Below are 288,358 nucleotides of genomic sequence, written 5' to 3'. Positions count from 1 at the left end.
GATGATATGTATTCTGTGATTCCTTTTAACTAAAATGTTTGTTCATATGCATTTATATACATAGAAAAAGATCTGGAAATACAAATATCAGAATATCAGTGATAGTGTCTTCTTGGTGTTGGAGTTGTAATAATTTTTTTTTAACTGGAAGTTTATATTTCTTAATTCCCTTTACCTATTTACCTATCCCCCCACTCCCCACCTATGCCAACCACCAGTTTGTTCTCTGTATTCATGAGTCTGTTTGTTTGGGGTTTTTTGATTCCACATGTAAGTGAAATCATATGGTATTTGCCTTTCTCTGCCTGACTTGTCTCACTTAGCATAATACCCAATATTCATGTGGCTGCAAATGGCAAGATCTCATTCTTCTTTATGTGTGAGTAATATCCTATTGTATATTTATAACACTTCTTCATCCACTCACCAGTCAATGGACATTTGGACTGTTTCCATATCTCAGCTATTGTAAATAATGTGGCAATAAACATAAATGCACAAAAAATAGTGCATATATCTTTTCAAATTAGCGTTTTTATTTTCTTTGGGTAGTTACAGTAATGTAGTAGAATCACTATATCATATGGCATTTCTATTTTTAGTTTTTTGAGGACTCTCCATACTGTTTTCCATAGTGGTTGCACCAATTTACATTCCCAACAGAGCACAAGCATTCCCTTTTCTACACATCCTCACCAACACTTTTTATTTCTTGTCTTTGTGATAGTAGCCATTCTGACAGATGTGAGGGGATATTTCATTATGGTTCGATTTACATTTCCCTGATGACTAGTGATGTTGAGCATGTTTTTATGTGTCCGTTGGCCATCTGTATGTCTGTATGGAATTGCAGTAATTTTTATCCTTTTTATTGAATAACATGCTTAATTTTCTTAGTCACCTTGTATTTACATAACTTAGAAAATATGTTTTTAAAATCAAGAGACCCACCAAAATGATAACTTTTTATTACGTTTTTTATTTTAATTTAGTATAGTTAACAGTGTAGTATTAGTTTCAGGTGTATGAGACAGTGATTCAACACTTCCATACTACATGCTGTGCTCATCACAAGTGTGCTCCTTAATCCCCATCAATTATTTCATCCATCTCCTCCAGACACCTCCCCTCTAGTAGCCATCAGTGTGTTCTCTACAGTTAAGAATCTGTTTCTTGGTTTGTCTCTCTCTGATAAGGGGAAATGTTTTTAAAAGACAAATCTCAGAAAGAAGCAAAGGAAAAGAAGACAAGGTTGAAGACAATATTCCCTTTGACTGCCATTAAGAAGTTTTTCTTTGTTGGGCACCTGGGTGGCTCAGTCAGTTAAGCATCTGCCTTTGGCTCAGTTCATGATCCCTAAGTCTTGGGATCAAGTCCCACATTGGGCTCTCTGCTCAGGGGGAGTCTCCTTCTCCTTCTGCCCTTCCCTCCATTCTCGTGCTCTCTCTCTCTCATGTGCTCTCAAATAAATAAATAAAATCTTTTTTTTCCTAAAAGTTTTTCCTTGTCTTTCATTTTCACAAGTGTAATTATGATGTGTCACATAAATTTCTTTGGTATTATCATAATTTGGGTTCACTCAGTTTCTTGAATGTTTAGGTTTATGCATCTTGCCAAATACAGTATGTTTCACCCATTATTTCTCCAAATACTCTTTCCGTTCCTCCCTCCAGCTGGACTCCAGTATTACATGACACACACATTGAATCTTTTGTTATCATTCCACGGGTCGCTGAGGCTTTGATTTTGATTTTGATTTTGTGTTTTTGTTTTTGTTTTCAGTCTATTTTTCTCCCTATGGTTCAGATTGGCTCAATTCTGTTGTCCTGCTGTGAAGTTCATGGATTTCCTATTCTCTGTCACCCCCACTCTTCTATTGAGCCTATTCAACGGGCTTTTTCAAATTTCCATTATTGTATTTTTCAGGTAAGGTTTTGATTACTTCTATTTGCTAAGATTTTCTATTTTTTAAATTTGTTTCAAGAGAATCTGTTATTACTTGTAGAAGCATTTTTATTATCACAACTTTAAAAACCTTGCCAGAGGGGTACATGTTGGGGGGCTAAGTAGGCTAAGCAACCAACCCTTGATTTAAGCTCAGGTCATAATCTCAGGGCCATGAGATCAAGCCCTGCATCAGACTCCGTGTTGAGCATGGAGTCTGTTTGAGATTTTCTCTCTCCCTCTCCCGCTGCCCCTCTCCTCTCCTCTCTGTCAAACAGATAAATCTTAAGAAATAAAAATAAAATAGAATAGAATAAATTAAATAATAAAACCCTTGACAGATAATTCCAACATCTGATTCATCTCTGTGTTGGCATTAATTAATTTTCTTCTCATATTCAAGTGGTAATCTTCCTGGTTCTTGCTATAATGCGTGATTTTCTATTGTATCCTTGACTATTATGTTTGGAGACATAGTGTTCAGTTAAACATTTAATTTTAGCAGTCAGTTGCCAGTTTAGGTTCAGCATGCAGGTCCTGGCCTACTTTTGTGGTCTGTGTTTCCAATGAGAATATAATTTTCAGAACTTATAGCACTATTTTTGTCTGCTTGGTTGGCCTAGTGCTGCTGGGATTCCCGCTGGTCCCTGCTGATTCTTAAGGGACAGATTAGTTTGCCTCAGGCCCAGCCAACTGATACTTCTTGGTAGTGGAGGGATTCTCCATCCCATAGGGATGAAGGGACTTCCCAGGCTGGGCAATAGTGGGCATAGAGTACTCCTTGCTGGTACCACTGTTTCTGGGGCGAGAGGGGAGTGTTAGGCCCAGGAGGGACAGAGGGCTCTTCCTCTGGCCACTTATTGTCATCGGACCTCCTGGCTGAGCTTTCTTGCTCACCTATTTTTGGCATCACTGCCAGGGGAAGAATGAACCTGCCAGGCCTCTCTACATTGCTAGCTTGGGGGCTGGGGAACACCAGGCTGGGGTCCCTTCTTCTGTCAGGAGGGTTCATGAGTAGCCCTGCCACAATCTCAAACCAGCTTGCCTTCCTCCTCCAACTTCCAGAATCCTCCTTTGCTTTTCTCTTGTCCCATTTCCAAGGTCTGTAGCCGTACTCAGCAGGGAGGATCATGGAGAAATGCATCTCTACCACCTTGCCCAGTCCAGAAACAGAGACATTGTTTTTTATTTCTCCATTTGCTCTGATTGGCCTGAGAGCACCATCCCAATGTGCAACAGACAAAACCTGATTTTGCCATCCAGTTACTCCCTTCCAATCTAATGACTGATAAGCCTCATTTTTTAGCTTTTGTTTATGAAAAGTTCAAATGTACACAGGAGTAGAGAGAGTAGCACAACTAACCTGAACCTGCCCTTCCCGGCATTTATAGCTAACAGCCCGTGTCCATCATGCCACATACACACCCCTTCACCCCTAAGGCACGTTTTAAAAGATTTTATTCATTTATTTGAGAGAAAGAGAGAGAGTGAGAACAAAGAAGGGGAGAGGGACAGAGGAAGATGGAGAAACAGACTCTCCACTGAGCAGGGAGCCTGATTCGGGACCCAGTCACAGGACCCTGGGATCATGACCTGAGTCAAAGTCAGACGATTAAATGACTGAGCCACCCAGGCACCTGCCATTAGGGCATTTTAAAGTAAATTCTGTAAGTACCTCAGTTTGTGTCTCTAACTAAGAGTGATCCTCAAACCCTCTCTTCAGACAGCCTCCTCTCTATTTGCATGGCTCAAATAAACATTTGGTCTTTCAGAATTCAAAATTCTTCAAAAGACCCCAGAACAAGAGGGCAGGTGAGATTCGCAGGCTGCAAGCTAGCGGCTGGGCATGTCAGCCACCGACCAATGTGGGGAGGCTGGTCGAGCCTCCTGGGCAAGCATGGGCAGAGGCCTTGCTGCAGGCCCCATTCCTGGCCATTCCAGGAATAGCCTGCCCCCAGAGGCCCATGGGGAGCCACCCTGCTCAGCCCAGGACTCAGTCAGTTTCCACCTCGCCACTGGAGGCATCAGGATCCTCTAAGGCCCTATCTCGGCCACAATAACCCAAGGCTGCTTAGGAAAAGAAAAAGCCCATGCGTCCTCCTGAGCACACAGCCCACCATATTTTATCCTCCTTGGGCTTCCCCCTGTTGGCACAGGCAGCCCTGCATAGCAGAATACACCCAGCAGTTCCGGAAGGAATAGGCCCCCACAGACATCTCTACATTCAACCATACCCACTCCCATCTTGAAAATGCTAAAAGATAAAAGATTTAGAAAATCTTTGTCTCTCAACAAAGTCTGCCTTTCAAGCCTACTGGCCAGGTGCAAACTCAGAAAGCTTCAGTGTGGAATTCTGAAACTAATATTCACTCTTGCAAGCCCAAACCGCCCAAAGCAGAAAGGATACCGCCAGCAGAAGAGAGAAAAGTCAGGACCAAGAGATGCAAATGAGATGCATGTATTAAAATATTTCAAGAACTGCTGTCCCCGTAAGGCAGTGATGAAGGCTGTGTGAGGGGAACCAGTGTCTTAGGGACACAAGCAGGAGGGTCCCAGGTAGGAACACAGAAGCCCCAAACCCGGCCAGACCAAGGAGAGTCAGGCCAGCCTGGAAGAACCAGAAAGAACCTGGTTCTCAGGTTCCCAAGGGCTGAGCAGCCCAGAAGTGGGACAGCCAAGATTCTTGCCAGGCAGAGGACAGTGTAACCTTGGCCAAGCCTCTTATATCTGCTCAGCCTCAGCTTCCCCAACTGTGAAACAGGTGAATGATGCTGAGAGAACCAAATAAATGACAGTGCAGAGGAGACCAGCATAGGGCCTGGCCCACTGGAGGATCTGCACAGCTGGTATTTAATACACTAATACACTAATACAGTGCTTACCACAGGTCAGCGGTATCTTTAGGCCTTTATATATGTCAGCTCACTTGTCCTTACAATCCCAAAAATTAGGTCCTACTCTTATCCTCCTTTTATGGATGAGGAATTCGAGGCTCAGAGAGGCTAAGTAATTTGCCCTGGACCACACAGCTGGGTAGACAGGGCTGGGCTGTGAACACAGTACCCCTTGCTCCTAACAGCCCCCCTTGACTCTGTTTTTATACTGCTGAGGCCAAGATTCTCCTCCTTTGGGCCCCAGCCCAGGTGAGCCTCTAGCGATCAGCCAGCTGGGGGGTGGGGGTGAGGGGAGATGGGTCCCAATCCCCAGTGATCCCAAAGCCAAAGCCAGGAGCCACACACCTCCCAGAAGGCCTTCACTCAGTCCCATGGGGACCAGGACATGGAATGCAGGTGCCACAGTGCAGGCCCTCTTCCCCAGTACCCCTCACCACAGGCGTAGCCTCTCCAGGCCTGGCAGGCCTCAGCACTGGAGGAAGAGGCCTCTCTTCACCCTCCGTTCATGCCTCCTCTCACGGCTGGCTCTGTGACCTTAGAGAGTGACCTGACCAGAGCCTGGCTGGGCCTGTGTCTAATTCCCACAACAAGCTCCCCATTAAAGGAGAGTGGTAAAAAGAGGGAGAGAGAGAAATGAATGGTAGGAACACAAAGAAAGGTGGTCAGTGCACAGATGGGAGAAAGTGCCATGGCCAGCCAGATTTACAGCAGCTGGCACCTGGGGACAGAGGGACAGCTCTGTCCAAGGCCCAGTTTCCAGGACAGACAGCCCCCTCCCCACAGTGCCACTGGGGCAGGTGGGCCGCCCAAGTGGCCTCTCTGAAACCTGGGCCCTCTCCAGAAAGCTTCCAGTACCCCCTGCTTCTCTGCACAGGCTCAGGGCCCTGACCCCATCAAAGGCCATGTGGCTCTGCCCAGGAAAGCAGTTTCTGTCAGAGAAATCAACTGACTTGTCATGCTAACTTTCATCTATCAGGATGGCAAATCTTTTCTAACCGTCAACATGAATCGCGTTAAAAAAAGCCAAACCAGATAAGGAGAGGGCATGCTGCTATCTTCCAACAACGGCCACCCAGGCCAATAGGAAGAACACACAGGGTGAGTTTTGGAGAAGGGGGTGCTGGGGCAGGCCTCCTCAATGACGAGGTGCCCAGCAGAATGCAGGAGACAGAGAAAGAGGCACGGGCTATCCTTCACATAACATAAGGATGAAGCCGCCTGGAGGGTGCTGACTCCCCCATCTCGGCCTTGCAAGGCATCAGGGCCTCTGCACAGATCTCCTTCACCCCATGTCCTGTCCCACATGGCTGTGGGGAGTGAGGGTGGAGGGCAGAGGCAGCGAGCACCCAGGGTCCTGGTGGCTCCTATCAGCCTACACCATTTAACCCTCAAAGGGCCACTAACCCCCGGGGAGTATTCCTAGCGGTACATCTTTCTAAAGTGCCCGTACCGCCCTCCCTGGTGGACCCACCACCCCAGCTGGGTTGGGCAGAAAACACAGTTGCATAAATCAGGGATGCAGTCCCAGTGGGAGTTGAACCCTACACTGACACACCTCTCACTTCTCACCCCACCCCTCCCTGTGACACAGGCTTTGCCAGCCTTGACTTTGCTCTGGAATTTCTAAAGGTGTTTCCCTCTAAGAGATGTTCAAAGTATAAGAATGAGGACAATGCCCTCAGGATAACATTATGCCCGTGCACACCTCACCGAGCTGGCAAAACCTGCCTCTGCCTGGTTCAGGCATTGCCCTCTCAATAACCTCAATAGCAGGAATCCACCCAAGTAGGAAGGGAGGCCTCTCTGCACCCTCTGTGATCCAGAGAGGGAGGGAGACCCAGAACAGAGCCTCCACTGCTGGACAAGGAGTCCCACACTAGGCAACAGGCCAAGCACAGCCCTGCATCACCACCCACCGACTGTCAGTCCCTCCTCACACAGGAGGCCTGGCATGAGTGAGCAGCCAGGGTAGACAGTCACCCCAGCCTGGCAGGGCAGGGGCTGTGGAAGGGCCACACCAGGGCCATAGCCAGGTCCCAAATCTCTGCTCTTGGGGGCAGGTGGAAGATCAGAGCTACATTGTTTCCATCTAAATTGCTTAGATTCTCCCTGATCTATGGATACCCCCACCTTCTTCCCAAAAGGGTTTCAGGAGGCCTTCAAATCCTGCAGAAGAGAGTTCAAAGTGAGGAAGAGCTGGAAAGAAGGCACCTGCAGGATCCTGCTGGGGCTGCCTGTGCTCCACCTTCTCACCACTGCCCGCTGGCAAACTGGGCCACCCGGCTCAAGACAGCACGGAGAATCAGAGACAGCTTCTCTAGGGCACCCCTCCATGATGCCTGGTCTGCCCAGGCCCTTCTGAAGCTCAAGTGGAGACAGGGGCAGCAGGTCTCCCAATTACCCTGGTGGCCTCTTCAAGCCTGAGTCCTTCAACTCACAAGACACCTGCCCTGGAAGACAGGGGCAGTTCTCTGCGTAGGACTGTGGTAGGGGAAACGGGGTACCTCGCAGAGCCTGAGGTGCTAGCCGGTGGTACTACAGGAAGACGGGCAGCTCGTCATAGGATAGGTCTGCTGTGAGAAGGAGGGGGGCCTCCTCCAGGAGGAGACCTTAGACAGGTGGTAGGACTCTCCAGGAGACTGGGGCAGCGGGTACAGCGTGGGGTGAAAGGCAGGAGGCACCAAGGGGCAAGCGTGGACACCCCAGGAAAAATGGGCTTTCACAGAGAAGGGCGCCCAAGTTAACCCAGAGCGTCCACGAGTCGCCTGGCTCAAAGCCCTGACGTACGCACGCCCCCAGATCCCCCTGAGTCGGCCACTAGGGTCAGCGCAGGCCGCTAGCGGCCCCACAGCCGGCCCCTCGGGCGTGTCTAATAGCAAGCGACACAGTCCGCCGCGATCCAAAGTCCCCTTTAAAAGTTTGCCCCTAGACAAAACCCCTCTCTCCGCCTCGCCGTGGGAATCGGAGCCATCCCCGGAGGAGCCTCTGAGGACAAGCGCGGTTGCCCTCCTCCACCCCTTCGGAAACAACAATGGGCACACGGGACGGAAGAGAACGAGGGAATCAAGCGTGGAAAATCCCCCAGTCTTGCAATGTCAGCCGCCGGTCGCAGGGCCCGCCAGGGGCCGCTGTGCTGCCCCCGCGCGCCCTTCCACAGGATTGCACGCCCGGGGCGGGGGCGGGGGGGAGCGTTGAGGGTTGATCTCCTGGTTCTCAGATTCTAAGGGCTCGTGGCGCGTGGCGCGTAGGGAGGGAAAGCTTGCGTTTCAGTTCCGAGGCTATTTTAGATGCAAAAGAAATTTCATTTCATTACCAAAGCCGAAATCGTAGCGCGCCTTACACTTTCCCGGAGCAGAAGTAAAATGACTTGTTTTTATTTGATCATCGCATCCTACCACTAAACGTGTTCTTTCCCTTTTCTTCAACATTAAATCAGAGATCATACATTAAAGAATTTATGAAGCGGATATTCAGAGAACAAAGATAGTCACAGAGCAGAAGAGCTGCAATTGCTTTTCCCTGAACTCTGAAAATATTCAGGGCTGGGCGCTGCCTCCAGCAAACAAATAGCCTTCCTATACCGACATCCAATCTTAAGAGGGTGGGAAAGAAACCTTGGCTACCCACAGGTCAAACAGTGAGAGAATGCAGACAGAAGGGAAGAGGACCTACTGAAGTCCCCGCTGTGCTGGAACCTCACTTGAATCCACATCTCCCTTTCAATGTGTGTGTTTCTGCCAATTTGTCAGAGATGACACGGAGGGCTCAACAACACACACAGAAGGTTGAGAAAACCCCCAGTCGGCAAGGGTTAGCCAGACAGTGTCTGCATTCCATCCTGTTCCCAAATGTCGACTGACTTTTAGGATCAGTGGCTCATCTGACTTGACTTTGAGATAAGAGAAAATCATCTACAGCCTTGGGGTCTCACAGTGCCAGTGCAGCACTTAAATCAAAGGGGAAAATTGAGTAAAATCCTGGAGGCAACTAGAACTTTCTTCCTCCTAAGAGAATTCTAGGAATAAAAGCTTTCCTGCCTAAATAGGTGGTTTCCTATAAGCTGTCCTGGCAAAGTACAAAGCTGGGTTAAACAGCTTCCCTGATGGAAGCACCTGGGCCTCAGTTTCCCCATTGGGACACTGAGATTGTCACAAGATGGGACCCTAGGCCAAGCACAGATGGGTTTAGTGGCCTTTCAATAAAACTTCAGCTCTCTCTTGAACACTCTGCACCCACATCCCTATCTGGCAGCAGATAGTCACTGGGAGCTGAGGAGTGGCCTCTCACTGCCCCCAATCAGCCTTGGCATCTGGTCTGGGGGAGCTGAGAGGAGTACGGGGTGAATAAGGGCTGGACTCTGAAGCCAGACAGCCCAGGATCAGAATTTTGACTATCATAAGAGTGAGAGGAGCTTGGCCCACCCTGTGGCCTCCATGCTGGGCCCAGATACTCAGGCCTCAAGGGATGAGTGTGACCATGGGCAGGCTTTTGCTCAAGCTTTATCCACCCTGCTGTTGTGGGTCAAGCAGAGGTAGCACCCGGAGAAAGATGGTGACTGGTCACTACCAGTCAGCCATGTGACCTTCTGTTTACCCCTCTGAACCTCAGTTTTCTATTCTGTGAAATGGGCATTATAGTCTACTCCACAGGCTTGCCAATGGGATTGAGTGCCTAGTACTCAGTAGTTCTAGATAAAGAGCATCCTCAGTTATGATTTACTACTTGATAGAGGACTGTCATCTGGGTAAGGCTGCCTAATGGTTTGACCCAGGGTGGTCCTGCCCTCCATGTCTGGGCTGCTGCCTTCAGGCCCATGAAGGGAAACTCCCCAGGCCTCAGACCAAAAAAAAAAAAAAAAAAAAAAAAAAGTGTCAAGTAACTGCAGGCAGAGGCCGGCACCTCCGGGCATAACACTGGGTCAGCCCCCACTCCTGGAAAAAGTGAATCATTGCTGGGGAAGGCTGGGCCAAAATGCCCCCCGGCCTCTCCTGGCCAGGATCAGTTTTAAAGCAGCTTCAGTGTTGGCAGGGGCTTTGGGGCCCAGGGTCACACCTGGACTTCCCACGTCACCCCCGGCAGTTCCATGTCACTCTGTATTGTGTTCAGAGTGCTGCACAGGCCTGTCCAGAGCTGATGTTCCTTCAGCCCCCTTGAAAACTAAATGATCCCCTCTTAGTCGGGTTTTGGGGTGTTAATTGTTGTGTTTCCAGTTCTCTGGGTTTGTTTCCAAGAGGGCTTTCTGATGTAGTTTTTTAGTTTATTGAGGTATACTCGACACAAGAAGCCCGTATCAACCCTCCCCTCCCATCCCACCACCCAGACATGCTCTCAGGACCCGCACAGAAGGAAGGAAACAGGGGGTGGTGGGAGCATTTGAACCCATCCCAGGTGCTATTCTGGCAGGTCATTTCACCTCTCCATGGAGGTGCCACAGCCTCCGACACAGTCAAGGGCCAGGGCCCTGACTTTGGGATGTGGCATACCCAAAACCCAGGGGCCAGGTGGGGGGCCTTCTGCTGAGGAGCTGGGCACCTGGCCCAAACTGGAAGGCGTAAGCAAACACTGCACGACAGGGCCAGGAAGCCGGAGGCACCCACGAGGGCGCCAGCGAAAACAGGCACAGGCCCGGGGCTGCCAGACCCTCTGACTGACCTCCCAAAGACCGAATTGGAAAATTTTTTGTGGACGTTCACAATTTGAAATACTGGCTCAACTCTTTATAACTTTTTTCATTAGGTTTATAATAAACCCGGAGGGGGAAAAAAGCACACTAGCTGAAATTCTTTTCAAAGAAGAAGACTGCGTGTAGCTGGGCCGAAGACCTCTTCGAGACACCTCATTATCTCTCCAAGGGGAGCTCCGGGTCATTGTCCCAAAGCCATGAGGCAGGGGCATACCGATTGCGGGCGCGCGCCCCGGGCTCTGCGCCCCCAGCCCTCCCTTATCTTCCCGTCGCCCGGGCCCCACTGCCCCCAGGTCCCACCAATCACAGCCCGGTCCTTTCGCATTTGGAACTCCAGAGCGCCCCTCGTGCAAGGTCAGTGGGTTTCCTCCGGAGAAACACGGAAAGGGGTATTCCACCCGCAGCCGGGACTTCCGGGGGGAGGAGGACCCAGGTGCCAGGGGTGCCGGTTGCTGTGCGCCCCGCTCTAGCCCAGAAGGGCCGCCCGCACCCTTGTTCCCTAGTTCCCTAGTCGCTCCCCGCGACTCTCGTACAGGAAACGGTTCCCAGTCGGCGGCGGCCGGCCTCGGAGCGTTCCGGCCACAGCCACAGACCCGGATCCCAGCTCCCAGCACCCGCCTGAAGCCCCGCGAGCTCCAGGAGGCGGAGCAGAGGATCGGCGCGGGCGACAACGGCAAGAGGCGCCGCGGGGGCGGGCCGGGGGCGGGGCGGGGCGGGGCGGCGGAGGACTGCGGAGACGCGGCGGCGCGCGGGGCGGCGCAGAGCGTTCTCGGCGCTGCGCGGAGCGGAGTGACCGGCACTGGGTCGCAGGGGGCGCGGGCTGGGGCCGGGGCCGGGGCAGGGGCCTGAGCGGAGCCGGAGCCGAGCCCCGGGTCGGGCCCGGGGAGCCGGAGCCGGGGCCGGGCGAAGAGCAGCCATGGCGCCGCGCAGGGCCGGGGCCCGTGCCGTTGCGGGCGGCCTGGGCGCCGAGTAACCGGGCCGGGCCGGAGCGCGGGCGGCGGCGGCGGCGAAGGCAGCTGCGCCCGCGCCCCCCGCCCTCCCAGGCCCCGCGCCCCGCGCCGCCGGCGATGGTGACACATGCGGCGGCGGCGCGCCGGCGGCAGGACCATGGTTGAGCGCGCCAGCAAGTTCGTGCTGGTGGTGGCGGGCTCAGCGTGCTTCATGCTCATCCTGTACCAGTACGCGGGCCCGGGGTTGAGCCTGGGCGCGCCTGGCGGCCGCGCGCCGCCTGACGACCTGGACCTCTTCCCCACACCCGATCCGCACTACGAAAAGAAGTACTACTTCCCGGTGCGCGAGCTGGAGCGCTCGCTGCGGTTCGACATGAAGGGCGACGATGTGATTGTCTTCCTGCACATCCAGAAGACTGGTGGCACCACCTTCGGCCGCCACCTCGTGCAGAACGTGCGCCTCGAGGTGCCCTGCGACTGCCGGCCCGGCCAGAAGAAGTGCACCTGCTACCGACCCAACCGCCGCGAGACCTGGCTCTTCTCCCGCTTCTCTACGGGTTGGAGCTGCGGGCTGCACGCCGACTGGACCGAGCTCACCAACTGCGTGCCGGGCGTGCTGGACCGTCGCGACCCCGCCGCGTTGCGCACACCCAGGTGAGCGCCCGGAGCGACGGGGTCCCAGCTGGCGGCGGCTGCCCCGGAACCGTGCCCCCGCTGGGCTGCCCTGGGCCCGCTCTACCTTCCTTGCTCTCCCTGCCCTCGTTTCCTTTTCTCTTGGGGCCCCCACTCGCCACAGCCTCTCTGGAACCCCTCCCGAACTGCTGGGCGCCCGGAGCTTTCAATTCATCTGCTGCGGCCCGTTTTCACCCTGCCCTCTATTTTCACCCTTTCCACCTCCTCGCCTTTCAACTTCTCTCCTCCACCACCCTCGCCTCCCAGGTTGTGCAGTGTCTGAGCTTCCCTCGGGTCACAGCCCATTATCCTGGGGCTGTCACTTGCCTTGTCCCATGGGCCAGTGTAAAATCTGGCCCGCCCCTGCTGTGGGTCCGGCTGGCCTGGTGTCGTCTGGCGGGAAAGTGGGTTCTTTTGCGTGTGTAGCCCACCTGGAATGTTCGCTTACCTTGGCGGCTTACGCACCCGGAGCGGAAGTAAGCGAAGTGAAGTGCCTCTCCCCCTGCACCTGTGAGCAAACCTCCCCCCCCCGCCCCCGCCCGCCGCCATCCTGCCTGGAGAGGGCAGGAGAAGAGCTGACAGGGAAAGGGGTGGGCTCTGCCTGCCGGCGTGTGCAGGTAGAACAAAGGCCTGAGTGTGACTTGGGGCTGGGGGCAGGGAGGAGGCAGTGCTGCCTGCCCTCACCAGTTGGGCCAGAACCGGTTGCAAGCTCTCTCTGAACGAGGAGCAAAAGCAAACCGACTGCTAGATTGGGGGAGCTGAGTTGGTCAGAGGTACCCATTCAATCACTTTCCTTGGTTGCCCCCCATTTCTGTGGAGGTTGGAGTTCCAGGCTGACTGTGGGGGGGGGGGCAGCTCTCCTGGGAAGCACTTTGTAACCACAAACCTTCGTAACCACAACCTTTATAACCACAACCAGAGGGCAGGCTGGGTTTTCAGAGCTTAAAATTTGGACTCTTTATTCCTGTTCATATTGGTGCTTTGGGGCCTTCTCCCCGTGATATCTGGGCTGGGAAGGGACAGGAATGAGGTCTTCTTGCCTATCTTTTGTTTATCTTCTCTATTTGTCTTAGGACTGCACTTACAGACAGGCTGGGGGTGGGGGAGATTCTGTGAATCGAGTAGGTATGTTTGTTGGCACTCTTCTGGGTCAAGACGGGGCAGGGTCTCTGGTGTGTTTGGGGGATAAAGGTTGAGGATCTGGCCAGTCCACAGTTAAGCGTGGTCCATGGCATTGCTGTCCTGCTCAGTTCTTCAGTCCTCTTGTGGTCTTCCCATACTGCCAGGAAATTAGGGCGCTGGAGGTAGGGTCAGAGTACATCTTACTTTCTCTTGGCTGCCCCACCCCCTGCCCCCAGATGGCAGCTGCGAGCCTGTGAGGTGGTGTTACAGGTCTCTTAATTCTCCACTGGTAACAGATCTACCATCCCAAAGCCTTTAAAGTCTTGCTTCCTGTTCAGCATTTGGTCTACTCTGCATGAGTGCATTTTTCTGATGTAGTGCCCACCTCCCACCCCTTTGCCCTCGTGGTCAGCCACTCTATGCTCTACTGAGCCAGGGTCTGGGGTTTGCAGCTGCTGGCCCACCAAGACTGTAGTCCCCCAGAACTGGGCACTAACCAACCCAAATAGGCCCAGGGGGGCACCTCCCTGCCTGCAGGAGTGGGGATGGGAGTAAGTACCATTCTGTCTGCCAGAGGGAATTAGCCTGGGAGAATCCCAGAGGGAACAATGTGCGGAACTTGTTCAGGGGGCTGCCAAGACCAGGACACTCTTTCTGCCGTCTGTCTCCTGAGGCTGTTTCCCTTTGTGTCACCAGAATGAAGGGCCCCTGACCTTCCTTTTCTGGAGTTTGTCCACCAGAGCAAGAGCCTAGCCACACTTTCAGAGAAGAGTCGGGAGACCAAGTGCAGCAGACAGGGCCCCCCTATGTCGCATGAGGGAGGCCCAGCACCCGCTCCTCAGGGTGGGCGTGTGTAGCAAGAATAGAAAATGCCTGCCTAGTCAGCCGGATGCCTCTTGCTATGGTGGGCTGCCAGCCCCTCCGCCTGGACGTTGCTGAGCTCAGCAGCATGCAGGCCAGGTGGAGGCAGGGTTTCCAGGGTCCTCAAAAGGCCCTCTCCTGTGCCATGAGGCAGGTGACAGAGCTTCATCTGTGCTGTTCTCCCCCACTCCCTTCATTTCTGTTCCAGAGGCTAGATAGATTGCTTTTTTGATGAGCTTTGCTGACAGGCAGGGTCATCTAGGCTTTGTGTGTTTATAAGCCCATCTGACTAAGGTTTACCTGCTGAGTGTTCCTGTAGTCTGGGACTGGACCAGGGTGCTTTTGAAGATAGGGATACAGTTCTCCCACCTGCCCCAGGGAGCCCGCACCACTCTGGACAACTATTGTCAGTGCCGAGATTCCATGGGATGCCTGGTTTCAGGAGCCCCAGATGTCACCCTCGCCCTCCTCCCAGAAGACTATGGCTTGTTCTCCTTCATGGCCCTGTGAGTGCTGGAGTGACCACTTGACTGGGTAACTGAGGAGAGGATGGGCCTGGCTCTGAGAGCCACTCTGACAGGTCCCTGGGGATCTGGGCTTAGGGTGAAGACCTTTCCTTCCTCCCTGGTCCTCAGGGCCAGGCATGTCTCAGGGCGTGAACAAATGCTCCCCTGCCATGAGGAGTGCTTCTAGAAACTGCATCAAGCCTCTCCCAACTCCTGGTGCTAGTGTCTGTGGTACTGGGGGGCCTAAGAGAGGCAGGCCTTGTGACTCAATGGAGTGGGGCTTTCCATGGCTTCAGAATCTCTCCATCACACAGCATCAGCCTTGGGGGTTCTAGCTGGGCAGGTGTTGTGGTGACGAACTTCAAGGTGGGGAGATGTACCTTCCTGGAATACAGTTTGCAACTTCTAGCAGTGTTTAGTACTTCCTAAGTTGAAAGAGAGAAAAAGGTGTATGAGCAACGCATCAGTAGGTCCCTGTTATATGGCCTGTGTCCACTGAGGGGGCTGCCACACCTGCTCACATCAGCCAGTGTACTTGAAAGGCCTCCAAGAAGGACTGACTTTGCAGTAGTGAGGCTGCCCAGAGGCAGCTGGCAAGTGGCTGGCCAGCTGTTGTCAAGGACCACTTCGGTTAGTGTCTCTGCACCCCATGCTCTGTCTCATTTGGTAGAGTCAGGATGGTTCTTCTAACGGCCAGAATGTCTCTCCTTCTTCTCCTCATCTGCCTAAAGGGGACAGAAGAGGAGACATGGTTGAGGTCTAGCCTGGATGGTCCTCGAAATTCCTGAAATTGTGTAGGCTTCATCTGGAGCCACCAGGAGCATTTGGGTCCCCAGTATTGCTTCCAGGCCACTTCCATGTGGTGTTGGGCTTAGCCAGACCCTCTCTACAGCAGGGCCCCCCAGGAGCCCCTGGTGGGTTCCCAGCATCTGTGATACTGCTGTGTGGGAGCCCTAGAATCGATGGCTTGTGCCCTCTCAGTGCCCAGCCTCATTTCTGGTCATATACCCTCCACGAGGCTGATTTCCTCTGTGTTCCAGAAATCTGCCAGTGCTCTCAGCTCAGCCTTTGCTACCTTCTGCCCCAGCATGCTGTCCTCTCTTCCCACTCCTCTGCTGGCTTCTCTCTACCCTTCAGCCTCTGCTTCCCCTTCCTCTAGGAAGACTTCCCTGGCAGCATCCTGTTGCCTTAGATGCCCTTGGCCATCCTGGCATGTCCACAGCATCTGGCACTGGCCGGATGCTGAGTGGGTACTGCCCACGTGTTGGCACCAAGTAGAATGTTCTCTTCCTGGCCCCACACCCTCTCCAGGAGCTGTGCCCCTCCATGAGTCCTCTAGTGAATGAGATTAAGAGTCAGCCTTGAGTGCAATGCTGGTCCCAGAGGGCCTCAGGGGCCCCTCAGCGGGCTCAGCCAGGTTGGGCAGAATTAAGATTCGGGCATTTTTGTAACAGTTCTTTCTGTGGCACTCAACAGTTTCCTACTTGCCTTCACAGTTACTCTCTCATACGTGATCAAGGGACAAGGCCTGCATTTGCCTACACTGGGGCAGATGTTACCTAGAGCACATGATTGGAACCCATGAATGGGGCCCAGCCACTTAAGGGACCAGGTTGGGTGTCACCATGGCCTGAACCATCCAGGGAAGCCTTGCATGGAGATGAGGGGAATGTGAGGTCAAGGTGTTCAGAATTAGATTTTCATTCATAGTCAAAACAAAACACATCTTTTTTTAAGGCAAATGCATGAGAAGGCAAACTTTCGAATAGCTTACTGACGATTATGTTAAATGGTGCTCTGGCTTGTGAGGTTATCTGGGTAACTCATGTTTTCTTTAAAGCACTGAGGACTTGCAAGACCAGGGCTTCCTGTCCTTCTAGGCCCCTCACTTATAAAACCTGGAGCCATGCAGAGTGGGCTGGACCACTGTGCTGTAGTGGGCTAGCTCTGATCTGCAGACTGTCTGCTCCCAGGTCAGAGAGCCTTTCCCAGGGGGCCCAGCTCCTACCCCTGGGGTCTGTGAGGCCCCTCGTCTTTTTCTTTCTTTCTCAGTTGGCAGTGTGAGAGATTCAGCTGCTGTACTTGGGGAGTGGCAGGCGGTCAGCGGAGGCCTGGCTTTGTCATCCTTAAGGGACTCTGAGTCTTTTTCTTTCACATCTCATTCTTTTGTTGTTGTTGTTGTTGTTGTAATAATTATGTGATAATTGGGAGGAAAACATAAAAAAGAAAACTGTATTCCTCACACATACTTTTTTTTTATTATAATTGAAACCATAATGTAAATTCCCCATAAATGTTTTTTCTTATTAAAAACTTAATATTTTAGTAGCTGCAGACGACCCCCCTCTGGGTGCTTTGTTAGTTCTGCTGTGTTGTTGAACGTGCAGATTTCCCATTTCTGGCTCCTGTAAGTAATGCTGGAGTGAGTGTCCTCGTGTGTAAATGTTTTCCGTAGCTCTGATTTCCTTTCTAAGCTCGTAGGAGAGGGATTTCTGAGTTGAAAGGTCTGAAGGTTCAAATACTGTCAGTGTTGAGTGTGAAGTTGCTTTTGGGAAAGTCTGCACCTTACCATGTTGCCACATGTGGTATTTGGGTGCCCATTTGGTATTGAACAGTGTTGTGGGTTTGAAACGAGTTTACTTTCTTAAATCAGCAAAATGTGTCTCTCTGTGGTTTTTATCCAGAAGTCCTGCTTGGTGCATGGACCCTTAGAGGTGGTCTAAACCTCAGGGGATTTGGAAGGAGCCATGCCCAGTCACCCCACATACCTGCTCATCTGCTTTTTGACCCTGTGCAGAGCCAGGTGCAGCTCTGCCATTTGGGGCTGAAGGAGAGGGGTGCTGGGCTATGGGGACCCAAATTTGGGGAGGCCAGGGTGCAGAAAGGAGGCTGGCTCTTGTCCCCCAAACACTCAGTGGGTACTTGGGATGGGTCATCTCATTTGGCCTCAACAATGCAGGCATATGACGATTGTCCCAATTTCCCACCTAAGGAAGTCTAAGCCCCAAAAATGTGGGTAACTTGCAGAGTCCCTCAGCCTGGAGAGTCAGGAGCTGACATTGAGATGTCTGTCCCGAAGCCTGTTTGCCCCACCAGCCCTCTGCTGCACCAGCCCCCCATCCCCAGCCGGGAAGACTGTCTGTAGGTGAGAACAATAGCCAACTGTTCAGGCAGACCAGCCAGGTTCAGCACATGCAGCTTCCAAGACCCTGGGCAGACACAGGCAATTTCACACGCAGACCTGTGTCGTCGCTTTACTGGAAAACATCTGGTGGCCTTCGCCTGAGTAGCAGTGAGACAAGAATCAGGTACCATCCCCTTGGCTCTGGCAGGGTAGCACGGCGGTGCTGCTGGCAGCCATCTGTGGCAGTGCACAGGGGCCTCCCTCACAGCCTGGCCAGTGCCCCCCGCTGCCCTCCCATGTGATCTGCTTGTCCCCAGGGGTCCTGAGGGCCTGCAGCCACCAGCCCGCCACCTGGCCCTGGTGGAGGGGTTGTGTGGTTCCCGCCAGCACACAATTCAGTTGTGGAGGGTTTGATAAATGGCGGGGCGCTCAGGCTCTCTCCTGAGAAGTTTCTAAGTACTTCTCAGCAATTATTTATAACCACGTGGACCCTTCTTATTGGCAACCCTGCTCTCCTTTTCCTTGAGGCCTATACGTCGGCCTTACTTGCCAGCACTCACAGATGAGGAGATGTGTTTGCAGGCAGGTTTCTGTCTCTCCAGACTCTTGTTCTTGCCTCTTCCAGAACTCCACTGGCTCTTTTTCTTCCTGTTAAGTTTTTGCTCTCTGTTCGGGTTACCAGGGTCCCTGGGGTAAGATGCTATCCCAGCTACAAAGATTCAGACAGAGGCCCAAGTGCTGGTGTCTAGGCCGCCCCTGAATGTAGGCCCATCACTTTCGGGCTGTGGGACCTGTAGTCCAATTTCTGTTTCCCCCGCTAGTCTCCTGAGTGGCTGTGTCCCAAGTCCCTAGCTTGCAGGGCTGGTTATTCTGGAAGTGTGGCGTATACATAGCCACACACCGGATAGTTAGCATGTTGATCCCAGGCTGCCCGCCATGGACACCTGTTAGAGGACATCAGGATCGGCTGGGAGGATGGTGGGCATAGGCTGTCCAGCCACTGAAGACCACACACGTGCTGCCCCAGCCTGGGCCTGGGGCCTGTTTTCCTTGATGGGGGAGCAGAAACCAGCTGGGGCAGCCCTTCTCTCCCACAGCCACCCACAGCCCCTGACCAGGCTCTGGCCAGCTCTGGGTGCTAGGAGCTCTGCTTGGGCAGCACAGCCCCACAGGCCAGCCAGCAGCCCTTCCCTGCAGTGCTGTCTGCTTCCACCTCTCTGGAGGCTTCCTCCAGAGCGCATGGACCACTCTCAGGCCCCACCCCCACCGCAGCTGCTGGTCCTTCATTCACTTAGCCAACCATCCTGGGGCCTCTTTTCACCAGGGCTGCCTCTTTTCAGCAGGACTGACATCCCAAGTTCCACAGAAGCTCATAGTCCACTCTGTGTAGACGGGGCTCTGAGGCCCCAGTGAGGACGGAGACAGGTGGGACTCGCTTTGGGTTCCTTCCACAGGGTCCAGGCAGCAACTCGGGGCCTCCACAAGGAACCAGAGGAGGAGAGGGGAGCCCCCTAGGGAGCCTATTTCCCCATCTCAAAAATGGGGATATGGAGTTTGTCATTTGGTTCTCCAGAGGAACCAGTGACTTATTGTCCTTCACCTCCGTGACTGCCTAGTCCTTCCAGCCCCAGATTATGTTTGGGTCTTAAAGGAGCCCCTCTCTAACCCTCTAGAATTCTGCGACCCAAGTCATGGCCAGGAGTGGGGCCCAGGCCCTCGGGTGAAGGCGGCTGTCAGTGGCTTGCCACAGCCCAGTGTGAGGCTTCCTGTGGTGGCGGGGCGGGGGCTTCAGTGAGAGGTGGCCCCCAACAGCTGTGCATCTGGCCCAGCTACAAGGGCCGCATGTGAGCAGCGCAGCTGCCTCCGTGTGTTTTTACACGAGGAAGGTTTAAAAGGCCCAAATGAGGGGTAGAGGAGGGGTCACAGCAAGTCAATAATTGTCTAGAAAGACGGTAACTAGAGAGATTAAAACCCTGCAGTTAATTGTTTATAAAGCTGTGGAGTTGAAGGGGGTCAGTGGCCAGGCAGGAGCAGGGGACCCTGGGTCTCTAGAGACTGCTGCGATGCACAGGGGTGGACACCTGAATGTCTGAGCCCTTGAGTCGCACCAGCCTGGGACCCAGGTATGTCTGGAACTCTCTGAGCCTTGTTGTCCTTGCCTGCCTGGGCATAGCAGGGGGCGTCAGACAAACCAGACCCCAGCAGGTAGCCAGCTCCATAAGCTTCTCACTGCCCACTGCAGCTTGGAAGGACAAAGGCCATCCATGGGCAGCCTGGCAGCAAAGAAGCCAGCGGGAGGAAACAGCTCAAAGCCAGTGGGAGAGCAGGAAGAGCAGGTGGGCAGGGTGGACAGCAGAGCAAGGGTGGGGGCCCCGGGCTTGGAGCCAGACCAGCTGGGTCAAATCCTGGTTCTACCACTCTCGAGCTCTGTGACCTCAGTTTTCCCATCTGTAAAATGGGCATACTGACAGTGCCTGTCTCAGGGGAGTAGTTGGCATGTGCCTGGTGCTGGAGACTGTTTTACAAGAGGCTACAGTGCATCCCCTCTCTCAGAGGACAGGGAAGGGACCTTCAGGACCAGGTAGGCATTTGGAACCTGTGGTGGTCAGCTTGAGGGCCAGCAGGAGGCTTCCTTACAGCACTAGAAGTCTAGGTAGCTAACTAGGGTCCCATCATGTGGGACATCCCCAAGCATCACTGGCTTTCCTACATGACAGCCTGAGATGCGAGACATGCCATGCTTCAGCCATGGGGGTTTCCTGTTCACCCCGGGCTGTGACACTGGGAACCCACCCTCTTCCTTCCCATCAAGGGCTTTGCTGTGCTTCCTCCCTGGATATCAAGCAAGCCCTCGGGCTGTGCTCTCCTTCCAACGGGCGCTGATGGGTGTGATGTGGCAGGCTCATGTCTTCACTTGGTGGTGTCTGTGACCTGGGGCGCCAGTCCCTCTGTCCTCACTGCAGGCTGAGGGTTTAAAATAGGGCACCAAGGCAGCCTACTGTGGCTTCCCTCTGCCCCTTTGCCCCCCCTCGCCACTGTCTGTGTTTCGTGGTTGTCAGCACCCTTTTGTATATTTTTCCTGCAGACATGTATCCCTTAAACAGCACCTAGAACTGTTTACGCACCTTTCAGAACCTGCATCAGACTGTACTTGACCTTGTGCAACTTGCTTTCTTCACTCAGCCTTGTTGTTGAGATTTATCCATGTTGGTCCATGACATGCATACTTAATTCGTCGACTGCTGGATTTAACATCAAGTTTGTCTAGACGCATCTCTTTTTTTCCCGTACTTTGTTCCAAGAGCAGACAGGAGGAGTGTTTCACAAACGAGGTGGCAGTAGCCAGGCCTGGCCACCCCTCCTCGCATGTCCCTGGGAGTGGGCTGGAGGGCAGGTGGTCCATGACGCCATGCCTGAGGTCTGTCCCCCACACTGTGCCTGATGTTCCCCCACCATGTGGCCTGACAAAAGACATTGTCATCTTTGCCAGGCCAGCAGCTGTGAGATGGACCACCATGGTCTTAGTGCCTGTCCCTGTGGCTGGTGAGACAAGCATCCTATTACAAGGTTGCTGCCACTTACCTGTTTGTGTCTCTGGGCTGTTTTCTGTCCTGAGGGGTCTCCTAGTATGAAGTTCTGTGGGTTCTCTGCTCCCCACTGTCCTTCCATACTGCAAGTCACTGTGAGCATTTGGTTTACTGATGCCTGTGCTGGTGTGGGCCAGGCAGGCCAGCCAGGCCTCTGCCCTCCAGCCCATGGCACCGAGTACACGTGCAGGGGATGGAGGGGTGTGTACCTGCTGACCTTGGAACTCCTGTGGGACCCCCTATCATTGGAGCTCAGCCAGAGGCCTGGAAGACTGAGAAGATGGACAGATGGCTAACTAACCAGCCATCCTTCCTACAGTAGGGATACTCTGAGGGCCTTCCTTGGAAGCCCTCAGCAGCACCAGGGCAGCCACTGCGTAAGCCGAATCCAGAAAGCCGAACAAGTACAGGGTCCTCCTGTCTCTCGTCTCACACCCATAGATCCTGGTTGTTGGGGTCCCTGTGAGATTGGATTGGGGAAAGAGTCCTACAGTCAAAACCAGAGCCTGGAACCACTGCTCTGAAGTCTCATGGTCCTCTTTCCCATCCAGTGAAAACCAAGGCAGGGCTTCCCCAGAGCGAGGCCTAGCTCAGGAGCCAGACACCACTGCCTTGGCCTCCACTCCGGTGCCTGTCCCTGTGTGCTAAGGGCAGTCCCTGCACGGTCATCCTCTATGGACGAGGTTCCTACACCCTCCTCTAGTCATCCCCAGGCCTTAGAATGTACCCCAACCGCCCTAAGCCCCACATGGCCCCAGCCCCATACGTGAAGCATTTGCTTCTAGACCACATCCCCAACTGGCCTGGGAGGAGTGGCCCATGCATCATTGTCCATCTGAGAATTAGCTCCTGCCGCCCACAGGGCTCATGAATGAACATGGGCAGCGGGTGAGCATCTCCCTCTGAGTTATGAGCTTGAGAGCCTCACGTGTAAATATTTACTTTTCTGGAGCATTGGTGTCCTTGGGAAAAGAGGACCAGCAGACATCGAGTTTGGCGTCTGCATCGCAGCAGCAAGAGGCAGGATGGGGGTGTCATCTTGGAACAGTCAGGCTGGGTGGCATTCTCTCTGAAATCCTGGTTCCCATTCCCTATGGGGGAAATTTTGCAGCCACAGACAGAGGTCCTCCGGCCAGACTGCAGGTAATGGAGGGGGGCTTGTGTGAAGTGGAGTTGCTGTGCCATGTGCACCCTGCTTACGTTGTATGTGTGCTGTGCTGGCTGGGGAGCAGGACAAGCAGGTGTCCTCACCTGAAGGGCGCAGGCCAGGAGCAAAGAGTGACTGTACTGATCTGCCACACTCGCTCATTGACAAGCTGTGCTTGCTTATGCCTCATTCTCAGGGGCCCCACTTCACAGTTGAGGAAACCATGGCTCAGAGAGCCTGAATAATTTGTCAACTTGGCAGAGATGGGATTTGCACACAGACCTCTGGCTCCAGGGCTTCCTGTTACCCCCTCCCCAGGGTCCCCACATGCATAGGGGGAGCCAGGCATCTCCTGGGCACAGGTTTCAAGCCAACACACTGCCTGCCATGGTGAAGGGTAACAGGGCTGTGTCAATGATGGGCTTTCCCAGGAGCCCAAGATGGTACCATGGAGATCAAAGGCAGGTGGAACAGAGGAAGGGCAGAGCAGATGGCCTCCCAGGGGAATTTGGAGGTTTCTAATGTCCCCTATAAAGAGAGGCCTTGCCCAGGCAGACACAAAGCCAGGGAGTAGTAGGTGAGCCACTGCTCAGCATGCAGCTCCTGCCCAGCATGCAGAGCCAAGGCCTCACCTGTCCAGCTTCAAACCCTTGCCTCAGCCCTCCTTCCTGCCCAACTCCCTGCAGCCCTCCAGGGCCCTCGTCCCAAGGAGGAGTGACCACAGCTCCAGGCACAGGCCCATTTCGCCTCTCCTCTGTTCCCTCATGGCCAGAAGGCAGGTGGGCAAGCAGGTCTGGGCAGCTTGCTCTACTCACACAAGTCCAGACAGAAGGCTGCTTGTCGGTCCACCATCTGAACCCTGGAAGTTCAGGGCCTCCCAAGTCCTCCTTTAACCCATTTGATGCAAACTGTCAGGAAGCCCAGTCGTGTAAGGGGAAGTTGTGCCCAGCAGAAAACACTGTTTTTATCAAGTAAAGGTAGGCAGGTTTTAGCCAAGTGGATAAAAGGAGGATGGTGAGATTGATGTAGAATTGTTCAGAGCAGGAGCAGACCCCTGTCCTTGAGCAGTTGAGTGGAAGGGGAACCCAGCGGGCATCAGGCAGGGCTTCACCCAGAGGCACAGAATGCACACCAGGCCAGCAGACTCCCAGAATATGAGAGCTTTGCTTAGAGGCCCTGGTGCCCTGATACGTTCTTCTGGCTTATGGGCCCTATTTGACCTCATGGAGCCCTCAATTTGCCTGTCAGATGCATAGAAGACTTGAGAAGCAGAAGCCAGCAGCCAGTGCCTTGGGCTCCCTCACACACCGCCATGTCTGTCTGGAGGACAGGCGCTGTCCGTGAGGCCCAGTCTGAACCGCAGAGTGGTTCTGCATTTGGCAGGGACTCCCCACAGACAAAGAACCCTACCTGGCTGGGGAGATGGGCCTTGCTTGGCAGGGCAAGGTTGAGCAGGATCCTGTCAACCCTTTCACCACCCCCATTCTGTGCATGCTCCTTGCCTGGGCCCTGCCATCTCTGGTACTGTGTCCATCTGCCCGCCAGGCCAGAGGAGCCTGTGGTGATGCTAGGCATGGAAGTCTGGTCCTACGGCTGCAGACAGGGTTGATTTCACGGCCCTTTCAGTATGCCACAAATGGGGTGGCCAGGTTAGGAGTGGCACTGCAGCCCAGCCAGTCTCCTGCAGAACAGTGCCCTGTCCATTCATCATGTGAGCTATTCCGGGTCATTTCCAGAGGAAATCCTCCCTGGGAAGATCCATGGGTTACCAGAGAGGCTAGGGGTGGTGGCCTGCAGACATGTATGGCCTCCCCCAGGCTGCCTCAGCTCTGAGCCCTGGCCAGGCCACACAGCCAGCTGGCGTAGGAGCCTGACCCTTGTGGGCCAGCAGCTGTTGCCTGCTGAGGTAACAGGAAATCCCAGCCTTAGCCAGCCTGGGCTTTGTGCTTGGAGCCTTGTGAGTTGTTTTAATTTCTTCAGCAGGTTTTTCCTGAGCCCTCATCTGTGCAGTCTTGAAAGGGGTACCAACATCAAATCATGGTCCCCATCTTTCCCCGCCAGGGCTGCCCAGCTGTGTCTGACAGGCAGCCCAGATGCAGGAGGTCCCAGGGGTCATGGCAGTAGACACACCCCATGGCTTGCACTGTCTGCTCCCTCCAGTTAACAGGGGCAACATGAGGGCCTTGATTCCCTTGGGTGAACGTTCCTGCTGTCCATCTGCCAGGCCAGATATGGGTTTTCTCCAAGTTACGGTCCTTTGACATCTTGCTCTGGCTTAATTTGGATGCACCCTGGACCCCCACTCACCCGCCAGGGACTTGGCACTGGCCTGCAGGAACCAGTGGGTGGAGGCACTGTCCAGGTCACTGGTAGGTGGCTCCACTATTCTCCCATTACAGAGGCGGAAGCAGAGGCTCAGAGAGTCCAGGGAACTTGCCGAAGGACACATGGCTTAGGTATCGGACTCGGGACTTGAACTCAGGTGTCCTAGAGGCCCATCTAGGACCTAGCCACACCCATGGCTGCAGCTGCTTGGCAGTTGTCATTGTAGAGCCAGTCCTCAGAGAGGGAGAGATGGTCCAGGATGGGCTCAGGTCCTCTCTGTAAGGTGCAGCCACTTACTGAGGGCAGACAGTCACAGGAACATACACAGCCTCGGGGGGGGGGGTCAGAGGTCATCCATAGCCTGGTTCATCTCGAAAGCGGCAAAGAGGAAGCTCAAGGCTATGGAAAATTTTGTGGTAGACATGGAAGCCATGTTTTAAATATTTATCATCAGGGTTTTTCCTGGAGTACACACTCAAGCTGGGGACCTGATCAGGGAGTCATGAGCCCGGGACCGGGCATTCTGCCATTGCTGTGCCCCCTATGAGTCCATCTGAGGCAGCAGCACTAGCTGACAGCACAGGACCTGGGTGCAAGCATGTGGTGAGGGGTCAGGAGGGCCGGCAGCCTTCCGTGTTCCCAGCACCCAACAGGTTGCCAGGTGCCACCAGGTGTTGCTCAGGGACACGTTTGGCTTTGTGGCCCTGGCAAGAATGTTTTCTGATTGGGGCTTAACTTTAGCCACAGAGAGGACCCAGTGGGCACCAAGGAGAGCCTAGTCCTCGGCCCTCCCTTGCCCTCAGGCCAGCTGAGCCCCAAGTTCCGTAGGTACCAGAGGGTCCCAGGAGGGCCAGGCTCTAGCAGGCAGGCCGTCAGGCCTCATGCCTGCCCATGTGTCCCTGAGGTAAGGAGAAGCTTATTCATCTCTCTCCTCTTCTCAGATTATACACACAAGTGGCAGCCACTGGTCTGATGAGCACAGCGTCTCCCCTGGGCTCCCAGCCCCCTCCCACCTCATGCCTGCCATGCACGTCACCCAGGAGAAGAGGTGACAGGCAAGCGCTACCACAGCAGGGGCCTTGGCCTTTCTTGGGCCAGCCACATGGCCTGGCCCCTTCTCCAGTTTGAAGACCTTTTTTTGTGGCCGGTACTGCATGTCACTGCCAATCACAGGCCATCCTCCACCTCACAGAGCAGTAGTCTCAGGCTGGGGCTACATTTGTGTGGGCCTGGGGGACAATGGCCACCTCCCCAGGAGGGAGGGAGGCTGACCACAGGCCGCGAAAGGCACCACACTCACACAGCCACACACAGCTGCACACCCACACTCACACACTCCTGGCAGTAGCTCGAGCTGTGGAGCCAGCAGTGACTCAGAAACATTCTGGAACAAGAATTCCCTTTTTCCTTACAAGTGGTGGGCACTTTGGGACGTTTCCTCCCATTTGAAATTCCTTCCCGCTAGCCACCTTTAAGAGCCAAGCAATTTTTCCACTGCGAAGCTGGGCCATCCCTTGTCACGCCCCCTCAGAGCAGGCCAGGACTATAAGGAAGTGTCTTTTCAAGGAAGGTTTGCTGCCGTTGCAGAGGGGTGGAGGGGCAGACTGGAGCCAAGGCAGGCTGCCCCTCAGGTCCCTTGCCCCAGCAGAGAGGTGGGAGGGCTGGGCTGTGCAGGAGGTTCTGTCGAGGGTCAAAGACCACACTCCTCAGACAGCTGGACCTTGGGGATCCCTTCCTCCTTACTGCCCTCCCAGGAGAAGGGGTTCCGGCTAATGACCGTGACAGCCATCCTTGTTTCTTAAGCAGGTGTGATGGGCAGTGTACCGTGTGTGCTCTCTCTGGCTGCCATCACCCCTCCCTCACCACACCTGAGACAACCTGAGTGGTTATGCCCACGGGCAAAGACCCCAGGCTGGGATGGAGTAAGAGACTGCTACATTGGTGGGCTGAAGCTGGTGCTGCCTTGGCTGCCTGGGGCTCATCCCTGGGCTGGCCTCCTGGAGTGACCTTGAGGGCCCCTGGCACTGAGGGGGACTGGGAGCACATATGTGACTGCGGGGCTGAGGGCATGGGTGACTGACTCCTAGGTAGGAAGCCAGGCTCCAGTCATGGAGCCTACCCTGTGCATGTGCATCAGCCTCTCCTCCTCCTCCCCCTCCCCTCTCAGGTGTTTTTCAGGCTCGCTTGAAGAGATAAATACAAACAGGTAACTGGACAGATAGTTGTGTCTGGAGGCCCAGCTGCCTCTCCCTTCCCCCATTGGAAGAAGAGGACAGGGGTGACTAGGGACAGGCCTGGGGCAGGGACTGTAGACCTCCAGCCACAGTTGCTGCTCAGCTGCTGGACCAGAAGCCCCAGAAACCCCCCACACCACCGGCCCTCAGGGAGATACATGCCCACTACCCCCACATATAGCCCCCCAGGTAGACACCCCCGCTCCCCCCCCAAACCAGTAGACCCATATGCACCACTGCACATCAGGTAGACCAGAGGTGGAGGGTCAGGAGAGCGGGCATCTCCAGGACACTATACCTCCTGGGCATGGCATGCGGTCATGGGCAAGGCCCTGCAGTGAGGCCAGTGTGGAGAGGGTGAGTGGGCCTACCATCTGCGCCAGTGTGTCCCATCCCTACCAGGTTCCAGCAGGGTGGTGGTCTTTGTCCTGGGCAACAGTCTCCACTTTATCAACCCCAATGTCAGCCCAGGGAGCTAAGGAACTTCGGGGACTGCCAAGGTGGGTTGGGGACCAGGGTCCCAGCTTCCCAACCCAGGAGACTTACTGTGCAATCTTGCCTACACCAGCCCCACCCTTGGTGCATGCCTTGTGTATCTGTGACTCTGTGCAGAAATTTGGGGTTGAAATCTGTTGGGGGTCCCTGGAAAAGTCCCCCATTTTGCATAAGGTGCAGAAGGAGAGAGCCGAATGGGGTTGGTACAGCGGGACTTAGCTCACCCAGACCAGGGCCTGACATCTCCCACTGTCCCAGCCTGGGCCGTAAAAGAGAAACCTGATGTTCATTGGATGGATAGAAGGGACCAGTGGTCCCAGCCCCAAGATGCGGGGCAGCCTTCTGCCTGCTGAGGGCTGGTGTTTTTGCTGTTGTAGACCTTGTATCTCTGCCTGGCAGATGGACAGTGTTTGCAGGACTGGGAGCCGGTGAGGGGCCATGATCTGCTTTCCACCACAGCCCCCACCCTGCTGGCCTCTGTCCCACCAACAGCTGGAGTCCCTCAAAACAGGCTGGGCCACCGTGAGTCATTTATGTGTCCTTACCCTTAGCTGAGGACCTGGCACAGATTAGGTCTTGATCTTCAGAGACAGAACACTTCTTAAGCCCAACTGTGCTCCTCACCAGTGTGAGACCTCAGGCAAGAGTGACCTGTCTGTGCATCTGTTTTCCTCATCTGTCAAATGGGGCAGGGATGGACAGTGCAGCCTGCTGGAGTATCTGGAACCCAGAGGAAGGGTCCTGGGTAAGAGGGCTATTCATTCTGTTTACCTTAAGATGACAAGTTTGGGATAAGATTGAATTCACAATTTTTGTGGTTGGTAATGACTTCTTGCAGTTTGTTGAGAGCTGGGGCAGAGGGCTGGTTCCTGCTGGTGGTCCTGCAGCCAAGGGCCAAGCCAGAGCCTCCCGGAGCCTGCTCACTCCTGTCATTCATTCATAGGACAGGGGAGCAGAGCACCACCTCAGGGTTTTTAGGGGTGTGAGGCCCCCTCAACCAGTGGAGTTCGGGTCACCAGCATCACATGTGATAAGAGGTGTGGTGTGGGGGCTAGAGAGGGGGCTATGTGCTCCCTTGCCCCCAAAGTGAGGGATGGGTACTTGCTGAACCCCTGCTGTGTCCAGTTAAAGAACAGAAACAGGATTCTCAGATCACCCCTGGGTCCTGGGCTGGGTCTGCATGCATTTCTGCCCCATCCAAGGCCACACCTGGTGCTCTGGGTCTTCTCTTTGGTCCTGCAATTCCCCAGGAGAGCCGAGGAAGTACCCCCCCCCCCCACTTCCCAGACATACTCCCGCTGGGGCAGGTTTCACTAGGTGGACTCTCTTTGTCGCCCAGTCACTGAGGGTCCCTTGGGGAGACTGTACCCAGAGAAATGACTTCTCTCCTGAGGAGCCTGCCATGGTTTTTTTCTTGAGGACTTGCCTGGCCTGGGGCTGGCTTCAGAGCCCCCATCACAAGAGAGCCTTTTTTTTTAAATTGTGTTCATATATGCATAATATAAGATTTACCATTCTAACCATTTTTTTTAAAAAGTACACAGTTCAGTGGTTTTAAGTCCTTTCACATTGTTGTACAACTGTCACCATCATCCATCTCCAGAACTTTCCCATCTTCCCAGCTGAAACTGCCCATGAGACACTAACTTCCTAGTGTCCCCTCCTTCAGCCCCTGGCAACCACCATCTACTCTCTGTCTGTGAATTTGATGACTCTATAGACCTCACATAAGCGGATTCTGCAGTATTCGCCTTTTTGTGGCTAGCTTACTTCATTTAGCATCACGTCGTTAGGATTTATGCATGCTGAAGCCCGTGTCAGCGCTTCCTTCCTCCAGCTGAGCACTGTGTGACTGTATACTATGTCACATTGTACTTATTCACGCATTTGCAGACGGACTCAGCCTATCACTATTGTGGATCCTGCTGCTGTGAACACAGGTGCGCATTTCTATTCAGGTCTCCACTTGCACTTCTTTTGGGTGTATAGCTGAAAGTAGAGTTGCTGGGTTATATGGTAATTTGATGTTTCCTTTCTTGAGGACCCACTGTACTATTTATATTCCCACCAGGAATGCTTCAGAGGTCTACTTCCTCTACCAGAGCGAGTAGAACAGTCCAGAGCACAGTGTGGATAATGCTGGGGTGGGAGTTACTACCTCAGAGAGCCCTGACTTGGAGTCTTGGAGAAGGAGTCAGACAAAGCCAGGGTCAGACTCTGGGCCCCAAAGTTGGGGAAGGCAGAGGCGGAGGACAGCTCTTAGGGTCTGGACAGGTGCAGAGAGGACTGGGTAGGTCCCCACCCTTGGGAGGTATGGAGCCTGAACCCACTGGCCATACGGCAGAGCTGAGGAACGGGGGCTGTCACAGTTGGCTTGTCCCTGCAGTGGTCTCCGTGTGGACCCCGCCCTGGGCCCAGCCCCACCCCACTGCCACCACCACCTGAGAGGTCCAACATGGCCAGTTCAGCTTCTGCCTGGCTCAGCATGGCCACGGACCCCTCCTCATGGAGCCCTCGCCTCCAGGTAGCCTCCCACCTCAGAGGGTTGATTATTAATTCTCAGTGCCCGTGGGCAGCCCTGAAACAGCCATGTCTATACTGAGGTGTATGAGACTCCTTCTTTCACCCGTGGCCTAAGGCTGCACACATGTGGGCTCTGGGTGCCAGGCACCCCCGAGGTCCTCTCTGCCTTCCTGTCCCTGTAGACCCTATGCAGGCCAGCGCACAGGAGGCTGGGGGTGCATGCCAAGTTCTCACGGCCTCAGAAACCCCGGATTTATGAGGGAGCCCTGCACAAGGTCATTTATGGCTCTGGAGGCTCCCGGGTCTTGGACTTGGTGCTTCCCTCCTGGGTGCGGGGGCTTCTGAGGACAGGCAGGATAGTTATGGCCCAGCTGGCGCCACTTGCCAGCCTGCAGCCTTTATGTTGCTCTGTTTCCTGATTCCCACCGAGGTTGGTGTCAGCTCGGGGATGGTACCTCTTTGCCTCTGGGGGTGCCGCTCGGCAAATGAGGCCCTGGATGACAGAGGGGAGACTTCTCAGCTGGCAGGAAGGGTGGAGGCTACCATCCTGTGGCTAGCCTTCTAGACACTATTCGGGCTTTGTGTTTATGCCCCCACTTTGAGAAGTTTTAGAAGTATGTAGGGGTATGTGTTCCCACTGCTGAGTCCCACCTGGGCCTGGTGAGGCCATCCCTCTTGTGGACTTCACTACAGAGCCCCAGGAGGGCGTACAGTGGGGCCTTCATGCTGCTGTGCAGCGTGGACTGACTCATACCCCATCTCACTAGGCCTTCCTCTCCTGGGTTGCCTGGGTGCTGTGCCTGCCCAGGCCCACACACCCTAAAGCAGTGCCCTCAGCAAGCAGAGGATCCATCCCTAGGTCCCTTGGGGCCCATGGTTTGCTGCTGCTGCTCCTTTAGTAGAGAGAGGCCCCCTCCTCTAGTCGGGGTCGGAGCTGTGGCTTCTGGGAAGTACGGAAGCTGCCCTGCTGATCTCCCCAGCTCTGTGCAAGGAGATTGGCTGATAGGTGGGTGATGGCCACCAAAGCAGCCACTACTGCCTGCTTTTGGTCTTGGTTTTATGGAGCAAATGCATGCTGTCTTGTCAGTTTCAATCCAAGACTCAGAGCCCCGGTTTTTCTCTGAGTCTTGCTCTGCCCAGGCCCCATGTGGCCCTAGAAACAGTGGGAGATAGGCCAGGCCATATTGTTTGATAGGCCCGTGGCTGAGAGGTGGGCCAGGGCAGGAGTGTCTGAAGGGAGAGAAAAGGGGAGAAGGAGGTTCACTGAAACAAGGCTGGAACAAACAGTGCTGTTTCACAAGAAGCCAGGTGTGCAGGGGGGCACTGGAAGGAGAGGAGAGCAGCTCCGCCAGGACGGGTGAAGACTGACGCCACTGGCCTTGCACAGGTGGAGGGACTTGCAGCCACACAAAGGACCCCACACCTGCGCCTGAGCCAGCACCCAGCATGGCCTTGGGAGTTCATTTGCAGCAGGAGTGGGAACGGAGTTGGGAGGGCCAGGCATGGGGCCAGGCGGGTGGGTATGGGGAACTCAGGACCAGACAGGAGGAAGATATCCTGAAGAGGGATGTCAGTCTGGACTCAGAGCCCTAAGGAGCTCCCCTCTCCTGGAGGCCTGGCAGGCAGAGGGAAACCATTGGCTATAGCTGTGTGGTCCCCCCTTGATGTATTAGCCCTTGCTCCCAAAGGGGTGATATGGGGCTGAATGGGCACCCATGGTACAGGCTGGGACCTTGGTCATGAAAGGGGTGTGTGTCTTCAGGTAACTCCTGGGACCCCTAGAGCCCCTCAGAAGTGGTAAGAGGGCCTGCATTCAGCTGCACGAGGCTCAGCAACAGGAGGGGTTGCTCTCCCTGGACCCACCCTGAGCTCCCAGCCATGGGCTTTGCCCACTTGGAAGCTTAGGGAGACACACGTGTCCAGGTGGAACCTTGATGGGAGTATGTGGCTGGGGGGAGGAGATAGTGGGCCCTCCCTCCAGTGCATGGCGACTTTGTGCTGCAGCCTCTTGGTCTTGTCTGTGGGCGCCCTGGGTTATGTGACTTTCCATGGTCAGGGCCCTACAGTGTCCTGCTCGCTAGGTCCAGGCTGTGGCCCTCCATCGCCAGCTCCCACACACTGGCACACTCCGTCTTTGAGCCTGGGTGGGAGGTCCCCATAGTTTGTGTGCTACCAGCAACAGGGAGGCAGTGTGGGTATCGTGTGGGTGTTGGGGACCTGTCATTACCAGGGAGGAGGAGCACCGGTGACCAGGGATTTTTTTGTGAACAGGCAGAAGCCCAGCTACAGGCCCACTGAGAGATGGCCTGTTTCAGAATCTCCTTTGCACACATTGCACACACCCTCCTGCATGAGTCAAGCCATCTTTTCCAGCTGGAGCCCGTCAGCTGACAGCACCCCACCTGCCCTCTGAGCCTGCCCTCCACCATGTGCCCACTGAGTCACAGGTCCTCTTCCTTGAACCGCATGCCCTTGCCTTCAGCCCTTGGAGGGCCCTGAATCTTCTTCAGAAGCTGCTCCTTTTGCTTCAGTGTCTCCACCCACATGTTGGACCCATCCCCTGCAAGGTGGCCCAGGCTCAGTGCCCACAACCGGAACTCTGGCCCCGCTGTGCTGCCACGGTCCTTTCCTGCAGGCATCTCCCCAACCCTGGACCCTCCGTCATCCTTCCCTGTCACCCTCATTACCATGCCCCAGCTCATGGGCACTTTCTGCCTGCTTCTCATGGGAAGCAAGGTCTCTGAGCTCCTGGGCACAGAACACACTTCCCCTCCAGTTCAAGACTTGAGGCATGGCTTGTTTCTGTGATCAGGCTGGTATGGGCTCTTTCTTTGTCTGCACAAGGTATGAGTGTCCCTGCCGCATGGGCTGCCAGGTTTCCTCAAATGCCAGGCTAGGACCTTGCCGTAGCCAGTGTCCTACTGGGCTTGGACTCCAAGAAAGGATTGGCAGGTGGGGTGCCTGAGTGGCTCAGTGGGCTAAGTGTCTGATTCTTGATTTTGACTCAGATCATGATCTCAGGGTTATGAGATTGAGCCTCACATCAGGCTCCATGCTTTAACAGGGAGGCTTGAGATTCTCTTCCTCTCCTTCTGCCCTGCCCCACAGCCAGCTCTCATGAGTACACGGTCCTCCTCTCCTTCTGTCTCTCTTTTTCTCTCTCAAATAATTTTTAAAAGGGGGTAGGGGAATAGGCAGGGCCTCTGGAAATAATCCCTCTCAGTTCCTTGTCTCACCCCTTTTACCCAAGCTGGTTCCTGTGCTAGTGCGGGGGTAGGGGGGCTGGCACCTGGGGCTTATATGGCTCTGCCCCTGCTCTCCTCTCCTCTCCCCAGCTTCCTCCCCACCTGGCTCCCTCTACCCCAGACAAGGTCTGGCTCCCCCACCCCCACCCAGGAGTGCAGGATTTATCTTCTGGACTCTCTCCCCCAAAGCTGCCCTGGGATCAAGGAGCTTGGCAGGGGTTCACCAGGTGGGCAGCAGGAGGAATGTGCATTTGGAGGACCCTGAGCAGTGAGAGAGTTGGACAGAGGAAAGGGAGGACCAAGAACCATGTTCAAGGAGATGAGGCTATGGGCCACTGGCTAACAGAGATAGAAGTGTGAGCAGGTCCCAGGCCATTTGTGCTCAGGTCCTTGGGGCAGAGCTGTTAGCACGTGTCCTTCCAGGGATGATCTTCCTGCAGATCTGTCCAGAGGCCTTTCTTGGGGTCCTGCTTGCCACCTGAGCACACCCACACCTCCCACAGATGGAGAAGGCTCCAGCTGATGTAAGGCGGCAAAGCCTGGTGCCATGAAACAGGGAAACTGAGGCTTGGAGAGGCCCTGGCCCCACATCCTGCCTATATGTGGACCCTCCTGATCTGCTTTGCTCCAGGCAAGGCATCAGCCCCTGGAGACCCCAAGTCATGCAGCCAGGGGTTCCCCCTTGGGGCCAAGGCCAGCCTGCTAAGCTCACTCAGAAGCAGGTGCTCTGGCTGACGCACCTGCTTAGCTCCCCTGGTACCTGGGGCCCTTCCTGTCAGACACCTGGCCCCCAGGAGGCTGGGAGCAGGGAGGATGCCAGCTGATGAGGCCACTGCCTCTTGTCACTCCTCCCCAAACCTCTGGTTTGGTGTGGCCTCCCCAAACCTCTGGACCCTGCAGATCTCTGAGAACAAGCCAGACCTTTTCCTGTTAGGCACTCTGGGTCTCGGGACGAGGGCACTGGATAGCAGAAGTAGGTCTGTCCCACAGCTGGGATTCTGAGGGTGGAGCCCCCAGCCTGGTGCCCACATGTGGATGTTTAACAAAGATGAGATGGACAACAGGCTCCATCTTGCCATTTTATCGTGTGAGGTGAGACACCCCGTATAGAATGGGTCATGGGCATTTTTACCCCATTCTCTTCTTAGAGGGAATGCATCGGACTCTTCCCTGAGGACTGTGTTGCTTCTAGCTTACTTTGTAAGCTCTGTCAGCTTAAGAGAATTCTCATTCTATTGCTGCTTTACTGAGAGTTTTATCAGGAATAGGTGTTTCATTTTATCAAATGTCTTTTATATATACATCCACCACAGTCTGTGATCTATTGAAATGATAAGTCTCATTTATGAATTTTCTCACAGTAACCTATCCTTGCATACCTTGGGTAATGTGACTTGGCCATAGTGAGGTATCTTCTATTTGTTTTGGTGTATAGGATTTGGTAAGATTTTTGTGTGGGTTTTTTTACACGTGCAATGTGAATAAAAAGGGCTGTAATTTTCCTGTCTTCTCTTGTGTTTGTCTGATTTTGGTGCCGGGGTAATGTTGGCCTCGTAGAACAGGTTGGCGAGGCGGGCACCCTTCTTTCCCAGTGTCTAGAAGTGTTTGCATAAGGTTGGATAATTTGTTGTTTAAAAATTTGGTAGAAGTAGCCTGGCATTTTCTTTGTAGGACTTCCCCCCACCACCACCTTTTTATTTTGAAAAATGAACCTACAAAGTAGTGAAGCTTTCTACCTTAACACCAGACACACTGATTGTCACTGCTTTGGCATTTGGGCAGGCTCACCCGTGCACATGAGCTCTCACTCCGCGTACCGGCATGTATCTGTGTATATACTTACACGTACACGTGTAGGTGTACTTACATGTGTGTCTGCTCTTTTTTTTCTTTTTGGCAGAACAATTTCAAAGTAAACCACAGACATTTCTCAGTACTCGACTACTCGTAGGAGGATTTTTAACTACTGTTTTGATTTTTTTTAAGGTGATATAGGGTTACTTATGCTTTTTTATATTTGACGGATGGTTTTTCTCTCAGTCTCTTGCATGTTCTCCCGGTGCCCCCACTCACGGCTGGCGAGAATAGGTGAGTCCATTGTGGCTGTTCACTCTCTGGAGTACTTTCTCTCCTTCCCTCATGGCTGGGTCCAGGGGCCCTGGATTGGGTTACCTGTCGGCCACACAGCCGCTAAGTGGCAGAGCCTTTGGCAGGTTGAAAGACCACAGACTCGGTACCCTGTGCCTTGTCCAGCTCATCTCAGAGACCCTGCGTCTGGGATTGCTCAGTGGTGTGGATGCCCCAGGTAGCTAGGAGACTTTGGCAGAGGAAGCACTCCTGAGCCTCAGTTTGCCCATGCACAGAGGGGGTGTATTGTGGTACCTACCTAGAACTTACAGGAGCAAAGCTAGTGAGTACCTGCTAGGCCCCACTCCTCACATCAAGCATCACCCTCTTTTCTTCCACCCCCATAGAAGCACTTGATGGAGGGCTCCTTGGTTCTAGACAGGTTGGTGTCCCTAGCCCCCAGGATTAAGGGTCACTGCTGAGATGACCACTCTCCCAGCACATGAGCCGGAGGTAGTCACCCTCCCTGGGAGAGCAGAGCTAGGTCACAGGGACCACAGCGGGGAAGAAAGTGGGACACTGCAGTTAATTTGAGTATCGGATGACTCTGTCTAGAGTTGCCATTTAGGCTCAGAATGTCTGTGTCTGGGTAAAGATAGCGTTCAGAGAACACACAAAGCCGTCATTCCCCAGCACATTGTGCTTGTGCAGGTGATGGGTGTACATGGAAGAGGGAGTATCTGCCCCCTCCTGTCCATTCAGAGGCTCTGTGGGACCAGATGCCAGTTGTGGGATCAGCAAGTTGAGCCTAGAGGGAATCCCAGTGGTCCTCAGCCCAGTTCTGGCCCTCCTGACCCCCTGAAAAGCAGACAGCTGGTAGCCTTATGGCCTTGGAGACATTCTCGTAGCTGCTGGGGAGGCCCCCAGCTTCCCAGGCCTCTGACTCTGCATCTCCTGTGAGAAAAAGCAGATGGTATCAGGTATATAAAGGCTTTTAATCTTGCTGTCTTGTTTGTTTCATAATACATGCCTGGTTATGTAAAATAACAAAAACATGAGAAAAATGAAAAGGAGAAGAAGTAGCAGCCCAGGGCACCAGGCCCTGGGACTAGCTGCCTTTGCTTTTGGCCCATGTTACATTTCTGTCCCAGTTTTCATCTGTGCCCAGTTTAGTGTTTCCCAGAATGGCATCGAGTTGTAGCATGAGCTCTGATGTGGTGCTTTTGCTCATCATGCACATGTATGCTCCCGTGTCACTGCACAGTCCCCAGAAGGGCTGCATGTCCCAGTTGCCATGGAGTTGCTGGGCACGGGTATCAAGCTGTGTGCCCCTGAGCTCGAGTTAAGCCCTGAGTTCTTTGTAGTCTGGCAGGAACCGTGTCTGCCAAGCTGTATCGTGCTGCATGGACCGTCCATGCTCGGGCTTAGCTGCAGGATATATCTTGGCACAGAGTCCCAGAAGCTGCTATTGCCTGGTGAATGGCAGGAGCAGGTCCAGCCCACACGTGGGCTGCACAGCCTGGCAGGGCCTCACACAGCCTCCTACCTCCCTCATGGGCCCCCACCTTGTCCTCCTTGGGTCCAGGCAGCTGTGGCAGGTCTGCAGGTCCAGACTGTGTGGATGTGGTAGAAAGAGCTCAGCAAAGGTCTGGAAGCCACAAGAGCAAGCTCATGAGCCCACAGCTGGGATTCAAGCTGATGACAAGCAGAGGCAACGGCTCTAGAGGCCAGGTCATGCGCTGAGTCAGCAACCACACGGCCCCACCCAGGGAAGGAGTAGGGCACAGTCACCTTACATTTAACCCGAGGTGAGTGTGTGTGTCCAGGCAAAAGTCTCACCTGCTGGGTGTCAGAATCCAGCAAGGGCCAGGTGGGCAGGCATGAGATAGGAATGGGCAGCCCCTGAGCACCATGAGCAGCCCAGTGGGGTCTGGAGGCCTGGTTGGGGTCACCTGCTAGTCAGCCCCCACTCTGCTGGAGCAATGCCCAGGAGCAGCAGGCAGGAGCTTGGTAGAGTCTGAGAGTGAAAGGAGATGTGAGGAGATGGTCCTCACTCCTGGAGCAGAGCAGCACTTGTGCTCAGGCAAGAATCCAGGGCTAGGGATGACCCAGCCATGGTTGGTCGGGGGACAACAGGCATTCTCCCAGAATGCCATCAGCCAGTCCTTTGCTAATGGGAGAAGCCTTCTACAGAAAGGACCATGCTTGGGTTGGCGGAGAGCAGTCCTAAGCCTCACCTCACTGGGAGGATGCGGCCCCCAGTGAGACCCTGGGTGGGGCTTCCAGAACCGCAAACAGCTACAGTCTTTCTGGTCACCTGCCAGGAGGAGCCCTTTTGGGCCTGGCATCCCAGCCATCACTGCCCAGCCTCTGGGCACCTCAGTGTCAGTGCTGTCAGGAAAACAGCTCCCCAGCAGGAGGCCTGCTGAAGCTCTCGTGCACCCTCACCGTGTACTGTGGCATGTAGCCCTGCCCATAGCTGGGAAGTGCATCTCCAGGGAAAGCGGCCCTACCCAGACTTCCTTCGCAGGGCACCCCAGCCTGAGGTCCTAGATGTGTCCACTGAGGTGCTCTTACAGGGAAGATGGAGAGTGACTGACACATAGGCTGGAGCCGGGAGGGCCACTCATGGTACCCCAGCCCTGGCTTAGGACCTTCTCCCATCTGTGCCAGCGCAGGTGTGGTGGGCATGGCCTCCACAGCACCCCATAGAGCATGCTGACCTGATGGCTAAGTCCCCTCCTGCCCCACGGGTCTCCCAGGGGCTTTGTGAGGGGCCAGTTGGGATCACAAAGGTCAGGAGCCTTGGGGAAAAAAGCTTGGGCTTCCTCAAGCGTAGAGCCCCACTCCCTGGTCAGTTGCCCCAAGGAGGAAGGTGAAGGCATCAGGCTCCAGAAATGCGGTGCTTTTGGGGTCCAGCATGGGCCATGGTACCTGCCCAGCCAGCACCTCAGAGTTTCTGTGCCACAGAGCCAGGGGGCTGAGGTCATCTGCTCTGCTCTCCTAAAACTTGGCTAACCTTGTTTGTAAATGGAATATTTTCATCTGCTACAGATGTTGTCGGTGGAGGAAGAAGGGCCTGTTAGAGGTATTTCCTAAGCCTAAACTAATCGACTTATTTTTCTTCATGTTTTGTCAACAACTTGGAATTTTTAAACAGACAGAAGTTTCTTTTTCCCACTGTTTAATAACAATGTCCTTTCATTGCTAAAATCATGAGCTCCCCTCTGCATTTGTGCTCTGCCCTCCCCCATCCCACCTCCTCTTCCTCTGGAGACTTGTCAGGAATGCTCCTCCTCCAGGTGCTTCAGATGTCAGCTCCAATGTCACACCTCAGAGGTCCTGTCAGATGCTGAGCTGGGATTAAGGCACCCACTCTTTCTGCTCCCGGCACTGGCCACTCTTTCAGCCCTTCCAGGTACTAAGGAGGATGGAGCTATACACGTCCTGTATGCAGCAAGTGCCCCGTTGAAGGAGAAAAGAATAAGACCAAGGAGACCGTGGAGCCCAGGACGGGGTGCTGAGCCCTGAGGCAGAGAGGTGAGGTCACCAAGCTCCGACCTCCTGTACCTGCCTGGGCTCTGTGCATCTGCCCAGGACTAGAGGCTCCTCTCCATCAGGGTTGTAATTCTCTTACAGACAGCCTTTCACCAGGCCTTTACAGGAGCCTGGGAGGTCCAGGAGGTGAGCCTGAGTAAGGCCCAGAGGGGTCCTCACTCTCCTCAGGCCTCATGGTAGGGGACAGCTGGCAGAGTCTGATCCTGGAGTGGCCCCGTCCATGAGGATGCTTCAGATGCAGAGAGCTCCATCTCTCCCCAGTCTCCCCTTTACATTCCCAGCTCCCGGAAGCCTACCTGGGAGCACACGATGAAGGGGTGGGGGCTCTCAGCTCCTAGTACCACTCCTGTGGGGTGCAGGGCCTCGGTCAGCCTGTGCCAGCAGCAGGCAAGAACTGGCAGCCGGGGTGCCCGTGTGGTAGAGGAGTTAATACATGAACCTGCAGGCAGGGGAGGCCTGGTCAGGGTCCTTCTGCTGTCAGGAGCTTGCTGGAAGGCCCCGTCCTTAGTTTCCATTGGTCCCTAGTCAGATAGCCTCCCTCACCCTGGCCTGCTGGAACCCCCATACAAAAACTCTGCTTATAGGTCCTTTCATTCTGGCAAGTCCTCCTAACAATAAGGGCCTAGCACCGGGCTGAGGTGTGCAAACCAGCTCCTGGTGCAGGTATGCCCAGCATGGGGAGCCCTACCACCACTCCCCTACACACCCTGCCTGTCTTCAAGACCTTGGATCCCAGAGGCCCTAGAAGTTGGTGGGGGCAAGATCAGAGAGGCCTTTCTGAACACACTTAGGGCCTCTACAGGGACCCTCTTCCTCCTTTGGACGGGGGCTCTTCGGAGCATGGGCTTCTCCCTGGGAGCTAGACTGTGTGATAGCAATGGGAAAGGGTGAGAACTCATGGCAGCCCTGCTCTCATGCCCACTGCTCCCTGCTTCTGCCCTGTGAGAGTCACACCTGCCACCCATGCATCCTGCAGCCCCATAGGAATGGGTCTTCACCCATCTGGCTTCCCAGCAGGGCACACTGTATGGTTAGGTCTCCACCCCAGCTCTGGGCCTGCAGCAGTATCAGTGACCATCTGCCCTCAAGCCGGGGGAGCTAGAGGCCTTGCATGACTGAAGGAGAGCCCATCCAGGAAGCCCTCTCAGGATGCTACAGCAACGTACTGCCCAGGCCGGGCCAAAGTCCAGGGCTTTGACTCTGTTCCCCATGACCAACGTCCCAGGGAAACGGTATCAGGAGGATGGTCACAGTGTCCATGTGAAGTGTAGCCACTCTGGAGACGGTGCATCCTAGTGGCTGGTCTGGATAGGTTTTTTTCCTTTACAGAGACCACTATTGACTCTTAATGAGCTCACTGAATGGATTGGAAATTGTGTTCATAGTTCTCTTTAAAAAATATCACAGCTCCTGGCTGTGGTTTGGTGAGTGGTCAGCAGGTGGCCAGTGGCCAGCCTTGCCACAGAGTGACATTTACATGACTTCTGGGGGCTGGGGGGTGGGGGACAGTTGTCATCAGTCACTTACGGTCTGGGTCCAGGTGGGCCTGGCCTCCAGCACCACCACCAGCCAGCTCAATGGCTAGGTTTGCTATTTAACCTCTGTGGGCCCAGTTTTCTGATCTGTAAAGTGAGAATACTTCCTTCTGTGGGATGCCTCTGAGTGTCCAGGATGACCAGGGTAAAGTACTGAGGTTCAACAAATTATTTCAGTCATTACTGAGCTCCTGATCCCCTGGGGCCCACCCCAGACAGGGCTGGCCCCACCTCAGGAGCTTACCCTCTGATCACACCAAGGTCGTTCCACTTTGGCCCTGAATTAGGTAGGTTAGGTTCAGAGACCAGAATAGGGTAGCCATTTATTCCCCTCCCTTTGAAAAGGAGCCCAGTGTAGGTAGGCCCAAGTGGTGGTGCAGCCACGGGAAGCACCAAGAGGCCAGGTTTTGTCAGTCCTGCCATCCGAAGAGTAGGGCTTCTGCCTCATGATCCCAAGTAACTGCTGGTGTTCTGCAGTCACATCCACACTCCAGCCAGCAGGAGAATGGGGGAGGACGGCATCTCTACACCCATGCTGATGGCCAGACTTAGTCACACAGCCACACCTGGCTACAGAACAGTTCCTGGGCTTCTTGCTCCTCAGGACTTCCCTGCCGTTTCCTAAACCTGAGGAGTCATCAGGGGGCCCGCGTAAGTGTTGATCCCTGTGGCCAGACTCCTTCACTAGGTGAGCCAAGGAGGCCCTCCTCACTTTGCTGGAGGTGGGCACTGCCAGCCAGTCCAGTGTGCGCCCCCTGCTGGACCGGCACGCCAGGACACGTGCGTGGAAGCCCTGCTGCTCAGTCCTTGCCCAAGCACAATTCAGCCTTCAGGGGCCAAGTGGTCTTGGGCCAGTCTTCTGTGTCTGCGTAAGCCACGCCCTCCTCGTCCTCTCCAACTCACAGGCCGATGCAGGGGCTCAATCAGACTTCACTCACCCCAGAGCTCATATTCTGGTGTTTCGCCAAGGACAATGTCAGCTGTTGGCTATACCTGTACTAGGTGGAGGGGCAGGAACTGGCCTGCACTCACATAGCCCCTGATCACAGACCCGGGTATTTTGGGAAGCAGGAGGAGTTGACCACAGCTGTTCTGTGGACATGATACCCTAAAAGGGATGGCCTTCCACAGGCATTTTGTACAGTGCATTTGTAGAGGGAGCTCCAGCCTGCCACCACCAGCTCAGCATCTGGTGATCTAGGTCTCCTGAAGGTACCAGGTAGGGCCTGCTCCCACAGTACTGGGTATGGTGCAGGAGGTCAGTCATGGCCAGAGCCCGGTGCTGGTTCCCTCTTGTACTGCCTAGAAACTGGTCCATCTCCTCCTGCCCATCCTCCCACTGCGCATGCCAGCACTGAAAGGGCCTCACCTCTCCCTTGCACTTGGCTCCCTCTCCCTTCGGCCAGCACTGCTCACCAGCCAGCTCTGTTAATGATGCACATGGGAATCCTGGGTTAGAGAAGAAGGGTGACCCAGCTGACAGCCAGCCAGGTGCTCCCCCTGGTGAGCTGCACCTGCAGCCCTCTTCCTGTTACAGCCCCACCTAGGGCAATCGATGGGAATCAGAGCCAAAAATCAGACTTGCATTTTTGTAAGGTGGTAAATTCTCCATCTGGATTCTGTGCTGGGTCATTTTACTGCACGAGCTACATTCCCCAGAGCTGGCCTAGTGCACATGCAGCCCTTTCCAAGGCCCCCAAGAACAGTAGGACCGGGCTCCTGGGTGCTGTCAGGCATGGGTCCTGGGGCCGCTAGCACCTGGCCTAGAGTTGGCAGCAAGCTGTCCTGATGGGACTCCACTCAGTAAGCTAACCACAGCAGGTCAGGCCATGGCTCCTGGCTCCGGCCACCCCTGACGTTTGTCATTTCCTTCCTGTAATGTGGACCCAGGCCTCGGTGACAGCCCTGGCTGCCCTGGCCTGCTGTGCCCACAGGCCCTGGGGTGAGACAGTAATCAGAGCAAGACTTTGGGGAGGCAGGGCTCCTGGCACACCAGCCCCAGCCAGCCCATGAGTGAGGGCTGGAGTACTGTGGTCAGTTCCCACCCACCCAGCAAGTTATCCTGAGCCCTCCTTCTGAATTCCCAGATACTTCTCAGAGTAGATCCTGGCCTCATGGTGTGGCCTCTGTCCCCACGAAGGGGGATTTGTGGACCTGGGAGGCCAAAATACACAACTGGAGTAGAAGGGGGCATGATTACCCCACACAGAGCTTCCCTGACCAGTCTGGGACCACCCCCAAGATCACCCTTAGGAGGGAGAAAGGGGCTGGTCCTCCAAGGGCACTTCTTGTGACCCATGGCATCAATTTTCTTCCAGTGACTGTGTATCCAGGAATAATACAGCGGTATGTCCTTTTTTTTTTTTTTTAAGACTTTATAATTCCGGCTGTAAATGACAGTGTCCTCACCCACAATTAGGGAGCTGCAGCTCTGTTGGCACTGGTTAGAAAAATCTGCCTTTATTTCAGGGTGTGAGTTAACAGACTGGTGGGTTGGACCCTTTTTCACAGAACCCCTGCCATGGGAGCCCACAGCCCAGGAAGTAGGTGAGCGGCAGTGAACCTGCCACTCTGAGATGCCAGCCAGCTGGCATGTTGTCATAGAGGATGAACATCACAAACCTGGCCCTTTTGTGTGGCCTCTGTGTACCCCAGCACCCCATAAGCAGCAGAGATGTTTCTGTAATCCCCGTTCCTTTATTTCAGTTATTTCAACAGTGTGCACTCATTGTAGACAATGCAAAAATGTATAAAAATGTTAAAAGTAACCCATTTAGGCGAATGGGTGTTCCCCAGACTTTCAGCTTTGCTGTGAGTTTGAAAATGTTTATAATAAAATGCTAGAAGGAATCCGTAACCTCACCATTCTGAGGCTGCCCCTTAATTGTACACCTGCCTGCTGAGTAGCAGTCATGGAGTGCAGCTGGGGGGTTGGGGTGGGCTCTTCCACACATCTTCGCCTCCAAGAGGCTCTGCTCCGACAGTCTGCAGTGGGCAGCTACGATCTCCTCCCTCCCTGGCTTCCATGTGTCCTGGGTAGCTAACGCGCAGCCAACATTCTGCAATGGCTTTGCCGCATCCCAGCCCTTCTTGTTAGGGCACAGAGCTAAAGCCCCACCGGCCTCTCACCCAGCCACAGGGACCTGTGCGTTCACCCAGCTCTGCCTGAGCCAGTTTCAAAGTCTGGTTTCTGGTCAGAGCCCTGGGCTGCCGGGGGAGGGTCAGGAGTGGGTGGGTTCAGGCATGGGGTTCAGATCAAACCCATACTCTCAGAGAAAGGAAGATAAAGCCTCCTCTGGCCACTGGTGTCATCCGTGGGAGGGACAAGGAGGCAGGGCTTTATTGCCAGCAATTTCCAGTGAAACAGAGCAGGTGTGGGCTCTGGCCTTTGACCATTCACCTCACCCCTGTGAGCCCAGCTGTCACATAACTGATAAAGTGAGCTATACAGAGATGGTTGTGGACTGACTGGCCTGATGCCCACGGGCAGGTGGCAGGAGGGGGAATGGCTTCGGAAGACAGTGAAAAGGTGCCATCACCCTGATCCAAAACCCCAGAGCAGAGCAGGACCTGAGCAGGAGCTGCCTCTTGGCTGTCACCCACTTGCCCCCCACCTCCTCCTCCAGGATGGTACTCAAAGCTCATTTACTGGATCTTGCAGAATTTTCCATGTGCTATGTTGTCAACAAAGCAGGGCTTCCAGACCAGGGGTAGAGCTGTCCTATAAAAACTCAGACTTAAAATTTTAGAGTCGGCCACTGCCTGACAGCAGTGTCTGGACCCAGGAATGAGAAACTCTCCTTGCCCACTAGGATCTTACACGATTGTGAGATGCACTAAACTGTGCACACGAAAACGGCAGAGCAGCTAAGCGCACAGAAAGCACTAACCCTAAGTCATCAAACACAAAAATGCATGGTACAGGCAGTAAATCCTGTGGGCTGTCAGGAGTGATTGCAGCCCATCCAGACTAGAATTACTTCACAGCATAAAATTTCCTTGAAGTCCTGCATTTTATCTTTTGAAATCCATGTGCATGCTGCACTCCATGCTGTTACCCATATGAGCTGGTTTTCCTGACAGATGAACAAGGCCCTTCTTGGTCTGGCCCTGCCTGCACCTTGAGCCTCCACTGTCCCCCTCCTCAAGTCACTCACCATCTCCGAGAAGCCCCCCGACCCTGCCCTGTTTGGGAGTAGTGCCCCTCCAAGTGCCCTCCACCCTCCCATTTGTCACCTCCCACTGTCCTTGTGGGTCCCACCCCACCCAGCCCAGAGCACTTGGACACTGAATAACGGAGCCATACCCTGCTTCTAAGCCTGGAATTTGTCCTCTGTGAAAGGGGAGACGGGCCTGCCCCCCTGGGCTGTGCCTGGCAGACTGTGAGCCTCAGTAACCATGGCAGCCGTTGCTGGTGTGAGGGACCTGGGGGCATTGCCAGTTTGTGTCCTTTGCTGTGCAGGGCACTGACTGGATGAGTGGCGGTGAGCACCCCGTGTGCTTCAGGCCTCAGAGGAGAAGATGTGGGCAGGGCTTCCTTGTCACCCCTCTAGTTCCAGTACATGCTCTGTTTGGGGGTGATAGTGCTGTCAGCCCTACTCCCTCGCCATAGGCAGGAGGGTCTGGGCAACTTCCCGGGCCTGTCCCAGGGCAGAGCAGGCAGTTGTGCACTACAGAGACCTGTCCTGGAGGTCAGGGTACCATGGCCACCCACTTAGGCCAGCACATGGTTTAGGGCTGTGCCAGAAACTTGCCACCACAAAAGAGCATAACTTGCCAGCCAAGTCACCAAACAAGGTCCCTGCATTGGGATTGACAGCACTGAAGGGGAGCCCCAAGAGTGGAGCTGACCCTGTTTGTACCCTAAGGCCCTCCTGGTCAGGAAGCCAACCACCAACTGGATGCTCCAGCTTGGGAGAAGTTGTGGTTCCTTCCTAGAGAGGCCACAGAGCAGCCAGCCCACTGATGCATGATTAGCTCACAAGCCAGAGGCAGCCCCTACTGGCCTGGAAAACTGGCCGCCCTCACCATCCCCAAAGTTGACGCCCACAGGGTACTCCAGGACCTCCCCCTATCCCCTACTCTCTGTGGCAGTGTAAAAGGGGGGGGGGGGGGGGGGGGGGGGAATGCAGGCAGAGGGAGCATGGGAGCAAAGATAGAGGGGACTGGTACACTTTGGGGAACTGAGGCTCCTTCTTTGGCAGAAATACTATTTCACCTGCAAAGCCAGCAAGGGAGAATCTTGGGTTTGTTTTGTTGAACTTTTTTAAACTGCTATCTTATCACAGTGTTTTATAAACATACAAAGGAATTTGCATAGCGTTTGCAAGAAACAAAACATAAAACAAGCCCCCACACCCCAGCTGCCTGCCTTAAGAAGGACATAATCACTGCCCTGGAAGCCGCCATGAGCTTAGCACCCCCCATCCCAGCACCCCTCCCAGCCCAGCACACACTGAGGCCAACTTCTGCCTTGAATTTTTGTGTATCACCTCATCACCTTTTAAAAAAATAATAATAATTTCAACCTCTATGTGTGCATCATTAAATAGTACTTTCTTTGGCTGTGTTTATATTCGGAAACTATAAACAGTATCATACTCTTAAATTTTTTCTAATTTGCCTTTTCTTTGCAACATCTTATTCGTCAGATTGACCAGAGTTGTTGTAAACAGTTCGTCCATTTGTATTGCTCGGCAGTATTCCACTGGAATATACCGCTGCCTCTGTACCCGGGCCACTGTGGCAGAGGTTAGGGGCTGTCGCCAACAGTGCAGCTAGGGACAGTCTTTCCCAGACCTTCCAGCATGCTGCGACAGGGTTTCCCTGGGTCATGTTCCTGTGAGAGGCATCTTGGGTCACACATCTGTGTGCCTTCAGCTTTCCAGTGAAGACACTCCGTAACAGCTGTCCCCAGTTCACATTGCATGAGCCGGTGTGGAAGGTAGCATTTCCCTGCTTCTGTTTTGCCTGTCTGGTGGGTATCACGTTGGGGCTCAGTGTGCCCTTTTCTCAATGACTAATGAAGCATTTTTCCATACACTTTTTGGCCAGTTTCCTCATTGCTACATTTTTAATATTTTAGTTAAAATAGTCTACATACAGGCTTCAGGACAAATAGTTCCAAGAGGCTTATAGTAAAAACCAACAGATCTGCTTTTCCTTTCCATCCTCCCCAGATTATCACTTGACACTCTCTTTAGTATTCTTCACATACTTACTTCTGTATTTCTAAATAATTTATGGTGCTATTTCTTGATTTACTGATTTAAACATTATCTGTTTGCTTTATGTTTTGGTAGATAAAGATTAAGTGTTCCTAAGCTTTTGCACATCCTTCTCCGTAGCCCACCCATACTCCAAGTAGAGTGAAAAGCTCGAGTTTTTATTAAATCAATAGTCACTGTTGACATTATGATGTCTCTAAAAGTATTGTTTACTTCCTTTGCCTAATTGAATGCTTTGTTTTCTTTTTTATATTACTTCTTGTTTTTTCCTAGAATTAATGTTAGCCCAATTTCTTTTACTTGCTTTGTGTTTCATCTTCATAATTTTTTCCAAGTGAATTTTTTTCCACAAATGTTCCATTACAGCAGGTAATCTGTCCATGCCCCTTTTTCCTGGAACCCCTGCTCCTCTCCTCCTAGGAGACCCAGTGGGGTGTACAATTTGACCTTCTCAGTCTCTCTCCTGGGTTGGAGTGCCTGTCTCCCATGCTAAATTTTTTGTTGTTACTGTTTACTATATAAGATACCTAGTCCAATATCTTTCTAAAATAAGATTATAGAAAATCAATGTCTCCAGTCTCCCCTCATGTTTGCTTGATGGTTTGGTGGGGTCTGACATGTCACTGGTCATTTTCCCTCAGCATTTTGAAGCCATTATTTGTATTATTTGAAGCCACTGATTTGTTGCATATGGTATTGCCACAAAGTGGGTCCCTTTCTGACAACCAGTCCTCTTCATGTATTCTGTTTTTCTGTCCAGGTGCTGTATGGGTCATCTTTCTTTTAATCCTGGGTCTGGTCCCCACATTCACTTGCTGGGCACTTAGGGAGCCATTTCAGTCTAAGTGAATTATATACTCCAATTCTCATTATTTCCTCATCTCCTCCCCTCTGCCTCCATACTTCCCTTTTTCTGGAAACCTTGTCATTTGGCACTTAGACCACCTGAATGGACAGATCCTACTGGAGAGTGATAGGCAGAAAGCCCCTGTTTAAGAGGGACCCCAGATGTCAGTGCAGGAAGAACTTTGCTCTGGGGCAGGGTCTCGATTAGCCTGGTGGCAGCTGTCTGGACACGAGAAGGTAGGTGCTGGAGATACCAGTGAGGGTGCACACTGTTGTTTGGCCCCTGACAAACACTCATATGCCTGAGTCATGAGCCTCTTGGCACCTTCACAGAATGTACATCAGGTCACATCTTGGGCAGGAAGCTGCCTGATCTGGGGTGTGGTTGGTCATCTGTTGGTGGTGGTGGTGGGGGGGGTCTTCTGCCGCACACTGCACTCTGTCTCTCTTCATTTCTGGACAGGGCCCCCATTCCCTCTTTCACCCAACAATAAACCAGAACATAAACAGCCAGTGTGTCCCAGCAGAGAGCAGAGTGAGGGAGATGGGAGCAGGACTCCTGGGCAGAGGACGGCCACGGTACAGGCCTGTAGCCAGAGTGCCTGCTGTGTCATGGCAGCAGCGAGAGTGAGGACCAGGGTGGACAAGGTGGAGGTGGGTGAGGAGGCTCGCTGAGGCTCGCTGAGGAGGCCAGCAGACTCTGGGTATGCGCCCCTGCAGGGGCTCCCACACTGTCCAGATAAGAGCTGGGGAGTGGCCGGGGCTGCTGGCCCCTTGAGCAGATGCAGAATCTGCCTGAGCTGTTTTTCTCCACCACAGGCCATGTCTGGGGGGATAGAATGGAGGAAGGGGACACACTGCTCAGGGCATGGCAATGTCATGATGTCATAATCGTGTGGCACAGAGAAAATGTCACATACTCCATCCTGATGCCCTTCTGAGTTATCCTAGCACAGGTGAGCCTCTGTTCCTGCCCACCTGGGCCAGCACCCAGGGGTGCAGCAAGGAGAGAAGCAACTCCGCTTCACACAGGCATGTGGTGCCCAGGGTGCCATGGGGTCAGCGTGAGCCTGAGGCTCAGGGGAAGTCAGCTTCTCCAGCTTCCCCAGACAGCGCAAACAGGAAGCCCTAAAGACTGGAAGACTCATGTGCATCTTCTGGAACCTCCAGATACACCAGCACCTACTGTACCCTTGGAGACCCCTCAGTGACCCCACCCATGGGGCCCTAAGCCCTCCACCACCCCGGCATCTCTGCTGGAATCAGCCCAGCTATCTCACCAGCCACAGGGCAGCTTGTACCACAGGCTTTGAAGAAGCAGCCTGAACTCGTCCTGCCTCATGACTTACTGTGTGACCCTGGGCAGGTCACACACCCTCTTGGGCTAGGAGCAGAGGAATTTGAAAAGCAGGTAGGCCTGCCTCCGTGGCCAGGATTCCCATCAGTTGTGGCTGTCCAGATGGCAGCTGTAGGTCACTGCATCACCTTAGCTGTCTGGCCAAAGTCAGTACAACAGGAGAGACTCACAGGCAAGGGCTTCAGAGACGACCACACCTGGTTTCCCCAGGACCTGGAGGCACCAGCAGTGAGAGGACTGATGGCCCTGTTCCCATCACAGGGACCAGTGAGGGTGTAGAAGAAGCTAAGGCTCCACCAAGCCTGTCTCCATGGTAGGATGGAGGCCAGAGCTGACACAGGACCTCAGCCTGAAGACTGGGGGGCACACACTGGGAGGGGTGCCTGTGCTCTGTGCGCACAATGTGTTCTTGCCCTCGGAGGTCACCTTGGGGCCATGTTGAACTCCATCTGGCCTTGGGTGGCACCAGGTAGACAAGCCTCTCTGCAATGGACACCTCAAACTCTTGTCTGTGTTCAGGAGGAACTACCAGGCTAGCCCATTTCCATTTGAGTGGTCAGGGCCCCACAGGAGTGGAGGAAGTCCAGGTAACCCTCAGCCTCCACGTGGGGCCTAAGGGCACATGCAGGACCCAACAGGGCAGGCCACGGACACCTGCATTTGGGGCTGCCTCTGTTCATAGGCATGTTTCCGGGTGCGTCCCTGTGTGTCTAGGCCTCTTCAGAGGCACTTGACATGGTCAGGATTTATCAGTGTCTTCTACTGCATTTCTAGGAAGTTGACCCTTTAATGAACTGACCTTTCTTGTCCTGGCCACATTTGGGGGCTTCCTCACTGAGCCAGGGTCTGCAGAGGAGAGCCATGCCGGGGGAGGCCACCCACCTCCCCACCCCCGTGCTGAAGCCCCTGGGGACCTAAACTCTCAGGCTTGGTGTCCTCCACAAGGGGCTGAGGTGCTGTGTGAGGTGACCTCCCTGAGGCGCCTTCTGTCGTGGCTCCTCCGACTGTTGCAGTCTTGACCCTGGGGGAGTCATGTTGGCCCTGCTTAGCACACACACAGGAGCTGGCTTCCTTCCTGCCCACTCCTTCCCCTGAGGGAGGCTCTGGTCAAGGGAGCTGAGAGGTCAGTGTCAAGTTACCGCTGTGACAGAAGCCTGAAGGGGTGTCGTGTCTGCAGCACGAGGATCCCCTGGGAGGTGGCCCTGCCTGAGTTCTGAAGGGTGAGCCAGAGTCAGCTGATGAAGCAGAGAGGGAAGAGAACACAGCTTGTGCCAGGGCCCTGGAGTCTCTCCCCAGGAGCCAGCAAGAGGGTCAAAAGGAGGTCCGCCAGTCACTGAGGGCCTGGGAGGGTGCAGGTGGCCCGTTGCGCATCTTCCAAGGGCAGCAGGAGGCACTGAGTGCGTTCCACAGGAGCTGGGGTCAGGTGTGGGACACCGGGCTCCCCATACTGCAGGAGCTGGAACGTGAGCTGCCTGCAGAGGCCCGAAGCGAGCGAACAGTCAGGTCCGTGAAGGGACTGGGGCACAGTATGTGGGGAAGGCACTTTAGAGTGAACCAGGGCCTGAGGCAGAGACCACAGAGTGGAACCCAGGCATCAGGGAGGAATTGGCAGTCAGGATCTCTACTCCCTGCTGAGCAAGTGGCCCCGACCCCACTGCCCAGGTGCTCTCCACTCCCTTGCCCCCTTGCCCCACTGCCGGGGTGACACAGCCCCAGCCCCTGGAAGCCACGGGGAATGTCAGGTGGCCACCTGCTGCCCTGTCTCCTCAGCAGTCTGCATGGAAGGACCAGTCTTGCCCGCTGCCACCCCTCACCCCCGCCCCAAGCCTTTGACTGGTTTCCCCTCTGCCCAGGCTCTGCTTGGGGGATCCCAAGGCCTCTAAGGAAGGTGCTCCAGCGCTGCCTCCCTGCAGTTTCCTAAATGTTCCTCTCAGCCTGGGGTGGCCTGTAGTGGTACCCTACCACCTTTTGCCAGTTGCCATGCCTGTCCCCCAGGGTCCCCGGGGAGATGTGCAATCAGATCAGCACATTGCCAGCAGCCCTCAAGGAGCTTTGCATCCCTGGGGCTCTCCCAGGGGCGTGAAGGGTAGTAGATTAGTTGGGTGCTCTTGTTGGGCCTCAGTGAGGAGGGGGTGCTGTGGATGTACTTTCACACTGCTGACCAGGGGTGGAGGGGGGCAGTTTCTTCCTGGAGCTTCCCCAGCCCTGGAGGAGAGGCTTCCAAAAATAACCTCTCTGGCGTTGACCCACACCCACCAGGCCTTTCACAGGAACATCTGGCAGGCGCCCCACTGCCCGTTGTGCCTGGTGCCATCAGGCCAGTCATCCTGCTGGGTAGGGACATGAGTCATCTGGGTGCCTGTCATATAGAGAGTCATTTCTGCCATGGTACGGATGCCGCTTGCATACAGCAGGGAGAGTGGCATCTGGAGGGATCCCTGACTTCCTGGAGTGGAAGCAGTTCCTGGAAGACAAGATAGTAATTGATGGGTCACCCGGTGGGGGAGGGGGGGTGGTCCCGGATTGGGTGGTCTACTGGCACCCCTCCCCCGCTGGAGCAGGAGGTGGCATGGGCCTCCTGGAGGCCCCAACCAGGCCTGCACGTGCAGCCTGGGACTGTGAGTGACTTCTGAGTGGCCCCTTGAGCAGCACCTAGCCGGCCACTGTGAGAGCTCTTTAAACCACTGGTTCCAGATGGCATTGGCTCTGGGGCCCCGTACTCTGCAACCCCACAGGGCAAAGACAGGGTGTCCTTCCTGAGGAGTGAGCAGACAAGAGGGCACCCTTGGGGTTCAGGAGAAGACCCTGGGCCAGGGTTCAGGAGGCACTGAGGCCTGAGGGACAACACCATGACCGTCATGTCTGGCCAGCACAAGCGTGGCCATGTGCCCTTTGGAGGTTCAGTCACATCTCAGATCCTGGGTTTCTCATTCAGAAGTGGCTGTTAGGAGGACATAATGGTTGGTATGAGAGGTGCCTAGGATCCCCCCAGGATACACCCAAAGCAGTCAGCTTTGGGACTCCAGCCTCCTCTGTCCTTCATCCCAATGGTCCCCAGGTACTCCACACAGTCCCCCTCTGTGTCCTTACCTTACCGCCTGTCCCCTTCTCATTCCAGGAAGTTCTACTACATCACCCTGCTGAGAGACCCCGTGTCCCGCTACCTGAGCGAGTGGCGGCACGTGCAGCGGGGGGCCACATGGAAGACGTCGCTGCACATGTGTGATGGGCGCACACCCACGCCTGAGGAGCTGCCACCCTGCTACGAGGGCACAGACTGGTCGGGCTGCACGCTGCAGGAGTTCATGGACTGCCCTTACAACCTGGCCAACAACCGCCAGGTGCGCATGCTGGCCGACTTGAGCCTGGTGGGCTGCTACAACCTGTCCTTCATCCCTGAGGGTAAGCGGGCCCAGCTGCTGCTGGAAAGCGCCAAGAAGAACCTGCGGGGCATGGCCTTCTTCGGCCTGACGGAGTTCCAGCGCAAGACGCAGTACCTGTTCGAGCGGACGTTCAACCTCAAGTTCATCCGGCCCTTCATGCAGTACAACAGCACGCGGGCGGGTGGCGTGGAGGTGGACGAGGACACCATCCGGCGCATCGAGGAGCTGAACGATCTGGACATGCAGCTCTACGACTACGCCAAGGACCTCTTCCAGCAGCGCTATCAGTACAAGCGGCAGCTGGAGCGCAGGGAGCAGCGCCTCAAGAGTCGGGAGGAGCGTCTGCTGCACCGCGCCAAGGAGGCGCTGCCGCGGGAGGACACCGAGGAGCCCGGCCGCGTGCCCACTGAGGACTACATGAGCCACATCATCGAGAAGTGGTAGTGGTGGCCAGCCATGGGGGGGTGGCCCCTTGGGGGCAGGGGGCGGGTTGGGGAGCCGAAACCAGAGAACCCATGCAGAACTCTGCTGGGAAGAGGGTCCCAGGTGCGCTCACCAGAAGGCAGATCCGTGCTGAGCAAGGATGACGAGTGGGACGTGACGCCGAAGGGGCTAGTTTTCACTGCTCCTCCCAGACCACCGTGTGAGGAGTCAACCAGTGCAACCCTCCAGAAGGGTCCTGTGCTTGAGGGGCGCCCCAGGCAAGGGCCGCCGGCAGGTGGCGTCCGTGTTCTCCCGTTCTCCACTCACTCACAGTGGCCGAAGTTCTGAAGACAAGAAAAAGCAGAGTGGAGACAACACTCACCCTGCCAGGAGCATGTCCTACACCCACTGTGCACCCCTGCTTGCTCTCTCCCCACTGCAGGCCAACAGTGGCCTGACACCAGCTCCAGATACCCTCCCAGGTTTGGGCCACCCAGGCAGTCCCTTGGTCCCTGGGGCCCCTGGACCAGAGTGAAGCCCGTCCCTGGGCACACAGGCAGCCCCTTGAGGTGTCCTCAGGAGTGGAGCTCCTAGCTCACCTATCTTCAATGGTCAGAGCCCACCTCGCCTAAAACCGAGAAGACTGTAGTCCTTCCCTCCTTGGGAAGCCCACTCTCTCTCTGGCCCAAGGTCAAAACACACAGTCTAGCTTTATGCTTTGGGTCAGGAGATCAAAGCACACCTCTGGAGCCCCTCCCCCCCATTTCCCACAGTCCTCAGGCTGAGGAGGGCTGCAGGGAGATGGGCCCACATGCACTGCCCCCCATTCTGAGGGGAGAGTGCATCCCAGGAGTGGGAAGTCTGTGTCCAAGGATGCTGCCACCTGTGTCCAAGCACCCCCCCTCCTTGCCTTTGGGGATGGCCACCTAGCCAGACCAGCCAGACAGGAGGAGAATTTCCCCTGCCCCATATACCTTTCCGACCCTCTGAGATATGGTAGACTGTCCCTGGGCCCCGGGATCATACCCACTGTTCCCACAACCCCATGTGCAAAAGTACAATCAAGCCTCCACTGGCTAGAACACAGCAGACTGTACCTGCTGCTCATGAACCATATCTTGGGGCTGTGGTGGTTCTCTATGGCCAGGAGAGGGGCCTCAGACTTTCAGATTCTCAACTAGAGTTGGAAGAAATGCTCTTGGTGGCTTCCTAGTACCCAGATACACAGCCCTTCCCACCCCAGGCTCTCCCTGCATTGCCCTTTGCCCACCCCCTGCCCACCAGCAGGCCCTATTCCTGGCAGCCCTAGAGTTTGGAGAAGCCATGTTCCATATCCGTTGTAGACCCTTCCTCCGTGCCCTACCCCTCTTGTGCTCCAGGAAGTCAGGCCACTGTCTCCTGTGGGGGTGTTTTTCCCACATGAGGCCCAAAACCTGGATTCTGGGGAGCAGAGTGTGAGTCCCACACCCAAGGTGGTTGAGTGCCCTGTCTCTCCAGGAGAGGACCCACACGTGCCTGCAGGCACAAGGGTGGTGAGGGCCAGGGCTGGCTTGTTGGAGGGCGGCAGCCTCACGGGCAGATTCTACCAGGGACCTTCCTCCCTGCCCCAGCTTGTCTTCAGCCATCACAGCTGTCCCACCAGAGAGATGTGGAAGCAAGGAACCTTCTGTAGCACAAGAAATGCTAATGTGTTGTCAAATGAGGTAGCCACCAGGAGGAAGCAGCCTCTGATCTTTGCCTGCCTGCGGTGGGATGGTGACCATACCTCCTGCTTCCTACAATGACCACTTCATCTTGTAGTCCCAGGGCAGTGGTCCGCAGCCTGGAATAGGCACCATGCTCACCCAGCCTGGGCCCACTGCCAGAGTGGGTGCATCATGCTGAGCAGGCGATCATCCTGGAGATACAGTGGTTCTCTTGGGGTAGTGAAGGTCAGCATGGGGGATCCATTCCGACACTCATCCTTTGGGATGGGCATGCTCCAGGGAGGAAGGTGGGACACGTTCATGAGAACTCGGGGGTCTTGCACAAGCACATCAGGTGCTGGGGGCTTGCTGTGGCCTTGCTGTGGTCTCCGTCAGGAGGTGGTCATTTTCAGGGCATACATGGAAAGCTCGGCCGTGTTCTGCCTCAGTCCCTGGTTACCTGGCCCTCCTCGAGGTGGGTTTCCTGTGTGTGTAGGCTTGGGTGTAGGATCTGTTCTGTACATATTGGAATGTTTTAACTTATGATCCGTTGTCCCAATTCACACGGAAACATGGGCCTCTCCTTGGTTTCTTTGCTGCATCTGGAAACCGGTCCCATCCGGGGCCAGCACTCAGGCCGAGGTGCCCAGAGACAGCAGCAGCTGCCAGTGCCCCTAGGCCCCTCGGGCCTCCAGTCCAGCACCTCCGCTCAGGCCACCTGCGTGGAGGTGAAGGTTCCTCGTGCCTGCAGCATCTCATCCGATGCTGTCACCTGCTGGGGCTCCACAGAAGGGGCGCCCCACCCAGGGGCTCTGCCTAGGGCCGCGAGGACAGAGGCAACACGCAGTGAGCAAACAGCCCACTCCCCACACAGACCTGCAACATACCCTCCCGGAGGAGGAACTAGGGACGGCAGAACTGTCCAAGCAATGAGTCTGTGACCTTGTTGGGAACTGGAAGTGTTTAACTTGAACCCAGGAGCGTTTAAAGCTTTATTTATTTATAGCTTCTTATTAAAAAAAAAAAATGTTGAGAAGAAATCTTTTGGTTATTCATACAAGACAAGTTGGTGATGGAAAAGCAAGTCATAATCATCTAATTGTTTTTGTCTAGGTCAAGAATGAATGTTAGCAGATGAAATAAACCCTTGACAAGGAGTGTGGGTGTGCTGTGGTCTGTGGTGATGGCCATCCGCCCAGCGCCATGTGGCCAGACCTTCAGGGTTTGATTTTCAGAGGGAGCATCTGAGCAGAGGGATGGAGGCAGTGGCGGGGGCCTCCCTCAGGAGCAGGCAGCCCCCGAAGGAGGCATTCACGCACTTTCCCACTTACACAACGCTTTGTGAAAGGCAGCTGTCCTCACCCCAAAGCGCAATTTGGTAGTAGTCCAGGCCACACCTGAAAAGAGGACCCCAGCTCAAAGTCAGGCTGAGGAACCAGACACCATGTGCTTCTCGGTGACCTCTTTGTCAACTTTTAATTCGGAAAGATCACAAACGACAAAGCAAAAGAACACCAACCCTGAGCCTAGATTTGCCTCAATTAACATTCTGTCCTTTTTCACTGTCCTGCACTCACACTTGCTCTGTGTACACATGTGCACACATGAGTCCACACAGACACACGTGTCCACACTCTCACATATACTCAGACGCACAGTTTTCTGAAATATTTGAAAATAAGTTGCAATCCTCAGAATACTTCTAACGACAGCAGACTATAGCTCCTAAGAAATGACATTCTGCTATAAAATTCAACCCATTATCATCTCCCCAAATTTAACATAAATTCACTAAAATCAGCTAATGTAATTTCTACAGTTCCCAATTGTCCCCACAATATCTTCAGGCCGGACTGCTGAGCCAAGGGCTGTGCCGTCCCGCTGTTCCCATCTTCTTTCCCCCAGCCCAGTCCCACCCCGCACCACCCACTTCTTCCTTTCTTAGCGCTGACATTTTAACATAGACCAGTTGTCTCTTAATAAATATCTGCATAAGTCGGGTTGTTTTCTCATGATCAGATACTGTCAAACATTGGGGAACAAATGCCACATGGGGGAGATTGTTCTGACCACTAACTGATGGATTTTAGTTCTCTGATGAGACAGGGAGGGAGAGCCCGTGCTTAACTTCTGGGACTTGATGCGACTACAGGGCTGATAAAAGCAGCTCGCTGCCTTTTCTTCAGGGAACTGGATCTGTTCTGCGCAGAGCAAGGAGCTAGCTGTCACTGGATGGTGCTAGATCCAGGGGCCAGAGTGCACCAACTTTGCATTTCCACGAGGGTCTTGGAAGACCCAGCAGGCTGAGTCAGTTCCCAGTGACTTCACCTACAAGACTCCAGGAAAGCCATGTTGGAGGTTGTCGTTCAAGGCCTTCCCCCCGCCTCCCAGATTCTGTATCTGGACACTCTTCCTCCATCCTGTCCAAGTAGAGGGAGGGACAAGGGGGAAGGGCAGGGTAGCTGAGGCTTCCTTGGCCCCAGAGAGGAGCCCCTGAGCAGCTGAGGGGTGGAACGGAAACCCAGGAGAAAGGCATCACCGCTGATGCCCACAGCAGTCCCAGGACACAAAGGTGGCTGCTGCCTCGTTGCTAGAAGTGTCCCATGTAGGGGAGAGGGTGAGGGACAGACACAGCTGAGCCTTAAAACCCCAACCTTCAGATCCAAACAGAACATTCTTGACCATCTGAATCTGTGAGGGAGCATCTCTTTAGTAACAGAGTCCTACAAGGGAGGCCTTCCATGTGGAACCCCAGTGTGGAAAGACTTGTGCTGCATGCCATACCCCCATGCCCCCCACACCCTGTGGCCCCCACACCCTTGCCCCCAGCTTTGGCCTTTTCTGAACACTTCATCTGGAGCCTGCGGCTTGATTTGCCCATCAGGGAACACAGGATGGAAGTGACCTCCATTTCCTGGCGGTGCCACTGTACTCCAGGACCAGGGTCCTGATGAGAGACAAAGACAGAGTCAGTCCTGAAAATACCTTCCTGTGAAGACAAGTTTTCATCTTCCTACTTCTGTTTACGTTAGAGGCCCCTTGGGGTGCCTGGGTGGCTCAGTCGGTTAAGCATCCGACTTCTGATTTTGGCTCAGGTCATGATCTCAGGGTCGTGGGATCAAGGCCCTAGTGGGGCTCGCTTGGAGCCTGCTTAAGATCCTTTCTGTCCTTTCCCTCTGCCCCTCTCCCTTCAACCCCCTAGCACTGCTTCCTCTCTCACTCTCTGAAAAAAAGAAAGAAAGAATACATAAAAATAAAGTTGGGAGACCCCTTTTAAGCCTTCCTGACCCTGAAGCTGGGGAGGCTCCTAGGTCCTGCCCAGCCCCTTAACCCCTCCCTGTACACAGCAGTAGCCTCCCCTGTGTGACGCAGCAAGTAGATAGCATCCACCCACTGTGGACCCCGCCCCTCCCTCACTGAGGGCTCCTCTGATCTCTGGATTTGGACCAGCACCCCTCCTCATCATGGCCAGTGGCCACCCAGCCCCATCCAGCCCACATCTGCTTTCCCTGCTGTCCCCTCTTCACTCCCAACACTCCTTACAGGGACCAACAACTGCCACTTCCTGGGGCAGGCCTGCTACTAACTTGCTTTCCCTGGATCCTCACCCCAAAAACCTTCTACCAGGCACTTGTCCTCACCTGGTGCTCTGTGTGGCTCCAATTCTCTTCCTGGAGAAAAGTAGTCCCTACTCACCCCACCTGGGCATGGTCCCCTTTATAATGGCACAGGAAGGAGTCTGTCCTCCACCCCCCATGCTCCGCCCAGAATACACAGGCTCCCTGGGGACCAAAGGCCAACACAACACCAAGGGAATGGCAGCCCAGAGTCCCCTCCTGGGAGTACACACCTGGTCTCAGGGACTTCCAAGCCTAGGAGGCCTCCAGAGGAAGCCATGTGCATCGATGTCATGGGGACCCTTTGCCCTACATCCCCTTCTGGCTGACCAGCCCACCCCCCACCACAAGCTCTTGCCCTAGTGCACTGGGGTGGGCACCCAGCCCTCTTGACAAGACCTAGCTAGAAGTGTTTCACTGCCATGGCCCAGGAGACCCCCTGCTACAAGGAGCTGGTCTTGGCTCTTCTCCCTGCTGTGGCAGCAGAGAAACCTACAGCCTGTTGTCAGATCAGGGTTTGGATTCCAGCTGGACCACTGACCTGCCGTCAGCCCCTCTCCGTGAAATGGGAAGGTTGCTTCCAGAGGAAGAGCCAGACTCAGGCAGGGCACATCTCAGACTGGGCCCTCATCTCCAGCTCCAGCTCTGACCCAGAACAAGCCACTGGGGAGGGTGCAGACTCCTAACCCTTCCCACCACCAGCTTGATCACACTCTCCATGCCACCCTCCATAGAGCAAAGCCACAAGGGCCCCAGCCTATAGGCTCACCTAAGACCTGTTTTCTCCTTTCCCTTTATTTTTCCCTCAAAGGACCATGACAATTTTCCAGGTCCCTGCCCACCCACCCCATCCATCCCCACCTGGTCAGCTCCATCTTGTTTACCACTCCTAGAAGTTGGGTGGGTCCCCCAGACTGCCATCTCTCCCTGCCTTTCCAGGTTTCACACCTGCTGGACCTCTCCCTTCCCTCCATTTCCAGCACAGCCCACCCAGTCCTGGGGACTCCTCGGCTGTGGCTCTAGGCTCCAGGCAGGACCCAGTCTCCTGGGCAGGCCCAGGAGAGGAATTTACATGGCACTGCCCAGACGTGCCCCAAAACATGCTCTTTGTAAAGAAACTGTTCACATCCTGACTTCTTCAAGTCTCCATTCCCTCTAACATGGGTTTAATTTTTTTTTTTTTAATTTGTTCAAGTTGATGGTCTCTACTGGTTAGAAACGGTGTGTTGAGGTTCCCCCTGTCCTCTTCTACTTTGCCTCCTCTCTGGGTGACATCGGGGCCCAGGGGACACTCCTATGCCCCAGGGATGGGGGCAGGGTACTCACACAGGTCCTCCCTCCTCCACTGACTCCCCAGCCACCTTGTCAAAAGGGCCATCAGCCTCTGTCCTCACCAGCATCACTGCAGGTTGTCCAGGACAGTGAGGACTCAGGGTCTAAGCTCATGTCGTGGGGGAGGCACAAAGATACCCCCTGAGAGCCAGTCTGTCCCCTCTGATGATCTGCTGATGAGCCTCCACCTCAGCTCTCCTGGGGCTGCCGCCCCTCTCTCCACCCCCTCCCCATGCTGCAGGGATCCCCACCCTCACAGACAGACACAGGTTTTTAACCTCCCACCAGCCACAGGAGGCCTGCTTTCCATCCACATTTGCCACACTGCCATTTCTATTCTGCTGCAGCAGCCCCGTCCTATAACAACACAGTGCTAAGGTCCCAAACATTCTGGGGATGGTCCCTCTTTCTGTCCCACTCTTGGCCCATCCATGTTGTTTCCAGTGCCTGGCCCCGGCCAAGGCCATGGACACAGAGCCCAGAGCCCCAGGGTGCCTTCCCCTTCCTCTCCTCCAGAGTCGTCCCCAGCCCCAGGGCCCCCAGCAGCTTCCCACCCTCCCTTCTGATGGGCTTGTCCTCACCAGCCCCATCCTCCTGCCCCGCTCTGTAGCTCCTCAGAATCCTGGAGACTTCTCTGTGAAAGGAAGCCTAGGGAAAGAAGCCACTTTTCTTTCTCAAACATAAAGCCAAGCATTCAAGATGCAGCCTCTCCAAGACTCGAGGGAGACAGCCTGGAGCCCTGTGGCTGGGGCTTGGCTGTGCTGTTTTGTTCTCCATGGTGCCCGCCCTTCCCCAGGAGCCTCGAGGCCCGGATTCAGGGTCCTGGAAGCTCCGGACAGCATTGTTTGTGAGGAGCCCAACATTCTAGCTTAGCAGTTCCACACTGCCATCTCCAGGGAGTGGCAAGCCGAGTGACAAGGCTGCACACACAAGGGCTGCTCTGAGTGGCTCTGGCAAGAAGGGCTTCCAGGGGAACAAAGCTTCCAGAGTAACCGAGACCTGCCTGCTTCACATTGTTCTTGCCGAGCACACTGAGAGGTGTCACTAGGGAAGGGACCTGGAGTCCCTACCTGTTTGCAGCTGGCACTTCATGAAGGAAGTGATTTGTCCACTTCAAATGATTTTAAACTTGGGGCATCACAGGGGAGCCCTTGATACCTGTCCTCCCCTCTTTCCATAGCAATAGAACCTTCACGGATCAATGGGACCACAGCCAGCCAGGGGCTATGCTCCCCAACCCCTCCCAATGAGATGTGGCTACACCACTAAACTCTGGCCAACAGTGTGCAAGAGATGACACTTGTAGCTTCAGGACACAGTCCTGAAAGAGGAACAGTGGACCTTTCTTCCTTCCTGACTCATACCTAATGGCTAGAATAAGGGTGTGATGGCTGGAGGTGAAGCAGCCATTTTGGACCATGAGGTAGAAGCCTCATGCTGAGGGTGACTGAGCAACAGGATAGGTCCCTGACGATTGTGGAACCACCCTCCCAGCTTTGCCTACCTCAAGACATGTAAGAGAGAAATAAACATGTACCTTGCTTAAGGTGCTGCTTAGAGCTTCTGTCATTCTTAATAAACGTAATCCTAACAACAATGGGCTGCCTGGCATGGCCACTAAAGTTGGTATTTCTGCAAAGGCAACACAGCTGAAGGCTGCAGTCCAAGTGACAGCACCTCCATTCCAGCAACTGCTGGGGATGTACTGCTTTAAGACTGCCCACCTGCAACTCTTGGCTTATACACATGCTGGGGGGATGGGGGAGGGCTCTTTCCTGGGTATCCTTTTGTACATTCTGAATTTCGAAAACATGAATAAACTACCTGATCAAAACACAGATGGACGAAAATTAAAACTAAAGCAAAATGGAAGATAAGAGGTAAATTCACGACAGTGATTTTCTCAGAGTTCACAGAACAAGGAGAGGGTGGAAGAATATGGGAACTTCAACTTCATCTAGAACATTTTACATATTTTAGGGTGAAAACAAGTCAGAGGAACAGCAACTGTCATTTCTGGGTACATGAGCGTTTGTCATGTTATGCTTTGTACTTTTCTGTACAGTTTTATGTTTTTCAATATGAAATGATGATGGTAAAAAGCCTGCATGTGAGGCAAAAGCAGACACTCGGACTACCACTCAGTCTCTAGGACCCTGAAACAGGAGGGGACACCTGCCAACAATCTGGGCCAGAGTCTCCCAGGCTGAGATGTAGAGCTCAGGAATGTGGGACTTTGCAAACACCTGTTTCACATCATTTTGCTGATTAATCAGAGAGTAGTCCTGACCACCCCATGCCACCCCCAGCGTAAGCAGGGGATAGCGGCAGAGGGAGAGGGAGAAGCAGACTCCCCACTGAGCAAGGAGCCTGATGCAGGACTTGATCCCAGGACCCCCAGATCATGACCTGAGCTGAAGGCAGATGCTTAACTGACTGAGCCACCCAGACCTCCCTACCAAGTCTTGATTTTCCCTTCATTCTTGAAAGATATTTTCGCAGGGTATAGGATTCCAAGCAGACAGCTCTTTTCTCTTTGCACTTGAAAAATACTATAACACTTCCTCTGGGCCTCTATAGCTCCTGACGAGAAACTCACTGTCATTCAAACGGTTTCTTTCCCTATACATAGTTTTTCTTTCTGGCTACTTTTAAGACTTTTTTTTCCCTCTGTCTTTAGTTTTTGTTTTGTTTTGTTTTGTTTTGTTTTGTTTTTTAAAGATTTTATTCATTTATTTGACAGAGAGAGATCACAAGCAGGCAGAGAGGCAGGCAGAGAGAGAGGAGGAGGCAGGCTCCCTGATGAGCAGAGAGCCTGATGCGGGGCTCGATCCCAGGACCCGGAGATCATGACCTGAGCTGAAGGCAGCGGCCCAACCCACTGAGCCACCCAGGCGCCCCACCTCTGTCTTTAGTTTTAAGAAACTTTAATGATGATGCCTCCTGGCCTCAGTTTTCTTGTGCTGTCCTCTTGGACATTCACTCAGCTTCTGGAATCTGCAGATTTAGGTCCCTTGACAAATTTGCAAGGTTTTATAGTAGCCATTATCTCTTCAAGTCTTCAGTGTGCCCCGTCTTCTTTCTTCTCTCCTTCCAGGACTCAAATGACATTAAAGTAAGATCCTCTGTTATAGTCCCTTACATCCTGAGGCTCTGAGCCTCTGTTCTTTTTTGTCCCCACCAGTGTGCTTTTTCTCTCTGTTGTTCGGATTGCATCATTGTGATTGTCTGTCTTCCTGTTCACTGATTCTTTCCTCTGTCTCTTCTATTCTGATACTGAGCCCACCCATTGAGCTCTGTATTTCAGTTATTGTATCTTCAATTCTGAATTTTCCACTTGGTTCTTCTTTATATCTTGTGTTCTTTGTCAAGACTTTGTTTTTTAATGTCTTTCAAGAGTGTTCATAACTGTTCACTGGAGCGTTTTTGTCATAGTTGCTTAAAAAATCTTGTCAAGTAATTCTAATATCTCTGTCATCTTGGTGTTGCCATCTACTAATCATCTTTCTTCATGCAGCTTAAGACATGCCTGGTTCTTGGTTTGATGAGTGATTTTTCCAGTGAAAACTGGACATTTTTATATTATAAAATTCTGGACCTTATTTTAACTTTCTGCTTTAGCTGATTTTCATGAACACTGTGCTAGCAGGGAAATAAGGGGTGTTACCTTGTTACTGCCAGGTGTAGGTAGAAATTCAGTTTCCCTATTTGACCTCTCTTAACACCTGATTTGGGGCATCCTCATTACTGACACTCATGGGGGGCTTTTACCAGCCAATGGTGATAAAAGTCCGTACTTGGCCTTAACTGACCCCACTCTAGTAGGGGTGTTGGGGCCTTGTTATAGTCTAGCATCCTCATTTGGCCTTTGCCATTAGAGGCAGACTTGGGGGCACAGATTTTCCTGTTGTGTTTGACTGGAGTAGAGTGGCTAATGCCCGAGTTTTCTGTTTTTCTGGACTGCTCCTTTACTGCTGGTCTTTTGGCTAAGAGACTTGTTGTCCATGCCCATTGGTCTTTCTGGGTTGCTGGCTGTTTCTGACCCAATTCTGGGACACATGAGGCAAAAAGAAAACCTAGGGACTCACTACCTTTTCATTCCTTCAGTTTCAAGATCCCTAGTTGGTCCATCTTCTTTTCTCTGCTTTCAGGGTCTGGATATTATAGATAGAAGGAAGTGATTTGTCCACTTCAAAGGATTTTAAACAGACAGACAATAGGATATGCCTGGGTGCCTCTTGATTTTGGCTCGGGCCTGATCTCAGGGTCATGAGATCAAGCTTGGCATCAGGCTCCCCACTCAGTAGAGAGTCTGCTTGGGATTCTCTCTGTTCCTCTGCCCCAGGACCCTCCTACACCTACTCATGCATTCTTTCTTTCTCTCTCTCTCTCTCTCTCCCCCTCAAATAATCTCGTTTTTAAAAGTTTTTATTTATTTGACAGAGAGAGAGAGGAGCACAAGTAGGCAGAGTGGCAGGCAGAGGGAGAGGGAAAAGCAGGATCCTGCTGAGCAGGAAGCCTATGTGGGGCTCAATCCCAGGATCCTGGGATCATGACCTGAGCAGAAGGCAGCAGCTTAACTGACTGAGCCACAGAGGTGCCCCTAAATAAATCTTTTTTTTTAAAAGATAGATGATGTAGATAGATAGATGATATAAATCATAGATAGATATTCTATAAATAATATCTCTATCTCTATAAAATATTTAGGGTTTTTAATTCTACTTGGAAGGAGGAATGGGGAAAAGTATGTCTGCTCCATATTTCTGGAAACAGTAGTTTCCTATCCAGAAGTTTTATTTCAGCTAAGCTGCCTTTGGATGTGGTTCTTAATCTAGGAGTGGCATCAACATTTCCTTCAATCAACTTAAGGGAGGCTCCGTGCAGATAGACCTCAGGCACAGTCATGGAGAAAGTCAGGGTGAGAACAAAACAGTGACCCTATCGAGCCCTTGCTGCTCCCCTCTGCCAACAAATGCCAACTCAGCAGGACACCCACAGCAAGCATCAGCTGGAGCAGCCTGGCCTCTGGCCCTGTCCTCCGGACATGCTGTTTCTGACTCCCCCGCCAGAGGGAGGACCGACAGTCCTCACAAGGCCAGCACCATCTGTCTGAGGACCTGACGAGAAGCCATATGCAGCCAGCTTCTCCTTCTGGAGCTTGGCCTCCCTTCAGGGCTGGGCCACGGTGGGGCTGTAGGGCCTCATCAGACAGGATGGGGTGAGGGGAAGGCACCGAGTCAGGTCATGGGGTTCTGAGGGCTCATGCCACTGTCTCACCTCTGCTCTCATCCAGATGGGATGCAGATCAGGAAGGAAGGGGCTCTGGGGGGTGTGCCCCACTGCCCTCAGGCCATCCTACACACCCTCCTTTCATACTCACAGCTTCCTGGCCTAGTAACCAATGTAGAAATTGGATCTCCAGCTCCTCCACTTAGCAGCTTTGGGACAAACTCTTATTTCAGTAAGCATGTGTTTTTGCTGTAAAAGGAGGGTCAGATTTGATTTTCAGAAGTAAGGAGCCAGCAGCTGCTACTTGCCTGTGACATGGTGTCTATAGCTGGAGATGGAAAGGATAGATGTCCTGGGGTCCCAGGGGCAGGGACTTCCAAGTGCCCTCCTTCATTTCCCCATTCACCTACTGGAGTTTCCTGGGATCACCTCCTGGATCCATTGCTGGTAGTTGAATCACTGATCCAGGTCTGTTTCTGGGGAACACAAACCTTTATACCCTGATTCCAAGGCAGCCGCCAGAAACCCTCTTTCCTTGTTGCTTCTCCCTTGATGGGGCCCCAGCGGGGTGAAGGAGAGGAAAGCCAGCCCATCTCACTCACTTAGCCTGGGGGTCAGGCCTGCAGGGCAGCCAGAAGTCTGGTGCTGCCAACACTTACCTTTAGAAAGAGCCTGTGCAGCCATTCTGCTCATAGCTGCATTTCAAAAGATGCCTCTCTATCTCAGGTTATTCAGGCCGTATCTCAGGTAGAGGGTAACAGGCGGGGCAAAACAAGCCTGGTTCTGCCTGCTAGAAAAAGCTACTCTTCAGCCAGCCCATCCAGGGCAGAAGTCCCTCATGGAGGGACAAACCACAGTCACAGGGCTTATGCTATGCACGTTTCATGCTAGATCTGGTACATGTTCTATGTGTTATATGCTATGTGTTTTGTGCTATGTACAGGCTGTGCATATGCTGTGCTGGGTATTACATGCATACATGTTAGGTACAATGTACATTATGTGCTATAAATGTATGCGTAGTATGCATCACATGCTATGTATGTTGTATGCTATATGTATTATATAGGATGCGTGTTATATACTGTGTGTAGCATATAACATGTACCCTCTTATGTGTCGCTTGCTTTACATACTATATGCTCTGTTACACATTGTAATTGTGTATTACACATTGTAATTACACATTGTAATATTCACTGTTACATATTATACATGTGTACATGCTATGTGTTATGTGCCATGCATATTTTATACTGTGTGTGTTACATGTTATGTATGTTGCATGCTATACGTTATATGTCATATGTGTTACATGCAACTCTTTGCAGACTCTGGCCAGTTGAGTCCAGTCCCAGGAGGAGATGGTGCTGGCTATGGCAAGCTGAGCCTTCTCCAGCTCTGAGCTCCCTCTACTCCCAACTACACCCACCAAGATGTTGCTACAAGATCCCAGGCCAGGCCCAGAGCCTTTGAGCTGCGCTAAAAGCTGGGCCTGACGACAGCATGGCCCACAGCAAAGGACTTTTGTTCTTTTTTATATCTGTGATATATGAATGTTCCATAACTTGTTTATCCACTCTCCTATTGTTGGACATTGGGCTGTTTCAAATTTGTAGCTGTTCATAAAATAGTTGTTATTAAATTGTTTACGTTTTAATTTCTCTTGGGTAAATACTAAAGAGTGGAGTTTCTGGGCCATATAAAAGTATATTTTAACTTTATAACAAATTTGCACTGTTTCAAAGTGTTTGAACTAATTTACCATCACAGGCAGTGGATGTCTGTTTCCCATCCCAGGCAAACTTTGTTCATCAATCTCTTCCATTTTAGTTATTCTACTTGTTAAATAAGGGCATCTCAGGCGGTTTTTAATTTTTATTACCCAGATAACTGATGATGTGAAGTATCCCTTCATATACTATGGCCATCTGGATATCTTCTTTTGTGAAATGTGTCTTTTGCTCATTTTTTAAAATTGGGTTATCTTTTTCTTATTAATTTATAAGACCTCTTTATATATTCTTGATAGAAATCCTTTGTCAGATGTATGTGTTATGAATGTCTTCTCCCAGTCTTTGGCTTGGCTGTTTATATTCTCTGGATGAACTCTTTTGATGAAGAGAAGTTCTCAGTTTTAATTTCGATTAGTATTTTGGGTCTTTTTGTCCAAATAAATGTAAGCATGAATGCTATGTAATACTTCCAGGAAGCTTCTTTAAAAGGGATAGGGCATGTTCTTCACCTTCCTTTCTCCTATCCTGCTGCCTGGAGGACATACGTAATGGTTGATGCACCAGCATCCATATTAGACAATGAGGTGGTCTTGGGAATGGAAGCCACATGATAACAGGAGCCTGAGACATCGAAGGGACACCACACTAGCCGTAAAATTGTCTACTTCCAGACTTGTTTTAAATGAGACAAAAATTCACTTCTATCTTGTAAAAGCCTCTGTGCCTTAGGATTTTGTTCCTCATAACTGAACTTAATCATAACCGATATATAAAGAAAGATCAATTAGCAGGCTCACTGATTATTCTTCTGTTTTCACTGTAGCTTCAAAATTTCTCTAAATCAGCAAGTCTTCATGCTCATCATCCATCACACTCACACAGTAAGCTCATAAAAGTGGGAACGCCCATGATTCAGTGTGGGCCTATCACTTCTCGGCCTTTGGCTAAGATCATGTGATTCAGTGTGGGCCTGAGTGGGAGGCCCAGGTACCCTATTTTTCAAACAGGATGTAGTTTCCCCAGGGGTGTCTCCATGGGCTGTCAAGGTTGAGAATTGGTGCTTGAAATCCATATTTTATTCTTGGCTTGAAAGTATAAGCATTATGATCTAGATAGCTGAGCTTTGGCCTCTGGTGAGAAATGGACCAATACTTCACAAGTTATATGAAGTTGAACTGAACCCGTAAGTTCTAACATGTGCCTTGAAATACAGGCAAAAATTCCCAGCTGGCCAAATGAAGTAGTTTATTTAGAGAGTGTATGTAGTGGGGAGCAGTGGAGCACCCAGGTCAGGAACCGGAAGGTCTTGGCTCCCAGAGGAATGACTCTGGGCCAATTACGTGAACCTCAGTTTCCTCCTCTGAACTATGAGTCTGTTAGAAACAATATCTACCTGCTGGGTACCCAGACTGTTGGAAGGACAAAATAAGATGGATGGTGGACTTCGAAGGGCCTTGTGTGTTACATACAGGCATGCTCCTGACATCTCTATGCCGCAGGCAAGGAGGGATTCTGTTCAGCATACTGATGGACCCTGTGCACAGCCGTGCTCCCTTTAGAGCTTTGCGTGGTACCACCAGATCTAGGTCCATCCCCCCTGGCACCTGGAGCAATGGTCTCTATCATTTTTTAGACTCAGAGAATCAAATGAAAGCTGTTCTCCCTGGAAAATGCAAAAGGCACAGACTTGTGTCCCCACAAATATGCGCACAGCCTCAGGGCTCACTGTCACCAGGAAGCCAACTATGAACTTAAAATGAGAATACATGTTCTATCACGTCACCTCCATTCAGGACCAGAGAGAGAGAGTGGTCACTCAAGGTGGTGGGACAACCTGTTAACAAGGGTGTGGCAGAAAATACTGAGTGGTGATTCCTCAGAACGGGATTGCTCATGGATACTCTGGGGCAGGTGTCCTCAAGCCTCACCTGTAACAGGAGGCAGCTCTCCACTGTTGGTGTCTGTTATAGACTGAATTATGTGTCCCCCAAATCCATGTGTTGAAACCTTAAATCCCAAGTGACTGTATTTGGAAATAGGCCTTCACAGAGGTAATTAAGTTTAAATGAGGTCATAAGGGTGGGGCCCTAATCCAGTAGGGCTGATGTCCTTATAGAAAGAGAAGGTGAACAATGAGATACCACCTCACACCAGTCAGAATGGCTAAAATTAACAAGTCCGGAAATGACAGATGCTGGCGAGGATGCGGAGAGAGGGGAACCCTCCTACATTGTTGGTGGGAATGCAAGCTGGTGCAACCACTCTGGAAAACAGCATGGAGGTTCCTCAAAATGTTGAAAATAGAACTACCCTATGACCCAGCAATTGCACTGCTGGGTATTTACCCTAAAGATACAAACGTAGTGATCCGAAGGGGCACGTGCACCCGAATGTTTATAGCAGCAATGTCTACAATAGCCAAACTATGGAAAGAACCTAGATGTCCATCAACAGACGAATGGATAAAGAAGATGTGGTATATATATACAATGGAATACTATGCAGCCATCAAAAGAAATGAAATCTTGCCATTTGCGACAACATGGATGGAACTAGAGGGTATCATGCTTAGCAAAATAAGTCAATCGGAGAAAGACAACTATCATATGATCTCCCTGATATGAGGGAGAGGAGATGCAACATGGGGGGTTAATGTGGTAGGAGAAGAGTAAATGAAACAAGTTGGGATTGGGAGGGAGACAAACCATAAGTGACTCTTAATCTCACAAAACAAACTGAGGGTTGCTGGGCAGAGGGGGGTTGGGAGAGGGGGGGTGGGGTTATGGACATTGGGTAGGGTATGTGCTATGGTGAGTGCTGTGAAGTTTGTAAACGTGGAGATTCACAGACCTGTACCCCTGGGGGGAAAAATATATATATATATATATGTTTATAAAAAATAAAATTATAAAAAAAAAAAAAAGAAAGAGAAGGTGACACAGGTTGCCTGGGTGGCTTAGTTGGTTAAACATCTGACTCTTGATTTTGGCTCAGGCCATGATCTCAGGGTTCTGAGACTGAGCCCTGCATCGGGCTCTGTGCTGGACGTGGAGCCTGCTTAAGATTCTCTGTCTCTCTCTCCCTCTCTCTCTCTCTGCTCCTGCTGCCTCTCCCTATCTCAAACAGAAGAAGACAACGAGAAAGGGGAGGAGGAAGGAAAGGAGGAGATGACAGCAGGGATGTGTGACCACAGAGAAAAGACCAAATGGGAATACAGTCAGAAGGTGGCCATCTACAAACCAAGGAGAGAGGCCTCAGAAGAAACCCTGCCAACACTTGATCTTGGGTTTTTAGCCTCCAGAATGGAAGCAACAAATTTCTATTGTTTAAGCTGCCTGGTCTAGGTATTTGTTCTGGTGGCCCGAGCAGATTGAGACAGTGCCCACAACAGCCTGGGGTTTGCTCTAGACATTGAGATGGGGCTGGAGCGCAGGCAAATGAAGGGTCCACAGAGCTCAGCTTCACTGGCCCAGCAACTTCCAGCACTGCCAGCCCCAAACCATGCCCCTCTTCCCCCACTCCACTCATAACATCTGTTCATCTCCCAAGCCTCTTGTTCCAATTTGGGGACCATCATTTCTTCTCTGGTTTTATTTATTTTTTAAGGTTTTATTTATTTATTTGACAGAGAGAGAGAGTGAGCACAAGCAGGAGGAGGGGCAGGCAGAGGGAGAAGCAGGCATCCGGCTGAGCAAGGAACCTCCCCCCCGCATGCAGGGCTCAATCTCAGGATCATGACCTGAGCCGAAGGCGACACTTAACCAACTGAGCCACCCAGGTGTCCCTTCTCTGGTTTTAGAAGGTAGATTCATGGGGCACCTGGGTGGCTCAGGGGGTTAATCCTCTGGCTTAAGTGTGTTAAGCCTCTTACATCCTCATGACTTCAGTCATGATCTCAGAGTCCTGGGATTGAGCCCCACATCAGGCTTTCTGCTCAGTGGAGAACCTGCTTCCCCCTCTCTCTCTGCCTGCCTCTCGGCCTACTTGTCATCTCTCTCTCTTTGTCAAATAAATAAATACAATCTTAAAAAAAAAAAAGAAGAAGAAGAAGAAGGTAGATTCACTTAATAGTTTTCACCCAGAAAGAAGTTGTAATCCCTTTGTGGAAATAAGCAAAGACCACCCAAATAACAGGCAAAGGTGATTTACTCAGAGTTTGCTATGCAAGGGAGCCCGCCACCATCACACACCTTTTGGCAGAGACTCAAAGCCAGCCAGAGAAGGAAAGATTCATAGCAGAGCAAATGTCAGGTTTCCAGTGCACCCTGGGCGCAAAAGCTAAGTGTTGGATCTAGGTAGTGGGTGTATGGGTGTTAGTTTAACTATTTTTTGCACTTTTCTAACTTTATACACATGAGGACATTTTCAGAAGTTGGGGGAAAATGCTGGATCTGCAGTTTTACTGAAACAGAACACTGACCAACAGTTGTAGAACGTGAGTCACCAGCTTGAATCTAAAAACCTACAACATTTTTACTTCCGTGTTTACATATTTGTTTTTACAGAGAAGTGCCCAAGGGTCAGGGAACGCCATCTGTGGCCTGTCGAAGCTAGAGAACCCTCCCACCTCACTCCAGAGGGCCGCCCTGCTTCCTGGCCCTTACATGTTTCCACGCACTCAACGGAAAACCACAGGCAGCTTCCTGGGAGGCCAGCCCTCAGTGCTCAGGCCTGGCCCCGGGGACCCACACACATACTTGGCCTCCCTTTTGGATAGAACTAGCCTCCATGCCTATGAAAGGCACTCACTCCATCTCCAGCCACAGCTGCCCCATCACTCCAGAGTGGTCAATGCAACCTTCACCCCACCCCCACTGCAGAGCTCCTTGACCCCAGGCTCAGGACAGCCATGCAGGGCCAAGGGCTAATGAAGCATCTTGATTGGTGTTTCTCTCTAAGTGAATCATTCAATCAATCAATCTGCATCTAGCTTAAAAGCCCATGTAATCCCTCTCAGCCCCTAGACCAGCACCCTTGTCCCCCAGGTCATGTCACCAGCCTCCTCCCTGGGCTCTGGCTACCCTCTTGGACCCTCCATGTATCCTCCATACAACAGCCAGAGCAGCTCTGTCGAAACTGAGCCATGCCAGGTGATTTTTTGGCTCAGGACCCTCCAGGGGCTCTCAGAGGAAAAGCAAAGTATTAAGCAGGCCCTCAAGGCCATGTGTCAGCCAACTCTGGCCCAGGGGCCAAATCTGGCCCTCAGCCTGTTTTTGTAAATGCACTTCACTGGAATGCAGCCACACTCTTTCGCTTGTGATTATCTGTGGCTGCTTCCCTGCTACAGGAGTTCACCTGGGGCTGCCCTAGATGCTGCCAGAAAGACACTCAAATAGTCCCACCGATGAGCCCACTTAGAAAGCAGCCAAAGCCCATAGCCAGCAGCCAGCACCACGCTGCCAGCCCTCTGTGTGCACCACCTCAGAATGTGCATGCTCCATCCACAAGCCTTCAGATGACCCGGGCCCCCACTGACATCAGATAGCAAGTGGAAACTGCCCGGCTGAGCCCCTCCGGGGGCCTGACCCCACGAACTCGCTGAGCATAATACATGGTTGCTTTATGCCACTACATTTGCAACAGAACTTCTTGTAATCCCATTCCTCCTTCTTCATATGGTAAACACACCTTCCATTCTGTCAAAACATCTATCTCTCCTTGATAATAAGCATATATATGCATATTAATACAAATGTGTATCTATACATACGTGTACATAGTGGGTTTGGGTTAGTTGGCTTCACAAAATGGGATCTTGTTTCACACATTGCGCATCTTGATTTTCTCACTCAAATCCCTCTGGAATCTTTGGCCCCAGCCTTCCTTCAGTCTCTTTCCTGGCCGCCTAACATTCCAGGCGTAGATGCCTATAATTTGTTCAGCCCTCCCTGGCCGGTAGGCAGTCACTTTGCTCCGCTTTGGGGACAGCGGTGCCTTCCTGGCGCACCCAGCTTCATCCATGGCACTCTATTCTGTCACCATAGCTGAACCAGAAGGTCGATGGACTTTTAACTTAACACATGCTGCCTAGCTGCTTTCCAGGTAGCCTGATGTCCACCTTCTGGAAGACTGAGCTTTTTCTCACTGTGGACACTGGGACCCCAAATGTAGAGGGCTGTCATCAGCTACATAGAGTTGGTATTCTCCAGCTCTACACCTAGTCAGCACAGCTCTGTGCAAACCCTCAGACAAATCCACACACCAGGGTTTCTCAGACCCACCCAACCTTCCTCAGCTGATGGACACTGCTAGGTGTAGATAAAAATCACAACCCAATTCCCCTGTGGAGGAGAAACACTGCCTGTCAGTGCCTGATGGACAAGAAACCTGTGGGCCTCCACGTGAGTCTCCTACTCCCCCACCCCGTATCCAAGCCCCCTCGTGTCCTCTTGTGCAGAGGGAACTGCCAATCCACATACACCAGGGGCCATTCAGCTGGAGGGCTACCCTAATTTTCAGAGGCAGAACCATGTAAACCAGAGGTTCCCGACTGTCTCGTGTCACACAGCCCTTGAGGTCTCCAAAACTCTTAACAAGTATGTATATGCTACTAACTTAGTAGCCACTGGAAAGCCAAAGATAGAAGCTGAGACAGAATTACTTTATTTCAGCAGCTCACCCCTTCAACCCCACCTGTCAGCAGAACCAGGAGCCGCCCACAAGAATCAGGAAAGCTCTCCAAGCAGTGGTAGGTCCTGGGCCAGGGTGTCCACTATCAAGGCAGGAGCCTGGCTTGGATGATCACTAGCATAGAGCACGGTTCCCAGGGTTCATGCTCCCAGAACCCCGTGGGCACATGGGAATGTTCCCGGATGCTGCATGGCCATCACCCCACAGGAAAGCCTGGGCAATGGCACCAGGAGGGCACCACGCAGAGGCAGGAAAGGGACCCCGGTGGTGGGACACAAGCTGGCAGCACTCCTGATGCTCCTGGTCCTGCCACCACTGGGGCCAGGCCCTGATGGATTGCGGGGACAATGTGCAGCCCCAACCTGCACCACTTGACACAGAAACCAAGACCAGACTTCGTCCAGCAACAAGCCAGATGTGGTCCAACGTGTGGTCCTCCACACACTGGGGCTGAACCAGGGTCTGTCCACAGCCTCTGTAGTCCCAGGAAGCCCTCCAGGGCTCGCTCTTGAACCCAACTGGGGGCACAGTAGATGCTCTGTATAATGACATTTACAAGAACAGACTACACAGAAAGAAGACAGGGGAAGAAGACACAAACAATATTCACACTATTTATTTTTGAAGCGAAAATTTTGAAATTTTGAGATATTTGAAAATATAGACTATTTATTTTGTTTTCATGCATTTTTCAGATTTTCTAAACTATATAGGTATCATCAGGATAAACTTTTTAAAGCAATGGTTGACTCACAAAGCCCTGAATTCCTCTCCACCTAAGAGGGCTGAAGTCTGAAAAAGGGTATCTCAAACTCAAATGCCTCCAGGTGCCTGGCAAGTTGAGGAAATGAGAGCGGAGGTGGGCATGAGGCAATAGGGAGTGGTAGGGACTGCAGAAAACCAGCTGCGCTGAGAGAAGCAGTTCACTCCCATCTCCAGCTGTTGCCTCGATAATCTTAAAGCATCATAAAAGCTCTGAGGGCAGTCCTATTCTGCAGACAGAAACAGGAGGCAGAACCCAAGATGACACAGCAAGCAGCAGCTGCCAGGGGCCTGTGGGAGGATACAGAATATGCAGGAGCGCGGGGCCCGGGCGCCACCTGCCGGCCGCGAAGGCCCGTCCCACACTGGCCGCGCCAGCCCACGCCACACTGGACGTGGGCCTGAGCAGCAGCCCTGCGCGCCAGAGCCACAGAGAGGGATCTCCAGGGGCCTCCTTTCACCTGCTCAGCACAGCCGCTGCCCAGCCTCGCAGAGGCGTTGCCAGGGGCTTCGGGAGCCGTGAAAGCCCGCCAGGGTGTGAAAATCTCCGCCCATCAATCTGGAAAGCACGCTAGTAAAAAAATGGGCACACTCAGCCGAATCTTTACGACCGACCCTCTGGTAGGGGCAAAGATTGCTATTTAGAAATTGTCTTCATTAAAATTAAGAAGTTCTGGTCTTGTAAGGCACCATAAAGAAAATGAAAACAAATGGGGATGGGGGAAGATACTTGTGCAATACATATACTTGAAAAATGATTTGCACTCAGAACACACACACACACACATATATACATATACACATATATGTATGTGTATGTATGTGTACATATATACACATATATACATATGTGTATGTATGTGTAGATACGTGTATATGTATGTGTGTGGGTATATGTATATATAGATAGATAGATATAGATAGATGATATAGATATAGATATAGATATAGATATAGATATAGATATAGATATAGATAGATATAGATAGATATAGATATCTCAACCAAAAAGAAAAAACACAACTGAATAGCTTAAAACCTAAACCTTGCTACTTCGTATAAAAAGAGCCAGGAAGGCCAGTAAATGTGGAAGAAAATGTCCAACTTTGTTTTCAAGGAAGCATCCATTAAAACTGATACGCAATTTCCCACTCAATAAATCAGCAAAAATTAAAATCTCTGTCGGTATAGAGTGTTAGGAAAGAGAAAAAAAAGAACTTTCATATACAGCTAGTGGAAACCTCAAATGGAGCAATCACTGGAACCCCACTTGGCATCTAATAAGGGTGGAAATCTAACAGAGGGGCTCTCCTGTGGCACAGCACACTTGTCCTTCATGTATATGCTCAAGAGAAATGCAAACACAAGTGTACTGGGACCCATGTAAAGAATGTTTGTAATAGAAAAAAAAAAAAAACCTGAAAACCACCCACATGGTCATTTACTGGAGAGGGAAAGGGTAAGCCAACTGGCATGTTGGCTTACTAGTCCCATGTGAACTAGTAGACAGCAAGGAAAAGAAATGGCTGCACATGCATGCATGAACCCTCAAATCAAATGTCCACATAGCTGACACATACGTAGGATTTACATAAAGCTCATTTACATAAAGTTCAAAAAATGGTAAAACTAAATAATGTTAAGACAGTGTTTCTCAACCTATATTTCATTATCACCTTCCAAAGGAGACTTTTTAGAGATTATTTTCTTTAAAATTCTAGCCTCCCATGAAATTTCAGTTCCACAGATACAGGATACATCTGTTCATATATTGCGACTCTTCAGGGCACCACAAATCACTGTGTTATCTAAGTGGTTTTTTTGCCTGTCCCTAACCAGGAACCAGTTTTCACCTCCATGAAATAATATTGCCTCCTTGAAAATGCATGGGTTAAATCATGTGAAATCATCTATATTCAGTTTCACATGGTTTGACTAATACATTGTTTAAAGTACATACACTGAGAGTAGTAAGTCAATCAGAGAAAGACAATTATCATATGATCTCACTCATCTGTGGAATTTAAGAAACAAAACAGAAGATAGGGGAAGGGAGGGAAAAATAAAATAAGATGAAATCAGAGAAGGAAGCAAACCATAAGAGAGGCTGAACTCCAGGAAACAAACAGGGTTTTGCTGGAGGGAGGTGGGGGTTGCTGGGTTAACTGCATAATGGGCATTAAGGAGGGCACATGATGTCTTGAGCACTAGGTGTTATATACAACTGATGAATCACTGAACTCTACCTCTGAAACTAATAATACACTATATGTTAACTGAATTTAAATAAATAAAATTTTAAAAATAAAAATAAATTTAAAAAATAAAGTATATATGCAGGAGGGTAAACTATAAAGAAAAGCAAAGGATTGATTAAAACAGATTTTAGAAGTATGACAACCTCTAGTATGGAGAAGCTGGGGGGCAGGATCAGGGAGGGATACACAAGGAGGGGAGGGGTTGCTTCCAAAGTACTTGTAATGTTCTCCTTCTCAACCTAAGTGAGGTAGATATATTGTTTTATTATGAATATTTAGGCTGCACAGATGTCTTTTATACACTCTTGTTTAAGACATAGTTCAGCATTTAAAATTTCAGAAGAGTGTAATTCAGATGTGTACTACAGCACATTTTCTATGTGTTGGTCCATGTTTTTAGGCGTATCCAGGTACAACAAATATTTGTTAAACACCCACCCCTTACCAGTTGTGTAATTGTGAGCAAGCTCCTTAACTTGGGTGTCTTGGCTTCCCCATCTGCCAAAATGGGGATAAAAATAGCATCTACTTAAGTGGGGTACCATGAAGCTTAAATGAATTAACCTCTGTAAGGTGCCTGGCACAATGCCTGCCAACTAAGCTGCCACAGTTGAGTCTCAGGAAGATGACTTCCCTGGGGAGTTTGCAGACCTCGGACCTGGGAAATCAGCCAAGGGTAAGCTCAGTGAATTGAGCCAAATTCATCTGGGGACCACCAACCCCTTTCTAACTAGCAATCACTATGTAGATATATCAGAACCCATCTGAAGTTCTGGGCTGAGGATTATTCTATCAGTCTAAATTTCAACAGCCAACTTGTGAACTTTAGCCCCTGAAATACACCCATTTGTTCATTCTTTCATTCCTTCAACCACTAGCATTTCCCTTATGACTATTGCTGTGCTAGGCTGGATGAGAAACTGGAAAGAATATTTAGAACCCAAACTTCATTCTCAAGAGGCATGCCTAGCTCTCTGGCTCTGGTTCTTTGGTAAATCCAGTCCCCACCAATATGACAAAAGATGTGCAAGACCCCTACACTATAAACCACAAAACACTGCTGGGATAAATGAAAGAAGACCTGCACAAATGGAGAATAAACTGTGTTCCTGGGTTGGAAGACTCAGTACTGTTAAAGTGTCAGCTCTCCCCATATTCATAAAAGATTAATGCATTCTTAATCAAAATCTCAGCAAGCTTTTTGGTAGCAATTGACAAGCTGATTCTAAAATTTTTGTGGTAATGCAAAGGACCTAAAATAGTCAAAATATCTCTGAAAAAGAACTAAAAGAATTTATACTACTTGATTTCAGAAAGCCACAGAAATTGACACTGTGATATGGATATGGAGACAGACACATAGAAAAATGGTACAAAACAGACCCACAAATGTACGGTCAACTAATTATCCACAAAGATGCCAAGGCAGTTCAATGGGAAAAAAAAATCATCTTTTTCAACAAGTAGCAATATGTAAGAAGAAGGAGGAATAGGAGGGTGGTGGGGAGGAGAGGTGAAGGAAAGGGGAGAGGAAGAGGGGAAAGAAGGGGAGGGAAGGAGAAAGGAAGGATCTCAATATTTACCTCTCATCATATACAAAAATTAACTTGGAACAGATCATAAGTATAAATTTAAGAGCTAGAAATGTATAAAATTTCTAGAAGGAAACAGGAGGAAAATTTAATGTTCATGTTGGTTTTAAAGAGATGTTCACAAACTCTCTGATCTTCCTTCTTTCAAGATGTGGAGTTTAATCTTCTCTCCCCAAATGTGATACAGACTTAATCACTTCTAGCAAACAGAATATGGCGGAAGTGATAGAACATCATTTCCAAGATTAGGCTATTTAAAAGACTACAGTTTCTATCTTGGGTTTCTCCCCCTCCCTACCCACTTGCGCATCTCTGTCTCTGTCTCTGTATTCACTCTGGGGGAAGCCAGCTGCCATGTCATGAGGTAGCCCTACGGAGAAGTCAGCACTCCTGCTATGAGGAGAGGCCCATGTGGTGGAGAACGGAGGGCCTGCCATCAATCACATGAGTGAGCTGAAAGTAGATATTGTTTTATTTATGTTATATAGATATGTATTTTAAATATCTTTAAGATAGATATTTGTCTTTTATATAGATACTTATAGATATATAAAGATATAAAATCTTTAATAGAGATGCTTATCTATTTTATATAGATATTTATTTCATCAAGCCTTAGGATGACTGCAGCCCTATGAGAGACTGAGCCAGAACTACCCAGCCAGGGTGGTCTCAAATTCCTGACCCATGTGAAAATAATAAATGTTTGTTGTTTGAAGCTGCTAAGTTTGGGAGTTATTTATGCAGCAATAAATAACAAAGACAGTAATCCTGGATTTGGCAAAAAAAGCCTTAAATATGACACAAAGAGCATGAATTACAACCAGAAAAAAAAAATCAATCTGATTTGATAAAAATCAAAACTTCTGCTCTCTCAAGGAAACTTCAACAGCATTTCTCCCAGTTCCTTCCACTAAGTACAACTAAAACCCTGGATGTAACACAGCTGAGACATCCCTCATAGAAGGGATGTCTCAGTCAAACCCAGACTGCCACAGAGTAGCACAGACTGGGTAGCTTAAACAACAGACTTTTATTTCTCACAGTTCTGGAGGCTGGGAAATCCAAGATCAAAGTGTTGTCGGATTCAGTGTCTGCTAAGAGCCTTCTCCTTGAGTTGCAGACGGCTGCCTTCTTGACACATCCCTACATGGTCTTTCCTCAGTGCATGCTTATGAAGAGAAAGAGAGCTCTGGTGTCTCTTCTGAGTTGTACAAGGGTACTAATCCCATCATGGGACCTCCACCCTCAAGACCTCATCTAAACCTAATCACCTCCCAGAAGCCCCGCCTCAAAATACCATCACACTGGGAATTAGAACTTCAGCATGTGAATTTTGAAAAGATACAAACATTCAGTCTGAAACAAAGACTCTGAAAGATGGAAGGCAGATTGGTAATGCAATGGTAGCAGAGAGACCCGTCCAGTCTAGAGATAGCACTTTGCTGCCTGTCAACATGCAGTCAGTGAAAAATGCATAGTCCTCCCCCTGCCCAGTAGTAGCTGGTGGCCCCTGCTTTCCTGCCCTCCAAGCATGGCACCAGCAGAGACTGAGTGGACTGTACCCCCCCCCACCACCAAGGGTAGCAGATAGCCTATGGCAGCACAGCAACAACAAATAACCTGGGGCATTTTCTACCCCCTGCCAACTGTTAAACAGCGGGGGGAGTCTGGACTTCAACCCACCACTCAACAGCAGCTGAAGCCTCAGAGATTCCTCCCCTGTGGATAGCATCAGTGGAAAACACAGAGGAAGTTTGGACCTCATAGTGGTAGGCAATGCCCCTCACTCTCCAAACTAGGAAATGGTGGGAGGGTTTTGGAGAGAACAAAACTAGGGAAAGGGATCCCCTAAACCTGTATAGGGTATTTTGGATAGACAGCTGATTGACCCAGGTTTTCAGAGCAGCCTTTGAATAACACACGTAAAAAGTAGACCAGAAAAGCACTGCAAGGACTTGGAAATGAAATTGTCATTAGAACAGTTCACAAAAGTAGGCCAAGACCAGCATACTAACCTAAATAGAATGACTGTTTGCTAAAATAGACTATTTCAGTAGGATCCAGAGTCTCATAACATAATATCCACAATGCCCAGGATACAATAAAAAGTCACTCATCTTACCAAGAGCCAGGAAAATTACAACTGGAAGGGGAAAAGACAAACAACAAATGCCAACACCAACATGACCCAGATGTTAGAATTATCTGACAAAGATTTTGAAGCAATCATCATAAAAATGCTTCAATAAGCAATTATGAATACTTTTGAAACACATAAAAATTAAAAATCTCAGTAAAGAAATAGAAGATATAAAAAGAACCAGAGGGGAACTATAGAATTAAAGAATTAAATAATCAAAATTAAGAACTCACTGGATGGGCTCAATAATAGACCGGAGATGAGATACGAAAAATTACTGAAGACGGATCAATAGAACTTATTCAGTCTAGGGGTGCCTGTATGACTCGGTTAAACAGCCAACTCTTGATTTTGGCTTAGGTCACAATCTCAAGGTCATGAGATCAAGCCCCACATCAGGTTTCACACTCAGCAGGGACTCTCTCCCTCTCCCTATGTCCCTCCCCCTGCTTGTGTTCTTTCTCTCTCTCTCTAAAATAAATAAATAAATCTTTTTTATTTGGTCTGACCAACAAAGAGAAAATAAATGGGAGAAAAATGAACAGAGAGCCTCAGAGACGTATAAGACAATAACAAAAATCTAACATTTGTTTTATTGAAGTCCCAAGAAAAGAAGAGAAAGTGTGGAACAAAAAACATATATATTTGGAGGCATAGTGGTTAAATATTTCTAATATTTGGTGAAAAGCATAAATCTAATCATCCAAGAAGTTAATAAATCAAAAAAAGGGAAAACCTGAATAAATCCACCCAGGACATATCATAATCAAACTTCTGAAAAATAAAGATAAGAAAAAATTCTGAAAGTGGCTAGAAATAAATAATTCATTGCATATAGAAAAACATTTCAAATGACAGCAAATTTCTTATCTGAATCCAAGGAGACCAAAGGAAGTGACACAACATTTTTCAAGTGCGGAAAGAAAAGAACTGTCAATGCCAAACTACATGAAGGTAATATATCCTTTAAAAATGAGTGAGAAGGGCACCTGGGTGGCTCTGTGGGTTAAAGCCTCTGTCTTCAGCTCAGGTCATGATCCCAGGGTCCTGGGATCGAGCCCCTGGGATTGAGCCCTGCATTGGGTCTCTGCTCAGCAGGGAGACTGCTTCCTCCTCTCTCTCTGCCTACTTGTGATCTCTGTCTCTCAAATAAATAAATAAAAATGAGTAAGAATTAAGTCACTCTTAGGCAGAGAAACACCTAGAATTTGTTACCAGTAGATCAACTTCTAAAAAATGGCTAAGGTCAATCTCCAAATAGAAAGGAAATGGTAACAGAAGGAATCTTGGAACATCAAAAACAAACAAAAAAAAAAAAAAGAAAGAAAGAAAGAAAGAAAAGAAAAAAGAAAGAACAATGAAATGGGTAAAAAAAAAAATTCAAGTAAGGGTAAATATAATGTTATCCTTCTCCTTATAAATTTTTTAAATTATTTGATAGTTGAAGTAAAAATTATAGCATGATCTGACGTGATGCTCAATATATGTAGAGGAAATACAACAACTATATTTTAAAGGTGAGGAAGGAAAAAGTACAGAAATGAAAGTAAGTTTTCTACTTTCTTTGCAGCCTTAAAATGTCAGTACTAGTAGTCTATGATAAGTTGTGTACATATATGTCAGCCTTGGAGGAAACCACTAAAATAAAAATATAGAGAGACATACTCAAAAAAACTACAGAGAAATCATAACTTAAGTCCCCCAGAATGTTCAAGCAACCCAGAGGCAAGCATGAGAAAAGGAACAGAGAGGAACAGGAAACAGAAGGAACAAACAGGAAAATATAAGAAATACTGAAATTTGGAAACATTGACGATCCCTAAATCTCTAATTTGGATATGTGCATAACAGTCACCTCCTTTGAGGCTCCTTACCTGAACTAAGCTTTAAAATGATATTTATATAAGTAAATCAAGGTGGAATCCTAAAAATAAATGTTCAGGTAACCCACAGAAAAGCAAGAAAAGAGTAGCAAAGGAATGAAAAACAAAGGAAACAAACACAAAACAAATAACATGGAAGACTTAAGCCCTAACATAGCAGCAATTACTGCAAACATAAATGGTTTAAACATACCAATTGAAAACAGACTGGCAAATAAAAAAAACACAACCCAACTATATGTTACATAAGACACTTATTTCAAATTTATCCATAGGTAGGTTGAAAGTTAGTGGATGGAAAAAGATACATCCTGCAAACATTATTTTTTTAAAAAGCGGAGTGGCTACATATTAATATCATGTAGAATAAACTTCAAAGAAAAAAATGCTAGTGACAAAGAGGAATATTATGAGATAAAAGAGTTGATCCACTGGAAAGATACCATGATCCAAAATATGTGTGCACCAAACAGCAGAGCCACAAAATACATGAAGCTGAAAGAAGTAGACAAATCCACAACCATAGCTGGGGACTCAAGCATCCTGTCTCAGCAATTAATAGAACTAGACAGGAAACCAGTAAAAACATGGAAGAACTGAGCAATAGGATTTAACTGACACTCATATAACACTCAAGCCAACAACAGCAGAATACACATGATTTCCAAGTGTCCATGGAATATTCACCAAGACAGACCACTTCCTGAGTCATAGAGCAAACAGTAACAAATATTTAAAAATTGAAATCATGTAGAGTATATTCCTTGATCATAATGGAATTAAAATAGAAATAAATAACAGGAAAATCTTCAAACACTTGGTAACTAAACTACACAGTTCTAAATCATCCACAAGTCAAAGAAGAAGTCTCAAATGAAATTTAAAAACACATAAAAATGAATAAAAATGAAAACACAATGTATCAAAATTGGTGGGTTTCATCTAAAGCATCACTGAGAGGGGAATATTAGAAATGCTTACATTAGAAAAGAGGAAGTATTCATATCAATAATCTAAGTTCCCACCTCAAGAAACTGGGAAAAGAAGAGCAAATACATCCAAAGCAAGAAGGAAGGAAATAAAAAAATAACAACAAAAATCAATGAAACTGAAAATAGGGGGAAAATAGACAAGATAAAATAAAAAGCAGCATTTGAAAAGATCAATACAATTTATAAATATTGAATAAAATTGATAAAAGGAGAAAGAGAAAAGACACAGTTACCAATATCAGGAATGAAAAGGGAGATATCAATACAGATGCTGCAGCCATTAGAAGCATAAAAAGGGAATATTATGAAAACTACCCACATAAATTCAACAACTTGGAAGAAAGCACCTGTTCCTTAGAGAGTCACAAACTACCTAAATATACCCAGAATGAAATAGATAACCCGAATAAATCCTATGTCTGTTAAAGAAGTTGAATCTATAAATACTTCCAAAAAAGAAATTTCCATGTCCTGATAGTTTCCCTGGAGACATTGGTCAAACATTTAAAGAATTAACACCAATTCTATACAATACAATCTCTTCCAGAAAAGAGAAGAGAGGGGAACACTTCCAAACTCATTTTATGAGGACCTGAAACCAAAATCAGACAAAGACCATATTTTAAAAGAAGAAAACTATAGACAAGTACCTCCCATGAACTTAAATATAAAATTCCTCAACAAAGTATTAGCAAAGTAAATTGAGCAATATTTAAATATAATTATGCTCCATGCCCAATTTATTCAAGGCATACAAGGCTGGTTCAATACTTGAAAAGTGATCAATATAATCCACAGTGTCAGTAGGTTAAAAAAAGAAAACTTGTAATCATATTAATAGATGTAGAAAAAGAATTTTATAAAATTCAATATCCATTCATAATAAAAACGCTCAGAAAACTAGAAATAAAGAGGAACTTCTTTAACTTCTTTTGTAGAAAAAGAAATCCTACACCTAATATCAATAGTTAACAGTAAAAGACTGAATATTTTCCCCTTAAGATCAGGAACATGGCTCTCACAAATGTTATGCAACATAGCGATGGAAGTCTTGGCCAGAACAATAAAGCAAGAAATGCAATAAAATGTGCACAAATGAGAAAGGAAGAAATAAAATTGTCCTGATTTGCAGACAACATGATTATCTACATTGAAAATCCTAAGGCATCTATTAAAAATAAAGTTCCTGGATTGGGGTGACTGGGAGGCTCTGTCATTAAGCATCTGCCTTCAGTTCAGGTCATGAGCCCAGGGTCCTGGATTGGGCCCCACATTAGGCTCCCTGCTCAGCAGGAAGCCTGCTTCTCCCTCTCCCACTCCCTCTGCTTGTGTTCCCTCTCTCACTGTTTCTCTGTCAAATAAATAAATAAAATATTTTAAATAGTAAAATAAAATTATAAAATTCCCAGAACAAGTGAGTTTAGCAAGGTTGCAAGATAAAAGATGAACAAACAAAAAGCAATTGTGTTTCTATGTACTAGCAACAAAAAGTGGAAATATGGGTTAAAAACAAAAAACCATTTACAATCTATTCAAAAGTTAAACATCTAACTATAACATAACAAAACATACATAGAACGTGTAGGCTGGAAATGACAAAACACTGATGACAAACGTCAAAGAAACTTTAAATAAATGAAAAGACATTTTCTGTTTGTGGATTGGAACACTCACATATTAAAGATGTCAATTCTCCCCAAATTGATAAACTCCATCTATCAAAATGGGTTAATTAAAGTCTGTGAAAATGCCAGAAAAACTTCTTTGTAGATATAGAGAAGATTGTTTTTAAATTTAAAACCCTATCAAAAAAGAAAAATTAAGAGGAACCACCTAACTGGGGTTAAAACTAACTCATAGCTACAGTAAGCCAAGACTGTGTGCTACTGAAAGGGAGGCAGACAAAAAAAAAAAAAACAGTGTAACAGAGTAGACTACTCCAGAAATCAGGAACCCCAGATAGAGTCACACAAATTCACCCTAGTGATTTTTTACAAAGGTACAAATTAGTTCAATGGAAAAAGTATAGGCTTTTCAACAAATAATACCAGGACAATTGCACATCCATTGGCAAAAACGTGAACCTCTACCTAAGTCCCATGCCTTATTAAAAAAGTAATTCTAAGTGGACAATGGATTTAAATAAAAAATATAAAACTATTTAAAATTTTTAAGAAGAAACAAAAGACAATATCTTCAGGACATAGAGCTAAGCTAAGTGTCCTAAGACATAAAGCTAAAAGCACAGAGAAAACTGGATAAATTGAACATCAAAATTAACATGTTTGCTCCATGAAATAAGCTAAGAGGATGATATCCACAATGAGCTATCAACACACATCAATTAAAATGGCTAAAATTTAAAATAGTGACAAAACCAAATGCTGAGAATGCAAAGAAAGAATCTCTCATACATTTCTGATGGGAATATAAAATGATACAGTCAGTCTGGAAAACAGTTTGATGGTTTTTCAATGAGCCTAAACATGTGCTTACAAAATAACCTAATAGTTGCACTATTGGACATTTAGCCACCCAAAAATGAAAACTTACATTTACACAAGAACCTACACACAAATGCTCACCACCACTTTTTCATAATAGCCCAAACCTGACAACAATCAAAATTTCCTTCAATGGGTGAATGCTTGAAAAGAAAATCTCTGGTGCATCCACACAGTGAAATAGTATTCAGCAATAAAAAGTAACCATTAATACACACAACGTAGATGGTTCTCGAGGAAATTATCCTCAGTGGGAAAACATCAATATCAAAAGTTTGCATGCTGGGCACCTGAGTGGCTCAGTCAGTTAAGCATCTAATTTTGGCTCAGGTCATGATCCTAGGGTCCTGGGATTGAGTCCCACCTCAGGCTTCCTACTTTCAGCGGAGTCTGCTTCTCCCCTGTCCTTTCTCCCCTGACTCCTCTCAATATCTGTCTCTCTCTCTCAAATAAATTACTAAAATCTTAAAAAAAAAAACAGGTGCATATGGTATGATTCTATATTTTATATGGCACCATATGACATCTTGGAAATGATGAAACTCTAGAAATGAAGGACAGTTAATGGTTCCTAAAAGACAGGGGCATGGGAAATTTTCAAGGTAATGGAACAGTTCCATATCTGATCATAGTGCTACATAAAAACATATATGAGATCTAATTGCATAGAACTATGCACATACACACACAAATGAGTGCATATAAAAACTGCTGAAAATGGAATGAGGTCCATAGTCTAAATAACAGAACTGTATCATGTCAGTTTCCTGAGTTCAATATTGTACTGCAATTACATAACATGGCCCCATTAGTGGAAGGTGGGGGAAGGGTAAATGAGACTCTCCCTACTATTTTTGCAACTTTCTGTGAGTCTGTAGTTATTTTCAAATTAAAAGGTTTTTAAAAGCTAAAAAAAGTTAAAAAATGAAAATGCAATCCACACATGAGAACAAAATATCTGCAAAAACTTATATTTGACAAAGGACTTATGTCATTAATCCATAAATTAATCTTAGGACTTAAGAAAAATACAAGTAGCCCAATTTAAAAAAAAAAAAGGACAAAATATTTGAACTTGCTGTGTCCTCACATGGCCTATTCTCCTCTTCTTGTAAGGACACCAGTCACACTGTTTAGAGTCCACTCATTTAACCTTAATTACCTCTTTAAGCCCCTATCTCCAAATGCAGTCACATGGCAGGTTAGAGTTTCAACATAACATAACATAACATAGCATAATGGCTACTGTACTTAATGATGTATGAGGGGAAGTGGGCAGGCAGATGTTACTGCGGAAGAGCTAAATCCTTAATCACCATGAGTATCAAGAAATAACACTATAGGGGAGGAGTAAGATGGTGGAGGAGGAGGAGACCGAAATATCATCCAGACTCAGGACTCCAGCTAGATAGTTACCAAACCATTCTGAACACCTACAAACTCAACAGGAGATATTAGAGAAGAAGAGCAGCAATTCTAGGAACAGAACCACTTTCCAGAAGGTAGACGGTGTGGAGAAATGAACTTGAAGTGATGCAAAGAAAGACCACGAGGGGTAGGGGCTGGCTCCCGGCAAGTGGTAGAGCAGCACAGCACAAAATCAGAACTTTTAGAAGTCTGCTCCACTGAGGGACATTGCTCCAGAGGCTAAGGGATGGTGGGGGGGGGAGGTCCTCGCAGGAAGTGTGGTCTCAGGACCTGTGGGGCCATAGAAAGACCATGGGTGCCTGAGTGCAACAGAGCTCCCAGGTATTAGAGTGGGGAAGCCAGCTGCAGAGACAGAGCCAAGGAGTGTACTCTCAGCTAAGGGTTACCTTAAACTGTGATCTGAGGCACAGTTGGACCACTACTCTTCGAGCAGAGTCCACACAAGTGGCAGATCTGGAGAGACCCCCACCTTCTTCCTTTGGTGTGGGAGTGAGCTGCAGGATCTGCTGGGTTTGGAAACTCCAAATGGGGCTGTGTGCCAGAGATAGAAATGCTTGGTCACAGGCTAGGTAAGCACAGAGTGCAGCTAGAGATCAGGGAGACAGGAGGACAGGAGGGCAGGAGGACAGGAGGACAGGAGGGCTTTTCTTTGAGGGCACACCAAGGAGTGGGGCCCTCAGCTCTCAGCTCTGATAGGCCAGAGATTGGGAGGCTGCCATCTTCATTTTCTGCCCCCAAACCTGAAAGGAAAGTGTTCAGGGAACAAAAGCTCCCGAGAGCAAACCCGAGCAGATTACTTAGCCTGGCTCCTGGCAAGGGTGGTGCAATTCCACCTCGGACAAACACACTTGAGAATCACTGCAACAGGCCCCTCCCCCAGAAGACAAGCAAGAACATTCAGCCAAGACCAAGTTGAATGATAAGAACTCCAAAAGCTAGGGGAAAGCAACACATAGAATTCATGGCTTTTTTCCCATGATCTTTTAGTCTTTCAAAAATAGATTTTTTTTAAATTTTATTTTTTCTTATGCTATTTTTTAATGTTTGTTCTTTCCTCTTTCAACCTTTTTTAAACTAGTTTATCTTATCAATACCTTTTTATTTTTTATTTTTTTAAAGATTTTATTTATTTATTTGACAGACAGAGATCACAAATAGGCAGAGAGGCAGGCAAGGAGAGAGGGGGAAGCAGGTGCCCTGCTGAGCAGAGAGCCCAATGTGGGGCTCAATCCCAGAACCCTGAGATCATGACCTGAGCTAAAGGCAGAGACTTTAACCCACTGAGCCACCCAGGCACCCCTTATCAAAAGCTTTTTAAAAATCTTTTTAAATTTTCATTGTTATAGTTATATTTTAACCCTCCATTGTATTTAACCTTATTTTTTGCATACATATAGGTATTTTTTCCTTTTAAAATTTTGAGATACAATTTCTTCTAATAGAACAAAATATACCCTAAATCTAGCACATGGCTTTGTTCTTGTCTCCAGCCTAATCACATTCTTTCCTCTTTTTTTTTTCTTTTTTCAACATCTTCTTATCTTATCAATTCCATTTTTAGAATCTTTTTTAACTTTCATCTTTACAGTCATATTTCATCCCTTCATTGTGTTTACCCTTATTTTTGTATATATATGTGTGTTTCTTTCTTTAAAATTTTGGGAGGTAGTTTCTTCTAACAGAATAAAATACACCCAAAATCAAGTGTGTGGCTCTCTTCTATTCATCGGTCAAATATATATATATTTGTTGTTGTTGTTGTTTGTTTGTTTCTTTTTTCCCCCTTTCTTCTCCCCCCAGTTTTGGGTCTCTTCTGATTTTGTTAGTGTATATTTTTCTGGGCTTGTTTCTACCCTTTTAGTATTTTGCTTGCTCATTCATCTATTCTCATCTAGATAAAATGACAAGATGGAAAAACTCACCACAAAAAAAAAAAAAAAAAAAGGACAAGAGGCAGTACTGATGGCCAGGGACCTAATCAATATGGACACTGGTAATATGTCAGATCTAGAGTTCAGAATGATGATTATCAAAGTGCTGGCTGGGCTTGAAAAAGGCATGGAGGATATTAGAGAATCCCTTTCTGGAGAAATAAAAGAACTAAAATCTAATCAAGTTGAAATTAAAAAAGCTATTAATGAGGTGCAATCAAAAATGGAGGCTCTTACTGCTAGGATAAATGAGGCAGAGGAGAGAATTAGTGATATATAAGACCAAATGATGGAGAATAAAGAAGCTAAGCAAAAGAAAGACAAAAAATTACTGGACCATGAGGGGAGAATTTGAGAGATAAATGATACCATAAGACAAAATAATATTAGAATAATTGAAATTGCAGAAGAAGAAGAAAGAGAGAGGGGGGCAGAAGGTATATTGGAGCAAATTGTGGTACAGAATATCCCTAATTTGGCGAGGGGAACAAGAATCAAAATCCAGGAGGCACAGAGAACGCCCCCCTTAAAATCAATAAAAATTGGTCCATATCCCATCATCTATAGTAAAACTTACAAGTCTTAATGACAGAGAGAAACCCCTGAAAGCACCTTGGGACAAGAGGTCTATAGCATCCAACAGTAGAAATATTAGAGTCATAGCAGACCTACAACAGAGACCTGGCAGGACAGAAAGGACTGGCATGATATATTCAGAGCACTAAATGAGAAAAAATATGCAGCCAAGAATACTATATCCAGCTAGGCTGTAATTGAAAACAGAAAGAGAGATAAAAAGCTTCCAGGACAAACAAAAATTAAAAGAATTTGCAAACACCAAACCAGCCCTACAGGAAATATTGAAAGGGGTCCTCTAAGCAAAGAGACAGCCTAAAAGTAACAGACTGGAAGGGAAAAGAGAAAATATACAGCAACAGTCACCTCACAGGCAATACAATGGCACCATATTCATATCTTTCAATAGTTACTGTGAATATAAATGGGCTAAATGCCTCAATCAAAAGACACAGGGTATCAGAATGGATAAAAAACCAAGACCCATCAATATACTGTCTACAAGAAACTCATTTTAGACCCAAAGACTCCTCCAGATTTAAAGCAAGGGGGTGGAAAACAATTTACCATGCTAATGGACATCAAAAGAAAGCCATATATATATAGATAGATAGATATAGATATATAGATATAGATATAGATATAAGCCATATATCAGATAAATTATATTTTAAGCCAAAGACTATAGTAAGAAATGAGGAAGGACACTATATCATACTTAAAGGGTCTATCCAACAAGAAGATCTAACAATTTTAAATATCTATGCCCCTAATGTGGGAGCAGCCAGTTACATAAACCAATTAATAACAAAATCAGAAACACATCCACAATAACACAATAATAGTCGGGAACTTTAACACCCCCTTATTGAAATGGAAAGATCATCTAAGAAAAAGATCAAGGAAATGAAGGCTTTAAATGACACACTGGACCAGATGGACATCACAGATATATTTAGAAAATTCCATCCCCAAACAACAGAATACACATTCTTCTCTAGTGTGCATGGAAGATTCTCCAAATAGATCCTATCCTGGGTCACAAATAAGGTCTCAACTGGTACCAAAAGATTGGGATCATTCCCTGCATATTTTTGGCTCACACTGATTTGAAAATAGAACTCAACCATAAGAGGAAAGTTGGAAAGAACTCAAATACATGGAGACTAAAGTCCATCCTACTAAAGAATGAATGGGTCAACCAGGAAATTAAAGAAGAATTGAAAAAATTCATAGAAACAAATGAAAATGAAAACACAACTGTTCAAAATTTTTAGGACACAACAAAGGCAGTCCTGAGAGGAAAGTATATAGCAATACAAGCCTTTCTCAAGAAACAAGAAAGTTCTCAAATATACAACCTAACCCTATAGCTAAAGGAGTTGGAGAGAGAACAGCAAAGAAAGCCTAAACCCAGCAGGAGAAGAGAAGTCATAAAGATCAGAGCAGAAATCAATGAAATAGAAACCAAAAGAACAGTAGAACAAATCAACGAAACTAGGAGCTAGTTCTTTGAAAGAATTAATAAGATTGATAAACACCTGGACAGACTTATCAAAAAGAAAAGAGAAAGGACCCAAATTAATAAAATCATGAATGAAAGGGAGAGATCACAACCAACACCAAAGAAATACAAACAATTATAAGAACATATTATGAGCAATTTTATGCCAGCAAATTAGACAATCTGGAAGAAATGGATGCATTCCTAGAGACACGTAAACTACCAAAACTGAACCAGGAAAAAATAGAAAACCTGAACAGACCCATAACCAGTAAGGAGATTGAAACAGTCATCAAAAATCTCACAACAAACAAGAGCCCAGGGCCAGATGGCTTCCCAGGGAAATTCTACTAAGCATTTAAAGAAGAATTAATTCCTATTTTCCTGAAACTGTTCCAAAAAATAGAACTGGATGGAAAACTTCCAAACTCATTTTATGAGGCCAGCACTACTTTGATCCCAAAACCAGACAAAGGTCCCATCAAAAAAGAGAATTACAGACCAATATCCTTGATGAACACCGATGCAAAAATACTCACCAACATACTAGCCAATAGGATTCAACAGTCCATTAAAAGGATTATTCACCCACAACCAATTGGGATTTATTCTTGGGCTGTAAGTTTGGTTCAACATCCACAAATCAATCAATGTGATACAAGACATTAATAAAAGAAAGAACAAGAACCATATGATACTCTCAATAGATGCTGAAATTTGACAAAGTATTTTGTCATACATACATACATACATACATATACATTTGACAAAGTATAGCATCCTTTCTTGATCAAAACTCTCCACAGTGTAGGCATAGAGGGTACATACCTCTATATCATCAAAGCCATCTGTGAAAAACCCACAACAAATATCATCCTCAATGGGGAAAAGCTGAGAGCTTTTCCCCTAAGGTCAGGAACTTGGCAGGCATGTCCTCTATCATCACAGCTATTCAACATAGTACCAGAAGTCCTAACCTCAGCAATCAGACAACAAAAAGAAATAAAAGGCATCTGAATTGGTAAAGAACAAGTCAACTTCTCACTCTTTACAGATGATATGATACTTTATGTGGAAAGCCCAAAAGACTCCACTCCAATGCTGCTCATACAGAAATTCAGTAAAGTGTCAGGATATAAATCAGTGTACAGAAATCAGTTGCAACAAGACAAAAGAAAGAGAAATTAAGGAGTCAATCCCATTTACAATTGCATCCCAAGCCATAAGATACCTAGGAATAAACCTAACCAAAGAGGCAAAGAATCTGTACTCAGAAAAGTACTCATAAAAAAAATTGAGGAAGACACAAAGAAATAAAAAAATGTTCCATGCTCATGGACTTAAAGAACAAATATTGTGAAAATATCTATGCTACCTAAAGCAATCTACACATTTAATCCAATCCCTATAAAAATACCACAATTTTTTTCAAAGAAATGGAACAAATAATCCTAAAATTTATGTGGAACAAGAAAAGACCCCGAATAACCAGAGGAATGTTGAAAAAGGAGACCAAAGTTGGTGGCATCACAATTCCAGACTTCAAGCTCTATTAGAAAGCTGTCATCATCAAGACAATATAGTCCTGGCACAAAAACGGACACATAGATCAATGCAACAAAATAGAGAGCCCGGAAATAGACTCTTAACTCTATGGTCAACTAATCTTCAACAAAGCAAGAAAGAATGCCCAATTGAAAAAAGACAGTCTCTTCAACAAATGATGTTGGGAAAATTGGACAACCACGTGCAGAAGAATGAAAGTGGCCATTCCCTTACACCACACACAAAAATGGGCTCCAAGTGGATTAAAGACTTCAATGTGAGACAGGAATCCAACAAAATCCTTGAGGAGAACACAGGCTGCAACCTCTTCAACCTCAGCTGCAGCAACTTCTTCCTAGAAACATCACCAAAGACAAGAGAAGCGAGGGCAAAATGAACTATTGGGACTTCATCAAGATCAAAGGATTTTGCACAGCAAAGGATACAGTCAACAAAACCAAAAGACAACCAACAGAATGGGAGAAGATATTAGCAAATGACATCAGATAAAGGACTAGTATCCAGTCTATAAAGAACTTATCAAATTCAACACCCAAAGAACAAATAATCCAATCAAGAAATGGGCAAAAGACATGAACAGACATTTCTTCAAAGACATCCAAATGGCCAACAGACACATGAAAAAGTGTTCAACATTGCTCGCCATCAAGGAAATACAAATCAAAACCACAGAGAGATACCACCTCATACCAGTTAGAAAGGCTAAAATTAACAAGTCAGGAAATGACAGATGTTGGTGAGGATGCGGAGAAAGAGGAACCCTCCTACACTGTTGGTGGCAGTATGGAGATTCCTCAAAAAGTTGAAAATAGAGCTACCCTATGACCCAGCAATTGCACTACTGGGTTTTTACCCTAAAGATACAAATCAAGTGATCTGAAGGGGCATGGAGACCTGAATGATGTTTATAGCAGCAATGTCCACAATAGCCAGACTATGGAAAGAACCTTGATGTCCATCAACAGATGAATGGACAAAGAAGATGTGGTATACGTGCACACACACACACACACACACACACACACACAATGGAATAGTATGCAGCCATCAAAAGAAATAAAATCTTGCCATTTGCAATGATGTGGATGGAACTAGAGGGTATAATGGTATGTGAAATAAGTCAATCAGATAAAGACATTATCATATGATTTCTCTGGTATGAAGAATTCGAAAGGCAGGATGGAGGGTCATGGCGGGTAGGGAGGGAAAAATCAAACAAGATGGGATCCAGAGGGAAACAAACTATAAGAGACTCTTAATCTTGGGAAACAAACTCAGCACTTCTTTGGGGGGGGTGGTAGGGATAGGGTGGCTGGGTTATGGACATTGGGGAGGATATGTGCTATGGTGAGTGCTGTGAAATGTGTAAGCTTGATGATTCACAGACCTGTACCCCTGGGGCAAATAGTACATTATATGTTAATTTGAAAGAAAAAAGAAAAAAGAAAACACTACGTAAGTATATTCTTGTGAAATCTGGAGAGGAATACGAGAAAAAAATAGCCTAAAGAATTGGAACATATTTGCCTCCAGATGGAGGAGAATGGGTCAACAACATGCTGATCTTTCATATACATTTTTTAGGATCTTATTTATTTATTTAACAATGAGAGAGAGAGAGAGAGAAAGCACACACAAGCAGGGGTAACAGCTGGCAGAGCAGGAAAAGGGAGAAGCAGGCTTCCCGCCAAGTGAGGAGCCCAATGTGGGACTCAATCCCAGGACCCTAGATCATGTCCTGAGCTGAAGGCAGCCACTTAACTGACTGAGCCACCCAGGTATCCCCTATATACATTTTTAAGTACTATTTGATTTTTGTCAATTTTCACGATGGACACTGTGATGGACTTGCCAATAGCCACTCCCACTTTTCCCATTCCCCCCTGGAAAGGAAGTGGGGAATTGACTCAGCTTAAGGGGTGGGCTTGACTGATACCCAGTAGCTGGCTCCAGAAGAGAAGAACCTTGTCCAGTCTTCTGGAAAAGTCCCAGTATGAAAGATTCATTTGTCACTAGGAAGCAAAGTTCTCCACCATGTGGATAAGCAAACAGGCAGCACCAAATGCTCTAGGGGACTATCTTAATACAAAATTGATGCTGTGGCTCACAGGACTGAGAGATGAGAAGACCTAGGACTTGAATATATCTTTGAGCACCTAAATCACTTAGCTGGGAGACTGTCCTCACTCTGATTTCTGACGTGTAAGCTAATATGTTTTCTTATTATTTACATTGGCCCAAAGAAGATTTTCTCTTATATGTACCATAAAGCCTACAAACAGGGGGCCCCTGGGTATCTCAGTCAATTAAGCATCTGCCTTCAGCTCAGGTTATGGTCCTGGGTCCTGTTCAGTGGGGAGTCTGCTTCTCCCTCTCCCTCTGACCCCAATCGTGTTTGCTTTCTCTCTCTCTCTAGTGCTCTTTCTCTCAAATAAATAAATAAAATCTTTTTTGAAAAAGCATACAAAGAGGTATTACAATATTCATGTATAAAATTACTTAAAGTAAATCTATTTTTTCCTTTTTTTAATTTTATTTCAGTGTTCCAAGATTCACTGTTTATGTACCCCACCCAGTGCTCCATGCAATATATGCCCTCCTCAATACCCATCACCAGGCTCACCCAACCCCCCCCCCACACTGCTCCCCTCCAAAACCCTCAGTTTGTTTCTCAGAGTCCACAGTCTCTCATGGTTGGTCTCCCCCTCCAATTTGCCCCAACTCACTTCCCCTCTCCAACTCCCAATGTCCTCCATGTTATTCCTTATGCTCCACAAGTAAGTGAAACCATATGATAATTGACTCTCTCTGCTTGACTTATTTCATTCAGCATAATCTCCTCCAGTCCCATCCATGTTGATACAAAAGTTGGATATTCATCTTTTCTGATGGAGGCATAATACTCCATTGTATATATGGACCATATCTTCTTTACCCATTCGTCTGTTGAACGGCATCTTGGCTCTTTCCACAGTTTGGTGACTGTGGCCATTTCTGCTATGAACATTGGGGTACAGATGTCTCTACTTTTCACTACATCTGTATCTTTGGAGTAAATACCCAGTAGTGCAATTGCAGAGTTATAGGGTAGCTCTATTTTTCATTTCTTAAGGAATCGTCACACTGTTTTCCAAAGTGGCTGCACCAATGTACATTCCCACCAACAGTGTAAGAGGGTTGTCCTTTCTCCACATCCTCTCCAACACTTGTTGTTTACTATCTTGTTAATTTTGGCCATTCTAACTGGTGTAAGGTGGTATCTCAATGTGGTTTTGATTTGAATCTCCCTGATCATTAGTGATATGAACATTTTTTCATGTGTCTGTTAGCCACTTGTATGTCTTCTTTGGAGATGTGTCTGTTCATGTGTTCTGCCCATTTTTTGACGTGATTATCTGTTTTGTGTGTGTTCAGCTTGAGGAGTTCTTTATAGATCTTGGATATCAGCCCTTTGTAGCATCATTTGTGAATATTTTCTCCCATTCAGTGGGTTGTCTCTTTGCTTTGTTGACTGTTTCCTTTGCTGTACAAAGCTTTTGATCTTGATGAAGTCCCCAAGCTATTAAAACTTATACAGCAATTCAGTAATGTGGCAGGATACAAAATCAATGTACAGAAATCAGTTGCTTTCTTATACTCTAACAGTGAAAATATAGAAAGCAAAATTAGAGAATCTATTCCATTTACTATAGCACTAAAAACCATATGATACCTGGGGGAATAAACCTAACCAAAGAGGTAAAGGATCTACACTCGAGGAACTACAGAACAATCATGAAAGAAATTGAAGACACAAAAGGATGGAAAAGCATTCCATGCTCATGGATTGGAAGAATAAACATTGCTAAACTGTCTATACTGCCTAGAGCAATCTATACTTTCAATGCCATCCCAATCAAAATTCCACCATCATTTTTCAAAGAGCTGAAACAAACAGTCCTAAAATTTGTATGGAACCAGAAGAGACCCCAAATTGCTAAGGAAATGTTGAAAAAGAGAAACAAAACTGGGGCCATCACGTTGCCTGATTTCAAGTTTTACTACAAAGCTGTGATCACCAAGACAGCATGGTACTGGCACAAAAACAGACATATAGACCAGTGGAACAGAGTAGAGAGCCCAGATATGGACCCGCAACTAACTCTGTGGTCAACTAATCTTCGACAAAGCAGGAAAAAATATCCAGTGGCAGGGTGGGGGGGAACAGTCTCTTCAATAAATGGTGCTGGGAAAATTGGACAGCTATGTGTAGAAGAATGAAACTCGACCATTCTCTTACACCATACACAAAGATAAACTTGAAATGGATAAAAGACTTCAACGTGAGGCAGGAATCTATCAAAATCCTAGAGGAGAACATAAGGAGTAACCTCTTCAACATCAGCCACAGCAACTTCTTTCAAGACATGTCTACAAAGGCAAAGGAAACAAAAGTGAAAATGAACTTTTGGGATTTCATCAAGATAAAACGGTATTTTAAAAAGCAGTACTTACAATATGGCCTACTTTTGATATATATGTATATGTGAATTTATATGCAAACATGTTAAAATGTTAATAGTAGTAATTTCTGGTAATACAAATATTTTTATTTTTCTTGCACCCATCATGTTTTATATAGTAACAAATATTACTTGTGTGAGTGGGTAATGGTATCACATTCTTCCCTTCCTTTCCTGATTATCAATCTTATATTGTTTTTAGTTTTATTAAAAACATATTTCAGGAGTGTCTGGGTGGCTTAGTTGGTTGGGCAGCTGACTGGATTTTGGCAGAGGTCATGATCCCAGGGTCCTGGGATTAAGCCCCATGGTAGGCTCTGTGCTCATTTGGGTGTCTGCTTGAGGATTCTCTCTCTCCAAAATTTAGTTGACAGATGAATGGATAAAACACTTTATATACATAAAAAGGAATATTATGCAGCCTTAAGAAGGAATTAAATTCTCATACATGCTATGCTATGGACTGAATTCTATTCCCACCCCCAAATTTCATATATTGAAACCCTAACCCCCAATGTGATATTATTTGGAGATAGGGCCTTTGGGATAATTAGCTTAGGTGATGTCATGAGGGTGGGGACCTGTCCTTATAAGAAGAGAAAGGGACCCAGGAGCTCTCTCTACCTCTGTCATCTGAGGACACAGCAAGAAGATAGCCATCTGCAGGGCAGGAAGAAACCCATCACCAGAACCTGACCATGCTAGTGATCTCAGACTTCCAGTCTCCACAACTGTGAGCAATTAATTTCTGTTATTTAAACCACTCAGTCTATGGTATTTAGTTATGTAACTTGAGATGACTAAGACATACCACAACATAGATAAATATTGAAGACATTATGTTAAATGGAATAAGTCAGACACAAAAGGTTATTGTGTAATTCCACTTATATGAGGTACCTAAAAGAGTGAAATTCATAAAGACAGAATGTGGAATAGAGGTGATGGGGGAGGGTTGGGGACAGGAGACAATGGTGAGTTGTTAATGGGCATAGTTTTGGTATGTGATGATGAAAAGTTCTGGAGATGGATAATGGTGACAGATCCACATTATGAAAGTACTTAATGCCATTAAACTTTTCATTTAAAACTTGTTAAAATGGTAAATTTTATATATATATGTATGTATGTATATATATATATATGTATGTATGTGTATATATATATACACACATTTTTAAACTACAATAAAAAATAAATAAAATAAAATAAAAAATAAAAAATAAAATAAATATAAATAAATATAAATAAAGTAAAAATTTTAAAATGCAACAAAAATACATGGGATGATAATTGACAGAACTGCAAGTAGATACAGATAGATTACTACATAATTATGGGTGGAGATTTTTTTTTTTTTTAAGATTTTATTCATTCATTTGACAGAGACAGCAAGAGAGGGAATACAAGAAGGGGGAGTGGGAGAGGGAGAAGCATGGAATCATGATCTGAGCCAAAGGCAGACAACTAACAACTGAGCCACACAGGCGTCTGGGTTAGACTTTTAAATTGAGGTTTTGATTTGCATTTTCCTAATGATTAATTAGGATATTTGAGGATATTTTCATGTGCTTATTGGCAACTTGTATATCTTCTTTGGAGAAATACTTATATTTTGCCAATTTTATAATTGAGTGGGTCTTTGCTCCTTTTCCTATTGAATTGTATAAGTCTTTGTGTGCTCTGGATATTAATCCCTTATCAGATATATAATTTATAAATATTATTTCTGTTCTGTGGCTTGCCTTTTCACTCTCTTGATGCACAAACTAACAATTTTGATGAAGTCCAATTTATTTTTTTTCTTTTGTTATCTGCACTTTTGGTGTCACAATTAAGAAACAATCACCAACTTGGTAGAGTTGAGCTTCATTCTTTTGCATGTGGCTGTGTTGTTGTCTCAGCACCATTTTTTAAAATACTGACTTTACCCCCTTAAATTATCTTGGCACTCTTCTCAAAAATCAATTCATCTGCTAGTGATCTCTCTCTCTTTCTAACAAATAAACTTAAATCAATCCATCATAAATGTGAGGCTTTCTTTCTAGGATCTCTATTCTATTCCTTCAATCTATATATCTATTCTTATGCAGATGCCACCCTGTTTTGACTACTGTGGCTTTGCAATAAGTTTCAAATTTAGAAAACGTGAGTCCTCCAACTTTGTTCTTCTTTATTGCTTTGGCCATTCAGAGTCCCTTGAAATTCCATATGTATTTTAGGATGAGTCCTTTGATTTCTGCAGAAAATGCCAGTGGAATTTTGATAAAGATTGCTTTAAATCTGTAGATAAATTTGGGAAGTACTGTCATTTTAACAATAATAAGTCATCCAATCCACAAACGTGATATGTTGTTCCATTTATTTAGGTCTTCTTTCATTTCTTTTAGTAATGTCTTCCAGCTTTCAGTATACAGTATTTCTCCCCCTTGGTAAGTTAATTCCTGAGAATTTTATTGTTTTGGTGTTATGTAAATGGAATGGTTTTCTTAATTTCCTTTTCAGATTGTTTATTCCTAGTATATAGAAATACAACTGATTTTTGTGTGTCAACTTTGAGTTACAACATTGCTAAATTCAACCTTTTTTGTGGATTCCTTAGAGGTCTTCTACATATCGTGTTGTCTGCAAACAAAGATAAGTACCTCTTCTTTTCCAATTTGGTAACTGCTATTTTTTCTTTCCTAATTGCTCTGGCAGCACTATAGTGAATAGTGACTAAGTGGACACCCTCATCTTTCTCTTGATCTTAGGAGAAAAGCTTTCAGACTTTCACCAGTGAGTATGATATTAGCTGTGGGTTTTTCACATACAGTCTTTGTCAAAGAAAGAGCATTTCCATCTATTCCTAGTTGAGTGTTTTTATTATGAAAGGGAGTTGGATTTTTCTCAAATTTTTTTTGCATCAGTTCAGATCATGTGGGATTTTTCCTTTATGTTGTATATTACAATGAATAACTTTCATACATTGAAAATGCATACTTGCCCTGGGGATAAATCCCACTTGCTCATGGTGTATAATCTTTTATATACTGGAATTCCATTGGTAGTATTTTGAGGGAACGTTTGCATCTATATTCATAAAGGATATTGGCCTTTTGTTTCCTTGTGGTCTCTTTGTCTCACCTTGGTTTCAGGACAATGCTAGCCTCATAGAATGAGATAGGAAGGGTATCCCCTCCACACGTCACTTTTTGGGAAAGAGTTGAGAAGGATTGATTTCGCACACTATAGTAAAACCATCTGGTCCTAGGTTTTTCTTTGTTGGGAGATTGATGGTCACTGATTCAATCTCTTGTTGTATATCTAGTCTAGTTTTCTATATTTTCTTCAGTAGTTTTGGTAATTTGTACTTTTACTTAAAAAGTTCCCTTTAATCTTGATATTCAACTTCTGGCATACAATTATTCATAGTATTTTCTTATAATCCACTTTATTTGTTTTTATTTTTATTTTTTTTAGATTATTTACTTATTTGAGAGAAAGAGAGAGTAAGCAGGAGCAGGGTGAGGGGTGGAGGGACAGAGGGAAAGGGAAAGGCAGACTCCCCACTGAGCAGGGTGTCTGATGCAGGGCTGGATACCAGGACCCTGATATCATGACCTGAGCTGAAGGCAGACACTTAACTGACTGAGCCACCCACGTACCCAGGCACTCCTCCACTTTGTTATGTCAGTAGTAATGTCCCCACTTCATTTCTGATTTTGATTCAGTCTCCCTCTCCCTCCTTCTCTCTCTCCCTCTTTCCTCTCCTTCCTCCCTCCTGTCACCGTCCCTCTCCCCGCTTCTTTCTCCCTCTCCCTCTTCTCTCTCTTTCTCTCCTCCCTCTCTCTCCCTTCTCCCTCTATCTACTTCATTTCTGATTTTGATTAAGTCTCTCTCTCTCCCTCTCCCTTCCTCTCTTCCTCTCTTGCCCCCCTCCCCTTTTTTTCCCACCCTCCCTCTCAATCTAAGGTTTGTCAAATTTGTAAATATCAAATAACAAACTTTTGGCATCATTGACTTTCTCTACTGTTTTTCTACTCTCTAACTCATATATCTCCACTCTAATCCTTATTTATTTCCCTTCTTTTTTTTAAAAGATTTTATATATTTATTGGACAGAAAGAGCACAAGAGTACAAGCAGGGGGAGCAGCATAGAGAAAGTGAGAAGCACGCTCTTCACTGAGCAGGGAGCCCAACACAGAGTTCAAACCCAGGACCCCAGAATCATGACCTGAGCTTAAGGCAGATGTTTAACCAACTGAGCCACCCAGGTGCCCCTTATTTATTTTCTTTCTTCTGCTTCTTTGAGTTTAGTTTGCTCTTCTTTTTTCTAGTTCTCTAAGATTTACAGTTAAGTTGTTAAGATATGCTTCCTTTCTAATGTAGGTATTTACTGCTAAAAATTTCCCTCTTAGCTCTGCATCCCATAAATTTTGGAATGTTGTATTTTCATTTTATCCATCTCAAGGTTTTAAAAACTTTCTCGTGTGATTTTCTGACCCAATGGTTGTTTAAGAATGTGTTAAATTTTGTGAATTTTATTATTGTGAAATTTCCAGTTTCCTTTGATTATTGACATCTAGTTTTATTCCAGACCACCCCCAAATCTGAACTTTTAGAAGTCTGCTACAATGGGGGATATGCCTGGCTTAAAGGTGCCCAGGTGTCAAAGAAAGGAGGAATCCCAGGAGTGACAGGGTGGTCTGAGGATTCCCTTGGTTGCAAGAAGAATGGGTGTTGCCAATGTGCTGCATTAGTCTCAGGCAGAGGAGTGGAGAAACTGGCTAAGAACAACGGGTTTTGGTGCTGGCTTTCTGCTCTGTTTTGCCATAAACTGTGAACTGCTACATGGTCATGTTACTGCTTTCCTGGGATCAGCCAGCAAAAAGCAAAAACACAGTGAGACCTCTCCCCCAGAGGAACACCACAGTCTGTGCCAAGAGTCCCTAAAATTTGAAGTTCTAAAACTCAGTCACATGCCTGAGTTTAAAAAGGTTGGACACAGACAGGGTGAATGCAAGTTTCAGATGGAAACCAGGGACACAAGAAAGGTGATTGATCTTACATGGGGGTCCTCTGAAGGGTGGGGGCTGTGAATTTTCAGCTCTTGGGATAAAGAGTGGGGTGAGGCCGCATTCATCACACCCATCAGTGCTGAAAGTCTTCAGGAACCAAAACAGCTCCACCTAGTGGAGGCCAGTGCACTTGCACCAAGCCCTGACCCCCTGCATGCTCTAGGAACATTTCCACTGAAAGAAGTCAGCCTTAGAATCAGCCTGCGAATCAGCACAGCAGGCCCCTTCTCCAGAAGACCAGCACAAACAACTCCCATGCAGAAAGTCTACTGATCATAGAACGCTGCAAAGCTCCAGCTCTAGGGAAAACATGATCTAGCTTCCTTTTTATGTCTATTCATTATTTTTTATATTGATTTTTCATTTATTTTCTTATTTTTTCAATTCCTTGTTTTATTTTTAATTTTTTTAATTTTTAATTTTTATTTCTATTAATTTGTTAATTTTTATTTTTACATATATTTTTATATAATTTCTTATTTTTCTGTTTATTTTCATTTTATTTTATTTATTTTGTAGGTTTTTTTTTTCTTTTTTTTCTTTCGGGAGCTAGATTCTTTTAACAAGCAGACCAAAACAAAACACACCCAGGATTTAGTTCTTTTGGTTTTGGGGGGCAGGGGTGTTCTTTATTTTTTTGGTTTTTACTATTTGTTTTCTTTTTCTTTATTCTTTTCTGGACAAAATGATGAGATGTAGAAATTCACCCCAAAAGAAAGAACAGAAAGAAGAACTCATGGCCAGGGACTTAATCAATACAGATATAAGTAAGATGTCTGAACTAGAATTTAAAACGATGATTATAAGGATACTAGCTGGGCTTGAAAAAGCATAGAAAACACTTAATGCAGAATCCCTTAACTCAAGAGAATCCCTTAATGCAGAGATAAAAGAACTAAAATTCAGTCAGGCTGAAATTAAAAATGCCATAATTGAGATGCAAACAGAAATGGAGGCCATAAAAATGAGGGTGGATGAAGTAGAAGAATGAATCAATGACATAGAACATAAAATTATGAAAAATAATGAAGCTGAAAAGAAAAGGGAAAGAAGAATAATTGATCATGAAGGTAGACTTAGGGAACTTAGTGACTTATTAAAAAGTAATAACATTTCTATCAAAGGAGTCCCAGAAAATGAAAAGAGAGAAAAGGGGGCAGAAGGCTTATTTGAAGAAATTATAGCTGAAAGTTTCCCTAATTTGGGAAAAGACACAGACATCAAAATTCAGGAAGCACAGAGAACTTCCACTAAATTCAACAAAATTGTCAATTAATTAATTAAATATCAACAAAATGCCTGTCAAGGCATATCACAAATTCACATATTACACATAGAAGGAAAGAATCCTGAAAGCAGCAAGGGGGGTGGGAGTTCTTAACCTAAAGGGGAAGAGAAATCAGATTCACAGAAGACCTGTCCACAGAAACTTGGCAGGCCAAAAGAAAGTGCCAGGAAATACTCAATGTACTGCATTGGAAAAATATGCAAACAAGAATTATTTATTCAGCAAGACTGATATTCAGAATAGAAAGAGATATTGAGAGTTTCCCAGAGAAACAAAAACTAAAGGAGTTCATGACCACTAGATCAGACTTGCAAGGAATTTTAAGGGGAGCTCTTTGAGTTGGGGGGGGAGCAAAAAAGACTAGAAAGGATCAGAGAACATCATCAGAAATACCAACTCTACTGTTAACACAATGGCACTAAATTCATATTTTTCAATGATCACTCTGAATGTAAGTGGAATAAATGCTCCAATCAAAAGACACAGAGTATCAGAATGGATTAAAAAAAAAGATTCATCTAATATGTTACCTACAAAAGACTCAATTTAGATCCAAAGACACCTACAGATTGAAAGTGAGGGGGGTCAAGAACCCATCTATCATGCTAATGGACATCAAAAGAAATCTGGAAAAGCCAGACTTATCAAAAAAGAAAAAAGAAAGGACCCAAGTAGATAAAATCATGAATGAAGGAGGAGCAATCACAACTAACACCACAGAAAGACAAATAATATGAAAAATTGTATGTCAACAAACTGGGCAACCTGGAAGAAATGGGCAAATTCCTAGAAACCTACAAACTACCAAAACTGAAACAGGAAGAAATAGAAAACTTGAACAGACCCATAACCAGCAAAGAAATTGAATCAGTAACCAAAAATCTCCCAATAAACAAAAGTCCAGGGCCAGATTGCTTCCCTGGGGAATTCTACCAGACACTTAAAGAAGAGCTAATATATATTCTTCTCAAGCTGTTCCAAAAAGTAGAAGTGGAAAGAAAACTTCCAAACTCCTTTCACGATGCCAGCATTACCTTGATTCCAAAACCACATACCCCACTAAAATAGAATATAGGCAATATACCTGATGAACATGGATGCAAAATTCTCAATAAAATACTAGCAAGTCAAATTCAGCAGTACATTAAAAGAATTACTCACCGCAATCAAGTGGGATTTATTTCTGGGTTACAGGGGTGGTTCAACATTCACAAATCAATGTGACACAGCACATTAATAAAAGAAAGAATAAGAAAAGGATAAGAACCATATGATCCTGACAATAGATGCAGAAAAACCATTTGACGATATAGAACATCCTTTCTTGATAAAAACCCTCAACAAAGTAGTGATAATGGAAGATACCTCAACATCATAAAGGTCATATACAAAAGACCCATAGCTAACACCATCCTTAATGGGGATAAAGGTGGAGAGTTTCTACCCTATGGCCAGGAAAAAGACAAGGATCTCCACTCCCACCATTACAATTTTACACAGTTAACTGGAAGTCTTAGCCTAAGGAATCAGAACAACAAAAAGAAATAAAAGACATTCAAATGAAAGGAAGAAGTCAAACTTTCACTATTTTCAGACAATGTGATACACTATGTAGAAAATCAGAAATACTCCACCAAAAAATTGCTAGAATACATAAATTTGGCAAAGTTGCAGGATATAAAATCTATATGCAGAAATCTGTTCCATTTCTATAAACCAAAAACAAAGCAACAGAAAAAGAAATCAAGGACTCAAATGCATTTGCAATTGCACCAAAAACAATAAGATACATAAGAATAAACCTAACTTGGGACGCCTGGGTGGCTCAGTTGGTTAAGCGGCTGCCTTCGGCTCAGGTCATGATCCCAGCGTCCTGGGATCGAGTCCCACATCGGGCTCCTTGCTCGGCAGGGAGCCTGCTTCTCCCTCTGCCTCTGTCTGCCTGTGCTCGCTCACTCTCTCTCCCTCTGTCTCTGACAAATAAATAAAATAAAATCTTTAAAAAAAAAAAAAGAATAAACCTAACTAAAGAGGTAAAAGATCTGTACTCCAAAAACTATAGTACACTTATGAAAGAAATTGAAGAGGACACAAATGTAAAAGCCCTCCATGCTCATTATTGGAAGAACATTGTTAAAATGTCTATACAACCCAAAGCAATTTACACATTCAATGCAATCCCTATCAAAATACCACCAGCATTTTTCACAGAGCTAGAACAAACAATCCTAAAATTTGTATAGAACCACAAAAGACCCCAAATAGCCAAAACAATTCTGAAAAACAAAAATAAAACAGGAAGTATTACCATTCCGGACTTCAAGCTCTATTACAATCCTGTAATCATCAAGACAGTGTGGTACTGGCACAAAAACAGATGCAGATATCAATAGGACAGAATAGAATAGAAAACCCAGAAATGGGCCCACAACTGTATGGTCAACTAATCTTCAACAAAGCAGGAAAGAATATCCAATGGAAAAAAGATAGTTTTTTCAACAAACGGTGTTAGGAAAACTGGCCAGCAACATGCTGTGTACATAGTGTACACATACATACATACATACATACATACATACATACACGCTGTATGCATATACCATACACAAAAACAAATTCAGAATGGAGGAAAGACTTAAAGGTGAGACAGGAATCCATCAAAATCCTAGAAGATAACACAGTCAGCAATCTCTTTGACCTTGGCTGGAGCAACTTCTTATTAGACATTCAGCCAGAGTCAAGAGAAACAAAAGCAAAAATGAACTATTGAGACTTTGTCAAGATAAAAACCTTCTCCACAGCAAAGGAAACAGTTAACAGAACTAAAAGCAGTCTACAGAATAGAAGATACTTGCAAATGACCTATCTGATAAAGAGTTAGTATCCAAAACCTATAAAGAAGTTATCAAATTCAACACCCCAAAAAAAACACAAATAATCCAGTTTAAAAATGAGCAGAAGACATGAATAAACACTTCCCAAAGAAGACATCCAAATGCCTAACAGACACATGAAAATATGCTCAACATCACTCATCATCAGGGAAATACAAATCAAAACAATGATGAGATACCACCTCACACCTGTAAGAATGGCTAGAATTAATGACACAAGAAACAACAGATGTTAGTAGGGATGCAGAGAAAGGGGAACCCTCTACTGCAGCTACTCTGGAGAACAAGGTAGAAGTTCCTCAAAGAGTTAAAAATGATCCATTTTTACCATGATGCAGCAATTGCACTACTAGATATTTACCCAAAGGATACAAAAATTCAGATTCAAAGGGGTACCTGCATCCCAATGTTTATAGCAGCATTATCAACAATACCTAACTATGGAGAGAGCCCGAATCTCCATCAACTAATGAATGGACAAAGAAGATATGGTACATATGTACAATGAAATATTACTCAGACATAAAAAAAAATGAAATCTTGCCATTTGAACCACATGGATTGAGCTAGAATGTTGTATGCTAAGCAAAATAAGTCTGTCAGAGAAAGACAAATACCATATGATCTCACTCATATGTGGAATTTAAGAAGGAAAACAGATGTATGTACAGGATGCGGGGGAAAAGGAGAGAGGGAATCAAACCATAAGAGACTCTTAAGGATAGAGAACAAAGGGCTGATGAAGGGAGGTGGGTGGGGGGTGGGCTAGATGGGTGATGGGTATTAAATAGGGCACTTGTTGTGATGTGATGAGCAGGTGTTGTACGTAAGTGATAGATCACTGAATTCTACTCCAGAAATCAATCGCAATGTATGTTAACTAAACTTTAAATTTAAAAAATTATTTTCTTAGTAGTTATGTTGGTATTACAATTAATATCTTAAACTTATATAGCAACTTAGTTTGAATGGTAAAAACATGTTTCAATAGAATATATTCTGTCCATCCCCTATTATTTTGTCAGTTATATCCTTATATAATTTATGCTCATTAATATAAATTTTCCACTATTGTTTTATGTATTTGCCTTCTTAATCATATAGGGGAAAAGATGAGCTATAAAGTAAAAGTAAATGATGCTGTTTTTCATATTTATGTATGTAGTTACATTTGACAATTTTTTTTATGGCCTTGAGCTACTGTCTAGTGTCTTCGTTTCAGCCTGAAATATTACCATTAGCATTTCTGGTAAGGCAGGTCTACTATTAATGAACTCTCACATATTTTGTTTATCTAGAAGTATCTTAATTTCTCCTTCATTCTTCAAATATACCTTTATCAGATATAGAATCCTTGGTTGAGAATTTTGTGTTTTTTTAAGGACAATAAATATCTCTCTGCCTTCTGGTTTCCACAGTTTCTGGCAAGAATTTGGCTGCTAATCTAAAATTGTACTTGATTCATTGTTTCTCTCTTGCTGCTTTCAAAATTCTGTCTTTTGTTTCAACAATTTGACTATATATGTTGGTGTGGATCTCTGAATTTATCTTGCTTTGAGTTTGTTTTTTTGGATGTGTAGATTCATGTCCTTCAACAGATTTGGGAAGTTTGGGGCCATCATTTCCTCAAATACTTTCTCTGCCCTTTCTTCTCTTTCTAGGATCCTATGATGCATATACTGATACACTTGAGAGTGACCTATTGGTCCCTAAGATTCATTTTTCTTTCAGCTCCCAGATTGAATAATTTCAACTCTCTTAGTCTTTAATTCTCTGATCCCTTTTTTCTGCCTGCTTATATCTGCCTTTGAATTCTTTCAGTAAATGTTTCATATCATTTTGTGTACTTTTGAGCTCCAGGATTTAGTTCCTTTTTATGTTTTCTATCTTTTTAAAATATATTTTTATTTTGTTCTTATGTCATTTTCCTAATTTCCATTAGTTTTCTGTCCATGGCTTCATTTAGTTCATTGAGAATAATAAATCCATTGATTCAATGTTTTTAATAGGTCTAATGTCTGGGCTTTTTCAAGGAGAGTTTCTGTCAATTTTTCCCCCTATGATTTGCCATATTTTCCTATTTCTTTGTATATTTTTAACTTTTCTTTTTAAAGAAATGGACATTCTGGGCATTATAATATGCCTACTTTGGAAATCTGATTCCCCTAGTCCTCAAGGATCAGTGATTTTTGCTTATTGAGTGTGAAGCCATCTGTTTGTGACTTTCCCAAAATATTTTTTGCAAAGTATTGTTGTGTGTGATCTCTGAAGTTTCTGCCCCATTATCTACGTAGTCAAGCAGTGACAGAGAACAATTTCCTTAAATGTCTATCTCCAACAAGGAAAAAAAGAGGGGACTGTCTCTAAATTTTCTGATAGGTGACACCAGGATAAGCCACTGCTGAGGGATGAAACCAATGTGAGTATCTGTGCCAGTTCCTCAGGCATCACTAGACCAGCTCAAATGTACAAATCCAAACATTTTGAGGAAAGATAGCTTTTCTCCACCCTGGCACCAGCCAACTGCTCCAAGAACACAGGCTGCTGTTCCCATAGCCAAAGTTGTGCCCAAAAGTGGAGAGTCATAGTTGGTTCATGCATGCCATGCACAAAAGTTCAGAAGCCTCTCCATGAAGCACTTCTCTGGTTGTTCTAAGTGCCCAAATGTGTTCCAAAGTTCCAAAACACTTTATTTCAATAGTTTTTTCCAGTTTAGTCATTGAATTAGTGGGGTGACTGACTCGACCTCAAATACATTTTAAAAGAATGTTATTAGGTGCATACATATTTAGGATTGTTAATGTCTTCTTGACTGACTTTTATCATTATAGAATGTCCTTTCTTATCCTCCAGTAATATTCATTGTCTTGAAGTCCACCTTGTCTTGTATTAACATAATCACACTAGTTTTCTTATATTTGTGTGATGTATTTCTTAATTTCAACCTATCTGTTTCTATTTATTTTTATCCCCTATAAATCATTTTTAAAACACAATTCAAAAATCTCCTCAAGTCTGAATTAAAAAAAAAAAACTCAGCCTTTTAGAGTAGTTAAGACTATTAATATATAATGCAAATCTTGATTTTTTTTTTCAGTTTAAAGTCTGCTATTTGGCTATTTGTTTAGTATGTATGTCCTCTGTACTTGTTCCTTTGTTCCTCTTTTCCTGCTTCTATTGGGTGATTGATTTTCACATTTGTTTGGTTTTCTTTAATTAAAGAAGTTTAAGCATTGCATTCTGTCTCCATTGGTGGGGGGTGGGTCTGCTATAACTGTGTTTGTTTGTTTTTTCATGTATTCTAGGGAAAATAGTATGCTCCACTCAGCTTATCAGTTTATCTTGCATTACTATCATACCAATTCACATGCAAGTAAGAATCTTACAACGCCCATCTTTTGTAAAGTGATCATATATTTTACTTCTATATATATGTATATATTATTATTGTAGGTATCATTTTTGCTTTAAGCAATCAACAGTCTCTTAAAGAAAAAAATAGTATATTAACCCACACATTTACTATTTCCAGTGTTCTTCTTCTTTCCTGTGGATCTGCATTCTATCTGCATCATTTCCCTTTCAGTCTGAGGAACCTTTACCATTTTCTTACAGTTCAGATCAATTGGGAATGAATTCTTTTATCATTCAGTTACTCTGAAATGATTATATTTTGCTTTCATTTTCAAAGAATATTTCTCCCACACATAGAATGTTAAAACAGCTTTTCCTTCTTTTAGCACTTTAAAAATGTTATTTCACTGTCATCTTTTTTTTTTTTTCCTGTTGAAAAGTCAACTATCATTCTTATTATTGTTGTTATGTATCATGTGTCTTGTTTTCCTGGTTACTTTTAAAAGATTTTCCTTATCTCTGTTTTTTAGCATTTGACTAAGATGTGCCTAAAGTGTGGCCTTTATATTTATCCTGCTTTTGGGGGAATGACATATAGTTAGAAACTTGAAGAATGTCACAGTTTTGTGATTTTCACATTTCACACCACGCACGATCGCTCAGGGGAAACACTAAGGTTGGCCTTGAGTAGAAAGACAAGGTAAGACCTGTGGGCAAGAACTTTATTGTGGTTTCCCAAGAATGAATGGACAAGGAAGGGAAAGAAGGATTAGGACTAGTTAATTTGAAGAATTCCAGTGGGCTCTAGAGCAAAGGCCCTGTCACTGGCTGTCTGGTACCTGGCTTTAGGTTATTAGTGTGGGTGGATAGTGGCCCAGAGTGTGCATATCCAACCAGTAAAGTGGTTGAGGGTGTGAACTTAATTGGATGCTTAAGCTAGCTCACTGGACCCTAGCTAGCCAGGACCTCAAATCTAGGTATAGAGAATTTTTAAGAAACTACATTACCCTGTCACCAAGTTTCTTAGATACATGAGTTGATATTTTTAATCACATTTTGAAAAAGTTTTGCCAATATTTCTCCCAAATTTCTTCCATGTTTTTTTTCCCTCTGAGCATTCCTCTTATTCATCTAGGACTCCACTTAGTATATTTGTTATATTATGTACTGTTGCCTCACAGGTTATTACATCTGTGTTCATTTTTCTTTTTTTTTTTTTCCCCTCTTTGCTCTTCAATTTGTGTATTTCCTATTAACCTGTTTTCAAGTTCACTGATCCTTTCTTTTGCAGTGTTTAATTTTTAACAGACTTTTGAGGGGGCAGAATGAGAGGGAGAGAATCTTAAGCAGTCTCCATCCCCAGCACAGAGGCTACCATAGGGCTCAATCTCACAACCCTGAGATTGTGACCTGAGCCAAAATCAAGTCAGACACAACTGGTTGAGCCATACAGGCACCCCTGCAGTGTTTAATCATTTAAGCCTTTCCATGAAATTAATTTTTTTTAATTTTATGTCTCTTCTAAAATTCCCCACATCTTGATCCTTTGTATTTATCACTTTCTATAGCCCCTTTAAGGTATTTATTTTTTTTAATTCTCATTCAATAACGTTAATATCTTGCTTATTTGTGGGTCTGTTTTTGTTTTCTTTGTTATGTTTCAATCATTCCTGTTTCTTCTTCTGTCTTATGATTTGTAATTGTATCCTGGACATTCTGGATAATATGTTGTAGAGATCCTGAATTACGGAGTTTGGTTTGATAGGCAGTTAAGTCACCAGCAGATCACCTTCTTTGAAGACTTGATTTTAGGCTCTATTAGAATGGGTCTGTTTTAGTTCTGCCCTTAGGCCTAGGGCCTAGACCTGAGTTCTGAGCGAGGTTCTCAACCTAGGGCATGACCTACTAGGTTTTCAATGAAAAGCCTTGAATATTTACTACATCTCCTAACTTGGTGAGACATAAATTCCAAACTTTCCCTCCACAGCACCAGACATCTGCTGAAATCTCAGCTGAGTCTCTCCAGCATTCCAGTCATTGCTTTCTGTTAGATTCCCTGGAATCCTACCCAGTTCATGTGTAATTTAGGAGTCAGCAAAGTATTTGAGGGGAGTGTCAGGCAAACTCAAGGCTCTGTTGTTTCCTTTCTGGGATTTCCCCCTCCAATTTCCAAGCTGCTCCAACAGCCCTGAATTCTGACTTGGCTCCTCAACCTCATGGGACTGCCACTTTTTGTTTTATTTCCTGTTGGCCACATGAGGAATAGTCACTTTAATGTGGATCTTATCCAACGTGTTAACTCTTCTTTCAGTGGATAGAGCCCCTCTAGTTTTTGCCTGTCTTGGTCACTTTCCTCACTTTCCAGTGCATTTCAAAAATGTGTATAATTATCAACAGGAGGGTTTGTCTGATACAAGACACTCTTGCCATTACAGGAAGCCAGATGGTAGTAAGATGTTTAAATGTTATTTAAAATAAAATCCAACTTTCTCTTACTTATCTCAGTAATGGTTACACAAGTCTTCACCTTCAAAATCCATCAAGATGTGTTTGTGTCCTTGGGTCCTTATGTGCTGTTTGCCAATAAAAAGTTCATTACAAGAAAAAGCCAATTTTATGTTGGTACCCAGTTAAAAACCACATGGGCTTTCTTGTGGTCTTCAGATCAAACTCAGATCCCTGCCTCAGAACTTCTCTCCCAGATACAACTCTAGTTTCACTTACAGCTCCTTAAATGAGACACACTAGCTCCTGCTCCTCCCTTTCTATCCCTGCCTCCCACATCCTACATGGATAACTCCTACTTGTTCCTCAGGCTTCAATTTAAGTGTCATTTGTAGAAGCTTTTCCCCGACTGCCAATAAATCCGCCCTCTCTTCCAACTTAGGTGCCCTCTGTTGTGTGTCACAGCCACTAGGTCCCACTCCCTGACCTCCACCTCAGCAAGATCACTCATTACACTAGCTTGCAGTGTCCAATGAGCATCTGAATGTCAAGAACCATATCTTCAAGTATAGCCCAAATAAGAGTTCAAAGAATGTGCAAAATGTTCAAATTCTATGCCATCCTTCTTGTTACAGTTAGCCTTCCTAGGGCAGCTTGCCTTCAATACCCCCCTGCGGCAGTTCCCCAAGGTTGGAGACCTTGAAGAGGCATAGGTTTTATTGTGAGAATCCAGAGAATTGACAGCAACTGGACCCAGCTCCAACACCAGAGGAGACATTCAGGTAAAGCTCTCATTCCTGTCTAAGCCTGCTTCTTCTGTCACATGAAAGGGTGGAACTTTGAGTTCTAATGATTATGTCCTTCCTAAACATAAAAGCTGAATGACTAACCAGATGGTATTAAAGAAGACAAGGAAAAGTTTATTGTGTTGAGCAGACCTTATTTTCATTACAGTACCAGGAAATCATTCTCAGTTTACTTCAGGTGCAGAGGGCTCTGCAGACATTTAGAGCCCCAGTGCTTGTTCCCAAGCAAGGGGCAGCACCTGGACCTATGTTGCATTTGATGGAACAGGATTACAGTAAAACAAAATAGTTATAAAGAAGGTTTTCTAATACATAACTTTCTTTAAAAACTCTAACATTTTTTTTCTAGGTTTACCTTGTCATTACCAAGTATAACTGGTGGGAAAATATGATACTTGATCATCTTTTTCTCAAATTGTTGACTTAGATTTTGCTACTTTTATTTTGAAAAGAAATTATGCCCCATCTCTGGAAATCTAAATGGGGACAAGTAAGGCAATGCATAAATTACAGGTGGGATAGTCTTAGCTCACAACCTAACTTGTTTCCTCTTAAATCTTCCACATTTGGCCTGTGTGTTGCTAGGTAATTTAAGACTCAGGAGATAGCCTCTTGCTTGGAAAATCATTATCAGGGAGTTTAAACTTAATGCACTACTTTTGGGGAGCATGCAGCTGCTTGAAGCTGATTTTGTGGTTTCTTTTTATAAACTGTCAGCACTCGATGGCACCCTGAAGAGAAGAGATCTACTACTCTATGCAGTAATTCAGAGCTACCCAGAAGTGTCATTTCTGTATTAGATAAAGAGATCAAATACCAAATGAAAGAAAACTGGTATCCTCCAGAGAGTTTGAAATATCAATCACAACCTGAGTTAATGAAGTCTAATTAGCTTGAATTCAATCGGGTAATTACCAAAGTCACGACTGAGATCTTCCCCCACTACATCAAGTAGGGAAAACATGAATTGAAGTAAAAAAATGTCATCCCACCAAACTAGACACGATAGCTATTTTTAACTCATCATCCCAAAAAAATATCCCCATAAAATCAAATACCTAAAAAATTATTAAAATTACACACTGGAATAGATATTTAAATAATTTTGCTCACAATCCACCTTCCATTTGTTGTTGCCAACAGTTTCCATTAGGTGACTTTACCAAAACATTTCCATTTCCATGAAATTTTATGCCATAGCACTAACATTATATTTTAAAAATGCACTAGAAATTCCCTTGTAACTCGAGTTGAATTATTTCTTTTAATCACTCATGACAATTTTAGAAAAGGACTGCTTTTAAGTACCCAAATTTACTCCTAGGGTAGATGTGGGTAAGGAGAATAATTTTACTAGTTGCAAGGAGAGCGGTGTCTGACTTATTGCAAATTATGGTGTCCTTCTAGTATAACTCCCAGCTAAAGGAAACTGGGATTTCCTTCCTATTACTTGGGCCAGTCTCTTCTGAAAACTGCAATGCCATCCCTAGCTTTCAGCCCTTCATTTGGGGACTGAGTCCCTGCAACCAGGCAAAGGTTGTTCATTCAAGCAGAGCCTCAACGTGGTTCATATGAGGACTTGAGGACAGCAAAGTTCATTAAGCTCCATTCCTGGAAATGATTTCTATTAATAATCTTTGCTCTCCCACGAGCTGAGTTCACACAACACACGGGCCTACCATGAGGCATATGTGTGTAGTAGATAGGCAATTATCTGTATGTTTCCATTTGAAATGCCACATTTTGAGATTCTACACTTTACCAACCTTATGGAAAACCAATGTGTCATCATTCTGAGTGTGATAAGTATTGAGTACAATTTTAAAACAAATACAGTCATGTCCCTACAGCTCCAGCAGCAGGTTGTGTGCATAAGTTTTGATCTCAAATACCACTGTTCATAGAACATAAAAATTCACACTGCTGCATGTCACTCCGACATGTCACATTATTTTACATTACTCTGGCACTGATTCAGAAAGAAAATTTTCTATTATGGCATGATGAGACAAAAAAAAATCTCCATTACATATAAATAAATGATGGTTAAAAACAATGCACTGTGAATAGTTTCCAGAAGCTTGAGTGTTTCAGTGCAATCAGCTCTTGCTTCTTGGGGAAAAAAAAAACAAAACAAAAAAAAAAAAAAAACTAGCTTTTCAGTCACAATTTGCTTTCACATAGTAGAGACACAGACAAAGCTGACCAAGACCAAATTTTAGTGGTATTATTATTTCCTAGGGCATTAGAGGTTCATCCTGACAGATGCTAACAACACAGGAACCAAGAGAAGGAAGGCCCTAGACTACTTAAAAAGCAAATGGGTCTTACATAGATCCAGCTATTGGTAAGACTTATGTTTAGGGTGGTGATAGGTAAGGGCAGTGAGGACACACATACTACACAGAGAACAGATTTCACACTGCACCTTCCTTACATGGAATATGCATAAAACACTTGGTGGAAAGACATGAAGAAAGGTGACCTGTTCCATGTCCCACGGGAATCAGCATTTAAAAAGCATACCTGAATGCCTTCAGTATTTCTTGTTCAATGTCCCAGAAAATAAACTCAGAAAATGCACAATTCCTTTTATAGTTGTAAACCAAAGCTGCGGCAGCAGAAGCCTCTCTGAAGGCATACTTAAATCTAAGATGAAGCTGAGCAAATGTTTTTTGCTCTCATTGAGTCTATATCCCTTCAGTTGCTCTGACCAGGTGAGCAGCAGGGCAAGGAAAACTCAAGCTACAGACTTGTCAACAGCAATGATTCTGAGGGAATATTTAGACTTGGATAAATTTATCTAAAAATCTTTTGAGTTCCCCTCTTCCCAATTTTTAATTTAATTACAAAAGCAAACTGAAAAGCTCCTTCAGACTGACTCCTAAGCTAACTTTTGCTTATGTGAATATGGAAAAAATTATTTAATATTTGTCATAAGACTTTGATTTTTAAAAAATACTGCAAATCATTGTTCCCTGATGTGGAAGGGTGAGGATTCAGCTATTCATCTGTAGTCCTTCCTCACATTTTTAAAAAGGAGGCAAAATATTAGAGACGAAAGCAGTTTACACTGGAAGGAGGTGCAGTCCATGGGAGTGCTCTTGCTGCCACACCTTGCAGCCTGAGCAGATGCAGGGAAGGACCTAGAGCCTTACGCCCATGCAGGCCAACAAAACACCAGAAGACTCCCTGTGGGTGCCTCCCTGAATTGCCTACTCACCAGGAGAGGCTACTCCAGAAGGGCTATTCTGGGCTGCTAAAGTAAAAACACTAAAAGCAGTGACTAAAGGGCTAATGTTGAAATGTGATTATGCGCAGTCAGAACAGGTAGTACATGGGCAATTTTGGCAAACCAAAGGCAACCCACAGTACTAAACTAAAAGGAATACAGACCAGTGTACAGAGAAGCACGAATTACACAGTCAACACCCCTCCTCTTTTCAGCTCTGGGAGTTCTTCACAGAGAAAAGTTAAACCCAACTTTGCCTAGGTCTGAGAGAGGAACCCCCCTTCTTCCCCAGGAATGGAGGGATGGATGATGCGATGACCTTCCTGAGGGAGCCTGAGCCCTGCAAGATGGATCGTCAGAGGGGCTCACTATGGCTATATCCATTAAGGAAATCAATAACACACTTTTTTTTTTTTAGAAAGTGGGAAGACAAAGCAAAGACATTCACAAATACAAAAATTGTTTACAAAACAATTACCTAAAAAGTTTACTGGGGTTGGGTGGGGAATAAGAATCATGTTTTCATTTCAAATTAGTCACATGGTACCAATGCTTTATAAAAGAGAATGGCCAATTTCTGTCTTCCTCACCTCCCCCACGAACACCTTAGAGTCCTCCTATTCCTGATATTTTCCCTACCCTCACGCCAACCCACCCCATCCCATCCCCAAATTAATCTGCAACGAGCCAACCCCAAGGACACATGATTGTTGGTTGGGTTCCAATTTGACAATGAACCTAATGCTGGGGAAGAGAACAAAAGGACAAAGGAGCAGCACTGGCAAAAACCTCAAGGTGTGTGGACCCTGGATGAGACTTCTGCCACACAGCTTCTGCCACCACAGCACTGAGCTGCAGACTGAGCTCCGCTGCCAGTAAACTGAGGTAAGGAAGAACATGGCGGCTCTGCCTGGGTGGCTTCCTGTGGCGGTGCAGCATGTGTGTGCTCTTGGGTGTGGGCACCACAGGACTCATTTTCTCCCAGTTGCCTTTGCCATTTTCCCTCTGGTTAGAAGATCACTCTTTACAGAGTCTCAAAAGATCAGCCACTTGTCTTCCTCTGAGGTACAAATCCAACAGAGTCTTAATTCCAAAGATCCAGAGCCCACTGGTATGCAGAAGTCAAAATCAAATGCTCAGAATCAAAAGGTGTGGCACACCTGCCCAGCCAGTTTATCAGCAGTTGTAAAGACAGATCAGAAAAAAACTAGCATTTAATATAAAAAGTGTTTTTCAAATGGTGTAATTTCCTATCCTCCTGTGAATGAAGATCATAACTCTTCTCGTTTCTGAGGTCCTATGGGAAAAGAGAATAATTGAAAATAAAATGGTTTATCCTCAAGTTACAAAAATACAGACTGGATTTTTTTTTCCAATACTATAACTTATTAATTATGGCCCCACCTCCCTTTTATCTCCCTTTTTAAATTTTAGGAGCTTTGGTTTGGTGTGCTTGTATTATATTTTGAAAACAAAAACAAAATTTAAAAGGCCTTTTTGTTTTTAAAAACTACTCGCATATGCCCACTCCAGCAGAACTGTTTTCACAAATAAAATATTTACTTCTGGTAAAAATGCATGTATTTTTAGTCAGGATTTTTCTTTTTTCACTTAATAACATATAAACATTTTCCTAAATAAAAGTGAAGCTCATTTACCATTCTCTATTCTTGGATGTTTAAACTGTTTTTAATAAATTTATAAATAATAAATTTTTCCATGTATATAACTTTTTCCTTATATGGACTTACTTCTTTAAGGTAAATTCTCAAGAAAGGAATTACTGAGGGAATAAACATGTTAATGGTTCCTGACAACTGATTTATTGGCTTTTTTTTTTTTAAGAGAGAGGGCAAGAGAGAGTCGGAGGGGGCACGAAGAAAGGGAGAGAATCTTAAGCAGGCTCCACACCACACCCAGCAGAGCCTGACAGCTAGATTTGCTCTTATAACTTTGGCATCACAACCTGAGCCAAAATCAAGAGTCAGACACTTAGCCAATTAAGCCACCCAGGCACCCCAATTGATTGCTTTTTAACAAGGATTGTTCTAATGCACAAAGCTTCAGCAAGGCAGACCCAGAGCAGTTTCTTCACCGTCTCCCCAACAAATGGCATCATCAGTATTAATAAGCATATTTTCTCAATGGAGTATATATTAATGACAGATTCCTTTAATGTGATTATTATTTCCTCAACTCCACTTATTATTTGTGTTCTCCTCTTATGTGAACAGTATGTCTACATTCTTTACCCATGTATCTTCAGCTTTCACTAGTGAATTTCCATTATTTTTATGCTGAATATTCAGTCTCTTGGCCATGATACATCATGGTACAGTTTTCAAGACGATTAGGTGAATCACTCAAGATCCATGTTCTATAATTCCTTTTTTAGAATTACTTTTGAGCTGAATATATGTTAAAAATCCAGATCTCAGCTTGTTAATAGTTTTAAAAAGGTCATTTTTGTATTCTAATGATTTTTGTCAACTGTATACCATTTGAGATGTACAAAGAGTAGAGAAAATACTACATGAAGATTTAGTCCCTTCTACTCTTAGCCTAAATTAAATACAAACACTCCATTCTCCACCCCAATATGCTTCTTTGAAAAAACACTTTTTTCAAATCAGTACCTACTTTGTCTTGATCCTAAATGTGTTCATTTACTAGTGCCTGGAGAGATTTAATTTAAAAAAAAAAAGGAATCTGACAAAAGATCCTCAAAATAGTATCAGGCTTGTCAGATGAAGGTAAGAACCTAGAGCCTCCTATCCAAGCAGGCTACCAGAAGACTCCCTGCTTGTCTTATATCACAAAACTCACAAGACTAAATAACAATAATCTCAATTAAAGCGCCTTTTCTCAAAAAAGAAAGAAAGAAAGAAAGAAAGAAAGAAAGAAAGAAAGAAAGAAAGAAAGAGAAAGAAAGAAAGAAAGAAAGAAAGAAAAAAAAGGCAAAGCAAAGAGGACGGGAAGTGTATTAATACATACCATTTAGGACAACTAAAAAAGAAAAAGAAAAATATACTGGTTGATGTCAAGACAGAAGGGCTGAGATTCCTTTTATTCATTATTCTATTGTTTTTGCAATAAACACAAATCAGAAACTCAAATAAGTACTTCCCTAAAACCAAAGGCTGGACCTACCTTCCCAGCCTGACTCTTGTATTGTCTTCTCCTTATAAAGCATTCCCATCTCTTTCTCCCTCTGGAATCGGGTCTGTAGCTGCTTGATCTCCTGGTCGTAGTCCTGCCACTCTGGGACAATTCGAACAGCTGCTTCTAGCTTGGGCTCTTTGGTCATTGGATTATTACACTGTGGAAACCCAAATCGCATACTTCAACCAAGCTGAAGACAGGGAACATTATACAGAATTCAAAGGTGGCCTGTTCTTAGGTTATAAATCCCAACTGAACAAAAAGAATAACACTAAGGAATCAGATGACAGATTAGTACAAGCAATGTGGTAGTAGGTCACATAAAGCTTCTATGAAGTTGTGGGGAGTGACAGGAAAGCAGGAAAAGAAAGTTCCTGTGGTAAAATCACAAGGCACAGAGATAATCCCATAAGACAACAAGTAGTAACTTTACTGATTTTTAAGTAGTGAAAACAGCCCCGTTAGACACTAGAGGACTTGGCTGCCTGCTGTAAGCAGCAGAGATCTATGGATGTTACTGTAAGGCATGCTGCAGTTCCCAACCTGCACAACTACGAAGAAGACTAAATAAGACTCTGTGTTAATAATGATCTAGTTGTAAATTACACTGGACTAAGATGCAGAAAAGAACCACAGACAACTTACCAAATCTATTGTTTTTGCCCTTTTCTTAGAGGCATCATCACACCACGTTTCACACCAAAGCCATTCTTGAGGGAGTGATTTAATTGGCACCTGATGGATCATGTTATTGGGCAAATCCTGTTTGGTAAAAAGAAAATAAAATACAACAATCTAAGGTTCTGGGGGAAATTTATATGAATGCACAGCAAATTAGTGATGGTAGCTGCTCATTACATATCACATACCAATCACAAATTTTTAGAACTGAAAGGGCCTATTAAAAACCTTAGAGAAGATAAAATATTTATTTGTGACTTTTTTTTTTTCACATTTATCATCCCTTCTTTTGCAATCGGTTTAAGCTTCCTACTTTTTTGTTTTGTTTTGTTTTATCTAGTTTTTTTGTTTGTTTTTTTGTCTTTTATTTCTTTTCAGCATAACAGAATTCATTGTTTTTGCACCACACCCAGTGCTCCATGCAATACGTGCCCTCCTTAATACCCACCACCTGGCTCCCCCAACCTCCCACCCCTCCCGCCCCTTCAAAACCCTCAGGTTGTTTTTCAGAGTCCATATTCTCTCATGGTTCACCTCCCCTTCCAACTTCTGCACAGCAAAGGAAACAGTCAACAAAACAAAGAGGCAACACACGGAATGGGAGAAGATATTTGCAAATGACTGTACAGACAAAAGGTTGATATCCAGGATCTATAAAAAACTGCTCAAACTCAAATCACACAAAACAGATAATCATATCAAAAAATGGGCAGAAGATATGAACAGACACTTCTCCAATGAAGACATACAAATGGCTATCAGACACATGAAAAAATGTTCATCATCACTAGCCATTGGGGAGATTCAAATTAAAACCACATTGAGATACCACCTTACACCAGTTAGAATGGCCAAAATTAGCAAAACAGGAAACAACGTGTGCTGGAGAGGATATGGAGAAAGGGGAACCCTCTTCCACTGTTGGTGGGAATGCAAGTTGGTGCAGCCACTTTGGAGAACGGTGTGGAGATTCCTCAAGAAATTAAAAATAGAGCTTCCCTATGACCCTGCAATTGCACTACTGGGTATTTACCCCAAAGATACAGATGTAGTGAAAAGAAAGGCCATCTATACCCCAATGATTATAGCAGCAATGGCCATGGTCGCCAAACTGTGGAAAGAACCAAATGCCCTTAATGGACTAATGGATAAGGAAGATGTGGTCCATATACACTATGGAGTATTGTGCCTCCATCAGAAAGGATGAATACCCAACTTTTGTAGCAACATGGACAGGACTGGAAGAGATTATTTGTGATGTTTTTTAAAACCACAAAGTTTAGAAGACTCAAAACATCTACCTATGACAAGCACTTGAAAAATTTTAGCTTAAAACTCACAAATAACCTGCACCTAGACTTCCCTCCATAAGGGTAATTCTAAGAAAAAAATTGCTACTGCCTCTTGAAAGTTAACTAAGCGTAGAGTATGGTTTTTATACTTCACAGTTTTGCATAAAAGAAGCTCTGAATCCACCTTGTCAACTGGGGCTTGATCCCAAGTGGATTAGCTCTCATGTTTTTGAGCCAACTGTATGCTTTGAAGCTTTTTTCCCTCAGCAACCCTTTTGAGTTTGACACAATAAAATGTCCCACTGTCTTAAGACACAAATAACCAATATGATCCAGAAACTCTACCTCTGAGTATATGCACAAAAGAAATGAAGCAGGGACTTAAACAGATACTTGTATACCAATGTTCACAGAGGCATTATTCACAATAGTCAAAAGCTGGAAATAAGCCAAATGTCCATCAACAGATGAATGCATACACAAAATATGGTGTGTGTATATATATGTACCTATATATATACACACACACACAATGGAATATTCTTCCATCTTAACAGGAAGGAAATTCTAATAGATGCTATGACATGGATGAAACTTGAAAACATTATACAAAGTTAAATAAGCCAGGTACAAAAAGGAAAATTATTGTCTGATTCTGAAAGTATCTAGAATAGGCCAATTCATAAAGATAGAAAATAGAATAGAGGTTGCCAGGGGCTCGGAAGAGGAAAGAAGGGAGAACTATTGTTTAATGGGTACAGAGTTTCAGTTTGGGATGATAAAAAAGTTCTGGAGATGGACAGCTGCACAACACTGTGAATGTACTTAATACCACTGAACTGTATACTTAAAAATGGTTAAAATGGCAAATTTTATGTTACATGAATTATACTTAATTATGAAGGTAAATTAAAAACACTCACAGACAAGAAAAACTGAAAAAAAAAATAAACTGTTACTAGTAAACTTATACTAAGGAAAACTAAACGATATTCTTTAGGCAGATGGTAAATGATCCTATATGGAAATCCAGAAATGCAGGAAGAATGCAAGGCCACCATATAAGCCAATCTAAATCTTATAAATAGATAATGCTTGTATTGTAGGAGAATACTTCTGGGGTTTAAAATACAGAGAAATCTAAAATACAAGGCAATAGCCATTCAGGCTGGATGAGGATGAATGGAGTCAGTGAGTTCTAAGGCCAGTATTACTCAAAGTTGGTATGCAGACTACAGCAAGGAGCTTGCAAGGAATGCAGGTTCATGTACCAGACCATATACCTACTGAATCGGGCTGTGGGGATGGGACCCAAGAATTAATGGTTCAATAAATTCTCCAAGTGAATCTGGTATATATGCTAAAATTTGAGAAGCACTGTGCTAATGTTTTTGCACTCTCTGGTAGGTGGATAAAATATATCAATTAATATTAGCCTTTGCAATTCAGAAATGCATATTATAATCTCTAAAATAATCATTTAAAAAACTGTTAAAAAAAAAAAAAGTATATAGTTTAAGGGGCACCCGGCTGGCTCAGTTGGTGGAGCATGCAACTCTTGATCCTGGGGTTGTTGAGTCTGAGCCCTATGTTGGGTGTAGAGATTATAAAATTCAAAAATCTTAAAAAAAAAGAAAAAAAAATATATATAGTTTAAGCTAATCTGAAAGAAAGTTACTAAGGAGAAAAAAGAAACAGAACACATGGAAGAAGCAGAAATACTAGAAAAGCCAATCTTACCAGTGAATATATTAATTATAAATGGACTAAATGTTCAAATTAAATGATTGTTATACCAAACATAAAAACCAACAGATATAAGCTATTTATAAGAAATAGAACTAAAACATAAGGATAGAGAAAAACTGAAAACAGAAGGATAAGAACAATATACCACATAACAGTAACTGAAAGCAAACTGGAATAGATGCACTAATATTAGGTGAAGCACATTTTAAGACCCCAGGACCCCCCAAAATTATTAAAGGTTCATTTGTATGATATATATGACTTATTAGTTTTTCAGATACCTAATGATATAGTCTAAAAATACATAAAGCAAAATCTGACAAAACCAGAGATGAGGAAGATACCACAATATAGAAAAATCTTTTAAACAGAATTTTCTCTCAGTAACTAATAGAAAAACAAACAATAAAAAAAAAAAACCGAAAACCATAATTTGACCTAATGGTCTATATCTAATATCTACAGGATATAAAACCAAATGAAATGTTTACCAAAACCAATCACATTTGGGTCAACAAACTTCATATGCCTGAAGTCATACAGAAGAACTCCTCAAACCATAAAGCATCTGAGCTAGAAATTAATAACAATATATCTAGAAAATTCCCATGTATTTGGAATAGTTCCTACATAACTCATGAATCAAAGAAGAAATCACATTGGAAACTAGAAATATGATGTACTAAATGACAAAGAAAATACTACATATAAAATGTATGGAATGCAGCCAAACCTTTGCTGAGACAGAATCTGATTATTTTCAAATGCATATACTAGAAAAGACTAAGAATTACGAACTAAACACCTATCTCAAGAAATTAGAAAAAAAAAATCAACAAATTAAGGAAAGTAAGAAGTAAGAAAAAGAACAAATTAGTGAAATAGAAAAGAAACATGAAAAACATTAAAAGATGCTTCTTTAATTCCTGGTGAGGTGATAAAGGAAAAAAAGGCACAATAAGTGATGTCAGGAATTTTTAAGAGAGTTTACAATTAGCAATAATCGTGCCTCGGATAAACCTCATTGGCTATGATACTGCCACTTCACAAAGCTTGGGAATTTTTAAGAGAGAAAGAGAGAGAAGATACCAGTATAGATGCTATGGGACTTTAAACAGACAACTGGACTAATGAAAGCACTCTGGTTCTTCAGACACTTTTTCTTTTTCTTTTTCTTTTTTTTTTTTGATACACATTTTCTAAAACTGATTATACAGTGCACTTACAATCTGAGCATGGCACTATATGTAAGTTATATGCAGTTTTTAAAAATCAGAGGATAGTACAGGCAACTTCATGATGCTATGTTAAGAAATTTAGAGACAGCTTAACAAAAGCACTGATAAAAGAAGTAATAAAAAATGTCAACAGACTCATAACTATTAAAGAAACTGAAATCATAATTTAAGCACAAAGAAATTTGAGGCTTCACTAGTGATTCCACCAAACATTTAAGAAAGAAATAAAGCCAATCTTATAAAAACCAACTATCGGTAAATGAAAACAAACAAACAAACAAACAAACCCACAACCCAACTCATTTAATTAGGCTTCAATACCAAAATCTGACAGAGATACTATATGCCAGTATCACATAACAACATAAATGCAAAATTCTTCAACAAATATTCACCTCAAAAATCCAGGACTATCTAAAAAAATAATAAATCATGATCAGTTGGATTACAGAATTCAGAAATTATACTTAGGTATAAAATTTACTATATTTACAGTTATAAAATAGAAAAATCACATTATTTTAGCAGATGTCAAAAATTTACAAAATTTAATGCAAGAGATCTTTTAAGTAGCAAATAAGGACTAAAAGGAACTTCCTTAATGTGAATAAGAGATATCTACAAAACAGCTACAACAAACATCATACTTAAGTGATGAAATGCTGAATACTTTCAGCATTTTTGAGTCAAGAATGTCCACTATTAATATTTCTATTCAACATTATGGAAGTCCCAGTAAATAGTGAAAGCAAGAAAAAAAATTTTTTTTTAATTTTTTATTTATTTATTTGAGAGAGAGAGAGAGAGAACAAGAGCAAGCACAAGCAGGTAGAAGAGCAGAGGGAGAGGGAGAAGCAGACTTCCTGCTGAGCAGGGAACCCAACATAGGGTTCAATCCCAAGACCCTTGGATCGCGACCTGAGCCAAAGGTGGATGCTTAACTAACTGAACCACCCAAGCACTCCCCCAAAATTTTTTTAATGTACGACTGGAAAAGAAAAAGTAAAACTGCCATTATCTGTAGATATATGCTTACATATCTAGAAAAGCAAAAGTATATACAGATTAGCAGGGTACCTGAATACACTAATGAACAAAAATCAATTGCAATTCTAGATACCAGCAATAAACAGAAACAAAAGCTTTTTTTATTAAGTTTTTTTTTTTTTTTAATTTGACAGAGATCACAAGTAGGCAGAGAGGCAGGCAGAGAAAGAGGAGGAAGCAGGCTCCCCGCGAGCAGAGAGCCCGATGCGGGCTCGATCCCAGGACCCCAGGATCATGACCTGAGCCGAAGGCAGAGGCTTTAACCCACTGAGCCACCCAGGCGCCCCAGAAACAAAAGCTTTTAAAAATAACTCTTAATGAAGATGTACAAGATATCTATGAGGAAAACAATCTACATTATTGAGAGAAATTAAACACAAAACAAATATAAAGCCCTAGCAAGTGGTTTTTTTTTTTCCTCCTGAACTTAACAAGCTCATTCTAAAATGTATATGAGAAAATAAAGGACAAAGAATACTCTAAGACATTCTTGAAGAATGAGGTGGGAGGATTTAATTTACTGAGTATCACGACTTATTATAGAACTGTAGTAACCAAGATATTTGTAGTATGGATGTGAAGATAGACAAATAGACCAATCAAAAACTAGAAGGCCAGAAATGGATGCATACATACATGAAGACTTCTTATCTGACAAAGATGGTACTGTAGAGCAGTGCATTTCATTAAAAAAAGATCTTATATAACTGTGTATGTACATAAAAAATGAAAGTTGAACTCTATCTCAAAAATAAATTCCTACCGGAATACAGATTTGCATATGAAAGAAAAAAACCAATAAAGCACATATTAAAAAAGTATCTTTGTGGCTTTAATAGAGGTCAAAAAGCATTAATCATAACAGAAAATACTGACCAGTCCCATGAGAGACTATGGATTTTGAAAAACAACCTGAGGGTTTTGAAGGGGCAGGGGGCGGGAGGTTGGTGGAGCCAGGTGGTGGGTATTAAGGAGGGCATGTATTGCATGGAGCACTGGGTGTGGTGCAAAAACAATGAATACTGTTACGCTTAAAAGAAATTAAAAAAAAAAATCCCAAACAATCCAAATACTTAAATAAATAAGCATATCACAAAAGAGAATACCTAAATGGCCATAAACACACTAAATGGCACTCGACTTCATTATATTAATAATGGAAATGCAAAAAAAATAAAGCCACAATGAGGAACAACATCAGCAAAAATGGTAGAGTAAGGAGCTCTGAAAATTCACCTCTCCAAAAAAGCAGCCAAAAACATGACAAAAACAGAATCAACTTTTTTCAGAACTCTGAAAATTAACCAAAGGTTTGCAGCAACCTAAGGAATAACTAAAAGTCAACAAAAAAAATGCTTGGATATTGATAACCGTGAATTTTGAGGCATCTGAACTTACTCTATTCCTATTCTCCCTGGTCTCCATCAGCCTCAAAAAATAAAAGCCTGCACTCCCTTACTGGCAGAAGGAGAACAGGCTGAAGATCTTTCAAGCTTCATTCCCAAAGCAGAGCCATTATTTGAAGACTGTACTATATAGGCCCGTTTCTCTATTCAGTCTCAATTGAACTTAACCCAGTGATAAAAAGCCTCTCCTTTGCAGCACCTAAGGATTGTTTTAAGCTTTCTGAGGCTATATGAAGTGAAGCAAAGAATATACTAAACAAAATTCTTTTTTTTTTTTCAACAATTTTATTTATTTACTTGTCAGAGAAAAAGAGGGCAAAAGAGCATGAAAGCCCAAGCAGAGGGTATGGCAGGCAGACGGAGGGAGAAGCACACTCCCCACTGAGGAAGGAGTCTGATGGGGAGCTTGATCCCAAGACCTTTGGGATCATGACCTGAGGTGAAGGCAGATGCTTAAATGACTGAGCCACCCAGGAGTCCCAGTAAGCAAAATTCTTAAGAGGAGGAACAAAAGAATGAGCTATCCATAGGAGGCTTTGAAAAGAAAAGATATATTCCTGGGAAAAGAGAAGGCCATGCACATGTATAAGGCTCTGAGCATGCTTAGTGGTGTGTGCATAAGGAAGAAAAACCTAATAAAACCATAAGCTCTCATCTCCAGTTGATCTACGGCTCTAAGCAACAAAGAAGATAGAGTTGTAAACTGCCTGGCTGACTGTTGAAAATGGTTCCAACATGCACCCAGAGGCCATGGGCAAAGAATGGAAGTCTTAGTGGTTCTGAATACTTAAGGAAATTTCCATGCACTTTTCGCTGACCACTAAGCTAATCAGGCAGATCAAAAATGTAGACTTCACAAAACTGATTTAAGAAGTTCAAAGACATGGGCAGAAGGCATGAACAGACTCTTCTCCAAATAAGACATACAAGTGGCTAACAGACACATGAAAAAATGTTCATCGTCATTAGCCATCAGGGAAATTCAAATCAAAACCACATTGAGATACCACCTTACACCAGTTAGAATGGTCAAAATTAACAAGATAGTAAAACAACAAGTGCTGGAGAGGATGTAGAGAAAGGGCAACCCTCTTACACTGTTGGTGGGAATGTACATTGGTGCAGCCACTTTGGAAAACAGTGTGACAATTCCTTAAGAAATGAAAAATAGAGCTACCCTATAACTCTGCAATTGCACTACTGGGTATTTACTCCAAAGATACAGATGTAGTGAAAAGTAGAGACATCTGTACCCCAATGTTCATAGCAGAAATGGCCACAGTCACCAAACTGTGGAAAGAGCCAAGATGCCCTTCAAAAGACAAATGGGTAAAGAAAATATTGTCCATATATACAATGGAGTATTACACCTCCATCAGAAAAGATGAATACCCAACTTTTGTATCAGCATGGATGGCAATGGAGGAGATTATGATGAGTGAAATAAGCCAAGCAGAGAGAGTCAATTATCATATGGTTTCACTTACTTGTGGAGCATAAGGAATAACACGGAGGACATTGGGAGCTGGAGAAGGGAAGTGAGTTGGGGGAAATTGGAGGGGGAGACCAACCATGAGAGACAGTGGACTCTGAAAAACAAACTGAAGGTTTTGGAGGGGAGGGAGATGGGGGATTGGGTGAACCTGGTGGTGGGTATTGAGGAGGTCACGTATTGCATGGAGCACTGGGTGTAGTGCATAAACGATGAATTTTGGAACACTGAAAAAAAATTTAAAAAAAAAAAGAAGTTCAAAAACAAACAAACAACTACTACTACTGCAATAAGCAGCAACAATAAACCCTGGGGAGGGGAGAAAGTCTGATATCCAGAATTGCCACACTATATTACTTGAAATTTCAATTTTCAACAAAAATGAAGAGACATACAAAATACCAAATATACAAAATCCATACACAGGGGTAAAAAGTAATCAATAGAAACTATACTTTTGGAGGCCTAGACATTGGATTTACAACACAAGGACTTAATAGCAGGTATCTTAAATGTGTTCAAATAGGAACAAAGGAAACCAAGTCTAACAGAACTAAAGGAAAGGATGAGAATGATGTTTCAAAATTAGAGAATAAAGAGATACACACTATATAAAAGAACCAAACAAAATCTACTGTTGAAAAACACAATAATTTAAATGAAAATTCACTAGATGGGTTTAACCACAGATTTGAGCAGCAGAAAAGAGAATCAGGTCAACTGAAGATAAATCAACTGAGATCTCCCAGTCTTAAGATTTTCCAGGAGCAGAAAGAAGGATGAAGAAAAATAAAAAGAGCTCAGAGAACTCTGGGAAATCATCAAATATATAAACACATTCAACAGGAGTCTGAAAAGGAGAGAAAAAGAGGCAAGAATAAAACTTAAAGAAATAAAACTCCCCAAATTTGGTGAAAAACATAAATCTACACATTCAAGAAGTTCAATGAACTCCAAGTAGGATTAATTCAAAAGAGACCCAACCTAGCTACCTCATAACCAAAGTATCAAAAGAAAAGACTGGAGATAGTGACTTGTCAGGTAAGGGATTCTCAAGATTAACAGCTAATTTCTCATCACAAAACATGGAGGCTAATAGTCTATGGGACAATATAATCAAAGAAAAATATGAGAAGGGAAAAAAAATGTCAAGCAAAAATTTTATATCCAGCAAAACTACCCAACAAAAACCACCAAAGGAGAAAATTACACATTTCCCAAGAGTCTGTAGCTCCAGAGCCATCTTATTAAGAAATACTAAAGGGAGTCCAATGACTGAAATGAAAAGGATATTAGAACTCAAATCTACATGAAGAAATAAAAAGCAACAGTAAAGGTATGTAGGTAAATATATAAGATAATATCAGTGTATTTCTTATTTAGAACTCCTTTTTCCTCTGGTGTGAAAACAATTACAAACAGCAGTAATTATAAATCTGTGTTGCTGGGTATATAATGTATTATACAGTGCATATACAATGTATCATACAAACTGTATTACAGTAAAAGTATGGGAAGAAGGAGAACACAGCTATATAGGAACAAAGTTTTTGTATGCTTCTGAAATTAAGTTCTTAGTAAACCCAAACCAAACTGTAATAAGTTAGAGTGTTTTAATGCTAATCATCAGGACAACCACTGAGAAAATAACTCAAAAATATATAGTAGGGAAAACAAGGGAATTAAAATGGCAGTTGAAAATCCTACTTCATTAATAATTATATAAAATGTAGGGACACTTGGGTGGCTCAGTCAGTTAAGTGTGTGCCTTAGGCTCAAGTCATGATCCCAGAGTCATAGGATGGAGTCCCTCATGGGGCTCTCTGCTCAGTGGGGAGCCTGCTTCTCCCTCTGCCTGCTGTTCCCTCTGCTTGTGCTCTCTCTCTGAAAAATAAATAAAATATTAAAAAATATAAAATAAAATGTAAATGTAGTAACTCTCTAAATGAAAGCTACATAGGATGGGTAGTTCCCATACACCAAATTAACAGACTGACAATAAGTACTGGTCAAAACACAGAGCAACAGGAATTCTTTTTTTTTTTTTTTTTTAAGATTTTATTTATTTATTTGACAGACAGAGACCACAAGTAGGCAGGGAGGCAGGCAGAGAGAGAGAGGAGGAAGCAGGCTCCCTGCTGAGCAGAGAGCCCTATGCGGGGCTCGATCCCAGGACTCTGGGATCATAACCTGAGCCGAAGGCAGAGGCTTTAACCCACTGAGCCACCCAGGCGCCCCGAGCAACAGGAATTCTTACATGGCTGGTGGGAGTATAAATTAGAACTACTTTGGAAAACTGTTTTAAAATCTAATAAAGAAAAATATACAAATCTGATGACTTGGTAATTCCACAAGTAGTTGTACACACAACTGAAATACGTGTACATGTGCATCAAGACAGTTGCATGAATGATCACAGCACCATTATCCATGGAAAACAACCCAAATATAAAAGTTTCACTACACACAACAAAATGGATGGACTGCACAAACATAATGTTGAGCAAAAGAAATTAGACACAAGAGTACAGCTTTTAAGATACAACTGAGGTAGGGAGAAAAAAAAAAAACAGGCAAAACTAAACTACAGTATTTAAGGATACATGTTACAGTAGTAATTCTATAAAGAAAAGCACTGAGATGATTACCACCAAAGTTAGAATACAGGATACTTTTTTTTTTTTTAAGATTTTATTTATTTATTTATTTGACAGAGAGAGATCACAGTAGACAGAGGCAGGCAGAGAGAGAGGGGGAAGCAGGCTCCCTGCTGAGCAGAGAGCCCGATGCGGGACTCAATCCCAGGACCCTGAGATCATGACCTGAGCCGAAGGCAGCGGCTTAACCCACTGAGCCACCCAGGCGCCCCAGGATACTTCTGTTAGAGAAGAAAGATGGCTGCTGGTAATGTTCTATTTCTTGGAACCAGATGGTGGTGTACAGGCATTTGCTTTGTGGTAATTCACTGATGCATATGAATACGTATATATTGGTATATTTTTGTTTTGTATGCTTTCCTTTATGGGTGCTATATATCACAATAACAGTTTTATAACGTTTAAGGCAGGGGCACCTAGGTGACTCAATTGGTTAAGTGACTGCCTTTGGCTTAGGTCATGGTCCCAGGGTCCTGGGATCAAATTCCACATCAGGCTTCACCTGCTCTGTGGGGAGTCTGCTTCTCCCACCCCTTCTGTCTGCTACTCCCTCTGCTTGTACTCTCTCGCTGTCAAATAAATAAATAAAATCTTTAAAACAAAATTTTTAAGGCATACTTAAGCAAAACAAAATATATAAAACTAGGCATCTAATCTAAAACAAACTATAATCTCACCTCTGAAAAATATTCAGCATTAATAAATTGATTTGGCTAAACTTCTTAAAAAATGCCATGTCTTCTGACAGAAAAAAAAGGGAGGGACACCTGGGTCACTCAGTCGGTTAAGCATCTGCCTTCGGCTCAGGTCATGATCCCAAAGTCCTAGGATTGAGTCCTCTATCAGGCTCCTTCCTCAGTGAAGAGTGTGCTTCTCCTTCCCTCTGCCTGCAACCCCCACTGCTTGTGCACTCACGCTCTCTCTCTAACAAATAAATAAATAAAAATCTTAAAAAAAAAAAGGGGGGGGGGAAATTGGGAGATCATCTACTGTGAATCTTTGCTACTTAGTTCCTAAAGAGAAACAAATCGCTCCTTGCAGGCAGAGAAACAAATTTATCAAGATATCATGGGTGCAAAATTAAAAGATATGATAATGGTTTGAAGAGGCAGCATCCTCCCTCTCTCCCTTCCAAACTAACATCATTTTTCACTACTATGTCTCCTCTTGAGGATAGATAAAAATGTCATACACACACACACAAACACTGCACAATTCCCTTCCATGAAGAAACAAAACACTGTCCCAATGGAGGAAAGAAGTGAGAGGAAAGTAATAATCCAATTCCTGACACAATATTGCATACCCATCACTGAAAGTGTTAACCAAAAAAATAGCCACTTACTTGATCAAGATTTGAAAGGCTGTTAGGATCCTGACTCAGACCTTGGTACTGTCCCCTGAGTCTGTCACCAGCAGCTATTTTCCTAAACTTCTTCAGATCCACAACATACAGTGCGCTGGATAGAAAAGAAGTACTTGTTATAACCATGGATTGTAGCAGAAAAAGTAACCTCACTGAATAATGGTCACCAGATAAACATCCTGCCCTCTCTTTGAAAAAGTAAGCAGTGGCATTATAGTGGAGCTCAGGGTCAGTATGTGCTCCTTCAAAGATGGCTCATGCAAAACCCATATTCTTCCACCAAGCTCACTTTGTCACTCTTCATTATTCAACTGGCTTCCTTATTTAGCTACCTTAAATCTCTGACAAAAGAATACTTCTACCAAATGTCAGCAGATCAGGTAATAAAAGCTAACCATCAGTCAAAGATATCCTGATGATGTCTTAAACATCACAGGGGAAAAAAACCCAGTGTTACAGATCTTCTGGACCAAGAACATTAACTAATGATAAAGAAATCACCAAACCCCAACATTTATCTCTGTAAATGCTGCTACCTTCCAGATCTTCCAAACCACACTCGGCCCAGAGCAGATAATGTAATGTTACAGTCTATCTTAGGAATTCTACTTCTAGAAATTTGTCCTACAGATATATTTGAAATATACTAAATGATGTATTTCATTATTCACTGCAATGCAGTATGTCACAACCAAATACCATAAGTAACACAAATACTGGAATAATATGTAGATGTAAAAAGGAAGGTCTCTCTCTAAACACACTGATTTAAGATCTACTACAGAAATTAAATAAAGCAAGCACAAAATTGTAAATATGATGGCATATTTTGTATATAAAAAGAAATTTGGTTGTTAATGTAAGAAATCAAGAAACTCTGGAAGGACATAAATTAATAAAGGAGGTTATCTGTTGTAGAAGTGAGAACTGGGTAGAGGACAGAAAAGACTGGGAAGATTATTTTTTGTAATAATCTGGGCATATCTTTTGTAATTTTTATTTTTGAACCATATTAATTTATTGCCTATTCACAATTTCAAATATGCAAAATAATTTTTTTTAAAGATTTTATTTATTTATTTGACGGACAGAGACCACAAGTAGGCAGAGAGGCAGGCAGAGAGAGAGAGGGAGAAGCAGGCTCCCTGCTGAGCAGAGAGCCCGATGTGGGCCTCAATCCCAGGACCCTGGGATCATGACCTGAGCCGAAAGCAGAGGCTTTAACCCACTAAGCCACCCAGGCGCCCGCAAAATAAATTTTTTAAGAAAAGAAAATCAAACAGCATTAAGAGTATTCCTTTTTCAATACCTGATATGATACTTCCGCCCAGCCAAATGACTGGCCCAGTACCCCGATTTCCAGAACCTGTAGCCATCCATTTCTTTTCGGCTATCACAGAAAGGAGTATAACCATAAGGAGCACCGTCCAAATTGAAATCTCTTAACTCTTTCAGATCCGTTCGTACAATCTGAAGAAAAGAAAATCACAAGTCATTTGTATTGCTTTGTTTGTTTTAGAGGGAGAGAGAGCAGGAAGGGAGTAGGGGAGGGAGGCATAGATGAGAGGAAGAGAGAGAATCTTAAACAGGCTTCATGCCCAGTGCAGAGCCTGACACAGGGCTCCATCTCACGACCTTGAGATCATGACCTGAGCCAAAATCAAGAGTCAGACACTTAACCAACTGAGCCACCCAGACAACCCACAAGTCATCTGTTAAACTGCTGAGAGCAGTTTCCTTAAAATCCAGAGTGCCTCACTGAGACATTGCAGAGGGCAGCTCTGAGGTTAATGGCACAGTCTCCAGCTGAAGACCCAGTCTGAGCCCAGATTCTTACACTGATTAGCTGACTGCTTTCACTAACATGTAAGACACTTTGCCTAGAGCTTGGCACATAGTATTCTAGTATTCAAAAAGGTAGAAATAAAACAAATTTATACTACTTAGCCTCTCTGTGACTGAGTTTCCTCATGTGTAAAATGGATACTTCACAGGATTACATGAATCAGTACACGGACAGCTGTGAAAAGATACCTGACACACAAGTACTCAACAAAGAGTAAGTGTGCTTATATTAGAATCCAGAAAGCATGCTTTAGGTCAAGTCAGTTGTGATACAGTGAGTCCTATGAGGCAGGTAATTCCAAAGAGGTGGATGAAGCCTGTGGCCGCATGCATATATGACATATCACTTCCATTCAGATGATTACCTCAGGTTTCAGCCAGCTCAGGGGATGGGGGAAGGTTAAAGGAGAACTATATTCACACTTTTTGAGTTTGTATGGTCCAAAACCACAGTATATTCCTTTTAGGTCAAATCTTGACAGGAAGAAGACTAACTGAAGAGTTCCAATTATCAAAGCCAGGCATCTATCTACTAGAGCTTCCTCCCTCTTAACCATGTCAATAAGTCCTAGCTTTTGGGTAAATAACTGGAGATAATGGCAAGCACTGTTAAACCTCAATCTTTTAGTTTCTGGTTTATATGTTAAATGAATTAAGTATGTAATCATGTACTGCATAAATGATGTAAACGCAACTGTGTAAAAGAGGCATAGAAAAAAGAAGAAAAAGAAATACATCAAATGCAGATTTTAAAAAGTGATCACGTGTTGGTATAACTTTCCATATATTCTATTTTTTTTATTACATTGTATTAGTCACCATGTAGTACACATTAGTTTTTGATGTAGTGTTCCATGATTCACGTGTGCATATTCATATTCATATGTGTGCATATTCCATATATTCTAATATAACATAAACATGTATTTTTCTGTAACTAGAAAAATAAAATCACTTAAAAAGGAGAAGGAAGTCTAATGCCTTTAATACGAACTGTTTATTTTTTTAAGATTTTATTTATCTGTCAAAGAGAGAGACAGTGAGAGGGAACACAAGCAGGGGGAGTGGGATAGGGAGAACCAGGCCTCCTGCTGATCAGGGAGGCTGATGTAGGGCTTGAACCCAGGATCCCGGGACCATGACGTGAGCAAAGGTACTGAGGCACCCAGGCGCCCCAATATGAACTGTTTAAATCTGGCTTGTAAGAGCTTACTTGGGGCGCCTGGGTCGTTCATTGGGTTAAAGCCTCTGCCTTCAGCTCAGGTCATGATCCTAGGATCCTGTGATCGAGCCCCTGGGATTGAGCCCCGAATCAGGTCTCTGCTCAACAGGGAGCCTGCTTCCCCCTCTCTCTCTCTGCTGCCTCTCTGCCTACTTGTGATCTCTATCTGTCAAAAAAAATAAATAAGGGACGCCTGGGTGGCTCAGTTGGTTAAGCGGCTGCCTTTGGCTCGGGTCGTGATCCCAGGGTCCTGGGATCAAGTCCCGCGTCGGGCTCCTTGCTCCGCAGGGAGCCTGCTTCTCCCTCTACCACTCTGTCTACCTGTGCTCACTCTCTCTCTCTCTCTGACAAATAAATAAATAAAATCTTTAAAAAAATAAAAAATAAAAATAAATAAATAAATAAAATCTTCAGGGAAAAAAAGAGCTTACCTGATCAGCATCTACAAACAGGAATTTGTCAACAACCAATGGGAAGAGCACATCCAAGAAGAGGATCTTGTAACCCCAGATGATGCGCTGCTTCTCAGTTTGCTGATGAAGCCACCGAGGCCATTTGTACTGAACAAGTTCATACTGGAAACTGTATTCATTTGCCATATAAGGTATGAACTCCTATATTTGGACATAGGAAACAACAAACAACCATTTACTTTGATGAAGAAAATCAACTCTGTAAGTCAGCCATCGTGATTATGGCACAAGTAAAACACATTTACCATAACAGTGGTCTAATACAGAAATCTAACCCTGACTCACCTGTAACTACATAAAAGAATACAGAGTAACCTGCACTACACTTTTAATTAAACTATAAATACATGCTCAGAGGAAGAGAATGTATTTTATTAAAACAAAAGATACAGATTCTCTTCTAATGTTATCCAAGCTTCAAACAGGTCAAAATTTTGTGTTTGGTTTTATAAGGACTATCCTTCCAAAATAATCCAGTCTGGAACGAACATAGAAATATGCAACCAGGGGCTCCTGGCTGGGTTTTAGTCAGAAGAGCACGCGACTCTTGATCTTGGGGTCATCAGTTCGAGCCCCACACTGGGTGTAGAGATTACTTAAACTAAATAAACAAAAAAAATATATACAACTGAAGAAAGGAAACCTGATTAAAAGGAAAAATTTTAAATCATACAAGTAAGACTGAAGCAGTAAAAACTCTATTATACCATACATTATCTCCTTAATAAGAATCCTTTGCTTTCTCCTGAGGAACAAACCTTAAATGTGGGAGACAAATAATTCTTCAAGAACCAGAATTTCACAGGAGTCTTGGTATTCTTCAGTACTGACAGCATCATTATACTGTCAAACAAAAGCAAACAATAATCAGTAATAATCTTCCAATGCTTTTTAATCTCAGAGAAATCAAGTAGAGTCAATCAGGAGACTGCTAAATGTTCTTCATGGCAGAGCAAATTGATGGCAAAGAGAGAAGCTTACTAATGGAAATGGAAAACTACACTTATTATACAAAGTTATCATTGAATGGAAAAGAAAGAATATTTCTCACCCATAAAAATATACCTGCTAAAGGCCAATGTTTTAATCATGTTACATCTTTTCATAAACTGCTTCATGAACTGCTATCTTAATTATGGTACAAATGAATAATGAAACTTGTGGTTAACTGACTACAGGACTCTGAAAAGAAAACCTGTAAGCCACAATAGCTGTGTGTGGCTGTACTGCCCCCCAGAGCCTCAACTGAAGACCCTGCCAGGGAGAAGAGCAGGGAGAGGCGAGGTGATATAGCAAATGGCTACGGCATCAGAATTTCCTATTTTGAAAACAGACAAAAACAAACTGAGTCAAGGAATTTAATTAAATTGAGTTATAACCAACATTTAACATTAGCTATTTTATTTTAGGTCAGTTATTTTTTGGAAATGGGAGGGCTGAACCTGAGTAAAATGACAGTTTAATTATTTGCCACACTAGATTTGTCATGGAAAATTAAAAGTAAAATGAACCCTGGCATTAGGAAAGTCACTCTCAAGCAAAGGAGTATATTCACAGCCAAGCCTTTCCCTGGGGAGCACTGCCTCAACCAGCCTAAGGCTGTGACCTTTCCTTGGCCCTGACTGTGTGACCTCAGGCAAATTCCTTCACCCTCTGAATCTGTCTATAAACAGAGGTGTTCTACACACAAAACAGATAATCATGTCAAAAAATGGGCAGAAGATATGAACAGACACTTCTCCAATGAAGACATACAAATGGCTATCAGACACATGAACAAATGTTCATCATCACTAGCCACAAGGGAGATTCAAATTAAAACCACATTGAGATACCACCTTACACCAGTTAGAATGGCCAAAATTAGCAAGACAGGAAACAACATGTGTTGGAGAGGATGTGGAGAAAGGGGAACTCTCTTACACTGTTGGTGGGAATGCAAGCTGGTGCAGGCACTTTGGAAAACAGTGTGGAGATTCCTCAAGAAATTAAAAATAGAGCTTCCCTATGACCCTGCCATTGCACTACTGGGTATTTACCCCAAAGATACAGATGTAGTGAAAAGAAGGGCCATTTGTACCCCAATGTTTTTAGCAGCAATGGCCATGGTCACCAAACTGTGGAAAGAACCAAGATGCCCTTCAACGGACGAATGGATAAGGAAGATGTGGTCCATATACACTATGGAGTATTATGCCTCCATCAGAAAGGATGCATACCCAACTTTTGTAGCAACGTGGACGGGACTGGAAGAGATTATGCTGAGTGAAATAAGTCAAACAGAGAAAGTCAATTATCATATGGTTTCACTTATTTGTGGAGCATAACAAATAGCATGGAGGACAAGGGGAGATGGAGAGGAGAAGGGAGTTGAGGGAAATTGGAAGGGGAGATGAACCATGAGAGACTATGGACTCTGAAAAACAATCTGAAGGTTTTGAAGGGGTGGGGGTGGGAGTTTGGGGGAGCCAGGTGGTGAGTATTAGAGAGGGCACAGATTGCATGGAGCACTGGGAGCGGAGCAAAAACAATGAATACTGGGGCGCCTGGGTGGCTCAGTGGGTTAAACCCTCTGCCTTCGGCTCAGGTCATGATCTCGGGGTCCTGGGATCGAGCCCCACATCGGGCTCTCTGCTCAGCAGGGAGCCTGCTTCCCCCTCTCTCTCTGCCTGCCTCTCTACCTGTGATCTCTGTCTGTCAAATAAATAAATAAAATCTTTAAAAAAAAAAAAAAACAATGAATACTGTTACGCTGAAAAGAAATAAAAAATTTAAAAAACAAAAAACAAAGAAAACCAGAGGTGTTCTTCTGTAAGAACCAAGATCACTCCTCGCTCTAAACTATGAGTCTTTGGAAGGCAGGTCCATGGCCCTATTCCACTGCTATTCTCTGTGCTGACCTCCTAATTTCTGGTTTAAGCAATGACTTGCTTAAGTCATTGGCCAATTAAACACCACTATTTATATTGTGCATGCAGCGCTATTAAAGGTTTATAGCCTTGTAATATCCACACAGATGCATTTAAGATACAGCCAGACTTTATGAGACTGACAGAGCAAAACAAATACAATTATATATTCACAATCCTCAGAGTGCTTCAGATACAAAAAAGTATAATGGACAGAATCCCATAAAAGATTTACTAAGTAAGAATACTGTGACAAACTCATTCATATATACTGAAATAATCAACACAACTAACCGAAGAAATCTTTCATAGAGATGACCAGATGCCACGGAGAAAATATTAATTATGTCATCTTTATCTTGTTTCACTTCCTCAGTCTTCTGTCCTCCCGTAAAGCCCCTATAATAATAAAGATAAAAACAAGAACACTTGAAATGCTGGTACAGATACATAGCCCTTTAAGGGGAGAGCTACAGAGATGGTGTTTCCCATTCCCATTCCTTCCCTAGGGGGTAATGCAGGAGGAGCCAGTGAAACATCCTCTGGGACCCCAAGAGGGCACAAGGCAACCAAGCCAGCACAGGTTAAAGAGAAGGATGCTGCCTATAGGGTACCATATAGCTTCACAAACAGACTGAACACAGGTGATTCCACAGAATGTGATCTGCTCAATGGGAAGTAAACTGAACTCTCCAAAAGGCAGGCACAACCCAATGAGAGTCAAGAAGTAACTTCCCCACAAGGGGATGTTAACCTCCTTCACTTAAGTCAGTAGAAAACACTCATCTACTCTAAATAGAAAGTGCAAGATGTGGTGGCAGAGTGCAGACTCTGAAAGGCCCAAATAGGATTCTTATACTCAAAAGAAGGGAGAGATGGTGCTTACATCTCACCCTTTCCTTAAAAGATATATATATGTATGTATGTATGTATGTGTGTGTGTGTGTGTGTGTGTATATATATATATATTTTTTTTTTTAATGGTACCAATTTACCATTTGAAGGAGTCCCAAAATCCAGATTCATTTTCATTAATTCCATCACTCAGCAAGTCTTCATTTACCATATCTGCCTTCTTCTGAACCTGCAACCATATGTGAGGAGTGCTGTCAACAATAGGAAATGAATTCTCCAATAAGCATGACAACCAACCCAGAGTCTAGATGAGTTCAATAGAATGATCATCAACATACCACATTAAAACTGCAGGTGATGAGACAGAAACCTCTCTTAATTAGATAATAACTTTTTTACTTTGAAAAATGGTCAAAGAACCTCAAATTCAACTGTGTAGGAAACATAGTCAAAGCAAAACTAGAAACCTAATCCACCAAGCTGACAGCTGGTTTTCCAGGGGTAGAGTACAGCCCACATGAGCGCTGACAGGAAGTCACTTTAGATCACAGCCTGTTTTTAGGATTTACCAGAAAAAAGGTTGAATCTTCTCACCAACACAGAGACCAGTTTTCTGCTCTACTGTGTGGGCTGCTTTAGATTCTACTATGTGTAATGATTACTTATTCTATAATACCTATTATTTGTGTTTAAGGCATTAAGAATTTCAAAATTCTGAGAAGTGAAAAGAAATGAAATAGGGATACCAATTATTACTGTTGTTGGAATTTTCATAGGCATCCTTCCCAATTTTCTGAGAACAGTCATCAATAATAATATTAATGATGGCTATGTAAGCAAAATAGTATCTTGTGAAAACACTTTATGTAAAATGAGACTATTATTGCTCACTGAGATTACTCAAAAGGTGCAATCTCTCGGCTGAAGAAAGCCACGAATGTATATTTACAAAAGACATCTTACATTTAAAGTATTCTGGGGCCCCTGGGTGGCTCAGCTGGCTAGTGTCTGACTCTTGATTTCGGCTCAGGTCATGATCTTAGGGTGGTGAGAATGAGCCCCACATTGGTCTCTGTGCTGGGCATGGAGCCTGCTTAGGATTCTCTTCTTTCTCTTTCTCTCTCTCTCTCTCTCTCCCTCGCACCCCCCGCATAGTCTCCCCGCCCCCCCGGCCCCTGCATGCTCTCTCTCTCTCTCTCAAAAAAATAAATAAAAAGCATTCCAATAAATACTAAAATTCCAAAGGTGAATTAAAGTCTTAAGCAGGTTTTTCTTCCCACCAGCTTTACTGAGATATAATTACTGACAAACATTGTAAAAATTGAAGGTGCACAATGTGATGATTTGATTTGATCTGCATATATTATTTGCATATATATTGTAAAATGATGACCACAGTGACAGCATTATCAGTTAACACATCCACATTATCTATATAAGAGCTACTGAATGCCAGAATACTGCTACTTTTACCCACTATAAAAGAATGTCTGTCTTAGGATTACCAAACTCACCTTCACTTTAATAATTTTGCTCTTGAAGTTGTTGAGGACAACAACAACTTCATCAGCATCAGGAGGAGAATCTGTGCCATCGTGGCTTAGAAAGAAAAGAAAGGGAAAGGACAAGACAGACATTACAAATCACAATTCTCAAAATGCAGTAAGTGGTCTGACATCAATCTGCCATATTTGTTATCATAAAGGAGTTTTCCAGAACAAATTAATTTCTCACAACCTGCAAGAAGTCCCTTCAAGCTAACACAGAAGCACTTGTCAGAATCTCTATCCTTCAAACATTGAACATTCCAGTCACAACCCAAACTTCCTTCTTGAGTCTCCTCTTTAAATTACTTTTCACAGGGGCGCCTGGGTGGCTCAGTGGGTTAAAGCCTCTGCCTTCGGCTCAGGTCATGATCCCAGGGTCCTGGGATGGAGCCCTGCATTGGGCTCTCTGTTCATCAGGGAGCCTGCTCCCTTCTCTCTCTCTGTCTGCCTCTCTGCCTACTTGTGATCTCTGTCAAATAAATAAATAAAATCTTTAAATTACCTTTCACAGAGAAAAAAGCTCCCAGTGCTGGCAAGCGCATAATGAGCACTTAATCAACACCTGTATTAACAAAGTCTAAGCCAAGTTCAGCACCAGCAATAAAGGGCTGCCCAGGGGCATAAGCCACTCTGCACCATCATCAGAAACACATCACTTCTACTCTTTCACAGACAAGTAACAAAGCATGACTCTACTTCAGAGTTCCATAAAGGTATCACTCTATCCTTCTGCCTGGAGGCACATAATCAGCCAACTCTAGTCTCAACTCAACCTGGTGCCCATATTCTGAAGAAAGAACTATAACAAGCTCTATTTGCAGGGAGGGCTAGGGCAGAATTGGAAACTTTAAAATTAAAAATAAGATATCCCCAATCAACTAATTCCTAAAATTTCCAGGCATCAATTTTCAAGGTGTTAAGTGCACGATAAGGTGTTAAGCCACGATAAAATATGTATTCACCACATTCATTCAATATCATTCAGCAGAGAGCAGAGTTCTCAGGCAAGGAAAGATTCTGATGTGGAGCATGAAACACTACAGAATCTGGGAATATCCAAGATGAAGGGAACCCTAGACAGTAGGAAGAGAGGAGGACTCCACACTCCTAGGGTAGGGGGAAGAGTAGCCAAGGAAAGGGCATATGGAAAGGATGGTGTTTAGAAGAAGAACAAGTAAATTTCTCATGATGGGATTAAATTCTGCAAAACTATATTTAAGAAAACGTTATTGGAAGAAAACCTAGTATTTACAATGAATGTTATTATAATACAGCTTCAAGAATCCATGCTGTTCTATAGAACTAAAATCACACAACGAGAGGGTGTTTTAAATACACTGTAATGGAAATCCCTCCCTAAAAATTGACACAAACTCTCTTCACATAGCTTAAAACTAATTTGAATTGTGTTAAACAGAATTTAGATTACACCTTTTAAAAGGCAGTATAATTTTTTTGTTTCCCCTTTTAATTCTTTTTTTAATATTCAATTGAGCAACATATAGTACATCATTAGTTTTTGAATGTAGAGTTCAATGATTCATTAGTTGCACATAAAACCCAGTGCTTATCACCACACATGCCTTCCTTAATATCCATTACCTGGTTACCCCATTCCCCCACCCCCCTCCCTTCTGTAATCCTCTGTTTCCCACAGTCCAGAGTCTCTCATGGTTTGTCTCCCTCTCTGGTTTCTTTCCATTTAGTTTTCCCTCCCTTCCCCTATGGTCCCCTGTGCTTTTCCTTATGTTCCATATATGAGTGAAACCATGCTCATGGATTGGAAGAATAAACATTGTTAAAATATCTATGCTGCCAAGAGCAATCTATACTTTCAATGTAATCTCTATCAAAATACCATCAACATTTTTCACGGAGCTGCAACAAACAATCCTAAAATTTGTATGGAACCAGAAAAGACTCCAAATCACCAGGGGAATTATGAAAAAGAAAACCAAAGCTGGGGACACACAATGACTGAGTTTAAGCTGTATTACAAAGCTGTGAACATCAAGACAGCACGGTATGGGCACAAAAACAGACACATAGATCAATGGAACAAAACAGAGACCCCAGAAACAGACCCTCAACTCTATGGTCAACAAATCTTCAACAAAGCAAGAAACAGTATCTAATGGAAAAAAGACAGTCTCTTCAGTAAATGGTGCTGGGAAAATCAGACAGTCATATGCAGAAGAATGAAACTAGACCACACTTACACCATACACAAAGATAATCTCAAAATGTCAGTATAATTTTTTTAAGCTAACAGGCAGCCACTGCAAACCTGAAGGCAAAAACCTGGTGACTGACAAAATGCTCTGGAAGTACTCCCATACTACCCCAGACCAGGAAAGCCAATGCTAGCACCAAGATTTCATGGCCAAAGTTTATACATTCTGTGTATCTGCAATTCACCCAGGGTCAAGAAATATACTATCTAGGCAGAAAAGACTGACTGTTATTCATTTCTTTTCTCCTTTCTTGAAATAACTCAATTTCTCATCTGCCTATGGTTTTCATCACAGTGAGAGAATGACCTGATTTTGAGATGCTGTTAGCACAAAGGAAAGACTAAAGAGTGAAACCTGACATACTTACTACTATTCATACCACTTATTGTCCAATCACACCCTGACAGTTCTTCCATACTCAATTTCCTGGAAAAGCATTGTTTCATAACACATAAATTCTTATTCCCCAGTTAACTGCCAGTGTAGTACTCAATTCAAGCTGATTCTCTATAAAATATTCTGGAAAAGAAGCACCTACATCACTTAATCCTACCTGTAAATTCTATAAATATCTTCAGACCGACCCTGCCTTAGTCTGAGAATCCAAGCTCCTGGGTTGGCTTTTAACTGAAAGTAGCCCTAAGGTAAGAAGAAAGACAAATTTTAGTTTTCTTTGAAACATCAAAATGCTGTTTCTGAGGGACAGTTATTTCGTTTTCTGAAATATCACTCATATTTTAAATAATACAGTTATAATTTCAGTGCTATTCTTTAAAAGAAAGAGAAATAATTAATAAATAAATAAATAAATAAATAAATCTACCCACCCATTAGAAACATTAGCAAAATACAGGCCAGTGAAGCCAAGAAGGGGGCCCTTGATCTGTAAGTGAATGAAAGATCAATGTGCCATGTATGAATAAGCTACAAACCTCCAAAGCCAAGAAAAATGCTGTCAGCTCTTAAGCAATGCATCTGCAGGCACCAATTTGATTAGAACAGAATATTCAGAATAGTCTAGCATTTTTTTTAAGGCTAATATGTTATTCCAACCTGTAAGTTTAACTTAGATTTTTATACTGATCAAATTTATTCAATCATGAATTTTAATCTCACTCATATTCAAAATGCAAACTGCTTTATCCATAAACTCTAGTGCCCAAATTAACATGACTCAATACTACCACCTGATGTACTGATTATTTACCAGATTGGCCATAACAATGGTATCCACAATGACTGGGTTGGCCGAAGTTCCTAATGTAAACTGCAGTCCTCGTGGGGGCTGGCCTGTGGTGATGTCATAGCAGTGACCTTCTAGCAAGAGGTACTCCAGCTCATACTCAGCAGCCACCACACTATCCACCTGCAATAGCAGAATTAAATCACTTGAAAATTACTCAGCAATAAAAAGAAACAAATTGTTGAGCCATGCAACAGCATGGATTTCCAAATGCATTGTACAAACTGAACAAAGACAGACATAAAGGGCTGCATACTGTACAGTCATATTTCTAAGAAATTTAAGGAAAGGCAAAACTATAGTGACAGAAAGGGGAAGGGACTGCCTGCAAAGGGGCACAAGAGAACTCTCTGGAGGTTTAGAAATGCTCTGCATCTTGATTGTGCAAGGAGATTTCATACAGCTTTACAGAGAGGATAAGACTCTCATCTAGGAAGTAGTATCAGGGAAACCATGTAAAATACACTGCCAAAAGAATGAACTGATCTAAAAGCTAAAGAATAAAGAAGGTAACAAAGAAACAATGAGAAACAGCAGAGAAAAACATAAATTCACCTTGGCCTACAGGATATAGCTATAAATACTACTGCTGTTCTAAAGGCAAATATCCAAAATGCATTTGATGCCTCCATAATGGCACAAAACCATTCATGTTCTACATCAACTGCCTAAATTATTACTGATTCCTTCAAGAAAATATGATGTAATTGCAAGGCACTGGGGCAGCTTGGTTTTAGTTAATTAAAGGGTTTTTATTCTAGTCTGGTTCACATTTGGCTCTGTAATCCTATCTAATGCTAATAACACACTATTTGGAGCTTAATATGTTACTGAACACTAAATTCTAAAACCATAATAATGAAAGCTAAGGGCTAAACCTCCACACGGTCACCAAGTCCCAGGCTCTGATTTTAGCCAATACAGAGAAAGCCTAGGAAAGAGCAGAAAAAACTCTTAAGGACATGGAAGAGAGCTGCTCTGCTTCTGTGCCCCCTTTCACTGCTCTTTAGTGCCTTCTGTGGCCATCTTACAATCTCCGCAGCAAAAGTTGGTTCTTCAAGGGCAAAGACGGCATTTCCTATTTGTTAACAAACATGGTAGACAAGTTTGAGGTGGGAATACGGTAAGTGTGTTCACACACTCTCCCTAACTTAGCACCTGAGGGATTCCTCTTTACCCTAGTGAAAAGAAGGCTGAGAAGTCCTTTAATAACTATCTTCAAGTTCCTGGTTTCCCAATTCCCAAGAAGAACCAGGAAACAGGCTTCAATTGTAGGAAGAGATATTTAGGACAGACACAGAAACAGTTGTCTTAGAAAGGAAGGAGGCTCTGAGATGCTATAAGCTCCTTATAAGTAAAGAACATGTGTTTTAATTCTTTCGTTAATACACTCTGAGCGAGGTACAGAGTGAGGGCTGTGAAGAGACATCACTGAAACTACACTTGTGAGCTCCCAATCATTCTTAAGGGGAAAGGATCACTTACCTTAGATACTCAAAATAGCTATATGAACATAAAGGAAATAAAGAAGAGAAAAATCAATGAAGCCAAAAGCTGGTTCTTCGAAAATTTCAACAAATTGACAAACTTTTAGTTAGATTGACCACAAAATAAAAGACAGAAGAGCCAACTCATTGACATCTCAAGGGAAAAGGAGACATCACTCCAAAACTAAATTTAAAAGACTGTAAGAAATGCTATGACTAACTATAGGCCAACAAATTATAATGTAGATAAAATGGATAAACACCTGAAACATAAGCTCCAGAAAATGACTTAAGATGAGACAGAAAATCCAAACAAATCCATAACAAGAGACTGAATTATAATTTAAAAATTTCCCAATTAGGCAAGAAAATTAAATAAAAGACATCCAGTATGGAAAGGAAAAAATAAAACTACCTCTATTTGCAGATGACATGATCTTTTATAGGCCTGTATACTGAGACCTATAAAACATTGTTGAAAGAAATCAAAGACCCCAAAATAAATGGAAAGACATCCCATATTCATGGGTCAGATACTTAAGACACCAAAACTCTTCAAAATGATTTAGGTATTTAAAGTAATCTCTATCAAAATCCCAGCAGCCTTTTCTACAGATATTAACAAGTGGATTCCAAGATGCAAAGAACCCAAAATAGCCAAATCTACCTTGAAAAGTAAGAACAAAATAGGCAAACTAACTTACCAATTTCAAAACTGACAACAAATCTAGAGTAAGACAATTGTGGTCAAACGATAGACACACAGATCAAAGGAAGAGATCTGAGAGTCTAGAATTAAATTCATTCAGGGCTAATAGATCTTTAACAAAGGCACCAAGACCATACAGTGGGGAAAGAATAGTCTTTTCAACAAATGGTGCTGTGATAAATGGATATTCACACTCAAAGAACAAATCTGTAACTCTACCTCACATCATATACAAAAATGAACTCAAAATGAATAAAAGACCTAAAATGTAAGAGTTTAAAACTTTCAAAGTCTTGTAAGAAAACACAGGAATAAATCTTCATGACCTGGAATTAAACACTAATTTCTCAGGTATACTATCAAAAGCACAAGAAACAAAAGGGAAAAAACAGATTTCATCAAGATTTGAAACATCTGTACTTTAAAGGACATTATCCAGAAAGTGAAAGACAGCTAACAGAATGGAACAAATTATTTATCAATCATATATTTGATAACAGATTTGTATACAGAATATACAAAGAACTCTTACAATTCCACAATAAAAAAAAGGCAAATTTTTTAAAATAGACAAAGTATTTAAACAGATGTTTCTCCCCAAAGATGACATACAAACAGCCAATAAACACATGTAAAATGCTCAATATCATGGGCAGGAATGGAAAATGGTGCAGTCACCCTGGAAAACAGTCTGGCAATCCCTCAGGTGATTAAACATAGAATTTCTGTATGATCCACCAATTCCAAGAGGAAAAAAAACACCTCTATAAAAATTTGGACATGAATGTTCACAGCAGCATTATTTATAATAGCCAAAAAGTAGAAACAACCCAAATGTCTATCAATGAGTGGATAAACAGAATGTATTATATCTAAACAATAAAATATTTTCTGGCAATAAAAAAAGAATTAAATACTAATATATGCTACAACACGGATGAACCTTAAAAATAATAATTTAAGTGAAAGGAGCCAGTCACAAAAATATATGATTTTCTATAGGTCAAACATCAGAACAGGCAAATCCATAGAGACAGAATATAGATTAGTGGTTGCCAGGGGGTCCTGGGGAGTGACAGCTAATGGGTATCAAGTTTCTGTCTAGTGGTGATGGCTGCACAATTCTGTGGATATACTAAAACTACTGAACTATATTCCATATACTTTAAAAAGGTAAATTTTATGGTATGTGAAATAAATCTCAATGAAACTATTATTTTTTAAAAATACAATTATATATGAACACGGACATCTCAGAGCCCTGCCTGAACTGTGATCCAGTCTGTTCAATCAGAAAATACTACCAACCACTCCATCTTAAACAGGTTTTACCCAAGATTACATATGTAGAAGCAATGATACTCTTACCTCTTCTAAATAAATATTATCAAGATCATATGGCGTTCTGACAGACTCCACCATCCAACTCTCAGGTGTGTTCAAATTCAGGGTGAACAGAGGAGATTGTGGCATATCCAAAAATTTTGCTATTGGACCCTTAGCAAAGCTATTGTCTGGAGTGAAAGAAATCTCTGGCTCTAAGACATAACGGTAAAAGCTGAAATTAAAAAATAAAATAAAATAAAAGGTCAGCCTTTTTTTTTTTTTTAAGATTTTATTTATTTGACAGACAGAGATCACAAGTAGGCAGAGAGGCAGGTAGAGAGAGAGGAAGGTAAGCAGGCTCCCCGCTGAGCAGAGAACCTGATGCGGGGATCGATCCCAGGACCCTGGGATCATGACCTGAGCTGAAGGCAGAGGCTTTAACCCACTGAGCCACCCAGGGGCCCCAAAAGGTCAGCCTTTTTAATATACCCACAGTCCTTAAGTTCACAGCCATCCACACAGGTAACTAACTAGCTTAAAATAAAACAAACTAGATTTGGAAGGGTAACCTCCCAGATTGGGAAAGTGTTTCCAAAACCATCTCTTGCCCTAGTTTATGCCTCCTGTAGTTGTTGCAGATGGAAGGGAAGAGCAGGAGGGAGAGAACTGAGAGGAGTGGTCATTCTTTCTGATACTACTAAGGATGGATATTGTTGGAGTCACAAGATTTCCTGAGCACATGCTTCCCTTTAGTGAGGAAAAAGTCCTCGATGGTGACTGGGTTCTCAGGTGAGCCCTGAAAACACTATACACAGTAGTTCAAACATTTCTCCTATTCAAGGACAATGTAGAAGCTGAGAACCATTTCAAACAGTATTTGAATTCACTTAGAATCTAACTTATAAAACACAGCACATTTTTTACATCAGGAACTTCCCAAGACCCAGCAGATGTTACCCTATCACTATTAACTGCTTTTTAACTTTCTTCATAAATGACCATTCCAAGGGTCAGACAACCTATAGCTAAGCCTGCCCTCCTTCTCAAGATAAATGCAAATGTGCCTCAGCAAGCTTCCTCTAACAAATATACTTCAACTTGAAATAACTGTTCCACTTTTAAGATAAAAAGGACAAATTTCTTTCTGTACCACAGCACATTTTTTAAAACTAGGTAAATTTAATAGCTATATTGATCTAAATGCTCTAAAATTAAAGAAATACATAATTCTGATGGAAGGAATGGAAAGAGAGAGGGAGGGAGGGCACGAGGGAGGAAGGCAAGCAGGCAGGTCCAAGTAACTTGAGGTAATGCCACCTAAAAGCTTCCATACTCACACTGAATTCTTAGAACTTTTGATTAAAGCAGAAATTTAGCAAAACTGAACAAAAGTAAATGATCTTTTCAAACATGAAGTCCACATATAAACCCATTTGATCCTTCAATACCAGCTTTCAGATTTAATACCACGTTTTCAATTGATCTCTTAAATAGCTTGTTTTACCTTTTTAAAGGCATGTCAGAAAGTTTAGATTGGCAGTTCATAAACACTCTTAGATTCATGTTGATCAGCTGGGTTAAAACCTAAAAGAGCAAACCAAGAGATAAAATATAAAATTTTCCTATAGAGAAAGTGACTGATATTTGAGACAAAATATTTGTATTTTCTCTTCAGAAACTTATCACTCTGACACTGAGTTGAGAGAACATCTCTTAATATCTCAAGAAAGACAGAAAGATAATAAAAGCCATAAAATCTGGACTGGAGAGATTTTTTGATATCCCAAATCTGACACACAATCTAAATCACACACACATATCACTTGGCAAAAACATGGCAAGTGGGCTACTACAGATCACTTCTCCCCTACATATGAAGTAACTGATGGGATAATGGAGATCTGTCTATACAAGGAAAATTTTAAAGGTTCATCATTGCAGTTTATATACTATAATAGGAAGAAAGCATATATATATACACACACACACACACACAACCACAAAAATGTTAGTTGATTGCACACCAATAAAAGTTCACCTTAAAAAAGAAATACAACTCAAAAAAGAAAGTTGAGGCAATTGACTTTTTGGCAAAGCTCTTAAATTTTCTTAAAATTGTAATATCTTATACAAATCTAAAAGACATGCTACAATTTTAAAAATGCTAGTTTTAGAAAAAGAACAATAAAACAAAATTATTTTACCTTTTTAAACTCTCATTCATTATAAATCAAAATACAGCATAAATCAATTTAATTAAAAGACATCTTTTTCTAAATAGGACTTTTTTTTTAAATTACATGAGGAAACCAACCAAACTTGTACCAACTTTCTAAGGTTATGAGGCTGTTTCCAGATCCATTACAAATCTTTACGAAGACATTTATTTGCTCTGCCAAGATGCCCTGTAGCTTTTTTCAAAGCCCTCTGAAGATAACTAGGTGAACAATGACACTTTTAGAGAGTCACAGTGCCTGTGACCACTTCCAATAAAGAGATGCCAACTGCCTCTTAGGCTATGCCTACCAAGAGCAATGGAGCAAGTCTCTGTGCTTCTCTGGTGACAGGGTCAATAACAGCCACAACATCAAAGTATGTCTCCCCTTCCTTTGGCCTCATTTTAATTGCACTACAAAGATTAAAAAAAAAAAAAAAAGACAAAACGTTAATCTGGTGTAAAATAGGAAACAAAGTTAACCTTTTTTTTTTTTCTTTTTTCAAAGACAAACATAACCTATCAGCTCTCTCAACATTCCCAAAAACACTTCAGATCTAGAATAAGGCTACGTGGTGGTTAACCATGTAATTATGTCTACCTCAAAGTTTGCAAAACCTGCTAATGACTCAAGTTCACTCAAAATGAACAAAAGATGAAAACCAGCTTAAAATTCTATTTAACCAAAACCTGCTAAAAGCTGATGTTTGTTTTTGACAATTACAAACATTATGCCAACTTTTATTTCCTAGCAAGAAGGGTATGAAAAGAGAAGTAAATGGATTTTTAAAAATACGAAGAACATTACAGAAAACTTGTGAGAGAAAAAGGAAATAATCATAAAATCTTGCCATCCAAACCCAACCCCTGCAGACCTTCTCAAATGCTTCTATAAAGAGCAGCTATACCAATATAAACACTATCCATATTGTTATACGTCAAATATCTGGAATAAAAAATAATCTATTTACCAAGTGAATCTGCCATGTCTACTTAAGCTATTCCTTATTGTTGGGCCTTTAGAAGGCTTGCAGCCTGTAAATAACTTCAGACATACAGCTTTTTTCAGAGTTGGAAATTTCTTTCGAGTTGACAAAGTCCTACACATGAGATTACAGAGTCACAGGATACAAATATTTTTGTGGATATTATCTACTGTCAACCACATTACCAAAGAACTGAGTCAATTTATGAGGACACTAAATTATACATATTTTGTCTTCTTAGTAAGTGAAAAACAGCTGTTTAGGTTTCAGGTTGCCCCTCTAGGATTTCTGAGAACATACATTTTCCCATCTGTGGGTTCCAGCTGCACAGCCTCTCTCTAAAGTCATATTGACTTAGATGACTTAAGAAGGGCAGGAGCCTCCAATATATTTTGAAAAGGAATAAACTTGAAAGGATTTTAAAATATATCCAATCTTCCAAAATATCAATTGGTCAAATCAATGCCTATCTTTATTTGCTCTGAACAATGTTTTAATGTAGTACTGTTCTGGGCAAGAACATTTATCCAGTGGGAGGAAAACAAAAGTACAAAGTAAAATATAACTAACAAAACTAGATAACTATAGTTTAAATGGTGATGAAGGTTATTTCAAATCTTAACTGCTTTGGAAATAGCCATCAAAATAGCTTTGTGCCTGTTATCAAAGCAGATGTTTTTAATTTTTTATAAAATTAACAATTCCAACTGTCAATAATTACTCCAAAATAACATTTTCTTTTCTTTTTTTTTTTTTTTTTTTACTCTAATACAGCATTTTCAAAGAGTGGCTCTAGAGCAGCAGTATCAGCTCCATCTGGAAATTTGTTAGAAACGAACTGTCAGCCACAACCCAGACTTCCTGAATCAGAAACTCAGGGGGTGGATAAGGCAATCTGCACTTTTAACAAACTCTCTAGGTAAAAGACAAAGTATGAGAGCCACTGCCTTCAGATAACCTGGACTTCTGTGCTTCTCTAGAATTCCAGAAGGAAAAAGCTCACTGGAGAATAGCATTATGTAAATTCTCACAAAGGGAAGAAGAAAAGAAATCCCAAAGAGTCCTCCAGGGTACAGCATCTGAGTCAGGCATGCCCAGGCCAAAACCTGTGAACCTGGCAGGTCTGGGTAGAGTTCTGTGTGACATGTTAATGTTCTGACCAGTGTTCTAAGTGATCCGCAAGAGGCATAACCAGCAACTGACCCCGTGTGGCCTTTAAACACCCCACATCTCTATAACAAAAAAAGAGTAAAACAAAAGCCAAGATGAAAGAAACAGTGGTATGGAAATGGAGAACAGTATAAACTAACAATATGGTGTTGAAACATACTTGCTATATTAAAGAAAAGACCAGGGTAAGGCCGAAAGTGACAGACACAGGAACAAGTTATGGGGGTCATACACATTTTCATTAAGTGAGTAGAGCAAACATCAAATACAATGCCTCCCCAATCTTAAGGTGTACAAGAGTGACCTGGGGGGATCCTGTTACAGTGTAGACCTGACTCAGGAGGTCTGGGTCTGCATTTCCAACAAGCTCCCTGCATCAGGAGGTCAGATATTCTGCATCTCCAACAAGCTCCCAGATAATGCCCTGCTGCTGTTCTGTGAGCCACACTTTTAGGGAAGGATATACATAACCAATAATTCAGACCTTTTTATTTTTCACATAAATAAGAAACTTCTGATTTAAATAAAACACTCCTTTAACTAACACAACCCCCAATAAGAAGAATTTCTCTAATTATAATTTGACTCATAAAAGAATTTGTAATTATAGCATTTTAATTAAATAAGACTCATGGAGAAAATGATGTTCTAAAAAGGGAAGAGATTCTTGCTCAGGACTCACTATCTTGGCCACAAAAAGCAAACAGGAGAGTATGCCAATTAGGAAATATGTTTCCTGTGGTAATAACCAGATGGATTATTTCCTGAAAGTACAGTGATGAGAAGATGGGTGCTAATGGGCAAAATCCAACTAGGATTAGCAAAGAGCCACAGAAGTTGTCACCCACTGGCGATCTAAGAAGTTAGGACACACAGCCAGTGAGAAAAGAGAGGGTCTCCATTCTAGCCTGGATCATCAAACAGTATGGTAAATCTGATCCCCATAAGAACTGGCTGTAAGAAAGCAAAGATCAATGAAACCAAAGTCCAATCTACCCCAGACTAATTAAATCAGAATCATAAAGGAGCAGGATGCAGATTTCAATATCTAAAGTCTCTAAGGAATAATCAAAATATATAAACTTGCCTGGCTCCAGACATCCAATGTAGGGGTTCTTCCTATAGACAATTTAATCTTAAGTCTAATCATGAGGAAACAACCCAGACTATGGGACATTCTAAAGATAACTGGTCTGGACTCTTAAAAAAGTCAGTGTCATAAAAGGCCCCCCAAAAAAACCCCAAGGAATAAAAAACAAATGCAAGGAACTGCTCCGGATTTAAGGAGACTAGACGAGACACACAACAAAGAACTGCAACATGTGATCTGGACCAAATCAAAGAACAAAACAGTTGTCAGAGGTCATTAATGGGGCCTTGGATAAAGAGAATTATGGACTGTGTACTACTTAATGTCACTGTATCAAGGCTAAATCTCTGAGGTATGTCGACAGTGGAGCTATTTCTAGCGCTCAGGAGATACACACTGAGGAATTCAGGCATGACATGTAATGCTGTCCGCAGTGGACCTTCAAATGGTTCAAAAAATATGTAAGTACGTGTAAGTTTGTACACAAACATAAATATACATTATATGTACTATACATATTATATATGTATATACATATATATATATACACACACACACACAGATGACATATAAATGTGGCATAATGTTAACAACTGGTGAACCCAGGTTAAAGATATTTGGATGTTCACTGTAATAATCTTTCAAGTATTCTTTAGCTTTGAAACTTTTCAAATAAAAAACTCAAAACCAAAAGGCAAAGACTTTTTCATAATGGTAAACTTTATTTTATTGAAAACAAAACCGTTTTCAATAAAAGATGAACAATACAAGTGCTCTAACAACCTGTTTATTTTTGAGTATCAGAAAACTACAACTGTTTCATTAAATGCTTTCTGTTTTCTAAAAGGGTACAGTCAGAACTATTTCAGATTTATTTAGAAATAAATGTCAAATTTTATGCAACTGAGATCTGTATGAGTTCAGCACATGAAAATGAGTATATATGAAAACTGCACACCAGACAAATTACCCATTCCATTAAGAACACACTTCATATGGAAAAATAAAGAAGATGAGGTAAAGGCAACCTTAAGATTTTTATCCAAGAATATGCATAAATTCAATATTAATTCTGTACCTATGTCTGTCTTCAAAAAACTGGTACTCGATTCTTGCATCTCCTTTTGGTTGAGCTGACAGGAGAGCATCCACCTTCATTACCAAGTCACTTGCCCTGAAAAATATAGTTGGTGAAATTTAGCATCTCTTTAACTGAAGGTTTTTCCAATTATCACTGAACATAATATAATCAGCCTAAGTACTAAGTGCCAACAAGATGGTTTGAAGAACATATGAACTTTATACCAATAGGCAAGAGAAAAACTGGTAATTATATAGTCCACAAAGACTCCACACAGAGGGAGTGATCCAAGGGCACACCACACCAAGCCTATGCCCATGATATGATGGTTTCAAGTCATGGGAACACTTCTTGGCCTGATAAGGGAAGTGTTTCATATGCCAGAACAAAGGGCATCACTAAAAAGCCACTGAGGTAGGAGGAAACTTCTTTACCTATAGCCTCATCATTGGTCGAGATGAAAAAAGATTCCTTCCTCTATCACAGAGGACTTGGCAAAGGAACTAGTTTGGCAGCTATCCAAGTTAATACATCACTTAAGATATGTATCTTAAACCCTGCGGAATGAGGGTATATGAAAGGGATGAAGAAAAAAAACAGAACTTTTAAATTTTATATCCTCCAACTTATTCACCAAAGAACACTATCAAAGAATGGAAATGCAACCCATGGAAGGGAAGAAAATATTTGCATATCATCTATCTGTAAGAGATTGATAACCAGAGTATTTAAATTTTTACATGGAACTCCTATAATTCAATAATAAAAAAAAAATTTAAATGTGCAAAGTAGGGGCAACTGGCTGGCTCAGTCGGTGGAGCATGCAACTCTTGATCTTGGGGTTATGAGTTCCAGCCCCACTCTGGGCGAAGTGGTTACTTTAAAAAAAAAACATGCAGGGCACCTGTGTGGCTCAGTCGGTTGGGCAGCTGCCTTTGGCTCAGGTCATGATCCTGGAGCTCCAGGATCAAGTCCCACATGGGGCTCCCTGCTCAGTGAGGAGTCTGCTTCTCCCTTTGACTTCTCCCCTCTTGTGCTCATTCTCTCTCAAATAAATAAATAATTTTTTTTTAAATGTGCAAAGCACTGGGAAAGTATTTTCCCAAAGATATACAAATGACTAATAAGCACATAAAACGGTGTCAACATCACTAATCATTAGGGAAGTGCAAATCAAACCACAAAGAAATACCACTTCATACCAACTAGAGTGGATTATTACAAAAACAAAAACAAAAACAAAAACAAAAAACCACCCAGAAAATAACAAGTACTGATAAAGATGTGGATAAATTGGAACGCTTATGCATTACCAATGAGAAATACAATGGTATGCTCTCTATGGAAAAATGTATGATGGTTCCTCAAAAAATTAAACATAAAAATACACCTTTCAACTATATTCATTTGATATTTAATACAGAAACCATGTGTATATGACCTATAGGCTCTTAGTTACTTAGCAGGTATATGGACCAGTTAAATAATTCATTTTTTTCCACTGGGAAATAACTCTTTAAAGTACATTAGCAAGGGGCGCCAGGGTGGCTCAGTTGGTTAAGCACCTGCCTTTGGCTCAGGTCATGATCAATCATGGTCAATCACTGACTCAGGTCAATCGTGGGGTTAAGCCCTGCACTGGGCTCCCTGCTCAGTGAAGAGTCTGTTTCTCCCTTTTTCTCTGCTGCTCCCCCTGCTTTTGTGCTCCCTCCCTCTCTCTCTCTATCAAATAAATAAATAAAACCTTGAAAAAAATACACTAGCTAATAATAACACTGAAAGAATTAAAATAAAAATTAAAAACCAACAATATCCAAATCATCACCTTTGGAGGATGGAAGAGAAATAAGTCAACATTCTATACTAGTAAATAAAGGAAAATATGCATTTAACCTGATTTTCCTTTCCTGAACAAAATAAAACATGTAAGGGAAAGTATCCCTTCACAAAAGTATCCCAAGATTTAAAAACAAAAACAAAAACAAAACAAAACAACCTCACTCCTCGATTTTGCATAAGTTTGAAATTTTTCACAACCAAAAAAACAAAATGGAAAGACCTAATTCAGTTCTTTAAACAAATTAACTTGTTTCAACAGAAGCATAAATAAACACCTGAACTGAAAAGCATTACTATATGTTCAAAGTGGAAATAAAAAAACCATGAAATAGGTAGCATAAGGGAAGTTCAATTAATACATTCCCTATGACATGCACAAATTAATTTCTTCCATGGCAAAACTTACACATCTTCTTCCACCCGAAGCTGCTGAATATGGGATTTGATTTTCTGTCCTGAAGTTTTTAAGATGATATTTTCTAGGAGGTGGAAATCATCTTGATTAAAGAGTTCACTGTCCTCCAGTGGCCCAATGATCTGTGAAGAAGAGCAGAGTGTTCGGTATTAGAATCACAGCTGGAAAGAAGCCCTCTGTTGTCCTCAGGCTATCTTATAAACCTAACCACTTTAAAGACCAAGACATGTATACATCTAATAAAATCAATAAAAAGGTAAAAATAAAATGCAAATAAACTCATCCAGTTATTTATTTACTTATCAATTCCTCAACTACAGAGGGTAGACTTGTATACTTCACAATATTTTTATAGTAAGCAACTCTGAAATAAAACAAAATAGCAACATAGTTTCATTAATTCTCGCTGAGTATTAAGAAAACAGAGCCAAATCAGAGATGTAATGTAGTGAGTGAGAGACAGCAGAGATTTCACCCTCAGTGCTAAGAGTTTAAAGTTTGGTAGATCCCCCACAGTCTCATGTCCCTGGCAGCAGATTTGTATGAAATAGTCTAAGCCTGTGCCAGTGAAGTTGACAGAGACCACACGGCTATGAACACAGTTCCCACAGAGGATGAATACTTCATGTATCAAAGCTTTATCAACCTACTCTCTGAGAGACGCCACACTCTCACTGCCACCGTACATGTGGCAGGACACAATTACAAAGCAAGAAGGTTCTATACAAGGATGCTTGTATCAAAAACAAACCTCCTTTGAAATAAGGGTGCAGAAATTATCATCGGCACCACATATGCCCCAATCCCCTTTGGAAAGAGCGGCTCTGTTTGAAGAGTTTACTAGCTTTGGAGGAGAACATTGCCAACACCGTTCACTGATGTAATTTGAGATCAAGTTTGTCTCAGGACAAAATCCTCACCCTTCCATTGCTGATAACTGCCCTCTGTCCCTTCTTCAGCTTCAGAACATCCCTGCAGTACACGGCATGAGACAAAATGAAATCCATTTTGGAAGACTCAAAGACCTCTTTAAAAAGACTGAAATCCATGCCCTAGGAAAGTAATTGTTATTAAGGAAAAGTAATTGTTACTAAGCAAGCCATAAAAATAGTCATAATGAATAAATCATAAACTGCTCTTTTAATGGAAAGTCAGAACTAATTTTAAGAATTAACATTATGATGTCTCAATTCTCCATCCTCCCATTCTCTCCCACCCTCCCACACATCAAGTAATGCTAATGTCCTGCTCCTATTCTTTTCTGTGATTGCTCAGTTGGTAAATTATTCTTCACTATAACTTTATTCTGCATTTTAAAATCTTGCTAATTTCAAGGGCCTTTTTTCTAACTGAAACATCAAGTATACTTATCATTTATAAGAATTTTAAATCTACAAAACAGTCCAAAAGGTTATAACTCATATAATGAATACATGTGGGCTTATATCAGAACACATCAAGCATAAGCCTCTTACTCGTAAGAAACCTCAACCACAGTTTTTTTTCCTCGATAAACAAATCAAATATTGCCTTTTAAAACCTATACAACACAAATGGCTTTGTGCTTAAAACATAAACTTAGATGAGTCATATCTCAAAACTTTATTTAAAGGTACTAAAAGTGGTAAAGGGAATATGGCAGAATTGTTATTTCTGGGAAAAATTCTTCCAAACTAAGAAAATCCTCTGAAACTCAGTACTAATATCACAAATTCCAATCATGAACAAGACACATCAGACCATGGGAATGAACTTCTGTGGAAAGTAACAGAACAAGGCAGCCCCATGCAACACACAGACACTTACCCCGACAGAGAACCCCCCAATGTCAACTCCTGCAGCCAGGGCCTCTGCAGTCTCCTCCTTGGCCATTTTTGTGATGAAATTCTTAGCAGAGTTGGAGGTCTGTGTTTGGAGAGCTGCCCAGATTGCTCTGGAGATCTGAGTGTTCTCATAACTTATATCTTCACTAGGATTATTGATCATACTTATTCTAACATTGTTACTGGATTTCTATTTACAAAATGGGAAATAAGAGTTATATGGTAGATGTTTTGAACTTAAAAAGTACAATTAACATTGTCATATTCCATTAAGTAGTAAATACAACCTCTCTTCAAAATCTTCTCTTCTGTATCCAGAATAAAATTAAAATGCTATAGCCAGGCTTTCAAACCCCCAGATGAACTGGTCGCCAGTCTACGTTGCCGACTTCATTTCTCACCATCCATGTATATATAGCTCCATTACAAACCATCAGACCCTGTATTCCCCAGCACATTTTGTATTATTTTAACACACTCCATGCTTCACGTTGGCATGCAAACCCCAAGTCCATCCCATTTTTCCTCCTCTCAGTCCCAACCAATCTTCAGACTTCTATTCAAATACTTCATTGTTCAAATGGCCTTTCCAGATTCCTTGCAAAAAATTAGTTTCTCCCTGGGACGCCTGGGTGACTCAGTCAGTTAAGCATCTATCTGCCTTTGGCTCAAGTCATGATCCCAGAGTCCTGGGATCAAGTCCCACCTCCGGCTCCTTGCTCAGCAGGGAGCCTGCTTCTCTCTCTGCCTGCTGCTCCCCTTGCTTGCGCATGCACTCTCTCTCACACACACAAATAAAGTCTTTTTTTTTTTTTTTAATTAATCTCTCCCTGAGTAAAAAGATAAGAATCCATGTTGGAAAAGTTATCTGGGACCCATAAAACTTTATGTCATGAACCTAGGCAACAAAATTTCATACCAATGTGTATCTAAGGATGCCTACAAGAATAGTGATAGCAGCATTCTTCAGAATAGCCCCCAACTAGAAAAAAACACCACTGTCAATCAAAAAGATTAAACAAAGTTTTATAACTTTGGGGTACAGCCATACAATACAGTGCAGCACAATGAAAAAGAACTACCTACCACTACTTGTAATATCATGGATAAATCTCACTAGTGGGCAGACTTTCCTCAAAGAAACAATGGTCATGGGGCACCTGGGTGGCTCAGTGGGTTAAGCCTCTGCCTTCAGCTCAGGTCATGATCTCAGGGTTCTGGGATCGAGCCCCACATCAGGCTCTCTGCTCAGTGGGGAGCCTGCTTCCCCCTCTCTCTCTGCCTGCCTCTCTGCCTACTTGTGGTGTCTCTCTCTCTCTGTATCAAATAAATAAATAAAATCTTAAAAAAAAAAAAATGGTCGTTTCCCTCAAGTACTAAAAAAGCAGGACTCCCACTTCCCACACAGAACAGAAACATTAGTACACAAAATGGAGGTATAGATACTTGCCTGATGTTTAATAGCATCATACAGTAACTGTCTTCCAGAAGGGCTATCAAAATCCCCAACAATCCAAAATGTTACAGGCCTAATGAAAGAATCATCTGTAGACAAACAAAAATAATACACTGAGTCAGAGGGGAAAAAAACCACATTTATGTTTCAATATTGTTATTAAGCCAAATAATTTCTGAAAAACATGCAAAAAGTAAGAAAATGACAAGTTTAATAAAGATACAAAGCAAAAGTAGTAAAACTTCTATACTAGAATGAAAGCAGGGTAACCTTCCATATGGCTTAATTACAAACTAGGAACATGCATTTATCAATTCTACTATGGTTTAGGCACCTGTTAGCATATACAATGAAAAAGAGCCTTTGAACATGTGGGTAACATATCAGTTTTTAATCATATTAATTTGTAACTTTCTGAAATAGAATTCTTTGCAAACATTTATACAATTTACACAAATTTTACCTACATTTGGCAAATTATCTACTGTTACCCACAGGCTCCAGAAATGTCACAATAAAGTGTCAATAAATTCTGAATCACAACATTGCCTGAAACCACATAAGATAATTAAGAAAAGAAACAGAACATTGTGAAGTTTAAAGTTACCATAGATTTCCTTGGAGGACATTCCTAGACAGAGGTAAAGGAAAAAGAGTAGAAGAAAATGTCATTGCTATAACTGATGCCTACCCTAAGAGTCAAAATTTAAAAAAATAATGCCTAATATGATCAATCTTCTCTCTGCTCTATAGTCCCCTTACTGCTATAGCACTGTTTCAGGGCCCCTCAAAACAAATTTCTTTTAGGAACCAAATGGAGCAATTGCTTTTATTTACATAGATCTGGGGATTTTTTCCTTCCTTTTTTTTTTTTTCCCCTGGAAGCCAGAAATTCTCCCTAGGATAAGACTATGGTGTGGATAAAAATAGCTGCCTTAAATGACAGTCAGTGCTTTGAAAGGATAGTAAGTGTGACCAGAGGGGGAAAGCATCTGTCTGCCATTAAATGTATGAAATGATATCTGCCTGATATTATTTCACACAATATTAGCCTAAATAAATGACTCCATAAAAATCGGTTTTAAAATGTGCACAAGGATTCCTAGAACCAAGTTTATGTTATAAACCCTAAAAAAATTAACTCAATGTTGTCACTGAAGAGGCAAGTCAAACCAATTTTCAATCCATTAACCTATGTTTACATCATAAACGTTTTCACATTTTGAATCAAGAAAAAATTTTTCATCATCAGCCTTAATATCTAATATATATCTATAAAAACAACATTTGATTTTTTAAAAACTCCAATTTTTGGAGTTTCAAAAACTCCACTTCATAAAGAAGTGAATTTTAAACAGGTATTTTTGAGGTTCAAATCATTTAAGAAATAACTAATAAAAGAAATGATGAAATCTCTTTCTAGCAGACATGGAGGACTGAATTATTTCTACAAATACTAAAAAAAAAAAAAAGACAAGAAAATGTTGAATCCAAGATAAACCTAAAATGGATTACCTTTCTTGGTCAGATAGTTCATACTATTGGCTATAGCAGCAGTCTTGCCTTGGGAATCCAAAACAGTAAATCTAGCATAGTCATCCACAAAAAAGCTATCTGGAAGAGAAAATTTGAATAGATTTATAATTAACATGCCTGAATTCAATGTAAATATTCAACTGAATATCTGATTGGTCCATAATATGGGATTTATAAAAATGGATGTATAAAATCTATTGTTTCAGATTTATTGAACAATTAGTGCCCTCAGGCAATGCTCTTATCATTCATTTCCCCTTGAGTTACTTTCACTAAAATCCCAGCTTCATCAAATCATTCCTTTGATTTAAACTACCCCATAATTTCTTCCTACCTATAAAATGGTCTCTATCCTCTATCAGATCCCCTCTATCTCCAAGAATCTCCCCAATCTTATGCATTATTGTACTCCAACACAAATGCCACACTTCTATCACTATCCTCCAAGCATAGGTGGTTTACCCAACCCTCCCTCTATGTCTGCCTACCCGCTCACCCATCTATCCTTTCACTCAACAGACCATACCAAGGACCTACTATCCTTTCAGTCCATATTCCAGTAAAAGGAAAGAAATGGTAAGTAAGAGAGACACAGCTCATGACATCATGTAGAGGAGGGGAGAAAGCACCAAGAGTATTAAGCCTTAAAACAGTATTCTTTCAAGAAGGTCCCAGGACAATGAAGACCAAGAGCAGTGCCGGTACAATGGAACTATGACCCCTGAGTGAGAAGGATGCCACCTGCTCAGGCAAACTGTATTTTTACCACTGTGAACAAGCATCATTTCACAGGTGATCACTTCAACATTCAGTGGATAAAGATATCCAAAAACACAGAACTACTGTGCTTATTCATGAATACTCTGAAGAGAACTCTTCACAGTTTAATTTAAAATGATGGGAACACCTGGGTGGCTCAGTCGGTTAAGTGTCTGACTTCAGCTCAGGTCATGATCCCAGGGTCCTGGGATCCAGCCTCATGTTGGGCTCCCTGCTCAGTGGGGAGTCTGCTTATCCCTCTCCCTCTGCCTGCCACTCTACCTGCTTATGCTCTCTCTATGTCAAAGAAATAAATAAACTAAATAAAATTTAAAAGAAAATAAAATGATGGAAACAACATAAACAGGACAAAAACTCCTAATACTGCTTGACTTGCTCTATTAAAACTACTAGTAAAAAACTAAAACCTAACTATGAAGAAACAGTTATGTCACTTTCTGACTACTTCCTTTTTCAAATATAATCAGAGATATACATCTTCCTCTGCCTAATTCAGTTCCAAGTAGATTAGAGACAGGTGCCATAAAGTAACAACCACACCTAGAGCTGTGTGTGCATCACACCCCACCACAACAGCAAATGCCCTTGGCTCTTACTTTATCTTTTCTCACCCAGTAGGCCTTCTGCAAGTGACCACCTTATTTCCAGCTATTTGCTGAAATGGACTTCAGAGCAGCAAGGAAAGGCATATGGAAGAAATTGCATCTGAGCTTCAAACAACTACCCCTGAAAAGGTATTCTTGTGAAAACAACGTAAACATCCATCAACTGAGAATTAGGTAAACCAAGTGTGGACTATCCATACAAGAAAATATTAATCAGCCATAAAATGGCAAAAAAGTACTGTGACATGTTACAACATGGATAAAACTTAAAAATATTACTCTCAGTAAAAGAAGCCAGTCACGGGGCGCCTGGGTGGCTCAGTGGGTTAAAGCCTCTGCCTTCAGCTCGGGTCATGATCCCAGGGTCCTGGGATCCAGCCCCGCATCGGGCTCTCTGCTCACAGCAGAGAGCCTACTTCCCCCTCTCTCTGCCTACTTCTGATCTCTCACTCTCTGTCAAATAAATAAATAAAATCTTTAAAAAAAAAAAAAAAAAAAGAAGCCAGTCACAGAAAACTCCTAGTTATACAAAATACCCAATAGAAAACTCCCTTAGAAATAGAAACTAGATCAGCAGTTGTGGAAGGCATAGGAAAAGGGGAAATGGAGAGTGGCTACCAATGGGTACCCGGTTTCTTTTTGGGGGGATAAACAGTGATAATTAGACAACTTTGAGAATACACTAAATATTGTGCACTTTAAAATGTATAAGGCTTCGGGGCGCCTGGGTGGCTCAGTGGGTTAAGCCTCTGTCTTCGGCTCAGGTCATGATCTCAGGGTCCTAGGATTGAACCCCGCATCAGGCTCTCTGCTCAGCAGGGAGCCTGCTTCCCCCTCTCCATCTGCCTGCCTCTCTGCCTACTTGTGACTGCTCTGTCAAATAAGTATATAAAATCTTTAAAAAAAAATAAAAAATAAAATGCGTAAGACTTCGAAAGACTGAGTTTATTGGCCTGTACACTTTATCTCAATGAAGGTTTAAATTTAGATAGGCATTCCTAACCTCTCAGAGTAAAGCCACCTAAGGTGTTTGTTCATTATCACTGCTAGCTGATTCCAAAACAAGGATGAAGAAAAGACCACTGCTTAACAGCTTTATGACTGTAAGAAAGTCAACAATACAGATTTAGTCTCAACACCTAAGGCCTAAACAGGTGGCACTTAAAAGACAATGGAGGGGGGCACCTGGGTGGCTCAGTGGGTTAAAGCCTCTGTCTTTGGCTCAGGACATGATCCCAGGGTCCTGGGATTGAGCCCCACGTGGGGCTCTCTGCTCAGCAGGGAGCCTGCTTCCTTCTCTCTCTCTCTCTGCCTGTCTCTGCCTACTTGTGATCTCTGTCAAATAAATAAAAATAAAAAATAAATAAATAAATAAAAAAGACAATGGAGGGGTGCCTGGGTGGCTCAATCAGTTAAATGTCCTATTTCAGTTCAAGTCATGATCTCAAGGTTGTGAGAGTTCCTGCCCTGGATGTGGAGCCTGCTTAAGAGTCCCTCCACCCCTCCCAACTTCCCTCTCTTAAAAAAAAAAGACAATGGATATTTTTCAACGTTTACAAGGATTTATACAAGAAGAATTTCTCTCTTTTTGGAGAAAACTTTTGTGAATTTAGAGGTTCATGTTAAGAACTAAAGGTGAAATAAATTAAAACAAGGCTGGGTCACAATCTTGGGTTATCTTCTAAACACTGCAATCCAATAGATGTAGAGATTCTGAAACACAAATGAAAAAAAGCCCAAAGTTGTTCCTGAAATGCTCCTTACTGGTTGCTGTTAAATCCAGATATTCTCGCTCAGATGTCAAAATCCTAGAATTGATTCGTGGAACAACATTTGGCTGATTCATGATATATTCTACCACGTCCTGATCATGGGACAGTTCACCCTACAAGAAAAAAAATTAACAGGGTGGGGGTGGGATGAGAGTTAAACAAATGAGAACAATAATAATTTATTAGGAACTAAAAAGTCATTAACTTTACAATCAATAGCTTCTTATGTATTGATTAACACTTAAAAACAGATGTTTCCATTGTAAGGGCTTATTCAGCCAGAGCAGCCCCACCCCGGTTGAACTGCCATTTTGTTGTAAAACTTAAATTGACCTTGCCCCCACCCCAGGGGAACTTACTGAAAAGCAAGTCTGGGAAACCAGTCCCAGGTAACAAAGTCCAAATACAAAGGTGGGTCAGGCCAGGTGGAGGTATTCAATCAGTGGGGGTGCATACAGTCTCCTAGCTACCAAGAAGTATGGGCCCCGCCCTTTGGGCACCTTTTGGGCGCCAATTCTGAACTAGGTGATAGGCTAGTTCAAATGTCTACTAGGGTCAATTGTAATTCAATTGGTCACCTAGCATCACTGTGGAGTTTCCTGTGTGTGTTACAATCTCATTGGCCACCTGTGTGTGGCCAGGCCCAATCACATGGCCTTTGCTCTATAAAAGTTAGTCTGGAAAGCAGGGAGGGGTCGTCCTCTCTGTAGGGGCGGCCCCGACCGGTCTGTTTGACGATTGGTCTGATTGCTGATGCTTGGTGCAAAATAAAGCTTTGCTTGACCTTCACTTTGTATCAGTCTCGCTCCTTTAATCACGGACCCATTATTGGGGTACCCAATTTTGGGGGGACCCAACACCATGTTATAGGTCCCTATCATTGCCAAGCACAGCTTGACATGTTATGTACATATATAATATTTAACTCTTTAAACAACTTGAGACAAATGTTGTTGACATCTGTTTTAAAGATGAAAGCTGAGGTACAGAAAGGTTACATAACTTACTCAAAGTTACAGAGGTAAGGAGATTTGAGTATAAAATGCAAAGCCAAGTTTACGTGGTCTCTCCACACACTACTGTGCTTTCCCAGAAATAAGCAAGCTCTACAAATTAGGTAAGAATTACCATAACCAAATATCCATCCTGAGAGCTGCTCATAGTTAGCCTCTCGTTAAAGGAAAAAGTCAAATGCCTTCTCTCAAGCACTTAATGTATTTTATAATAAAAATCATTCCAAGGGCATCTGGGTGGCACAGTCGGTTGAGCATCTGACTCTTGGTTTTGGCTCAGCTCATGATCTCAGGGTAGTGAGATCTAGCCCTGCATCAGGCTGCATGCTCAGCACTGAGTCTGCTTAAGACTCTCTCTTCCTCTGCTCCCTCCCCTCCCACATACTCTCTCTTTCAAATAAATAAATAAATCTTAAAAAACAAAAATCACCCTAAGCTTTTTTCAATCTCAGGCATTTCCAGAGTCAAAATTATATTTCAGGGAGAAGAAATCCTTTCTCATTTTTTCTTCCCTTTCATACCTCTCAGATATATAGAAATACTTGTACTTCATGAAGGCAATCTCAAAACCAAGTGTAAATGGCTATGGAAATTTGCAAATTCTTCACACTCAAAATATTTCATATAAACCCTTTTTTACAGCAACTTTCAAGGGAGAGATAGATGTAAATCAAATATACACCGTCAAGTCTAAAAAACTCCAATTAGGCATCTTCTGTGGCTATTTAGCCCCGGAGATAAAGAACTCGTATGCAAATTCTCAAACTATAAACTAATAATGAGCATATGAACCAATCATACAACTCGAAAGACTACAAAGTTACTAGCTGACTTAGTATAGATATACATCCATGTATACAACTTTATAAATCTGAATTGATTCCACTTAGAAGCCTAACTAGCTCAGAGAGGGCAATTTGGCAACATCTACCAAAATTTTAAATGTACATACCTTTTAATGCAGCCCATCTATACACACACACACACACACACACACACACACACACACACAGTGGTTGTTTCTAGAAAAAGAAGATGAGTGGCAGGGTAACAGGAGTGAATGGGTGAAAGTTTCTCTTCACTTATGCTTCTATACACATTTGAATTTCACATCATCTGCATATCATACCTTTTTACAGTGACTCTAGTTCAAAAGTTTAAATGTACATTACCCTTTGACAAAATACTTCCAATAATTGGTATTTCTCAAAAAGAAAAAGCACAAAGATATACATATAAGACTATTCATTATGGCACTATTTATAACAGTGAAATTCTATAAGCAATGCCCAACATTAGGAGATAAAATAAATGATTGTTCATTCTTTAAAAACTAGGGGCAACTGGGTGGCTCAGTTGGTTAAGCAACTGCCTTCAACTGGGGTCATGATCCCAAGATCCTGGCATTGAGCCCCAAGTCTGGCTCTTGCCCAGTCAAAAGTCTGCTTCTGTTTCTCCCTCTCCCTCTTCTCCTCTCCCTGTTTGTGCTCTCTCTCTTAAATAAATAAAAAGAAAAAACTATGCAGCAATCTAAAAGGACTGACGAGTTACATGTTCAGAAACACAAAGATACATTCAATTAGAAAGGTAAGCTAAAAAAATACATATGTAAATATATATTTCTATATACAATGGGGGCACAAAGAGCTATTTCTCTAGGGGTCCTGATGAAAGGAAGAACTTTCAGTTTTACTCTAGACACTTTAATATTCTCCCAGTTTAGTATTTTTTAAATATATATAGGAGCACAGAAAACTTTTGTCATAATATTTCAAATAAAGTTTTCTTTAGCTAAACCAAACCAAATTTCTCACTGGCAATATAAGTAGAAACAGAGGAAAACTAGCTTTCAAAGGGGGAATATTTGAAAATGATAATTCTTTTAAACAACAGATATCTGAAAAACAGAAAAACTCTTCTGAATTTTTATACCCAACAATGTTGAAAAAGAAATGCTTTAAATGGATGCTGGAAAACCAAAATGATTTAATTATCTTTTATCTTTTCATTAATATCACTTGAACAAAGAAAATAATTATCATTTCTTCTAGACTATTCTTAATTTTGGAAAATAAGCTACACTCATTCAAATAAAAATTGTTTTCACATTTTATTCCAGTAGCTTCATGAAGAACAAATTCCTTAACAAAACTACCTTATTCATGAGGGAGCTGGCAATATTTAGCCAACACATTTTCTGTTTTGGGGTTTTGTTTTTTGGTTGTTTTGTTTTGTTTTGTTTTTGTATAAATGTATTAACAATCAGCATGAAAAGTAGCTTTTAAAAAAAAATTAGGGGTCTTTTCAACAAGTGGTGCTCAGAAAACTTGATATCATGCAAAAGAATGAAGTGTGACCCTTATAGACTCACACCACACACAAAACTTTACTCAAAATAGATCAAAGACATAAATATAAGAGCTACAACTATAAAATTCTTCAAAGAAAACACTGGGGAAAATCTTCATGACACTGGATTTGATGACAATTTCTCAGATAGGACACCAAAATCAGAGTCAATAAAAGAAAACACAGAGAATCTGGACTTCGTCAAAATTCGAAAGTTCTGTGCATCAAAGGACACTAACAAAAAAGTGAAAGACAACCAAGAGAATGGGAAAAAATATTTCCAAATCATGTCTGATAAGGTATAAATATCCAAAATTCAAAGGAACTCTATACTTCAATAACAAAAAAGAGCCTAATTCAAAAAGGAGTAAAGGACTTAAAAAGACATTTCTCCAAAGATAAACAAATGGCCAATAATTACATGAAAAGATGCTCAGTCTCTTTAGCCCTCAGGGAAATGCAAATAAAAACCAGGATGGATACAGAAGACATGGTAGTTATATGTACAATGGAATATTATACAGCCATCAAAAATGAAATCTTGCCTTTTGCAATGATATAGATAGAACTAGAGAGTATTATGCTAAGCGAAATAAGTAGATTAGAGAAAGACAATTATCACATGATCTCACTGATATGTGGAATTTAAGAAACAAGGCAGAGGATCATAGGGGAAGAGAGGAAAAAAATGAAACAAGAGGAAACCATAGAGGGAAACAAACCATTAGAGACTCTTAATCATAGGAAACAAACTAAGGGTTGCTGGAGGAGAGGGTGTAGGGGTGAGGGGGTAACTGGATGCTTGACATTGGAGAGGTCATGTGTTGTAATGAGCACTGGGTATTATATAAGACTGATGAATCAGAGACCTGTACCCCTGAAACAAATAACACACTATATGTTAATTAAAAAAAAAACACACACACAATGGGATACCACTTCACATCAACTAGAATGGTCATCATCAAAATAATAGAAACTAAACAACTATTAATGAGGATATGGAGAAATGAAATTTTTAAATATTTGGTGCTAAAAATGTAAAACGGTATGGCTGCTTTTAAAAATAATCTGGTAATTCCTCAAAATGTAAAAGACAGAATTACCATACAATCCAGCAATTCCACCAGGTATATATCCAAAAGAACTGAAAGCAAAGGCTTGAACAGATATTTGTACCCCAATGTTCACAGCAGCATTATCCACAATAACCAAAGGATAGAAACAACCCCAAATATCCAACACATCAATGGATAAATAAAATGTGGTATATACATTTAATTCAATTTTAATAGGAAGGGAATTCTGATACACACTCCAACACATATGAAACTTAAAACAAGCAAGACACAAAAATGACAAAGTACAATGCCATCTAGAATAGGTAAACTCATAAGCACAAAAGCCCAAGAGTGGTTACCAGCGGCTGATGAGAGCCAACAATGAAATGTTACTGTTTAGTGGGTAAACAGTTGCTGTGTGGGATAATAAAAAATATTCTAGAGATAGCAGTAAAAGTTGCACAACACTATATACTTAATGTCTCTATGCATAACTTAAAATGGTTACAGTGGTAAAATTTTATGTTTTATATATTTTACTACAATAAAAATACTGTAGTTGAGAGTGACATTCAGCAGAAATGATTGAGTTAAGATCTCTGAAAAGCCTCTCCTCAAAAAAAGAAACAAACAAAAAAACACACCAAGGACACTAGGAAAAAATCATCAAATTTTTTCAAACTCTGGAAATTAACCAAAGGCTTACAAAATTCCAAATGACTTTTATTCAAAAAAAAAACAAAAAACCAAACCAAACCAAACCAAAACAAAACAAAACAAAAACCTTGATAGGAAAAATAATTTTTGTGACACTTTAACTTGCCCTATTACTATCTACCTCTCCCCAGCTATACAGGAGTCTTGAAAACCAACAGCTCTGAAATAAATGTAAAAATCAGTAGACCAGGAATATTATCAGGTGCCTTCTCTAGTTGAACTGAATTAGACCATACTCAGTGACAACAGCTTTTTCCTGGGTATTTCTGTCAAAAAGAATCAGGAGCAATTGTTTAATGTCTCAGTTGCCTAAAGTGGGATAATAGTTGGGCTAACATGAAGTGGCAAAAGCATAAAAGAAAAAGCTAGGGAATGAAATGTCCATAAGGGGTTTTTTGTTTGTTTGTTTTTTAATTTTTTTTTTAATTTATTTATTTGACAGACAGAGATCACAAGTAGGCAGAGAGGCAGGCAGAGAGAGAGGAGGAGGCAGGCTCCCCGCTGAGCAGAGAGTCTGATGCGGGGCTGGATCCCAGGGTCCTGGGATCACGACCTGAGCCAAAGGCAGAGGCTTTAACCCACTGAGCCACCCAGGTGCCCCTCCATAAGGGGTTTTGAAAAGCTCTCACATATGCCTCAGAACCTCAAAAGCCACATACACAGTCCCCAGGTTTGGGTGCACGCCCAAAAAAATCTTAGAAGGTCCTAAATGCTCTCGCTTCTGACTAACCTGACACTCTGTTCAAGTAAAAACTGAAGGCTATGGCAAAGCTGTAAATTGCCAGGTGAGTGCTGAAGGCATGCCCCAACATGTACATAAACATTCCTAAGAAAAAATGGGAGACTTTTTTGGATTCAAACATTTAACAAAATCTCTGTTTATTCATTAGATGACCAATAAGCTAACAAGCAGAGACTTAAGAGGCTACACAGGACAAAGATTACAGACTTTAAAGAATTAGCATTGGAGGGACGCCTGGGTGGCTCAGTTGGTTGGACGACTGCTTTCAGCTCAGGTCATGATCTCGGAGTCCCGGGATCGAGTCCCGCATCGGGCTCCCAGCTCCACGGGGAGTCTGCTTCTCCCTCTGACCTTCTCCTCACTCATGCTCTCTCTCACTGCCTCTCTTTCAAAATAAATAAATAAAATCTTTAAAAAAAAAAAAAAGAATTAGCATTGGAAAGTCACTAAACAAACAACCACTACAACAAACCCTGGTAGGGCTAAGACTCTAATTTCTACAAGTCTCACATTATATTAGCCAAAATGTTCAGTCATCAACAAAAATTTTACAAACATGCAAAAAAAAAAAAAATGTATGGCCCATACTAAGGAAAAGAACACTTAACTAATATCATTCTTAAAATAGCCCAAGCAGTGGACTTACTCCACAAAGACTTTAAATCAGCTCTTTTAAATATATTCAAAACACTAAAAGGAAACCCTGCCTAGCAAACTAAAGGAAACTTTGAGAATTAGGTTATCACCACATACACTGTAAAGAAAAAGAAATTATGGAAAGGAACCAAATAGAAAAAGCAGTTAAAAATACAATAACTGTATTATGGACATTGGGGAGGGTATGTGCTATGGTGAGTGCGGTGAAGTGTGTAAACCTGGCGATTCACAAACCTGTACCCCTGGGGAAAAAAATATATGTTTATAAAAAATAAAATTAAAAAAAAAAAAAAAAACAATGAATCCAGAAAAAAAAAATACAATAACTGAAATTAAATATTCACTAGGAGGACTCATAGCAGATTTTAGCTATTAGCTAATAGTAGCTAGTATTAAGTTAACTAGAAAATGGCTAATTTACTGCTATTAGCAGCAAAAAAAAAAAAAAACAAATCAAAACAAACAAACAAACAAAAAAAAAAACAGTGAACTTAAAGATATGTCAACTGAGGTTATCTAATCTAAGGAACAGAAAGAGAATTTGGGGATACTACAGAGTATCAATATATGCACCTACCCAGAAGGAGAGGAAAGAAAGAGAAACAATATAATAAAGAATTTGGCTAGCATCCTCATGAAGGTAATCTCTTAATCCTGGAGTTTCCTGAGTGATAGGGGAAGCAGCTTTGTTATTCATGGTGGGCCCCATTTATCAGATCACATCTGATAAAGTTTATACTAATTAGGGGACTCAGGGTGGGCCTTTAGACAGTTTATGGTAATGAGGTAACTCAAAGAAGGCTGTCCAAGCCAGAAAGACCAACCACGTGGTTAGAGGGTTGGTTTTGAGCAGCACAGTATTGATCTAATCTCTGGAAACAGGAAGAGGGGCTACAGACTGAATTCAATCACATAGTGAATGATTCTATCAATCATGGCTTTATATGAAGCCCCAGTAAAAATTCTGGACACCAAAACTTGGCTGAGCTTCCTTGGTTGGCAATACCCCGTGTGCTATCACATACTAGTAATCAGGAAGGCCAATGAATGTATCCTTACTTCACAGGGAGAAGATAACAGAATCTTTATGTTTGGAACCTTCCCAAACCTTGCCCTATGCACCTCACTCTTTGGCTGGTTCACATTTGCATTATTTTATTATCATAACAAGAATTATAAACATAGCACTATCCGGAACTCTGTAAGCTATTCTACCAAATTACCAACACTGAGGAGTGTTAAGTGCCCCTGCATTTTTAACCAGTTCATGCTAAGTGAGGGTGATCTGGGGACCCCCAAACTTGTGGCCAGTGTCTGAAATGAGGGCAACCTTGTAGTAAATTGTGTCTGTAAACTGCCACATTTGGCCTAACTCTGAGTAGTTTGGTATCAGAAGTCATTATAGGCAGAAGGACTTATAGAAAAAAGTGATTGGAAGGAAAGCTCCAAATTTTGATATTTAAGAAATGTAATGTACTCTATGTAGAAAAACTCATAGTTCCACAACTAATCAAATTAATGAAATGTCCAAAATAAAATACAAATAAAGGACCCTGAAAACAGGAACAAGAAGAGATTCCTAACACAGACTGGATCCACAATAAGATGAACAGCTGTTTTCTCAAGAGATCCCATAGAGATCAAATGGCAATGGAATGACCTATTCAAAGGGCTAAAAGGAAAAGATAATCAACCAAGAATTCCATATCCAAGCATACCATCACTCAAAAGTGAAGGGTAAATGAACACATTCCCAGAAAAATAAAAACAGAATTTTTCACTGGCAGATCCAACCCAAAATAAACACTAAGAAGATTTCCTCAGATTAAAATGAAAGGACACAAGACACTAACTTGAATCCCCACAAAAAAATTAAGAGCACAAGTAAAGGTAACTATATAGGTAAATATAAAAGAGGTCTTAATATATTTTTTGTTTATAACTCTTTTTCTATTTCACTTATGAGACAACTATAAAAGGCTACACTTATAAACTGGTACTGATGGGCATGTAATATAGAAAACTACAATTTGTATGACCATAACAACATAACAAGGGGAACAGATAGAGCTATATAAGAGCAAAGATTTGGTATACTAGTGAAATTAAGTTGATATAAAAAATAAGTTATATAAACATTACATAAAAATCACATAATATTAACAAATAAAGGGGAAAAAAAACACATGATCATCTCTACAGACACAGAAAGAGAATTTGACAAGATCCAACATGTTGATGATAAAAAAAAAAAAATTCAGTAAACTAATAGAAGAAAACTTCCATAAACTAACAAAGGGAATCTGCAAAAACCCTGTAGCTAATATACTTATAGGTGAAAGACTAAAGCTTTTCCCCCTAAGATTGAAAACAAAACAAGGGTGTTTATTCACATTACTTCCATTCAACATGGTACTAGGAAGTTCTAGACGGGCAATGAGACAAGAAAAGAAAAAAATAAAAAAGAGATAAAGACATCCAGATTGAAAAGGAAGAATCAAAACGATCTCTAATTATAGATGACATGCTTTTGTCGTCTGTAAGATGACAATATTTTCTATATAGAATTTTTTTTAAAAAGCTTTAGAATAAAACAAGTTAAACAAGTTGCAGCATATAAGATCAATATACAAAAATCAACTGTATTTCTATTCACTATTAATGAACTATCCAAAAATTAAATTAAGGAAATAATTCTTTTATTTCCTTAGCAAAAAAAAGAACAAAATACTAACAAATAAATTTAATGAAAGAAGTGTAAGACTCCTTCACAGGAAACTATAAAACATCACTAAAAGAATAACAAGACCTAAATAAATGGAAACAGATACTGGTTTCATGGGTTAGAAAATTCAATATTGCTAAGATATCAATACTCCCCAAATTAATCTACAGATTGAGTGCAATTTCTACTGAAACCCAGTTGCCCTTTTTTGCAGATACTGACAAACTAATCTTAAAATTCTTATGAAAATGAAGGGGACACAGATCAGCCACACAATCTTTAAAAAAAGAAAAAAGAGAAAGAAAAACCCAAAGTCGGAAAACTCACACGATAACAATAGTAATCAAGACTGTGAGGTACGTACATAAGAATAAATATATAGGCAAAAGGAAAACAACGGGCAGTCCAAAAATAAACCTATACATTAATGGTCAACTTATTTTTTACAAGCGTGTCATGATGCTTTAATGGGAGAAGAGCATTCTTTTCAATAAATAGTACTGGGACAACTGAATATCACAAAATACATTCAGTGGCATGCCAAACTGGTATGAGAAAAAAAATGTGGACTCCTACCATACATGATATACAAAAACTAACTGAAAATACATCAAAGAACTAAATGTTAAAGAGAAAAAACTATAAAATGCTCAGAAGAAAACATAGGTATAAACCTTCATAACCTAGAATTAAACAATAATTTTGTACATATGGTACAAATACCACAAGCAACAAAAGAAAAAAAGTAAATTGGACTTAATCAAAATATAAAGCATCTGTCCTTTAAAAGACTGACCACCAAGAAAGTAAAAAGACAAACCATGAAATCAGAAAAATACTGACAAATCCTACATATAAGGGATTAGTACCCAGAATATGTAGGGGAACTCACAATAACAAAACAAGTAACCCAATTAAACACAGGCAAATAATTTTAATAGACAATTCTCAAAAAGAGATATAAATGGTCAATAAGCACAGGAAACAATGCTCAACATTATTCATGTTTGAGTAATGCAGGTCAAAACCACAATGAGATACTACTTCATACCTAGGTTATAATCAAAGAGATAGACAGTATCAAGTGTTGGCTAGAATGTGGAGAAAGTAGAACCTGCATACATTGCAAGTAGCAATGTATAATGGTACAGCCACTTTGGAAAACAGCCTGTTAAAAACAGAATTACTGAACAGGCAAGAGTATCCTTCCTAGGTATACACACAAGACAAAGGAGAACACATGTCTGCACAAAAACTTGTACATGATTGTTTATAGCAGCATTACTCATAGCAGCCACAAAGTAGAAACCTAAATTTGCATCAACTGATGAATGGATTTTAAAAATGTGGTATATCCATTCAAGGAACTATTATTTGGCCATTAAAAGAAATGAAGTACTGGGGTGCCTGGGTGGCTCAGTGGGTTAAGCCTCGGCTTTCAGCTCAGGTCATGATCCCAGTGGTCCTGGGATCAAGCCCCACATCAGGCTCTCTGCTTAGCAAGGAGCCTGGTTCGCCCTCTCTCTCTGCCTGTCTCTCTGCCTACTTGTGATCTCTCTCTCTGTCTCTCTCTGTTAAATAAATAAATAAAATCTTTACCAAAAAAAAAAAAAAAAGAAAAGAATTAGAAGAAAGAAATGAAGTACTGACACATGCTCCTACAAGAATAACCTTGAAAACATTACACTAAGTGAAAGAAATCAGATACATAAGACCACATATTGTATATTAAGTGTGCTAAATAGGCAAATCCATAGATAAAGAATATAGATTCGTAGTTCCCAGGATCTAGGGTAGAAGTAAATGCAGAGTGAATGCTACAGGGCGTTGAATTTTAGGGGAGATGATAATGTTCTAACATTAGACAGAGTTTATACTTGCATAAACTTTGTGTATACACTAAATACACTGAACTGTCCACTTTAAAAGGCTGTGTTTTACAGCATGTGAATTATGTCTCAACAGTAACTATATATATATATATGAAATATTTGTATATAATATTAGAGTCTTCCCTAAGTCAAAATTCCTTATAAGTAGAAATGTCTCTTACAAATGCTAAATCCTTTAGAATTTTTAAATAAACATTTAAACATTTAATCTTGACAACAATAAACTAAGCTATTTCAAATACAATGCATAGAAATTCTTATGAATATTTTCATTATTAGCACAACTTGCTGAGAATCTGCAAGCCAATTACAAGTGGTGTCTAAAAAACAGTAATACTTAAAGAATATTATTGCTTCGTACAAAGCCTACAAAAACATAACCAAACCATTCTCTTTCAAAATCACTCTTGAAATACCACTCACCAAGTACACTGCTCTTTGGAAGAAGGTTGTGGTCTCCAGGATTTTATGCATTGTGATGGTTTCTAATTCATCAGGATCTAACTGTTCCTTTTCAAAGGGCATTCCGTTGAACAGAATAACAGGCAGTGGACCAACCCCAGTCTGCTCATAGTAGCCTCTTGCTTCCTGAAACACAAGGGACCACAAACATTTTTTAATCCTTCATGAGACAAATGGAACGAAGCATATTTTTCATACATACATGTGCTAACAAGAAAAGTAAAATTAACAAAATACAGTCATCAAGAAATAAGTAAAGAAATGCCTTTAAAGAAATATCGAAGAGATATAGTTAATATCCTACTGGGTAATTTGAAACTAATTACTGAGTTTTTGTAAAAACAGAAAAACACTGGAGCACCTGGGTGGCTCAGTGGGTTAAGCCTCTGCCTTCGGCTCAGGTCATGATCTCAGGGTCCTGGGATCAAGCCCCACATTGGGCTCTCTGTTCAGCAGGGAGCCTGCTTCCCCCTCTCTTTCTGCCTGCCTCTCTGCCTACTTGTGATCTCTCTATCAAATAAATAAAATATATTAAAAAAAAAAAAACAGAAAAACCTTGAAAATTAGGAACAGATTTGGGGATAAGGGTAATTTTAAGCTGCCCAGGCTACCAAATTTTAATTACATATAACAGACCTTTCAACAAATATGGAGATATTCTATCTTGCTGTCCAATGCAGCAGCCACTAACCACATGTAACTACTGAGCACTTGAAATTCATTAATTTTCATTTTAAAAGCCACATGTGGCTAGAGGCTACAATAATGGGCAGCAAAATGATAGACTGCCATCAATTATGAGTGCTCCTGAGCAGATAGCCTGAGATGAAATATTTACACCCCAATCTAATTTAAAAAGGTCCCTATCACTAACATAGAAATTACACTTTTAGAAAATAAAACAAGGCTAGTGGTAAAACAGTGCTTCAAAATTGCTCTATAATATACTAAGCCCCACCTTTTTCCTTCTCCAAGACAAAAAAGGTTCCTTAGCAGGGAACTGCCAGGCCAACCTAAAGGTAAATATAGCTAAGATGAACACTCTTCTCTGGTGGTCAGTATAGAGGTACATTGCCCCAGACATCAACCACAAACCAAGACTAATTTGTGAAAGTAAAACCTACATTACTACCCAAGATGTAAAAAGGATTCCTTAAAACATTCTTGTTGGACATCTTTTAACTAATACTTTCTGAAAATACCATAATTATATATATTTATATATATATAAATAGAAAAGTAGTTCAATTGGGTAACTGACAATCATCAACAGCAACAGACTACTTAGTTTCTAATCCAATCTAGCCCCACTGGTAACTAATGGTACAAACTTAAACCAGATGGACAATAACATGGCACAGGCAGAAAGGCCTTCTATGTTGATTTCATAGTTTACACTTTTAAAAAATTTACACTTCTAAAATTCTTACCATGTTAATTTTGTTCTTTGATGTTTTAACTATTTCAAAGACATTCATTAAAAACTCAATTTTAATACACTTGAGTTTTAAAAATTATCCTCCCCAACAAAACAAAACAAAACCCACATTGTAACTCCTAAGTGACAGTAAGAAATAAAACTGGTTTTCTCTGGAAATGACAACTGAGTGAAAATGAGGAGTGGGAGGGAGATGTTTTGATTATATATACTTTCCTTTCTTACAAACTGTAAATAACTTACCAGACCGATTAACAGAATGCAGCCTAATTACCAAAAAGCTAAACTTAAAAATTACATGAGAATTTCTTCAATGATAACTAAAAATGTTAGCTGTAAGCAAATTAGAAACCTTAATAATTACAGGCAAGGTCTTATGAATGACCTACTCACATATGATAACTGAAATTAGTAAGGACACAAGAGTTAACATGTCAAAAGCAAAATGTCTATGTGTGTAAGTTAGGACTTCTCTTAAATATCATTATCACACTAGCTTGAAAAATATAAATATACACCTATCAGACTACATTGTCTTCAGTTTAAAAATTCTACTTTAATTGTACAGCCTAGTACAAATAATTACAACTTTCAAATATCATACAGAGGATATCATAGCTTCAGATTTATAAATAAAAGATTTATTTATTTATTTATTTATTTATAAATAAAAGATACAGAATTCTGCTCACTGTAAAGCCTGTTTCTCCCTCTCCCTCTACCATTCCCTCAGCTTGTGCTCTCTGGCTCTATCTCTCTGTCAGATAAAATAAATAAAAATCTTAAAAAAAAAAAATGTTTGGGTCAACCAGGAAATCAAAGAAGAACTTAACAATTCATGGAAACCACTGAGAACAAAAACACATCAGTCCAAAACCTACGGGATATGGCAAAAGCAGTCCTAAGAGGGAAATACATAGCCACCCAAGCCTCATTCAAAAAAATTGAAAAATACCAAATATACAAACTCCCTTTACATCTTAAAGAACTGGACAATCAACAACGGATTAAGCCTACCCCAACGCACAAGAAGGGAAATAATTAAATTAGAGTAGAGATCAATGAATTAGAAACCAGAGATACAGCAGAACACATCAATGAAACTAGAAGCTGGTTCTTTGCAAGAATTAATAAGATTGATAAACTACTGTCTAGACTAATCCAAAAGAAAAGAGAAAGGAACCAAATTAATAAACTTATGAATGAGGGGCGTCTGGGTGGCTCAGTGGATTAAAGCCTCTGCTCAGGTCATGATCCCAGAGTCCTGGGATCGAGCCCCACATCAGGCTCCCTGCTTGGTGAGGAGCCTGCCTCTCCCCCTTTCTCTGCCTGCCTCTCTGCCTACTTGTGACCTCTCTCTGTCAAATAAATAAATAAAAATTTTAAAAAATAAATAAATAAGTAAAATTATGAATGAAAGGGGAGAGATCACAACTAACATCAAGGAAATAGAAACAATCATCAGAAATTATCATCAACAGCTATATGTCAGTAAGTTAACCAACCTAGAAGAAATGAATGCATTCCTGGAAATCTATAAACTTCCAAGACTGAAATAAGAAGAAACTGACAACCTGAATAGGCCAGTAACTAGTAATGAGATTGAAGCAGTGATCAAAAACCTCTCAAAAAACAAGAGTTCAGGACCTGATGGATTCCCTGGGGAATTCTACCAAACATTCAAAGAAGAATTAATACCTTTCTCCTGAAGCTGTTTCAAAAAACAGAAACAGAAGGAAAACTTCCAGGCTCTTTCTATGAGGCTAGCATCACCTTGATCCCTAAACTAGGCAAAGACCCCATCAAAAAGGGGATTTCAGACCAATATCCCTGATGAATATGGATGCCAAGATTCTCAACAAGATCCTAGCTAACAGGATCCAACAGTACATTAAAAAGATTATCTGTGGGGCGCCTGGGTGGCTCAGTGGGTTAAAGCCTCTGCCCTCGGCTCAGGTCATGGTCCCAGGGTCCTGGGATCACTCTGCAGGGAGCCTGCTTCCTGCTCTCTCTGCCTGCCTCTCTGCCTGCTTGTGATCTCTGTCAAATAAATAAATAAAATCTTTAAAAAAAAAAAAAAAGATTATCTGTAATAACCAGGTGGGATTTATCTCTGGGATGCCAGGGTGGTTCAACATTCACAAATCATTCAATGTGATAGAACACACAAATAAAAGAAGAGACAAGAACAATATGATCCTCTCAATTGATGCAGAAAAAGCATTTGACAAAATACAGCATCTTTCCTGATTAATACTCTTCAGAGTTTAGGGATAGAGGGAACATTCCTCAATTTCACCTTATCAAAAGCCATCTATGAAAAGCCCACAGTGAATATCATTCTCAATGGGGAAAAGCTGAGAGCCTTTCCCTTAAGATCAGGAACACGACAAGGATGCCAACTCTCCCCACTATTGTTCAACATAGTACTAGAAGTCCTAGCAACAGCAATCAGACAAAAGGAAATAAAAGGTATTCGAATTGGCAAAGAAGAAGTCAAACTTTCTCTTTTCGCAGATGACATGATACTTTATGTGGAAAACCCAAAAGACTCCACTCCCAAATTACTAAAACTCATACAGCAATTCAGTAATATGGCAGGATACAAAATTAAAGCATAGAAATCAGTTGCCTTCTTATACACTAGCAATGAAACTGTATAAAAGGATATTAGAGAATTGATTCCATTTACTATAGCATCAAAAACTGTAAGATCCTTTGGAATAAACCTAACCAAAGAGGTAAAGGATCTATACTTAAGGAACTACAAAACACTCATGAAAGAAACTGAAGAAGACACAAAAAGATCGAAAAACATTCCATGTTCATGGATCAGAAGAATAAACATCGTTAAAATGTCTATGCTGCCCAGAGCAATCTATACTTTCAACACCATCCTGATCAAAATACCATCAGCATTTTTCAAAGTGCTGGACCAAACAATCCTAAAATTTGTATGAAACCCCAATTTGCCAAGGAAATGTTGAAAAAGAAAAACAAAGCTGGGGGTATCACGTTGCTGGATTTCAAGCTTTATTACAAAGCTGTAATCACCAAGACAGCACAGTACTGGCATGAAAACAGACACACAGACCAGTGGAACAGAGCCCAGACATGGACCTTCAACTCTATGGTCAAATAATCTTCGACAAAGTAGGAAAAAATATCCAATGGAAAAAAGACAGTCTCTTCAATAAATGGTGCTGGGAAAATTGGACAGCTATATACAGAAGAATGAAACTCAACCATTCTCTTACATCATACACAAAGATAAACTCAAAATGGATGAAAGACCTCAATGTGAGACAGGAATCCATCAAAATTCTAGAGAACATAGGCAGTAACCTCTTTAACATCTGCCACAGCAACTTCTTTAAAGACATATATCCAAAGGCAAAGGAAATGAAAGTGAAAAAGAACTTTTGGGACTTCATCAAGATTAAAAGCTTCTGCACAGCAAAGAAAACAGTCAACAAAATGAAGAGGCAACCCATGAAATGGGAGAAGATATTTGCAAATGACATTAGAGACAAAGGGCTAATATCCAAGATCTATAAAGAACTTCTCAAACTCAATACCCAAAAAACAAATAATTGAGTCAAAAAATGGGCATAAGACATGAGCAGACATTTCTCCAAAGAAGACAAACAAATGGCTAACAGACAATGAAAAAGTGTTCATCATTAGCCATCATGGAAATTCAAATCAAAAAATACCACCTTACACCAGTTAGAATAGCCAAAATTAACAAGACAAGAAATAACAAGTGTTGGAGAGGATGTGGAGAAAGGGGAACCCTCTTACACTGTTGGTGGGAATGCAAGTTGGTGCAGCCACTTTGGAAAACAGTGTGGATGTTCCTCAAAAAATTAAAAATAGAGCTACCATATCACCCAGTGATTGCACTACTGGGTATTTACTGCAAAGATAGAGATGTAGTGAAAAGAAGGGCCATATGCACCCCAGGGTTCATAGCAGCAATGTCCACAATAGTCAAATGGTGGAAAGAGCTGAGATGCCCTTCAACAGACAAATGGATAAAGAATATGTGGTCCAAATATACAATGGAATATTACTCAGCCATCAGAAAGGATGAATACCCAACTTTTGCATCAGCATGGATAGGACTGAAGGAGATTATGATGACTGAAAGAAGTCAAGCAGAGAAAGTCAATTATCACATAGTTTCACTTACTTGTGGAACATAAGGAATAGCATAGAGGACATTAGGAGAAGGAAGGGGAGGATGAAAGAGGGGAAATCAAAGGGGGAGCCGAACTATGACAGACTGTGGACTCTGAGAAACAAACTAGAGTTTTAGAGTGGAGGGGCACGGGGGGATGGGTTAGCCCAGTAATGGGTATTAAGCAGGGCACGTATTGCATGGACCACTGGGTGTTATGCGTAAACACTGAATCTTGGAACACTACATCAAAAACTATGATGTACTGTACGGTGACTAACATAACATAACAAAAAATTAAAAAATAAAAAAATTTTAAAAACAGGAGACATTACAACTGACACCACAGAAATGCAAAGGATCATGAGACTTCTATGAACAATGAACAATTTATACACCAAAAAATGGGTAACCGAGAAGAAATGGATACATTTCTAAAAACATACAACCTAACAAGACTGAACAATGAAGAAACATTTCCTTCACTTAAAAGTAAAAAAAAAAAAAAATCATAAATATACTTTGTTTTAAATTAAAATGTCTCAGAAATGTATTTAGATTCCTTGCCTGACCATTTATATTCAAATGACTACCTTGCTCCTGCTTATAAAAGACAAAGGTCCTTTTACTGTATTTAATAGTATTATCTTTAAATAAAAATTGTAAGTATTTCCCTACATCCTTACTACCACACTTTGCCATTCTGTTTACTACATTTCTTACTGTATTTTTTTTTAAGATTTTTATTTATTTATTTGACAGAGATTACAAGTCAGCAGAGAGGCAGGCAGAGAGAGAGGAGGAAGCAGGCTCCCCGCTGAGCAGAGAGCCCGATGCGGGGCTCGATTCCAGAACCCTGGGATCACGACCTGAGCCCAGGGCAGAGGCTTTAACCCACTGAGCCACCCAGGTGCCCCTTACTGTATTTTTTTCTTTAGCCTAAACAACTTTAGTATGGTAAGTCATATCCTGGCAAGCATACACCACACACTTCTAATGGTTTTTACGTGGAACATACATCACCCAAGTACAACCACTGCACTGTGTAGAAGAAATTTGTTTTTCAGTTTAATAGTTAATATGCCAGCTAAAAATCAGTAATATCATCACAAAATTGAAATATAAACTGCATTCACAAACACAGAAAAGTAACCTGGTTTTTAAATTGTTAAATGCTATGTACCTAAATACTTTAACTACCACTACCCTTACTCATCAACTCCCCAAAAAGGGAGGTAAGGAAAGCATAACAATGCGGTCCAATGAGAAGTGCCAAAGAATTTCTTACCTTCCGATTCTGATCATAAGCAGAGTCAATCCCCAAAATGCTATTCACTTCAACATATGGATACTTCTTCTCTAGGACACTGACCACATGCTCAACTTTTACTTTTTCTCCAGTCCTTACTTTGTTATATATCTGAAGAAAGAAAAATCAGGCAACCAAACACACTTTTAAATCCAGATTTCAGAATGTTTATTACAAAAGATTTCTGAATATAGAAGGAAAACATGGCTATTTTTCTTGAAAGGTGAAATGGAACATGTTAGCAATTTTCCCTTTTTCATATAATTCCATAAGACACTTTCTTATATGAGAAACTACATATTCTTAAAATGACCCAATCAATTCATACTCACATTAAGTCCCAAATGCAAAAATGTGTCAATTTTTTAAAAATCTGAATACCTTTACATACTCCTTGAAATTAGAACTCATGGCCATGATATTTAGGGGGCAGAAAGTTATTAAATATGTACAGCAAAATCATTGTTTTTTAAAAAGCAGATATAGGGGCACCTGGGTGCTCACCCATCAAGCATCTGCCTTCAGCTCAGGTCATGATCCCAGGGTTCTGGGATCGAGCCCCACATTTGGCTCCCTGCTCAGCAGGAAGCCTGCTTCTCCCTCTCCCACTCCCCCTGCTTGTATTCCATCTTTCACTCTCTCTGTCAAATAAATAAAAGAAAAAGAAAAAGAAATAAATAAAAAGCAGATATAAAACAAGTAACAACACAACTGTGTCTATATATAGTTAAATACCTAGAAGGTTATAAGACAACCTTCTATTAGTGGCTGCCTTTAAGAAGCAGGATTAGTTAAGGGAAAGAGAGAAATTTTAAATCCATACACTTTAATATTATTTTTAAAGATTTTTACAATGAACAATGTTTTTGCTATCACAAAAAGAAGTTTGAAAAAATGAAAACTCATATACATATATATGAGTATATGTATATTCATATACACAGCTGTGGGGGTGGGGGAACAACTTTAAAAAATAGACTTTAAAATACATCCTCAAGATCTTTTCCTGAACTTCTTTCTCTATAGCCCTATTGCTAACCATCTTTCATCATCATCTCTCACAGAGATCCCAGCAACAGCTCAGCAACCACTAACCCTGACACTGTCTTTACCCTCCATCAGACCCGTCTGCATACATCCATCAGAATAATGGATAAACATAAAAACACCAGAATGATGTTTTTAACTGGAGTTTAACCTCTGCAAACTGGACACTCACTGCCTGGACAGACGGCCTCAATAACTACGTTCCCCTCTCAGCTCTGCTCAAGCACATGGACAAAGGGAATTACTACTTCTGATTTGCAGCAATTGTTCAAATGACTCCTATTTTCCCTTCTACACTCAGCTGGGATAACATCCCACTCCACAATCATGGAGTGAGGTCCTAGTGCTGCCACAGTTGACTGTGCTTCCCACATTGCATTAACCATCTGCATGCACGGACATGTCCCCCACTAGACTGTAAGGTCTTTGAGGACTGGGGTGAAAAATCTTACTCTTCTTTGTATCCTTTGCAGTTAGTACCAGGTCTGGCAAATGTTAAGTCTTTAATAGCTGTTAGCCAAATAAATGAACATTTTAACTTTTAAAATGCCCCCATTTTAATAAGCAAAAGAGCTGTTATTTACAAATTTTTTATATTCAAAAATAGAAAAAAGAAAACAAGAGAGTTCCTTGTTTGAACTTGAGAAAGTATCTTAAGTATATATAAAACTCAGGGAATTTCAGTTCCCAAGGTAAAAAATATGGGGAAAACAGTAAGAATTTATGATTTGAATATTAATTAAATGAAAATATCATACAGACCTTAAAAGGAAAAAAAGCAAACCTTTTTTAAACAAGCAGAGAACATCACATTTACAAAAAAAAAATTAATTCGTGATTTCAAGTCATCAAAAGGGAGAAGGCTAAGGTACATTAGTAGGACTAAGAAATTGTAGCTGAAATCACAGCAATTTACTAATAACATCAGTAAATCAGTAAAAGCAACTCTTTAAATATAAAACATAAAGGTTAAGAGAATAATTCATCAAGCTTTTTCTCTTTACAGAAATATAAAATCCTCTTAACTCATACTGTTTCTGAGAGTAAGTTAAATTAAGAAAATTATTCGCCATTTTGATTGAAAACATACATGTATCAGAGTTTGGAAGGCATGATAATCATCCACTTCTTGGGCAACATAATTATATGCTCTCAGAATAGCCACTCCAGCATCTTGCATCCCATCAACATCTTCAGAGTCATTAACCACAAAGATTAAACCAATTCTAGGGGAGAGAGGGAAGGGTAAAAAAAAGAAAAAGAAACTTTTCTCAAAAATGCAACTGGTTAAAAAAGAATGGCATCCCTGTATCCCACTCACATATTGTAACTTCCTCTACTGAAAACGTCCTCTACTGAAAAGCACAGTTCACACCCTACTCTAACACAGTTGGCAAAGGCATTCATCACTTACAGAATAGAAAAACAGGTTCCCAAAAGTGGCTTAGACTTTTCAACTGTTAAAGCATACTGTTTCCACATGGTGAAAGACCTTTATTGACATGAAGGGGTTTGCTATAGTTTTAGATGAAGATTTTGTTGTTTTTAAGCAAAAATTGGGGGAAGCAAACATTTTCAGAATGTGGAAATATATAAAAAGGGGAGGGTAGATTTTGAAATTAACATAGGCAAGATAAAAATCATTGGTAAATGGAAAACCTAAAAATGTTTACTATTATCTGTTGGCAAAAAGCTACAACCAAGGTTAATGTTTATTGCACTTAAAAATTTAAATTAAATTAAAAGAATGAACCACAAAAAGATACCATTACACATCTACAAATTGGGCAAAAAAAAGGGGGGTAGGAGGGGCAAATAACTTGCACTGGCCAATACAGAAGTCACTAGCCTACATATTGGAGCAAAACCAATTCAACTGAGAACGGACAGTCTTTTTAACAAATGGTGACGACACTGGATATCCACAATGTAAAAAAACAAATCTAGGCAGAGACCTTATACCTCTCACAAAAAATTAACTCAAAATGGATCATAAACATGAATGTAAAACACAGAACTATAAAATTCCTAGGAAAGAAAACAGAAAATTGAGGTGATCTTAGGTTGGACAGTGACTTACTAGATCTAACAAGCAAAAATATGATCCATGACCAAAAAAAAAAAAAGGATGAGCTAAACTTCACTGAAATTGGGACTTCTGCTCTGTGAAAGACACCATTAAGAGAATGACAACAAGCCACAGACTGGCAGAAAACCTGTGAAAAACTGAGAAACACATATATGATAAAGACAGATATCCAAAATATACAAAGAACTCTTAAAACTCAACAACAAAAAGTTTAAAATGGGCAAAAGATCTGAACTGGTACCTCAGTAACCAAGGCACAGAGTTGGCAAATAAGCCCAAAAAAAAAAAAAAAAAAATTTTTTTTTTTTAAAAGATGCTTAACATCTTTTAATTAGGGAATTTCAAATTAAAACCACTACCAACTATTAGAATGGCTAAAATCCAAAACACTGACAACACCAAATTCTGGAGAGAATGTGGAGCAACAGGAACTCATACTTATTGCTGGTAAGAATCCAAAATACTAGAACCACTTGGAAGACAATATGGCAATTTCTTACAAAACAAAACACTTACACCATAAGCTAAAGCAATCGTGCCCCTTGGTATATACCCAAATGAGCTGAAAACTTACGTCCATACAAAAATCTACACACAGATGTTTACACTAACTTTATTTATAATTGCCCAAACTTGGAATCAACTAAGATATTTACCAACAGGTGACTGGATTTAAAAACAACAACAACAACAACAACAAATACTAAAGTACATCTATATTATGGAATATTATTTGGTGATGAAATGGCCTATCAAGCCACAAAAAGACATAAAGTTTTAAAAGCATACTGCTAAATGAAAAAAAAAGACAATCTAATAAAGATATATATATCATGAGTCTGGAAAGGGCAAAACAATGGAGACAGTAAGGAAACCAGTGGTTGCCAGCAGTTGAAAGGGAAGGACACACAGGTGGGGGGCGTGGAGGACAGTGAAATGATCCTGTAGGATTGTGTGATGGTGGAAACATGTCATTACACACTTGTCAAAACCCACAGACTATACAATGCAAACAATGAACCCTAATGTAAACTATGAACTTTAGTTAATAATAATGCATCAATAGGGGTGAATTAATAGTGCTCTAAAAAATACAAAGTCTATTAATTAAAAAAATAAGAAGGTAAAGCCTAAAAATAGAAGAAAATATAAAAAGATACATATCAAACATCATGCTCTCCTGAGGTATGTGGAAGTATGTTATATGTAGATGTGGTAGCAAGAGGATTTGTTTATGAATAAAAATTGTGTTTTTTAAAATCACACATAATAGAAATCATATGAGTAGGTTCCAGGCAGAAATGACCTGAGTGCTATTCTTATGAAGCAAAAATAAGAGCTAAGTATCTCCTCACAAAGGAATTCCCCTTTCCACATTTCCGGTTTCTAGAAAATGCATCAGAATTTTTCTGTTAGCTAAGCCCCTTCAGACTTCTGTTTCTCTCAGGCCCAGTCTCTCACAAAGTACCACTAGGGAGTCTCCCAGATTTGTTCCCTTCTTTCTTCAGCCCCTGTAAACACCCTAGTGTACCATATCAAGCGAAAGAAAGACGAAAACAATAGCCAGTCTGCCTTGGGTCTCTCCACCAACTAGGTATGCCAACATGCCTCTCAACTATTTATGAGTTAAATGTCTTCTCACCTACCTTCACAATGCGAAAACCATATTTTCTCTTCTTGTCCCTCAATGAAATTCAAAAAATATTTCCTTACTGCCCATCCTGAACCATGGGCCAACTTCTTCTGTGTTATTTCCCCTTTCATCAAAATACAGCCCTGGCTGCAATCCAGTAGATTAGTCCTCCATCAAACTAGGGGATATTCATGTTTTACATGAAAAATTTCACTAAACAAAATCTCTACTTTTCCATCAATAAAAATTCTCTATTTTCTTCAAAGCTTAACTAATACTCAACTGTTCCATGAAATCTTTGTCCCTCCCAAATATGTTAGCTCATAATCTTTTGCTTTCCTGAAATTCTAAAGCACTATGACTAGGACATAACCTAGCATCGGATCAAATATTTTCCTTAAAATGTCTGAAAGTATGCACAGTATTTTCTCCAAGAAGGTAGAAGTACAGCTTTAATACTAACCACAGCATTTAACTCAGTGCTGGGTACAGAACACACAACACTTGTTGCCTAGACTTCTTTTCTATTTTCATGTTTTCTAGGAATTCAAATTTTGGTGAACATTATTCAGAATATAAGTGAAAAAGGGCACCTGGGTAGCTCAGTGGGTTAAGTGTCTGCCTTCAGCTCAGGTCATGATCTCAGGGTTCTGGGATCAAGTTCCACATTAGGCTCCCTGCTCAGCAGGGAGTCTACTTCTGCTTCTACCCTTCCCCCTTGCTCGTGATCTCTCTCACTCTCTCTCTCAGATAAACAAATAAAATCTTTTTTAAAGTAAGTGAAAATATCTTAGCATGTATTTGTAAAGCATTAAAACATTGTTCTTAAAAAAAACACAATGAAAAACCCAGCCGTTCAAGTACGGTGTTGGTAGATTTGGCAATGCAAACAAGACAGAGTGCCTGTGACTACAAAAAGCTGCATGTAGGGGTGCCTGGGTGGCTCAGTGGGTTAAGCCTCTGCCTTTGGCTCAGGTCATGATCTCAAGGTCCTGGGATCGACCTCCACATTGGGCTCTCTGCTCAGCGGGGAGTCTGCTTCCCCCTCTCTCTCTGCCTGCCTCTCTGCCTACTTGTGATTTCTCTGTCAAATAAATAAAAATCTTAAAAAAAAAAAAAAAAGCTGCATGTACATTTACTCCTTGACAATCTAAAAAAGCTGTTGGCAAAGCTCTTTATCTCCAGTGAAAGAGGAAATGGGATTTGTGATGTGGACAGTTACCTAGGAAAAGTCCCTTTTACCGGGAAGCAAGCTGAGACCACAAACTATTTTTACATGGCTATTTATTAATAATTCAATGGTGGTAAGCTTTTATTCATTGAGAATCAAATTTTCTACCCCAAAAGATACTGCTTCATACTTAAACAAAAGATAAAACTGCCATTAATGATCCAACTATTAATTATCCAGTAGTACCAGACTTGCATTTAAAAATGACAAAACCTCAGCTATTTAGATATATATCATTCAATCAATACCAGTGTTACCTTAGTGGTATATGATTACTGAGGAACATCTCAGCTGTGTTAATCAACTCTGCTGTGGTCTCGTGAGCAGGATCAACTATGAAAACCTGTAAAGGGGAAGGCAGAAGGGAACACATAAAAAGAAATTTATTCAAACATCACAGGTCCAATAAAAATGCTGCTACTCTTAGTACTTGAAGGTAATCTTTTTCTAGCAACTTTTTTTTTTTAAGATTTTATTTATTTGACAGAGGGAAACACAGCTAGAGAGGGAACACAAGCAGGGGGAATGGGAGAGGGAGAAGCAGGCTTTCCACCAAGCAGGGAACCCGAAGCAGGGCTCGATCCTAGGACCCCGGGATCATGACCTGAGCCAAAGGCAGGCACTTTACAACTGAGCCACCAAGGCTCCCCTCTAGCAACTCTTGAACCCCCCAAAGAAGAGTTATACAAACAGCAGTTTCCCTCCTTAACATTCAAAAGAACACGGTACTAAAAGGTGAAGTGATTTCCTCATGATGTTCTGCTAATAACATGGGAACTGTGTTCCAGATTATTAACACCAATAGTTTTACTACACCTAAAAAATCCAAGTTTTATGAACTCTTCTACCTTAGAAAACAGAGATTATCTTTTCTGTGTATTCATTTCTAAACATCTCCAAATAAGACTTCATTTAGAACTCAATTTTTAGATCACAATAATAGCTTTCATGTATTAAGGTCTCATGATGTGTTTTAAATACATACATAATCCCATTTAATAAAGTTCAGATATATAGTAAGAAAAAAAGAATGAGGGGTGCCTGGATGTCTCAGTTGGTTAAGTCTGTACCTTCAGCTCAGGTCATGATCCCACGGTTCTAGGATCAAGCCCTGGATCAGGCTCCCTGATCTAGGGAGCCTGCTTCTCCCTCTCCCTCTGCCTGCTGCTCTGCCTACTTGTGTGCTCTATCTCTCTGTCAAATAAATAAATAAATAAAATCTTTAAAAAAAAAATGAAATTTTGGCTGTAAAGGAAAAAAGTGGTTTTAAGAGTGTGGTGAGTTCAGAGGACAGTTTCCTTTGCATGTTCTGGGGAAGAGACTGGCCCCCAATCCTTTTAAGAGCAAATGGTAGAAAAGGAAGAAATGAGAGGGAAAAAGAGGGCCAACTAAAGCAATGAAATAAGTAACAAGTAGGACTCACAGAAAGATTTATTTATATTTTAGAGATTAAGATATTAAAGGAAAAGAGTAGCAGCATATTCATCTTCTGAGTAAAACTATGTTAAAACTAAAATAAGGGGTACCTGGGTTGTGCAATCGGTTAAGTGTCTGACTCTTGGTTTCAGCTCAGGTTGTGATTTCAGGGTCATAAGATCAAGCCCCATATCAGGCTGCATGCTCAGTGCAGAGTCAGCTCAAGATTGTCTCTCCCTCCTTCTCCCTCTACCCCTGCCCCCACTCTTGCCTGCATGCTCATTCACTGGCACGCTCTCTCTCTAAAATAAACAAATCTTAAAAAACTAAAACAACACAGTCTAAACTTTCAGGTTAAGGATAAGGAACATTTCTTTACAAGCTGATGGAGACATTATTGCTACTGTGACATCTCACAGCCTTACACATGATCAAGACATTTAAAAACCCTTCAGTTTGAATATGGAAGTAGAAGAAGAACATATTTAGTAGTCATAGTGGTGGGAGAAGCAGCTAGTACAGGAGAGAAATGAATGGTCTAGATATTGCTGAAAGGTAGAGGAGAAGGCAAGGGAGAAACAGAGCTCATCACCAGGCAATAAGTAGTTTTACGCACCATGTTATGCAAGTTTTTCCTAATCTGCCGGATAACACCAGGAAAGGTGGGTCGAAGCAATTCTTGTAGACTAGAAGGCCATGAATTATATCTGCTGTCAACCTCCAAGTTGTTGATCCACTAGGAAAAGAATAGCACAACATGATGCATACACTTTAGTCACTATTAGTGAAATTACCAGAAATAACAGTAAGACTTGAAATGATTTTAAGAAGAATCACAAGGGAAAGACCATTTTCAAAAATACAAAGATAAGATGAGTGACTAAAACACAAGTCACAGAACAGAAGATATTTGCAACCTACAAAATCAATAAAGGACTAGTAGCAAGGCTATGTATAGAAATCTAACATATCAATTAAAAAAGGTTTGCAACATATGAGAAATGAAAATAAGCTATGGATATGAAGAAATTTACAGAGGAAATTCAACAGGGCAATTAACACATGAAAGATGTACTACATCTTCACTAGTAATCTGAGAATTAGAAACTAAAACCACAGTGAAACTTCACACTCATTAAACTGAAAAAAATTTTAAAGTTTGTCAATATCCAAGAACAGGCAAGGGTATAGAGCAATTAGAACTCACCCAAAGTGCCTGGAACAGGCACTTTAGAGAAGAAAACAGTCACTTTGGAAAAGTACTCTAGTTCTTGGTATCCACCCCAAATGAATTCTCACATGTATGCAAAAAGAGAGAGGTACAAAAAGATACAGTACTGCAGTACTGCTTATGTCAGCAAAAAATTTGATACAACTTAATTCCATAAAGGGAACAGTAAATAACATTCCTACAAAAAGGGCAAGGTGGCAAAGTATGTGGGTATTACCTTTTTCCTATAAACAGAGTATTTCTGAAAAGATACACAAGTAATTGATAGTGCCTGTTACTTTAGGGAGAAAAACTGGTGATGACATATGGGTATGATGACATAGCCTTTTGTATGTCCTGACTTTTAAACTGTGATTGTACAAGAGATCTCTTTTTTTTTTAATAAGCAAAATTAAAACATGACAGGATAAAATAGATCTGTATGGGTCAAACTATGTGAGTCCTGACAAAATTGTTGAGTAACAAGGAAACTGACGAAGGACAAAGCTATGGCATTTTTCAAATTTTCAAAACTATAATAGGAAATAAAGTAATAAAAGTAAGGGACAGGAGGAAATACACATACAATAGGAAATAAAGTAATAAAGTAAAGGACAGGAGTAACGCACCCCAACTTCCAAAGAGGAATCATCTGCAGAGAGGAAAGGGGTGGAAGTGAAAGAGGACTTCGACAGAAACAAGAGTTTTCTTCCAAGAAAACAAGATCTGACACAAAATGATTAAATGTTAACATGTACTGTGTATGATGATGCGCTATACTGTTATTAATTATACTAATCTCTTTACTCTTTGTAATTTTACTTTTGTAATTAAAGATGTTTTTAATAAGAAAAGAAATGACAGAATATCAAAATAACAACTACATTACCTAGGGAGAACTCAAATAATGATCATCTACCTTCTATATAATTTTCTTTTGAAAAAAATTCCCTACAATAAATGCAGTACAGTAACCAAGAGAAAAAGGACAGGAGGGCCAAGGGTGTGCCAGGCACACCTGTAACACCAATCTTGCTTTGACCACACAAGGAGATAGAGGCTCAGAGATATCAATACAGCAGATATTAATCTATATAAATTCTTTACATACAAAATAACCAACATTCTTTTAAAAAAGGATACTGGCCAAAAAACATACACAAAAATCACATAGAACTTGTACGCAACAGAGAAAATACAAACTTAGCACTCTTTTTCCCAAGAGATGCTCAGCCAAATCCTACGGGGATACAAAACTGGAAAAATCATTATCTTAATCACATTAGACATAGTAATTCAAGTTTTTGGAGGATTTAAGAGACTACTTTATTATATATACAGAGTCCCAAATAAGCAGCTGCTGTAAATCACTTTATGATGCCAATATAAGGGACAGCAGAAATAACTTACCTCTCACAAATGAGAAAACCATATAAAATGCCTGGCCAGAATGCCCCTTGGACACTCCAACAGAATACCTACTGAAATAGCAGGACTCCGGATGTCTACAGCATAGTCAGCCTCAGAGGGCTGGATGTTCAATTTCAAAACATTATGCAGAGAAAGGCCTTCTATTCCCAGTCTATGCAGACCCTCCATTACACGAGCTTCATTCCTCAATACATCAAACAGACTGGGGGGAAAAAATGGTATTTAGTAGAAAAAGTTTAAAAAAAAAAAAAACTCACCATGAAAAAAATTTATCAGTTCAAACTCAATGCCCTGTTCAAACTAGCAGAGAAATCAAAAAAGGGAGGTCTTGCCCTTGTTTCGTCTTGTCAAAATATATAGAATGAAGTAGGTAGGACTTTCTTCTTACGTAAATTTATCAATGTATCTATCAGGTATAAAATTATCTCTAAATATTAACACACAATTTGAGGATGAATAATCCTCAGTGTTTTTTACATTGCATGTTTTAAAAAACACTATGGTAACATCTCTGTATTATTTCTATATAATTCTACAATTATCTCATAATTAAAAATTTATTTTAAAAAATAACTACATTATATAGATTTAAAATAGGTTACAACATCAGTGTCAATCTACAAGGTGCATATATATACAAACACAATAAAAGGTCTGGAAGAATTTATACCCAATGTAAAAGTTTGCTACGGAAGGTAGAAAAGATGAGGAGGAAAAAGAAATAAGAAATAAAATAAGAAATAAGAAGTCAGGATGAAGATTTTACTTTTCTTAGTATTTTTATCTGTGTATCACTTAAAACTGTTTAAATAATCAATTTGTAAACTCTGAAAAATTAAAGAGATATGAGTATATTTTTTACTTAAGGAAAATTACAAATCTGGGCAATCTTTTTAAAACATCCACATCAATTTTACGAACTTTTTACCAGCTCTGAAAAGCAGTAAGAGCTCAATTAAAATAATTAATGTGAAAAATATCTTATTGTGGAAACTGGTTCTTCTAAAGCATCAGCAGTAGCTTTTGTTTTTACTATTACGAAGCCACAGTGTCAACTGTGTCAATATTAATTCCAAGGACAAAATCTGAATTCTACCTATCCACCCACCCTCAAAATTCATAGGGCCAATTTAGAGCAAGTTAGTCCTGAACCACATTTTAGCAACACAAAAGGGTAGATACTTTTTTTTTTTTTGATTAAGATTTATTATCTATTTGAAAGAGAAAGGAGAGAGTAAGCAAGGGAGGGACAAAGGGAGATGATTCCATGTGGGGCTCAATCTCATAACCCTGAAACTACAACTGAGATCATGACCTGAGCAGAAACCAATAGTCAGCCACCTAGCCAACTGTGCCACCCAGGTGTCCCGAGATATTTAAATAATATAATGTAAGATGGAACACTTTCTGAGACACGGGATGCAGAGGCAGCATTTTGGATAAACTTACTTCACACAGTTTCCAGAAGTAAAAGAGCCTGTTCACACTCTCTCTTTTTTTATGGATAAGTAAAAAACTATAGCTCTAAAAGGGCATCCTCAAAAGACACATAGACCTTCAATGTCCAAGGCCTTGAATACACATTATGATAACAAATGACAGTATTATCATCTTCATCCCAGTCATCCAACTCATGACTCAGGATTCATTATTCACTGCACCTGGTAAGCCATTAGGCTTTGCAACATGCCACCTCAAGTAGGACAATCTGAACATACTATAAGGAGCTAACATTAAATAACCTTTCCGAGACTAAAAAATATTATCCATACCTGAATATATCCTGTGTATCTAAATCAATATGAAGTCCATTGATGAACAGTGCAGAATCTCCAGGCTGTAATCCTAAAGTTCCCTTGAAATACTAAAATATTAAAAAAAAAAAAAAAAAAAAAAGTGTTATGGAACAAGGAGAATGTTTAACCAAAATTTCCATGTTTCTGACTCTTTTATATGTAGAGATGTTGCATCCTCTTATTTATTATAGGAAACCCTAAGGCTGGGTTAAGATTTCCTTTTATGCACTCCCATAGACCGTTCTCAGTATTTACTGCATTGTAATGAAACTGCTAGTTCATATGAAATATACCTCTCCTCCCTTCCTCCTTCCAACTACGATTAATATAACTGTTTCCTATAATATCAGGGGAAGGAGAAGGAGGGAGACTGGTTGAATAAGCCAAGTGCTGAGAGTCACTTTTCATAAAAAAGGACTTCTATTACTATTTCCTGTTTGTGATGCCAACCAAGGTGGTGATCAGCAGTCACTAACAGCTGTGCCTTCTCAATGAACTCCAGGGATCTAATCTAAAAGGGTTTCAAAACCCCACACCTCCCTTAAACCTTCAAACTAATGCACACTAGGAAACTGATTAATTATCCCTGAGGACAGCTCCCACGTGCAACCTAGCTGTCCAAGACCTGGTTTCCAAGAGCCCTTCAACTGCTGCTCCCTGAAACGGTTACTCCCTGACACACAGGAGACTGTGCAGTCCCTGCAGCCCTTCAGACTTGCCTGACCCATCAGAGACACTGCTTCGATGCTATGCTGTAGCTTCTGTTGACTTCTATCTTTCCATTTAATTATTCTTTCCTCCCAAGGAAACTGGGACTACTACTCATATTTCACACCACAGGGAGCTAATCCACACAGCAAAGGGAAGAAACTACTCAGATACTAGCGACAGAACTTAAACCCTTAGTTCTCACAGGGCTGAGAGAAGAAGGACAGGGACTACTGAGCTCCCTTCATTTCCCAATAGTCATCAGACTTAGAGAAGTAAACTTTAAGGTCCAGTATTGCATGGGTAAAGCATAAAACAATGAGGAAGACATAGCTTTTACTTCTTTGCCCTGCAAGGATTAAATTGCAAGTAAAATAAGGGAAAAATGGAGAGTTGCATCAATTCAGAATTGGAATTTCTTACATGGGAAAGAAAAAACTCCATGTCCATCCCCTGACCATAAGAAACACTAATTCTGAGCTGCTAAACTCAACTATCCATACCTATTTAAAGATCTGGGTGCTGGTAACAGAGTAAAGTTCACTCTGTGAAAATTCATCACACTAAAGATTGAGGGTTTGTACACACTTTTGCTTGGGTTGTATACTTTTGTATTTTATACTTGAACAAATTATTTAATAAAAAACAAAAAAACAAAGAATCCAGGAAGTACTACAGTCTATATAATTTAATGTTTTGTTCTCTAGCGAGAGAAAGAAGCCATAAAAATCAGATAATATTGGTATTGTTATTGTGGAAATAAAAAACAGGGTAAATAAAAACTATTAATAAGGTTTCTTCAACTTAGTAAATATTTGAGAGAAATTTAGTTTACTTATTCCTCAGACCTATTTAATTAATTAATATCTCATATGTAAAGGTTTAAAAAATCTGGGGTAAAGACAGTAGACTGAACTTAAGTTTCCCTCGTGAAACTCTACTGAAATGTCAGTTTTCTAAAAAGGGACTGTAATAATAAATCCACAACAACAAAGAGAACAAAAAAGTAAAAAGAAAATTAATTTTGAGATGGTAGAAAGGAAATGCCTGAGTAGCAACTGTCTTGGTAACCCCAAGAAAGCTGAATGCCAGACCAACAGTGGGAAAAGCCAACAGAAACCACAAGTTATCCTGTGAAACTCAAAATGCGCAAGAATTGACAGCACAAAGAACACACGTGTGAGGGGGCAATCACTAGGCTAAAAAATTATTTCTGATGGACAGCTTTTTAAAGATAAGAGCCCTCAGACTCCCTTGCTGATTTCACACAGTAAGGTGACTACTGTCATGACTCCCTCTACTCCAGAAAAATGAAGTCTCATTCCCTGGAAAGAATGAAAGAAAGAATCTGAGAACGTGGGAAAATGAAGCACAACTGAGGGCAGGGATCCCATACTGAAAACCGGGAACAGAGCAAAAATATCCCAAATGTTCTTCCTACTGGGCTTCTACCAGGCAGGCAGCCAGACTTCACCCTCCAGGCAGAAGATTTGAAGATCCTTTTCTGGAGACTTAACAGTGCAAGAGGAAAGGTATGAGGATACTGACACTGGGATGAATTAGGAAATGGCCATACCAGGAGAGCCTATAGTCAAAAAGCTTCATCCTTAAGGCTTCCCATCAGCTCTTTACTGCCTCATTCTCTTCAATAAGAGCAGTGGATCACAAAGCATGTAAGGAAAGCCTCTAACATTAAGGACAAGAGACCAAAAAGAAAAGTCAACTTAAGAGGACAAAAAGAAAGTTAACTTAAGAGAAAACAGATGATGCAAGAGAGAAGAAAACATACACATGCATCATTGACAGCTTTAGAAAGATTTAAGAACACCACAAAAAGAAGAATCTAGAAACAATAACCTCTGTTAATTAAAGATTTAAAAGATAAAGGAAAAATACCAACAAAGGAGTTGAAAATCTTTCCCAGGAAGTTTAAAAATAAAACATAAAAGAATTAGAAAATAGGAAATAATATGTATTTTTTAATTAGAACAAACTAGTGGAGGAGGCGCAATACCTTAAAAATGAAGAAGTCCAGGGAAACAAAAGAGAGAAAGCAGAGGGAATGAAGCAAAGAAATAATTCAAGCAAATTTCACAAAACTAAAGGAAATTATTTTCCAGATTTGGAGGGGCCACCATCCACCCAACAGTACAGAGATTTTCTTAAAAGGTACAGCACTGTGAAATATCAGATTACAGGGACAAAGAAAAGATCCTGAATGATTCTGGAAAGAAAAAACAGATCTCATACCAAGGGCTCAGATTTCTCAATAACCACAATAGAAACCAAAATTCCAAGAACCAACTGCCTTCAAACTGTCTCCCTTGACCCACTGAACTCAGGAATGACATACTGAACTTGGAAACTCCTAAAAAGGTTCTGTCAATTTAATCTTTTAGAAACTAAAAAATTGCTGGAACAGAAAAAGAAACATTTGAGGATAATGGATGGTAACTGTGCAGATGAATCAGAGAGTGCTCTACATCCTCAGGTGCATTACAATGCTAAAGTCCCTGGTTTGGGGAATATTCATCCCAAACCCTAATAAAAGGAGACAACTTATCCCTATTGGAACTGTCACAGTTTTCTAAATTATTTCCCATGATCTCCCTGTTTATACAAAAAAAGATCACCTCTGGAGGCAACTCCACCTGGTATGGTCTCTGTCTATAACTCACCAAAGAGCAGACCCACTTTGGTCCAGTAACAAAAATTCTAACTGACTTCCAATCTAGAATTCTATACCCAGTAAAGTTAGCATTAAAAAACAGAAATGGAGGAGTGCCTGGGCAGCTCAGTCGGTTAAGCATCTGCCTTCAGCTCAGGTCATAATCCCAGGGTCCTGGTATCAAACCCTGCATCAGACTCCATGCTTAGTGGGGAGTCTGCTTCTCTCTCTCCCTCTGCCCACCTCCCTGCTTGTGTTCTCTCTCTCTCAAATAAATTAACTAATCTTTAAAAAAAAAAAAAAAAAGGAATGGGAAATTTATTTCTCAGAGTTTGAAATTTACCTTGCATGCAACTTTTCTCATGAAGAATGATGTGCTGCATCAAAATAAGGGAGTAAAACAAAACAAAAAAGAAGAAGCCTTGGTGTGCTCGCTTTGGCAGCACATATACTAAAAAAATAAGCCTTTGTATCCAAGAATAGGAGATACAACAAAAGAGATTAAAGCAAGGTCCCAGGATAACTGGAATGTCCTAGACATAAAGAACCACCAGACCACAGTGGAGCAGAACAAAAATTGATAAAATCACAACATAAATACACACAAATTGGAGAGTACCAATATGGAGTAATGGCAGACATCGGGGTGAGGGGCAGTGAAAGAAAGTTAAACTTTATCCTTGTAATGGAGGCCAAGATACAAGGTTTGAAACTGGAAAATACTGTACCAACTCAAACTTGCTAGAAATATGGGGATAAATATCAAAACAATTAGCTAAGTGTTCAAAGCAAATACTTCTGGTAAGGGGGACAAAATAGGAAGTAAGTCATTTTAGGAGGATACTGTTTATCTAAACAAAGTGGTGGCACCATCTGATTTTTTTTTTTTTAAGATTTTTATTTATCTATTTGACAGAGATCACAAGTAGCAGAGAGGCAGACAGAGAGAGAGGAGGAAGCAGACTCCCTGCCGAGCAGAGAGCCCGATGTGGGGCTCGATCCCAGGACCCTGGGATCATGAGCTAAGCTAAAGGCTAAGGCTTTAACCCACTGAGCCACCCAGGCACCCTACCATCTGATTTTTTAAAGATTTCATTTATTTATTTGAGAGAGAAGGAGAGAGAGAGACAGACAGTGCCCATGAACAAGCAAGAGTGAGTGGGGAGAGGAGCACAGGAAGAGGAAGGGACAAGTAGACTCCACATTGAGTGCAGAGCCTGACACGGGGCTTGATCCCAGGACCACTAAATCATGACCTGAGCTGAAATCAAGAGTCAGACACCTAACCAACTGAGCTACCCAGGCATCCCTGATGTTTGAATTGTACTCATATTCAACTTTGATTAAAAATTAAAAATATTTTAGGGGTGCCTGGGTGGCTCAGTGGGTTAAAGCCTCTGCCTTCGACTCAGGTCATGATCCCAGAGTCCTGGGATCGAGCCCCACGTCGGGCTCTCTGTTTCCTCCTCTCTCTCTGCCTGCCTCTCTGCCTAATTGTGATTTCTGTCTGTCAAGTAAATAAACAAAATCTTAAAAAAAAAAAATTTTTTAATATTTTTAAAAATTACAGAAATAAACCACCACCACCTTTACTAAAAGGAGAGTACAACTATTAAATGTCATTGATGTAACTCAGATTTCCTCATCTTTAAAGATGCAATACAAAACAGAAAGGAAAATAGTAATTTTCCACTGGGTAATACCTTCTGATTTTCTTCCACTTCAGTTCTAAGTTCCGAATTCACTGCTGTTTTTGTTATTGCTCTAAAGAAATAAAAATGTTATTAGTATTTAGTTAAACATTTGATATAAATGTCTTTAATTTCCCTATAATTACATATGAAACAACACATTGCTCAATACATGAAAAAAAGTAAATAGGAAAAAAACCTTCACCTTCACAAATAATTAAATGCATTTCTCTATACAGGTGTATGTACATTTTCATTATTACAATATATGATACCACAGAAAAGTAGCAGTAGTAACAGCATTTTAAAATGCAGTTATCCGCAGGATCTTAAGTTAAATATATGTAACTCCATTCCTATATATGATCTTTACTGTGCACAGGCTAAAGGCCAATGTTAAATTAAGATGACAGACTGCTCATCCTATTTGAGCACTTTTGGTGGAGGTGTAATCCTAAATGTATATCTTCAATAGCATGCTGAGCTAAATGAAAATGTATTATATGATTTTTAAGTCCTAAGAAATATTTTCCAAGACTAATTAAATAAGCAAACTTATTTATAAAATATCTCACATCAGAAACCAAACACCTTTGTTCAGTTACTCGAGAAAAACTCTAGCAACCATTTAAGTCATTAGTCTCTAAAAATTTGGATTTTTAAAATCATTTATTTAGAAGATATGGAGGACAATTATACAACTGAAAGCAATATCAAAAAAAGCTGCATTCAAAGTCTTATTGTGTCATCATGAACAAATCAGCCTCTAGAACTCGTTTTCCTCATCACGTTTGAGTAAGATGATGTCTATGAAATTCTTCAGGAACAAAAACATTATAGTCCATGCCAGACCCTAGATTAGTTATAACTGCATACACGAGATTTTGTTAACTCATTCAATCCTGACAGGTAGGTATCATTATTTCAATTTTACTGCTGAGGAAGTAAGGTAAAGAGAGGTCACTGATTTGCAAACATCAGGCAACTAGCAAGTGGCAGAGCCAAGGACACAAGCTAGATGGGTCTCTCCAACCACACAACATCTTTGCCATCTTCCCAAAAAGACAGCATCATTAGCAGTATGGTACTGGTAGTAAAACACTAATTTTCTAAGCATTTTCATATTTTACTTGCCTCATTTTTCATGGAAACATGAAGATAATTAGGTATATGTCAAAGAGAATAATGTGTCAGAGCCTTACTCTTTATTACCTGGCTTTGGTGGGAAAATTTTGACTAAGATCCTTCATAACTACCAAAGCTAATTCAACAGGAGCAGCCAAGATTCGGGCAGCAGTCTGGAAACTGAGATCTGCAACAAGGTCAGATACAATTTAAAGTGCATTAATCTAATGCAAAGAGAAATAAGAAAAAAACATATTCTTTTCTCACAATTTTCTTGGTAACTGAGAATGCTTGAGAATGCAACCATTTCAGAGAATGCCTATGGTGTAATTTCAGGTTTTATTCACTTCATAGGTCCCCAGAATATTTACTGTTGTCATTCCTTGCTATATTTGCATAGAACACTAAAGCATATACTAAAACATTTACATTTAGCACAGGAGAAATCCATCTCGAATCCTTTTCTTTTTTCTGAATTTACAATATACCACAAAATATAGCAAAATACTTCAGTAAATTATGTTTAAAATTAAAAAAAATAATAATGTGATAACTAGATCTTTGGACCAGAAAAGCAAAAATATATCCTGCTATGTTAATATGTCTTTAACATTCAACAGATACACTGTTCAAGAAATGTATACATAAAGAAACATACAGACTAAAACAAACATGTATGTACTATTATAAACTTACGAATCTGTTTACACAGATAAAGATATGGTACTTATTTTTATATCTACTTCTGAACAGTGTTATCTGTCTCCCAAAGGACTTCCTCTCTTTTCTGATTAATCATAATTAATCACTCTATCTTGAAAATCTGTGGCACCCTCAAAATCTGGTGAATAAGTAACATGAGTTTCAAATTCTACATTTTTTAATACCATAAAATGTAGTCAAAAAGTAGGCCAGTGATTCCTCTTCATGTTTATTACCTTGCAATTGCCAAACTTTTAAAGGCGCCATTTCATTGGTGCTTTCTATAAGATGTTTTCTGAGTTCTTTCAACTGCCCTTTCAGGTCAGGGTGCAGGTCTCTGAAAGAAACATAAAATCAGTCTTATTAATGTGCCTTCCCTTTCTCAAAGCACAATTAGCTGTTGGCTCCAATTTTTCACCTTAGCAATAAGGAAATTCCTACAATATAGGAAAAATTTAAAGCACAATTATTTTTCTTAAAAATAAACTAATATAGGGGCACCTGGGTGGCTCAGTCACTTAAGTGTCTGCATTCAGTTCAGGTCACGATCTCAGGAGCCTGGGATCGAGCCCTGGATCTGAGCTCTACATCGGGCTCCCTGCACAATGGGAAGTCTACTCCCTCTGCCCCTTGCCCTACTCATGTTCTCTCTCTCAAATAAATAAAATCTTAAGAAAAAAAGAAAGCTAACATAGAAAATTACAATTTTAAAAACCACAAAATTTACAGATTAAAAAAATGAATCACTACAACAGTGATTCTCTGTGTTGGGGATGGGGATTAGGACTGAGAGTGGGGACAAAGGGGACCCCAACTATACCTGTAGTGCTTACCCTTTCTTTCTTTCTTCTTTTTTTTTTTTTTTTTTTTAAAGTAAAAGAAGGTGTATGTTGGAAAAAATCTTGATAAATAGTTCTTTGGAACCGAAAAGAAAGTATGATTACAACCATCAATTCTGGGTGTTAAGTACATGGGTATGTTCTATTATTTTCCATACTTTACTGATCTTTCTAGCTTCTCAAAATAAAACTGGAAATATATCACTGTCAGTCCCAAAATGGATTTCTTTCAGCTACATGCTCATAAATCCTCTAATCACATGAATAATACAACTTAAGCTAACCAAGATTATTGGGTTTCCTTCAGTTTTATCTTGAAATATAGTACATTCTATTTAAAGCTAGTAAAACAGAAGACATGGATATTATCATTTAGGTCAGACAACAGATGGCTGGTAGAGTAAGTCTGTTCTTCTAAATGCCAGAAACTCAATATTTCTTAAATGCCACATACAGAAAGTAAAATATTTACTCAGATTCTTCACCTTCCAACCAATCCATTTCCAATCAGTTACTACAAACTCTTCATGATAAAAATATCAGAAAATGGTCCCATTACTTTAGATAGCTAAATAACTATTCTAAATGGTCACAAAAGAAAATGTCTTCAATACTCTACATACCAATTTTGTGCTCTAAATACATATGATCATAATGCTATCCAAAAAGCAAACATAAAAAACATGAATATGAAGAGATTCTGGATATCAGGAATCAATAAAAACGAAATCTGACTGCATACTAATGAGGCCCAAACTGATGTTAAACACAAAGAAACACGCATATGCATAGGATGAAGTGAACATGTACACAGAAATTCAACATGAACTGAGTCATCTCTGCTAAACTATCATCTGATTAAGTCATTTCACCGGACCAAATGTTAAAGCTCAACTACATGAAACTGGGCCTATACATATTTCTTCAGGACCCATTCTTTTACCAAAAAAAAAAAAAAAAAGCCCAAATGAACAAAAACCAAAAAAACCTCACTGTAGCTGTCCTAATTAAGATAGCCAGATAAAGCAGAATTCAGGGCTCTAAACAATTTTCAAGGTGTAACAGAAATAATTATTCCAGACTGTAAACAATTACCAAGGCATAATAGAAATAATTACAACATTTAAAATAACAACTAAGAAGAATTTTCAGCTATAAATTTCTATGATACTTTCATAAAATGGCTACCAATTTTTTTTAAGAAAACATCTTTTATCCTCTTTCACATAAAGGAAAGTCTAATATATTTCAACTGTATGTACCTTTTTTGCATTGTTTCAGGCTATGCTTAGCTTAAACAGCTAGGATCTCTCTCACTTAAAATATTTCTTATTTTCTTGGGAAAAATTGAGTGAAACAATTATGTTCTTATTATGTCAATCAAAAACTGGCATGTAACTTTATGTCATCAACTGCAAGGCCCAGAAAAGGAGATCAACGAAAGCCATAGGCAGGCCACCTTAATATCATTTAATAATAATGTGCTTTGGATGCCTGGAGATCATAAACTATACAGTAAGTGAAGTGGTAACTGCTTCGTATCAGATTACATATATAAAGTACTAATGAGAGATGTGTAATCGGACAGTAATGAGAAAGATGATGCTTATAAGGGGAGGAAGCCTGGAGCTTTAAGAGAATAAAGGCATTCCCAAAATAATATGCCATACCTTAATTTTCCAAAGAGGAATCCCTGAACTTCATCAATGGGATCATTTTCACCAATCACTGTGGTGTTTACCTCAGTTCCTATAAAGCACAAGCAAATACATATCTAACTGTTTAGAAGGGAAATTAAAATGTTATTAACCTCATAAACTTTGAATAATGTAAAGCAAATTAGAAACACCTGAAATTATAATACCATTTAAAATACTGAATACCTCAATGAATATTTTACACGGTTTTTTTCAAACAAACAGAATGTGTTTTTCAATGTATCTTGTGTTCTGAATAAAGTAAAAATGAATTTCCTCCTTACCTTTTGGAAAATTTTGTATGTTAAGAAGCTCAAAATTAATACCTTTAAAATACCTTTAAAAACAGTGGATTTTTCAGTATCAAAATTCTAAGGAATTTGCAATTAGGCAACATAATCCTAAATATAATTATTGAGATAAGAATGATGAAGTACTAGACTATCCTCCATTTACTCAAACCAATCATTTTTAATCTTTAAAATGAGTGCAAAAGGAAGAAATACACTACACATAAAACTTGTGGTTCAGGGCACCTGGATGGCTCAGTCAATTATCTGTCTTTGGATCAGGTCATGATCCCAGGGTCCTGGGATAGAGCCCCATGTCTATCTCCCTGTTTGGTGGGGAGTCTGCTTCTTCCTCTCCCTCTGCCCCTTCCTCTGCTCATATTCTCTCTCTCTCTTTTTCTCAAATAAAATCTTTAAAAAAAAAAAAAACAAAAAAAACTTGTGGTTGAAATAATGAAATCACAACTCTAGAGTGGCACAACAGGAAATATATTCCCCCCCCAAAAAAAAAAAAAAATCAACTATTCCAAATGCAGAAAATAATAAAAAACACAAAACTGTTCATTAAGTATAAGAGAGTTTTAAGATTTTACATTGGGTCACAAATCAATGGCTATTTGTGAAATATATATATATATATATATATAATCAATAACAACTGCTACAATTATTGAACTTCCTGTGCAAAAACACTGCGCTACCTTCTTATACATCTTATTTTCTCCTCACGAATACTTTAGGAAGCATATAACATTATCTACACTTTACAAAGAAAAAATTTAGGACCTACAGAATTCACTTAACATCACTCAACTCAGAGGTAACAGAACCAGAACTCAAACATAGTGTTCATCACACTCCTAAATCTATTATTTTACATTAAGGAAACAAATTCCCTTTCACTCACATTTAAAAAAAACACATTGGTCTTAATTTACAAATTCACCTTTCACCTGAGTATCATCCTTGGCCTTGTACTCAGTGCTCTTAATCGCCAACTCCACACCATAGCCAGAGAGGTAAACAGGCTCCTTCCTGGGATTCTGCAAGCAGAGTATTACACCATTACTATCTGATTCTTTATACATGTCACAGTGTACAAGACATGAGGATATTAATGTCACATATCCACCATCTAGGATTATACACTCAAAATATACTTAAACTTCCATGGGAATTTCAGCCTCCTTCAGACCATGTATCTTACCACAAGTAGGGTAAGTATCCTTGTATCCTACCACAAGTAGGGGAATGGGAATTCCAAAACCAGATGAGGGGACAGCTGACAGGGCAAAAGTAGCAAAACCATGTGAAGAAATGGAGAAAAAGAAAAGGAAGTTCCAGAACCTACACACACAGCAGGGTTGAAAACTGATGAGGTTTCAAAGCCAAAAGTACTTTGTTGGAACCATGTGTGTTATGTGTTCATTTTTAATTGAATTTAAATGTCTTCAGGTAGGGTTTGGGCTGACAACTGCCACAGGCTTACTACCATCCTGAATGAGGATGGTGCTTTAGATATTTTAATCTTAAGTAACAGCAATAAAGCCTAGAAAGCAGAGGAGGAAGGAGAGCAGTTGCCAAAAACTGGATATTAAAAAAAAAAAATCTGTTTCTGTTCATACACACTTTCATTTAAAAATTTTATTTTACATGTATGGACTTATCTCAATTTTACTGAGCTTATTATGACACAGAAAAGTTAAAGGCTGATATATTTACATATATATCTTAAATGTTAAATGTTACAGAAGATTTTAAAAACAATTTTAAGGGACGCCTGGGTGGCTCAGTTGGTTAAGCGGCTGCCTTCGGCTCAGGTCATGATCCCAGCATCCTGGGATCGAGTCCCACATCGGGCTCCTTGCTCGGCAGGGAGCCTGCTTCTCCCTCCGCCTCTGCCTGCCACTCTGTCTGCCTGTGCTTGCTCTCTCGCTCTCTCTCTCTCTCTCTCTCTCTGACAAATAAATAAATAAAATCTTTAAAAAAGAAAATAATTTTAAATCATTTCCGCTTGCTTTTATTTCTTTAGAAATCTTTCCTTTTCCATCAAATGAAAACATTCCAAAACAAAACAAAAAAAAAGGTTTGAGAGGAACAATATTCAAGAATCAGTTTCAAAAAAATAAGAAATCAGTTTCACAGTATCCTGATTACATTAAATCTAGAATATATAATTTACACGGTTCATTTTTAAGTAGGATGCAAACTTTAAAGCCATTTTTTAAGCATAATTGTTTTATATTTCTTCAGAAAGGCAAGCAAAATACTTCCTGTGTACAAATAACAGATATGATGAAAAGCAGTTCAAATAATTTCATAAAGGGAAGATATTATTAGCTTATGTGCTAAGGTCATGCTGGGCAAATTAACATTTATAAAAATTCTAAAATAAATCAATACTCACAAGTATATAATGTCTGAATACATAATTGATTTTGCCTGCATTGCTTTTTGACACAAGCTGAAGGTGGAAATTATAAAATTCCTCATAACCAATCTCAGAGTAGAAAATCACCACTGGGCTTTCAGAATTAGATGAGGGGTATCTGTGATCTCCTTTGAACAATAAAGGTTTGGGCCTGAAAATAAATATTAAAAGCTTACATTTCTTTTTTCAGTTTTTATTTCAATTCCACTTAGTTAACATACAGTGTTATATTAGTTTGAGGTATACAATATAGTGATTCAACACATCCATACAACAACTGGTGCTCATCCCAAGTTCACCCATCCTCTTACCCCCCTTAAAATTTCAAACTTAAAAATGTTCTTAAACATGGGGTGCCTGAGTGGCTCTGTCAGTTAAGCAGCTGCCTTAGGCTCAGGTCATGATCCCAGGGTCCTGGGATCAAGCCCCGTGTCAGGGTCCCTGCTCAGCAGGGGAGTCTACTTCTCCCTCTCCCTCTGCCCTGTTTGTGCTCTCTCTCAAATAAATAAATAAAATCTTTAAAAAAAAAAAAGTTCTTAAACATTAAAAACAGTACAAGATGTAGCTATAGCAGCAATAATTTAAGTAAAGATTTTAAGCATCTTAATACAAAGAATACCAAAATCTGAAACAGTTTGCAGTTAGTAAGAATACTGTCAGATATGAATCTTACTTATTCATGACTAAAAATAATACAAGTACATTATAAAACACCAACTATAAAACTGCAGACTTTGATTAATAATTGTTACCAATTCTTAAAGAAAGATGAAAGCCAAAAAGAGGAAACCTATCCACATCTCACAACATTAAGACTTTAGTAAGTTTTTCTCCTATATAAATTATCCTTTTTAAAAACCAAAAAAAAAAAAAAAAGAAAGAAAAAGATTTTTATCTGTTTTCGTAAGAGAAAGAGAATGTGAGCAGGGAGAGGGACAGAGAGAGAGGGAGAAAGCATCTCAAGCAGACCCCACACTGAGCACAGTGCCCGACACAGAGCTCAATCCCAGAACCCTGAGGTCAGGACCCGAACTTAAATCAAGAGTCAGAGGCTTAAGTGACGCCACCCAGGCACCCCTAAATAGATTAGCCTTTCACCTGGAAACATAAGTACAAATAATGTGAAAAGACAGGATGACTTAAAGCATATAACTTGTCAACCACAGAAACTCCCTCCTCTATTATTTTTACTACTATGATCTTCCTACTAAATGATTTAACATTTAAGTTTTCCTCCTGAATTTTAAAACTTCACCCTCAAAAAAAAATTCCCTAATAATGCCATCAAGATACTAATAGATCTTGAGGGCCTCAGTGGCTCAGTCAGTTGGGTGTTAAACTCTTGATTTCTGCTCAGGTTGTGATCTCAGGGTTATAAGATTAAGCCCCACATTGAACATGGAGCCTGCTGGGGGTTTTCTCTCTCCCTCTGTCCTTCCCAACTTGCTCACTCTCTCAAAAAACAAAAACAAAACAAAACAAAACAAAAAAAACCTATGGGACATTCTTACATAGTTATCTTGCATGTGATAAAAATAATGAGGTACACCTAAATAGACTAATGGGAAGAAACCTCCTATAAAAATAAACCTACATACCTGTATAAATTTATAACCACAGGGAAAAAAGTCTAAAACAATATGACAAACAATTAAAAATAGTTACCATCTCAGAAGAGGAGACACCATCGCTCTTTTCTTTATGAAGGCCTACAGTATTGTTTTAACAAGTTAAGGAAAGAGGGTTTTTTGTTTTTTGTTTTTTTGGAAAAAAAAATTTTTTTTTAAAGATTTTATTTGTTTATTTGACAGACAGAGATCACAAGCAGGCAGAGAGGCAGGCAGAGAGAGAGGGAGAAGCAGGCTCCCCACCGAGCAGAGAACCCGATGCGGGGCTCATCCCCAGGACCCTGAGATCATGACCTGAGCCGAAGGCAGAGGCTCAACCCACTGAGCCACCTAGGCACCCCTGGAAAAAGTTTAATCCATTAATTATGTTTACCCCAAGACCCCAAGGGAACAGCACTTTACCATACAAGCCATTTTCAAATATCCATTTCTGAACCTGGAGATAGCTGGAACTTATACCCTATTTTCTGGTTGTCATTCTGCGTAAAAGGCTCTCATGCCATTTAGTGAGCAGAGAACAAGTGCTGGGCAGATAACCTTACTAAAAAAGAACTACCCTGCCTAAAATGCTCTTCTGGTACAGCAGAGCAACACCACAGAGAGATCACTGTTATCCTATTTATAATGGCCTTAGAGAGAAGGTACAATGCAGTTACTGCCTCACCCGGACAGCAACACGCAACTGTTATTAGCTGTCTACCACAGGAAACCTACCATTAAGTAAAAAAGCCAGCCCATTAATTACCAAATTAATAGTCAAATTAAGCTTGCAATTATTTTTTAAATAGCCTTTTTCTGAAACTGATAGTACCCTGAGAGATCATTATCATCACTATCATTACTTCAGACACTGGCTTTAATACACAGGTATTCTTCCCCCTTCCCACAGGTATTCTTTATTAAGCTAATGACAAAGGCTCTCAGTCATTACTAAAGAGTAACAGTAATATTTAGTACTCTTATTATCTCCATTTCAAAATGAGACAGGGAAAGAAAGGTTAAGTAATTTGCCTAAGTTTACAAAACTATTTTAAGTAATGGAGCTGGGATTCAGCTAGTCAGTCTGGCTCCAGAATCCATACTCTAAGCAACTGTACCTACATACTACAAAACCTGTAAGAAAAATCCGATGATGGATTTGATATAGAAGAAAGCATAATGGGGTGCTTGGGTGGCTCAGTGGGTTAAAGCCTCTGCCTTCGGCTCAGGTCATGATTCCAGGGTCCTGAGATCAAACCTCACATCAGGCTCTCTGCTCAGCAGGGAGACTGCTTCCTCCTCTCTCTCTGCCTGCTTCTCTGCCTACTTGTGATCTCTGTCTATCAAATGAATAAATAAAATCTTTAAAAAAAAAAAAAAAGAAGAAGAAGAAGAAGAAAGCATAATGCAATACATGATATTTAACACGAAGAAACACACAATCTACCTTTCAGATGCTGTGAGGAGAAGAGTCTCAAGGGTGTCAAAATCACAGGTCTTCTTTCCATGCACAGAAAAAAATGAATTACATCCTTCTGGTGGAGGCTCATCAGCTGCTATCTGCCATTTAAGACACAAGACATTCTTGTAATGATCTCTAACTAAAGAGTAAGGACATGAATACTCCAAGTAGGTAATTAGATGGAAATGAAGTAACATCAATAAAAGCAAAAATTAACATCTACTGAACCCCCATGATGTGACAGGATGTCAGAGTTTTTATGTGTCACTGTTTCTAATGTATTATTTCATCTAGCTCCTCCCAATATCACCCCAAGACGTACGTGTTACCATTATCGCCAAAACAGAACTTTAAGATCTATCTCAGAAAAATAACAAAAGATGTCCAGGGTATACAGTATGTACCTTGAAGAAAACTAAGCTTACACAGTCCCTATTAAGTATATTAAGTCCATATAATAAACATAATTGCAAATTAACCTGAAACCCCTCTCTGACATAGGAAGAATGACATGGCATCTAAAAAAGTAACTGGACCTAAAAAGGATTATAGATGGAAGATAAAATTATCTATGGAGCATAGTAAGACATTCCAGGGAAAGGCTGAATGAGACATGAGTTTATGTTTAAAGTGAAATGCATAAATGCCAACGCATAATGAGACAAGTCAAGCTGCAACTTTAATGAGGCACATTGAGAAGAGTGAGTATAATGAGATGAGAAAAGAAAGAATATAATGACAAGTACTGCAGTGTGCACTGTCATTTATATAATACATTAATATTAAGATGTCCTTTTCTATAAACATAAGAGAAATAATTCAGAGATGGAAAAATGGAAAGCTTGCCATGAAAAACTGACAGGAAAACTTTTCATTACATTCTTCATTTTTCTGTGAATTATTATAAAACAACACAAAGAAAAGAAAGAATAATATAATAAAGTCCCATGTACCCATGACCCAGCTTCAATATTTTCACCTCATGGCCAATCTTATTTCATTCACCTTCCTGCCACACTCCAATGGATCATTCTGACACAAATCCCAAACAGTATCTCATTTGTAATATTTCAGTTTGTCTCAATAAAAGATCAGAGGGTTTTTTTTGAAATACCTATTACCACCCTTTTAAAATGTAATAAAATTCTGCATAGATGGCAACTAGCAATATGGTTTTTCAATCTTTCCAAGTTCCCTCATTAAAACAGAGGATTAAAACTGGATAGCAAATGGATCACGTTATGACAAACTGAATGGGAAAAAATATCCCTATGACATAAGACCTGCAGCTATCAGATGCCATTGAGAAGGAAGGAAAGGGATGTTTAATAACAGAGATTCTGATGATCCTGACAAAGAAAACCAAAGAGCCAACAGGTTTTCACCGTAAAGTATGGTGGGCCAATGCATTTGTCCCATCTAGTACCAGGTGAGCACAAGGAGGCCCATGAAAAGGTTAAAGGCTTAGGTTAGTTTAGCTGCTCTGTACTTTCAAAATTCACCAGCTAGTAGTACTTGCAAGGACAGGGCCCCATGGTAAGGAGAAACTACTGAGGGTGCAATGAAACTTGGGAGAGCACAGGGATATAGAGACAACTAAAGAGAAAGTCCAATGAAAGTGAAGGAGGGGAATAAAGGAAATCCCAAAAACCATGCCACCATTTTTTAAAACCACCATACTTCTTTTTTTTTTTCTTTTAAGGTTTTATTTAGTCATTTAACAGAGAGGGAGAGTACAAGCAGGGAGAGCAGCAGGCAGAATGGGAGGGAGAAGCAAGCTCTCTAATGAGACAGGAGCCAGATGTGGGACTTGATCCCAGGACCCTGGAATCACGACCTGAGCCAAAATCAGCCGCTTAACGAACTGAGCTACCCAGGCGTCCCCACCATACTTCATTTTAACACTACCTAAAATCAAAAGAAGAGGGAGCCATGCCAACCTTTAAAAGATAAGGAAAACCAATTTCACATCAAAAGGAGCAGAAAAGTCTCAACGTCAAATCCCACACAAAGCTAAGAAAAGAGAAGGGGGTCAGAATAGAATAACATCCTTATTTTTTTTTTTAAGATCTTATTTATTTATTTATTTGGCAGACAAAGAACACACGTAGGCAGAGAAGCAGGAAGAGATGGAGGAAGCAGGCTCCCTGCTGAGCAGAGAGCCCGATGCGGGGCTCGATCCCATGACCTGAGCCGAAGGCAGAGGCTTTAATCCACTGAGCCACCCAGGCACCCTAACATCTTTATTTTTATAGATGAGGGCTGTACAAGAGAAATTTCAGCAACAACGGAAATCTTCTACATCTGCACTGTCCAATGACGTAACCACTTACCACCGGTAACCATCAAACACTTGAAATTTGGCTGATGCAAATGAAGAGCTAAATTTTTTACTTCATTTAAACTAAGCTTATTTAAATTTAAACAGTCACACATAGCTACTGGCTACCATATTGGACGGCATAGCTAATAAAGCCATGTCAGAAAAACACAGACCAAAAACAGATGGAAATGTGAACTACTATTTCAAACAAGTTAAAATATATTAAGAAAATTATATTAGACATAACGAAGAACCTAAGGCAGAATTAGAAAAACTAAGAAGTGAGGTGAAAGACTCAAGAGAAAAGAATCTATAAAAGAAAAATCACTGCAAGGGATGCCTGGGTGACTTAATCATTAAGCGTCTGCCTTCGGTTCAGGTTGTGATCCCAGGGTCCTGGGATCAAGCCCTGCACCGGGCTCCCTGCTCAATGGGAAGCCTGCTTCTCCCTCTCCCACTCCCCCTGCTTGTGTTCCCTCTATCACTGTCTCTCTCTGTGTCAAATAAATAAAATCTTTAAAAAAAAAAAAAAAAAGAAGAAGAAAGAAAAATCATTGCAGAAATTGAGACTAAACTAGAAGGGGCACAAAAACAAACAAGAAGTAATGACTTAAAGAAACAGAAGATAGAAGGAGGAAATATTTAAAAATCAAAAAGAAATGAAGAGAAAGCAATTCAGAGAAAGTGACAATGAAGCTAGGCAAAGAAAGTGCAACATGCAGGGAGAGATTATATAAATCCCAAAACAAGGGACTAGAAAAACTGTAAGTTTTAAGAAGCCATTCTTGAAATAAAAAATGATCTGAAACTCTATATTAGTAAGTACATATTGGGTATCTGAGAATACTGACCCAGGACAATCACTCTCCAATTTTTTCAACATCATAATTCACTAGAATATAGTGTAAGACACGTTAAAGAAAAATTAATAATCCTTCAGGGGTCTAGACAAAAGGACCAAGAGACTTTAAGAGAAAGAAAACAAGATTAACATCCAACTTTCTCCAAGAAGGCTTTATGCTAAAAGAAAAAGAAATATGTTCAAGCGTAGGAAAGAAGATATAAAGCAAGGACTTTATATCTAACATATATAAACATGCAAAACTGAGAAAATATTGTTCTCATGAGCCCCTCTTGAAAAATCTACCAGTAACCAAGAGTCAGAAAAGCCAACTAACTAAAGACATGTGGCAAAAGGACTGCTGGTGACACCCCGTCATCTAACAGTAAAATTTACAAGTCTTAGTGACAAAGAGAAAATCTTGAAAGCAGCCCGGGACAAGAAGTCTGTTACATACAATGGTAAAAATATTAGATTGGCAGCAGACTTATGCACAGAGACCTGGCAGGCCAGAAAGAACTAGCATGATATATTCAGAGCACTAAATGAGAAAATCATGCAGCCAAGAATACTATATCCAGTAGACTATCATTGAAAATAGAAGGAGAGATGAAAAGCTTCCAAGACAAACAAAAACTAAAAGAATTTGTAAACACCAAACCAGCCCTACAGGAAATACTGAAAGGGGTCCTTTAAGCAAAGAGAGAGCCTAAAAGTAGTACACCAGAAATGAACAGAGACAATATACAGTTAACAGTCACCTTAGAGGCAATACAATGGCACTAAATTCATATCTCTCAATAGTTCCCCTGAATGTAAATGGGCTAAATGATCCAATCAAAAGACACAGGGTATCAGAATGGATAAAAAAACAAAACCATCAATATGCTGCCTACAAGAAACTCATTTTACACCCAAAGACACGTCCAGATTTAAAGTCAGGGGCTGAAAAACAATTTACTATGCTAATGGACATCCAAAGAAAGCTCGGGGGGCACCTGGGTGCTCAGTGGGTTGAAGCCTCTACCTTCAGCTCAGATCATGATCCCAGGGTCCTGGGATCGATCCCCGCATTGGGCTCTCTGCTCAGCAGGGAGCCTGCTTCCCTTCCTCTCTCTCTGCCTACCTCTCTGCCTACTTGTGATCTCTGTCTGTTAAATAAATAAATTTAAAAAAAAAAAAGAAAGAAAGAAAGAAAGCTGGGGTAGCAATCCTTATATCAGATAAATTAGATTTTAAGCCAAAAACTATAATAAGAGATGAGGAAGGATACTATATCATACTCAAAGGGTCTGTCCAACAAGAAGATCTAACAATTTTAAATATCTATGCCCCTAACATGGGAGCAGCCCACTATATAAACCAATTAATAACAAAATCAAAGAAACGCATCGACAATAACACAATAATAGTAGGGGACTTTAACACCCCCCCTCACTGAAATGAACAGATCATCCAAGCAAAAGATCAACAAGGAAATAAAGGCCTTAAATGACACACTGGATCAGATGGACATCACAGATATATTCAGAACATTCCATCCCAAAACAACAGAATACACATTCTTCTCTGTGAACATGGAACATTCTCCAGAATAGATCATATCCTGGGTCACAAATCAGGTTTCAAACAGCACCAAAAGACTAGGATCATTCCCTGCATATTTTCAGACTACAATGCTCTGAAGATAGAACTCAATCACAAGAGGAAAGTTGGAAAGAACTCAAATATATGCAGCCTAAAGAGCATACTACTGAAGAATGAATGGGTCAACCAGGAAATTAAAGAAGAATTGAAAAAATTGATGGAAAAATATGATAATGAAAGCACAACTGTTCAAAATCTGTGGGACACAGCAAAGGCAGTCCTGAGAGGAAAATATATAGAGAAACAAGCCTTTCTCAAGAAACAAGAAAGGTCTCAAATACACAACCTAACCCTACACCTAGAGGAGCTGGAGAAAGAACAGCAAAGAAAGCCTAAACCCAGCAGGAGAAGAGAAATCATAAAGGTCAGAGCAGAAATCAATGAAAAATAAACCAAAAGAACAGTAGAACAAATCAACGAAACTAGGAGTTGGTTCTTCGAAAGAATCAATAAGATTGATAAACCCCTGGCCAGACTTATCAAAAATATAAGAGAAAGGACCCAAATAAATAAAATCATGTATGAAAGAGGAGAGGTCACAACCAACACCAAAGAAATATAAACAATTATAAGAAAGATATTATGAGCAACTATATGCCAGCAAATTTGAGAATCTGGAAGAAATGGACGCATTCCGAGAGACTTATAAACCACGAAAACTGAACCATGAAGAAATAGAAAACCTGAACAGACCCATAACCCATAAGGATATTGAAGCAGTCATCAAAAATCTCCCAACAAACAAGAGCCCAGAGCCACACAGCTTCCCAGAGGAATTCTACCAAGTTGTTTTATTTTTTTTAAGATTTTATTTATTTATTTGACAGAGAGAGAGAGAGATCACAAGTAGGCAGAGAGGCAGGCAGAGAGAGAGGGGGAAGCAGGCTCCCAACTGAGCAGAGAGCCCAATACAGGGCTCGATCCCAGGACCCGGAGATCAAGACCCAAGCCGAAGGCAGAGGCCCAACCCACTGAGCCACCCAGGCGCCCTCTACCAAGCTTTTAAAGAATTAATTCCTATTCTCCTGAAATTGTTCCAAAAAATAGAAATGGAAGGAAAACTTCCAAATTCATTTTATGAGACCAGCATTACCTTGATCCCAAAACCCAACAAAAACTCCATCAAAAAAGAGAATTACAGACCAATATCCTTGATGAACACGGATACAAAAATACTCACCAACTTACTAGCCAACAGGATCCAAAAGTATATTAAAAGGATTATTTACCATGACCAAGTGGGATTTATTCCAGGGCTGCAAGGTTGATTCAACATCCGCAAATCAATCAATGTAATACAATACATTAATAAAAAGAAAGAGCAAGAACCATATGATACTCTCAACAGATGCTGAAAAAGCATTTGACAAAGTATAGCACCCTTTCTTGATCTCAAAACTCTTCAAAGTGTAGGGATAGAGGGTCCATGCATCAATATTATCAAAGCCATCTATGAAAAACCCATAGCAAATATCATTCTCAGTGGAGAAAACCTGAGAGCTTTTCCACTAAGGTCAGGAACACGGCAGGGATGTCCATTATCACCACTGCTATTCAACACAGTCCTAGAAGTCCTAGCCTCAGCAATCAGACAACAAAAAGAAATTAAAGGCATCAGAATCAGCGAAGAAGTCAAACTCTCACTCTTTGCAGATGATATGATACTTTATGTGGAAAACCCAAAAGATTCCATTCCAAATCTGCTAGAACTCATACAAGAATTCAGTAAAGTCTCAGGATATAAAATCAATGCACAGAAATCAGCTGCATTTCTATACACCAACAACAAGACAGAAGAAAGAGAAATTAAGGAGTCAATCCCATTTACAATTGCATCCAAAACCATAAGATACCTAGGAATAAACCTAACCAAAGAGGCAAAGAATCTGTACTCAGAAAACTATAAAGTACTCATGAAAGAAATTGAGGAAGACAAAGAAATGGAAAAATGTTCCATGCTCATGGATTGGAAGAACAAATATTGAGAAAATGTCTATGCTACCTAAAGCAATCTACACGTTAATGCAATCCCTATCAAAATACCATCCATTTTTTTCAAAGAAATGGAACAAATAATCCTAAAATTTATATGGAACCAGTAAAGACCTCGAATAGCCAGAGGAATGGTGAAAAAGAAAGCCAAAGTTGGTGGCATCACAATTCCACACTTCAAGCTTTATTACAAAGCTGTCTTCATCAAGACAGTATGGCACTGGCACAAAAACAGACACATAGATCAACGCAACAGATTAGAGAGCCCAGAAATGGACCCTCAGCTCTATAGTCAACTAATCTTTGACAAAGCAGGAAAGAATGTCCAATGGAAAAAAGAGTCTCTTCAACAAATGATGTTGGGAAAATTGGACAGCCACATGCAGAAAAATGAAAGTGGACCATTTCCTTACACCACACACAAAAATAGGCCCCAAATGGTTGAAAGACCTCAATGTGAGAAAGGAACCCATCAAAATCCTTGAGGAGAACACAGGCAGCAACCTCTTTGACCTCAGCCACAGCTACTTCTGCCTAGGGAAACAACGGCAAAAAGGAACGATTGGGACTTCATAAAGATCAAAAGCTTTTGCACAGCAAAAGAAGCAGTCAACAAAACCAAAAGACAACTGACAGAATGGGGGAAGATATTTGCAAACGACATATCAGATAAAGGGCAAGTATCCAAAATCTATAAAGAACTTATCAAACTCAACGCCCAAAGAACAAATAATCCAATCAAGAAATGGGCAGAGGACATGAACAGACATTTCTGCAAAGAAGACATCCAGATGGCCAACAGACACATGAAAAAGTGCTCCACGTCACTCGGCACCAGGGAAATACAAATCAAAACCACAATGAGACACCACCTCACGCCAGTCAGAATGGCTAAAATTAACAAGTCAGGGAATGACAGATGCTGGCAAGGATGTAGAGAAAGGGGAACCCTCCTACACTGTTGGTGGGAATGCAAGCTGGTGCAACCACTCTGGAAAACAGCATGGAGGTTCCTCAAAAAGCTGAAAACGGAGCTACCCCCTATGACCCAGCAATCGCACTACTGGGTATTTACCCTAAAGATACAAATGTAGTGATCCAAAGGGGCACATGCACCCAAATGTTTATAACAGCAATGTCCACAATAGCCAAACTATGGAAAGGACCTAGATGTCCATCAACAGATGAATGGATAAAGAAGATGTGATATATATATACATACAAACACACACACACACACACACACACACACACACACACACACACAATGGAATACTATGCAGCCATCAAAAGAAATGAAATCTTGCCATTGCAACGATGTGGATGTAACTTGAGGGTATTATGCTGAGCGAAATAAGTCAATCAGAGAAAGACAATTATCAAATGATGTCCCTGATATGAGGAATTTGAGGGGCAAAGTGGGGGGTTTGAGGGGAAGGGAAGGAAAAAATGAAACAAGATGGGATTGGGAGGGAGACAAACCATAAGAGACTCTTAATCTCACAAAACAAACTGAGGGTTGCAGGGGGGAGAGGGGTAGGGAAAGGACGGATGGGTTATGGACACTGGTGAGGTTATGTGCAATGGTGAGTGCTGTGAAGTGTGTAAGCCTGACAATTCACAGACCTGTACCCCTGGGGCTAATAATACATTATATGTTAATTAAAATATAAAAATAAATCATGCAAGTAAAAAAAAAAAAAGGACTGGTGGTGAGCATTAAAGATATAATTTATAGAACTAAGATGAAATGAGGGTTCAAGGAGAGAGTATAATATGAAACATCTATGCTCTAGGTTAGAATATATTCATTTTTAAAAATGGGGGAAGGGAAAATGGGGATCACTAAGCCAAAAGAAAAATTTTTAATTGTTTATAAAAATGTAACTGTGGAGGCACCTGGGTGGCTCAGTCTGACTCTTGATCTCAGCTCAGGTCTTGACCTCAATTCAAGCCCCACACTAGGCTCTGCACTAGGCATGGGGTTTACTTAAAAAAAGGAAGAAAAGAAAAGAAAAGAAAAGAAAAGAAAAGAAAAGAAAAGAAAAGAAAAGAAAAGAAAAGAAAAGAAAAGAAAAGAAAAAGGAAAGGAAAGGAAAAAGGAAGGAAGGAAGGAAGAAAGAAAATGTAATTGTGGAATGGTAGGACTACTGTTATTAAGGTTTCTATGTATGTAACATGGATAAAACAAACAAGTAAACTACAAGATAGTCTAATTCTACCATCCCTTATAACCTTGAGAACCAATATTTTTAGTGTGGAAGAAAAGACCTATAGCTGTAACAAAGTAGTCCTTAATTTGAATTGGAAATATCAGTATGAACGCATGAAGTATTTCATCTTTACATAGCTCTATCTATTTTGCCTTTAGATATACAAGTAGTCACTTCCTACCTCTACCCATTTAAAAGTCCTAAATACAATGACCAACCCATTACACTGCGTATCCCTAGTGCCTAGATTGTGCTCTTAAAATACCATTCCTACCAAAAGAAAACAACAAGCAAACAAAAAATTTTAATGAGCCTCCTAGAGAAATAGTGGATCCCAAATCTATGGCCAGAGACATACAAGATAAATCTGAAACTACTTACCATACCCAGAGAGCAAGGAAGCAATCAAAGACTACCAGCATTACATCAAAAGAACTCAGTAGAATACTCACTTTGTTTTCCAAAGTTAGTACAAAGCTCAGTGATCAAAACAGTATAGTACTTTCACAAGTAAAGACATATCAACCAATGGAGTAAAAAGCTCAGAAGTACACCCTCATACATACACTCAACTGATTTTCAACAAGGGTGCCAAGACTAATCAATACAAAAAGGACAGTCCCTCAATAAATGATGCTGGGAAAACTAGATATCTACAGGCAAAAGAATGAAGATGGATTCTTACTCTATAGCATATACAAAAATAAATTCCAAATAGATTAAAGACCTAACTTGAGAGCTAATATGTAACCATAGAACTCTTAGAAGAAAACATAGGGGTAAAGTTTCATGACACTGGAGTTGGTTATGACTTCTTGGATACGACACCAAAAGCACAGGCAACAAAAGCAAAAATAAGATAAAACAGCTTCATCAAAATTTAAAAATTTTGTGCATCAATGGACACTATCAACAGTGAAAAGGCAACCCACAGAACATGAGAAAATATTTGACAAGTATATATTTGATAAATGATTAAAAGCCAGAGTATATAAAAAACTCCTACAACAGGGGCGCCTGGGTGGCTCAGTGGGTTAAAGCCTCTGCCTTCGGCTCAGATCATGATCCCAGGGTCCTGGGATCAAGCTCCACATCGGGCTCTCTGCTTGGCAGGGAGCCTGCTTCCCCTCCTCTCTCTCTGCCTGCCTCTCTGCCTATTTGTGATCTCTGTCTGTCGAATAAATAAATTAAAAAATCTTAAAAAATAAAAAACCTCCTACGACAACAACAAAAACCAATCCACCTGAAAAATGGGTAATAACAAATAAAGGACAAATCTCCAAAGAAGAAACACAGATGGCCAATAAACACATGACAAGATGCTCCACATTGCTGGTCATTAAGGAAATAAAAATCAAAACCACAAGACACCACTTCCCACCCATGAGGACAGCCATTATCAAAAACCAGAAAATAACCTGAGTGCTGGGAAGTATGTGGAAAAAGTGAAATCCTGATACATTACTGGTGGGAATGTAAAATGGTGCAGCTGCTATGGAAACAGTTTGGTAATTCCTTAAAATGTTAAGAACAGAATTGCCACATGATCCATGAATTACACTCTTCTGTATACACCCAAAAGAAATGAAAACAGAGACTCAATCAGACAGTCATAAACCAATGTTCCAAGCAGCATTATTCACAATAGCCAAAGGAAGAAACAATCCAAATGCCCAATAACAGATGAATGGAGAAATCAAATGTGTTATATACATCCAATGGAATATCATTCAGTTATAAAAAGAAATTAAATTCTGATACATGGTACAACATGGATGAACTTTAAAAACATTATGCTATGAGAAATAAGCCAGACACAAAAGGACAAACACTGTACGATTCCACTTAAATGAGGTATCTAAAATGGACAAACTCAGAGATAGAAAATAGAATGGTGGTTACCAGCCAAGGGGGAGAGGGTAAGGGGGAATGGAAAGTTATTATTTGAGGAGTATAAAGTTTTAGTTTTGCAAGATGAAAGGAGTTCTGAAGATGAATGGTGGTGATGCTTGCATAACAATAAGAATGTCCTAAATACCATCATACTGCACACTTAAATTAATGCCCAAGATGATAAATCTTACTTTACCTACATTTTCCCACCAAAAAAAAGTTGAAACAAAAAAACTAAATGGTTAAAGTAAAAGGCTGCTAGTGAACCAAACTCATTCAAAAACCTGGTAAATAGCAGGAAAGACTCAAGCATGTATTCTGCCTTCCCCACATGAACAGCACCAGGTGAGGATATGTACAACAAAAAAAGAATGAGAGTCACCATTTTACATCCCACAAAGAATTAATGGATTAAGCATAGAGCAGGATTGACTGCTAAATCAAAAAGGGAAGAACGACATTAGTATCTCCTAATGAAACAGAACACTACCTATGCACTTGCCAAAAGGATGAAACACAATTCTCATTGAGCCTCTGGATCAGCTGCCAACGTGCCAGAACAGAGGACAGAGAAAAAGTTGAACTGCATCATGAGTACCAACATGTGATCAACAAAATACAGACTGCAAAAAAAATTATTCAAAGAAAAGAAAGGAATAGAAGAAGAACCTGTAAATTCAACACCCCCCCACCAAAAAAAAAAATTATCAAAATTTTTAAAACTCAGCAAAACTAAACTATTGTATGGAGATGCACTCTTAGGCAATATAATGATAAAGAAGTGCAGCAAGTCATTTCAACGGAGGTTGTTAAAGTAGATCCTGTTGGGAGGGTAAAAGGTAGCTGTGATAAGAGCAGAGCACAAGAAGGGCAGGCTGCCAGAGGGCCTGGCTAAGTTCTACTTCTCGACCTGGGGGTAAATTACGAGTACTCGCTTCGCAAAAATTCATTATACTACATATTTCTTGTGAGTGGTTTTCTATGCCTCCTTTATTTTATAATAAGACAGTGGTTTTAAAATTAACATTTCTTTTACATCAAATATATGATCGGTGTATGCTCATCTTCGATTCTTTTTTTTTTTTTACAATGGCAGTCTGTTCAACTCAAAATCCAATAAGATCCACACACTGCATTAAGATGACACATATTTTAAGTCTCTCTTGAAGTTCTTCCTTCCCTCCTTTCTTTCCTTATAACATTTGTTGAAGAAATCAGATCATTTAACTACAAATTTTCCTACATTCCAGATATTCTTATTACCCCTGTGATATTGCTTTGTATTTCCCATCCCCTGAATTTCCTGAGAACTGCTTTTAGATCTACGGCTGTGATCTGATTCATGGTCAATTGGTTTAATAAGACTGTATCTCCTATGCTGTGCTATATAAAAAGTCTGGTAGTTTCATTTATGTGTGGATATTCTTCTTTTCTTTTTAAATGAAAATAGTGCAAATTATGTTTTTTTATAAAAAAAAAAAAAACCTGTGATCTGAAGATATAATGCCAGCTTTGCTTTCTATTTATAAACAAATCCTCAGAAATTTCAATCAGAAAAGTTATAGCTCTGTAACACAATGCCAGCACAACCACAATATATCCAATCATCATGTTATACCAGCCATAAAAAATACTCTTATCTCTAAGCACTGAATTTACCTGCTGGAAGGCTTGAATTGTAGCTGAATACGAATGAAGGGACAAACAAAATTTCAACAAATTCTGCTGTAGAGGTGACAGAAACTGAAATGCAGCTTCTAATATTGTGTGATAATAGGAATAATCAGTACCTGTCAAAGAAGAACATTATCCAAAATAATTACATATGACTAGAAATATGCAAATAAGATAGTTCATAAAGTATAAAGCTATGTGTTACAGAGGTATACGGTGGCAAAATTTTACCACTCTCCTATCTTGAACTGTTGTCAAATGCTTAGAATTCCCTAGAATACAGGAAGTAATTGGACTCTTCCTCTCTTCTTCCCTTTGTTCACGTTATTCCCTCTACCTGGACTGCATCTATCCCACTTACCTGGATGACTAACTCCTAAATACCTCCACAAGAATTCAGCTGTGACATCACCTACTCTGCAAAGTCACTCCCAATCCCTACCCCATGCCTCACTGGACCAAGTACATCTTTTCTTTGATCCTATAATATTTCTCTGCTTACCTCTTTCAATTACCACATCATTTACAAAATTATTTATTCACTACCTACCTCTCTCCAAATAGTTTTTGAGACCCCACAGGCAGAAGGTTTATTGTATTTATCTTTGTATCCCCAGTGCCTACCATATGTTTGTTATTCACTCAAATAACCCAACAAAACTGAGCAGTGTGATGAGGAAGTACAGAGTATAAAAGGATATTAACAAAACTGTAGTTTGGGAAGAAGCATTTAAACAACTGGAACAAACTATCTGAGGTGGAAAAAAAAAATATATATGTACCAGTATGAAAAAATCCCCAGAATATATTGTTAAAGTGCAAGGTACAAAGCAATATACAATTGAACCTTGAACAACACAGGTTTAGGGGCATCAACTGCCCCATCAGTCAAAAATCCACATATAGGGTTGCCTGGGTGGCTCAGTGGGCTAAGCCTCTGACTTCGGCTCAGGTCATGATCTCAGGTCCTGGGATCGAGCCCCACACCGGACTCTCTGCCCGGCAGGGAGCCTGCTTCCCCCTCTCTCTGCCTGCTTCTCTGCCTACTTGTGATCTCTGTCTGTCAAATAAATTAATAAAATCTTAAAAAAAAAATCCACATATAACTTTGACTCCCCCAAAACTACTAATAGCCTATAGGTGACAGGAAGCTATACCGATAACATAAAAGTAAATTAACACACATCTTGTATGTTATATGCAATTTTATGCTGAATCTCATAATAAAGCTAAAGAAAATGTATTAAGAAATCATAAAGAGAGAGTGGGTGCCTGGGTGGCTCAGTCAGTTAAGCGGCTGCCTTCAGCTCAGGTTCTGATCCCGGGATCCTGGAATCGAGTCCTGCATTGGGCTCCTGGCTCAGCAGAGAGCATGCTTCTCCCTCTCCCTCTGCCTGCCACTCTGCCTACTTGTGCTCTCTATCTCTCTGTCAAATAAATAAACAAAATCTTTAAAAAAAAAAAAAAAAAAAGGAATCATAAAGAGAAAATACATTTAAGTACTATACTGTATTCACAGAAAAAAAATCTGAGTATAAGTCAACCCATGCAGTTCAAACCCATGTTATTCAGGGGTCAACTGTACATAGTGAGCTATCTTTTTTACTGTTAAGAAAGAATGAGAAATAAGAATACACATGATGTATTTGTTGTTAAAAAAAAAAAACACAGAAGGCTAAACAAAATAATTTAAACAGTTATAAAAAGCAAGGGAGAAACAGGAGGGGGACAGGGAAAGAACAAGATTTTTCTTTATAAGCCTTTTAAAAGCTTGACTATTAAATCATATATTATGTATCAAAAAGTATTTTTGAGGAATATAACTAACATTTTAAAAAGTAAAATATAAAAGGTTCTATATGGCATTAGCAGCATCTTCTAAGCAGAAAAAGACACCAGAAAGAAATACTTAAAATGTTGCCAGAATGTTAATGGTCAATACCTTTGGGTGGTGGGACAATGGATAATATTTCAAATAAAATATTTTTAACACACTTTTATGATCACTTCCAAGAATTCATACTACCCCAACTTTAACCAAGAACACATTATCATTTATATTGAGGAAATTTCATTTTAAACATCAGAGTTCAAACTTCATTATAAAACCCACTTCAATAAATTTGTTTTATGAAATTGTAAACTAAAAGTAAAATGATTTTTGGTAACACAAACAATTCCAGTTGACTCTAAATTATGTAACTCAAACTACAGATGCTTGCTCAAACTTTTATGTACTAATATCACAAAAAAGAAATTCAGACTTGGCTTTTAAAATTTGTATTATTTTAACTAAAAATCAAAAAGTTAAAATCAATTCAGTTAAATATTAATAGCAATCACATTGTTTTCACACATTTGCTCTACAACAAGGCCTGTCAATGTAACATTCAAGGTTTTAGCTACCCAAGTTATCTGCAGCTTTAACTAGTAATGTTTATACTACAAACATCCATAAAGCTTATATTAAACTAGAAAGTGTGAATGCACATCATAAACTGTAAACAAGTGATGCAGTTGACATTGGCATTCATCTGATACCTCAACACTCAAGCTGTGGGTGGCAGGCAGGCATAACAGGAAACATTTTGGATGGCACTAACTTAATGATAACAAACCTAACACAGAATAAATCAGTTGTGCAATTAGTTCATAAAAAAAGAAAAAGGGAATCAAATCAATGGTAATTAAGTTAATACTAAATGATTTTAAATGAATTTGACTTCTATAAAATATTCATATAGCACTTCTAATAAAACAATACAAAAGAACAAAAACAAGCAGGGAGAAAGAAATCAAAGGTAGTACTTATAGACAAAGTGATAAACTGCTTCAAAAGCATTAGTTTGTGTTGGCTCTGCTGACTACCATCACAACTCTAGTCATTAAGATAAAAACATTTTCCTTTAATTACTAAGCCATAAATACTGTGAAAGAGACCATTTTTTCCTAATATTTTTCCCAGATACCAAAGTCAAAGAAGCATTTGCTTCAATTTTACCGTGATGATCAGATGATCCAATATTTTGACTGGCTTCTACAAAATTCCAAAATTTCTCTTGACTGTCTTCTGCTAAAAACTCACTGGGAGAAAAGGGGGGAAATATCAGAAATAAAACAACTTAATAAAATCTTCTAATGTAAGCTACATTACTAAAGAAAGTAAAAATAGGTTTTTAAGTTTCCAAATATCCAGAGTTTGGCTTTTATAATATACATTATACACAAGCATGTATAATATATATTCTAATGATAAGCAAGTCTTATTAGCTTATTGACTACTGATAACTAATTAGCTTAGTAGCTTACTCACTTATTCATATTAATAGCCTAATAGGTATTCCATAAGAAACCTGGAACAACTATGTAACAAGAGGAAAGTTCCAATATAAATAAAGCTTATGAAACCCCATTTTGTTGAAAACGCTGTTGGTAATAGCAGAATTACAAACTGACAATTCTAGTACTAGTTCTGTTCATTTATTCTCTGAAAGACCTTACAAATTACAAAAAAAAGATGTTTTGCCTAAGGTTCTCCCAAGGAAAACATGAACCCTAGAGAAATTTCTAGGAGACTAAAGGCAGCATGTTGTTATCTTTTAATATCCATAAATCCAAATTTTCAAGATCACCAAATTTCAGTTTAATAAAATAAGTTCTTAGAACTTAATGCCACCTTAATTTTTTCTTGACTTTACTCTACAGACCTAAATAATGGCCATTCTAAATTTCCCTTCATTCCAGAGTCTCAAATCACTAAAAGAAAAGGTGTGTACTGATCAAATGATTCATGTAAATTAATCATCTTCTCCTCTGAGACGGAATACTAATGTAGTGGTGATCTTTCACTGTCTTAAAGCAAACTACAGATCTGGATCTCAGCTTACCTAGCCAAAGGAAGACTTTCCCATTACTTGTCAACACTGGGGTGTACAACTCTCACTCTACTCCACAGCTAGACACAGAAATATGGGAAAAATAAGAAACATTTCCTGGTAACACACAGCCTCTCTAAAAATAGGTTTCTGAAAATACCCATTATCATAATTTATTAAATTATTTAGTACCTCCTTGAATGTGGGATTTTTCTAAGCTTTCTAGGCTTATGGTCTAAGAAAACAAGATATTAAGACAAATAGATTATGATATGCAAATAAACACTAAATTCACAAATTAAAGCTGCATTCACAAGATAGGCTTGTGAAAAAGGGGGGAAGGATAATACACTCAAAGGTTATAATGGTGAGAACAAGGATTCACTGAAGCTAAGACCCTCCTGTAAAGGCCAACTGCAAATAAATATATGCTCCTCATATAATTACAGGAAAACTTGAAATATATATTCTCCCTCAACCCACTGCATAAATAAGTCTTATGACACCTAAGTTTCAAATAGTCCTAAGAAAATTAATTACTAGATTCACTGAACTAATCCAAGGAGGGTAAGAACAATACAAGATAATATTAAAAGGAATGCTGCCATTTGTTTACAGTATAATTCAGTTTGCTTTTCATTTTAAATTGTTGTTTCACTTCTTATTCTTATTCCACTGAGTAAAACAGCTACAGTTTTTCAGATGAAATTATATGATATCTAGGATTTGTTTTAAAATAGTCCAGGGGGATAAGGGAGGAGGGTGGTGGCAGTTATGGATTAATTGATTTGAGTTGGTAAGAGCTAAAACTGGGTGACAGGTAGAGGGAGAGCACATTATATGTACCATTCCACTCACAAATGTTTTGAAAGGTCACAATAAAAAGTTTTTAATCAATGACAAAAGAAAAAAAAAAGCCATAAACAACCTGAATGTCCACCAGATAGCAAAAATCTGGTAACTTGTTTTCTAGATTTCCAAAGTTACGGTTGGAGATCAGAAATGGTCTTTCTTCCATAAAGAAGTAGAAAGGGAAGGGAAATGAATATTTAAGGAGGGCTTACTATGTGATGGACACTATGCTTGGCATATTCCCTCATGTCCTTAAATCCTCACAGCCACCCTGATTTAAAATCATTTTTAGAATAAAGAAACTATAACTCAAGAGAGGTTATTGATTTGCTTAAGGGCATAGAATTAGCAAATCAAAAATCTGGAATGCAAACTCAAATCTATTTGATCTCTATCATGCTGAATTCTTGGGCCATTATAGTATCTAGTACTCAACAAATGATTATTGGTTTCTATTTTAATAATAGTACTTTACTTATACAATATTTCTGTCAGTAATTATGGCTGTTCAAAACATACTCAGTGTTCTACTTCAATTAAATATGTATCACTTCGTGAACAACCAGAAAGCTACAACTGCTTCATTAGGATCAGGCCTAACCTAAAAATAACATGGGAATATTTTTAGACCCTAAGGACTATATGCAGGGAAGGCAAAATATCTGTGGTAGTTGCATGCCTCAATGGGTAGAGATACATTCTGTCCCCTCTCCCTCATTCAGATGGACAATGCTATGATCTGCCATCAATGTCCTCCATGGACCTGGGAAGGAAGAATGGTGGCTTCAGCTACTTCTGGAGGCAAATATCGAGGATCTCTAATAATGCTCAACTTATTTCTGAGTTGCCTAGATGTCCCATTACCTTGCCAAAATGTCTGCAAACAGCCAAAGAAGAAAACTAAAAATAATCAACCAAAACGGCAAATGGTCAGGAAATCATGAAAAGGGGCAATGTTTGTAAAAGGAAAAGTTGGTGGAGGAAGTGATATACATTATTCACTTCACAGAGATCAACGAAACTGAAAAAAATGAGTTAATTAAAACTGACAGTTTTAACATACTTTCTCAAAAATCCCAAAAGTATATGCCACAAAAATCTTCTGAAACAATGTACAAAACCAAAAAAAATTATTCTAAGTGAGAGTAACTGAGTGGAACTCAATAAAGAATGCCAAGCAAAGTACTATAAAACATGTTACAGTTAATTGCACAAAATTATTTAGAAAGTGATAGTAAATCCTAAACACTTAGATTTACACCAGACAAATCATCCAAAATAAGACTGGAGGGGAAAAAAGGTCAACTATTAGAGTCTGCTCAGGCAGTTTAGATCTCAACCAACCTCCGGTCACTTTACTTATAAGTGCCCTCTCTATCTAATAAAGTTCTGACAATGGAAGAGTTCAATCCATTTATCAACTCATAACACTGCTGTGAAATAAATGCAGTAGTAATTTTTTCTTTTGGCCATTTTATTGTTGAGAGAAGGGAGGCACAGAGGAGTGATACAAGCTTAAGTGTGATGAGCAGAAAATCCATGAGGCTCCTCAGCAAACCAAAATCAGGTCCTAAAAGTCCCACTTTCCCACTGGTCCTCTTTTATCAATTCCAAATGAAGCTGTTTCCTTAGGAGATGCCACTATTCATAAACACAATCAACACAACAAAAATTCTTCATTCACATTTTTCTAGGGATGAAGGAGGAAATGTTAGAAGATGAAATTCTAAAGTTGAAGAGTACAAAGATAGACCAAAGTTAACTGAAGTAATGCAACAGTTCAAATTTCTAGCACTATCAAATTCTGAGATTTATCAACTGCTTGCCATTCAATCTACCTAAATTTATGCTTTAGAATGATTCTCTGTAAGTCCTAGATATATATTATTTCAGATACAATAAAAATAAGTTTCCCTCTATAAACAAAACACTGACTTTTTAAAAGAGAGGTAACTAGTTATTTATACTATAAACACTAACTAAAAAATACACTTGGAATACAAAATCTCCCAAGAAATCATTGACTATTGTATTTTATTTGATTTTGTATTTTATTGTATCGTATTTCTTTATTGTATTGTATTGATTTTAAGACACTGTCAGTTTTAAGACATACTGCCTTTATGAAACACTAAAAAGGAAAATGTTTCCAATTTTAATGTAAAATAACATCTTGATTTCATTAAAATGCTTCTTAATTTTGGAGATGTTAAAATGTGGAACAAGTAAAATCTTAGATAAAATCTAGCCCTGTCCTCAGCCTCCCTTCTGTGCTCTCATATCTCAAGGTCTTCTACCAACTTCTTAGAAGGAGCAGGCCCTCTCTCCCCCAATCTTGACAAACTCTCTTCTTTCTCTTTTATTAAACACCTCTTAAAACCTTTTTCAAATAAATAGAAAAATTCATTTAAGTATAACTCTCTCTTCCTTTATTACCACATGTACACCTTTCTTGGAAGATGATTTAACCAATTCAATAAATTTGTCCAAAGAAGTCCCTAAGTATCTCTATGAATCAATATTACCATATCCTACTGACAGATTCTGTGTTCTAACAGCCTCTGACTAGCACACAGCACAATGCACACTGAAAGAGGCACTGACTAAATGCATGTGATGATAATCTCACTGCCTAAAAAAGCTCCTGAATACTCACTGGCAGATCCTACATTTTTACTCAAATACATGAAAGGAAAAAAAGATGTCTTCTTACCTGACTTCTAACAACAATGGAGTGGAAAACCATTTTGTCGTAAGAGAGGTTGTAATGGCTTTTGAATCTGCCTTTACTGAGGAAAACAGCCATAGTCCAGTGAATATAATCATAAGTCCCATTTTATAGCAAACCCCTAAAAAGAAAAAAAAAAAAAAGGTTTTGCTACAAAGAAATGTTTAAACCTGAATCTTAATACTTAGAGACACAAAGTAACATGAAAATTACAGAAATGGAAATGCTTCTGAAATTTAACAGCACCTAATATCTCCATGGTTTCAACTTGCTGAGTGACTGATATATAACTAAAGGTGTAGATCATATACTCTTTCCTATAAAGACTCCATCTCATCGTGGGGTGCCTAAACTATACACAGGTCTAAGTCAGTTGGTGGCTTAGCAGGGAGCACACAGTCATACTTTATGAACCATAAGAGTAAACAAAGCTGAGGCAGATGAAAATGTAAATGATGGGTATTAAATAGTGTCCTCCCAAAAGTCCTAACCCAGCACCTCGAAATACAAACTTGTTTGGAAATGGTCTTAACAGAGGAAATCCAGTTAAAATGAGGTCATTAGGGTGGGCCCTAATCCAATAAGACTGGTGTTACAAAAAAATGGAAAACGTGGACAGAGAGACAGACATGAAATGGGAACACCATGTGAACAGACACAGGGAGAATGCCAGAGAAGACAGGCAAGCACTGGAACTATATTGCAAACCACAGAACACCTAGGGCTAGAAAATGCCGGAAGAGGCAAAGAAAGACCCTCCCCTACAGATTTCAGAGGGAATATGGTCCTGTGACACCTTGATTTAGAATCTCTGGCCTCCAAAACTGGAAGACAAGGAAATGTCATTGCTCTTAGCCACACAGTTTGGTACTTTGTCACAGCAGCCCCAGGGGGCTAACAGATGGGTCTTGAGTGTAAATGCAAATACCGTTCTGAACAAAGAATGTTAGAACTCAATCATGGGTCCCTATCTACAAAATAAGGAAGCTGGAATCACTGGTAAATTGGCACAGCCATCGAATGCAGGCCTCCTAACTCCCAGCAGCAACCTCCTCAAGCACACTGAGGTGTCAACATCATTTCAGAAAAAGACTCCAGCTCTAGGCATCTTTGGCCTGATTTTTCATCTCAGAGGTCAGCCTCACTGAACCCTAATCAGACTTCCCCCCAGGCCGTATAAGTGAGCATCTAAGTTCCACCCATTTGAATGGGAATCCAAAGAAGACATGAATATGTAAGAAACACCAAACCAAAGTTGTGCTTCTGCATGCTAGTGTTGGGTAGGTAAGGCTCACACCAGACTCACCCCAATTCCTTGAGATACTGATTAGAAAAGCTACTGCTTGGAGGATGAGTCAGTACCCTCTTTTTACAAAAAGCATTAACAGTTGTGCCAACACCCTGCTTCACATAACACACAATATCTCTAAAGAACAAATGGTCAAAATCAAAATAAACCAAATAAAAAAGTTACTTTTAAGAGTTTTTAGTTCAGACACTGTCAGCTTAATTGATTTAATTGACTAATTAATATCCCATTTATAAATAAGTACCAATAAATAAATAAATAGCCAACATTCATAAAGACTAGGGCTAGCGACCTAGATCCCAACACTGAAACTTGTTAGCAGATTTCTGGCTGGGGTGAGGGTTGGGGGTGCGGAGGTAGCCCTTTCAGAGTGCAGCAAAAGTTACTGATATTTCCTACAGAGGGGCAAGCAAGAACCAAAAATTTTACATACAACTTCAGACTACTCAAGAACTCTCAGTTCTTCCCTCCTAAATTCCTCCCTTACAAAGGTCTCTGAACTACAGCCTCAGAAACCTGCTCTGCATGACAGAAAAACTTGGCGTGAAAAGAAAGAACCTTTCAGAGTCAGGGACTTCTGATAAATTACTGAGTTTGCTACTTACTAGCAGTTTAACCACAAGGAAGTTCCCTAGTAACTTCTCTGGCCCTTGGTCTCCCAGACTCTGAAATAGGAATATCAGTATCTGCCACACCAGGACACTCTGAGAATGAAAAAGCAACATGAAAATTACTCTCTCAAGTGTCAAGTACTATACCAGAATTAATTGTTCTAATAAAAGACGTTCTCGTAAAAAACCACTTTCTAAATTACAGAATAATAAATCGTTATTACATGGGCTCAAAAAAAAAATGTCTTGGAAATACATTTTCTGTGGTTAGGGGAAAAAAATCCCCCCCCCCCAAAGTCACAAAACTTCTAAACTGGAGACAGAATATATGAACTATGTTAGCATTACTATACTACAGTTCTGTTTACAATTTGCCCCCAAGGGGCCTAGATGTGTAGTCCCAAAAGTAGTAATTCTGGACTAGAAACTGGACACCACTGCCAGTAACCCCAGGCAGGCTGCATGCATAGAGTGATGAGGGAAGAGGGAGTGACAAAAGGTCCCCCAGGAAGCATTAAGATTATTGAGCCATTGCTCTGGGCCCAGCACAGTGTCAGGTGCTTTGCATATACCATGATATCTAGTCCCTCCACACAACTACCCAGGAGACTGTAGTTCCTAAAGGGTGGCAGCCATGACTACTTTGTTCACCACAGCAAATAGCACAGTGCCTGGCAAACAGGAGATACCTATAGCCTTGCTGCATAATAGGTGAAACGTTATCATTCCCAGCCTCAGTGAAGCTGAGGAACTTGACTAATATTAATAAACAACAATGCTTGGAACCCACGTCTGCCTGTTTTTAAGTTCTATAATACCATGCTATCTCTGGTTTTGGAAGGTAAGAATTCATACTGTGCAGACCCTGACTGAACAAAGAGCTTTCTTGTGAGAATCAACACAAGTCCAAGGACTTTCTAGGGACAGAGTCCTTGGGATATAGGTGGCTGAGAAAGACACAGTTTCAACCTGAAACCAAGCATGCCAGCCTGAAGTTGGGACCAAAGCAAACTGGCCAACTAGCCTGACAGGCTTGCTTTAGGGACAGAATGTGAGCTCCGCAAGAGCAGGGAGCTTCATCTGTAAGGGCCACATGCTTAGCATAATGCCAGGAACACAAGAGGTGCTCAAAATGAAATAAACACAGGCCATCATTCATTAAAGGAAGAATGAAAGCAAATAGAAAGGAGTGTGACAACAAGAGGATAGATGCTACAAAAAGCTTAAGACTTAAGAAGGGTTAAAATGAAAACTCTATGCACCAAGACTCACCCAGAGATCCCCTTAAACTATTTTTTTAAAGATATTTTTATTTATTTATTTGACAGAGATCACAAGTAGGCAGAGAAGCAGGCAGAGAGAGAGAGAGAGAGAGAGAGAGAGAGAGGAGGAAGCAGACTCCCCGCCGAGCAGAGAGCCCAATGTGGGGCTCCATCCCAGGACCCTGGGATGATGACTTGCACCGAAGGCAGAGGCTTTAACCCACTGAGCCTCCCAGGCGCCCCGCCCCCTTAAACTATTTTTAAAAGAGACAGAGTTCTTGGGGCAAGGTATAGCCCCATTAAGATGACAGAGAAAAGTGGACCTTAAAGAAAAGCTCTCCCACCCAGACCCCACATCCTTGATGCCACAGGTCAAACTACAGGAAAAAAGACTGTTTCAGAGAAGCAGAAGTAAGAACTTCACTGAAGTGCCTTTTGTTTGAGAATGCCTTCATTTTATGAGAATCTTATCACTCTGATCCCAGTGGTCCTTAAATGTTGCTAGTAAATATGAATAATGTGAGAAATAATAGCTGTCAGAATCTACAATGTGGCATTTCATGATCATAGGCATAGTGCTTGTGGCACAGTGGGCAAATTAAAAACATTCTTTTATAAGTCCTAGGCCCAGGGCACCTGGGTGGCTCAGATAAGTTAAGCTTCTGCCTTCAGCTCAGGTCAGTATCCCAGGGTCTCAGAATCGAGTCCCATATCGGGCTCCCTGCTCAGCGGGGAGACTGTTCCTCCCTCTCCTTCTGCCTGCTGCTCCCCCTGCTTGTGCTCTCTGACAAATAAATAAATAAAATCTTTTAAAAAAAAGAAAATAATAAGTCCTAGGTCCAAATGTACTATCTTTAAGATCCAGTCTGTGGCCCATTCTAATTGGTTTAAATTCATGACTATCTCTTACTCATTGATCTACAGTAGGATATTAGAAATATTAATAAAAACTGTATTATGGCAAACACTTTTCACTTTCTGGAAAACAGAGGAGGCATAAAATTCTAAATCACCAACTTCTTCTTCCATTTCTAAACTGAAGATAATAGCGGACAAACTTTTAAAAAAACAACGTGCACGATGCAAGCTTACAGACAGCCACCTGAGCTTCAACATACATGATTAACAGTGAGGAAAAATATTAGGAAGGACTCTTCTAGAGAAATAAATTTATTTTCCAAATAATTAAACTTAATATGCATTTATACCTATTAGCAAGACCGTTTGCTGTGAACCCGATAAATCTAATTTTTTTTTTAAGTAGTTACTACTCATCTGATATGAAAATGATCACTGGTAACTGCAGAGAAGATCTAACAGAAATTTCTGCATAGTTCAATCTCTTCCTCTTAAGCTAAACGTGCACTATAAAGGTGCCATCCTACTGTAAGAAGCAATGTTTATTTCCTTTAATAAAAATGAGTGTTGGGGCATCTAGGTGGTTCAATTCAGTCTGTTGGGCTCAGACTCTTGATTTCCCCTCAGGTCATGAGTTCAGGGTCCAGAGATCAAGGCTTCCCCTTCAGGCTCAGCACAGAGCCTGCTTGAGATTCTCTCTTTCCCTCTCCCTCCGCCCCTCCCCCTGCTCTCTCTCCCTGTAAAAATCAATAAAATCTTTAAAAAAAAAAAAAAAGTGTCAAGTTTGTCAAAAGCAAGCCAAGTGGAAAGGCTACAATCATCCCAAATTTTGTGTGTTAAGTAACTATTTTGTGTTTCAAACATCACACTAAAACTGGCCAGCAAGTGCACGATGAATGTTTCTAAGATAGTGTAGCACAGTAAGGTATAAGACCTCCGGACTTCAAATGAACAAAATATGCTAGTTCTCAAATCTGGCAAGAAATGCAAAACAATCTGGAGATATGGCCAACGAAGAACAGTTGACATCCATAACTTATTGGCGACGTACGCAGATCTTATTCTTCTGACAGGTCCCACAAAAAGTGAAACCGGATCATCCAATCACCAGCCAACAGATCCTCGTATTTAAATGAAAACGGCAACCAATATGCATCACTTTAATTCATTTTAGGGAAAACAGAAATCTATAAAAAGATGAAGTCGTTCCCCAATCAGAGTCCTGCAAACTGCTGGTTCTCAACCTACTTGGGGTCAGGGTTGATCTAAATTCAGGTTAGGGCACTTCCCCCACCTCCTTCTGCACTTGGGCACACTGGTCTCAAAGCTCTTCACTGAAGACTCAAAACCGCTGAAGAGAGTCAGTGGCCACTCCCGCAGAATTGATACCTTGCCCAGAGACCACTGAGGGCAACTCGGGGGACGCGCAAATAAGGACAGTACTGGGGCACGGAAGGAGAAACTGAGTCAGGAAAGAAGCGGAAGCTCAAGGTGACCGGGGCACGGGGTCGCCTCGCGTCCCAGACCCTCTCCCGGTCCACGAGACCTCCCCACGCCAAGCCAGGGGTACCTGTCACCGGCCGCGCAGCCGCGGCACACGCGCCGCTCGCGTCCCCCTTCCTGCCCATGCTGGGCCCGCGCTTCGACCGCGACGATGCCAGCGACAACGCCGGGGCGGGGCGGTGACGGCGGAGGCAGCGGCTGCGCCAGTGAGCGGCCGACACGCGCCTTTTCCGCGGCTCCCCTCAAGCCGGTCTCGCAGAGCAATAGCCCAGCTGCCTGCCACTTTTTACTTCCGCTTCCTAATGGCGAGAGCCGGAGGACTTCCGGCTACCGAGCCCCGGCTGAGGCAGCCTAGAGCGTCGCGTGGTCACCATCTTGTATCCGAGGAAGCACCACCTCCCTCTTTGCTCGCCTCTGTGTAGCGCTGTTGGGGAAGACAGCAGCTTGAAGATCTCGGGAATGGGACTAGGAGTGATCGCTGAGACCCAAAAACCGTATCAGGTGATGAAGCCGGATACCAGTTTAAGCCTCTTTTCCGACTTGGACTGTAGGACGCTTCAGAGTCTACTGCCTTAAACCCTTATATTAAAAGAACTGCTGCACAATAAGGGAACAAAATTGCTTAATGTTTCTGAGCAACTTGGACTTTATCTTAACCTCTAAATCTTGGTTACTACCGTTCCTGGGGGCGTGGGGAAAGGAAGACTTTTTTAAATTTTGTGAGACGATTTAGCTTATACCGGCAGCGACAATTTCTGTGCAAGGACTATTTTGTCCTTTGATGGGGGGGCGAGGGGGAGCGCAAATCAATCACTGCAAAATTGTTTTAGAATATGTGACACAGGGCAAATCAATTTACCCACCCACAAATGAATACCTCTTTGGAGTATATAGTTTTAACTAAGTCAAAGTGGATTAAGCCTCTGCTTTCGGCTCAGGTCATGATCCCAGGGTTCTGGAATCAAGCCCCGCGGTGGGCTCTCTGCTGGGCAGGGATCCTGCTTTCTCCTCTCTCTCTGCCTGCCTCTCTGCCTACTTGTGATCTCTGTCTGTCAAATAAATAAATAAAATCTTTTAAAAAAATACATTAAAAGTACATAAAAAGTGTAAAAGTTTGACTGACTTTTGATTTTATGACAAACACAGTCCTTCCTCTGAGAATGCCAGAACAAGAACTAAAAACACTTCTAAACCTAATAGCTTTATGTCTGTATTGTGCTGGAGATTCCTAGCTTTTAGGTCTTCTGTTCTTCACTGGAACATAAGGAGTTAAAATAATTTTATGGAATGAAAACAAGCGTTTTAAAATGCATTTCTTGAGGGAGCTTTTGTGTTACTAGCATTCCATTGTGTGTTTTCTACTCTTCAAATCACTTCAGGTGATGCTTCTGTAAAAAGAATTGTTTTTTAATTCACCACATTATGGAGTTGGGTTTTCACTTTTTTTGTTTTAACTTGGTCTTCTACTATGAGCAACATTGTTTGCTTAGTGATAACATACAACCATGTGATACTGCAAAGCTTCTAAGAAAGTTGGGTTTCTCTTCCCAAGCTTTCTCAGAAATTTCAATATTTTATTTGGAAAATAAAACAGATTTTTTTTATTTATTTTTTTTTAAATAAGTACAGAATCACAAGAGTTGCAGAGATAGTGCAGTGAGGTCCCATTTACCCTTTGCCCAGGTTCCCCCAGTGATTATATCTTAAACATATCACAATATCAAAACCCAAAAATTGACATGCGTACAAGCTGTATGTATAGTTCTGTCCTTTTATCACATGTAAATTTGTGTAATCACCAAAATCAAGATACAGAACTATTCCACAAATATGTCCCTTGGGTTAAGGAGAAGGAGGGATCAATTGGTGGCTGTTAGGATAGTGAAATTATTCTGTATGATATTCTGTGGGTGAATACGTGTAATTATACATTTGTCAAACCTGTAGAATGCACAATACCAGGAGTGAACTATGGATTTTGGGTGATAAGAATGTGTCAGTTTAAGTATATCAATTATAACAAATGTATCACTATGGATATTGATGGTGGGGGAAGTTGTGCTTCTGTGGGTACAGGAGGTATACTGGAACTCTACTTTCTGCTCTGTTTTGCTGTGAATCTAAAACTGCTTCAAAAAATAAAGTATATTTAGAAGGGGGAAATCATAAATGTTAAAGATGGAAAAAATATAAGAAGTAATCTACTCCTCATTATAAAATGAGAAAAGTGAGACTCAGACTTTCAAAAATAATAAACTTTATTGTTAGTACGATTTTAATTCTACAGAATAATTAAGCAGATAGTTCATATAGTTCCATATACCCATCATAACCCAGCACCCAATAACTGATAGGGAATTTGTTCTATCATTAACATCTTGTATTAGTGTAATACATTAGGATTATAGCCCTACAATGGAATATTGGGAATCATTCCAAACCACATATCTGACAAAACATTTGTATATAAAATATATAAAGGACTCTCAAAACTCACATCATGAAAATAATATTGATAAGTTGTTATTAAAGTCCGTAATTTACATCAAGTTTCACTCTTAGCATTGCACAGTTTACGGGTTTTCACAAATGCATAAAAGCATGTATCTACCCTCTTAGTTTCATACAGAATAATTTTACCGCTCAAATAATTCCCTATGCTTCACCTCTACATTTCTCCCCCAAAACCATGGCAACCACTGAACTTTTCACCATCTGCTATATACTGAATATTTGTGTCCTCCCAAAATTCATATATTAAAACCTAACCCTCAGCATGATAGTATTCAGAGGTGGGGATTTGCGGGGGGGGATTAGGTCATGAGAGTGGAGCCCTCGTGAATGGGATTAGTGCCCCAATCTCCCAGAGGAGAGCTCCCCTGCCCCTATATCTTGTGAGGACACAGAGAGAAGCTCTTGTGTATTGTCCACTGGTTCCATTAGAGCCCTTAACTCGTTAAAGTTACTTTAAAGATGCCACTGTCATAATTCCAAAATCTCTGCCTTTATGCCTGTAAATTTTGCTTAAAACCCATAATTATGTACTGGGTAAAATGGGTACTGGGTAATTAGGCCTCAGTGTGAAGTTTTGTGTTTTTTCTGGCCACCAGGTATGCTGTTAAGTTTACTTTTTGCCATAGCTGTACATGTCAGAGATGTCCATTTCCTCTAATGTCCTTGTTTTTGTCTCCCCTGTTATATTTGTGTTTCCTTAGAAACTGCTTCTTAAATAGAGCCTGATCATTATAGTTCTGTCGGCTATAATCTACATTATTATACAGGAACCCTGCTGATATGGTGGTAAGGTCGATAGGAGGGCAAGCATTCTCTAATCCATTCTGCAATCCTATTATGAGGTCTTGGACCTTTAGCAGGCCTGTGCCCCTGAGCTGTGGCAACAGGGACACCTGGTGCCATCCGATTTATACAGTGTTCCCTTCACTGAATCATGCCTCCCTATTGCAATGTGATTTTACCATTCCTTCCATCAAGAGGTAGAGTCTATCCCCTCACCCCTTAAATCTGGACTGTCTTTGTGACTTGCTTTAACCTAAAGAGTGCTGTGGACATGTTGGCCTGGGACTTCCAAGCCCAAACCTTAAGAGGCCTGGCAGTTTCTGCTTTTGCTTTCACTCTCAGGATCCAAACTCCCCACAGAGAAGCCCAAGCTATCCTGCTGGAGGAGGAGGCTGCTTTTTTTTTCCTTCTTACAGCTTTTTTCTTAACTGAAGTATAGTTGACACACATTGTTACATGAGACCACATTTTCTGAAAGCAAGCTGTAAATGTACCACCACAGGATAGGAGGAAAACTGTCATTCTATATACTTTTATATCACTCTTACACCCTTTAAATTTTAAAACTTGTTACATTACTTGTCTAAAACAAGTAAATAAACTTATTCTCAAAACATATTTTAAATATGTAGGCAAATAAAGTAGAGGAAAAGGAGAAGAGACAAAAGAATATGCAGATGAAGATCCAAAAGGCAACACCTAAAATGTGTCCCCACTTGTGAGCCTGGAGCAATGGCTTGACTGGTTTGCAAGTCAGTAGCACGTGGGTATTGAGGTCCACATGTACCGACAAGGTTTACTTTCTCCCCCAAATAAAACCTAATTCCACAGACTGACTTGCCATGGCCCCTTCAGGCCTAAAGAGAAGCCTGATCTTTGCGGTAATCATGGCTCTGGGATGAGTAGGCTGTACCATCTCTCAGGACTCAGGGATCAGCCCTGGTGCTCACCAGCTCTGTAAGATGCATGTCATGCTCATGGTCCTGAGTGAGAAAACCCTCCAGACGCAGAACTGATTTTCTTCATCGCCACTCCCTCCCCACTCCTCTTGGGAGAAGCTCAGCTGAACCTTCCCCAAACCGAGAAAACACTAATAGTTCCCTGGGAGACTTTAACTGCCCCTGATCCATCTTAGCCAGACCACCTCTATCATCTGGATGTACCAGAGGAACAGCATGTACAACAGTCAGGGGTCACCACTTGGTGTGTTTTCACGCAGCAGGTGGAGGTAAAATTTCCAATTATCATCACTCAGACCTTTGGCATTTGGAACGGGGGAGGTTTCCAAGTTTTGGTTTTCTCTAAGCATTTCTCTGCCTTAGGATTCTTCAATAAGGTATCCATGTCATAATGATTTCTTACTGTTCTTTTAATATAGGTTCAATTCAATATCCATTTATCCTCTTACTCCTGGGCTGACTTCAATTATATTCTTGCAGAAACTTGAATAATCTCCTCTTGGTAACTATAAATTAGGTCTTTATTCTGCTAAAATAAAGTAAAATAGTCCACTCTGTATATCAGATTGCTTCAGGAGGTTGTGAGGAGGTTTGGAAATGAGCTTCAAAGATTCTTGCCTACTGGTACTCACATCCTGTGTTGTCCCCTCCCACAATGAACATGGATGACCTGCACTACCAGGAGGATAGTGTGGAAATTACGGAGTATAACTTTGGAGGTTAAGTCATGAAAGACATTGCAATTTCCAACTTGCTTTCTCTTGCATCACTCACCCTGGGATAAGTCAACTGCCACATTGGTGTTGAGACTCAAGCAGCTTCAAGGAGACATCTCCGTGAGCAGGAAATGAGGCCTACAACCAACAGCCAGAATCAGCTTTGCACCTTCTTGGAATTGGGTCCTCCTATTGTCAAGTGACTGCAATCCTTGTCCATACCTTAACTCTCACCTGGGGAAGGATCCTAAGCCCAAATCATCCCCCTTAAACCACTCTCTAATTCTTGACTTACAGAAACTATGTAAGACAATGTTTCTTTTCTTCTTTTTTTTTTTAATGGCTTGTGTTTTGGTGTAATTTGTTACACAGCCCAAGGCCACAAAGCAGTGTGGCCCCGTGCCAGTACAAACAGAGTGGCCCTGAGGACACCACCCCAGACTGACCTGAAGTTGGATGGGCAAGGGATCCCCTTGCTGGGGTTAAAGAGCAGCTCGAAATTGTATCCTTATTCCTCTGATCAGAAATAGAGGTTCGGAGGGGAGAAGTTCCATGATTGTTTTATGTGGTTTCTGAGGAATCTCTACCCCACATGCTAGCCTGCGGCCTGTATCTCAAGGATATCTTGAAAACAAACCCTCTACTCACTGGGAATTCTTTTTTTCTTAAAATTTTGTCTTTGTAAGCAGTCTTGTAACAACAACAACAACAACAAAAAAAAAAAATCCCAACACCACAGATTGTTCAATCATGATATAAGGTTTATCCATAGCAACTGCATTCTAATGAACCAATCCAGAACAATGTTTAGTCTGCAACACACAGTAGCACATTTCACATCCTGACCTAGCGCTGATAAGCATATCTACAAAAGTGGAAAATAGTTCGTGAAACAAAACTTTATACTTGCACATTCAATCATATAAAACCATTACAAAGTTCATATCAAGTATTATTATTCATATGTATATAAAACCCTGGTTGGGGAGGGGGAAAGTCAACAATACAAAAACTAAAAATTAAGAATAACTTTGTTTAATGGCTGTTCACAAATTCATTCCATCCCAGAACCCTCAAGGACAAAGTTACTATGTTTGGTTGAAACTTACGTGAATGTTCATAAATTAGCTCAGTGGGAAATCTCATACTTACTAACTCCAGGTAAAATTCTCCTGCATGTCACAGCTATAAATTACAATAAAATTAAAATTAAACTCTACAAATCCACCTCCTCCATTTTGATAATGGTAAAAAGGATTGTCATTTACTACTGAATCAAGTGACATCAGTAAAACAAGAGCTAGAAACATGATTTGTAGCCCATGTACTTCATCCCTTATACTGTCTCTCTTCCTCACTAATTTGTCACAATTGGTGTCAATATTTTTCACGATGGGTACAGTTTTGGGTAATTATCCGTGAAATGCACCGTGATATTTTCTGTTCTTTTTCTTTTTTTACCGAGACATAATAAAGACACCTCAAAAAATCTGATACTTGTTACAGCCCACAGATTAATGGGTTGTGGTCCACAGATTAGAAAACACTGGTTCAGAAAGCTTTCACTTTTTAAGTAGATGCAATGTATGATTTCTTACTTGTATCAGTTTTCTCTTACTGATAGAACAAACTTCCACAAACTTAAAGCAACATAAATTTATTATCTAACCGTTCTATGGATCAGAAATCCAACATGGATCTTGCTGGCTAAAACCAAGGTGCAGGGAGAGCTGAATTCCTCTCTGGAGGCTCCAGGGAAACACCCACCCACTTCTTTGCTCATTCAGGCTTTGGCAGAATTCAATTCCCTGGGACTGTTGGACTCAGGTCCCCATTTCCTTGCTGGCTGTCATCTCAGGCTGCGCCTAGCCACTAGAGGCTTCTCTCTGGTCCATGCAGGTTGCCCCCTACAGTTCAGGCCATTAACAGGGCACCGAATCCTCCCCATTCTCTGACTCTTCTATTGCTGTCTCTCCCACTGCAGTTGGAAAGGTTTGCCACTTTTAAGGACTCATGTGATTAGATCGTACTCATTTGGATAATCTCCCTGTCTCAAGGTCCGTACCCTTAATCACATCTGCAAAGTCACTTTGCCTTTTAACATTTACAGATTCCATGGATTAGAACATGAACAACTCTGGGGACCGTTATTCTGCTCACCACACCAACACACAGATGTATGCTTACACAGGTACATTTTATCAATAGCAAAGACTAGGATTGCTGAATGATTTTTTTTAAATCATACTTAAGGATGTTTTAGATGCAGGGCTTTTGAGAGCAAGAGCCTTATAAGCTTCCATCTGGTGCCTTCTCCATAGACTTCAAAGAGCCATTTGCTTTTCCAGATAGTGTTTTAACATTTCTACATAAATCTGGGTACCCACAATAGCACACAGGACTCAGGTGTAAACTCAGAAGAATACTAAAGATAAGAAAGAATCAGATCCCTGTCAGTCTTGACTTGTTATCTGTTAAATATGAAAAGGAAAACCTAAAGGTGACACACAGCAAATCTGTAGTGCAGATCTGGATCCAGCTGCAGTTTCGCCAGGTAACAGTCGCTGAGCTCTGTGCAGTGCTGGTGATGAGCAGCTTGCACGTCTCCTTAATGGAGCAAAGCTCTGGCCACACAGCATTAAAATAATGCAGCAGCATGTTGGCCACAGGGCCTTGGAAGGGCCTCCTACCACTTGAGTTATTTTCAATTCCAGGCCAGCTCTTCCATTCCCTATTCTTCCCGGGCAGAACTCGCACTCATCTTCCTTAGCAGGACCCAGCTTGTACCTTAGGGGCATCAGCCTGGGCTGAACTTCCTCTGTGCCCCTGCTTCAGCACAGTTTGGCCCCTGGTATCCCAAATGGGAAAGGTAGTTCTTTATTTAGAATCTTCCCTTAGAGTGGGGCCCCGGGCTCTCGGCTCCTCCAGGCCGGAGACTGGGAGGCCGACATCTTCATTCCCATCCTCCGGAACTCTACCGAAAGCGCTCAGGGAACCAAAGCTCCCGAAAGCGAACCCCAGCGGATTACTCAGCCCTGCCCCTGGTAAGGGCGGTGCAACTCTGCCTGGGGCAAAGACACTTGAGAATCACTACAACAGGCCCCTCCCTCAGAAGATCAACAAGAAACCCAGCCAGGACCAAGTTCACCTACCAAGGAGTGCAGTTTCAATACCAAGGAGAGCAGCGGAATTCCAGAGGAGGAGAAAGCAAAGCACGGAACTCATGGCTTTCTCCCCATGATTCTTTAGCCTTGCAGTTAATTTAATTTTTTTTTCTTTTTCAATTTTCTTTCTCTTCTTCTGCTAAATTTTTTTAACTTTTACCCTTTTCTTTTTTAACGTTTTTTAACTAGTTTATCTAATATATATATATATATATATGTATGTATATATATATATTTTCCTTTTTATATTTTTTCATTATTGGTTTTCTTTTTTATTTGTTTCTTTTTTCTTTTTTCTTTCTTTTTTTTTTTTCTTTCTGAACTTCTTTTTATCCCCTTCCCCCCACCTCACGATTTGGGATCTCTTCTGATTTGGCTAAAGCATATTTTCCTGGGGTTGTTGCCACCCTTTTAGTATTTTACTTGTTCCTTCATATACTCTTATCTGGACAAAATGACAAGGTGGAAAAATTCACCACAAAAAAAAAGAACAAGAGGCAGTACCAAAGGCTAGGGACCTAATCAGTACAGACATTGGTAATATGTCAGATCTAGAGTTCAGAATGACGATTCTCAAGGTTCTAGCTGGGCTCGAAAAAGGAATGGAAGATATTAGAGAAACCCTCTCGGGAGATATAAAAGCCCTTTCTGGAGAAATAAAAGAACTAAAATCTAATCAAGTTGAAATAAAAAAAGCTATTAATGAGGTGCAATAAAAAATGGAGGCTCTCACTGCTAGGATAAATGAGGCAGAAGAGAGAATTAACGATATAGAAGACCAAATGACAGAGAATAAAGAAGCTGAGCAAAAGAGGGACAAACAGCTACTGGACCACGAGGGCAGAATTCGAGAGATAAGTGACACCATAAGACGAAACAACATTAGAATAATTGGGATTCCAGAAGAAGAAGAAAGAGAGAGGGGAGCAGAAGGTATATTGGAGAGAATTATTGGAGAGAATTTCCCCAATATGGCAAAGGGAACAAGCATCAAAATCCAGGAGGTTCAGAGAACCCCACTCAAAATCAATAAGAATAGGTCCACACCCCGTCACCTAATAGTCAAATTTACAAGTCTTAGTGACAAAGAGAAAATCCTGAAAGCAGCCCGGGAGAAGAAGTCTGTAACATACAATGGTAAAAATATTAGATTGGCAGCAGACTTATCCACAGAGACCTGGCAGGCCAGAAAGAGCTGGCATGATATATTCAGAGTACTAAACGAGAAAAACATGCAGCCAAGAATACTATATCCAGCTAGGCTATCATTGAAAATAGAAGGAGAGATTAAAAGCTTCCAGGACAAACAAAAACTGAAAGAATTTGCAAACACCAAGCCAGCTCTACAGGAAATATTGAAAGGGGTCCTCTAAGCAAAGAGAGAGCCCAAAAGTAGTAGATCAGAAAGGAACAGAAACAATATACAATAACAGTCACCTTACAGGCAATACAATGGCACTAAATTCATATCTCTCAATAGTTACCCTGAATGTTAATGGGCTAAATGCCCCAATCAAAAGACACAGGGTATCAGAATGGATAAAAAAACAAAACCCATCTATATGTTGCCTACAAGAAACTCATTTTAAACCCAAAGACACCTTCAGATTTAAAGTGAGGGGGTGGAAAAGAATTTACCATGCTAATGGACATCAGAAGAAAGCTGGAGTGGCAATCCTTATATCAGATCAATTAGATTTTAAGCCAAAGACTATAATAAGAGATGAGGAAGGACACTATATCATACTCAAAGGATCTGTTCAACAAGAAGATCTAATTGTAATTGTAAATATCTATGCCCCTAATGTGGGAGCAGCCAACTATATAAACCAATTAATAACAAAATCAAAGAAACACATCAACAATAATACAATAATAGTAGAGGACTTTAACACTCCCCTCACTGAAATGGACAGATCATCCAAGCAAAAGATCAACAAGGAAATAAAGGCCTTAAATGACACATTGGACCAGATGGATATCACAGATATATTCAGAACATTTCATCCCAAAGCAACAGAATACACATTCTTCTCTAGTGCACATGGAACATTCTCCAGAATAGATCACATCCTCGGTCCTAAATCAGGTCTCAACCGGTATCAAAGGATTGGGATCATTCCCTGCATAGTTTCAGACCACAATGCTCTGAAGCTAGAACTCAATCACAAGAGGAAATTTGGAAAGAACACAAATACATGGAGACTAAATAGCATCCTTCTAAAGAATGAATGGGTCAACCAGGAAATTAAAGAAGAATTGAAAAAAGTCATGGAAACAAATGATAATGAAAATACAATGGTTCAAAATCTGTGGGACACAACAAAGGCAGTCCTGAGAGGAAAATATATAGCGGTACAAGCCTTTCTCAAGAAACAAGAAAGGTCTCAGGTACACAACCTAACCCTACACCTAAAGAAGCTGGAGAAAAAAACAAGAAAGAAACCTTAAACCCAGCAGGAGAAGAGAAATCATAAAGATCAGAGCAGAAATCAATGAAATAGAAACCAAAAAAAACAATAGAACAAATCAACGAAACTAGGAGCTGGTTCTTTGAAAGAATTAATAAGATTGATAAACCCCTGGCCAGACTTATCAAAAAGAAAAGAGAGAGGACCCAAACAAATAAAATCATGAATGAAAGAGGAGAGATCACAACTAACACCAAAGAAATACAGACAATTATAAGAACATATTATGAGCAACTCTATGCCAACAAATTTGACAATCTGGAAGAAATGGATGCATTCCTAGAGACATATAAACTACCACAACTGAACCAGGAAGAAATAGAAAGCCTGAACAGACCGATAACCAGTAAGGAGATTGAAAAAGTCATCAAAAATCTCCAAACAAACAAAAGCCCAGGACCAGATGGCTTCCCGGGGGAATTCTACCAAACATTTAAAGAAGAACTAATTCCTATTCTCCTCAAACTGTTCCAAAAAATAGAAATGGAAGGAAAACTTCCAAACACATTTTATGAGGCCAGCATCACCTTGATCCCAAAACCAGACAAGGATCCCATCAAAAAAGAGAACTACAGACCAATATCCTTGATGAACACAGATGCAAAAATTCTCGTCAAAATACTAGCCAATAGGATTCAACATTACATTAAAAGGATTATTCACCACGACCAAGTGGGATTTATTCCAGGGCTGCAAGGTTGGTTCAACATCCGCAAATCAATCAATGTGATACAACACATTAATAAAAGAAAGAACAAGAACCATATGATACCCTCAATAGATGCTGAAAAAGCATTTGACAAAGTACAGCATCCCTTCCTGATCAAAACTCTTCAAAGTGTAGGGATAGAGGGCACATACCTCAATATTATCAAAGCCATCTATGAAAAACCCACTGCAAATATCATTCTCAATGGAGAAAAACTGAAAGCTTTTCCTCTAGGGTCAGGAACACGGCAGGGATGTCCGTTATCACCACTGCTATTCAACATAGTACTAGAAGTCCTAGCCTCAGCAATCAGACAACAAAAAGAAATTAAAGGCATCCAAATCGGCAAAGAAGAAGTCAAACTATCACTCTTCGCAGATGATATGATACTATATGTGGAAAACCCAAAAGATTCCACTCCAAAACTGCTAGAACTTGTACAGGAATTCAGTAACGTGTCAGGATATAAAATCAATGCACAGAAATCAGTCGCATTTCTCTACACCAACAGCAAGACAGAAGAAAGAGAAATTAAGGAGTCAATCCCATTTACAATTGCACCCAAAACTATAAGATACCTAGGAATAAACCTAACCAAAGAGACTAAGAATTTATACACAGAAAACTATAAAGTACTCATGAAAGAAATTGAGGAAGACACAAAGAAATGGAAAAATGTTCCATGCTCCTGGATTGGAAGACTAAATATTGTGAAAATGTCTATGCTACCTAAAGCAATCTACACATTTAATGCAATTCCTATCAAAGTACCATCCATTTTTTTAAAGGAAATGGAACAAATAATCCTAAAATTTATATGGAACCAGAAAAGACCTCGAATAGCCAAAGGAATATTGAAAAAGAAAGCCAAAGTTGGTGGCATCACAATTCCGGACTTCAAGCTCTATTACAAAGCTGTCATCATCAAGACAGCATGGTACTGGCACAAAAACAGACACATAGATCAATGGAACAGAATAGAGAGCCCAGAAATAGACCCTCAACGCTATGGTCAACTAATCTTCGACAAAGCAGGAAAGAATGTCCAATGGAAAAAAGACAGCCTCTTTAATAAATGGTGTTGGGAAAATTGGATAGCCACATGCAGAAAAATGAAATTGGACCATTTCCTTATACCACACATGAAAATAGACTCAAAATGGATGAAGGACCTCAATGTGAGAAAGGAATCCATCAAAATCCTTGAGGAGAACACAGGCAGCAACCTCTTCGACCTCAGCCGCAGCAACATCTTCCTAGGAACATCGCCAAAGGCAAGGGAAGCAAGGGCAAAAATGAACTATTGGGATTTTATCAAGATCAAAAGCTTTTGCACAGCAAAGGAAACAGTTAACAAAACCAAAAGACAACTGACAGAATGGGAGAAGATATTTGCAAACGACATATCAGATAAAGGGCTAGTGTCCCGAATCTATAAAGAACTTAGCAAACTCAACACCCGAAGAACAAATAATCCAATCAAGAAAGGGGCAGAAGACATGAACAGACATTTCTGCAAAGAAGACATCCAGATGGCCAACAGACACATGAAAAAGTGCTCCATATCACTCGGCATCAGGGAAATACAAATCAAAATCACAATGAGATACCACCTCACACCAGTCAGAATGGCTAAAATTAACAAGTCTGGAAATGACAGATGCTGGCGAGGATGGGGAGAAAGGGGAACCCTCCTACACTGTTGGTGGGAATGCAAGCTGGTGCAACCACTCTGGAAAACAGCATGGAGGTTCCTCAAAATGTTGAAAATAGAACTACCCTACGACCCAGCAATTGCACTACTGGGTATTTACCCTAAAGATACAAACGTAGTGATCCGAAGGGGCACGTGCACCCGAATGTTTATAGCAGCAATGTCTACAATAGCCAAACTATGGAAAGGACCTAGATGTCCATCAACAGACGAATGGATAAAGAAGATGTGGTATATATACACAATGGAATACTATGCAGCCATCAAAAGAAATGAAATCTTGCCATTTGCGACAACGTGGATGGAACTAGAGGGTATCATGCTTAGTGAAATAAGTCAATTGGAGAAAGACAACTATCATATGATCTCCCTGATATGAGGGAGAGGAGATGCAACATGGGGAGTTAAGGGGGTAGGAGAAAAGTAAATGAAGCAAGATGGGATTGGGAGGGAGATAAACCATAAGTGACTCCTTAATATTCCATTGTGTGGATTTATCCCATCTTCTTTATCCTTTCATCTATTGATGGACCCTTGGGTTGTTTCCATATCTTATCTATTGTAAATAATGCTGCAATAAACATAGGGGTATATATATCTTTAAAAAAAAAAACATAAGTGACTCTTAATCTCACAAAACAAACTGAGGGTTGCTGGGGGGAGGGGGGTTGGGAGAGGGGGTTTGGGGTTATGGACATTGGGGAGGGTATGTGCTATGGTGAGTGCTGTGAAGTGTGTAAACCTGGCGATTCACAGACCTGTACCCCTGGGGGAAAAAATATATGTTTATAAAAAATAAAATTTAAAAAAAAAAAAAGAATCTTCCCTTAGGCCTCAGGCCATCTTGTATTAGCTTTGTAGGAACCCTCCATAACTTATTTGAGACCTTTCTTCTTAATGCTCTAAATATCCCTTTAACTTTAACTTTAGCTATGTTCCACAAATTTTGATACTTTGCATTCTTAATTTCATTCAGTTCTAAATGATCTCTAAATTCCCTTAATCCTTTTTGACAATGGGCTATTTATAAATATGTTCTTTAATTTCTGAATATTTTAAAGATTGCCTAAATGGCTTTCTGTTTAACTCCATTGTGCCTTGAAAACATAATTTGTGTAATTTCAATCATTTTAAATTTTTTAGAGTTTGCGTTATGGCCCACAATATGATCTAGAGTAGTAAATGTTAATGTTCCATTGAAAATAAATGTGTTCTGTGTATTCTGTTCTTGCTGGATGGAGTATTCTATAAATCCCAGTTACGTCAGTTTGGTTGATGGTGTCCTTCAAGACTTCTATATACTTATAGATTTTCTGTGTACTTTTCCTATCAATACCTGGGAATATGTATTCCAACTATAATAGTGAATTTATCTGTTTCTCCTTTTAGTTCTTTCACTATTTGCTACATGTGTTTTAAAACTCCATTGCTAGGTGCAGATATCTTAACATTGGTATGTCTTCTTAACGAGTTGACCACTTTACCATAACATAATATCCCTCTTTATCTTTGCTAATATTCCTTGTTCTGAAACATATTTTTTATATTAATGATGCCAATACAGCTAAGGTTTTTATTTATCATTTGTTTTTAGTGTTTGCATTGTATATCTTTTTTGATCATTTACTTTTAATGTACCCACTTTGATTTTATCTGTAGAGTAGGTTTCTTCTAGACAGCACATATGATCTGTCTCCACCCACTCTCTCCAAGAATTTAAACTCCCTAAGAGCAGATATTCCATTTGTTTTGTTTGTAACTGTAAATTCCCTATGCCTAGAACACTGTGGGGCTTGAAGTACATATGATTAAATCTTTACTGAATGCATAAACCAGTTTAAATATGTTTCACTGGGAAAGTTTCTTTATTTGGAGGTATAATTTGCTTCTTATTTTCATCCCTTTAGTATTTATGTTGAGGGTCCACATTTTTCTTTCTCTCATACAATACAATAAATGCAGTATCTTCACTGATTGGGGAGGGGGGGTGTTTTGTCATCTGTTTTTCCTTATTAGATTAACTTCTCAGTTGAAAACTTCTTTTTTTGACATTTTTTGTCAAGGTGATAGTTGTATACTTCAACTGAATGTCCCTTTTATTTTTCTCTCTCCTGGACTGTCCTAAAGTGGTGGTATAATTTACTGTACTCCAGTGTAATAAGAATCTTTATCTATTAAAATTTTATTTTAACATTAAAAAAAATAAAAAGGAATATCAGGCCTAGCCAGGGGTTCCCTAGAATTGTCCAGTAGAAGACAGTACACATGCTTCATGGCATTTTTAATATTAAGAAGTTTCATTAATATTAGATACTATCAACTTCTACTTCATTGGCTGTTATAAGAGGTTGTCACACACTGTCTCCAAATATTCTCTCTCTCTATTGCACTTACTCCACAGCAAGAGCCAAAACTGTGGGCATGTCCCCATAAAGACAACATCAAGCCCTCAGCATGCTATCCTGGCATTCGTGTCCCTATTTCTCAGGTCCTGTGGGGACCCACCAGCAGCTGTCAGTTGTTAACTGGCCTTAGTTGTGTGCTGGCTCCTCACAGCCCTGAAACACTTGTAGGTTTACTAGGAATAAGATAGAACATTGTCCCTACCTTTGCAGTCATTATCATTTTCTCCACATTTTTTTATTGTGATAAAATACAGACATCATGAATTTACCAGGTCCTGGCTCAAGATAGCAACTTAAGAGGATCCTAAACTCACCTGCTCCCAGGAACACACCGAATCTACAACTACATATTAAAGAACTTTTTCTGGGGGCAAAAAAAAAATTAAAAGTGACTGAGTGACTCTTACATGTAGGGTCAATAAGAGAAGGCCCACATCAAAGCAGGTAGGAGAGGCTGGGGCACAATCTCACGATAAACCCCCATCCCTGGCACAGTGACCAGGGAGAGAACTCAACTGGGAAGGATTCAGAAGGAAACTCAAAACCTGGAGCTTCTCCCCAAGAAGCAAAGGACTTGAACCTCACATTGAGTATCCCAATTTTTATGACCTAATCCTGAGAGACAAGCCCCCAATACATCTAGTTCTGAAAACCAATGAGGCTTGTGAACATAAAACTCACAAGGCTAGACAAAACTAAGAAATGGCTCTTAAAGTGTTCGCAAATCCCAGGCTCAGCACAGAGACAGTTGATCAAGAGGCACCCAGGCTCTCTGTGAGTGAGGCTCATATGCTAACTTCAGTGTGTCAGCCTGAAAGACAGGCATATGATTTAGCATATATCTAGCAGCTGGCTCTCTGGCAGACACCATCCTTTTCCTCTCTCTCTGCCTCCAGCCAGCAGATGCCATCTTCACTGTCTCTCTGCCATACTCCAAAGCCCAGGAGCTCCCCAACTGGAACTTTTACATGAGCCTCATGCCCTGGCTTTTGCAGCTACTGCCTAGTAGACACCTCTTGATCATCTCACTCTGGAAGCCAGAGGGGGTTTCTGGTCCCAGGTGCCATAGGACTGTAACAATCAGAGTTTTTGGCAGACTACCACTCCAAGGGCACTGCACACACAGCAGACTGAAACATAGCCCCTGTCTTTCTGTGAAAGAGGCCTATTTGCTCATCCCAGAGCTCCAGCCTAATGGGCAGGCTTCTGGATTAGCAAACAACTAGGGACCTACTAAGGTGCCGGCAGGGAATGGAAGCTGGTGGACACAGTTTTGATGCATTTCCTCTGCCTTGCTCCAGCTCACCAGTATCTCCCAGAAGGAAACTTATACTCTCCTCTAACAACCTTGATTTTTGCAGCTGCTGCCAAGGGGACACCTCTATATCACCTGACTCTAATGGCCAATGAGGCTTACACTCTTGGATCCCACAGGACTGCACCAAAGGAGACGGAGTTCTTTATTCGCCCCCTCCCCCCATTTATTCCCTCTGGCAATCACCAATATGTTCTCTGTAACTATGAGCTTGGATTTCTGTTTGGGTTATTTATTTATTTATTTAAATTGTAGATTTTCTTTATTTTTTCTTTTCTTTTTTTTTTTAAGATTTTATTTATTTATTTGACAGACAGAGATCACAAGTAGGCAGAGAGGCAGGCAAAGAGAGAGGAAGGAAAGCAGGCTCCCTACCAAGCAGAGAGCCCGATGTGGGACTCCATCCCAGGACCCTGGGATCATGACCCAAGCCAAAGGCAGAGGTCTCAACCCGCTGAGCCACCCAGGTGCCCGATTTTCTTTATTTTTTCAATTGAAGTATAGTTCACATACAATATTATATTAGTTTCAGGTGTACAACGTAGTGATCCAATAATTATATACATTATAAAATCCTCACCATAACTGTAGTTACCATCAATCATCATATAAAGTTATTACATTGTTTTCTATACTCCTTATGTTATACTTTTCATCCCAGTGAATTATTTATTTTATAACTGGAGGTTTGTAACTCTTTTTTTTTTTAAAGATTTTATTTATTTATTTGACAGATAAGATCACAAGTAGGCAGAGAGGCAGGCAGATAGAGAGGAGGAAGCAGGCTCCCCACCGAGCAGAGAGCCCGACTCGGGGCTCGATTCCAGGACCCTGGGATCATGACCTGAGCCGAAGGCAGAGGCTTTAACCCACTGAGCCACCCAGGTGCCCCAGGTTTGTAACTCTTAATCCCCTTCACCTATTTCACCATCCTCCCACCCCGCACCCCACTCCCTTCTGGCAACCATCATGTTCTCTGTATTTATGAACCTGTTTCTGTTGTTCATTTTGTTTGTTTTGCTTTTTAGATTCTGCATATAAGTGAAATCATAAGGTACTTATCTTTCTCTGTTTGACTTATTTCACTTATTTCACTCAGCATAATACACTCTAGTTCCTTCCATGCTATTGGCAAGATGTCATTCTTTTTTATGGCTGAGTACTATCCCTTTGTATGTATACACCACATCTTCCTTATCCACTCATCTATCAGTGGACACTTAGGTTGTTTCCATAATGTGGCTACTATAAACAGTGGTGCAATAAACATAGGGATGGATATATCTTTTGAATTAATGTTTTTGTTTTCTTCAAAAAATACCCAGAAGTGAAATTACTGGGTCATATGGTATTCCTATATATAATCTTTCTGTGCAACTCAATACTGTTTCTCGTAGTAGCTAAACCAATTTACATTCCCACCAAGAGTGTAGATGGGTCCCCTTTACTCCACATGCTCACCAACAATTGTTATAGTGTTATATACTTTCAGATAGTAGCCATTCTGACTAGTTTGAGGCAGTGGTTTTGAATTGTTTCCCTGATAATTAGTGTGATGTCAAGCATGTGTCTGTTGGTGATCTGTGTGTCTTCTTTGCAAAAGTGTCTATTCAGGTCCTCTGCCCACTTTTTAATCAGATTTGGGTTTTTTGGTATGCTTTATATGAGTTCTTAACTATATTTTGGATCTTAAGCCCTCACCAGATATATCAGTTGCAAATATCCTCTTCCACTCTGTGGGTTGCCTTTTCATTTTGTTGATGGTTTCCTCTGTTGTGCAAAAGCTTTTTAATTTGAGATCGTCCCCATTGTTTATTTTGCCTTTGTTTCCTTTGCTTGAGAAGATAGACCCAGATAAATATTGCTAAAGCCAATGTCCAAGAGTTTACTGCCTATGTTTTCTTTTAGGAGTTTTATGATTTCAAGTCTTACATTTAGGTCTTTCATCCATTTTGAGTTTATTTCTGTATGTGGTACAAGAAAGTAGTCCAGTTTCATTTTTCCGCATGTAGCTACTCTGTTTTCCCAACACCATTCATTGAATGGACTATCTTTTCCCCAATGTATACAATTCTTGCCTCCTTTGTCGTGGACTAATTGACCACATAAGTGTGGGTTTATTTGGGTTCTCTATTCTGTTGTGTTAATTTATGTGCCCTTTTTTGTGCCAGTACCATACTGTGTTGATTACTATAGCTTTGTAGTATACTTTGAAATCTGGGATTGTGATACCTCCAGCTCTGCCCTTCTTTCTCAAGATCACTTTGGTTATTCAAGGTCTTTTGTAGTTCCATACAAATTTTAGAAGTATTTGTTCTAGTTCTGTGAAAAATACTTCAAGTATCTTGATAGGGATTACACTGAATCTATAGATAGCTTTTGGTACTATGGACATTTTAACACTACTAATTCTTCCAATTTATGAGCATGGAATACCTTTCCATTTGTTTGTCTCATCTTTAATTTCCTTGAGTTCTTGTGTCCCACAGGATTATAACAGTCAGAGATACAGTCTTGGCAAGGTACTACAACCAGGACAGGGCACAGACAGCAGACTGAAATGCAATCCCAGTCTTTCTGTGAAAGAGGCCTATTTATTAGTTCAGGGGCTTCAGCCTGAGGGCGAGGTTTCAGGTCTGGCATACATCTAGAGGCTACAAAGTTGCTCTTGGGGAACTAGGCCAGTGGAGGCGATCTTTGTGCTCTCCCTTTGCCTCACTACAACTCACTGGTATCTCTAAAAAAGGAACTTAAAGGGGTGCCTGGGAGGCTCAGTCAGTTAAGCATCCGACTCTTGATTTCAGCTCAGGTCATTATCTCAGAATCATGAGATCAAGCCCTGCATTGGGCCCCATGCTCAATAGGGAGTCTGCATGCAATTGTCTCTCTTCCTCTGCTGCTTGCATCCACTCTCTCTCTCTTTCTCTCTCTGCAATAAATAAATAAGTCTTTTATTTTTTTTTAAAAAGGCTTTTTGGAAAAATTACAAAAGTTTCAGAGACAACCAAGAGTTAGGGCAATATTGAATGATAAGATTCATCTGTTACACAAAGTCACTCCTTCAAGATTGGGAGACATGGCTGTTTCATCTAATGCATAGAAACCAACACAGAAAGTCAATCAAAATATACTCAAATATACTCAAAGAGGAATATACTCAAAATGAAAGAACAAGTTAAACCCTCAGAAAGAAACTTCAATGAAACAGTGATAAGTAACATACAATTTACCATCTTAACCATTTACTTATTTGTTTTTTTTAACCATTTATTTATTTATCTTTTTAAGGATTTTATTCACCGTTTGACAGGGAGAGAGATCACAAGTAGGCAGAGAGGCGGGCAGAGAGACAGAGGAGGAAGCAGACTTCCCCCTGATCAGAGAGCCCGATGTGGGACTCAATCCCAGGACCCTGAGATCATGACCTGAGCCGAAGGCAGAGGCTTAATCCACTGAGCCACCCAGGATCCCCCATCCTAACTGTTTATAAGTGTGTAGTTCAGTTGCATTGAATATGTTCATAATGTTCTGGAACCACCACCACCATCCATCCCTAGAGCTCCTTTCATTTTGTAAAACTGAAACTCTACCTAAACCATAACTTAAACCATAATTTCCCATTTCCCACTCCACCTAGCCCTGGCAACCACCATTCTACTTTCAGTCTCTAGGATTTTGAAGACTTAAGTATTTCACTTAAGTGGAATCATACAGTATTTGTTTTTTGGTGTCTAGCTTATTTGACTTAGCACCAAGTACTCTTTCATCCATGCCATCACATATATCAGAATTGCCCTCCTATTTAAGGGTGAATAGTATTCTACTGTATGTATATATGACATTTTGTTTATTCATTCATCCATTGGTGTACACTTAGGTTGCTTCCGTATTTAACTATTTTGAATCATGTTGCCCTAAACAAGGGTGTACAAATATCTCTTTGAGAATCTGTTTTCAGTCATTTTGGGCATACCCAGAAGTTGAATTACTGGATCATATATTTTTTAATTTTTTTAATTTTTTGAGGAAATGTTGTACTGTTTTAGACAATGACTGCACCACTTTACTTTCCTACCAATACTGGACAAAGGTTCCTATTTCTCCACATCCTCTAACACTTAGGATTGATTGGGTTTTGCTTCTTCTTTAGACAGTAATTATCCAAATGAGTGGCAGGTAGTGGTGGTTTTGATTTGCTTTGCCCTAATTATTAGTGATATTGAGCATCTTTTCATACGCTTGTTGGCCATCTGTCTTCTTTGAAGAAACATCTACTGAAGGCCTTTGTTCATTTTCTTAATCAGGTTCTTTGGTTTTATTGTTGTTGAGTTTTAAAGTTATCTAGACATCCTGGGTATTAATCTCTTGTCAATATATGATTTGTAAATACTTTCTTCCATTCTGTGGATTGCCTTTTGTCCTGTATATACAGTCTTTTGATGCACAACATTTTAAATTTTTGTGAAGTCTGATCTGTTTTTGTTGTTGCTGACTGTGCCTTTGGTGTCCTATCCAAGAAATCATGCCAGATCCAATGTCATTAAGTTTTGCTCTATGCTTTCACAGTTTTAGGTCTGATACTTAAGTCTTTGGTACATCTTGAATTAATTTTTGTATATGGTGTTAGGTAAGGATTCAACTTCATTCTTCTGAAAGTGGATATCCAGTTTTCCCAGCACCATTTGTTTTTATTTCAAAATTTTAATTACATTCTAGTTTGTTAATGCACAGTGCAATATTGGTTTCAGAAGTAGAATTCAGTGGTTCATCACTTAACATAAAACACCAGTGTTCATCATAGCAAGTGCCCTCCTTAATACTATTCCTTATATAATCCATCCCCCATTCACCTCCCTCCATCAACCCTCAATTTGTTCTCTATTGTTAAGAGTCTCTTATGGTTTGTTTCTCTCTCTCTCTCTCTCTCTCCTTTTTCCCCTTCCTGTGTGTTTGTCTGTTTTGTTTCTTATATTCCACATATGAGTGAAGTCATATACAGTATTTGTCTTTCTCTGAGTGGCTTATTACACTTAGCATAGTATAGTCTAGCTCAATCCATGTCATTGCAAATGACAAGATTTTGTTCTTTTTGATGGCTGAGTAATATTCGTGTGTGTGTGTGTGTGTGTGTGTGTGTGTGTGTGTTTATGTATGTATACCACATCTTCTTTATCCATTCATCAGTCAATGAGCATTTGGGCTCTCTCCATAGTTTAGCTCTTGTAGATTATGCTGCTATAAACATCAGTGTGTTTATACCCCCTTTGAATCTGTATTTTGGGTAAATACCTAGTGGTGCAATTGCTGGATCAGAGGGTAGTTCTATTTTTAACTTTTTGAAGAACCTCCATACTGTTCTCCATAGTGGCTACACCAGTTTGCCTTCCCACCAACAGTGCAAGAGGGTTCCCCTTCCCCTGCACCCTCACCAACAACTCTTCACCAACACCATCAATCTTGTGTTGTTAATTTTAACTGTTCTGACAGGTGTGAGATGGTATCTCATGATTTTGATTTGTATTTCCCTGATGATGAATGATGTTAAGCATCTTTTCATTTGTCTACTAGCCTCTGGATGTCTTCTTTGGAAAAGTGTCTATTCATGTCTTCTTGACCATTTTTTAACTGGATTATATGTTTTGGGGGTATTCAGTTTGATAAGTTCCTTATAGATTTGGGATACTAACACTTTATCAGATACAAATATCTTCTCCTGTAGGCTGCTTTTAGTTTTGTTGACTGTTTCCTTTGCTGTGCAGAAGATTTTTATCTTGATGAAGTCCCAATAGTTCATTTTTGCTTTTGTTTCCCTTGCCTCCAGCAGTGTGTCTAGCAAAAAGTTGCTATAGCCAAGGTCAAAGAGATTGTTGTCTGTGTTCTTCTCTAGGATTTTTATGGTTTCCTGTCTCAAATTTAGGTTTTTCATCCATTTTGAATTTATTTTTGTGTATGGTGTAAGAAAGTGGTACAATTTCATTCTTCTGTATGTTTCTGTCCAGTTTTCCCAATACCAGTTGTTGAAAAGACTGCCATTTTTCCCATTGGATATTCTTTCCTGTTTTGTCAGAGATTAGTTGACCATCCAGCAACATTTCTTGAAAAGACCTTTTTGTATACTTTTTTCTTTACTTTTCAGATTAGGTGTCATGCCTTCTTCTCACCTTATTATCAGGAAATGTGTGTGAATAGGGTGAGGGAGGTAAAACCCAGCCTCCCTTGAAAACATTAATCTTCCATACATACTTATACTAGAAGTTATAGGATAAGAATTCCTCTGATGTGCCTTCTGCTCATAGTGTCTGCTGTTGCAATGGGCCTCTAACACGTCTTAGAGTTGAAGAATCTCAGAGGTGGAGGGCATGTCCAAACAGCCTGGTGTTCTGGGAAAGATTATTTGGATGCATGAAGATGGAAGCTACAGGTTTTATGATCTTCACAGCTTTGATTAGTCCAGACAGCAGTTGGCTAGTTCACAGAAGGGATATAGATATAATCCTGACAAGATGGCTGGTCAACCAGGACACCATCAATAAAAGAGAAGCTACTCTAGATGGTCCAAGAAAAAAATTAGAGGTTTACACAACTGTGTTGGAACACTGTAAAATGGTCTCACTGATCCCCCACTTCTGTTGTTCACACCCACACATGATTTCCTTCACATAAATATGGACTGATCTAACAACTTGCTTCTAACCAATAGAATGCAAGAGTTGCTTGTCATATGCTAAGGACATCAGAGGAGGTCACTTTGGTGAATAGGTTATATGAGACTGTGACATCATCCTGCTAGCAGACTCTCTCTCCTGCCTTCTCTGTTTGGTGAAACAAGCAGCCATGTTGGAAAGGTTCACATGACACAGTACTGATGGTGGCCTCCAGCCAGCAGTCAGCTGAGAACTGGGGCCCTCCTCTGTTGGACCACAAGGAACTGAATTCAGCCATCATCCACTTGAGCCTGGAAGTGGACCCTTCCCAAGTCAATCCTCAGATGAAACTCCAGCCCTGAGCAGCACCTTGATTTCAGCTTTGTGAGAGATTCTGATGCAGAAGGTCCAGTTAAGCCTTGATAAGCTCCTGATCCAAAGAAACTGTGGAATAAGAAATGTGATTTGTTTTAAGTTCTAAGTTTGTTGTGATTTGTGATGTAGTGATAGAGAGCTGATACAACAATTACTGGAAGGCTAAGGGAATGAACATCCAGGAGGCTGTTACTGACTCTTTTAGCTGCCAACATCACCAGAGTGATTTAGAACTCATCATCAGTCCTGTATCTGCCTGAAATTGCCACCATAGATTCTCTTCTGCCTTCAAAATCTTATCAAGGGAAAATATAGGATGAATTTGGAATATCTTATGATGTGATAAAATAAGGAAGTGGGGGTTTGGGAATTTTTTTAATTTATTTATGAGAGACAGAGAGAATGAGCAGGGGGAGGGGCAGAGGGAAAGGACAAGCAGACTTCCTGCTGAGCAGGGAGGCCCATTTGGGGCTTGATCCCAGGACCCTAGGATCATGACCTGAGCCAAGAAGGCTGATGCTTAACTGACTGAGCCATCCACGTGCCTCAGGATGTGTTTCAATTAATTTGAAGGAATGTTAATGGGACACAGAGCCAACAGAAAGAATTATCAATGGCCAAAGCTGGGGCAATATGGGAAATAAACTAAAAAATGAGTACTAGATAATAACTCATAAAATAAATAAATATCCATGATTCCATACTAATACTAATTAATGTGAGAGAAGGGACAACTCTTCCTCATGGAAAAATACCAATTATATATACCAAATACAAAAGGAATAAAAAAATTTTACATACCTTTTAGGCAAACACCATAGCAAATGGAAGCAAGTTTCACCATGGGATACTAAAATCAGCAGGCAAAACAGGATGTTAGCATAATCTCAGAGTTATTGACCCCAAGCATTTAATAATTACACGGGGGAAAATTAGTAATTTTATGTTGGAGAAACCCAGCAGATACCATCTTAACCAAGTGATCAAGATTTACTTCCTGATACGATGCACTGGGAAGGACAAAACATTCCATGCATAACTTTGATCTAATCATGAGGAAACATCAAACAAATCTAAACCAGGAGATATTCTATGAAATGCCTGACCAACACTCATGGAAACTGTCAACATTATGAAAGACAAAGAAATGAATTGTGGTAAAATAAGGAAACAAATTGGAGGAGACAAGGGTATTTTTACACTGAATGCAAATGTGGTATTTTGGACTGGTTCCTGGAACATTAAAAGGACACTGGGAGAAAAGTGCTGGGATTTTAAGGTCAGTGGTTTAGTTAATAGTATTGCACCATTGTTAATTTCCTGGTTTTGATCATTGTTCTATGATTTTATAGTTGTTAATACTAGGGGCAGATAAGTGAAGAGTATATGTGAACTCTATACTATATTCACAAATTTCTGTGAGTCTAAAGTTTATTAAAATAAAAACTTGACATGCACGAATACCCTTCCACTCATATTTAAAATGCCAACAATAATAACCCATTAGCCTGGTTCTGCTACACACCCTGCCACCTCATACCATCAGAGATGTTCCTGTGTTCTCCTTAGGAAAGTAAGACCTTGAGTCCTTATAAGTCATTGTATCTCTTTCTAAGTGATGTTCACTTCCTTTTCAAGATCAGTTACAATTGACTTTTGATGCACTGCAAAGTCTAAATTGTAAGGTTAATATTAACAAATACACTTTAACAGGGTGTCTGGCCGGCTCAGTTGATAAAGTACCCAACTCTTGATCTCAAGAGTTTTAAGTTTGAACCCCACATCAGATGCAGAGATTGCTTTAAAAATAAACAAAAATGGGGTTCCTGGGTGGTGCAGTCAGTTAGTGTCCAACTCCAGTTTCAGCTCAAGTAGTGATCTCAGGGTCATGAGATCAAGCCCCTTGTCCAATTTCATGATCAATGTGGGGTCTGCTTAAGATTCTCCTTCTGCCCCTGCCCTCCTATCTCCCTCTCCCTCTTTCTCTCTCTAAGTCTTTTTTTTTTTTTTTTAGTAAAAGTATGGGACACCTTGTTGGCTCAGTCAGTTAAGCATCTGCCTTCAGCTCAGGTCATGATCCCAGGATCCTGGGATCGAGTCCCACATCAGGGTCCCTGCTCAGTGGGGAGCCTGCTTCTTCCTCTGCCTGCTTCTCCCTCTGCTTGTGCATTCTCTCTCTCTCTCTCTCTCTCTGATAAATATATAAATAAATCTTTTTAAAAATAGATAAAATAAAATATACCATCCAAAATTTTTTTTAATTTAAAAAAACACCTTAAGATTAGTACTAGCAAATCATGCAGAACCATCCCTAAGTCAATCCTGAGAAAGAAATTAGTCTTGCTCAGTCAGTTGGTCATAGGAAACTCCCCATGAAGCCATAATATGGGTTAAGAGAAAAATATCAGTACAGCAGGAGTAACTGCCATGCAAATTCAAGCCATTTGCTCACACAGTTTACTCCTTTGGGACATGTTCATGCACAATCTCCTATATACTGTTCCACTTGATGTTGAATTATCAGTATGCATGACCAACTTTTTGGCTTCATAGATCCAATAACAGCCAGATCAGGATAAACAACTGAGGTCAGATGATAAGTGTGTTTTCCTTTGGTTTCTATCGTGGCTAAGAAGTAAATCAGGAGCTACTTCTCAGAAAGGGAGTATCTGTCTTCACAAAATGGCACTGCTTTGTTCCAAAATCCCAGAAGTCTGAGCTGAGATCCTCTACAGGGATTTTCCAGAAGCTCCATCATATCCATCAAAATACCAGAAATACTTTGGGAACTGCTGAATCTGCAGGGTGGTTAGGCTCAAGTGGCAGAGCAGCTTGCAATAAAGTTGAATCAACTCTTGCTCTGAATTTTTGTCTCAAAACTTAAAGATTATGTGTTACTCTATAATCAGGTCAGACAACACACTCAAATGTATGTGTTCCCTCTAGAATCAATCCAAAGTGGACCACCAAAATGCTACACCTCTTATTAGTGCAAGGTGCAATAACTTAGGTTTCATTTGGAACTTAAACTCACTACTATATTTGCGTCATAAAAAGAATGAGCAACAACAGCACCACTCCCTGAAGGCGAAACCCAAAAAATGAAAAACTAAACAACTAAAATTACAAATTGAAAAGGTTTATCAAGTTCCTTTGAAGAAGTTTACAGCAATAGTAGAGAAATTCAAGGACATTCTAATAGCCAATATTCCTGTCTTAGACTTTCCTTCTCCACAGCTTCCTACTCCTACAACTCTCAGAAGATGGTTTAATGGATGTTCCACATTTATGTGGAGGACCATAATAGAGTAGGTAAGACAATCAACACAGACAAAAAGGGAAAACACCAAACCAGTGATGATTCAGGGGAAGCACCCCCTCCCATAATATTCTAAGTGAAGAGATCAATCTGGGATTTAGGAAATGATTTTTTTTGTTTTATTAACAAAAACGAAGTCTGATTTGTGACTCATGCTAACTTAGACTAGGTAGACATTAAGATCTAGAAGGTTCAATTTCTCAGGAAAAAAAAAATTGGCTTCTGGAAATAACTTTTCTCAAGAAACTATTATTTTTATTTTCTTAACTTTAGGATTATAAAGTAAAAGACTGCCTACATGTAATAATCTATGATGTCATAAAGTATAATGTAAAACTTAAATGATATCAAAGGTTAAGAGCTACCCTGGATTTAAAATATTCTTTCCGTCATTCAGTGAAAATGTGTGCCCTTTGGCACGAATATTTTTTTTAAGATTTTATTTATTCATTTGACAGAGAGAGACACAGCAAGAGAGGGAACACAAGCAGGGGAAGTAGGAGAGGGAGAAACAGGCTTCCCTCTAAACAAGAAACCCGATGAAGGACTCAATCCCAGCACCCTGGGATCAGGACCTAAGCCAAAGGCAGCCACTTAATGACTGAGCCTCCCAGGCACCCAGGCACAAATATTTTACTCAAACATCTAAGATAAGTAAGTTACACACTTTTAAATAGCTTTATTGTAATATATTTCACATAGACTACAATTCACACTTAACTGTACAATTCTGTGGTTTTTAATATATCCTCAGAGCTGTGCAACCATCACCCACAATCAATTTTAGAATATTTTATCACCCTAAAAGCAACCCTGTACCCATTAGCAGTCACTTCCCATTTCTCACCAACTCTCCACCCCATGCCCACTTTCTGTCTCATGGATTTGCCTCATTTTGACATCTCATGTAAATGAAATCATAAAACATGTGGTCTTTTGTGAATGGCTTCTTTCATTTAGAATAATGTTTTTAAAGTTTTTCCATTTGTAGCACTTCATTGCATTAAATGTAGTGTTTCATTGCTTTTTATAACTGAAAAAATATTTCACTGTATCACTATACCACATTGGATTTACCCATTTATCAGCTAATGGACATTTTAATTGTTTCCACTTTGGAGCTATTATGAATAATACTGCAAGTTCATGTACAAGTTTCCCAGGGACACATATTTTCATGTCTCCAGGGTATACGCGTATGAGTGGGATTTCTGTTCATATGATAACTCTGTGTTTCAGAAAATGACAATCTTTTTACAAAATGTCTGCATCACTTTACATTGCCACCAGCAGTGTATGAGGGTTCCAAGTATACCATATCCTCACCAACATTAGTTATTTTCCCTTTTACTATACCCGTTGCAGTGGATGCAATTCTTTTGAATTGTATTTCTTTAATTTGATCACTGTGCTTTTGATTTGTATTTCCCTAATTATTAATGATATTGAATACATTTTCACATGCATATCTTCTTTAGAGTAATGTCTGTTCATATCCTTTGCCTATGTTTTACTGGGCTATCTTTTTATTATTGAAATATAAGATTCTTTACATATGTTGGACATAAGTTCCTTATCAGATATGTGATTTAAAAATACTTTGTTCCACTCTGTGGATGGTCTTTTACTTTTTTAAAAAAAGATTTTATTTATTTATTAGTCAGAGAGAGAGAGTGCACCAGCAGGGAGAGTGGCAGGCAGAGGGAGAAGCAGGCTCCCCGCTGAGCAAGGAGTCCACCGCTAAACTCAATCTCAGGACCCCAGGATCACAACACAAGCCGAAGGCAGGTGCTTAACCAGCTGAGCCACTAGGCATCCCTATTTTTTTTAAGTAGGCTCTACACCCAACATGGGGCTCAAACTCATGACCCTGAGATCAGGTTGCATGCTTTACCAACTGAGTCAGCTAGGCATCCCTGTCTTTTCACTTTTCTGTCAGACACCTAACAAGACTTTGCCTACCCTAAAGTTATGAAGACATACTTCTGTGTTTCTCAGACCCCTACATTTAAGAGTTTTATAGTTTTATACGATCCATTGGGAATTAATTTTTGTGTGTGATGTAAGGAAAGGATCCAACTTCATTCTTTAGCATGTGGGTATCCAGTGTCCCACCACCACTTGTTAAAATACTGTTCTTTCTCCCATTGGATTATCTTGGCAACCTTTTAGGGAATCAAATGACCACAATGTAAGGGGTTACTTTTAGATTCTCAGTTCTATTCCATTGATCTATATACCTATTCTATGTCAGTACCACGCTGAATACCATATCTTTGTACCAAGTCTTGAAATAGGGAAATGCAAGTCTTGTAGCTTTGTTAAGATTGCTTTGGATATTGTGAATCCCTTGTATTTCCATATAAATTTTGGCTTGTCACTTTCTAAGAAAAAGCCTGGCAGGATTTTGATAGAGATCGTGTTGAATCTGTAAGTTACACCTTTTTCTAGACAGAACTAGATGCCATGCTCTTTACTTCTTATAACAGAAGGAACATCTGAAGAGTACTAAGAAAACAGTTAAATTTCCCTTTTATATAAAAGGAAAGAAATCAAATAGTTAGTTCTGTTTTTTTTTTATTTTAAATGATCAGTTTACTGGATAAATTAGCATGAATCAAATTCATTGACTTTGAATCTCATTTTGCCGTTTTGTCTTGGGAATAACTTATCTTAATTTATCTAGTATTGGACAAACCATTGCAATTCTCCCTGTACTCCACCTACACAGATATATAACTTCTAAGTAACATTCAGTTGAGATGTTACCATATCTTTCTTTAATTATATAAACTTCATGATTGTTTTAAAATATAGGTTTAAATATTATTCAAACATAGTGAGGGGGGCGCCGGGGTGGCTCAGTGGGTTAAAGCCTCTGCCTTCGGCTCAGGTCATGATCCTAGAGTCCTGGGATCGAGCCCCACATCGGGCTCTCTGCTCAGCAGGGAGCCTGCTTCCTCCTCTCTCGCTCTCTCTCTCTCTCCCTCTGCCTGCCTCTCTGCCTACTTGTGATCTCTGTCAAATAAATAAATAAAATCTTTAAAAAAAAAAAAAAACATAGTGAGGCCAACAGCCCAGGAAATTGTTGCCGTTTGAAAGACAGGTTTTTTCCTCCCTTGCTGCTTAAAGCTTGGCTACCATCATCAGTAACTATCCAGACCAGGAATTCATGATCAATGGACTACTTCAGCAGAAACAGATGGTCACTGATGCTCTTCACCCTGGAAAGGCAACAGACGTTCAGGAGAAACAGCAAAAATGCACAAGACCATACCAGATGTCGTCTTTGTATTTGGATTCAGAACCCATTTTGGTGGTGGCAAGACTGCTAGTTTTGGCATGATTTATGATTCTTTGGATTATGCAAAGAATAACAAACCCAAACATAGACTTGCAAGACATGGCCTATATATGAAGAAAAAAGATGTTGAGAAAACAGCAAAAGGAACCAAGAGCAGAATGAAGAAATACAGGGAGACTACAAAAGCCAACATTGGTGCTGGCAAAAAGAAGTGAGCTGAAGATCGGACAACAGAAGGCGTAAAGGTTCTGCAGTGACTTTATCTGTCGTGATTGTGTACATTTTTCATGAGAGGATTAATAAACTAAGAACTCAAAAATGGAAAGAAAAGATGTTACTAGTAGTTTCTAAGAGGAAGGGGCATGCTATGCCATCCAGGGCCATGTGGGAAGCACCGGGTCAGTCAAGGGACGAAAAGAGTAGTAGGAAAACCCGAGCAAGAGCTATTATTGTGGTTTCCAGGCGAAGGAATGAGCAAGGCAGAGTAGGCAGGATAAGGATTTAGGATTTGTAAATATAAATTATTTCAGCAAGCTCCAAAATATAGGAGCTGTCAACTACTTCTATATGTTAAGTTACATATTAGAAAGGAGTACTTCATATGGTATATGTCATGCTTGGAACATACAGTTTCAGGACTGTATTAGTTAGGGTTATGTTTAGTACCGGATAGGATTGTCTTTCATATTAGATGGAGTTTGGATTTTGGATTTCTGTTGATGGAGCTTGGCAGGAGTCTCTGTGGAAACCACTTTGTAAGAATGGAGGTTCCCTGAGCAAACACCACTTTCGGTGGTGTTTATATATGTAAACTGTTTAGAAGCTGGAGTACCACAGAGCACTTTGAATTTAGGTATCAGTTTCAAATACAGGATTGTGCTTATCTTTTAGTTATATATTTTTAAAGTTATTTTTTAAGTTTTTATTTACTTATTAGAGAGGGAGAGAGAAAGAGAGAGAGCTAGAGCACAAGAGCAGGGGGAGGGAGAAGCAGCCTCCCCACTGAGCAGGAAGCCCGATGCGGAGCTCAGTCCCAGGATCCCAGGATCATGACCCAAGCTGAAGGCAGACGCTTAACCAACTGAACCACCCAGTGCCTCATATTTTTAAGGTTATTGATAAACATAAGTGCAGAGCAGTGTTTATAATGCTATCATTTCTGTAGTGAAAGGGAGCCATCGATATTCCATGTATTTGCTTATAAACATATAAGCAATCTGAGGAATGGCTTGCAAGAAGCTAATACGATGGGTTTCCTCCAGGGAGGGGCACGAAAAAGCTGAGACAGGAGTGGCAGGGATATGGGGGGTATTGCATTATTCACCCTTTGACAACACGTGAATGTATTTCCTACTCAAAAGAAAACATTTAGGGGCACCTGGGTGGCTCAGTCAGTTAAGCGTCTGCCTTCAGCTCAGGTCATGATCCTGGAGTCCTGGGATCCAGCTCCCCATCAAGCTCCCTGCTCAGCAGGAAGCCTGCTTCTCGCTCTCCCACTCTCCTTGTTCATGCGCGCACTCTCTCTCTCTCTTTCTCTCAAATAAATAAATAAAATGTTTAAAAAACATAAAATAGAAGAAAATAAATAGAAAAAAAAACACATAAAATAGAAGAAGGGTGGGTTATTTGTGCCTGGGAAGCCCAGACCTGAGTGTCTGGCTTCTTAATGAGAATGAGGACTAGATCCAGGAGAACGATAAAAGGCGGGCCGAGTGGCTGGCCCCTGGAGCAGCCAGAGGCTACAGCCTGGCATCTGGTGCCCACCAATGTTGAAACACCTGCTGAGAAAACCAGTCTCCCAACCAAATAACAGAAGGCCTAGGTTCTTCGGGGATATGGAGCACATCAGAGCAACTTTAATGCTTTGAAAATTTTGTAGGAGACAGTTCTTAGAAGATGCATAATGAAGTATTTTAGGATGAAGCATCTCGATGTCTGAACTTAGCTTCCGGTGGTCCATGGGGAAGGAAGTGGGCATATATACAAATAAACACAATTCCACACACACAAACAAGGAGATGGGTGAGGGTGCAAAGAGAGCAGAATGTTAAAAACTGTCATGCAGAATTTTAAAAATTATTAAATTTAAGTGGATGAAATATAGCTGTTCATTATGTGACTCTTTCAACTCTTCTGTGTGTTTAAAATATTTTTTAATAAAAAGGTGAGAAAAGAAACATAATGTATTGCAACGCTTCTAACAATCAGTGTAGAGGGAAAACAAAACTGAACATGATACAGAGCATTGTTTATTCCTAGCTAGAAGCCCAGATGAGATTAGAGGTATGCATTTGTCCCTGACTGGTTGCTTTCTAGATACACCCATTGCACCTGTTGGCCACAATTTGGAGCCTCCACTGAGGGAGTCCTTTAGTAGTAAGTACTTGGATACTTAGGCCAGGCTGAGCCTAAGCAGTCAAGAATCTATTTGCATAGTGAACCCCATAGGGATAAATGTTGACAGTGGGCAGAGGCTACTGGGAGGACAGATTAGACAGGATACATCAGGTAAGTGCCCAAAGAACACTAAAGGACAGCAGTGAATTTAGGATATGTGGCCAAGACATGAGCCCCATTCTTCAGGACAGCTAGTGATTAAAGATTCCAGATTCCTGCCCCCAGAAGGCTCAGAACTGCTTCTCCTCCTCTCCCTTATTCATGGGGATCCCTCTAGAGGCCAGAGTGTGCCACTGACACATGGGTGGTGAGAAGCTGAATTGCTCCTCCTTCTCTTTAGGATAATCTCTCCCACAAAGAGGAGGTGGTTGGTACCACTGGAAGTTATCACTCTGTTCTTGGTGCAGTGTGAAATTCCCCACAGTGTTGACTGGGTGGGCAAAACAGAATGGGATTGCCGTATGCAAGGGGAAACCCCAGTGGGTGAAGATCCAAATTACTGTGAACTGGCAGACAGGCTGTGAAAGGACACACTTTGGGAGGTGGACACACCATATATGGCCATTGTTGGCCATTGTTGGTGCAAATGAGCCATGGAAATGCAGACATCTAGAATCTAGAGGGCTTTGGTTGGGGCTACACATTCAGGTCATGAGCTGGGGTAGGGGGTCTAAATATGAAATGATATGATTGCGGAAACCACAAAAGTAAGCCAAACATCCTCAGTCCATAGGGTCTGGAACAGAATGGTTCCCATTTGTGCTGTCGACTATATAAGCTGTTTTTCAAATGGCCATCAGCTCTTTGCATGGCCTTGTGGCCACAGGCCTAAGGCACCTTCTTCTGGCGGGTGCTCAGCAATCCTGAGGGTCCATTTCCTTGCCCTGTTACCAGGGCAGGACACCATCCTTGGCCAGTGGGTACTGCAAGAGGTGGCAGATGAAGAGGCAGCCTCTGGGAACAGGTCAAGTCAAAGTCAGAACCAAAGAAATCCCCAGTTAAAAGAAATTGGTCAGGAAAGTCCTGGTAATAATCAAAAGGGTAGAAGTTGAGAGACAGTTAAGAAAAGAATCAGGTGAAGGATAGCAGAGGGAAGTTGTGAGGCTATCAAAATAAAGCTGTAGAGAGGATTTTCTTAGCCATTTATCTGCCACAGATCCCCTTTGACAATCTCATGAAGCCTATAAGCCACTCTCAGAAAAATGTTCTTAAATGCCTAAGACAAAATACATAGGGCCCCAAAGGGAGCAAACTATGTATAAACATGGTTATTATCAAAATATTTGGGGGGGGCTGCTGGGCGGCTCAGTCAGTTAAGTGTCCAGCTCTTGATTTCAGCTCATGTCATGATCTCAGGGTTGTGAGATCGAGCCCTGTGTTGGGCTCCACACTGGGTATGGAGCCTGCTTAGGATTCTCTCTCTTTTTCTCTCTCTCTTTCTCTTAAAAAAAAATATATACATATATATATTTAAAATCTGTGCATAATAAGTATGTTTCTTTATTAATATATTAAATAACGAGTTCAATCAGCAAATCTAATAACCAAGATACTTTTTTATTTTTTTTTTAAGATTTTATTTATTTATTTGACAGACAGAGATCACAAGTAGGCAGAGAGGCAGGCAGAGAGAGAGAGGAGGAAGCAGGCTCCCCTCTGAGCAGAGAGCCCGATGCGGGACTCGATCCCAGGACCCCGGGACCATGACCTGAGCCAAAGGCAGAGGCTTTAACCCACTGAGCCACCCAGGCGCCCCCAAATATACTTTTTTAAAATATTTTACTTATTTATTTGACAGAGAGGGAGAGAGAGTGCGCGAAAGAGAACAGAAGCAGTGGGAGGGGCAGAAGGAGAAGCAGGCTCCCTGCTGAGCAGGGAGTCCCACGTGAGGCTCAATCCCAAGACCCTAGAACCGTGACTCAAACTGGAGGCAGATGCTTAATCAACTGACCCACCCAGGCACCCTACCAATATACTTTTGATATATTGATGGCTGTAATTTGTCTATTAAGTTACAGTTTGTATGATGTAATATGAAAAGATGTCTGACTTCTACTGGTGACAAAGTTACAGGTACTCCTAATATTACTGAAATCTCTTGCTTCCATTTATAGTTGATAGAAAAGCTTATATTCTATACATATTAGTAAAAATAAATATGTATGTTTTCTCCATCCAAGTTCACAGACCTTGTACTTTCTATCCCCAAGCTCCACCCTAGAGCACTATTCTAGAGTTATTTTCACAAGGAGCACAAAGCCTAGGCAAAGCCATTTCTTTTCCTTAGCCTCTCCCCGTGAAAGGTGGGGCCAGTGTTTCTCCAGATTTGCCTAGTGCAAGTATGTAGTTCAACTGGCTTGTGTCAAAGTTGGAAGGCAAAATCCTTCACTTCTTCTAATTCATTGTTTTTCAAATATTTAGACCTATAACCCATAATAAGAAATGCATCTTGCATTGAGACTTAGGACCCATACAGACAACTGAAACTAAAATTTCACAAAACAATACTCTTGCCAACATATTATGTATATATCATATATAGTTTGCTAAGGCTACCAAACAAAATATCATTGACTGCATGGCTTAAACAGCAGAAATTTATTGTCTCTCAGTTTGGGAGGCTGAAAGTCCAAGATCAAAGTATCAGCAGATTTAGTTTCTCCTGAGGGCTCTCTGCTTGGTTTGAGGATGGTTGCCTTCACACTGTGTCCCTATATGACTTTCCTCAGTGCACCTAAACCCTTGATGTCTCTCTGTTCTAATCTCCTCTTCTCATAAGGAAACCAATCAGACTGGATTAGGAAACCACCCTAACCATACAGTCACATTCTGAAGGACTAGGAGTTTAGACAACAAGATATGAATTTGTGGGGATACAATTCAGCCTATAACATATAGTAAAGTAAAATCATAACCACACTTACATAAGATCTTATTTATTAATATTTAAATGTAAGAAATAAATCCCACCCCAAAATTAATATTGCAATGTGTGAGTGTGCTAATTGGTAGGCTTAATGTGACTTGAAATACATGGGCAATGCAATGTACACAGCTGATGGACTATCAAGTCTGTCTTTTGATTTTCTTAGGTCAGCATTGAAAATTATAGTTCACATTAATAACAGTGACTACAAAAACAATAAACAATATGATCCTTTTCCTTGACAAATGAATTTTTTTTCATTTTAACATCTTAGAGTCATCCTTCAAGATAAGTATGAAACCAGCTCATTCTTCAAGCTCAAAATGTAATTAAATTATCAGCAAATGGGTATTTTATCTAACTACATTTCCTTAATGTTTCAATTTTTGTAGAAAATGAACAAAAGTTTGAGACATATAATGTGAAATATAACAATATCTCCAATCGTATTTGTTATAACTATCTTCATTGTAACATACTCTTCATATTGTAGCTAGGGCAATCACTTTTTTTTTTACTTGCTCTAACAATAATGTCTTTTGAACTGTTAAATATACTTAATGTGTTGAAATCATGCTTCTCCTATGGTTTCAAATTTAGTTTATTAAGAATGCCCAAAAAATTAATTAAATACACCAATTTTGTTCCCCAAATCATACTTTTAAAATATTTTCCAAATGAAGACCAAATATTGTGAAAATGTCTATGCTACCTAAAGCAATCTACACGTTAATGTAATCCCTATCAAAATACCACCCATTTTTTTCAAAGAAATGGAACAAATAATCCTAAAATTTATATGGAACCAGTAAAGACCTCGAATAGCCAGAGGAATGGTGAAAAAGAAAGCCAAAGTTGGTGGCATCACAATTCCACACTTCAAGCTTTATTACAAAGCTGTCTTCATCAAGACAGTATGGTACTGACACAAAAACAGACACATAGATCAATGCAACAGATTAGAGAGCCCAGAAATGGACCCTCAGCTCTATGGTCAACTAATCTTTGATAAAGCAGGAAAGAATGTCCAATGGAAAAAAGAGTCTCTTCAACAAATGATGTTGGGAAAATTGGACAGCCACATGCAGAAAAATGAAAGTGGACCATTTCCTTACACCACACACAAAAATAGGCCCCAAATGGTTGAAAGACCTCAATGTGAGAAAGGAACCCATCAAAATCCTTGAGGAGAACACAGGCAGCAACCTCTTCAACATCAGCCACAGCTACTTCTGCCTAGGGAAACAACGGCAAAAAGGAACGATTGGGACTTCATAAAGATCAAAAGCTTTTGCACAGCAAAAGAAGCAGTCAACAAAACCAAAAGACAACTGACAGAATGGGGGAAGATATTTGCAAACGACATATCAGATAAAGGGCAAGTATCCAAAATCTATAAAGAACTTATCAAACTCAACGCCCAAAGAACAAATAATCCAATCAAGAAATGGGCAGAGGACATGAACAGACATTTCTGCAAAGAAGACATCCAGATGGCCAACAGACACATGAAAAAGTGCTCCACGTCACTCGGCACCAGGGAAATACAAATCAAAACCACAATGAGACACCACCTCACGCCAGTCAGAATGGCTAAAATTAACAAGTCAGGGAATGACAGATGCTGGCAAGGATGTAGAGAAAGGGGAACCCTCCTACACTGTTGGTGGGAATGCAAGCTGGTGCAACCACTCTGGAAAACAGCATGGAGGTTCCTCAAAAAGCTGAAAACGGAGCTACCCCCTATGACCCAGCAATCGCACTACTGGGTATTTACCCTAAAGATACAAATGTAGTGATCCAAAGGGGCACATGCACCCAAATGTTTATAACAGCAATGTCCACAATAGCCAAACTATGGAAAGGACCTAGATGCCCATCAACAGATGAATGGATAAAGAAGATGTGGTGTATATATATACTATGGAATACTATGCAGCCATCAAAAGAAATGAAATCTTAGCATTTGTGACATATGGATGTAACTTGAAGGTATTATGCTGAGTGAAATAAGTCAATCAGAGAAAGACAATTATCATATGATGTCCCTGATATGAGGAAGTTGAGAGGCATCATGGGGGGTTTGGAGGGTAGGAAAGGAATAAATGAAACAAGATGGGATTGGGAGAGAGACAAAACATAAGAGATTCTTAATCTCACAAAACAAACTGAGGGTTGCCAGGGGGAGGGGGGAAGGGAGAGGGTGGTTGAGCTATGGACATTGGGGTAGGTATGTGCTATGGTGAGTGCTGTGAAGTGTGTAAACCTGGCGATTCACAGACCTGTACCTCTGGGTCTAATAATACATTATATGTTAATATAAAATAAAAAATTATTTTCCAAATGAGATTGCTTTTCAAATAGAAAAAAATGAAACTCACATGCTTGTACTTTTGTACTTGTACTTGTGGAGAAGAGTGCTTTTAGGATGTGTTCAAACTTAAACAACCATCAGCTTAATAGAGACTGCTATATATATAGGATGCCATATATGGGCCTCCCAGCAACCATGAACCAAAAATCTATAATAGATACACAAAATAAATAAATAAATAGAAAGAAAGGAATCCAACCACAGCACTAAAAAAAAAAAAAGTCATCAGATCACAAAGGAAGAGAGCAAGAGAAGAAAGGAACAAAGAAGAACTACAAAACAACAAGAGAAGAGTTAACAAAATGTCAATAAGCACATTCCTATCAATAATTACTTCAGGGGCACCTGGTGGCTCAGTAGGTTAAGCATCTGCCTTCAGCTCAGGTCATGGTCCCAGGGTCTTGGGATGGAGGCCCCCATCGGGCTCTCTGCTCAGTGGAGAGTCTGCTTCTCCCTCCCTCACCCTGCCTGCTGCTCTGCCTGCTTGTGTTCTCTCTCTGTCTGCTAAATAAATAAATAAAATCTTAAAAATAATAGTAAAATAGCAAAATAATTACTTCAAATATAAATGGTCTAAAAGATCCAATCAAAAAACATAAGGTGGCTGAATAGATTTTTTTTAAAAAAGACCCATCTATATGCTGTCTACAAGACACTCACTTCAGATCTAAAGACACATACAGACTCAAAGAGAAGGGATGGAAAAAATATTCTATGCAAATGGAAGTGACAAAATGCTGGGGTAGCTAAACTTATATTTGATGAAATGGACTTTAAAACAAAGGCTACGGGTGCCTGGGTGGCTCAGTGGGTTAAAGCCTCTGCCTTCAGCTCAGGTCATGATCTCAGGGTCCTGGGATCGAGCCCCGCATCAGGCTCTCTGCTCAGCAGGAAGCCTGCTTCCCCCTCTCTCTCTCTGCCTGCCTCTCTGCCTACTTGTGATCTCTCTCTGTCAAATAAATAAATAAAATCTTAAAAAAATAAAAATTAAAAATTTAGTCTCTATGTGTTTGTGTTCTTTTTCAGGTTTTCTTCTTGCAACTGATTCTAGTTTGAATCTGTTATGGTCACAAAGATGCTTGATATGATTTCAATCTTTTTATTGACTGGTTCTGTGGCTAACAAGTGATGTTAGCCTAGCCTGGAGAATACTCCGTGTATGCTTGAAAAGAATGTGTGTTCTGCTGTTTTTTGTTTTTTTTTTGGATGGAATATTCTGTATGTACCTATTAAATCAATCTGGTCTATTCAAACCACTCTTTTCTTACTGAATTTCAGCCTGGATGATATATCCATTGATATAAATAACGTGTTGAAGTCTCTGATTATTATTGTATTATTGTCAAATTCTCCCTTTATGTCTGTTAATAGTTGCTTTATATATCTAGGTGCTCCTATTTGGGTGCATAGATATTTACAATTGTTATGTATTCTTATTGGATTGATTCCTTTACCATTATGTAAATGCCCTGCTTTGTCTATTATTAGCCTTTGGTGTTTTTTTTTTTAATTTTTTAATTTTTTAAGATTTTATTTATTTATTTGACAGAGAGAGATCACAAGTAGGCAGAGAGGCAGGCAGAGAGAGAGAGGGGGAAGCAGGCTCCCTGCTGAGCAGAGAGCCTGATGCGGGGCTCAATCCCAGGACCCTGAGATCATGCTATTAAACAACCAATAGGTCAATGAAGAAGGCAAGGAGGAAATAAAATAATACCTAGACAAATGAAAATGGAAACACATGGTTCAAAACTTCGGGATGCAGCAAAAGCAATTCTAAAAGAGAAATTTGTAGGGACATAAGCCTACTTCAAGAAACGAGAAAAATCTCAAGCAAAAATCTAAACTCACACCTAAAAGAACTAGAAGAAGAACAAAAAACACTGAAAGTTAACAGAAGAAGAAAATATTGAAAATCAGAGTGGAAATACATTAAACAGAGACTTTAAAAAAAGAAAGAATGAAAGGTCACTAAAATTAAGAAATGGTTCTTCAAAATACAAACAAAATTGATAAGCTGTTAGAAAGATTCATTAGCGAGAAGGAGAATTGAAATGAATGAAACCAGTAATGGAAGAGGAGAAGTTACAACTAGCAACACAGAAATACAGTTTTATCAGATACTACTAGGAAAAATTATATGTCAACAAACTGGACAACCTAGAAGAAATGGATACCTTCCTAGAAGCACATAAACTTCCAAGATTGAATCAGGAAGAAATCTAAAAACTGAACCAACAAATTACTACTGACAAAATTGAATCAGTAATCAAAAAATTCCCAATGAACAAAAGTTCAGGGCCAGATGGCTTCGCAGCTGAATTCTACTAAAATTTAAAGAATAGTTAATACCTAGCCTTCTCAAACTATTCCATAAAATAGAAAAGGAAGGAAAACTTCCAAATTCATTCTAGGAGGCCAGCATTATTTTGATACCAAAATGAGACAAAGACACTACCAAAACAAAAAATAAAAACAAACAAACAAAAAACAACACAAAAACTACAAGCCAACGTCCCTGATGAACTCAGAGGCAAAAATCCTCAACAAAATATTAGCAAACCAAATTCAACAATATATTTTAAAGAAATCATCCACCACAGTAAAGTGGGATCTATTCCAGAGATGCAAGGATGGTTCAGTTTCAGCAAATCAACCAACATGAGATACCTCATTAACAAAATGAAGGATAGAAATCATATAATCATCTCAAAAGATGCAGAAAAAACATTTGACAAAATTCAACATCTGTTCATGAAAAAAAATCTCTCAACAAATTGCATTTGTGGGGGACATACCTCAGTATAATAAAGACCATATATAACAAACCCACAGTTAACATCAGTGAAAAATCGGAAGGTTCCTTCAAAGGTCAGGAATAAGACAAGGATGTCCACTCTCATCATTTTTATTTAACAGAGTCCTGGAAGTCCTAGCCATAGCCATAAGACAAGAAAAAGAAATAATACATCCAATTTGGTAAGGAAGAAATAAAACTATCACTACTTGAATTTGACATGCTTGTACAGGTAGAAAACCCTAAAGACTACACCAAAAAATTATTAGAACTAATAAATGAATTCAGTAAAGTTGTAGGATACAAAATTAACCTACAGAAATCAGTTGAATTTCTATATCCTTATAACAAAGTTGCAGAAAGGGAAATTAAGAAAAAATTCCTTATCAGCCAAATTGGAGAAGAAGATGGTAACAGAGTTAGGAGGACTCTAGGGTTACCTCAACCCATGAATATAACTAGATAACTATGAAATCATTCTAAATACCCTAGAAATCAACCTGAAGACTGACAGAACAAACTCCCAAACTAAAAGGAGAGAACAGGCCAGATTGAAGAAGGTAGAAAGTATAGAGGAGAAATAGATCCTGACTGCTGAGGAGGGAAGGGAGCTGTAGTCACAGAGAATGACAAGCGGTGTTGGGGAGAAAGAAGAGCACATAGGGGAATTCATAAGGAGAATGTTTTCCTATAGTTATTGGCTTGGAAAGCAAGAGGGGTTGAATTTTGTAAGTTCTTGCTACCAGTGAGGCTTAAAGCCTGGAGTTTTAAAGGTTAGTGGACTTGGATGGGATAAAGCCCTGAGGGCAATGTGGTGCTCTTAGAGAGAAGCAAGGCAAACAAACTAGGGGGCTTACAGCATGGAAAGAGTGATCTGAAGAGCACCTAGGGCACACAGAAGGGAGATTATTCACTCTTCTTGGAGCATATCCCTGAAAGGCAGTATATAGCATATACCCCTACCTAAAGAAGCAAGAAAAATCTCAAATAACCAAACTTAATACCTAAAGGAGCTAGAAAACGAACAATAAATGAAGCCTAAAGGCAACAGAAGGAAGAAAATAATAAAGATTAGAGTAGAGAGTGCCTGGGTGGTTCAGTTGGTTAAGTATCTGCCTTCAGCTCAGGTCATGATCCTAGGGTCCTGGGATTGAGCCGCCAAATCAGACTTCCTGATCAGCAGGGAGTCTGCTTCTCCCACTCCCTCTGTACCTTCCCTCTGATAGTGTTTGCTCTCTCTCCCGTTCTCTCTCTCTCTTGAAATAAATAAATAAAATCTAAAAAAAAAAAAAAAGATTAAAGCAGGGGAAAAAATGACATAGAAACTAAAAAAAACACAATAGAACAGATCGATGAAACCAGGTTCTGGTTCTTTGAAAAAATTAGTAAAGTTGATAAACCTCTAGTCAAACTTAGCAAAAATTTTTAAAAATACCAAATAAAATCACAAATGAGAGAAGAGAAATGACAATCAACACCGCTGAAATAGGGGTACTTTGGTGGCTCAGTTGTTAGGCATCTGCCTTCGGCTCAAGTTGTGACCGAGGGTCCTGGGATCGAGCCCCACATTGGGCTTCCTGTTCAGCAGGAGGGCTGCTTTTCTCCCTCTCCCACTCCCTCTGTTTGTGTTTCCTCTCTGGCTGTTTCTCTCTGTCAAATAAATAAATAAAATCCTTTTTTTAAAAAAACACAGAAATAAAAACGATTATAAGAGAATACTATGAAAAACCATAAGTCAACAAATTGGACAACCTAGAAGAAATGGATAAATTTCTGGAAGCATATAACCTCACAAAACTGAAACAGAAAGAAATAGAAAATTTGAATAGACCAATAACCAGCAAAGAAATTGAATCAGTAATCAAAAAAATCCCAACAAGGAAAGACCAGGACTAGTTGGCTTCACAGCTGAATTCTACCAAACATTTAAAGAAGAGCTAACACCTGTTATTCTCAAATGAAACCAAAAAATAGAAAAGCAAGGAAAACTGCCAAATTCATTCTATGAGGCCAGCATTGCCCTGATACCAAAGCCAAATAGACACCCAAAAAAGAGAACTACAAGCCAATATCCTTGATGAACACAGATGCAAATGTCCTCAACAAAATTCTAGCAAACTAAATCCAACAATACACTAAAATAAAAAAAAAAATTTTTTTAAACTATTCACCACAATCAAGTGGGATTTATTCCAGGGTTGCAAGGGTGGTTCAATCTTTGCAAAGCAATCAACATGATACATTACATTAATGAAAGAATAAGAACCATATTGTCATTTTATAGATGCAGATAAAGCATTCTACAAAGCGCATTAATTCGTGATTTTAAAAAAAAACTCAACATTGTAGGTTTAGAGGGAACATATCTCAATATAATAAAGGCCATATATGAAAAACCCACAGCTAATATCATCCTAAATGGAGAAAAACTGAGAGCTTTTCCCCTACAGTCAGGAACAGAACAGGGATAGCCACTCTCACCACCTACTCAACTAGTACTGGAGGTCCAAGCAACAGCAGTGAGACAATGAAAAGAAATCAAAGGCAACCAAATCAGGAAGGAAGATGTAAAACCTTCACTATTTGCAGATAACATGATAATCTATGTTAAAAAAAAAAAACCTGGAAAACTTGCCAAAAAACTGCTAGAATTGATCAACAAATTCAATAAATAAACAGGATACAAAGTCAATGTAAGAAATTTGTCACATTTCTATACACTAATAATGAAGTAGAAGAAAGAAAATTAAGGAATCAATCCCATTTACAATTGCACCAAAAATAACAAGATACCTAGGAATAAACCTAATCAAGGATGTGAAAGACCTGTATTCTGAAACTATAAAGCACTGATGAAAGAAATTGAAATGACACAAAGAAATGGAAAGACACTCCATGCTCATGGATTGGGAGAACAAATATTGTTAATATGTCTATGCTGCCCAGAGCAATCTACATATTCAACACAATCCCTATCAAATACCAACAGCACTTTTCACAGAACTAGAACAAACAATCCTAAAATTATATAGAACCACAAAAGACCCCACAGAGCCAAAGCAATCTTGAAAAAGAAAAGCAAAGCCAGAGGTATCACAATTCCAGACTTCAAGTCAAATTACAAAACTGTAATAATCAAAGCAGTATGGCACTGACACAAAAATAGTCATATAGATCAATAGAGCATAACAGAAAGCCAAGAAATGAACCCATAATATATGGTCAATTAATTTTTGACAAAGCAGGAAAAAATATCCAATGGGAAAAGACTGTCTCTTTAAAAAAGTTTTTTTTTGCAACATACACAAAAGTAAACTCAACATACATACACAAAAGTGAACTCAAAATGGGTTAAAGACCTAAATGGGAGACCTGAAAACATAAAAATCCTAGAGGAGAACAAAAGCAGTAACCTCTTCGACATTGGTCATAGCAACTTCTTTCTAGATAAGTCTCCTGAAGCAAGGGAAAGAAAAGCAAAATAAACTATTGGGACTACATCAAAATAAAAATCTTCTGCACAGTGAAGGAAACAACCAACAAAACTAAAAAGCAAGCTACAAAATGGAAGAAGGTAGTTGCAAATGACATATCCAATAGTTAGTACCCAAAATATACTAAAAACATACAATTCAACACTCAAAAAACAAATAATCCAATTAAAAATGGGCAGAAGACATGAAGAGACGTTTCTTCAAAGACATCCTGATGGCCAGCAGACATGCAAAAAGACACATATCATCAGGAAAATGCAAATCAAAACCACAATGAGATATCACTTCACATCTGTCAGAATGGCTGAAATTAAAAACACAAGAAACAACAAGTGTTGATGAGGATGTGGAAAAAAAGGAACCCTCATGCACTGTTGGTGAGAATGCAAACTGGTGCAGCCACCGTGGAAGACAGTATGGAGTTTCCTCAAAAAGTTAAAAAAAGAACTACCTTGTGATCCAGTAATTGAACTACTAGGTATTCATCCAGAAAATACAAAAACACTAATTCAAAGGGATACATGCACCCCTATGTTTATTACAGCATAATTTATGATAGTCAGATTATAGGAGCAACCTAAGTGTCCAGTGATAGTTGAATGGGTAAAGAAGATGTGGTTTTTATATACAATGGAATATGATTCAGCCACCAAAGAGAATGAAATCTTGCCATTTACAAGGACATGGATAGTGCTAGAGTGTATTATGCTAAGCGAAATAAGCCAGTCAAGAGAAAAATAAATATCATATGGTTTCATTCATATGTGGAATTTAGGAAACAAAACAAATGAACAAAGTGGGGGGAAAGAGAGAAACAAACAAAACATAGGCTCTTACCTATAGAGAAGAAACAACATTGAATAATATATAGAACTGTTGAATCACTATATTGTATACCTGAAACAATATAGCACTGTATGTTAACTACACTGGAATTAAAATGTTTATAAATGTCATGATTTTAAGGGGTGCCTGGATGGCTCAGTTGGTTAAGTGACTGCCTTCAGCTCAGGTCATGATCCTGGAATCCCGGGATCCAGTCCCGCATCAGGTTGCCTGCTCGCCAGGGAGTCTGCTTCTCCTTCTGACCCTCTCCCTTCTCACGCTCTCTCTCTCTCATTCTCTCTCTCTCAAATAAATAAATAAAATCTTTTTTTTAAAAAAGGCTCAGCTGTGACTGAGTGATTTGGATCAGTTTTTTTTTAAAGTCATGATTTTAAAAAGCAAATAGTGAGATACACTGGAATACTAAAAAGCAGGGCTGCCCGCTCTAGAGCCATCTGAGGACTCTACAAGGATGCTGGACCCCAGAGAGTCAAGCCTCCAGAGGTGACCTTTATGGTAAGGACTCCCTCTTCCCAAAGCAGAGAGTTTTTCTCAAGGTCAGCTTCCTGGAAAAAGAGGCTCAAGAACAGAGGTCTTTGAGCTGGATGGCTCAACTGAGCATGAGAGAAAGGCATGTGATCTTGAGATATGTGGATCAAGAAGGAAAAAAGGGCCCAGACAGGTCTAGCAAGCCACCTGAGCTTTTCCCTATGCCAGATCTAAGAAAGGCTGCAGGGTCTCCAAGTCTGCTTGTGATTGCCTTCTTCCTGAAGGGGCTGTACTCCAACTAATGGCTTAGCTGACCAAAGGTATGGTCAGTAAAAGTAGCTAGGCAGTGGGGAACTCCAGGGGATTTGCCAAACAAAGCTTTGTAGAAGGGGCAGGGAGCAGGCCTGGAGCAAGTACCCAGGGAGAGTGCCCACTGTACTTTTACATGGCCCATGGGTTCTGTGTGGCAGGAGGAAAGGAAGGAAGGTAATATGTCCAGGAATGGGATCACCTCCCAACTGTTCAGAGGACCTGAGGCTACAAGGCTACCAAGAGTCAAAAGGGGCCAGACTGAGCATCTCAAAAGGCCCATGGAGTCTGCAGAGGCCTCAGGGCCAGGGAGTAGGTATGAAATCAAGCTCTGCTGCCTATAGGCCGGGCTGTGCCCTGTTGCTGCCTGACTTCCCACTCACTTTGTGCTGACATTCAGCATGGTAGCCCAGCCTCTTCCTTTCTTTGTGGAGATGCCCCAGTTCCAATGGCTTCTGTTCCTCTCTGGTTTTTCCAGTTGGCCCCATGGCTCTCTTCCTCAGAAGCAACTCTACTTTCACCATCATACTCAATCTACCCTGATTCCTCCAGGGAAATGACCTGCTACAATTGCCCCGTGTTAGCCTGTATGGCAGCTCTGCCAACATGGGTTACCAAGACAGGAATTCCTGCTGTGATCTGCTAGCATAAAGACAGGAGGTACCTGGTCCAGTATCAGATAGCTGACTAGAAGCAGAGTCAGGATCCAAATCAGATCCCTAACTCCCAGGAATTAATCAGACAGGTAGCGTATCACGTAGAACAACAGCCTACCAAAGATGCCCACCATCCGTCTAATCCCTAGAACCTTACATGGCAAAAGAGTTTGCAGAGGTAATCAAGGGTAGAAACCCTGAGATAGGGAGATTATCCTGCATTATCCTGGTGGGTTCAGTTTAATCACAGGAGTCTTTTAAAGGAGAGAACCTCTCCTGGTTTGCTCAGAGAGATGAGATGGAAGGAGAGGAGATTCGAAGCATGAGAGAGACCCAACTTGTATTGCTGGCTTTAAAGATGGAGGAAGGGGCCCATGTCCAAGAAATGTGGGCTCTCAGCAGGAAAACAAGACCCTAGTCCTATAAGCACAGGGAACTGAATTCTGCCAACAACCCAAATGAGAAAGGAAATTGATTCTCCCTAGAGCTTCCAGAAGAGAAAGCAGCCTGCCTGACACCAGGTGAAATTCACATTGGATAGATGACCTGTGGAACACTAAGATGATATATGTGGGTTCTTTCAGTTTGTGGTAATTTGTAATAACAGCAATAGAAAACTAATTCAGATACATACTGAAAAGCACAGACAGCCCAAAGAAGAGCCTAAAGAACAGAGTCCAGAAAGGATGGGAGCCCAGACATCTCTGGCATCCTGTGTACCAGAACCTTAAAGGGCTGCCATGAGATGCCTGGGCTCCATTCTCAATCTGAATGTCTCCTCAACACTAGTTTCCAGTTTGTGGGAGAGAATTCTCTCTTCCAGCAGGGCCCACACCGATCCTAGAGGTCAGGGGACATGGCCATGTGATGGTCATCGCTACACATGGGGTTGTGGAGATGAGTCTTTCCTAAAAGAAAGGACTATGGATCAGCCAAAACACCAGTTGCTCATTGCTCATTGCAGTGTTCATTCACATTCTTCTATAAAATGTTTCTTCACTGGGATTTCTATGGCCACACAAGCCTGGGAGGAAAGATACTGTCACAATATCCGTTACCACTTGTTAGTTCTGTGACTCTGCCTCTACCCCTCTGCAGGGAAGTTTTATTGTATTTACACAATGCTCTCCGAGGGTGGTGATGGATCTATTTCATTGAGCTCTGCATAACCAGCCTCTGTGGAGTGCCTGTCACTATCTGTTGGTGGAATGAGTGGCCCATTCTTCCTGTCTGTTCCATGGGATGTGTGCCATTGCCTTTGCCTCTGGCTGCCGGGGTGACCTCTCTTGTCCTTCTTGACGCCATAGACAGTAACCTAGCCTCTCATATGGGTACACTCACAGCTCTGCTCCTGGCAGCCACTGCCAGATCTCAAGGTTGGGGGCCAGGACCCAGCATTTGTTACCAAGGAAACTGTTCACAGCTGTATTAGTGGCTCTCTGACAGCTCAACTTCCCACAGAGGCTGCGATTAAAAAACTTTCTGCCTTTTGTATTTCTCTCCATCCTTTGCATGAATTCTGTGCAAACACCACCCATTGCCTACTGAAACACTAATTTTCCCTTCTTTCCTAAAAATAGTATCTTCAATTTTCAGCTAGACACACTACTGTCAAGGAAAACACCTGCTGTCCCCAGACTCCCTTGCAACACCATCTACTACTGTGTTCCAGCCACTAGATATTAGTGGAATAGTCTGGTGCAGCTTCCAGTAAGTGTCTTTAAGTGGAAAGGATGGGGTCTACTTTGTTCCTTACTCCTGGCTAAAATACAGGTGTAATGCTGTGGTATAGTAAATAATTTGTGTGGTCTTTGTGCTGGGTTTCGGGCATCAAGGTTCAAAAACACTTGGGATTTCCTGAAAGATTAAGGTGATTTGGTTATGTTAATAAGTTGACTTCTGGTGGGCCTTTAGACAGTTTAAAGCTATCTAAAGGATGAGGGCAGAGGGCAGGGACTTTCACCTCTGGGGAGGAAAAGGGACTGGAGAACAAGTTCAATCATGTAGCCAATGATTTAATTGATCATGCTTACGTAATGAAATAACAATAAAGATTCTGCACATCAAAGTTCAGAGGAGCTTCCTGTTTGGTGAACACATCAATGTGCTGGAAGGGTGATGCACCCTAATTTTATGAGGAGAGGCCGTGGAAGATCTGCCCTTCCTCTCAGATTTCCCCCTTGTGTATCATTTATAATGAAACAGTAGCTGTAACTATAGCGTTTTCCTGAGTTTTGTGAGTCATTCTAGTGAATTATTAAACAAATTCATGGGAACCCCTGAATTTCTAGCCAGTCAGTCAAAAGCTCAGGTGGCCTGGGGATGCCCTAAGACTTGTGGCTGGCATTGGAAGTGAGGGCAGCCTGTGGTGGACTCTGCCCTCAACGTGTGAGCCCTGCACTAACTGGGTGTTTAGTGTCACAGCTGAATTCCTGTCCACTTAACATTAGACTAGTTGGGGTGGAAACAGAGTTGTAGATGTCTAGAGCCAGTGCTGCCAACCTGGATCATGAAGTGGCAGAACAGAGATAGAAATCTGGATCATTATAGATGGTGCAGCCACTGTATCCACTCTGCACTGTCTACCTTCAGACTTCACACTTCACCTTAACAGCTTTTGGCAGCCATAGTGAGACTCACTCAAGTTCATGTGCATTTATCAACAAGTTGTGAATGGCTGTAAAGAAGATGGGTAGACTCTGGGTCATGAAGAGTGGGACTACAGCTGAATACCCACAAGGCTCCTGGTCAGTTCTAGAGCCATAGCTGGTTGCTCTGGCTTTCTAAGAGGTATTTGCCCATCTCCCACCGACTACCTGGTGAATTGGCCCCTACATGTTTTTGCTTCTATGGGTTTCCCCTGACAACCAGGTGTCCTCAGGAACTCCATGCTGCTCTTTTCTGTTTATGGCTTCAGCCTATTTCTGTCTTGCTTTTCTCGTGGCTTTCATGAAGCTCAGGCTTTTCAGCTTCTGCTCCTTCTTTTCTTCTCTACATTTTCAAATTCTACTTCAGATTCTGGAGAGAATTGAGAAGGTTGGGTAATTACATTCCTAGTTTAGACAGAATATTTCTTCAAGACAGCCTGTAGAATAAATGCTCTAGGGTGACATGCCACCCTATTCTGGGCATGTTAGTTGGCTATTGCTGCATAACAAATCACCACAAAATTAGCAGCTTGAAACAACACACATTTATTATCTCATACTTTCTGTGGGTCAGGAGTCCAGGTGTATCTTAGCTAATCTCCTGCTTGGAGTCTCATAAGGTGACAATTAAGGTATCAACTGGACTAGGTTCTCATCTGGAAACTTGACTAAGGAATAATCAACTTCCAAGTTCATCCAGTTGTTAGCAGAATTTATTTTCTTGGTGTGTAGGACCAAGGAATCCAAACTCTTGCAGGTATTTTATGGAAGCCATACTCAAATCTTAGAAGTTGTTTGCAGTTCCTACAGGCCACCTACAGTTCCTTGCCATGTCACATGGCTGCTTCACTGGGCCATGTAGAAGCCTCTAGAGCAAGTCTGACAGTAAGACAGCCTCAAAGAACATAACATGGTCAAGGAAATGACATCTCATCACATTTACCATTTTCTATTACTTAGAACAAATCACAAGTCCTGCTCACATTCAAGGGAAAGGATTTAAACAAGGGAATAAATACCAGGAGAAGGATCAGGAGGGGTCATCCTAGGGTCTATCCACCACGCCTAACATAGGTGTATTTGGGGTCGGGACAGTGACACAGAATGTGGTGCCAGGAGGAAATAAATGCCGAGAGTGGCCTGAGTAATAAACAGATGAAGGTTATAAAAACAATGGATGAGAATGCAAGCTGGTAGAGCCATTCTGGAAAACAGTATGGAGGGTCCTCAACAAGTTAAAAATACAGCTACCCTATGACTCAGCAATTGCACTACTGGGTATTTACCCCAAGTATACAAGTGTAGTGATCCCAAGGGGCATGTCCACCAAAATGTTTACAGCAGCAATGTCCAAAATAGCCAAACAATGGAAAGAGCCCAGATGTCTATCAACAGATGGATAAAGATGTGGTATGTATATACACACACAGATACATACACAATGGAATATTACGCAGCCATCACAAAAGGAAATCTTGCCATTTGCAAAAACATGGATGGAACTAGAGAGTATTATGCTAAGCAAAATAAGTCATTCAGAGAAAGACAATTATATGGTCTCACTGATATGCAGAATTTAAGAAACAAGGCAGAGGATCATAGGGGGAGAGAGGAAAAAAAAACGAAACAAGACGAAACCAGAGAGGGAGACAAACCATAAGAGACTCTTAATCATAAGAAACAATCTGAGGGTTTCTGGTGGGGAACAGGAACGGGGATGGGGTGGCTGGTGATGGACACTGGGGAGAATGTGTGCTGTGGTGAGTGCTGGGTGTTGTGTAAGACTGATGTGTTTGTGACTATACTCAGCAAACATTTATTGAATCCTTCCTGTTGACTGGAAATATAAAGATTAGTAATTTCTCTCTCTGCCTACCCCAGGAGGAATACAGAGTAGACACACTAGTGCTATATTAGAAGTACTGAAGGTGTTCCAGGAAGTATCCAGTGGGGGGAGAGGGGAGGAGAGGAATTCAAGGAAGGCTTGTAGAAGATAAATAATTTTCTTTCCAGGTAGGTATTGTAGAATTGGCAGAACTCTACCAGATGATCGCTCAAGATTGGGGCCTCATAGAAGGCACGTCAGCCTTGAGCAAACCCCTGGAAGTCAAACTGTGTGGAGGATTGGTGGAAACTACTGTTGAGAGAGTACACTATGTTTGAGTAGGTGGGACCAGATTATTAAGACCTCAAATACTGGATTTAAAGATTTATTCTGAAGTTATTGGGACATCATGGATTGGAAGAATGGACTCAGATTAATGTTTTAGAAAAAGAACTCTGTGGAGGGCAGACTGGGAATAGGAAGAGATTCAGGTGGGGGCACTCAGTTACAGCACTACTATAATCCAGGCAAGAAATAGTGAAAGCTTGAGCCAAGGCAATGGAAGCCATTGGAAAGGGGATACAGAGGCACATATAGTGACATTGGGAGATGGAAAAGTGAAAAATAACAATAAAACCAAAGGCCTCTGGAGAGGATGGTGATGTTATTTATCAAACCCAGAAATCAGAAGGAGTTCATAGATTAGGCAAATCAGGAAAGGTGTTCAATCTGTTACCTTTCAGGGTATTGTAAGACATATTTGTGGAACTGCAGGTGTACAACTCAGAGAGAACTTATTATGTAGACAAGATTCTTGTGTCATTATCAAGAATGATATTTGAAACTGTGAGAGTGCATTAAACCAGTTAGGAAGATAGTATAGCATTATAAATTGGTAGGAGTGTCAGAGAATGCTGTCTTTGTGAGGAAAAAAAAAAAAGTGTGATGGAGCTTGATACAGATAGGAGTAGAACCAGGAGAGAGCAAAGTCATAGAGAAGGGAAGAGCGTTTTAAGGAGGAATTACTCTTAGTAAGCTAGACATGAGGAGGGCTAAACAAAGATCACTGGGTGAAGTAAGTCACTGGCAACTTTTGGGAACAGTGTGAGAAGGGTGGCAGGAGCAGAATCCAACAAGAGTTATAGACTGCCTAAGAGGAGAAGAGGCTACAGTGTATCACATCAATTACTTTTAGAAGAAATTTGAGAAGGGAAGAAAGTGAAAAAGGAAAGTAGCTTGAGGAAGGAGATGGGTACTTAAGACTCAGCTTTGTTGCTTCCTAGCAAGCAGTTATCTTACACAGTTGTGCAGGACAGGAAGGAGGGATTTGAATCACCACCATCCCTTTATTTCTAACTAGTTATAAAACTCCAGGCCTAAATTACCGTTTGGGAAAGGAGAAGGGGGACGTAATCTCTACTAACAGATCCAAATTTTGCTTCACCAATTTTGGCTAGGATTTCCACAGGTGTACAAACTCTCGTTCTCCACCCCAAACAAAACAACAAAGCAGCACCATCGCGTCCTCTTCCTTGTAATCTGGAAAACCTGAGCAAGTGCACAGTGCCCGAGTCCTATGCCAGCAGCCCCTCTCTGAACCAGCCTGCTTTAACCAGAGGGAGCAGGGCTCTGAAGCTGCCCAGCCCGGTGCGCTCTCG

The 288,358-nt window shown here is 41.6% G+C and overlaps 2 protein-coding genes and 2 pseudogenes across 3 annotated transcripts; 2 read left to right on the top strand and 2 right to left on the bottom strand.

Annotated features, from left to right (window-relative positions):
* The first annotated feature begins 11,359 nt into the window (after nt 1–11,359).
* HS6ST1 (heparan sulfate 6-O-sulfotransferase 1) lies at nt 11,360–52,765 on the top strand. Its single transcript, XM_032843137.1, has 2 exons — nt 11,360–12,125; nt 52,021–52,765. The coding sequence occupies exons 1-2, from the start codon at nt 11,599–11,601 to the stop codon at nt 52,727–52,729; spliced, it is 1,236 nt and encodes a 411-aa protein (XP_032699028.1). The 5' UTR covers nt 11,360–11,598; the 3' UTR covers nt 52,730–52,765.
* A 62,487-nt stretch (nt 52,766–115,252) lies between these two features.
* UGGT1 (UDP-glucose glycoprotein glucosyltransferase 1) lies at nt 115,253–235,849 on the bottom strand. Of its 2 annotated transcripts, XM_032843172.1 has the most exons (41): nt 235,639–235,849; nt 230,014–230,149; nt 225,575–225,657; nt 222,559–222,689; nt 209,976–210,088; nt 206,898–207,072; nt 205,437–205,533; nt 204,174–204,252; nt 201,901–202,001; nt 201,050–201,149; nt 199,850–199,910; nt 194,747–194,838; nt 193,026–193,176; nt 190,950–191,069; nt 189,175–189,260; nt 185,055–185,190; nt 182,897–183,028; nt 175,949–176,113; nt 164,362–164,482; nt 161,192–161,290; nt 160,284–160,307; nt 159,671–159,765; nt 158,204–158,410; nt 157,318–157,449; nt 156,389–156,519; nt 154,141–154,236; nt 150,128–150,230; nt 149,106–149,185; nt 147,644–147,833; nt 144,044–144,202; nt 143,390–143,475; nt 140,570–140,654; nt 139,196–139,284; nt 138,495–138,599; nt 136,050–136,134; nt 135,250–135,432; nt 133,061–133,221; nt 131,731–131,845; nt 119,469–119,585; nt 118,812–118,980; nt 115,253–116,958 (listed from the first exon to the last, which is right to left on the bottom strand). In XM_032843172.1, exons 1-41 carry the CDS (start codon nt 235,694–235,696, stop codon nt 116,933–116,935), a joined length of 4,674 nt encoding a protein of 1,557 aa, XP_032699063.1. In that variant the 5' UTR covers nt 235,697–235,849; the 3' UTR covers nt 115,253–116,932. The 2 variants fall into 2 exon arrangements, with proteins under 2 accessions (XP_032699063.1, XP_032699064.1); XM_032843173.1 differs by lacking the exon at nt 160,284–160,307.
* On the bottom strand, nt 123,447–123,599 carry LOC116858426 (annotated as a pseudogene).
* Nucleotides 235,850–236,030: 181 nt separating the features above from the next.
* LOC116858414 lies at nt 236,031–266,178 on the top strand (annotated as a pseudogene).
* Nucleotides 266,179–288,358: the final 22,180 nt, after the last annotated feature.

This window comes from Lontra canadensis, unplaced genomic scaffold (assembly GCF_010015895.1).
Source record: "Lontra canadensis isolate GAN:19392208 unplaced genomic scaffold, GSC_riverotter_1.0 scaffold136, whole genome shotgun sequence".
NCBI lineage: Eukaryota > Metazoa > Chordata > Mammalia > Carnivora > Mustelidae > Lontra > Lontra canadensis.
The sequence above is the reverse complement of the archived record's forward strand: the minus strand, read 5'-3'. Positions and strand labels throughout refer to the sequence as shown.

Excerpts from the sequence above, each read along its gene's own strand:
- HS6ST1 (XM_032843137.1), top strand. The coding sequence starts at position 11,599 with ATGCGGCGGCGGCGCGCCGGCGGCAGGACCATGGTTGAGCGCGCCAGC. Across the intron at positions 12,126-52,020 it reads GCCGCGTTGCGCACACCCAG|GAAGTTCTACTACATCACCC; the intron begins GTGAGCGCCCGG and ends TTCTCATTCCAG.
- UGGT1 (XM_032843172.1), bottom strand. The coding sequence starts at position 235,696 with ATGGGCAGGAAGGGGGACGCGAGCGGCGCGTGTGCCGCGGCTGCGCGG. Across the intron at positions 222,690-225,574 it reads TGGATCATCTGATCATCACG|GTACTGATTATTCCTATTAT; the intron begins GTAAAATTGAAG and ends CTTCTTTGACAG. Across the intron at positions 136,135-138,494 it reads CTCTATGAAAGATTTCTTCG|TATAATGATGCTGTCAGTAC; the intron begins GTTAGTTGTGTT and ends TTTGTTTGACAG.